The sequence below is a fragment of the Eumetopias jubatus genome, unplaced genomic scaffold (assembly GCF_037043125.1).
Source record: "Eumetopias jubatus isolate StellerSeaLion01/CBP00866 unplaced genomic scaffold, mEumJub1_p1.0 scaffold_4, whole genome shotgun sequence".
In the NCBI taxonomy this organism is placed as follows: Eukaryota; Metazoa; Chordata; class Mammalia; order Carnivora; family Otariidae; genus Eumetopias; species Eumetopias jubatus.
This window is the reverse complement of record NW_028274810.1, coordinates 123706257-123930973: the sequence shown is the minus strand read 5'-3', so window position 1 is coordinate 123930973 and position 224717 is coordinate 123706257. Positions and strand designations below refer to the sequence as shown.

Sequence of the window (224717 nt, the reverse complement as noted above, 5' to 3'; positions counted from 1 at the left end):
GATGTGACACAGTCATCCGACCACACATAACTCCCACCCAGAGAAAGGGGTGTTGGGAGTTTTAAAATTCTCCCCTCTGGAGGGTTTTTAACTAATAGTTTTAACTAATAGAGAATAATCACCCATGTAGATCCCTGATACGAATGGATAGCAGAGGGGTTTGGGCTAGAAGCCCAGATGAGTCAGGTTCTTCCTGTTTTATCTCCCTTAAGATGGCTGGGTTAGTAAAGCAAAAAACAAACAAAAACCAAAACAAAAAAAATAATTTTGTAGAGAAGTGACAAAAGAAAAAGGGGTTTAGGCTTTCAGGGATGGCTAACTTGTGGTGAGGTAGACGTATGGGGGAAACTAAAGGAAGGTAAGGCTTCCTTTAGTAAGGTTTGTGGGTGGTTGAGAGTCTAAGTGTCGCCCTCTTCTTGGTAAGGGAGAGGGCGACACCTTTACAAATGGAAATTTATGCCCCGCTTTTTAGACAAATGGTGGCAGCGAGGAGGGCAGGCAGGGATCTTAAAAAATTTAAGCTTCTGCTGTTTCTCAACTACCTTCCGCTCAAAATAATCCTTATGTCAAAGTGGCATATTTTGGGGTGGCATATTCTGATCCCCTACAAAAACTTAATTATGGCTTCTTCCCAGAGGAGGAAAGAAGGGATTTCCTGGGTGCGCTTACCTCAAAGACTAGAAACAGTGAGGCCTGGGTTCTTGCCCTTAAATCACAGTGGCCCTTAACATTAGCAAAATGCGGCCGATGAGCGTCCTCAGTTCTGTCCAATCGGGTAGAAGGTAGGAAAGGTGATGTGCAAAGAGATGAAGGGATGCTTTTCTTGGCAGCGACTACCACACCTAGCCCAGTGCCACGTAGTGCGGCCGCTGCAGAAAGCGCGCTTAGCGACGCTCCCGCAGGACCCCAGGCGGCCTCGCAGGTATTTTCCCTGGAATGTTGGCCCTCTCCCAGATCCTGCCTCCGGGTGGAGTTGGGGTAGGTCTGGCGGGCGGCGTCCTTTGCTTTCTTCCTCCCAAGGAGCTCTGAACCACGTTTATAGGATGTTTAATGGACTACAATAAAACAGCTAATAATTCCCGCTCACGGAAGCAGGGAGTCCCCAGCTCAACCGACGCTGACTTCGCCTCCTGTGAAGAAGCCAGTCAGTCAAGAGGGCGCGGCTGCCGGAAGGCGCCTGCGCCATGGGGTCGCGCCAAAGCCGCGAAGGTGGGCGGAAACCATAGAAACACTGCGAGACGATTGCTACGCCGTGCGCGATGACGTTTGGGGAGCGCCCCCAGCGCCGGATTATGATGCAATCAGCGGCGCGGGCTCCGCGGTCTCGCGTGACCGCGGGCGCAGCCGCCTGGCCTCCAAACAGCAGCAACGGCAGAGGCAGGCGGGCGAGGTCAAGATGGTGGCTCCGCGGGCGGGGGAGGTGTTGGAGGGAGGAGGAGCCAGACCTTAGCCGACCGGAAACACCGACACCCAGAGGCCTCCCGGGAGCCGCCGCCGCTGCCTCCGCCGCCTGCTCCAGCTCAAGAGAGGCGAGCGGGCGGCGGGGCGGGCCGTAAGAGAGCAGAGGGGGGAGGGCGGGGGCGGAGTCGCCCGCCTTAGCCCCCGCCCCTGGCCGCGGTCCCGGGCCCTGCCCCGCGCGGCCCTGCCCGGCTCGCCCAGCCCCGGTGTGGCAGCGGCTCATGGCGGCGGTGGGGCCCCCGCAGCAGCAGGTGCGGATGGCCCATCAGCAGGTCTGGGCGGCGCTCGAGGTGGCGCTCCGGGTGCCCTGCCTCTACATCATCGACGCCATCTTCAACTCCTACTACGATTCCAGCCAAAGCCGGTTCTGCATCGGGCTCCAGATCTTCCTCCGGCTCCTTGGTAAGGGGAACGGGGTAGCTTGCGTCCCGGATGGCTTTGAGGGCCGAAACGTGCTTTAGGGAGCGGGCACGGTGCGCAAGCTGTGGATAGTGTGTGTATGTGTATTTGAGAACCAGTTTCTTCGCCAATAGGGGCGTCTTTGCAGGTTGGGAAGGGGGGAAGAGATGACACTTACCTCAGAGTTGACAGCGGAGCGGTCCTCCTAAAGAGTCAGCCCTCTTTCATTTTTGCACCCGAGGGTGGGGAGAAAGCATGGATGTGTGAGCATGCGGCTCTTTGCCTGCTGTTTCCCTTGGGAAATGAGTGCTGGCTTGCCGCGTCTTATGCGACAGCCTTAGAAAAATAGCAACTATTTGCCCCGGTCTCGCCGTGTGACCTTGGACTTGTAGTGCCAAAACCTGGGCCTCAGTTTCCCTCTTTTCCAAATGGAGAGTACTCGTATGTTGTCACTTCTGTATCCACGAGGTCCACATGATCGTGAAGTGTCTGCGGTAAAGGACATCCAAAAGAGACAGGGTTTTGAATGTCAGATCTTGAAACCATTGCTAAAAATGCTCATGAAGAAGGTGATGCTTGTAACGAGTCCTAAAATTTTCCATAAATAGAGAAGTATTGAAAATGGCTATAAAAACGTGGCTAGAAAGTCCTGAGACTTTTCCAAAAGAGACTTCTGAAAATCAGTGTCCTTGTTGTATATGAATGGAGTGTTAAAAATATCTTGTTTCACTCCCCATCTTCACTTGCATTACCAGAGTGAGAAGCATTTATGCATAAAAGAATTTTTTAAAGTAATTGAAACTTGGCAAATTTTGTTGATGAGGTAATTGTGATCAGTTTTTAGTAGGCTTGTGATTTTGAAGTTTGCTGAGGAAGGGTTGATGATGAGATCCTTAACCAAGCCTTTCTGAATTAGGAGCCATCTGTTGCTTCTTTATTCCCCCCCCCCCCGCCAAAATTTTGAGTTTTGTTATTAGCAATAAATAACATTTTGTTTGGTACTTTACTTTTGTAAAGCATAAACGTCCCTCAGAGGTGGATTGTGTCGTTCTCATTTTTTTAAATGACGAAACTGAGGGGCATAGAGGTTTAGTGTGTTTTGCTTTTGATATACAGCAATTAAGTGGTTGTCAGGGCCTAGGCTTAAAAATCTTCTGACATCAAGTGTGGTTCACTTTCAGCTGCTATCCAGATACAGAATGATATAGTAATGATCATATGCTAGATCTTTAACAGATGTGAAAGTGATGTTCTTTAGCACAAGATTTCTCAGTAACACACAAGCTATTTAATTCCAGTCATTCCTACTTATCACTGCGAAAGTGTAATGCCCTCATTATTTGTAGCAAAAGTGGAGCTGTATGATTTCACAGCCTATACAAATATGGAATCATCATGTTCGACATAACATGTGTCAGTTACACCTCAGCTTAAAAAGAAAGCATTCACTAGTTTTAATCTTTCATACTTAACGTATTTTGCTTAATTTTGGTAATCATGGGTAAAGTGATTTCAGTTAAATAACGTTAAAGTAAAATTAATAAGGGGGACCTCTTGGGAAGGCATTTTATTTCTGCCAGTTAGAAACCACTCATCATGATCATAAATTAACAGGCAGTTCCTTATCTCAGTATAGTTGCTTAGGGGTTCCAGCTGAGCCTGACAAGCTGCCAACCCTCTTTCCCCGCCATACCTACCCACATTTGTTGATGATATATGCATGCAGGCAAGATCTATGCCAATTCTTGGTATGGAGAGAAACGGAGAAAAATTATCATTTCTATTCCTTAACTCCACAGGATGGGAGAGAGCTTGCTAGAGAGAGAACAGAAGCTAACAGACTTCTAGGGAACTTTATCAATTTTGGGAATAACCCAAGTGCTGCTTTGGAAACTAACCGAATATAACATAGACAAAGGGGATGGGGGGATGACTTTCCTTCTGTTTTGAGAGGAAGTCATGATGGAGCAAAAAAAAAAAAAAGTAAAAAACCCCAAAAACGAAACAGCTGTGTTTGAGAGGATTCATGTATTCATTGGCAAATAGTGTAGCCACTGCCTTGAATGTTCTTTTGGCCTGTGACTACATATCCTCTGACAATCCCTTTGTGACCAGGTGCTTTAATGCAGTGCTCTCAGAGTTGAGCTTTAGGCTAAGGAGCTTTAAGGAAAAGGGAGTATTTTCCTTATTAAATCATTTGTAGTTTAAGAACACTAAACAGTAATTTTGGTATTTTCCTTGTCATTCATGCTTATTTTTGTAGTAAATCATGGAAGTTTGTATTTGACAAGTTAAGTAGAATGTGACCTCAGGCGAGTTATTTAACTGCTCTGTACCCCTCTTTGCTTACCTTTACGTTTTTAAAGTTGGGCAATAATGGTCTGTCATAAGGTGTTAAGGATAATAAATGAGTTAGGATGTAAGTTCTCAGAATAGTACCTGGGACCTAGTATAGGCTACTAAGTGTTAGCTCTTAATAAGCTTGATAACTTTAAAAAAATATTTCCATACTTCATTTAAGATGGTACAGATATTTTGGTCTTTAGAAGGCATCAGCGTAATTTTGGTGCTTTGTTCCCAGAATTTTTGTTCACACTTTGTGAGAAATACAAAATATTTTCCAAATCTATTACCTGGACCGCCCCTTACTTTATGCTAGTGTAGTTTGCCAAATTTTCACATTTGTGAGAATGATAAAAAAATTTTTTTAAGATTTATTCATTTTAGAGAGGGAGCACAAGTGGGAGAGGGAGAGAATCCCAAGTAGACTCCCCACTGAGTGCAGAGCCTGACAACGGGGCTCCATCTCACGACCCTGAGATCTTGACCTGAGCTGAAACCAAGAATCAGACACTTAACAGACTGCACCACCCAGGTGCCCCGAGAATGATAAAATTATTAAAAACTGGTTTTCTTGCTAAAAATTCACCCTGAATAAAAACAAATGTCTTCAATATTTGAGGCCCATTCAATGAGGCAGCTATTGTTGTTATTGAAAGTGACAGGTTTGTGTGTAAAAGATACCAAAGGATAGTTGAAATTAATTGTTCTACACCTGGTCAGTTTTTTTTTTTAATAATTGTAGATCTCTCAGTATTCTATATAAATCTCAAAACTTGTCAGTCTCACCTTTTTCTTTAAAATGAGATTGTAAAAATGGAAATCTATTCTCTAAAAAGCATTACCAATTTTATATCTCATCTCTAAAGAATTAACTCCCCTCCCCCTACAGAAAAGTACTATCGCTGCACTTTTGGTATCAAACTAATATGAGAATTTCAGCAGATCAGAATATAAAGCATCTCATTTTAGAGATCCAAATAAAATCAAATCACAGTATATAGAGTATTTAAGAATATTAAGCTATCCTTAGGAGGTGTTAAATGCTAAATGAAACGTAACCCAGTGCAGCATAATACTGAATTAACAAATCTAAATCCAAGGCAGAAAATACAAGCATAGGAGTTTAATAGTATTACTCATGTAATGATAATTCATTGAAGTGGAAAGGCCTTTCTAAACACACAAAACCCCAGAATTACAAGGGAAAATTCGATAAATCTGAATACATAAAAAAAAACTTTCTTATGACAAAACTTTTTTAGCTCTTTTAAATGACAAACTGAGGATACTATTCGCATATGAAATTGAATAAAAGTTTTACTCTCTTTAAGAAAAATGTATACTCCTAGAGAAAAATGGGTCCAGGATAAGCAGTTCCCAATAAATGAAATGCAAGTGGTCAGTATGCAAAACAAAAATAACTCAGCCTCATTTATAATGAAAGAAATGCAGTCAGAACAAAATTTCAGTTATCAGATTGGTGAAGAGTTCAACATTCATATAAAAACTAGTTTGTCAAAGGTGTGGGGAAATGAGTAAAGTTATACAATTTTGGTGTGCTGTCACTTCTGTGTAAAGGCTTTTGGCACTAGCTATTGAAATTCATCATACACCTTTTGACTCAGAATTCTAAGAATTTTACCTAGAGACATAGTTGTACTTGTTCAAAGACTATGGGAAAGGATTTTCATTGCAGCATTGTTGGTAATAACAAAATAGTTAATCTAAATATCTGTTAAAAGGGAATCTGTTCTTTTATTAGCTTTAGACATACAATAACTTTTTTTGAAAAGAAAGAATTATTTTTGGTGCTGTAGAAAGAACTCAGAAAACCTTTGAAGTGAGAAAACATTGAAGCGGTAGTAATTTTGAAACGATAGGGACAGGTTAGGAATTCTCAACAACACTATTGACGTTTTGGACTGGGTAATTCTTGGGGAGGTGGGGGGTGCTGTTCTGTGAATTGTAGGATTTTTAGCAGTGTCCTTGTCTTCTACCCATTGCATATCCATTAGCACCCTTCTTCCCCCTTTTGTGATTGCTAAAAATGTCTCTAGATACTTAGATATTACCAAATGCCTGGTGTGGGGGTAGGGAGGTGGGGTTGGTGCAAAATCTTATCCTTGTTAAGAATCACTGAGATCAACAATAGACCAATAGCACAGAATAGAAAGCCCAGAAACAGTGCACCCATGTATATAGAGAAACCTGATGTGTTTGAGTTAGCATTGAAGTATATTCATTGAGGTAAATATAGACTATTCAGGTAATGGTGATTTAGTTGTATGGAAAATATACTGGATCCCTAACTACCAGTATATAAACAATTCTAAGTGGCCTAATACCTAAATGTGAAAAGCAGAACTTTAAAATTTTTAGAAGAAAATATATGAGAATACAGAGGTTTTTGGTTTTTAGAGTAAGGGAGAAATTCTTTAAAAATATATGAAAGTCGGGATGCCTGGGTGGCTCATTCGGTTAAGCATCTGCCTTCAGCTCAGGTCATGATCCCTGGGTCCTGGGATGGAGTCCTGCATCAGGCTCCTTGCTCAGCAGGGAGCCTGTTTCTCCCTCTGCCTGCCCCTCCCCCTGCTTGTGCGATCTCCTCTCTCTCTGACAAATACATTTAAAAATATATGAAAGTCAGGGCGCCTGGTAGCTCAGTTCGTTAAGCCTCGGACTCTTGATTTTGGTTCAGGTCATGATCTCTGGGTTCTGAGATTGAGCCCTGCATCAGGCTCCGTGCTGGGTGTGGAGCCTCCTTAAGAGTCTCTCTCTCCCTTTCCCACTGTCCCTCTACTCCTCAAAAAAGAACACATACACACACACGTACATACACATATATTTGAAAGTAAATTTATAAATAAAGATTGATAAATCCAACAACATTAAAATTAAAAACGTAAAAAATAAAAAACGTGAAAAGACCAGCCACATACCTGGAGAAGATACTTGCAGTACAGGTAACTGACAAAGAATTTGTAGTCAGATTATTTTTAAGTGTCTACAACTCAAGAAGGAAAAACAACTCCATAGATGAATGGGCAAAAGATAAATTGGCAGTTCAGAGGAAGAAACATGAATGGCCAATAAATTGGAAGATACCTTCTTTGATAAGTAATCAGAAATGCATTTTTTTTTTAGGGAGGTAAAAAGTAAAAAAGGTAAAAAAATCTCCACGTTTACAATGAGATCCCCTTTGGGTAAAAAGCAAAAAAGAACGTGTTTATGAATATATTTATGAAAAACTTTGTTTTATTCTTCCTCTAATACCTATAAGGTTTACTTTAAAAAATTATATTCAGATTTCTTTTTAATAAAAACATGTTAAAAATCTTAGAAGCAAAAACTTAGTGTTCTGATTAATAAAAGAGTTAGAATACCCTTTTTAACCCAAAATGAGAGTTTGATAGAAAAATTTTCTCTATGCTCTGGTTTATCAAGTATACCTATAGATTAACATTTCAAGATATTTTATTTGTCCACATTTCATTGCTGAGGGCTCCCTTTGGATTAAGGTAATCATAACATTTCTGTGCTGTTCCATCTTTACTCTGTTAGGCATTTAAATGTTTTTCCACAGTTTTCTTTAGCTCATGTTTAAAAGGTCCTTAAAGATACCTGGATAGTTATAAATATAATGTCTTATTTCCTTCTAATTTATAGTCCTAAATTTCCAGACAAGGTTAAAGAAGGTATGAATGTGTTTTACACATAAAGGGGTTAAATGCTTTGTTGTACACTGTGCCTGGGTAGTGTTTGTTTTGTTTGCTTGTTTCTGATAGTCAAATTGCAAAGGTCCTTCCTGAACTCTCTCCTGAATTGAGTTCTATGTATCTTCAAAGTTCCTGAATTGATTTTGCTCCTTGCCTGTTTTCCTACCCTGAAGACTTCAGTAAAACTCCAGTCACTGGAGAACTGGATCCCTGAGATGTGCTTTCAGTTACTTCTATTCTCCAGTGTCCCACGGTGATTTTTCTTCATAAAGTAGCATTTATATATAGTCTTGATTACTTCTTCGGATCACTCTTAAATCCTAATGAGAAACTACACCTGGGCTTAATTTTCTTAGGCCTCTCGGATAAATACCAAGAGTTTTATATCTGAAGTTGTGAAAAGGCAACAAACTTTGATGCTATTGACAATACTCCCTAAAGTATTGGAGGAGTGTTACTGGAGAGATCTCTGTGAAATTAGAGCTGATTTTTCCTACATTCCATACATAGGAACATGAGTATAAAAGAAAAATGTAAGCACCTTACATACATGCAACTTTTGGGTAGGAATTAAAATAATTTTGTACTATTCTTGAAATGTTTCATCATTATGTCTTGGGGTATAATTTTAATCAAGAGAAGAGTGGTATCTTTTTTTTTTTTTAAATTCATTTGAGACAGAGAGGGCATGAGCAGGAGGAGAGGCAGAAGCAAACTCCCTGCTGAGCAGGGAGCCCTACGTGGGGCTCATTCCCAGGATCTGGAGATCATGACCTGAGCTGAAGGCAGAAGCTTAACCATCTGAGCCACCCAGGCGCCCCGAGAAGAGTGGTATCTTACTGTTATTTGCTAGGATACATCCAGACTTTGAGTATAGTCTCACTACATTGTCTATCATCTCTTCCCCTTTTGTCCCTTTGATACATTTGCATGAAGCAAAATACACTTTTTCTACAGAAACATTTCTAAAAATCAAATCATTCCTTCATTTGTGTGTAAAAATAAGCTTCAAGGAAAAAAGCTATTAGAATAAAAAGGACTGGTTTATAAATTACAGCAGAGTTCATGAATATTCACAGGTAAAGATTAATTTACCCCTTTGTGAATAGCAAGTTGACAAAAAAACAGTCCCTGTTTGGCTTTCTCCTTATAAGTGGCATAAAATAGAACTTAACTTATTTGGGTGTTGTTTTGACTTGTTTTAGGAGATTGAGTTTTGTCTCAGGAAAAATACTGACTTTTGTTTTTCTATGTAGAGAAAGCAAGATTACATATAGTGGCTTCCATTTCCTGTTACCTTATGGGAAAATGTTTCTAAACCTCCAAAAAAAGTTATTTTCTATTGAAAGGGCCTATTCCCAGCTGTCAACTCTTTGGGAGATTATTAATGGCCCATTTGTTCCAGGAATCAGATGGTTCTTATGCAGAAACTCATGTGTCTTTCAGGTGTTTGTGTCCTTTTCTCCTTTTCACAAATGACCTGACAGGTTGGCACAGGATAAATCTTAAGTTCATGGGGAAAGTCATCATTTAGAAGAACTAGCCCTTGCTTTTATATGCAATAGATTGTAAAATGCTTCTATTGTAATATGCAGTGTCCTTTCTTGATTACGTGCTGAAATAAGGTGGACAGATGATTAATTTGGGGTTTGCCACTTTTGCTGTACTCCAAGCTCTGGTTTCTCAGCTTTGTCTTAGCTTTTCATAGGTTTCAGTTTCCATGTGGGCTGCGTTTTGTGGTTGCCTTGAAAAATATAATCCAGAATTCTACATTAACATTTCCCTAGTTATTTCAATAAACAATGAAATAATTTATTTTCTGCAGAATATTTTGGGATTCATAACGTGCAAGGTAGAATCCTTGCTTGCTATCACAAGGATACATTATATAACAGGGTAGATGACCTCCTCAGATAACTACAAACTACAATATCAGGTAGTGTATGAGTATTGGGCATTTCACTGAGTTCTCTTGGTAATTTCAAAGATCAGTAACTATCAGAGAAAATTGGTCTACTGGATGGGTAGGATTTGAACAGTCAGGGATTTGGGAAGCTCACTGTAGCAGGCAAAAAGAAGAATGTAAACATACCTGCGGTTATGGCAGAGAAAGGGGTGTGTTGGAGAAAGTCTGGAGTGGTGGGGTGTGTGTGGGAAGGAATACCACATTGGATCCTTGAGTGGGTGGACAAGGAATGTAGATTTTTGTTGATAGTAATTTCAAGGGCTGCTGCTTTTGAGCAAAGAAATGCAGAAAGGCACTTTTTGGCTAGATGGGCTTGTAGATAGATTTGGACAAGAGTTTAGAGACTGGCTAACAGGTTGGTGTCACTGAGAAAAGGGGGGAGGTAACAGGTGTTAGTAGAATTGGCAAATAACTGTCAAAGTTTTAGGGTTCGGGGCTGGAGGTGGCATTAAGAGAATAATGGTACCTTTAACTGAAACTGGAAATCTCAAGAGTTATTTGAAGTCCGTTAGGTTTTAGAAATCTTGAGTGTTGCACTTGTAACGTAGAAGTGGAATCAGGTGTATATTTGGATATCCTTTCCATATTGAAACCTTGGGCAATAATGTTTATTGTGATCTCACAAAATTTGTCAGAGCACAAAGAAAGATGATGCTGGATGCGCATCACACATATCACACTATACTTTGTTACATATGGAGTGTGGGGGATACTTATTCCATTTTTTTAAAACATGCTTTGGTTTTCTGAATGTTTTTGTAATTTGAAGAATAAAAAGGGTTGACTGTAGTAAGAAATACAGTAATGTACAGGAAAAAGAACTTGGATGATGTTTCTGAAATCTGTCGGAAAGTATGTAGAGAGGGGAAAACAAAAGCCCCCCCCCCAAATTTAAGAAGCAGGAAAAATAAAAGCCAGCAGGAGTTCACTGAGAAAAAGGCGGCATTAGGTGTAAGTATAAAAGTTAAACACTTGATTTCCTAAAGAACACTTTTAAGAAAAAGAAATCTAAGATTTAATAGGAACAAATATTTGCATTTTGGTTATTTTTAGTGGTTATGAAATTATAAAGGACATGTTCTTTCAAGATTTAAAAACTTATTAAAATGTAGGTATCACTAATAACTAATCTTGAAGATCATTTAGTAATTTGGTGTCTGGATATATAGTACTACTTGAATTTGTAACTTAAAAGATAAGGAATAATATTTTAAAAAATAGTATGATTGGTCTGTTGAACTCTGACTTTACAAAACTTTTCATGGCCTTTAAACCTAAATTGTCTTGAGACTTAATGTTCATAACTTCGAAAATACTGTTATTTCCTAATTAAGGGAAGAGGGGCATAACTGTTAGTACAAAAACATTCTTAAAAATGTTGGTTAAGTGTCTGCCTTCTGCTCAGGTCATGATCTCGGGGTCCTGGGATTGCACCCCGCATGAGGCTCCCTGCTTAGCTGGGGTCTGCTTTTCCCTCTACCCCTTTCCCCGCTTGTGCTCGCACGGGCATTCTCTCTCTCTCTCAAATAAATAAAATCTTAAAAAAAATGTTGCACTCAAATGACCTTTCTTTCCTTCTTCTTCTTCTTTTTTTTTTTTAGGTATATTTGTATCCAGTATTGTTCTGATCTTGTCACAACGATCACTTTTCAAGTTTTACATGTACAGTTCAGCCTTTCTATTAGCTGCAACTTCAGTGTTGGTAAATTATTATGCTTCTTTGCACATTGACTTCTATGGTGCCTACAACACATCAGCTTTCGGAATTGAGCTGCTTCCTCGAAAAGGGCCCTCGCTGTGGATGGCACTCATCGTTCTACAGCTCACCTTAGGAATTGGATACATTACACTATTACAAATTCATTCCATCTATTCACAATTAATTATTTTGGATCTCTTGGTTCCTGTAATAGGCTTAATCACAGAACTCCCATTACACATCCGAGAGACTTTAGTTTTTACTTCTTCCTTGATTCTCACATTAAACACAGTGCTTGTCTTGGCAGTGAAACTTAAGTGGTTTTATTATTCTACACGATATGTTTATCTTTTGGTGAGGCACATGTATAGAATTTATGGATTACAGTTATTACTGGAGGACACATGGAAGAGGATTCGTTTCCCAGATATACTGAGAGTCTTTTGGCTAACGAGAATTACAGCTCAGGCTACAGTGTTGGTGTACATTTTAAGGATGGCAAATGAAACGGATTCCTTCTTTATTTCTTGGGATGACTTCTGGGACCTCATTTGCAATCTTATAATTAGTGGATGTGATTCTACACTAACTGTACTGGGCATGAGTGCTGTAATTTCCTCAATAGCCCATTATTTGGGCCTTGGAATATTGGCCTTTATTGGATCAACCGAAGAAGACGACAGGCGGCTTGGCTTCGTAGCACCTGTTTTATTTTTTATTTTGGCTCTTCAGACTGGTTTAAGTGGGCTAAGACCAGAAGAGAGACTTATTCGCTTAAGTAGAAACATGTGCCTTTTATTAACTGCAGTCCTGCATTTCATCCACGGAATGACAGACCCTGTATTAATGTCTCTCAGTGCCTCTCATGTGTCATCTTTCCGTAGACATTTTCCTGTGCTCTTTGTCTCTGCTTGCCTGTTTATTCTTCCTGTTTTACTCAGTTACATTCTTTGGCATCACTATGCACTAAATACATGGTTGTTCGCAGTTACAGCCTTTTGTGTGGAACTCTGCTTAAAAGTAATTGTTTCTCTCACTGTGTATACGTTATTCATGATTGATGGCTACTATAATGTCCTTTGGGAAAAGCTTGATGATTATGTCTACTATGTTCGTTCAACAGGCAATATAATTGAATTTATATTTGGAGTAGTAATGTTTGGAAATGGGGCTTACACTATGATGTTTGAGTCAGGAAGTAAAATTCGGGCTTGTATGATGTGTCTACATGCATATTTTAACATCTACTTACAAGCAAAAAATGGCTGGAAGACATTCATGAACCGTAGGACTGCTGTTAAGAAAATTAATTCACTTCCTGAAATAAAAGGGAGCCGCTTACAAGAAATAGATGATGTATGTGCAATCTGCTATCATGAGTTTACAACATCTGCTCGCATCACACCATGTAATCATTACTTCCATGCACTTTGCCTTCGGAAGTGGCTGTACATCCAAGATACTTGTCCAATGTGCCATCAGAAAGTGTACATCGAAGATGATATTAAGGATAATTCAAATATATCTAACAACAATGGATTTATTGCACCCAATGAAAATCCAGAGGAAGCTGTAAGAGAAGCTGCTGCTGAATCTGACAGGGAATTGAACGAAGATGACAGTACAGATTGTGATGATGATGTTCAAAGAGAAAGAAATGGAGTGATTCAGCACACAGGCCCAGCAGCTGAAGAACTTAATGATGATACTGATTAAAATAGCATTTACTAATCATTGAGGTTATTTGTTTAAAATTCAGTTCATCCAAAATGGAGTAATATGCTTCACTTCAGTGTGTAACCAAGCACAAAAACAGTATCCATGTTGAATCTGTGAATGGTTTTCCGTTTACTGTGATGTGCTACTGTAAATATACCTCTTTAATTACTTCTGGTCTCTTTGGTGACCTATTTAAATTTGTGTACATTATTGTACATAGAATAAAATGTTTTCACGTTTTTATGACAAAATTTGAACAAACAGCTTTTTAATAGATGTAATGATATAATACAGTGCGTCAACTGTGCCAAAGATTCCTCAATGAAAGCATATAAAAGTATCTAACTCTGGACCCTAGTTTTTCTTTAAAATGGGTGGGAAAATGAAAATGCAAATCAGAGGAAACCACATTAAGTCAAGGAAATAATTTGGACCAGAGGATAAAAGCTATACATGTAGAGTATTTTAAAACGAAGGAGAAAATAGGCTGCCAGAAGAGACTTTTTTGAAATCTGAGTGTAGCACGTGGCTGAGCTAGGTTCAAAAGTCATGATTCAGAGACTGTGTAAGAGTTGAGAAACAGGCTTTTATCAACTAAACTTTGGTATAAAAACCAGAATGTGCTAATTGTTTAATTTTGATGTAAATAAAACCAGTATATTTGTTGGCCATTCTGTTTGCAGTGTTGACATAAAATTGTCCTTTCAGACTTTTGAAGCGATTACAAAATATTTGGGAATTTTCATTGTTGTAAACTAAGACCTCAATTGATACTAAAATTCTGATCTGACTTGATGGATAAAAATGGGGGTATAGTATGTAGTAATATGGAATAACTCAAGACAACTTCCAGAGAATTCCTTTATTCAATCTTTCAGTAGGTTTTACCATGAAATTTTACATAAATGATGGGAAATGGAAAGAACATACCATCAGGAAAAAAATATTTTAATGGTGTTGTTATATAGTGTATTGGCTAATTCCAATGGATCCTGCTCTCTCACTGCTGACATTATCTCCAGTATTTGACTAAAAGAAAACAAAATGGTTCAATTTCCAGGTATATGCTCAGTTTTAAAGATACTAGTTTCCACATAAACTATTGTACTAGCACTCTTAACATAATAAGCTTAACAGGTATAAGGTTTTCAGCACCATCAACAGAAAAGTTTAACTGTTATATTTAAAATAGAGTAATCTGAGACAAACTTCTGGGGCAGTCTTGCATATAACTAGAGCCAAGGTCCAGGTTCAAATAAATTCGAAAACCAGCCCATATTATGTCAACCACAACTAATGGAACTAACCCAGTGAAAATGAAGAGTTCCTTTAAACTGTGGTCATTATGCATTCATTAGTGGGTCATAATGAGCTTTCAAAAAATAGACAAGGAAAAGTACATCACAGTAAGGGAAGTACTGTTTCATTTCTGTTTGGGTTTTATATATGTACATGTGTGCTGAGTCACAAGGTATTGTGGCATTGTGGGTATAGCAAAGTTTGAAAGCCACTGCTAAGAGAATTAGTCCCAGAAGCAGCAAGAATTTGGTGCATCATGACCAGCACAATGTCAGCAAAGGAAGTTAGAAGTTATTTACTTGGAACAATGTATTGTTATCGCGGTGGGGGGAGGAGAGATGCTTTCTCTTCCTGCACTTAATTCCCTGCAAGAGCGAGACTAGCCCAGGTGTCAAATCTTTCAGTCTGTGCCTAGAATAATAATCAGTAGTACTGTTCTCTAGCAATACTATATATAGATGTTTTTATACATGAATAAGAAGTTCTAAAGTCCAAATTAAACATTCAAATATTCGTTAAGATTTTCGTCCCTGGTATGGGTTTCTTAAATATGAACACCTAAAGGAATTAGAGATGAACTGGAATTTTTTAATTATATAATCGTAACGCAGCAGCCACACTTAATATGGACTAAATTTTTATCTGAGTAAGTCAAAATGTGCTAAAAGCAAATATATTAGCATTTAAATTGACAGTAAAGACCCAATTTTCTTAGTAGTAGACTACAGAATTTTCCTCTTATCTACTCAGTTGGAACTTACCTGCATAATACTGTGTGAAATCAGTATGATTCCTGCCACCCGTCTCCCTTTCAGTCCTTTCTCTATGCTGATACGCTACAGCTTTAAAAAAAAAAAAAAAAGAACCGCCCCTTTCCTGCTTAAAATCCTTTGAGTCCTGATGAAATCTGAACTACTAAGTTGGCATATGAGAGCCCTCACCAATCTGGTCTCACTGTACCTTCCTAGGCTTATCACTTACCCGTGCATCCTACTTTTTGCCACACTAAACTCACTGTTTTCCCCAGAGCAGCCAAGCCCTTCTGCAGTCCGCCTTTGCTTGAGGTGTTTGTCTTGGTCTGGCACAACACCCAGTTGTACCCCGTGAACAGCTGAAGTGTCACCTTAGCTGAGCTATTTCTCCTCAAGGAAGGCAGCTGCTATGTCCTAGGGTCCTCATCATATACTTACACCTCTGTAACAGCACTAACATCTTGGACTATACTTTCTACTTATTTGCTCCAGGAGGGTTAAGGATCCCTGTCTGATTCCTTCAATGTCTTATCCAAAGTGCCTGGCAGAATGTACCTAGTCATCTGGTGGACGGATGCAGGGCAGGGATTGTCCTGATTGTTCTAGGTAGCCTCAGTAACTTGTACCTTTCCTGACATGCAGGAGCTTCAAAATGTGTTTCAAGGAATTTAAAATCTAAAAGGGAAGCAAGATCTCTATAAAAATAATTAAAACATAAAAAAAATTGTTAATAGATGGGTTTGATAAAAATGACTTTGTAAGTAGGAATTAATTAGTAATTAGCATTAGACTAGAGGCATGTGTGTTTTTGAAATGTGGTTTAAAAATTTTCAGTTTGTAAATGCTGGCTTTCCCAAGCTCCGCCTCCTCAACTGGTATTCATGATTGCTGATGAAACTCAAGCTTTCTTGGTTCTTAACAGTCTGCATTTGGAAGACCTTAGAATTTTGTTTTTCAAATGTGTCTCTAAAGTCAACAGCAATATTGTACTTAACATTAAGGCAGTATATAAAACTGATGTGGATACACGGTTGGCAAATACTTCCCCTGAGCTGGTTACTAGAAAAATACCAGTTTCTTGTCTCTAGTGTCCTATTAAATCTTTATAAAGAATGATTCAGTAATAATTGTCTTCTGTCTTCTGACTGAATTTGCAACTACCTACATTTCATAAAAGTTACAAGTGATTCTTTACTAATCAGAATTTAAATACATTCCTCAGCCTATGGGTTTTAAAACATTCGGTTTTAAAATCTCTGCCAACACGAGCATGTTAATAAAGGAAAATCTTTCCAGTATAATTTTTATAGAATAAATCTGCAGTTCTCTGCCTGCTGAATTTTAGATCCGGCTTACCTAATACTCTTATCTGTTAAAAACTAAAAAAGTACATATGGAAGGAATTACTACAACCTAAAAGTAACAGTTCAGTTGCCTGAACTGGTAAACCATACTAGACTGATATAATCTATATTTAAATTATCTGCTTATGCAAACAAAAACTGGATGATGTGCCCATGAACATGATACAAACTTATCTTGTAAGTTATAAGCTCTATAGCTGCTTAACAGTTGGATGGTAAACAGCCCCTCTTTTCACATGCTATGTATTATAATCAAAAAATGATGCTGAATTACTGCTTGGTCCCCCTCCCCCACCTTTTGGGTTAGAAAAAGGAAATCCTTTCATAACTTGACCTTTTTGTTCAGAGGCTTCAAGAAATGTGTTACTACTTAGGTTTATTCAGGTTGTCAAATAATTTAAAATACACAAAAAGGTCTCCTGCTAAGAGTGTATTTTTTATAACCATCAGCAAGGAGGCTGCATGAGAATCTTTTTTTCCCTTTCCTACAAAATGACAAATGACCAAAATCACATGAAGTTTTCACTCCTGTAATTAAACCATTTTTAATGAGTTGAGAGGTTGAGATGATGGGAAAAGAGGAGCCTAGATAGAGCAGTTCAGGTGCAGAGCCTTCCAAATCACTGCATTAAAATGGTAGCTTTTGATGTGAACTTCATTTGGATGTCACCCAACTTTAATTCGGTCCCTTGAGTTCATTTTGTAAATGGCATTTGGTGTTGACTTTAATGTTCTGAAGACCATGAAAACAAAATACTTACATTATATGGCAGGGCTCATTCCTGTCTTTTACACAGTGCCCATTTTCCCACTTCTTTTTGGTAGGAAATGAAGTTTTTATGTATTTTGATCCAGCATGTGTACTTTTCACTCCACACCAAGGTGCGTCTAGAGTTAAGCAAAGATAGTAGTCTCTTATGAGGTTTATCTTTGAAATCACTGTTTTCTTAATTAACGTTATCAAATACATAACTTCTAAAATATAAGTCATGATTCACCTTTAAAAATGGTAAAACAACAATTCTAAGCACAAGATTAAACCTTGAACTGTACAAAATTTTAAATGCCTTTTAAAAAAATTTTAAGTGCTTTTTAAGACTCACTTTCATTACATTTTTTTCTGCTAACATTACTGTTGGTGTATGGCATACTTTAAAAAAAGAAAGCTAAAAGAAATACAAATTGTAACCTGAAAACATTTAAGTTAAGCCTCTATTTGCCTCTACAGAATGTGAAACAGTGGCTTTAAATACTGGCATTGGGGCATCGGGGTGGCTCAGTCGGTCATGATCCTGGGGTCTTGGGATCCAGCCCCACATCAGGCTCCCTGCTCAGCAGGGGAGTCTGCTTCTCCCTCTCCCTCTGCTCCTCCTCTCCGCTTATGTTCTCTAACTAAATCTTTTTTTAAAAAAATACTGGGATTATTCACTTACCTCTTTCTTTCATAAAGAATTATAAGAATTCACACATTTTACAAGCATTGTACTTTTTTTTTAATTTACCATATTAACCATTTTCTTTTCTTTTTTTTTTTTTTAAAGATTTTTCATTTATTTGACAGAAGAGCACAGCAGAGGGAATGGCAGAGGGAGAGGGAGAAGCAGGCTCTGCACTGAGCAGGGAGCCCGATGCGGACTCGATCCCAGGACCCTGGGATCATGACCTGAGCCCAAGGCAGAGGCTTAACCATCTGAGCCATCCAGGCGCCCTGCATTGTACTTTTAATAAGATCATTTCATTTTCATGACTCTCCAAGAAAATAAAGCTGATTTCTTCAGAATGGCTTAGTCTTGACTTTCCTAAAAAAGTCCCTATGTATAAGTAAAGCCTTGAGTTCAGGGTTAGGTAAAATGTTTAGCTTCTAAGCTTATTATAAGAGGCAACAGATTAATTTCTAAAATTCCTTGACTAAACCAGTTTGATTTAAATTCTTGTACCTTATTTGAAAAGTATTGTAGGGCGCCTGGGTGGCTCAGTTGGTTAAGCGACTGCCTTCGGCTCAGGTCATGATCCTGGAGTCCCGGGATCGAGTCCCACATCGGGCTCCCTGCTCAGCGGGGAGTCTGCCTCTCCCTCTGACCTTCTTCCCTCTCGTGCTCTCTCTCTACCATTCTCTCTCTCAATAAATAAAAATCTTAAAAAAAAAAAAGTATTGTAGAATTAAGCCATTACAATTTTACAAAAAAAATTCTGAAGTTTTTGAAACCCCAAGTGAGATAACTTCATTAAGACTACTTGTTTAATAAAATATTTATAATTACAACCCCCTTAGTTAAATATCCTAATATTCTTTTTTTAAGTGCTTAGGCTTAATCAGACTTCTAAAACTGAAAAACTTGATTGCATAAATACTTTTCTATCAATTGATAAAAAACCCAAAGGTTTTCTGAAAAGTATAACTGCTGAAGCTATGAGTGAGCTGTTTTAAAATTTTTTTTGTCTGGCTCTTTTTTGGTATGGTTTAATATGAAAATCAAAGTTCTAAGAGCATAAACTTACCAGTTTCAATCATTAGTTTTTCACTAGGTATTGACTTCAGAACTTCCAAATTAGCCTCAGTTTTCAGTGAGCTTAAAAAAAATTTATAGATATATTTAACCAACTTTTTTTCATATTACAAACTTATCTAAAACAGCTTACAAAACCTAAAGTCCCCAAACAAAACTTTGGTTGGCTAAAAGGGCAATATACACATTTCTATCCTTACAGAATCGATATTAGGATCTATTCTAACCACACTCTAGCAGGATGCAATTTTTTGTGTTTATCAGCTGACTGTCCAGTAACTTTCTGAATCAGTCTGTGTAAAACAACTTTTTCAAGAATTCGTTTGTTTCCCTGGGTAATTTGCATAACTTAGGCTCAAAATGCTGAGTTTGAAGGTATGGCCAGTTCTGTTATGGGCCAAATACTGCTCTGAAGGAATCGAAGTTAATGTTTCACTAATCAGCAATACAGTCTTCACAAAGGATGAAAATCACAATCCTAGAACTAGGAGTATGTAACAAGGAGATGTCCTTTTCCCCACATCTGGAAACAGGATCTTCCATTGCTCTTGACATTCTGAAGCTTAATGTGTCTGGGCAAGAAACTTTTTTCTTTCATTTAGGGGAGTTAGAACCCTTCCAATTTAGATCCTCCCCCCAACTCAGAAAAATTATGGGGTAAAGGAATTTTCCCCTTTTTTTTCTCTCTCTCATCTCTTTCTGGGACTTGTATTAGTCAGTTTTACAACTCCTGAATTGGTCTGCTATGGCCCTGTTTCTTTTATCCTTTCCTGGGAAATTAACTTTCATTTCCTTAACTTTCATTTTCAGACCCTGAGACAGACTGGATAATTGGTCCCAATTCTTCACTTTCCTTTAATAGAAATGTATCTGCACCCTTATGATGGTTCTTAGTAGGAAGGAGGAGGAGTTGAATCTGGCCATGGCCTCAAGACTTGCTTTGACCAGATGACATGGCCAGAGGCTTGAAAATGCACTTTTTTTTTTAATTGATGGCACTTTTGTGATCTGAAAGTAGCTTGCACTAAATAGCCATTACCTCTTCAGCCTGGGCACCCAGAATGAAAACCCAGCTCAGATCTGAATTCAACATGTGCCTGTGGCAGAGAGATCTGCCTCTATCAGTCAACCCTCAGCTGATCCTAAGACCCAGGAGTATGAAAAAATACTGTAATATGCCAGTGAGTTTTAGGATGGTTTGTTATATAATGTGATGATGATTAATACTGTTCTTATGTTATATTTTTAATTTTAGCATATATTTAACTTTTTATTATGGAGAGATTAAAATATATGTTAAAACTAGAATACAGAACCCCCATGTATTTATTACCCAGCCCCGATCTATTATCAACTCCTGGCTGATACTGTGCCATTCACTCATCCCAAACCTCTCCAGTATTATCTTGAAGGAAATTGAAAATGTTGCATAGTTTCAGCATTCTAGCATTTATTTCAGAAAATATTTTAGCATCTGTCTCTAAGCATGAAGTTTTTTTTTTAAATGTAACCACAATACTATTAATCATGCCTAAGAAAACCCAAGTCTTTTATCATAATATATCCAGTATTCAAACTGTCTTCAGTGTCCTACATTCTTCTTAAGTTTGTCTGACTAAGGATCCAAATGAGGGCCACACTGCAACTGGTCAGTGTTCTAAATCTCTTAACCTATTAAGTTTTCCTGCATCTCTTTTTCCCTTTAAAATTTGTTAAAGAAACCCAGTTGTTTGCCCTGAAGAGTTTCCCAGTCTTGATTTCATCTGTGTTCATCTGGATTTGTGTCTCTGGGCTCTGTATTCTGTTCCACTGATCTAGATGTCTGTTTAGTAGGTTCCTAATGTATGTTTTTTTTAGTAGAAGTATCGTGGACATACAATATTATATTAGTTGTAGGTGTAAACCATAGAGATTTGACATTTGTTTACATCACCAAATACCGTAAGTGTAACCATCTGTCACCATACAAACTTATTAGAATATTATTGACTATCTTCTCTATATTGTGCTTTGCATCCACATGACTAATTTGTAACTGGAGTTTGTACCTCAGTACCCTTAAAACAGCCACCAGTTCTCCATATTTTTGAGTTAAATGTTTTTTGTTTGCTCACTTATTTAAGTAGGCTCCACACTGGATGTACTTTATTTGAAAAGTATTGTAGAATTAAGCTATTACAAAGATGACACTGTGTAAAAAAAAAAAAAAAAAAATTCTCAAGTTTTTGAAACCCCAAGGTGAGATACATTAAGACTGCTTGTTTAATAAAATATTTATAATTACATCTCCTTAGTTACCACATACTCTGACATCCCATTTTTAAGTACTTAGGCTTAATCAACTTCTAAAATTGAAAAATGTGACTGCATAAATACTTGTGCCAGTACCACATAGTTTTGATTACTATAGCTTTGTAGGACAGTTTGAAATCTAGGATTGTGATTAACTGCACCTTTGTTCTTTTTCAAGATTACTTTGGATCTTCAGGGTGTTCTATGGTTCCGTGCACATTTTAGAATTTTAGTTCTGTGAAAAATACTATTGGTGTTTTGATAGGGATTGCACTGAATCTGTGGATTGCTTTGGGTTGAGTGGACATTTTAACAATATTAATTCTTCCAATCCATGAGCATGGTGTATCTTTACATTTATCTGTTTCATTCATCAGTGTCTTACAGTTTTCAGAGTATAGGTCTTTAACTTCTTTGGTTAAATTTATTCCTAGGTATTTTTTTCCTTTTTGACACAATTGTCAGTGGGACTGTTTTCTTAATTTCTCTTTCGGCTAGCTCATTTTAGTGTATAGAGACCCAACTGATTTTTGTATATTAACTTTCAATCCTGCAACTTTACTGAATTCATTTATTCTAATGGTTTTATGGTGGAGTCCTTAGGACTTTTTCTAAAAATACTACGTCACCTGCAAATAGTGACAGTTTTACTTCTTCCTTGCCAATCTGGATGCCTTTTCTTTTTCTTGTCTGATTGCTGTGGTTATGACTTCCAGTACTGTGTTGAATATGAGTGGCTAGAGTGGACATCCTTATATTGTTCCTAATCTCAGAGGAAAAGCTTTCAACTTTTCACCACTGATTATGATGTGGGTTTGTCATATATGACATATATGGTCTTTATTATATTGAGGTATGTTCCCTTTGTACCCACTTTGTTGAGAGTTTCTATCATGAGTGGATTTGTTGAATTTTGTCAAATGCTTTTTCTGTATCTATTGAGATCATATGATTTTTGTCCTTCATTTTGTTAATGTGCTGTTCAGTTGGCAGACATAACCATTCTTGCATGCCTGGAACAAATCCCACATGGTCGTGGTGAATGATCCTTTTAATTGAATTCAATTTGCTGATATTTTGTTGAGGAATGCTTTATCATGTTTATCAGGGATATTTGCTTGTAATTTTCTATTTTGTAGTGCCTTTGGTTTTGGTTACCAGGGTAATGCTGGTTTCATAGAATGAATTTGGAAGCATTCCTTCCTCTTCAATTTTTTGGAATAGTTTGGGAAGAAGAGGTATTAACACTTATTTAAATGTTTGGTAGGATTCACCTGTAAAGCCATATGCTTCCAGACTTTTGTTTTTTAGGAGTTTTTATCACCAGTTCAATTTCATTACTAGTGATCAGTCTGTTCAGATTTTGTTTCTTCCTAACTCGTTCTTGGAAGATTATATTTTTCTAGGAATTTATCCATTTCTTCTAGGTTGTCTGATTTGTTGGTGTATAATTTTTCAAAGTAGTCTCATAATCCACTGTATTTTGTGGTGTTGGCTGTTTCTTCCCCTTCATTTCTGATTTTGAGTCTTTTGTTTAAAAGTCTGGCTATAGGTTTATCTATTTTGCTTATTTTTTCAAAGAACCAGCTCTAGTTTCATTGACTGTTTTTTCTCTTTTTAAGTCTATTTCATTTATTTCTGTTCTGATCTTTATTCTCTCTTATCTTCTAATTTTCGACTTCATTTCTTCTCCTTTTTCTAGTTTCTTTAGGTATAACGTTAGATTGAGACTTTTGTTTTCTTGAGATAGGCCTGTATTCCTCCAGACTTCCCTTTTAGAACTGCTTTTGCTGCATCCTAAATATTTTGAACTGTTGTGTTTTCATTTGTCTCAAGGTATTTTTTGATTTCCTCAATCTACTGTTCAGTGGCATGTTCTTTGGCCTCCATGTGTTTGTTTTTTTTTTTTTAACGTTTTTCCTGTAATAGATTTTTTTTTTAAGAATTTTTTTTTTTTTTAAGTAATCTCTATATCCATCGTGGGGCTTGAACTCACAATCCTGAGATCAAGTTGCATCTTCTACCAACTGAGCCAGCCAGGCATCCCTCTGTGATTGATTTCTACTTTCATACTGTTTTTTTTTTTTTTTTCCATACTGTTGTAATCAGAAAAGATGCTTGACAGGATTTCAGTCTTCTTAAGTTTATGGAGACTTGTTTTGTGGCCTCACATGTGAACTATCATGGATAACGTTCCATGTACACTTGAATGTGTATTCTATGTTTGGATGGAGTGTTCTGTATATCTATTAAGTGTATTTGGTCTAATACTTCGTTCAAAGCCACTGTTTCCTTATTGAGCTTCTGTTTGAATGATCTATCCATTGATGTAAGTGGGGTGTTAAAGTCCTGTACTATAATTGTATTACTATCAATTTCCCCCCTTTTGTCTGTTAATGAATTGCTTTATGTATTTTGATGCTATGTTGGGTGCAGATATTTACAACTGTTATTTCCTCTTGTTGGATCCCTTTATCATTGTGCAGTGCCCTTGTCTCTTATAGTTTACTTCAAAACAAAGACTATCATTTCAGTATTGCTACTGCAGCTTTTTGTTGTTGCTCCTGCTTAATATCATTTTCCTCACACTTTCAGTCTGTATGTGTCTTTAGGTCTGAAGTGAGTCTCTCATAGGCAGCGTATAGAAGGGTTTTTTGTTTGTTTTTTGTTTTTTAAATCCAGTCACCCCATGCTTTTTGATTGGAGTATTTGATCCATTAATGTTTAAGGTAATTATTGGTAGGTATGTGCTTATTACCATTTTGTTAATTGTTTTCTGGTTGCTTCTGTAGTTCTTTCTTCTCTTGTTTTCTTCCCTTATGGTTTGATGGCTTTCTTTAGTATTACATTTAGATTCCTTTCTCTTTACTTTTTGTGTATCTATGATAAGTTTTCAGTTTGTGGTTACCATGAGGTTCATATACAACATCCTATGTTTGTAACAGTCTATTTTCAGTTGATGTTCACTTAAGTTTGAACACATTCTAAAAGCACTACATTATTTCCTCCTTTCCAAGTTTTATGTATATGGTGTCATTTTACATCTTTTTGTGTAATTATTAGAGAACTGATTTTACTGAGCTTTTTAATCTTCATACTAGTTTTATAAGTAAATGCTCTACTATCTTAACTGTATGTTTGCTTCTACCAGAGAAACTTTTTATGATTTTCTTCTAGTTAGCCTTTTCTTATCTGCTTAAAGTATGTTTACCATTTCTTGTAAAGACGGTTTAGTGGTAATGAACTCTCAAATTTTGTCTGAGAAATGCTCTCTCTCCTTGCATTCTAAATGATAACCTTGCCAGGCACAGTATTCTTGATTGTAGACTTTTTCCTTTCAGCACTTTGAATATATCATCACACCACTCCCTTCTGGCCTGCAAAGTTTTAGCTAAAAAAATCAGTTGTATATAACTAGTTGCTTTTCTCTCACTGCTTTAAAGACTTTCTCTTTAACTTTTGGCCTTTTTATTATGTGCCTTGGTGTGGACTTCATTGAGTTCATCTTGTTTGGGGCTCTACGTGCTTCCTGGACATCTATTTCCTTCCCCAAGTTAAGAAAGCTTTCAACTGTTTCTTCAGATTTTCTGCCCCTCTCTCTTCTCCTTCTGGGACTCCTTTAGCACACTTGATGTCCTAGAGGTCTCTAACCTATCCTTATTTTAAAAAATTCCTTTTCTGTTCAGCTTGGATGGTTTCCACTACCCTGTCTTCCAGGTCACCAATCTGTTATTTTTCACTTCAGTTATTGTATTATCTCTAATTGGTTCTTTTTAATATTTTCTCTTTTTCTGATTTCATCCACTCCTTTCAAGTTCGCCGAGCATCTTTATGACCATGACTTTGAACTCTTTATCAGGTAGATTGTCTTGATTTTGTTTAGTTCTTTTTGTGAGGTTTTGTCTTGTTCTTTCAATTGGAATAAATTCCTCTGTCTTCCTACTTTGCCTTTTTCTTTTTTCCTCTTTGTATTATGTCACTTACACCTGCTAGCCTTGTAAGCAGTGGCCTTGTGTAGGGAAGCATCCTGTGGGGTTAAGCAGCATAATATCCCCCATGGTCGCCAGAACCAAGCACTCCAGGGGTGTGTCCCATGTGGGCTGCCTATGCCCTCCTGTTGTGTGTGGCAACCGCTGTGGGTGTGCTGGTGGGCAGGGCTGTCCCCAAGTCCAGCTGGCTGAGAAGCCCTCCTGGAGTCACTGCAGGCAAGCTGGGTGGGGCTGGGACGTGATCCTAGCTGGAGCTGTCCACAAGGTGTGGGCGTTGGGGGCAGTAGTTGCTTTGTGGGTTCACCAGTCCCAAACAAGGTGACCCCTGGGTGTTGCTGGGCAGGAGCCACTTCGGAAGGTCACCTGCCTAAACTGGCAGGTTGGGTGGAGTGGGTCTGACAGGGAATGCCAGAGCAGGGTGGGCTGTGCTATCAAGACAGGGAGTGTCAGAACTGACTCTTGTTAGCATCAGGCCAGAAAGGCTGGAGAAGAGCAAAAGAAATGGCACCTGCTAGCATTCCCAGTCCTGGAGAGATTTTCTACAGATCCCTGCCCCTCCAGCACACACCCTAAAATTAGCCAATAAATCTCCCTCCTGTATAACCCAGATACTTTTTCAACTGCTGCCTCGCCACTGGATCTTGGAGTGAGTAATACAGTGTGCTGGCCCTTTAAGAGTACAGTCTCAGTTTCTTATAGCACTCCGGCTCTGCTGGAGTGAAGTCCTGCTGGTTATCAAAGCCAAATGTGATGGGGGCTTGTCTTCCTGGTGCAGATCCCCAGGGCAGGCAGGGGCAGGGGGCACCTGATGTGGGGCTTGATCTCCTTGCTCCTCTGGGAGGACCTCTACACCTGTGATATCCCTCCTGGTTGTGAGTTGCCATACCACGTTTGGTTCCCTACCATGTCTCTGCTCCTCCTTACCCTTCACAGTGTGGCTTTTTCTTTATAGTGTGGAAGAGCTGTTCTAATCAGGTCATTCTCTGAACGCGTTGCATTACGTATAGTTGTTGCATGGGTGTGTCTGTGGGAGGAGTTGGGATCCTCCTACTCCATCCACCGTGTTCCCTGGTCATGTCAACACGAAGGAAACTTTGCCTTCTGTATTTCTTACAGGATATCTAGAGTCTTGACCAGATTCAGGTTGGATTTTTTTCTTCTTCTTTTTTTGGCAAGACTTTCATAGTTGGTGGTATGATCTTCTATTGTTTAGAGAGGCACACAGTGTCTGGCTGTATTTTAGTGATAGGAGGCAGCCATGGCTGCCCAGTGCTTAAGACCTCTTTGTTCACCAGGAATTGCAGAATGTTGATAGAACTCTGTCAGCCCTTTATTCACTAGAATACTTGTATAAAAATTCCTGTGTCTACTATTAGGTACCCAGTGTAGTTGGGAGAGGGGAAGATTATGTATCTTCCTGTCGAATGTGTGGATTCCCTCACTTCCTCCAATGGTAGTGGTATTTTAACACAGACATTCAATTTTTAATCACTAAGGAACTTTTATGTTTTTTTCTTGTAATATTCTGTTCATATTTTATATCAGGTCTCTTTTAAATTTTTCCTTGTTTCCTCTGGTGTTAATTTTTCTATTTATCTTGGTCTTTTTCTTCTTATTGGTTCACCTCATTTATCCCGTGGTCCTCAATTATCAGTTTATACTTAAGGAGGCTTGAGTCGCCAGTGTTGTGTTCCCTCTGCTTTTGTGAAGACAGAGGACTGTTTTACTGTCAGTTCTCTGAGTGGGGAGTCTAACTGGAAGCTCCTTGTGGGACAGGCCAGGACTGGGCATACTGATCTGCAATTTCATTTAAGAGTGAGAAGGGAGGGGGCTGTGAGGCTTTTGCTCCTCTAAATGCTTTCCTCTGGGATCAACGTCTGAATTGCCAAGTCTTGGCTCGCACAATTTGTCCAGTTTTCTTGAGAAAAGAGATTTCCCTCTGAGTAGAAATGCTTGCTGCACCTGTACTCTGTGCCTGGCCGTGACTCTAGGGAGTGATAGCTTTCCCTACAGAGGCCCTGAATGCCCCGAACTTGGTCCTGTTTATCACTAATTCTAAACCCAAAGTCCTCTCTGTGATTCTGCATGCTAAATTTGTTCTCACCTCCTTTGGGGCCCTTTAGTCTAAGTGGTCTCTTCCAGAAACTCCAGCCTTGTTTCTTTGCTCTTAGAGGTTTTCCATTTTGAATACGTAGGATTTTACTTTAGAATGATTCTAGGAGGAGTGAAAGGGAAATGTGTGTCTAGTTTGCCATAAATATCAGCCTTTTTATTACTGTTCTCTAGAAAAAAAACAAAACTCTTTATTTTTCGGCCAACTTAACAGTTGATCAATATGAATATTTTCAAAAACTATATTGATATGCTTGATATGGGTATTTAAAACTTCCAGCTACCAGTTGCATATTTTTAATCTCTTGAAAAGAAACATCTGACTTAGATGCTTCCTACATATACTCCATGCTTGTAAAAACTGATCTAAATACAGAAATATATACTACGAAGAAATACTTTTAAATCAAAGCCAATTATATCTTTAATGAGGTTTTCCATTTAAGGGAGAGCAGCTATGATTCTGTAGTCAAATTTGAAACTTTCCCATTTTCTTGGAGGAAAATGTTATAATTTAACCCTTAGAAACCAGACTTTATGTCATAGGTAGTATAGATTAAATTGCCGTAACTCAGAGACTCAGATTAAAGACTGCAATAAATTGAATCTAAGAATAAGAATAGAAATACTGACTGATTAAACGACTAACCTTAATTCTGAGTTAACACAGTAAAAAAAAATCTCATGTCATTAAAGCCAAACCTTTATAAATTCAAGGTCATGTAGAAATCTCTTAAGACAAATGTACATTTCAAGTTGGTGAAATAAAGACCTTCTACCCTCTCCCTTTAAAAAAAAAAAATTATAGAGAGAGTAAGAGTGCAAGCAGGGCAGAAGGAGAGAGAGGATCTCCAGCAGACTCCATGGTGAGCATGGAGCCTGACGTGGGGCCCAATCCCATGACCCTAAGATCATGACCTGAGCCAAAACCAAGAGTCAGATGTTCAACCGAGCCACCCAGGCACCCCTACTGTCTTCTCTTAAAAATAATTTCAAAATAATAAAAAACCCACATTTTTTTATAAAACTAGGAGATGTTTTCGACTCCTAGTCACAAAATATAAAGCAGAAAGTAGATGGTAAAATGATAAATGATCTGTTTATGTGCTAAGTGATTTAAGTGCCATGTGACTGCAGAGCGAGATGCTGAAGACAAACCAATTCACCCAAGGAATTTCTAAGAACTGGAAGATCTAGGTACTTAGGCTGGGATAATGGCATAAGGCAAGGGACTGAGTGGGAACTGTTTTAAAAGGTGGGGAACAGAAAAGACAGAAGTCTCAGATTACTTTCCAGTGAACCTGGTGCAGTGGCTTCAGAGAGAGAAGGGGGCAGAGGTTGTGTGCACAGTCTCTGGAGAAGCTAAATCAGAGAACAAGCAGCAGCACAGAGGAGCGCAGGGGGAAGCATGGGGCTGAAAACAGAGACCAGTCTGAATGCTGACTTTTCGGTGAGGTCCTCTCTCCAACCTAATTCTGCTCCAGAACACAGGTACACTGATGAATCCCCACCGTTTTTCCAGCAGAGATTGGAGGATCCCTCTCTGAAGAAAATGAAGTAACCCAGAAAGATCCTGGCAAACTGACATTTAGGAATCCCTGGTGAGGTCAGCTGGCCTGCCAGTTGATGGGCTGTCTCCCCACAGAGATTCCAAAGAGCTTTTTTTCTTAATTTTTTATAAAACTGCGTAAGAATTGCCTGACATTTGAAGAAAAGTCATGACGGAGACTAAAAGGAACTCAAGAGGAAATAAAAGCATCCTATGGCAAACAAAAAAATAACTATAATTCCTATCTTTAGAGAGATAAGAAGATGCATCTGCATCTGTCAAACTAGATAATGGTAGGGAAGAGCTTTCAGAGATTAAAACCAGAAAGCTGAAATTTTATTAAAAAGTTGAAAAATATTTTTGAAAGTAGGGGGAAAAACAGAGATAGAAATTACAAGGGGAAAAAAGTTGAGATCACAGTATGAGCTTGGGAGGTCCAAAGAAAGAACAGAAAAAATTTCCCAGGACTGACAGAGATGAGCTTCTAGCTGGAATGGGCCAGTAGAAAATGCAGAAACTCTGAATGACAAACCCATCAAAACACCTTTGTGAAGTCTGATAATACCAAAGGTAAAGAAATAAAATATTCCACTAGGAGAAAATAGTAGGTCACAGGGTAAGGACTGGTAATCAGAATAGCCACTGATTTACTGACATTAAACCTAGAAATGGAGCCCTGTAAATTCCTATGAAAATTATTTCTAGTCCAGAATTTTATGCCCAGGAAAAATACCATGTGGGTTTTTGTTTTTCGTTCATTAGCTATCCAGGCAAACTTTCAAGAGCAAAGTAAATCCATTCAACAAAACTGAATACATGGGATATAAGAGTTCCATCATAGAGCAGACAGTGGTCCAAAATGAAGCTGGCAAGGTCAGGAACTAGACAGATTATCTAGACAGTTTTCCTCATGCAGAAAAACAGAGAAAGGGCATTTTACAGAGCGGGTGCAAAGTGTGAGAAGGCTTCAACTTTTGAAGAAAACCAAGTAAATGAAAACAAGGAAAGCTGCTCTAGGAAAATAAAAAAAGTGGTATATCCTGTAGTTCAGCAGTCAATATTTACACAGACCTAATAATGAAAACACTTAAAGATGCATACAACCTAAAATTCTGAAGTATACCGATAAGCCTGTGGAGGAAAGAATGCAGGTGGCAGGAAAGTGCTGGATATAGAACGAAGACGCTCGTACTCCTTCATGGAAACAGAGGAGATGAATTAAGAGATAACCGCACATATATAAATATTACTTAGACACAGGACGATAAAGAGCAAAGTGCGCGTCTCTGGAAAAGCTGACTTACAGGTAGAGTATGGTGGGGAGACTGTGTTTGTTAAGCTTTTTAGAACTACTTTATAATCTGTTATTCATGTATTCCTTTCCATAGTGGTTTATTAATTAAATCATTAAAATATAGAAGTAGCATCTAGGACATATAAATAAATCTGAACTCTATAGCAAATAATTTCTTGGTTCTATTTCCCTGAAGAGATATTTTAGTAAAAAATAATGTAGTCAGCTAAGTGGTAGTTTTAAAAGGAATGAGACACTGGAGAAGGCGAGCCCAGGGGCTCGGCAGTGCTCGCTGACTATGCTGGGCTTACGCAGACTGGTGTGGTGGGATAGCAGGAAGGCCAGCGAGTGTGGGGCCAGAGGACACTGGTTCTCATGCTGTGAGTTACTTTATGCCTGTTTCTTAACTTCTGTGAGCCTCAGTTTCTTGGCCTATAGAGATACACAAAATGATTATGTCATAGTAGGACTTTCCCCCGGGGCAGACATCACTTGTGTATATGCATACACAATGCTGAGAACACGTATGTTTTAAAGGGATAAAATGACTGGAGGAAAAATTGCGTTGCTAGAGAAAGCTGTCAATCTCCACACAAAACTGTTTCTATAACTGCGATACAGGGTTAGTAGTTTATAACCTGCAAGTTTTTTTTAAGTAGACTCTGTGACCAAAGTGGGGCTTGAACTCACCACCCCAAGATCAAGAGCCGCATGCTCTACCATCTGAGCCAGCCAGGTACCCTGTAACTTTCAAGTTTACTTGCAGGAGTAATGTAGTTTAATTTCTTACATATTTATGGAAATTCACAGGCCAAGATCAATGTGATAAATAAATACATTTAAATCCTTATCTGCAATTCACTGTAAAACAAGGAATCTACTTAATATAAAACAAGCAAATTTAAGGACCTACCAGCCATTAAATCCTATGTAGAGATCCAAGTCAGTCAAGGCGGCTGCTGCTTCCTTCGTACCATCAAATGAATGCACCTAAGGAGGTACAGGTACAATTTCATTGAATGATTACTCTTTCTTTAAAATCCTAAATAACACTAATAAGACTTTCTTAGCAAAAATATAAATGCATTAGGGTTTTTTGGGCCAGAGGGTTTCAAATGCAGTGTCCCCTACAATTTTTATTTTCAAATCCAATCTCACAATTAAAATGGGTCAACATCTCCACTGGTGTGAGGCAAGAGGGGAGACGGCCGCCTGGAATTTCTATCCGGGGCTGGCTGATGGCTCTGTTCCAGCATTCCTGCGGTGCCCCCAGGAAGGGGACCGGCGGTGGGAGCCACATTCTCAGGCAAAAGCATGAAGTTAAAAATGTGACAAAACCATGTAAAGTGTATCTTCAAATGTTCAATTTTTATGTTACGGGATACTTTTTTCTAGAAGAGAGGACTTAAGAGACAAATTTTAAGATCTATTCAGAGTTGTGAGAATGTCACTAAAAAAAACAGTAATAATCACCTCAGGAGGCAAAAAGGAGTAAGATGGTGGTGTTCTCCTTCAGAGAGACAGGGTTTCAAGCATAGTTTTTCACACTTCGGATGTATTTTTGTAACCAAAACAGTAAGTAACAACACTTCTTTAAATACACCTAACAAGTGGGGGCACCTGGGTGGCTCAGTTGGTTAAGCATCCAACTCTTGGTTTCAGTTCAGGTCATGATCTCATGGGTCATGGGGTCGAGCCCCATGTGGGGCTCAGTGTGGAGTCTGCTTGGGATTCTCACTCTCCTCTCCCTCTGCCCTTCCCCCGCTCATGTGTGCATGTTCTTTTAAATAAATCTTTTTATAAATAAATAAGCACACACACCTAACAAGTGATGTCATTAATACGTTCATACAGCATCCAGGGTCCAGGGTCCGAATCCACTATGAATAACATGCTTCTCAAAAATAAAATTGTGTTGGGCGCCTGGGTGGCTCAGTTGGTTGAGCGACTGCCTTCGGCTCAGGTCATGATCCTGGAGTCCCGGGATCGAGTCCCACATCGGGCTTCCTGCTTAGCGGGGAGTCTGCTTCTCCCTCTGACCCTCTTCCCTCTCGTGCTTTCTATCTCTCATTCTCTCTCTCTCTCAAATAAATAAATAAAATCTTTAAAAAAATAAAATAAAATAAAACTGTGTTACACAACTGCCCAGAAGGGTTTAGTCTTCCCTTCAGCATTTCCAGCTGACTAGAAAATATATCCTCCATTAATATCAAAATAATTTTAAATAAGACTCTTCATAAACCATTTCAGAAAATTAGTTATACTTTATTTGGCAGTTTTTTTATTTTTAAGTAATCTCTACACCCAATGTGAGGGTTGAACTTACAACTCCAAGATCAAGAGTCACACATTCTACCAACTGAGCCAGCCAGGTGCCCCTTGGTAATATCTTTTTTTGATAAACGTCAAACATTTAGGTTGGATATGTTGCTGTAAAGCAAATGGGCTAAGAGGTGGAACCATTAATCCCAAGGACGTTAATCAGAGCCTCTAAGCCTCTCTCAGTTCCCAGGTACAGTTCCTAAAGGATAAATTGCAGGGTCAGTAAACTGTAGATAAAAATGTGCACAGCACTGCAGAAAACATTATCACCAGCGTCTGGGGGACATGAAGCAGAGGCTACAAACGAAAGAATACAGGCGACACTCAAAGCAACACAGTGTGGGTATGCAGTGAGTGCTCAGTGCCACTTCCTCTTTCTTTAGTTGGACTTAGTACGACTGATTTTATATATCTGGATCATAGCTTTTCTGCTAGAGACTTAGTGAATCGCTCCTAAAATTACAGGTGAAAATTTGTGCATCTGAGAATTTTTCTGAGGCAGATTTTCAAAAGAACCCATAATCCAAAAGATTTTAAAAAACACTGCTTTGGATGCCTGAGCTAAGGCAGATAAGATTTATGGGAACTGACTGAAATGACCACACAGAAGTGTTTAGAGTAGAAGCAAATTACAGAAAGAAGGGGTCTCTAATCAGAGTGGTTAACAGTAAATGAATACAGCTGACAAGAAATTAAGAAGGCAAACCTGAAGTGAGGATTAAAATACTTGATTAAAATTAGTTTATACTCTGTTCAGAATTTCAATTGGAAAACGCTGAGGAACGTCTGCTGGAAGAGGCAGAGAAGAAGTATCACCCACACTCCTAAAATGTGAGTAAATTCATGGGGTTTTCTTGTGAACCGAATTCTTTATCATTCTTGTACTTTGAACAAAATACATGTAATTAAGTCAGTGTGATTTATGTATCACATCTGGTCCATAGATTCTATCGTAAATGTATGTCCTTCAGTAACAGGGGGAAGAACATCTACTGCTGATACCTGGATTACTTCACCAACCTGAGGAACAAGAAAGCTTCTGGGCATCATCTAGTAAAAACAACTCTTCTACTTACCACTCCCCCCACACACCGGTCTCTGTTTCTTTTCATTATGTCTGTGAATTAAAAACAAACAACTGTTGGCAAATACCTTGCTTGATTTCTGCAAAATTCTTAAATTCTAAATTAGATTTTAGCTTTAACTCACCCAAAAATTCAGCATGTGAGTTCCTACAGTGAAGAAACATTGGTAATTTTGTTTGTTCTGCCAGTTCAAACTGTTTTTCAAAATATCTGTATGACACCAAAAAAAAATTTCCTTGTTTAATTTAGCGTGAGAAAAATAATTATGTTAAATATTTTTTTTTAAGTTAAAGGACTTTTATTATTTTGAGATCATAGGACAGAAGTATGAACTCAGACATTTAAAACACATCTGGCTTAGCCAAAGGCTTTATAACAAACTTCCAGAAAAGGATACTTCATTTTCAGGGATTACAAAATTATTTTCAAAAATGTTGGTTAGCTTTCCATTATAAATGCTAGGTAAATTAGATAGCACTTTACTACTCATCACTAGAAATAGCTATAATGTTTAAGTTTATAGTGATGGGAGCTGTTCCCTCAAATAATTACTTTTTTTAAAAAAAGATTTTGAGAGAGAGAGAGACAGCTAGAGAGAACACAAGGGGGGGCGGGGTAGGTAGCAGGAGAGGGAGAAACAGGAGCAGGGAGCCTGACGTAGGGCTCAATCCTAGAACCCCAGGATCATGACCTGAGCTGAAGGCAGACACATAACCGAATGAGCCACCCAGGCGCCCCTCAAATAATTACTTTTAACTAGCTTTTCCCACCAAACCCCAGCAAATGAAGCAGACACCCTCCCATCACCCGTGGGATCCCTTCCCTGCAGCATGTGTTGGAGGTGAATACATCACCAGCGTCTTGCCCTGAGAGCTGGCTGAGCACCATCAGTGGAAGTCAGTTCGCTCCAGCAAGGGGCCAGGGAAGGCTTTATACTGTTTTCCATGTGCTGTTATACAAGAAATTACTACCACTAAACACAAGGATTTATTAAATATAAGTAGCACAAAAACTGAAACACTATTTTTCAAAGATATAAAAATGATATGATAAAATGGCAGCCGTGGGGCACCTGGGTGGTTGTCGGTTAAGCGTCTGCCTTCGGCTCAGGTCGTGATCCCAGGGTCCTGGGATCAAGCCTGGGATTGAGCCTTGCATCGGGCTCCTCGCCCAGTGGAAAGCCTGCTTCTCCCTCTCCCTCTGCCTGCCACTCCCCATGCAGTGCTCTCTCTCTCTCTCTCTAACAAATAAAATCTTAAAAAAAAATAAAATGGCAGCTGTGAATGTTTGGAGAGTTTTTAAACTCTCTTTAAACTTTAAACTCTAAAGTTTATAAAAACTTTATAAAAAGGTTTTTTCAAGTGCCACATGCCATTATCTCATCTGATCCACAAAATAACCCTAGAATAGGTTAAGGGTTGGTGTCAGGGTATGTAGGACCTCATCCAAGATCACAACACAACATGACAAACTTGGACCCAGAACTTGAGTGCTCTAATTCCAGGTCCCAGCCAAATTGACAAAGTTGTGACGTTTCTAAGAAGCCCTTTCTGGTCGCACAGCATAATGACAATAGCCAGATGATATAACGGGGTGGGTGTTCGGGTCTTCTCACTCAGCGTGGGCTTACTCATTCTCCACTCATGGTCATGCAGTTCAAATGAAACCAAGAGTTACAGACAGTAAGGGTCTTATTTTCCTACAGGAGTTTACCTCTTCTAGGCACCTTTATTTTCGGGAACAATTTCTCGGTGTTTAATTTAAATCTCTTGCTATATATTCCTCTATCTTGTCTCCCTGAAATACAGGACAACCATTTTCCTGGAGTACCCCTTTGTCCTCTTGAAAATGCTAAATTTTAAAATTAGAAATATAAGTGTACTTCTTAAATAGCTTTCATAATGTTGGTGGTCTTTGTCTTTATTACCCAGTGTTTATGCTTTTAAATCACCTTTTCAGATTCTGCTGGGCTAGAATAAGCAAAAATAATTTTAGTTAACAAAGTGCTGAAATTTCAGACTGCAGGAAATAGAAATGAAATATCGAAAGAAAAGTCACTATTTCCATAACCTCTAAAGTAATTCAAATGTCAGCAATGAAATGTGCTCCAGTCATTACGTAAACTTCACCGTGGATCTGGCTTCTGGCTACGCACCGCACTCTCTGCTTTACGGCTCCCCACTCTACACGGATCATTTCTTTCACACACAATTCTATGTGCAAAGCCACACAACCGAGCCACAGATTTACAGAATCTAATGATCCCCTTGAGAATAAGCCTATCACAGCAGGCAAAAGTAAAAATAATGAAAATAACAGATGCTCAAGCAACGTGCCTCCAGAATTCTGCATATGAGAAAAGAAAGGTCCGTGCACTCAAGCTAGCTAGGTATCTTAAGGAGGCCAAGTACTCCTAATGACATAAATTGAGGATAACTAGTGCTTGACATTAAGTACCTGTTGCCTTTAAAGAAAAAACCCACCATGGTAACTAGAAATCGCATAAGTTACAGGGCAGCAGAAAATGGCACCTATCAAGAGATTTTTTTTTCTTAATTCACATACAAAAAGCTCTGTTTGAGTTAGATTTGCTCATTTTAGTGAAGCTGTAATTTGCTTCTGATTGTATTACTGCTTCTTCCATTTTAGGGTCAACAATAACTGAGGACAAGGGCTTGCACAAGGTCAGCTTCCGAGTAGTTGTTAGTAATTCAGACTGAGGCAACTCCCAAAAGCCCAGAGCCTTACAGCACTGCACCTTAATCCACAGAGTGGGGCCGCCTCTGGACTGGCCCATGGCAAGGACAGCCTCACTCTCTCATCTCTGAGGTTCCCTAAATCCCCAGACGGTTATTTTGAAATCTTGTCTGATGTCGGATTTCTTTTTCCAAAACAGACCTGCCCAGTATTAACATTTTAAAGCCCCAAGGAAAATCCCACAGCAAATTCCTCCAACTCAAGCGAACTAAGCTCTGAACTTGCAACAAGGAAAGGGAATGTAGCATGGGGCAGAAACTGAAAAATACAGCGTATGCTTCAAGGAAAACCTTTCCTTGGCAACTCCGGCTTCTTCCTTTTCATGCTCTTTAAAAAATCTTTTAAAAAACCCCAAGGAAAAAGAAGAGTCTGTATTTTCTTTCGGAAGAAAGTATTTCTAAGACTACCCCCACAGCCACAATTTCTGGAGCATATACTTTGTGGCAAGCATGTTAAGATGGGCTTTACATACCAAGTGTTAAGAAAGGTAGGCAGTATTAGCCCCATTTTAATGATGAGGAAATGGAGATTTACAAAGAGACATAGAGCCACCAAATAGCATTTACGATTTAAACCCAAAGCTGTTGATTCTAAAGATAACTACTTTGCACAGTTATATACTGCCTTTACTTACCAGTAGGTCTCAGACAGTATTTTTTAGCCACTGTGTCTACTGCACATTAGTTCTGTCTTGCCTTCTCACATCACACCATTTTCTATTTTTCTCTGATACATCTTTTTCCTGACTGCATTTTTACTTAAACAAAAGCAACAAACCATACACTGGTTAATTGTCTCAGATGGTATAAAAGAACAGCCCCCAAATTTAAATTCTTCCAAGAAAAGATCCAACAGTGAAAGCTGAAGTATAGGCTTTTTAATCCATGCTGCTCTCCAGGAATCAAAAAGACCCCTTTCCCCTTATTAAAAACTCAGTGAACATTTACGGAGTACCCGCCGTGTGCTGGGAGTACTGCACATGGTGCTATGGGCACAACAACATGAGTGAGGCTGGGTATGTGACTCCAGAGAACTCAGACACTAGTCTGCTGTGGGACGGGAAGGGGTGACATAAACATATTCCAGGACAATGTGCAAAATGCTGAAACAAGTACAGAGCACCTCGTGTGCAGGGAGGGAGCTGCACGCTGGGAGCATATGCTAGGGGAAAGGGAGGGAGCATCAGCACAAGTGGGGCGGGGGAGGTTGTTTCCTTAACATCAATCTAAATGGGATTCCTACTGGTGTTTTTTTTTTTTTACTAAATCATTCGATGTTTTATAATTTAAAAAAATCTCAAATTGAACTGCCCGTCTTTTCAAAATTTATACCATACTTTAGTTTGTCCTTAGCTTTATCTATTCTGGAAGAGACCTAGCTCACATCCCCTCACCTTATTAGCAAAGCCTTCCCTAACTCCCCCAGAAAGTCCTTCCCCCTGCTGTCATACACCTTTTTGTTAGCATTTTCCAAACCATTTTAATTATTTATGTCCTCTCTTGTCTATGTCCTCTCTTGTCTATAAAGGCATCAGAACCAAGCCTATTCTTTGTATTACACTGAGGAGGCACTTCGTAATCATTCACTGAATGGAGTTTAAACTCTCTAGTACGGATTAATACCTGGGCAATTGGTATCTGTGTTCAAGCATAAACTATACCCTGCTATACATACTGTTTTAAGTTCTGATCTTAAGGTGATGCTGGAAATATTCTCAGAGCAGTAAAACAGAACTATCGATGTTTTCATTAAATACAAAAGAAATCGAGTTTAGGGTATTTAGGTTGCATTTTAGAATCAGTTTGAATGCATCTGGATCAAAGTCTTATGAGCAGGGAATCCTGAGGGACTCTGCCACTGCCCTTCATTGTCACACCCCACACCGTCTGTTTGCTTCACGACACTCATCTTGGCCAAAAACAGACTCTAAAGTGGAGGAATTATGATCTGTGGGCTTTACCTAAGAAACACAAACTATTCTTCTATTTAAATGTGAATATGTGAACTTTTAAGATGAGCGACCTATAAATGATATTCAAGAGAGGTTAAGGATTTAGTAATCCTGCTGGTAATCATGTGAATGTCCCTGAAAACCACAGCATCATACATCACTAAACAGCTCTGAGAGGATTTATTCTACTGTTTTATTACCGGGATTATTAATACATTGTTTTTGAAATGCAACAAAATGCTCATGTCTTAAATTAAGTCTATGACCTAATTTTTCTTTTTGGCCTATCACACTACCCACCGATATGCTGACGGGAGCTCCAACTAAAAGGTATAGGCAGTGGGTTGTAGGAAGTCTACAAGGGTTGGGAACTTTGGAATTTTCTGAGACGCCACCACTCTCCATATGGGTCCTGTGAAAAGACCCTCACATTCTAAGTTGACTATATCCAGTGCCCAGCAAGAGGAGGTTTTTCCTACTTTGGTGATTGATCCTATATCTCTTTTTAATACCCTTGGCTCTTAAATCATGCCCCAACTGAATTTAAATCATTTCATTGGAATGGTTCATGCATGAATACATTCATGAGGCAAAGAACAACGAAAGTCTCCATCACGTAAAACTCATCCCTTATTTCTACCATTAAAATTAAGTTAGATGGTTAATCAATTAGAAACTATATGCTTCCATCCCTTCCATTTCACTTAACTTTTGATATACAAAGGGAAAAACAAAAAATCTTGATGCTTAATCCAACTACATTCTGAACAGATAAAAGCTATTTTAAAAAAATCACTCGTAAGATTGTATGATAATTACAAAAATCAAAAAATTTCCTTACTTGAGCTGAGTATCTTTGGGACAGAACTGTAGTCGGTCAAAATCTTTAAAAGATAAAAAAAGAACCAGTAACAACTCATTACCTTGTGCAGAACAAATCACTTTCAAAGTCACTCTAACAGGGCTAGGTTGGCACTTACCCAGTCCACACTCCCCTATTGCTACAACTTTCCCCTTATTGTTTTCAGCAAGATTTAACAACTCCCTTAAGTAAAGATCAGGATCATTCTTTTCAAATTCATCACATCTTGTAGGATGACATCCAACTGTACTGAAAAACATATCTAGCACAAAATAATGTCTTAGGATTATTTTCAAAATATTTTTCATATTACATTTAATATGCAAAAATGATAAGAATAAGTTCAACTGGTTAATTTTTAACAATAGCCATAAACTATTTGAACCACAAGAATTGATTAAGGTCAATCAGATGATAGTTTTTGGAATACCTTAACAAAGCAGGACATGAATATGAAAACTGCCATAACATATTAGTAAAAAGAATTAATTCAACTTTCCAAAGCTTGGTATTCACTGAGTCTTGTAGAATAGAAAATGAAACAATTTCTTGGAGAATGAAATATCATAACCTAATTATATCTGTTATATTCACTATTCACATCACTGTCTTGTTTCACATATTTAATATAAGAATGTATTTCTTCCGCTTAAAAAGGGTGACTTAAAGAGATGGAAGGGGGATTTTTTTTTTTTTTAAGATTTTATTTACTTATTTGAGAGAAAGAAAGAGAGCACAAGGTGGGGGAGGGGCAGAGGGAGAGGGAGAAGCAGGCTCTCCCCTGAGCAGGGAGCACTCTGGGCTCAATCCCAGGACGCCTGGGATCATGCCCTGAGCCCACGACAGAAGCTTAACTGACTGACCCAGACGCCCTGGGATTGGTTTTTCTAATAAAAAATAAAGCTCACTTATTTGGAGACCACACCTTGATAGCTGTAATTGTATGGAACATGAATAACAAGTCAAAAAGGGCTTCTGAGTGGCCTGCACCTGAACCCACGGGAGAGGTGGGGAGCCTTCCTCAGCCTCTCCTGCAGGTGTTTACATATAAAGGAGGCAGAGGTTTTAAAGCAGTGAGGACACAGGTACGGGAGGAGGAGTGAAGACGGCTGACAAGGGGAGCTTCAAGAACTTTTAAAAGCATATCTCTTTGGGAATTAAAAGTATAGAAGACCATATTCTTATACCCCCAAAGGCATCTGGGAAGGTGACTACTTTTAATCACTAAGAAAAAATGTCAGTGGATCCTGAAAAGTATGCATTTTAAAAAGATTTCCATAAAAAATAACTTAAGTAAATCAGTATTTTGAAAAATAACATGGAATGCCTAATCTTCAATGTCTAGCAAAAGCAGCATGCATGCCAAAACACAAAACCAAAATAAGTTAGGTAGAATGAATGCCAGATAAAGGTTTTCTGTAAGTAGGATTTCCTTAGGAACCAATTCCAAAACTTCATAGATTTTAAATAAAATGCAAAATGTATGAACATAAAGTGAGCCGAGAGATTATTTATTTATTACTTGCATTCCTGGGGCCTTACAACAACGGTCTACATGATAAATATTTAATAAATGACCCTTAACAGTTTAAAAAATGCAAATAAAAAGCAACTCACATCTTAAGCACATTACAACATACAAAAATCTTGCATCAGAAATATGTGAGGCTAAACTGTATACCCAGTGAACTTAATTCTCATTAACTGGAATCTTAAAATAATGGTTAAATACAGTGAGAGAGAGGGTTTAATCACATCTGATAGGCTAGTGGGCACTTAGAATTCTTGCATTTTAATCATGTCCCATTGCAATCAGTCTTTTTCTGTTACTTCTACAGTCACAATCCATTGTATCTGAGGCAGTTTTTAGAAAGATTTCTTCAAAATAACTCATATTTGGGGGGGGTAAAAGTAATATGAGGATACCATTTGTTTGTGCCAAATGCAGTGCCTCTTTACTGTCCTGCAGATTTCCACCTGTAATCATAAACTGAAATAGAAAGAAATAAAATAAGCCTACTTGAACAGAGCATCAACAACAGTTTCCGAAACATGCCTTCCTGTTGTTTTCCAGAATGCTTTTCTCTCTTTGACTGTCACACACTTACCCTTCCTTTTATTTTTTTTAAGATCTTATTTGTTTATTTGACACAGAGAGAGCGAGAGCAGGAACACAAGCAGGGAGAGTGGGAGAGGGAGAAGTAGGCCTACCGCCGAGCAGGGAGCCCGATGCGGGGCTTGATCCCAGGACCCCGGGATCATGACCTGAGCCGAAGGCAGACGCCCAATGACTGAGCCACCCAGGCGCCCCACACTTACCCTTCCTTTAAAATTTGGCTGGAAGGTCATCGCCTATTTAGAGTGGTCCCTGACCACCCCTCTCCATACAAGCATACATACAACACAGAATTTGTCACGCCTTCCCATTAAAATGTATTCACATGTCTGTTTTTCCAGTTAGATCAAGAGCTCCTTAAGGACAGAGATCACATTATGAAAGACCGAATAACTAAAGAATTTAGAATTCTTTTAATCTGGGGCACCTGGGTGGCTCAGTCGGTGAAGAGGCTGCCTTCGGCTCAGGTCATGATCCCAGGTTCCTGGGATCGAGCCCCACATCGGGTTCCCTGCTCCACAGGAAACCTGCTTCTCCCTCTCCCACCCCCCCTGCTTGTGTTCCCTCTCTCGCTGTGTCTCTCTCTGTCAAATAAATTAAAAATCTTAAAAAAATAAAAATTCTTTTAATCTAAATTGGAGATTCAGTAGTGTTTATTAATTCAACAGTTCTCCAAGTGTGGTCCCGGAACCCCCGGGAGAATGTGAGGTCAAAACTATTTTCATAATAATTCTAAGATGCTATTTGCCTTTTTCACTCTCACCCGGCCCCAAGTGTGCAATAAGATATTCCAGAGGCTACATGATGTGTAATATCACAACAGACTGACAGCAAAAACAGACATCCAAGTTTAGCAGTCTTCTATTAAGAGCCAGACATTCAAGAGATGTTTAAAAAAAAGAGAGATCAAACAATTCCACTTACATCACATTTTTTTGGTTTGGAAAATACTTATTTTTCATAAAAATATGCTACTTAATGTTATATAATGGTTTACTGTTAATAGATATTTTACATTCTTAGTTCTAATTTCCAATATCAGCAAATAAAACCCACATAAAGAAAAACTCTTTGGGGTCTTCAGGAATATTGAAGAACATGAATGGGTTTTGAGACCAAAAGTTTGACCATCACCGGATTAAGGCATATTGAATTCTTCGTGAGGAAACGCATGGCTCCTGGCAAAAAGCACATTTCTAAAGAGGCACCCTCAGGGTCCACCGGCAGGACGACTGTATCAAAAGGAAAATGTCACAAAGAGTGGTGTGTGAGTGCTGGCTACTGAGGCAGTGCTGCCGAAGTGTGTGTCCTTCTAAAGAAGGGACTTACTAAGCACACTGATGTAGATTTTTTTAAGCATCTCACTTCAAGCGCCTCACTGAGCTAAAATGAAGAATTCCTTCTAGGTATGCGCCTAAAGAGAAAACATAAAAAACACCGGAGGAGGTGCAAATGAACAGATGTTTTCATATAGCAACCTAAACTTCTAATATAATAGGCACTGAGTATCTAATTCAGGGAATGCACAGCCATTATTAAATCCTCAACTGCTTGTAAAACACAGGGTATATCTTAAAAATATTGGGAGAACTTGACTGTTTACTAACACTACCTAATTCTTTAATACAAGACCAGGTGCCCAGATCTAGTATTTCTATTCTGTAAAATAGTTTCTATTCAAGTCTATCTTTTATTTTATCTATAACTTTCCCAAATAGATGAAAAAGCAAGGACAAGACTAGAGAACGTAATTTCCTCTCCCAGGTCACAATGATGATATTAGGATGATGGTGGCTTCCACCATAAACCTGAGAGAATAAAGGGTGTTTACGCAGGTACAATACCAAGTGCTTTGCACTCCAGCTTATTTAACTCTTACAACTCCCTCAATTAGGCATTATTATCATTCTCGAATTACAGATGCGAAAACTGAAGCCTAGAGAGAGAAGCACCCATGTTACGAAGCTTTGAAGAATGAAGCTGGGGCTGGAACCCAGCGGTGTGAGGCCATAACTGTGCTTTTCATCACTACAACTTCACTGCAAGACACTAAGTTAGATTCCACCTAGGAACCAAGACTGAGTAAATTCCATTTCTGACATTCTTACATCGGTGTGTGTACGTTTCCAAATGTTAGATTAAACTACTCACGGCTGACACATGAAAATTTAGGAGCTTGGTATTTCAGAGTCTGCAGAAAAGCATTTTATAAAGTGATTTACCAAGCATAATGAGAAGGGAATGCTGTAACTTTTATCCTTTCTTATTGTGAGCAGTGACTCTACCGTGTAGAGCTGGGACTGCAGATCTCAGGAGCCAGCAGGGTCCTCTCTTACAACGGAGGTAATTAAACCAGAAGCCGCAGCTACCAAGTCTCCAGACACCACACTGGGGAACTTAACCTTATGTGTGCATATGTGGGTTACCTTGATATTTTTTAAAAAAATCCTAGTTAAAAAGAAGTATCTACTCAATACCATTGGGGAACTTAACCTTATGTGTGCATATGTGGGTTACCTTGATATTTTTTTAAAAAATCCTAGTTAAAAAGAAGTATCTATTCAAAGAATTCGACACAGAGCTAATATTCATTTGCTTAGAACTCTAAAAAGCAGAATTTTCCTGATAATCAAATTAGTACTATAAAACTTAAAAGTGTCTTCTCAGTTATTTGAAAAGGTATATCCATACACAGATACAAGTCTTTCTGATGACCACTGAGTTCCAACAAAAGACCACTGAATTCTAACAAATGCTAAGTTATGTTACAAAATTTATTATTAAGAGTTGCCTGGTAATTCAGATAGGAAAAATTTTTTTTCAAAGAGACTTTGCCATTTACCACATTTCTGCTCACATAAAGAACTATCCAAGCATGAGGTCTGTTTCACTTAAGTTTGGTATTTTACTTCATTTACATGCTAATATTACTTGTTGACAGTACATATCCCAAAATGCCAAGTGTGGCATTAGCTCTTTCTCTTCTATTCTACAGTATCTTAACCAAAATTTAATTTTTAAAAAAACAAAAATTTACCTTTTTAACACCAATCTGGACAGCTCTCTCTATTACATCTTGTAAGTCATCTGTAAAAAGCAAACCCATTAAGAAAACTTGTTAAAAAAAATTTCACTTATCCCTTCTTGAAAGAAAAATACATAGAAACAATTATATTTACCAAATCAATAGTTTGATGAGTACTTATAATAACCAGCAATAACCCGAGGGGAAAAAAAAAAGAAACCCATATGAGGCAAACTAGATGACTAGTTATCCATTTAATTATATTTTATTCTGTTGACCAAAAGGGAGAAAAGTGACAAAAATCAGGGGGTTCCAACGAAAGGTGAATTTGCTCACTACAATTTAAATTACTTGCCTTAAGTTTGAAACTTGTTGGTACTGTATTTTTTAAAATAAAAATGAAACAATCATTAAAATTGTTATTTTTACTAGGGCTTTTCAAAATATATCTGTAACGCCTCCCAAAACATGATAAAACATCTCTTTGTAAACTGCAGTCAATGCTGTATTTCTATAATTCCCATTCCCACTGGGGAAGGATAATTTTTATTTTCTCTGACAGCTTTTTGCTTTTTCCCCAAAGTTTCTTGTTAAGTAACAGGCTTTTCTGGGGAGATCAATAGAAAGCTAAGCTTTAAGAGGCCTGAGGTAAGTGGACAGCAAAATCCAACAATTCTATCATAAAAATCCACTTATTAATTTCATATTTAATTATCACAGGAAATTTAGTTAGAATTCAATTATTTCTAGAGTAGCTATAAAATTTTAGACAAAAACTATCAATTTAGTGAACTTCTACTAAGCCAACTAGTTTTGCTAAATATTGTAAACCAGAGTGCTACTGATACTGATGATAATAAAACTTATTTCACAAACACACACGTTAAGAGTCACAAAGCATGAAATCTATGAAGTGCTACAATGGCAAGAAAATCAGAATACAATTTATTCAATCATCTGTAGTACCTAACATCTTATAAAACATAAAAACATTATCGAAACTTCTAAGTGCAGTAGAAAAGGTAAGTTTTGAGGTAAGGCTTATGAAAGCTAACATTTAACTTTCTTCTTTCAAGTGGCATCTGACATTCCCAATATTTAGAGAAGCTTTCACTTAGTATCACCTAGAAGCACAAGTGAAACTGGCTCTGACTTAATTGTTGAAAGAAATGTGTAATTCCTCTTCACCCAGACCAGAAACCAAAATTTTCCTGTTTGCATTTACATAACAAGGACAGTAATTTTCTAAGGCAATATTCATAAGCCAGTTTTACTGGAGAAATTCTTTCAAAAACGTGTTGTCACCATCATTTCCTGCTTCCTCAACTCAGATGACAAAATACACGAATGATCTTGATATGATAAATAGAAGCCATTTTGCTTTTGGCTAAGCTTTCCATCAATCTTTGAGAAACTACTGTGTATTCCCACCTACACCACAGGGATCTGGGCTCTAGCAGGACTTGGAAGAAAGGGGGTAAGGCAAGACAGGGAAGCTGGAGAGCAGGGCACCCACTCCTTAACCACATTACCACTTTGTCACTCAGCTGAAAACATTTCCAAAAGTCTAGGTATTACAGTGATGTTCAACTGCATGTGATTTTGATGTTCAACTGCATGTGATTTTTAAATTATGTGCCGTCATGTTCAATTGCTTAAAAGACTAATTAAACATCAACCATTGTTTGGCTTTTATGCGTATGGCTTTTACACATTTCTATATTCGAAATTATAAACTTCCTCAGATAAGGAGGCTTTGGTAACACTGTTATTACAGGTGCTTTATAAATGCTCATGGTTGTGATTTACCCATGTAGCTTATGTACATTTCACTTGGTTTACAGTTTTATTTTTTTAAGATTTTATTTGTTAGAGAGAGAATGAGAGAAAGAGAGCACGAGAGGGAAGAGGGTCAGAGGGAGAAGCAGACTCCCCGCTGAGCAGGGAGCCCGATGCGGGACTCGATCCCACGACTCCAGGATCATGACCTGAGCCGAAGGCAGTCGCTTAACCAACTGAGCCACCCAGGCGCCCTACAGTTTTAAACTATATGCATCCAAGATGCATAATAAATCCTTTTAATATTTCAGTTGTAAAGTGATTATGCTTCTCATGATCTCCTTGAGGCAGAAAACTTGTCTTCATAGAGAAACTATTTATCTTAATAAAAGAAACATTTACCTTGATGCTTCTGAACTCCCCTATAAATTCCTCTGAACATAGGATCTGTCAAGTTGATACCAATATCTGTGGAAAGCAAAAATAAGTATTAAGAGCTATTTTAAATTTCTATGTTAAATAAAAGTTCCTGTTATGAAATTTTTCATTCAAACAAAATCTAAGTGCCTACCACTTGTCAGTTACTGAGCTAGACACCTGGGACACAAAGAGGAGTAAGACAGAATTCTAGCTTGCAAGAAACTCACCGCAGAATTGGAAAGGCAGACCCATTAACAGTTAAGAAATAATTCTAAGTAGACACTGGCACTGTGGGACACAGATGAGAAACACCCAACCTAGTCTGGTAGATGGCCCAGAAGTTTCCAGAAAGAATGGATCCCTGAACTGAATATTAAAGGGTAAGTTTGAGTTACCCAGAGGACGAGGGGAAATTGCAGACAGAGGAAGCGGGAGCAGTGCGTCTGGGGTGTGGAATAGCAGTGACTGTGGCGATCTATAGGCTGTTCGGCTGCTGGAGAGAAATGTAGGGAAGGGAGTGGCCAGAAAAGTCCAGACTCAGCTATGTTACAGACATTGGTCTTTGAAACACCAGATGCAACCAGAAGCACAGATGGCTTTTAAGCAGAGGCGCTGAGGTTTTGTCTTCTGGACATCTCATTCTGGCGTCTTTGCAGAAGGTAGGATTTGAAGGGGGGGGCAAATGGAGTCCACAGATTTCACTTGGAAACAGGCAAGAGCTCATATTTACAATGAGGAGAACCTGAATTGGGGTAACGTAAGGAGAGATGCAGAGAGCAGAATGAATTTCTTTATTCACCAAATACTCTGAAGACCAAGCCTGTGTCCTTACTATGTAAGGAGTTAGGGGATACAGAAGGGAATAAGACCCAACACTTGGTCCCTGCCCTCCAGGAATTCATGGTCTCTATGGGAACTACAAATATACTTGGTGATATGTTAGACTAAGCAACACAAGGCAAGAATGTTTTTCTTTATTGCTATATTCCTAAAACCTAACATAATGGTTGCCCCGTAGTAGGAGCTCTATACATGCTAAGTCTATAATTATTATGTGTTTGGGAGCACAAAGAAGGGGCATTAACAGTTCTGGCAAACGTGACAAGAAAAGCCTCCCAGCAGAGCTGGATCTTGAACAAAGCTAAAGCTTACAAGATGACAAACGGAAAGGGCGTTCTACAACTATGGATGCGTGCGGGCACCAACTCTATCTAGAAGACGAGAAGAAATTCATTGTGCCTACAGAGCAGTGGTCCTCAATGGAGAGCAATTCTGCAGCCCCTCTCTCCTCCTAACCTCCCTCCTTGGACAGCATTTAGCAATGTCCATGTTCATTTCTAGTTGGCACAACTGAGGAGAGAGTTACTGGCATCCAGGCTTGAGGCCATGGATGCTGCTAAATACTTTATAACGAACAGGATAACTTCCCGCAAGAAGGGATTATCTGACCCCCAACATCAAGGGCCATTTCTTGATAAGTCCTGCTGCAGAGTACAGGGAGAATAACAGGATGTGAAGTCAGACCGTACTGGCCCCGGGCAATAATAATACCTTCCTTATGGGGCACCTGGGAGGCTCAGCCAGTTGGGCGTCTGCCATCGGCTCTGGTCGAGATCCGGGGGTCCTGGGATAGAGCCCCACATTGGGCTTCCTGCTCAGCAGGGAGTCTGCTTCTCCTGCTCCCTCCGCCTCTCCCCCGACTTGTGCTCTTGCTCGCTCGCTCTCAAATAAAATCTTTTTAAAAAATAATAATACCTTCCTTATTTAAAATACACACTCTTTAGCATTTAGCACCAGGAGTTCATGCTCCAAGTTCATGATGGTTGGGGGCACGTGCCTTCCTACAGACCCTTACATTACTTCTGCTTACTTTCAGCTTCCTCTTGGTAATGTTTTCACCCTGATTTCTGGCCCTCAGTAAGCTGTGCTGCTTCCACATGAAGACAGACTTGAGGTGATGGATGGGAGTTTGGATGATCTAATAAGGGATGGTGGAGAGAGTAGTCCAGACATTTGGAACAAGCAAAAGAAGGGCACAATGCAGAAAACTTGAAAGATATTTCAGCAACAGTATATATGTCAATAGAGGGCAGGAGATGAATTCACACCGGTACCCTTTAAAGGATTATTAACACACAAACACTGACCACAGTAAATATAATATAGGCGTTCAATGGAATGGCCCAAATCACAAGAATTCAGCATTTTTTTTTTTTTTTCAGTCAAGGAAAGGAAACTAGATAGGGCAGGGGGCAGACTGAGAAAGGGAGCCCAGGGAAGAGAGGAGAGGCTTTTCTGCCTCGAAGAATCCTTCACAGAGCTCCATCTACAATCACCCACCATGGACGATGGTTAGGAGCACAGACCTGGTCTGTATGTCTTCTACTCATTTCCCCTTTGTGCAGCAAAGAGATTAGTATTTTTCCAAAGCCATCTTTTTACTAGAAAACAGTGAAAAACAAAGGAAACAAAAGCAAATTTAGCAAGTAAACTTTATGTTACTTTAAAAGCAACGGAGGGGTGCCTGGGTGGCTCAGTCAGTTAAGCATCCAACTTCTTTTAAGATTTGATTCATATATTTAAGAGAGAGAGCAAGCGAACGTGCATGAGTGGGAGGAGGGGCAGAGGGAGAGGGAGAAGCAGACTCCCGCTGAGCAGGGAGCCCGACTTGGGCCTCAATCTTAGGACCCCGAGAGCATGACCTGAGCTGAAGGCTGACGCTTAACCGACTGAGCCACCCAGGTACCCCAGGTGTCCAACTTTTGATTTTGGTTCAGGTCGTGGTCTCAGGGGCCTGCGATCAGGCCCGCATCAGGCTCCACACTCATTACGGAGTCTGCTTGTCCCTGTCCCTCTCCCTCCCTGCTGCCCAGCCCCGGCTTGCACTCACTCTCTAAAACAAATAAAATAAAATCTTTAAAAAACAATAATTTTAAAAAGGCAAACTGAAGATTAACTTGGGGGCTCAGTTTCTGAAGCCTTCCCATGTCCTTGTCTCAACCCTCACTGGACTGGATGCTGAATCGTTCTTCAGCACTTTATGCTGAGGCAGATATGGCTGAAGCCAATTCAAGGTGATACACTGCCTCTTAGAACCCACTTCTAGATGTGGGTCAGTCCTTCAGGCCCTAAGTCACAGTGTAGTTCAAAAACCTGTATTCAGCTTTGGACCCAGGTGAGCCTTGGGCTTTAGGATATCCTACCCTGGCTCAGCCACCAATTTCTTCCCTCTGCTGCAAGAAATCTCTCCTGACTTACAGCCCTTGGCCCTTTTCTTTCTGACATATGGTTTGCTTGAAGTGTATTCCTTAGCCAGCTATTAGAGCTGTTTTCTACCTTGAATGGAATGCTTTCCGTTAGTCAGGTCTGGTAAAGGGGGTCAGAACATACCACCCCAAAATATGCCACTTTGGCATCTCAGTTATTTTGAGCTGAATGCACTGGAGAAAAGAGCAGATGTAGGCAAGGCTCTCTGGTCTCCCCACTTTGTAATGAAAAGGTCATAAAATTCCCATGAGAGAGACCCCCTCCCTATATCAAGAACAGAAGAATATGGTTATCACTGTAATACTGTTATCACCAGCCTGGGAGTCAGAGTCAAAATGAATGTGTACAAACAGACCCAAATAACCCTCATCATCTCCCGTTAGTTTCCCCATACATTTCCTCGTCATGGTCCCACAACTCAAGACAGTTTAAGCCCTTTTATCACATTGCCATTTATGCTTTTGGGCCTAATGGCTTCTTTGGGGCTTCATTTTCCTTCTGAAGACTCCCAGATACCCAAAAAAATGTCCATGCTTTTCTCCTGTTAATGTCTTATGTCAGTTTAATTCTTCCACCAGCCACAGAACCTAACAGGGTAGGAGGAAGCTTCTCCTCCTCTATAGAGGCAAATACGCTCTTCTTCTGGACGCTGAGTCACTTACGTTTCTCCTCCCCTATACTGGCTGGCCTCTGGGCCTCCCACTCCCCATCTACCTAGCCACCAGCAAACACCTGCAGGGTGGTTAAGATAATCAAGAGGTCAGTATATGGAGGGGGTCAAAGAAAAGTTGAACACGATCACCAAAAAGTGTAAATTTGTGAGCAAGTTCCAAGAAATGCAATGAAATGGAGGAACTGCAGTTATGGAAAAAGAATGGGTTCAGGAGTCAGAATTCCTGGCATTATGACGAATAAACAATGATGTTGGGCAAATCACTGGGCCTTCTGGGCCTGTTTCCCCACTAATAGGGCACAACATTTCTCCTTCCCGGATGAAATGTGGCTCAAACTGGAAAATGAATGTGAAAGCACTTTGCAAATTAAAAGCCTTATAAAATCTACTTACTATTATTACTGAGCACAGTATACGTTCTGTAACATGCCAGTAACACATGGAATTTTAGTCAACATTAGCTACCCTGCCATACCACCTTCAGTGGTTAACACTCTCAATTCATTATTCAGTAGCCAAAGTGAGTCCATCTTTTTATACCTAACTCATGATGCAGCTACGAAAATAAAGCCACTCAAAATCCTACTCATTTAAATTGTTCAGAATGTCCTAATTTAGTATAAGGGATACTATCTTTTCAATTAAAAAGTTCCTATCACAGGGGCACCTGGGTGGCTCAGTCAGGTAAAGCATCTGACTCTTGGTTTTGGCTCAGGTCATGATCTCAGGGTGGTGAGACTGAGCCTGTCAGGTTCTGTGCTCAGTGCAAAGTCGGCTTAAGATTCTCTCTTTCCCTCTCTCTCCCCCCCTGGCCCTCTGCCAACTCAAGAGGGCTCGCTCAAATAAAATTTTTTTATATTTTTTAAATTTTATTTTTTTATGTTGTGTTCATCATCATACATCATTAGTTTTTGATGTAGTGTTCAAATAAAATCTTAAAAAAAAGTTCCTATCACAAGGATGCGTTGTCAACAAACTCAAAAAAAGTAAATAGTATATGAGAATCAATTTCTAGCTTGAAATAGCTTGAAAAACTAAGACAGATGGGATGAGAGCATGATAGGAAAAAGGTAGGAAATGACTACTTCTGATGGGGGAAATGGAGGGAGTCATACATTTAGTGGCACGTCATCATCTTGTAAGGATCAGTGATGTTTCTTTTCCGTTTTTTTTAACTGGCTGGCTTTAAAAGCAGTTAATTGCTTTACTGCTAAAAACTACTTCTGGTATTAATGAGATTTCTCAAAACAAGAGTGGAAAACTGCTTGCAACCAAAACAAAACCACATCTCCAAACTGATGCCTCACTGGGCTCAGTGAAACACGTCCTATCACTGTCACCTATGATCTAGGGATACAAATGGACAGTAAACAGGGCGTTTAAAATTGCTTCGGATTTGCTTAGCCTTCAGACAGAACTTCAACTTTACAGGAAATACAGGAAATTAGAGGAAAAGCTAAACACCAGCACACAGCAATCAGACAAATTCAAAAGACTTCTGTGGGGCCACCAGCCAAGTGCTTCTCCGAGACAATGCCACGAGGAAAGAAATGTGCTAGATCAAGGGGTTGGCAAGCTGTTGCTGGCAGACCAACCCCTATCTTTCTTTGCCCCTGAGTAAAAATGGTTTTACATTTTTAAATAGCTGGGGGCGGGGGGGGGGGGGAATCAAAACAATAATAGGATTTTGTGAAACCTAAAAATTATAAGAAACTCAAGTTTCGGTGTCCAAAAAGTTTTACTGGAACACAGCCACACCCATCTGTTTATATAGTGTCTATGCCTGCTTTTGAGTGACAAGATCAGAGTATTTGTGGTAGTGATCATATGGTCCACAAAATAAAAAATACATACTATACGGCCCTTAAGGGAAAAGTTGGCCAACCTCTGTACTAGATACAAAACTTAAGGGCATCCAAATATGTGGCTCTGGATTGGATACTGTTTTGGACACGACCACCTTATAAAAGAGGCTCTAGAGAGGCCCCTTGTTCCATCACATGAGGACACAATGAGAAGGCAGCAGCTAGAAACCAGGGAGGGGGTACTCACCAGAACGCAAACATGCTAGTGCCCTGACCATGGACTTCCCAGCCTCCAGAACTGCGAGAAATACATTTCTTATTTATAAGTCACTCCATCTGCAATATTCTCTTCTAACAGCCCAAATGGACAAAGGCAATCTATAACATCAGCTTCTCTCTCAAGGTGTACTTACCAAGTAGGTGGATTTTACCTCCCAGTCTATCAAACCCGTGCACTTCTTTCCGCCTCCCCCCTACCATAAGACTCCAGTCGGCCAACTCTGGCCCAAACGCCACTTTGACTCCCCTTCTGTTCTGCTCTCCACCCGACCCATGGTTTCTTTCATTCATAAATCAGATCGTGACACTCTTAACTGGACTTCTCACTATTAGGATGAGAATCAAGGTCCTAACAGGGTAGGACCTTGGCTCTGCTAATCTCTTTAGCTCATTCTATACCATCCTCCCACCCTCTCAGCCCCTTCCCCATTTCTCTCTGTTCCAGACCCACTGGTCATTTTTTCAGTTCCTCAAAAGGACCATGTATCCTCTTGCCACAGGATGTTTGCACAGGCTGTTCTGTTTGGAACCCTCTGCCTTTCTTGGCCTACTGAACTCAATTTTTCAGAGCTCAGTCCAAGTGTCACTTCCTCAAGGAAACCTTTTCTGACCTGCCAGACTGTTTTGTTCCTCACAAATACCCAGAGGACCATGCTCCCTTTCTTCAGTGCCCTCATCTCTGTAACTGTGGTAAAGCCTTTAGTGCATTCATGCGGCGGTCTCCACCACGAGATGTGACCTAGTTTCTGACCACCACTGCTTCCTAGCATTTAGCACACGGGATGGCACACAGTAGAAACTCAGTAAATACTTTCACAGTAAATACTTTAAAGTGAATGAATGACTGGGTTGCTTAAGGGAATCGAAGACATAGGAAATACGATCCAATCCCTAGAGAAATGGAATTTATACAAAAAAGGTGGCCAAAAGCCCCAACTGGCTTGCTTCTAGGGCCACAGGGCAGGATCAGAATCCTGTTGAAAAAAGACAACTACAGATTAATCCTAGGTACGGAAAAGCTGGATGGCCCGAAGGGATAGTTATGCTACTAAATACTGTCAGCTGCTCTCTCATTGGCTCATGGAGGGGGGCGGGGACTGCTAAACTAGGAATCATCTAAAGCCGCGCTTCTCAAACTAGGGGTGTTCCGGGACACCTGGTGGCCCAGTCAGTTAAGCTTCCAACTCTTGGTCTGGGTTCAGGTCATGATCTCAGGGTCCTGGGATCGAGCCCCACTTGGGGCTCCGCACTCAGCAGGGAGTCTGCTTGAGGATTCTCTCTCCCTCTCCGTTTGCCCCTCCCCCTACTTGAGCACGCATACTCTCGGGCTCTAAAATAAATCAATCCTCTAAAAAACAAACAAAATTATGGGTGTTCCACAGAGTATGTAACACTTCGAGATTTCATGGAGTTTCAATTTTACTTCGGAAGACTTAGGGGATAAAGTATCTTAATTTAAAAAGGGCACTATATTATTTCAAAGATAAACACAAAACATCCGAAGAAATGTAAATGCATCAAGAGTTAGTTACCCATCACTGCCGCCACCCCACCACCCCTGGAATATGCTTCCTTCTACGCATAAATCTATTAAACACCTAGGGAAGGATAGACTTAAAAAGTTTAACACCGGCTATCTCAAGAGAGTAGGAAAAAAAATGTATTCAAAATAAACGCACCTTCAAGAAGTCTTTCCGAACTCATCTTACCAAAAGGTTCAAATTCCTTTATCAATTTTCTTATCACCATGGTACTAAAACTACGTATATTGTTTTACCCATTCATTCATACTTCCATTGACCATCACTGTACTAAGTCCCTGGGAAACAAACACTACGGAGTATTTGCCTTAAGAGTGTGTGGTCTAGTGGGAGAGACACATAAATATTTAATTATAAAATAATGCATCAAAGGGTAGAGTTAGGAAGTCTGCTCTTGCAAGTAAAAATCAACCAAGCAAGAAGGTAGTCAGTGAGATATTAGGGGCAAAAGTGACATTATGGTCCCGAACTGCCACTCTAAAACCTCGTCCAAGGCAAGAAACAGCATGTCCAAGTGTTTGTCAAAGATAAAAGGGATGAGGCTGGAACAGAGGGCAGGACCAGAGCACGGATCGGTTTTGTATGCTGTGTCAAGGTACTTCAGCTATCCTGGGACAGTAACTGAAGGATTGGAAGCAGAAGAAAACTGTAGTTGATTTTTGCACAGACCACACTGAAGGCTGTATGTATGATGCATTTAAGGAGACATGACTGGAGGCAGGGATTTCGTTTTATATCACAAATAATAAGTTGTCTTTTCCTTGGGGAATCTCTCATGGCCCTTAGCCCATCTCCCCCACTAATTATATCACAGATTGGAGAAGAGAAGCAGACAGACACCACACCTACAACTACTGAGGACTACACCCCAACCCCAACCCCTGGCTCTCCCACAGCATTTTTAAACTTCTTTTGTGGCACTGAAAACATTCTCCCCTGCACTTGCTTTGTACATCTCTCTCTAGTCTGAAAAATAACTGCACCACTCGTATCTTTCATAGTTCCAAAAAGTTAGCACAAAGTCTGTGGAAAAAATATCGCTTAAAATAACTCTCAGATCTAAGGCTACATTTCCAATTGCCCAGCAAATGTTTCCAGCTGGATGTCCTGTAAGACTCTCAAACTTAACCTAATCCACATGGATCTCGCTACATCTCCTACCCATTGCCAAACTGATCATCCTTCCATTTCATATTTAGGTATTTATCCCAACTCTGAGTCATCTATCTGACTGTTCACGCTCCCTTACTTCCATAAACACAGCTGCCAAATGCTGCATATGTACATCTCTTCTCTCTCTCCCTTTTCCACTTCCCTAGTTCAAGCTCGGAAATGTTTCCCCATCTCTCCCCCTCCCCCACAGAACTTACAGTAACTATCAGGACCGCCTTATTAAAGCAGAGATGTGGTGGTCATTGCCCTTTCCCACCTTCAAGTAGCTGGAAACACCACAAAGACAAGAATCACACTGTTGTAACACACAGCACCCAGGTTCCTGGTACATAACTGGCACTGCATGATTTACTTGATGAAGAAAGGCTGAAAGCCTCCAGCGAAGCTCCACTCTACACACAGTAAAAGTAAACTCAGCCAGACCTTTGAGTCCCAAGTTACCCTTCCAATCCTAGCTCTCCAGCTTTTCCCATGTGCCTGGTAGTAAATATTCTTATCCCTTTGGTTCCTGTCGCATCTTACCCCCTCTTGTTCTACTGATGGTGAACAGATTATTGTTCTTGCCAAGTAATAGAACTTGTTTTTCTCCCCACTATTTGTGTCCTCCAGTTCCTGCACCAGATGGTGATGCCAGCAGATCAGGGGCCGGGTCTTTGCGCCCTGTGTTCCTAGCCGGTGCCTGGCCCCCCGGGAGCGCTCAATAACTGTGCTATGAACGCACGAATTAGTGAGTCAACGGGTCCGACACCGAGAGGGGAAGGGGCGGGAGGTGCACATGGGATGGAGGGGAATATGGTGAGTGGCCTCTTTTTTTGGCCTACTTTTGCTTCCTTTTTTTCTTTTTACTGAATACGACACATACGCTGAAAAGAGCATACATCATTGTACAGCTCGTTAATTTTCACAGATGTGTGATACCAGCACCCAGGCCGAGAAGCAGAATATTAACGGCACCCAGAAGCCTCCCCGCGCCCTCTTCCACTGAGTGCTCTCTCGACCTTCAGAAAGCCAGAGAGCTCAAGTCCTGGGCCCCTGGCTGCGGTAAGCGACGCCCGTGGGTGGTCCGAAAAGCCCAAGAACCGAGAAGACGCTTACCCACGAACTTGAAGCGACTCATGTTAGCAGCACGGTTTCCTCCCCGGCGGAAGCGGAAGTAGTCGCTGTCGCCCCGCCCTTCCGGCTGCCCCGCCCCTAGGCCCAGCCTCCGGCTTCCCGGGAACCCCCGCGGCCGCTGGAGGAAGCGGGTCGTCATGGCGTTCTGCGGGCCGGGTGCCTACCTGACCCACCAGCAGAAGGTGTTGCGGCTTTATAAGCGGGCGCTGCGCCACCTGGAGTCGTATTGCGTCCACAGGTGGGAGAGGGAGAGCTGGGGCTCGGGGAGGTGACCCCGGGGATCCTCACAGAGGCTGAGTGGCCTTGAGGGACCGAGCGGCTCAAGGACATGGGGGACGAAGTGGGAAGGTGGCCATAGACCCGGGTTCAAATCCACGCGTCGTCGCTTCTAGCTGCGAGACCTTGAAGAGTTGCTTATCTGGCCCAGGCCTCAGTTTTCTGTTCAGGAAGAGCGACGCAGGACCAGCGCAGAGGGTTGCCTGACGATTAAATGAAATAAAGGAAAGTGCCTAAAACTCTTAGTTGTGCGTGCAGCGCTCACTGTATAAGAGCTTTCTTCCTGACCTTCTTGTTGCTAATATTAGCAGCAGGAATATGTGCATTGTTTTCTGTAGTCCCCATAACAACTCCAGGAGTTAGGGATTATTTAGCCTTAATTTACAAGTAAGAAAATGGGCATGGAGAGTAACTTGTCAAGGTCCTAGAGCTGGTGAGTGGCCGGGCCAGGATTAAAACTCCGGTGCTAACCCCGGAGCATCACCAGTCTCCCACTTCTCCAGTCAACTTTCCTCTTTTTAGCTTCAGCCCTTTCCACTATTTTCACATCCACATAATTCTTTACCAGCCACGTCGTTCTCTTCTCTCCATCTGAGAGTAGTCTTAGGACAGAGTCTTAAAACACATAGATTTTCGTTACCTGAAGGCAGTGCATGTGTGTGGATCCTGGGCCTCCACTGCCTCATAGGAGTCCGAAAGCCTAGTCCCAGGAGCAGGGCTTCTGGGAGAAACCTCTAAACGATGGGAAACTAAGTAGGTCTGGAAAAGTTGTGGAGGATATCCTTAAAGCCCACATTGCGTATTTGTGATTCTTGGAAAGTCATTGACCTACTTCTCTTTGCTAGACAGAAAGATGGCCAGGTTCATTGTAACGTTGTTAGTTTCTTCCCTGATTTTTCCTCATTCGGTCATCTGACAAAATTTGCAACTCAGGTTCTATGCTGGCTACTGAATAAAAAAAACCAGTAAGTCCTCTTTCTCAGCTATAGGAGCTCACGGATTAATGGGGAAGATGGACATGTAAACAAATAGATAAGAGAATGACCAATCTTATAAAGATGAAGGAAGCTGAGCTGTCAAGAATTCAGATAACACTGAACTGCATCTGGGAATATTAAAATCCATAGTCCTGGAGGAGAAGTTGAAAGCAACTCGTATGATAACACTGACTCAGTGGTTTTTAAGTCTCACTGACGTCCTCTCCCAGGACTTTTCTTCATCCATTTGTTCCTCGTGCTATTCTCCATGGTTCCATCCCAGGTCCTTGGTGGTGGTGTATATGCTTTGGACAGCCTCATCTAATGCTGGGACTTGAGTTACCACCTAGGCTCACTTGTCTCTAGAGCTGTTTTCCATTTATTTGTTAGAAAACCTACAGTTCTCTGAAACTCAGCTTGTCTTAATGCCTTAAAACCAAACTCTTTACCTCATTTTGATTTTCTTCCTAAATTCCGTCTCAGCTAATAGCATTGATTAGTAATTCAGTCACTCAGCTTTAAGTCTTAGAGTCGTTCTTAAGTACTCCGTACTCATTCCGATGCCAGTGACACATGTGCTTGTGTGCAGTGTGTATTTGGACACTGATACTTGTAAATTCTCTCCACAGTGTAATAATATTGTAACTGACATTGAGCAGAGGAGGTACCAGGCATCTGTCTGAAGTGTGTTGATAATGTTTTAAGTCCTCAAATCTTTAGGATACTTTGAAGATCTAGATATTGTTACTAACACTTTTGTAGAGGAACCCATGGCCTAAAGACATTAATTGACCCAGATTACACAGCTAGTAAACTAAGATTTAGTCTGAAACGATCTGATTTTAGCAGACACTCTCAATTCTGTAATGTAAACGTTTCTCTCCTGTCTCCTACCATCACAGGTGCCTGCTTCAGGCCCCTCTCATCTGTGGCTTGGATTATTGTCGAAGCCAAATGATCTCTGCCTTCCGTTTCTTTTAGAACCTGACCTGAACTTGCCTACAGTCGTGGAGTTAGTGTCAGAATTAGGATTCAAACCCAGATCTGTGTGATTCAAGCAATACCGTTTCCACTGGGTAACACCTCCCTTCCCACTCACCTTTGTATCTCCAGAATTTAGCACAGTGCCTAGCACAAGGTAGGAGGAATCTCAGTAAGTTGTCATTCAATGAGTATTGAATGATCTGACAGAGGCTCTAGTTTTTCTCTCTTGCAAATTATCTTTTTGTGTGTGTGTTTGAATCAGCATTCCTTTTTTGGAGGAGAGAGGGAGGAAAGTGGTTAGGTTGTGTTTAATACAGTATTTTTTTTTTTTTTGCTGCTGCCGCCGTGTGGGGGACTGCTGAGGAGGCAGTCATATTGATGTGGCTGCTTCATTGGCAGGGTCTGGGGTGCTTCCAGGTAGTTGCGCTACACATTCAGAGGACGTTAGTAGAAGTGCAGCCTCTTGTCAGACAGTAATCTGCTCAGCTGAGTGGATAACGTTTCTAATCTCCAAAACGATTTTGGTTAAAGGGACAAATACCGGTACTTTGCTTGTTTGATGAGAGCCCGGTTTGAAGAACATAAGAATGAGAAGGACATGGTGAAGGCCACCCAACTGCTGAGGGCGGCGGAGGAAGAATTCTGGCACAATCAGCATCCTCAGCCATACATCTTCCCTGAGTCTCCGGGAGGGACCTCCTATGAGAGATATGAGTGTTACAAGGTAGGTGAGCACTGCAGTGGTGACTGCCTTCGGAGAGGCAGACCCTCTTTCTCCCGTCCCAAACCTCAGCCCCAAATCCGCTTGTCCCGTTAGGGGCAGCTAGGCAAAGTTCTTTCCTGCCAGTGGTAAATAGTTTTCTATTTGCAGGTGTCCATTTTCCCTGTCCCAGGTGACATTCTTGTTGCTTTGTCTTTCTGAATTCAGCGCCAAGGGCTGGCAGTATCTTTTTGGCAAAGCAGTGTGCTAAATTACTTGGTATATAACTCATTTTGGGATCTTAAAGTTAACCAGTTCGGACTGGTGCTTAGTATTTTGGAGCAATTACAGGTAACAGTCCCGTGCCGCGTCAAGCTGCTCTGCGTAATTAGAGAATGCAGATCAGGGAGGATCGGTGCCAGCTGTCTCTGAACTGACCTTGAGGTTTCTCAGCCCTTGGCTCTGACTCTGAGCTGTTCTTTGTGTCGGTGTGAGCTCACCTTCCGCTGGTCGTTGTGCAGCGCCTGAAACATCTGATGCTTGCAGTGGTTATAAAAATACACTGTCATTTTTGCCTTCTGCCTCCTGAGCAGGCCCTGCAGGCGGCATGCCCGCACCTCCTGTGGGCTGATGGCGGTGATTTCCCCTCCCAACAGGTGCCCGAGTGGTGCTTAGATGACTGGCATCCCTCCGAGAAGGCGATGTATCCTGATTACTTTGCCAAGAGAGAGCAGTGGAAGAAGCTGCGGATGGAAAGCTGGGAGCGGGAGGTGAGTTTTCCCTGCCTTTCGCTTCACAGCTTGGCCCACGTGGTCCGCGCCTGGAAGGGGCTCAGGTTCTGTTCCCCAGGTGCAGAAGTCCAGAGTCCAGTTATGACAGTTACTGCGGCCCCTTGCCTCTCAGATATACTTGCATTTCTAAATGTAAACGTGACCTTTACAGGCTTCTTGCAAATGGGTGACAGGGTGTCGCTGGTCTCTTTGGGTTTTCTGCTCCTTGGTTTTGCTTCTCCCCTCCTTCTCCTCCGTCCTCCGCCTGACCATCTTCCGTACCCTCCGGTCCCTGAACTTTCCTCTCCGCCAGCGTCTTGGACATTTTTCATTCGTGGGTCTGATGTACATTTTTAAAAGCTCAACTTCACTGTAGTGTGAAGAGTATATTGGAGAGGGCAAGAGGAGAAGTGGAGAGACCAATTTGGGGTTGTTGCAGTTTGGTCAGAAGATTATGGCAGCCAGCACGGGGTGGGGGGCTGCAGTGAAGAGGGAAAGAAATCAATTCAGGGTATCATTTGGCGGGATATGAAGGCTGACTGGGTGTGGGGGAGGCATGAGGGACAGGGAGGAATCGAGAATGAGATCCACGTTAACACCTGGAGTCTGGTGATGGTTCATGAAGATGAAGAAGAGGAAAAAACAGGCACCAGTCTGTTAAACATCTGACTCGCGATTTCTGCTCAGGTCGTGATCTCAGAGTTGTGAGATGGAGCCCCATGTCCGGCTCCACGCTCAGTGCGGAGTCTGCTTCTCTGCCCCTGCCCCTGCATGTTCTCTCTCTCTCTCTCTCTGTCTCTCTCTCTCAGATAAATAAAAAAAAAAAAAGAAAGATAAAACAGGTGTCGGGGGACAAGTAAGTGTTTGGTTTTAAATTTGTTAAATTTGAGAATGCTGTGAGACACCCAAGTGAGATGTCAATAGGCGACTTTGGGTGTAGGCACCTGGAACTCAGAGGAGAGATTTGAGCTCGAAACAAATTTGTGAGTTATCCATTGTTTTAAAAGCTGTGGAAATGAAGGAGATCCTTAAGAGAGAGGAGAGAGAGCAGAAAAGTCACAGGCGCTCCCACTTGTGGAGGTGAGGGAAGGAGGCAGCAAAGCACCCCCCAAGGGGAGAGGGGTGACGGCGAGTCCAAGCCACGAGAAAGGGTTTCAGGAACAGCCGGTCAGGGGTGGTCATCTTTGCTGAAAGTTGCTAAAAGGTGGACTAGAGTGAGGACCGGAAATAATGCCCACGGACTGTGGCTGTAGGAAGGGCATCCGTGACCTTGGAGAGCCTCTTCTGGAGGGTAAGAGTGAGCAGAATGTAAGAGAGAGAAGACGGGGGGCGGGGAATTCTTGAGAAGTTTCGCTGGAACAGTAACTGGAGGCCAAGGCATTATTTTCTTTTTAAGATAAGAAATGATGCGTGTGTGCTGAGAGAAGATTCGGGGCGAGGAAGGAATGGACAGTGTTGAAGCAGGGGGGGAAGAGGTCAAGGGGGAAAGCTCTGGAGAAGAGCGACGGGGTCGCACGCCTGTGTGAGGGCCTCTGAACGGAGAACGGGTTCTTCCTCCACTAGAATTACACGGCCGGTGCACGTACACACGTCCGGGCTAGAAGCTTGGACGATGGGAAAATGAGAGTTCTAGGTGACAGCTTCTCTGTTTTAGCAAAGAGGGAAAAGGCGTGAGGTGGGCGCAGCGTGTTTTGGAGAATGTGGAGAAGATGTGGGAGTCACGGCAGAGGATGAGCTCGCTGGGAATAATAATAGGATTGCCAGGTAGTGGCGAAGGCCCATTTGAAGTTGGGAATAATTAATGTGTTGTGACATTGGTTTGTTGCAGCAGGTTTTTCTTTCTAGCAATACCAGCTGCCTGGGTGCAGTCTGGGAGGTGGGTGGTGTGGTGTGTCCAGTGGAGAGTGTCAAGAGACTAGAGGTTATTCAAAAGGGAGTGATCGTCATGATGGGATGGAAGCGGCTAAAGCAGGCACGGAGTCAGGAGGCTGATGCAGAGAAGGACAAATTGGGTCAGAGAATCTGTGAACTGGCAATTTCTGCGTTTCAAAAAGCATTTTCAAGGGGACATTTAAGCACATGAGCTGGAGAGGGCTTCGGTGGTTAGAGAGTGGGAGATTTGAGTCACAATTGTTTTTTTAAGATTTAGAGAGCGCGCACTCGAGCTGGGGGAGGGGCAGAGGGAGAGAATCCTCGAGCAGGCTCCCTGCTCAGGGCAGAGCCCCATATGGGGCTTGATCCCAGGACCCTGAGATCACGACCTGAGCCAAAACCAAGAGCCAGACACTTCACCGACAGAGCCACCCAGGCGCCCCTGATTCATGACTTCTATGTTACATGTTCTGGTGATAAGGTCCAAGATGTTGACCGCAGAAGTTGTTGGCCCAGGTGGAGTGAAAGGAGGGTCATTGTGACCAAGGAGGGCAGTGCTTGCTAAGAAATGTCTCCTCATTTGGAAACAGGAGGTGTGTTTGTCCGTGGAGAGCAGCAGGTTTGCTCTTCGGTTGGTGCCGGATGACCCTCTCCTCTCCACGAACCCCTTCCTTCCCTCGTTCGTCTCACTGCCGTCATTAAACAGCACACACGCTGGAGACTCGGGTCACCCACGATCCAGAATTGAGTTTTCTGGAGGAAGCTTTCGAAAACCATTATCTGGGGAGGGGGTCCCTTACGTGTCCTCTTCTCTGGGGACAGTGATAGTCCTGAAGATCACTGGAACCTGCGGTGGGTGGGCGGGATCAGGCAGCACAGAGCACATCTTCACATGGGATTTCATGGGATTTCTTGTCCTGGTTGCTGTTGGGGGGTGGGGGGGCTTTAAAATGAACATCTCTAATACATATGAATTAAGGTTTCCTAACGGTGCTTTTGGAGAGCACTTAGCTGAGACATAAAAATATTTTCTTAGGGGGTACAGGCAGGGGATCATAACAAAGGGAATGGGACTAGGAATGGTCACAGTTTTGCAGTGTAAGAGATGGGGTGGGAGGGTTTCTCAGCTTTGCTGTTTTAAGAATGGGAAAACCTTTAAGGAGAATTGTTTTTCTGAGTTAAACTGTGGGTATAAACATAACGCAGGTATATCTAAAAAACCCCGCAGCAGATTTTCCAGTCAGTTCGACTCTAATGGTTCCTCCCTTCCCCCTTTCCAGGTTAAGCAGCTGCAGGAGGAAACCCCAGTTGGTGGTCCCAGCACTGAAGCTCTGCCCCCGGCCCGGAAGGAAGGTGATCTGCCCCCGCTGTGGTGGAACGTTGTGACCAGGCCCCGGGAGCGGCCCATGTAGAGGGAGAGGGAAACACCCCACCAGCCAGTCGCGCTTGCAAGTGAAATAGTTTACAGTACGTAGACACACTTGCCCTAATAAAAGTAACTCAACACGGTATGACTGCTGTGTTCTTCCGAGGGTCTGCACGACGCCAAGCGCCTGTGCCCCCGCCGTCTCTTCCCACTTGCGCGGGGAAGTACGGGAAGTGTGGCCGAGTGTCCTCTGCCCCAGGGAGTCCTATTGCTAGCACGTGTTATCAGGGAAAACAGGAGAACCAGATACAAGATTTACTCTGAGGATTTTAGTTGAACAAACCCTATTTGAAGGCTCAGTGACTGGGAGGAATATGAAGTCAAGAGAAGGTATGCAAATCCTGAGGACTTGAGAAAACCTCTTTGGTTTTGTAAAGATGCCAGGAATGACATCTTAGTGTGATGAAAAGGTTAACTCTAAGCAGCACCTACTCAACGAATCGGCCTGGAGTTCACGGGCTTCGCTCGAGAGCGGAGCTTTGGGGGCTGGGGTGAAGCTTCCCCGGGACGGTTTTCCAGCTCTGCCTCTCTACCGTAGCTTGGATGGTCTGCGGACTCCCAGGCAGGGGACAGCGGGACTCTTAAGTGTTGGAAGAAGCGTCTTTAAAAGGTAGAGCCATTTTTAAAACCATCAACCAAACCCATTGGCTTTTAGTTGGTGATAACTCACCAGAATTACGTTCAGACAGTTGACGAGTGGAGGCTGCTAGTGTTCTTAGGACCCAGGGCCATCCCAGAAGTAATGTTCTCTTCGGTTTCCTAAGTAAGCCCAGTCGGAGTCTCAGTGCATCTCCTAATAGTTGATGGAGACTTGCAACTGAATTTTAATAAGTCTTGACATCCAGGACTTTTTCTAGTGGTTCTTTATTTATAATGTAGGCTGAAGCAATTGTTACAAGGTAGAAGGGAGACACATTACACAGTTGTTATTTATACAAGTTTAGAACAAAAAAACCACAGGGAGAGGTCAACTCTCAGTACAAACTAGCAACTAAACCACAATAATTTACCTTTAGAAACGATTTCTTTATTTTTAGCTGTGACACTGCTTTTACAATATGCAAAAACACAAACAGAACTACCCAAGATGTGTTGTCACATTCTTTCTACATTGAATTTGGCAACATTTTATATTAAATTTATTCAGATTATACTAACGTTTAAAAACTAAACAAGTGAAAAGCTGTACCAAGGTACAGTTACATCCATTTATTTCCAAGGTTTAAAAGACCACTTTTTATCTATCGTAATTACCTTGCAGTGATTTCTGCTTTTGCAAAAACCATCTCAAGCATCATATGCACAATGCATCAGCTACTTTTAGTCATCAAGATTGGTGGGCTAAACCACAGGCACTACTGTTCCTTATATTCTGTAGAAGGAGCTTGTTTTTCAAAGGAAAAAAAGCTTAAATAGTTTCTAATAATCATGCCTTTGCTTTAAAGCCGTAACATAAAATGCCCTTGAGCAATCACAGCAGTGTTAAATGTTAATATATAGAACAGTGACTGTACAGGTACGTTACTCTCACACCCAATGCAGTTAGGTATTAAAGCATAAGATTATGTAATTGAAGATTAGAGCCAACAGAAACCTGCAGGGTCTGCGGGACCCACCAAGCTCCGGTTTCTTCAAGAGAAACTGACCCGAGTGCTAAGGGGCTTGCTTGGTCTTTTTGAACATGTCTTCTCCAAACAAGATCCCTTTAAATCTACAAATCTCTGTTGGCTTTAGGGAATGGGCATTAGAACAAATTTAACTTTCACTTAAAAAAGAAAAGACATAAGTCCATTCCAAAAAACATTACCTAGAATACCAAAAAAAAAGGACAGTATAGTGGTCAGATTCCCAGTGATAATAAATCAATCCTCCGCTCTTCAATGTTTGGTATGATGCCAATTAACTGCCACTTATTTAAAAGAAGAGAAGAAAAACAAGCCCCCAGGTCGGTAAACACATTGGCAAGTTGCTAGATTCCAAGCTGGTTACCCTTGTTAAATCCGCTCGAGTTTGTTCAAAATATTTGGGCTTTTCAACGTGCCCAGCCTGCTGGGCACGGTTAAGTAAAAGGCATTGGCTATATCTAAGAATTCCCTGCTATCATTTTAAAATGTTTTCACATTTTTAAAACTGCCTTACCCTTTTTGGATGTATTTGGATTCAGTGAACGTGGGTACGAGAGACGAGTAACTGAAGGGGGGCGGGGGGGGGCGCTCTGGGTGTACCTGGTGGCGGCAGCATGCACGGGACTGGAGGTGGGTGCTGTGTGCAGTCAAGAGGAATCGTGGGACAAAGGAAGTCCTTAAACACCCTACAGAAACAAACACTGCAATCCAGTATGGCTTATTCGGATGCATTTACCATGAAGCTACTAGAAATTCAACCTACGAGGCTACTCTTATGTTAACAGGATCGGCTATGTTGACTGTGTGCCCCTCCCACGGCCCTCCCCCCCAATCCCAACAGTCTACCATTTCCGGATTTACTTCACTCTGAATATTGCTCAACTGTTACTCCTGCTTTTCTCAGCCAGAGCATACTACAAGTAAATGAAGATTTTAACCCTTGATCCATTTTGTTTGTACATTAAAATAACTTGAATTTGCTTCTAAGCCAGACTACTACAATGCATCTACAAAAGCTTGCAGGAAAAAAAGGAGAGAGAAAAGAAAAGGCTAAGTAGAGTTACCCTTTTTTCTGAAATTAACTACTTTGTGTTTCCCCTTGCCCCGACCACCCCCCCACCTATTATGCATTTAAAATTTTACAAAGACTTGTAAAAAAGTTAAATGGAATTTGGCACCTTCAGAAAAATCAAAAGGGAAACTAAGATTAAAATGTGCAGAAAGAAAACGGTCAATATTTACAAATTAAAAGATCAAAGTTATGTCAGTTACATATGTTGCTTTTAATTCTTATCTAAAGGTGTCGAGTACTTTCAAAAGAGCTGTATTCTGAGTTGCCTACAAAATCTTTTGTCTGATTATAGATTGGAATGGATCGAGACAAATTAGGTTTTATGAATTAAACAGTTCCCTCCCCCACTGGCAGCGTTTCTTGGGAGCCTAGCGAGCCTACGAGAAGCGAGGGGCTGAGCGGTCGTTCGTCGTGGTCTTCTTCAGTTTCACGCCCCTTCGGATGGCATTCAGCATGTCTTCCCCTTGCGGAGTATCTCTCGGGCTCAGCTCTGCAGCGTCGCTCTCCGGGATCTGGCCTGGGGAAGCACTGGCACTTGGGGGATCCCTCTCCTGGTCTTTGGCCTCGCTCTCTGGAATCGCCTGTCTGTGCTCCTCGGGGATACTTGGCTTCGGGCCTGGGAGAGGAGGGTTGACGGAGGCTTGGCCGCTCCACATGGAGGAGGGCATGCTGGTGACACCCTGGGGGCCCTCGCCCACAGACGGCGACTCGGGGCTGTGCTCACCCCTCTCCTCTGGCCCATCCGGGGGCGCGGGCAACACCCCGGGGAGGTCTGGGACGGTTGGGGTCTTGACGGGGATCACGGGGGTCTTGATGGGGATGGGGCCGGCTCCGATGGTCCCCCGGCGGACAGAAGGCTTGGTGGAAGGGGTCCGTCGGATGGTTGCAACCCCCGGGGTGACCATAGCAGGTCCGAGGGTGGTGGGGAGGCCAGCCGTTGAGGCTGGGCGCTTGGCCTGGAACATCCGTCGGTAGGACTGGCTGATGTCGCTGTTTCTCGGGATGGTGGAGGATTTGTCAAACTCCTGCTGATCCGCCTCCTGGTCGCCACTTACAGAGAAATAATCATAATCTGAAACTGATGATAAGATTTGATTAGCACTCTCCGCAGCAGCTCTGCTTTTCGGTTCTTTGGTGTCGGAGGAACAAGACGCCCAAGAGGCAAGGTGCTTTACCCGCCACCTCATCCCCAGCCTCCCCCAATCTCTGCACCATCCTGAGAAGCCCTAGACGGCTGAGCAGTCCCCGCAGGGCGGGTCTTCGTTCGGTTCCCCGCTGTAGCCCTGGGCCCCAGGACGGCAGCGGACGCCGGCAGCGGGCTCGCCGCCTCCCAGCGTCTCCCGGAGGAATAAGCGGGGCGCGCGGGAAGAGAGGAGGAACGCCACACCGCCGCCGGTCCAGAAACGGACGCGAGGAGCCAGCCTCAGCCGGACTCTCACCGCCCCCCTCAGTCACGCGTCGGGCAAAGGCAGGAGAGAGATCGGAGCTCCGGGCCCTGAGCCCCCGAAAACACGCGCAGAGTCGGGCTGCAGCGCGAGGCGCGCGCGCTTCGTCCCGGCAGCCGGGGGCCCGAGGGCGGCGGGGCTCAGAGCGGGTGTCGCCCCGGAGGACTCCACGCACCGCCCGCTGCCCCCTGGACAGCAAAACGGCCCTCCGGAGACCCACGCAGTCTGAGAGGCTTGGAGCGACGGGCCGCAAGTCGGATTGGTCACCGCCCGCCCCATCTCCTCTGGCCCCTGGGCTGCCATCTGGCTGGCGCGCGCGGCGCCGAGGGAGGCACGGCTCACGGAGGACTGGGCGCGAATGGGTTCCGACCCCGGGGCTTCGGGCTCGGGGAGACCCGACCACCACAGAGAGCGCTCCAACGCGCTCCAAGAGGAGGCCGCCGGCGCAGTCACTGAGCTTCCGCGGCCTCCCCGCCCTTCTGCCTCCCCCCAGGAGGGAGGCCGCCCCTTCTCAGCCGGCACTGCTCGGGAAGCCCCGCTGGGAAGCCTGGGCTGCCTCGTACCTTGGGAGGGGATGGTGTCCTCCGAGCAGCACGGGGTGGTGGTCTGGGTGCTGTAGCCGCTGGAGCACTGCAGCGAGTCCCGGCTGCTCCTCTGGGTGTCCAGCTGGAGGCCCCGCGACAGGGCCAGCGCCAGTTCCTCGCACGCCTCCATCTCCTCACCAGGCTGCAGCGGGGAGGCGACACACACACAGACAAGCCACCAGGGCCGTGAATCCCCTGTCCCATGTCCCCAGAGCCTTTCCGCATACTTCAAGTGGGAGCCTCAGTGTTACTCCTAACCCGCTCCCGTGAAAATCACCCGTCTGTGGGTCCTACCCAGGCTCTAGAAAGTTCTGAGTCCGATTTCAGTGCCAGGCTCTTCCCTGGGGGGCCTCTAATCACTATAGAACAGGGAGTGGGGGAACGGGGCTCAGGTCCCTCCAGATGCCGGGCTGACTCGGCCCCGGTGCTGGCCAGCACACGGCCACCAGCCAGGTCTAGAGGGGTCCAACCAGCCGTAGAGAATAAAAGCGTCACCCCTGGGGCGCCTGGGTGGCTCAGTCGTTAAGCCTCTGCCTTCGGCTCAGGTCATGACCCCGGGGTCCTGGGATCGAGCCCCGCATCGGGCTCCCTGCTCCGCGGGAAGCCTGCTTCTCCCTCCCCCACTCCCCCTGCTTGTGTTCCCTCTCTCGCTGTCTCTCTGTCAGATAAATAACATCTTTAAAAAAAAAAAAAAAACGTCACCCTGGTGGCAGCTGACACGGTCATGCTCCGCGGTCTCTGAGCTTCGTCAGCCGCTGCCGGCGCGCCACCTGCGGCGGTGGGCCCTCCTCCACTGGGGTCCGGCTCCCGCTTCTCTTTGCGGCGCTGTAGGGTGTTCACCAGAGGCTGATCGTAAGGTCCTGGCTTGGCCCAGTCCTAAGCAGAAGGCACGCCGTCAAGCGCCCGGGCCTCCGCCGCCATCTGGAAGGCTGTAGAACCCTCCGGACAGCTGCCCACAGAAGGCAGCTGGCCTCTGGGGAAGCTCGGGCTACGACAGGCCAGCAGGCCCTTCTACTGCGTCCTCACCCGGCTCTCAAAGAAGGGACTGGAAAATCCTTTGGCGGGGCGGGCCCCCCCCCCCCCGGGAACCTCCCCTTTCCTCCCATCTGCCCAATGATGAAAAACCCTCACCAACCAGGCAGGTACCTGTGGGTGACTCTTAGTTAGTAGCCACCTGCAGCTGACCAACTGTCTAAGGTGTCTGAAGGCCCCAGCCAGTGGCGAGCACATGCCCCGGGGACCAGGCCCTCCCTTCGGGTGTCTGAAGGGACCCCCTCTCCTCCAGCCCAAATGGCTTCACTTGAGCCAAGTGGCCACCAGGGGGCACTAACGGGAGTCAGCCACTCCCGCGGAGGCTGAAACCTCCGCCTCCAGGAAACTGGGCCCCAAAGGGCACCCGGGATGTGCCCCTCTGAGGCCCTCACATAGGGAGGGAAGGCCTCTGGGGTCAGCAGATTTCTGAGGAGCACGAGGGGTCCACACTAGTTGTGAGGGATTAAGTCGAGACCTCAAAATGCCACAGTCTGGGGTCACCTACTATTCAAATCAGGGACACCAGCTCTCAGAATAGGATTGGACTTGCTAGGAACTCATTTTAAAACTTTGTTTTTGTATTAAGGCAAACACATTTTGAGAGTAAACAAATGAGACTAAAAAATAAAGTCTGCATTTACTTTTGAGATAAAGCATGGTAAGCCAACCCACAGTTTGCATTATGGTTCTGTTGCCACGGCCCAGTAAGGGACTCGAGGGAGAAGTCTGGGGCACGTGGCTGGGGAGGGCAGTGGCTCCCAGCCCCTGTTAACACTGACACCCTGCAGCGGCCCCCAGCAGCGCCGAACTGCACACGGCCGCGTCTGGCGCTACCGGCTACCCGGGCTTAGGGAAGGTGCGCTACGGGGAGCCTCTCCCATCTCAGCTCCACGTGGAAATTTCTCCCTCAGATCTAACTGCTGCTTTTTGGTTCTTCCCGGTGGGAACTTTCCTAGGGAGAGGGGTTCTATGGGGAGGAAGGCAGAGTGTGGAAGGGAGGGGTGAGGGGGGTCAGGATGAGGGATCGTGGGACAGAATGGGGGGAGCACAGAGCCATGAGAGGGGGCGGAGGGAGAGGAGGGGAGGGAGGAGAGACACAAACCTTCCAGCTAGGGATCTGAGATGACGGGAACATGCCAGGCCCCATGGTGTGACAATGAGCGAAGTCTGGAAGGTGGACAGAGGTGACCCGAGGGAGCAGGCGGGAGGCAGGCAGGCAATGAAGGGAAAGGCTTGCCCCCATGGACCCCACATGGGATTCACTTGGCAAACTACAGTGAGAAAACCCGTTAGACAACTGGAAACAAAACAAAAAAAGGGGGGGGGGAGAAAGGAAAATAAAATTAATATAACAGGATGAGTGTGGAGGTACAAGATGGCATTGACATTCAAGGGAGGAGGGGACCGGAGCCTTTATCCATCAAACAAGCGGCGGGGCTCTGCTGCTCGTGGATGATCCGTGGGGCGGAAAGGGCCACGGGGCAGAGTGCACGTGGGACACCAGGTAAGTGCTCGGTCAAGGACATAACTTATCCACATTCTGGAATAGTGTGGAAACTGACAGTGTCCTTCATTTGTGGCGTTCGCAATGGTTTTTGATCATTTAGCCAACGAAGCAGAGTTTCACGGTGATCGTGATCTGCTCATCTCATTATGCAAATTTAAACATTGTCAAGCGTCAACTAAATCTGTTCATTCTAGGTTTCCGAAATCATCACACTGTTCAGGAGCAGATTCCAAATTGGGGTGAAGAGGGAGGAGGGGTCAGCAAACAAAAAGGCAGAAAAGCACACAGCCTCTGATGCAGCGGGAGGTCCCGTCGGGCGGTGTGGCTACGGCGACAAGGGGGCCACGGTGGGGGAGGGGGGCTTGGGAGGGCAAGGGGGAGATGGATGAGCACACGGCACTGTTCTGGGAAGGAGCCTTCCACCTCCGAGTTCCCCATATACCCCTTCCTCTCCCTCAGGACGAAGGCAAGGTCATGGCTCAGGAGCCCGGCGCCCATTCAAGAAAAAGCCCTCAGCCTTGTCCCTCTCTCTGTCCCCAAAGGCACTGCTCTGGGTGTGCCTTTGGTCGATTTCAAGTTTCAGGTCCCGGCGGTGAGGGCCAGCGGCAGGTGGGGGGGGGGGGGTTGCCGCAGTGGCCGGGGGCCCAGCCGGTCACCTTCTCTGTGGACGCCCAGGCGCCCATGGTGGAGCCTGAGCTGACCGAGGTGGGCGAGCTGCACTCGCTCACGGACTGGCAGGTTTCGGAGGCTTCGGAGGAGGCCGAGCTGGACGAGTTCTGCCGGCAGGGAGGGACCACGTGCCACCAAAAGTAGCAGGAAACCGAAACAGAAGATGGGGCGGGGGGAGGGCACGCACAGAGAGAGAGAGAGAGAGAGAGAGAGACATATACACAGAAGAGGGAAGGATGAGAGAAGCAGAGGGTTAGGGTTATTTTTTCCCCCCAAAACTGCACACACACACACACACACACACACACAGGCTTCCAAGCCCTCGAAAAGAAGCCAGAGACGCGGCAAGGCCCAGACCTGCCAGTCTGTCAGCACCCCGCACCCGGGACCCCAATTTGGGTGTGTCTAGTCTGTGCAGGGCGCAGGTCAGGGGCGGGAACTCCCGGCGTTCCCTCGGGCATCTCTCCTCACGCCACAAGCCCAGGTCCCAGGGGAGGGCTGCCTCTGGCATCTCCCAAGTGCACAGGCCCCTCTATTAGCTGAGGACACCCCAGCACCCCTCCACACACCGCCCCCCCGCCCCCCCCCAGTTTGGGCTTCAGCTCCAACGTCTCCAACTCCCGGCCTCGCCCTTGGTCACGTGCAGCCTCTGCGCCCATGAAGGGCGGTTTCCAGCTCTGAAGCTGCATCTTCGCAGGACAGGTTTTTCGGTTTCTCTGCCTGGGAAATGATTCTGAGGTTTGGGACAGTGAAGCCCTGAGCTCAGCGCAATGTTTCCAGTGGCATCCAGGGAGGGAGGAAGCATTTGGAGAGATCGGGGCCATTACAGAAAGGAGGTCTGACTTGGGACAACATCCCTTTGTGCGATCTTTATTAAACCTCCAGTCTGCGGGATCCCCCCCCCCCCCCGCCGCCCCGCCCCGCCATCGGCCAGGGTCTGTGCTCCCAGGTCAGTCTCCTGACATTCAGTTCAGGCAGGGACTGGGCCAGGGGGCTCACCAATCCGTCTCAACTTTCTAGTCCTGTCCTGGCATGTGGCAGGTGCTCAGAATTACTGAATGGATGCGTGACAATGACCATCTCTTCCGTAGAAACTGAGTCCCCTGGGATAGTGCTTTGGGCACACCCAGGTATTTGCTGTAAGTTTTGTTCACAGCTAACTGCAATCCCTGGCTCGTCCTTTAGTTTAAATAAGCCCAACCCTACTGGGGTCTACTATTACTTCCCCCAAAGTGTTCCCGAATCCCCTGCCAAGGAGGCCGGACTCATGTTTCTGTCCACTTCTTTCACCGCCAGAAAAAGAAAAGTTCTTGCCAACCATCTCCATCCGGGCTCTCCGTCCTGCAAGCAGCGAGGCTCCAAGAAGACACCCGGCTGCACGGGGCCCCGTGGAACCAGAGCAAGGACAGGCTCCGTGGCAGGTGCCCTGGCGGCCCCTCAAGCTCGGGGTCTGGTGAACCGGTCCCGGAACCAAAGTTTGAGGGGTTCGGATTCAAGTAACATTTCTGTCACTTCTCAGTGGAGGAAACTTGGGCTTAATCTAAACCTCAATTTCTTTCATCTTTAGGAATCAGTAATATCGAACAGAAGACGACAAAATGAGACTTTAATGGATGACGATAAGGCGAAAGCGTACGGGTATGTGTGCGTCTGTGTCCAGAGAAGCCGGTTATCTCTGTAATTTGCCAGGGCTGTTCATTTTGGTCCCTCCAATTCAAGTCTGTTCAACTTGAAAAGAAAGCCCGTAAACCAGCGCAGGGCTGTGGGTTCCTATTTCCTTTGACTTCTGTTCATTTTTCCTAAAGATCCTCTCACCCTGATGGAATGGACAGCCCTAGGATGAGGCCCTCACCACAGACACAGCCCCGTTCCTAAGGTACTAAGGTACGACTTGAAAAGAGCACCGGGTAGGAAAACGGGAGAATTCTTAACGTGCTCCATCACACGGCACTCACTTCGAGCCATGAGACTGAGGGGAGCAATGAAGGGGTCTTGCCCCTTAGAGATGTGTGTTCCCTTCCTCACGTCCTCAATAACTGCTCCGGCCTATGTGATTTGTACGATTTCCTTAAACCTCCCCTGTACCTCACAACTATACGCAGCCCTAATGCCTTTTTGTAAAACTAGAATTCTCTATTAAATTCTGCAGCATCCCTGAGCTTATTAAGACTACCCTAGAGTTGCCAGCCAAGCAGATCTTGGGCACCAGCGTTCAGATTTGAGTAAATCCCCACACGCCACCTTCTGCTTCCCTCAGCGTAGCTGGAGGCAGAAGCACTCGCTTCAGCCTGATCCACACACACAGTGTGACAGGAAGGCTGGCGCACAAGGCCTCCCCTTTTTTAGAAAGGAGCGTCAGCACACCATACCATGTTACCGTGTCCGCTAACAACACACACAGAATTCGGCTGCGCAGAGGAACAGCCTTGGAAGAGTCGAACATTCCTGTTTTCCTTCCAACCAGTCACACTGATTTCAAGACACACAGGTGTGGTTTAGTGCGCACAGGCGGGCGACAGGCGGGGGACACCTGACAGACCAGGCCGGAGTGCCCCCGCGAGGACAAGCATGTTAGCGCTTAAAGCCAAGGCTCTCGGCCCTCGATGTTTCTGTGTGAGGTCGCGTCTCCATCCCAGGAGGACGGAGCGAGAGTCTCCTGAGAGCGCTGGAAAATGCCAGAAGGCCCACTGAGCTGAGAGCCTCTGGGTTCAGCAATGTCAGGCACGTCAGGCAAGCAGCCTTCTGGCTTAAATTCCCACAACAGTGCAGCTGCTTCCTCTCCATGAAGTGCCCCCCAAACACTTCCAAGAACACCTTACGGCTGAGAAAGAACAGAAAGGGCTCTGGATCAGGCACCAGAAGCCCTTGTTCTGCGCCCCCCCACCACCACCTGCAGGTCACATGGTAGCGCAACATGGGGAAGTCACATCTCTGAGGCCCTGTCTCCACAACCGAGTAGGCATAACAATACTCCCCGTGGCTGTCGGAAGGACGACAGAGACAGCATGCGGGGGGTGGGGGGGGGGGTCCTAGGGTGGTGCCGGGTACACGGTAGATACTCAGGGGCTGTGACGCAAATTGGGTACCTGGATAAACAAGACGAGCACATGACCTTCTGAGTCCACAGGCTCCCGGACCAAAGGCTGTGGGGCAGCCCCAGGGAGCGCAGCGGGCCCTGAGGCACCTCGCTCCCCAGCAGATGGCGCGCGGGCCGCTTACTAAGGGGGAAGCCGGGCCCCTGACGCTAGGGGATAAGGGTGGGGGGGAGGGGACCGAGAGGGCAGCAGGGGGAGGGCGTCCCAATGCCCCCTCCAGCCCCTGCCCCTGCTGCAACCGCTGGGCTGGGCCGCGCTGGGTCTCGCGCCGCCGCCTAACCCAGCTGTGGTTGAAAGATTCCCCATCTTCCCTCCTCCGGGGAGCAGAATGCCAACAGAAACCATCCGCAAGGCCTCTCAGGATCCATTCTCATTCTTGCACCAACTGCGACAGGGAACCGGGCAGCACCCCGGAAGGCTTCCAGGAATCTCCACCGCTCAGAGGGAAGCGGAGACGGCGGTAGGGGCGGGGCCCCCCTCTGCACCAGTGTCGTTACGTAAGCACCATGCTGAGCCGGACACTTACAGGGACGCCAGAGCGTGGTCCGTCTCCTTGCGCAAGAGAACTCCCCAACCCAGCGGGGTGACATGACCATCACCACCACGGAGACAGGCTTCAACCCCAACTTCGAGTTCTCGCCCTTTGGGGAAACAACTCACCTAAAGGTGAGAGCTTAGACCAGAGGTGTGTCTCGTGGGAAGAGGGCAGGGGTCTGTCCGAGCCAACGTCCTCCCCTGGCTGCAGCCACGGGCAGGGGCCCGGGCACTAGACGCCACAGCCGCTTCTGGAGCCCGGGGCCCCCTTACCTGGTTGGGGGCCTCTGGCGGCATGGGGGACGGTGACTTGGACTGGAAGGCGTCCTGGGAAATGAATCCTGAGTCGTGGGAGGACACGCTGGACAGGCGGACGGGCGCCTGCTGGGCCAGGTTGGAGCTGCGGTAGCGGTAGTGGGAGCTGGGGGAGTGGGAGTGGGAGCCGCTGGAGCGCGAGTCGCTGCTATTCACACTGTTCAGGCTGCTGTGGGGGCAAGCAGAGGGGGCAGGCGTGGGGGGGGGAAGGAGCGACACGGAAAACGGGGTGGGGGTGGGGGAGGGGCAGAACATAATGCAGTCAGCTACCTGCCACAGAGAAGTGGGGCCAACGGTAAGGCATGGTTTCAAAACCACCGGATGATTCAGCTAGCAAACAAAAGCTTCTTCACGTGAGCAGGGGAGAGAAAACTGGAGCAATCATCAACCAGGAGTCTGCCAGAACTCACTTCTCTGATGGTGCCATGAGGTGCCCTTAGCATGGAGGCCCATGATTCTAAAGAGTTCAGCGCTACCCGATGCTGCCACGTCATCTACCACCAAAGCTAGAGACCTAACGTCTGTGGCAGGAGAAGATGGCGCTAGTTGTCTCTGTTCAGCTGCTCGCAGAATCCCATGACCCTGTAGCAAAAACCAGGAGGCTGCGGCGCCACCCGGTTAGAATATTCGAGTGTCTCCCTCAGATGGACCATCTAGAGCCAGGAAACCAAGGTCAACCCAGACAACCGACACCTTGGAAGTGCAGGTGCCAAGGGACTCCTCAAGGTGATTCCATCCTACATGAACCTGGTTCAAGACCATCGTAAAGAACATCAGCAAATCAACTCAGTGTGTCCGTGTCACCGTGCTTTACCTCTTATTTAAAAAGTTGATGCTTTAATGAATGGCTTTACCCTGACCACAGGAGTCTGTGACAATATCTGTGGGCTGGGTGTGACCAGCACACCTGGCGAGAGGCAGGCAGCTTTCAACACCACCAGGGAGTCAGTGCTAAGCTGTTTGCTTCTGAGATGAACAGTCAACAGGATGTCGAGAAGTGATACACTCCCTGGAGGTGTTGTCTGCTTCCATTTCCAGCCCTAATGAATAACGCTGTGCACGGTAATTACTCAAATTACGAAAACCAGAAACCTGAACAGAGTTCTGTGGTCCAAACCACCAGAACTGATATATAAAGTACAGTCATAGAAGTATCAGAAGGGAGAGAACAAACAACCCAGCCCAGGATTAGAAAGTTTGCGGTTTCTTCTCCTGGCAAGAGAGTCTTGTCAAATTTCATCCAACGCTGACAGCTAATGTGGTCAAGGCTGTGTGACTGCCCCACGCTAGAATCACTTGGTGCAGACGCTCCGACAGATACAGGGGAGTGTGCCAGAGGAAATCACTGCAGCTGGGGGTGATCATCATAATTTCTGCTTCCCCCCTCCCCACCCCACAGCCTGCCAATCAGCCAGAAGAGGGCATCTGCGCTCCACCAAGTTCATAGCTGATGCCGTCAGTGCTATGGGAGTTTTGACTGAAGCTAACACTGAGAAAAGATACTTGTGCAGCTTCGTTTTATGCCAGTGAGATGGTTTTCTTGGTCACCAAACTGAAAACCCAGTAGATTTGTCAAAGACACACACACACACACACACACACACAGCCTACAAAAGAGGACACTAAAGCAACCAACATTTTCAGGTTCCGGAACGTCAGGATGTAGCATCTTCAGTCTGAAATCACTGTTCATTGTTTACCAGACACGCTCAAATATGAAAGGACACACACACAAGTGTGTACAGAGACACAACCAGACACAAATTTGGCAGATCCAACCTGCTCTTTACTCTCAACATTCATTCACAAGAAGGGGAAGTTCATTTGGCTTCGGAAAGTCAAAGAAAAAGATCAGTCGGTCGAGGACACCAAGGGGGATCAGGGATGCATGGTGAACCTTCCATCCTTCAAGAGGAGGCCAGTAAACTCTGCAGTCAGCAAGCCAAGAACGGTCAAACAGAAAACTGCTAGGAAACAATTCTGCAGATGGCAGAACTATTCTAGATGCTTCTCGAGTGTGTCAGGAGGAGCAGGGTCCAGCTTGACTTACCTGCAGACGCTGGACTTGCGGGACATGGTCGTGCTGGGGGAAGAGGGTGGCGTCTGGTACGACCAACTGTAATCAGAGCCTTTCAAGTCCAAAATCACCTAAGGGGACAGAGCCAAGTGCGTAAGCAAGGAGCTGAGCAGGAAAACGTTATCCATCAAATCTTTACCAGTAACATCAAAATTCTGCCATCATCCAGAGGTGTAATGTAAAAACTGTTGTTCAGGTCTTTTTTTAAATTAAAGAACCATACTACCAATCCATCAATGTCCTCACCCTTTTTCTGACACAAGCAAAAATATAAAAAAAATTGGAGGGGGAGGGAAGGGACCATGAATATCAGTCTAAGAGAGAGAGAAAGACAGAGAGATTGATTTACAGTTACAGATAAACAATTTACAAGAGTCATTTATAATCCAGGCTAGAATTTATAGGATTTTTGCCTTCGAGCACAACAGTTTCAGTCACGGTTTCAGGATTGGTTGATCTTGCATTTTAGCTGCTTGATATTCGGTGGTCACTTGTGCCCTATCTGACCACAACTTGGTATTTGAAAACCTGGCAGAATCAGGAGCAAAAGCCAATTCTTTCGCAGTTACTTCTGCATCTGGCTCCCCCGCCTGACAAGTAAGTACGTGAATGTGAGGTCTACCTTTCATTCTTACAGTAGATGCTCAATAAATGTCTATTTATTGAGTCAATGCACGCCGGCTGAGCTTTAACAAAAGCAATTTCATAGAACGGAAAATATACACTCTTGTGTTTGTCTTCGGAGTTGGTTCTCCAGGGAGGCAATAAGAATTTTGTACAAAGGGCAAAAGCCAGCACGTGATTCATCAGCTGTTCCCACCTGATATAATGTTACTGTCATGTGAACTAAATGAATAAGCACAAAAAAATGTCATCTTTTTCATAAGAGAGAGCCTCACGCATTAATTAATTAGAATAGGAGAAATTCAGTGAGACTGGTTCACAGGGATGACCAAGATCACTGTCATGTTCCTATAAGAGTTTATTTCTAGAAGACAGATAAACACAATGGTTAAGACCACGGGCTCTTGACTACTTGGTTCAAATCCCAGTTCTGCCACTAATTAGCTAGGTGAACCTGGCTAAGTGACTTTATCTCTCCATGCCTCACTGTCCTGCTCTATAAAATGGGAATAATAGTGACGATTAGCTGAGGAAGTCTACGTAAAGAGCTTAGAACACTACCTGGCACACAGCAGGGGCTCTATAATGGCTCGCAGTGATGACGACTATATATCACCATGTGAAACACCAATAGGATTTTAAATGAGATAATGCCTCAAGGAACCCTCAAGACCTTGAACCTTTATGTCTTTGGTTTGCTCTCCTGAGTGCTCAACCCACGCCTCCTACCTGTTCACTTGAGGACGGCAGTTTGTGAGGGTCCATGGTCAGGCTTTTCAGATCTTCTGATATGGTCTGAAGGTGAGTTATTTCCCCTAGCATTGAGATTTCTTCTTCCTGAAGGAGAGTAATTCACAACATGTTGTCATCATGAGTGATTCACTTCCTTGTCTTGGTCCAACTGTTTTTCTGTCTAACGCTTTCAACTTTTCAGAAAAGGTGCCCCGAGACTGGCACATCTGTGCTGAAGGCACTACCACCTTCCCTCTCTCTTGGGAAACAGAAAGGGAAAAAGGAATCTGCCATACTTATGGAGTGACTGTGCCCCCCAGACATGGTGAGCAAGTCAAAGCAAACACGTGGCCTTCCTTGCAGTGTGGGGGCGGGGGGGTGGTTAGCACATCTGCTCAGATGGTCTGCCTGCATATTCTCACGGGATCCTGCAGCACAGCCCCCTCCACGGGCTGAGGCCCTGCTCTGAAGTCACTCCGCTTCAGTGGCTGGCCCGGGTGGGAGTGATTTGGGTCCAGATCGGATAACGGATCTCTGTAACAGCCCACGTGTGTACACTGGCATTAACTATCCCCCTTCTCTCTTGTGTTTTCCACCAACTTAATAAATGGCAAGCGAGACAGGAGCAGGAGACTACGGAAGGAAGTCATCCGCTCCACTGAAGTGCCAAGCTGGGACTGCAGGCCTGGGCAAGAATGAGCCACGGAAAGGTTCTATGCTCAGAGGCATGACTCATATTTGGGCATTTTGCTAGCGCTGAGGGAAATGAGCTGGTGTCTTCTTATCAGCGTCAAGAAGGCCGACAGCAGAAGTCCTCAATTATCGCATGCAAATGATTTACTTAAAAAAATTAAGTCTGCATTGATTCATTGAGGATCTTCCCATATTAATTTCACAGTCACTCACTGGTGTTGAAGTCCGCCACCGAGTCTCAAAACCACCCCGAGGCCTTGTTTAAAACCCACATGACTGGGTCCCCACCCCAGAGGTTTGGATTCAGGAGGGTCTGGGTTGGGCTCAAGAAGCTGCATTTTTTTTTTTTAAGATTTTATTTATTTATTTGACAGAGAGAGATACAGCAAGAAAGGGACACAGCAGGGGGAGGGTCAGAGGCAGAAGCAAACTCCCTGCCGAGCAGGGAGCCCGATGCGGGGCTCGATCCCAGGACCCTGGGACCATGACCCGAGCCGAAGGCAGACGCTTAACAACTGAGCCACCTAGGCGCCCCAAGAAGCTGCATTTCTAACCAGTTCCCAGGGGACACTGCCGACCTAGGGACCCCCACACCTTAAGAACCACCCTGCAAGGCCTTCCTGACTTGGGGAGAAAGAGTAAGTGAATAACCGGTGCTAAGAACCGTGAACAAGGAACGGTGACCCGGAGAGCGTCACCGGCCGACGGAAGCACTTCTGCCATCATGATGCCTGACACACAGCAAATTCCCCGGGACTCACGGACAGGTGGATGGATAAAGGAAAGTCTCCTCCAAACTGGCAGCTGAAGCCTTCCAGAGCTTTCCACTAACTTACAATCACTGGCCGCAGCATAGCAATGAAGGTGCAGAATCGGCCACGCTCCTCAATCAAAGCCTTCCGGACCGCCTGCTTTTCTGTTTCTTCCAGGAGGAGATACTTGTCGTTGACATCCTGGAGAGCACTGTCCAACTGAGGCTGGATATCGCCTCTCCCTGGAAACAAAACAAAGGCCCAAGCGTGGCTCGCTGAAACACCAGCCCTAAAATAAATGCCCTTCCTCCCTCGAGTCCTGGCCGGAGTGGACATCACCTCTTTCCCAGACTCAAAACAACTATTTAGGAATACTCAGGATGTAAGGTTGCTGTTTTCTGAGGACCGGCCATTTCCGGTTGTTTCCAATGCCCGGAGGGCACCTTTATCCTCCCGACCAGGAAGACTTCCTGGGTGACCCCTCCTGACTGGCCTGCTTGCCTTGTGCAACCCCACAGAGACTTCTGCCAACAAAACCCCAGATGTGGCAGCCAGACAATATTCTTTCTTTTTAGAACATTCCGGAGAGCCTAAGGGATGAATAAGGTGAGGGCCTGTAGTTGTTTCCCAAAATGGGTACACGCTGGTTTGTTGGGTCAGCCGCAATCAAAGAGCCTCTGTTCGGGCAGAAGCTTCTGTCCCTGAAGACAAAGATGGCAAGCCTCCGCTCTCCTGTCTCGGGGAGGCCCCTGGGAATCCCTGGCAGTCAGTGTAACTCCCCAGTGGAGAGTCCTGAATATTCCTCTTATAAAACAAGCCCAGGAACAAAAAGACCTCCAGTCAGGTCTCCGCTGGTGAAAACCTAAAGGAAGAGTCAGTGCTGAGCCTGCCCCGTTGTGAGGTAATCCCCGGCCATGTCCACAGACCCAGTTACGATGAGGCAACCATTTCTAGAGTTTAAGACACAGTGTTAACCGTTTATTTATTTATTTTTTTGGAGCGGTAACCTTTTATAAACTCGAACTTTCTAAAGTCAGCAAACTATCTCCATAAATAAAGTTGTATTAGCACACAGCCACGCCCACTCGTTCAGATACCACTATACCTGCTCTTGCTACAACAGCAGAGTGGAATCGTAACACACACTGTATGGCCCCTAGACTAAGGATATTTACGCTCTACTTCTTTCGAGAAAAGGTTTGCTATGCTAGAAGACAAATACAGGCACTGTGTCAGAAGGAGAGGTGACTGCAGACCTGATTTGTAGGTGCGGACAAGGGGGTGACCACCCGAGAGCCCAGCTCAAAGGCCTCCGTGCTCATGTCCCCACGCAGGGGCTTCGCCTATCACCTGAACAGAGAAAACATTTCTACACCCCTTCAGAGCAGGGCCTTGGAACTCTCCCCGCCCAGCCCCTACCCATGTCAGTGCCATGTGTGTATACAGCAGGCGCTCAATAAATTGTCATTTTAACCACAGAATGTTAGAGACGGAGGGGGCCTTCGGGGTTGTCCAACCTGCTTCTGTTTTGGTAGAGGCAGAGGCCTCGAGAAGGTGAGCGGCTTGTCCAGCGTCATTCAGGGAAAGCTGGAGAGCCAGGACAGAGCCCACACGGCCTGACCCCCCGGAGGCTGGACTCCTTCTCCTCTGCCCCACGGCCTCAGCCGCACGAAGGAACCCCACTTGCCTCCTGGCAAGGGGCCTGAGCAGTCACCATCTGCCCCTCTTTAAAAAGATGTAGAGAACATTAAATGCAATGTGCTATTTGGTCTGAAGAAGGAATGGGTCAGGGGAAATTGCCTTGAAAGTAGGAATAAGTTCCACGTTTTCTCTCATAAGCAGATGAGAAAGCTTAATTTGGAGCAAGAGGTGGTCAGGCTTCAAGAACATCCCAACAGAAAAGGTCTCTGGATTTTATTAAGGAAAAGGCACTTCCTGGGCGGGGATGAGGTTATAGGTGAGCACGCAGAGGGAAAATCCTCCGTAGTCAAAAGCCAACCCTGAAAAAGCCTTGGATGGCGGGTAAAGCACGGAGATGTCTACAACAGGCAGGAGTGAATTCCATGCAGGGACTTGATCCAACAATTCCCTACGGGAGAGCCTGCCTATGTCCAAGCTGACCGCCCACCCATTCCTCCAGTTAGTCACTGCCTACCCCTCAGGATAATTCTAGCACCTCCTACAGGTTCCCCACCACTGCCTCTGGTGTCTCCCCAAGGATGTGGGGCATCATCCCACACATGAACCTGGCCCCGGACCCCAGGTGCCACGCATCTGCAGCAGACAGGGGACCCAAGAGAGCGCATGCCCCTTCTCACCGGGGACTGGCCAGGGAGGGGACAGGTGCTCCCCACTGAGGATACCCACTGTCCGTGGGCACATGCTCTAGGAGGGAAGGCTGGGGTGTTGTTGGCCCTATGAGAAATGGGGGCTCTGTCTTCCACTCTTAAATTCCTGATTTGTTCAGCTGAATCCATAGACACCGAAGGTGTACCTAGCACAAGCCTCTGGTAGTCAAGCTCTGGGACGCTTTCTCAACATTCTCCGCTGTTCTGCAGCCTACAAAACCACCGGGCCCCTCTCCGGGGCTGGTCTAAGGCCTCTTTAAGTCTCTCCATCTCTTCTATGATGTTCTAACAAAACGTGGAGGGCCCCAGGCATCAGAATGTTCTCAGTTGCAGCGGACGAGGGTGGAGGGGAGCCAGGAAGATAGGTTAAAACCCACAGTGCTTGACCAAGCCCACCGGGATGTGCTTTGATTACGGGAGCAATTTCTCTTCATATCAGCCTATAAGAAATCAGGAAAATGTGGCTCTTCTCTTCCTTTCACAGGGTATAAGGAACAATTCTATCTGCAATTAATTAACACTGACTTTTAAGCATATACCTCCATAGGAATGCAAAGTGACGGGAACCCAGTGTCATCTAATCTGGTAAATATAAATTTCAATTATTCTATAATTACAGCAAAGTTATCTTAAATATGTATTACATTATAATTAAAAGACTTTCAAACTGTAGTATTCTAAAATAAGTACAATCGGTAAAGACTGCTACAATTATAGGCATGGTGAGTACATTTCCATTCAGATATATCATAACCTAAAAACACAATGTGTATTTCTTAAATTCACCAACACAACATATAATTATATTTATTAAAAAACTGTGGAAGAAATTATTCCATGTCCTAGTTGGTTGCACTGCTTTTAAGACACAATCCAGAGCTGTATGGGCGCTGAGCCAACATACAAAAGCCCGTTCTCATGGATCCCGCCGGCAACGTTCGGGGAGCCCGTGCCAACTCGCCCCGCGCAGCCGGCCCCTCCAGCTCCCACCGGGCTGGACTCCATCCTCTTGGCTCACCTCTGCTATGGCCACCCTCCCTGGGTCACCTCCATGTCTAGTCTGGACAGCTACAACGTCCCCTAATTTGTCACCTCCTATGCCCACCCAGGGCAGCGCCAGATCACTTGCAAAATGCAAAGTACCACTTTCGTTTCAACAGCTCCCGGTGCTTTCAAGAAAAGTCCAATGTCTTCAACACCGCCTGCCCTGCAAGGCATGCCCGGTCAGCGCTCCCCCTGGCGGCCTCTCAGGAACCTTTTCAGGCTACACTCTCCCTTCCCTCCTTCCCCCACCTTACAGGCCCTTCTCTGGGGTCTGGGGTCCAGCTCCGTCCCATCCTCATACATGCTCTCCTCCTCGCACCCACCTAAGCGCCTGTTCACCTGGCAACTCTCCTGCCTTCGTGAACGTCCTTCTTGAACTCTCTCACCCGACTGGGGTTTTCTTACTTGATCTCAGAAGTCCCCTACACGGATCCCAAAGGACACTCCTCCCAGTACAAATTTCATCTTTATTTTTCTAGGTCTTCGATTGATGCCAGTCTGCCCTACTGATCGGGAACCCCGCAGAAGTTTCGGTTCAGTGCTGTACCTTCTTGCCCAGCACACGTGCCTGCAAGACAGGCACCCAGATATCTGCCAGTGAATGAGGCACTGATAGAAAAACCTGGCCTGAGATTGCTCAGTGGCCTTGACCATCCTGCCCTTAAAGGGTCTAACGCTATAAAACTCACCAATCCCAGGACTGCCAAGCAGTCACAGCGGGCCTTCCAGATAAAATTCCTGGGCAAAGAGTCACTTACGACCTTTTCCCTAAAACCCAAGTCACCTTAAGTCTTGAGAATTTCTTCCCCCCACCGCCAGTTTCCAGGCCTTGGTTGTATTCATGCTGGAGAATTCTAATGAACAATAGCCAGGAGTCCTTTACTCCCCCAGAAGTCATAGGATGGTTCTCTTTACAGAAAATGCTGCTGGGACAAAGTACCAATAATGGGCACAACGTCATGGGCCAAAGCAGCATCCTTAAAGGAGAAAGGATTTTTTATTTTAATTAAGTAGGGAGAGTTTACAAAGCTGTCTGGAATGATAGGAAGATCCTGTATCTTCCAAACATTTTACGTTTTATTTTCCTTAATCTTTACATCAATGTTCAAGGCAGGAATTAATACCCCCCATTGACAGAGGGGAAAACTGAGACCAAGGGAGGCAAAGTGGCTTGCGGAGAGCCACCAAGCTAGGAATGGGCACGGCCAGACTCCACCCGGAGGTCTTTCTTGTTCAGAGGCCCATGCTCTCTACTTCAGGCTCACAGCAAGCATAAACCCTGCACACAAGCTGCCAGTAGCTACGTGCTCTGTGTCCTCAACAGCCCAAAGGAAAAAGCCAGTCAACTGTGATGAGCATGATCCGGAACCTCCCAGCCATTCACACACACACTGTAGCCCACACCTGAGCCCGGGGGCTGAACCAAGCTAGACACATTCTCAGACAAAGGGCTTTCTGACTGGGAAGACCCAGCCCAGGACACACGGGGTCAAGACCACCGTCAGGAAAATACCCGAAGTCATCTCTTTCTCCTGAGACAGAAGCACAGGGAAACCAGCAGAATCCCACAAAGTGACTTCCACCTGCCCCTGACACACGCACGAGTGTGCACACACACACAACAGCACTTCATCGGAGGCACCCACTTGTTCATATTGTTCTAGCTCACGAATCATATGGGACAGAAATACTGAAATTTGGGATACAAATACGGAAATGGACGTGCAAGGTGAGGCTGGGGGTGAGAACTGGAATGATAATTCCCCTTTCCCATCAAAAGGCGGCTGTCCTTGTCATCCGGGTATAAATCTTCCGCTCTGCTATCCTGTAGCAGTTTTTGAGTGATTGCCCAAAGGGAAAACCACCGGAAATCAAAAGACTGATAGATCTGATCAGACCAGATTGAAGGCTTTTTGACTTAGCATTTTCAAACTCAATTTCTCTTATTCTTTCACCAGGCTGTGCCCTCCATGTCCCCCCATCTGTGAGATGTAAATGACCGTCCCTAGCTCGCATGGTGGTCTGGAGACCACAGGAGGTCATTCACAGGAGGCAGTCAGCCCAGCGCCCGTGTGTGGTGATCACCCTGTGTCCAGTGCTATCAGCACGTCTGAAGCCATCCTCCCCGCCCTGGGCGCCTCAGCAGGGGACAGCGTGCAGGGCACACGGGGTTGTTTCAAAGGAGCTTTCAGTTCCATGTCCTCTGTGCAGTGCAGAAATGCATAACATCCCAACATTCATCAGGGTGAATCCATCAGGATTCGCTGGCCCCTGAGCAATCAGCTATTTAATCAAAGTGAAGACAGGCTCAGAGGACAACTAGGAAATGTCCCCTGCCAACCCGTGGTGTCTCAGGATCCTTGGTCACTGAAAGGAGTCCTCCTCCGTGGTCAAGGACACGCTCTCCCATCCATCACCTGCTTGCCTGAAATTTGCCTCCCCTTCAACTCCGCTTTCTCACATTTCCCCTAAAAAGCTCTTGAACCCACCTGCCTCTCTCCATCCCTGGGGCCACTTCCCGAGCCCTGGCCACGGTCATCCCACCCCTGGACAGCAACAGCCACAAGTGTTCGTGGGCATCCAGCTGGGTCACTACCTAATCCAAATGCACATGGTCACAGAAGAATTCTCCAGAAGCCAAGGAGCCTACAAGGGCTTCACGGTCCTGAAAGTCACGTCTTGAACGTGGTAAAAAGGCTGTGACCGGTCAGCCGGCTCACCTGTGCCTAGGCCTGCACCTGAAGGAAGATGCAAGACCACTCCCATCCACGGAAGGTCTATACAGCACGTCCTTCCATCTTCCCTCAGCACGGGGAGAACACGACCCCAGCACCTAGCCCCCGACAGGACGCCTAGCAGGCACCACTCCATATTAACTGAATCGAACATCAACGAAAACCCACCTCCAGCTTCCAGCCGCACTGATGTTGTGCGTGCCCACCCCTGGAACATACACTCCTCTCTTCTCCCGCCCGCCCCTGTCTCTACAGGCACTCTTGATTCAACCTTCAGGAGTCCACTGGAGTGTTGCCTCCTCCTGGAAACCTTCAGCTCCCCCAAGCAAAATCCAGCCCCTGCCTCCTCCGTGAGCACCAGCATTTTCTTCATAACGAACTGTATTGATGCTGCCATGTCACAGGGTTGTCATAAGACGTTAGGATGTTGTCTTAGAACAGAACACAGATACCCATATATTTGGTCTTTGCCCCGGTTCCTGGCACAGAACTTCCCCAAAGCCTTAGAATTTCCAGAATGACAGGAGTGTCTCTGTCGTGCTAACGAGGTGACAGGGAGGGTAGGGGGCTAGATAGACAGCTGCAGAATGGGAGATGCTGGCCAGGAAAACCAACCAGAGGATTAGAGGCTTGAACTTTTGGCCCCCACCCCTGACCTCCAGGGAGGGGAGAGGGAGTGGGCTTTTAGTCACCAATGGCCGATGCCTACTCAATCGTACCTCTGTAATGAAGCCGGGATAAAAACGTGAACAGCCAGTTTCAGGAGGAATTCCTGACCGGGGAATATACCGACATGTTGGGGGGGGGTGGTACCCCCGGGGAGGCCCGGCCGCTCTGCACACGCCCCACCACCACCCTGTGCATCTCTTCACCGGGGTGTTCATCTGTATCCTTGAGAACAAACCAGCAATCCTAAGTACAGTGCTTCCCTGAGTTCTGGGAGTTGTTTTAACGAATTAGCAAACCTGAGGGGAGTCCATAGGAAACCCTGACTTCGAGGTTGGCCAGGCCAAAGTGTGGGCAGCCTGGGGACCCCCACTTGTGGCTAGTGACTGAGGTGGGGGCGGTCTTGTGGGACTGGGCCCTTAGCCTCTGGGACCCATGCCAACTCTGGGTATTTAGTGTCAGAACTGGCTCCAGTCCTAGGCATCAGACAACTGACGTTAGAACATAAATGCCTTTGCCACCCTGGGGACACTTGGGGGCAGAGGCCACTTCTGCTTGCTTAGCTGCACACGGGGGCTACCGTGGGGTGGGGGGCACTCACACCTAGCCCCACCAATGGCTTGCTGCACAGCGCGCATCTGCAGTCCTCCCGCAGGACGTTGATGAATGACAGAGACTGCACCATCTGGGAACTAATTACCCCATGAAAACTGGGGATGGCTTGCAGCTCTAGCGAGGCAGACCTGCCACCCCCACCCCCCTGAATCACCGCACCAGTCACTGAGGAGGTGAAAACCACACTGTGTAAGAAATCAGTATTGCAAGCAAGCTGTTCTTTCAATTCTTGGCCTTTCCACTGGGCTCCTGTTGTATCCCCTCCAGGCCACTGTAAATACCTCTCCCATGGCTCCTGAGGGCAGCCACAGGGAAGCCAGGCGCTCCAGCCCATGACAACAGCCTCACTGTGTAAGGGACAGTTCAGCATTTCAGCTCCTGGGGTCAGCCATCCGCAACCAGAGTCGCAGGCGAGGCCCCTGGTGAGCTGTGTGGGGGTGAGGCTTTCCCACAGACCAGCTCTGCAAAGGAAGGGGGTTGGCAGCTCTGGGCCCCCGGGGGGTTGGGGCGGGCAGTCTGCGTGGCCTGTTTTTACCTACAATTCTCAGCTGTGAAATACGGCCAAGGAATCCCCCTGCCTCTGAGGACCACCGGCTTTCTTCTCCAATGCAACAGCCCTTTGCAGGAGTTTCTCCAGGTTCAATTCCAACATCTCTACTGATTTCAGGCAGGGACAGCCTTCCAGAATGCCGCACCAGGTATAAAAAGGAAAATTCGCCACTCCTGCTTCCACCAAGGTGGAAGGATAGGGCTGTCTCCTGGCTGTGCTTTTCCCCACCGGCCCGCTAGCCCTGGGCTTGGCCTCCACGGGCTGGCTGTGTCACCCACCGGCTGGCTGCGCCTCTCACTCTGCCGGCAATTCTGCCTGGTGCTCCGAGGGCCGGGACGCCCAACATGCCGTGGCTCCCTAGTGCTGACCCATTATTACAAAGTCCTTTGCTGTCCATGTCGCACAGGTCTTCCCATTAAGGCTGGTAACCATTCAATCATTTCCCGCATAATTAAATGTGCGTGCTCCTGAAATGCCTTCCCCAAGCCTGGAGCAAAGCCGTGACTCAACAGCCTTCCCCGCTGAGTTACAGCTGGATCCAAATCCCCAGACACATCGCAAAGCTGCTCGTGGCCAAACCACCTCCGAAGGCTGAAGCCATCACCTGTCCCCCGATTTCAGAAGGAACTGTTCCAGCTTCAGTTTCCACAGAGCAATCATCTGTTCGGGCCCAAAGCACACTTTTACCTTCTGCACTGGTGTGAGCACAGATGGGGGAAGCAGCTGGACCACGGGCCAGCGCCTCACCACCTACGGCAGGATTTAGGAAGGACAGGGGCTGGGATGTTGCTCTGCAGACAGCCGACACGTGTTAGTGAGGTGGTGACCGCAGAGAGTAGTCAGAGATTTCCAGGGCCAGGTCTTGGAACCTAGATAGCCAGAAGCAACCGGGGCGGTGGCGGGGGGGGGGGGGGGCGCTCTGGGCTCCATCCCTCCTCCAGTGGCCCAGGAAGCCCTAAGGGGCTGGCGATTCCTGACGACTTTCAGAGACACACCCAGGACACGGGTGGTAGACAGCCGTGCGGGGCCCCTCATGCCAGCCACGCCAGCTTCTGAGCAGCCAGTTGTCCCTCGGGCTCAGCAGCAGGAACAGAGCAGAGAGGTCTTCTGCCCCGTGCCAGGCAAGAGAGCCAGGCGACCCAGTAACAGCTCAGACTGTAGATGTTTAGGTGGGAACTCCCTCTGGGGAAGAGGGCTCCTAGAACTATCCCTCTTCCAGAACCAAAGGCAGGGGTGGCTGGAAGAGACCCAGACACGTCCAGTTTTGGGGAGGCAAGGAGAACGACCCACACTGTAGGTCTGAGGGGCATTCTGACGGTGGTTTCTGCCGGCTTTCTAAGTATAGAAGAAACGTGCACAGGTACGTGGGCGTACACCCGCTGTGGCCGTGGGACGCATAAACCACGCTCCTGCTGGCAGGCACTCAGCACTGATGGCAGAGAAGTTTAGTCCAGTTTGGAGTCTGAGCACAAATGAGGCCCAGGCACGGAACCCTCTGGAGGCAGGCTGGGGTAGCCAGGGAGCTGAGGCCGAGCAAGGGGAGGGATCCCTGTGGATCTCGTATGGGTCCAGTCCACCTGTGGGGAGACTGGCAGCCTCCAGAAAAGCTGACTCAGGGTAGCACACACCCTTGCCCTTGGAGTGCCCCCTCGGGACACGGTCACCTTTGACCAGGGTTCTGGTGCTGCCGTCTAAATGGTGACAGCCATGTGTGGGCATACACTGTCCCCTCTACCTTGAACATCCCTTGTCCTATTTTCCACCAGCTGACTGCTTTCCATCTTGCTCACTATCACCTCCCTGCCTCCAGGCTGAGCTGAGTTCCTTCTTTGCCCACTGCTATACCTTTTGCTCATACTCCTCACAGCGCTGAGCACACCAGACTATACTAGCTGGCTTATTTCCACTAGAGTCTCAATTCCTCGAGGGGGGCAGGATATCCCTGCAGAATACATTTTGAGTTGTAAATTCCTTCCCTCATGGAGGCCCCCAGCCAAGCTTATGCAGGAACCCAGGGTTCAAGGTAAATACTTCTAAGTAGACCAAAGGATAGTTTCATTTATATATTTTTTTCTCTTGTTGAACCAGGACATTTTAACTAGTGTGAAACTGTGTTAAAATGTAGATGTCCAGGTTCAAAAAGGATTTAAAACTTGCAAAAAAAAAGTTTATGAGGGTTTCAAGCCATACCACTCTCTTATGTCTTTGTGCCCAAGTTCACTGCTACGATTACATGTCCCTGTGGCTTAGCCTTGTGGACCCCGCAAGAGAAAGAAACAGAGGGAGCTGTGGCAATTTCTCCTGAGATGAGCAGAGGTTACGCTATGGAGCCAAAGGGCTGTGTGGTTTCTTTCCTCATCCCCAACCCTACTGCCCATCATTCAAAACGAATAAAATGCCCAGTTTACTCCACAGATGGACTCACGCCAGGCTCTTAGCGAAGGTTCTAGTAAAACTCTGTGTCATCGTAAGGACACCTATCGTGCAGTTCCTTTTATATGAAATGTCCAGAAGAGGCAAATCCGTAGAGACAGAACGCAGATGAGTGGGTGTCCGGGGCTGGGGGCAGGGAGAATGGGGACTGGCTGCTCAAAAGGCAGGGGGTGTCTTTTCGGGGGCGGTGCAAATGTTATGGCGTCAGTGGCGATGGTCGCACAACACTGTGAATGTACTACAAGCCACGGAAACGTACGCTTTAAAATGGTGAATTTTAGGTTATATAAATGTAATCGTAATAATATGCAAAAAAATTTTAAAAAGGGGGGGCTATCTTACCTTCCTCCCAAAAGTACACTAAGTTTTGTTCAAAGTGTTTCACAATCACAACACTGAGGACTGGAGAAGATCACTGCTTATGAAGCTGGGGAACGACTACGCCAACATCGCCATGAGGGGAAGTAGAGGCAGAGCGGGGTCCCACGCGAATGATAGCAGACCATCTCGGCCCCCCACCTATCACAGGAGACCCAGGCCACTTGGGTGTTTGTTGGAGAGGATAGATTCCAATTCAAAAACCTCTCTGGAGCTGTTCAGTAAAAATGGTCTCAGAGGACACTCAGGTACACTCAAGGCAAGATAAACCACACGGACGCCTCAGACAGACCTTTCCAAGACAGGGGATAGCCACGAGACTCCAAGAGCAAATCACCCAGAGGATGAAGTTCAACATTCAGTCAAGAAGAATCACTGGGATTACTGAATTTGAAGATCTGATACCTTTGAAATGAAACATTTCACAAACTCCGCTGAAATTTGAAATGAAACATTTCACAAACTCCGCTGAAATAAGAAATACTTTTGTTTTTTGTTTGTTTGTTTGTTTGTTTTTTAAAAAGACAACGAATTATTCATTTTGAAAAGAACTAGATGGTCCTGGGGAGACAAAGTTAAAGAAATTTTGCTAGCTTAATACAACCAAATCTGATTTGGGAATTATTTTGAGGGTTTATTTAGTGCAGTTCTACACATTTTGTGATATAAATACACGCATACATATATACTCAGATATATATGTATGTATAAATACGTTTATTTCCAGTGCAAATCACTCTGTATTTCTTCTTTCCATGAGTCTAATACTGAATTATGATGATGCAAAGGCCCTCAGGATGTCAGGCTAACCCGTGAAAGGGCCAAACACCGAAAAAGGAAAATGATTAAAACACACACATACACACACGATTGTCTTAAAGTTATGGAAAATTAAGTAGGCACAACTGATTGTTCTGAGCTGGCAGGAAAACTTGGGCAACTAGCATAGGTCTGGACAACCACGGAAAGCCCACAGCAAGGACCACATCGTGACCAGCCACCAGAGAGTCGGGTTGGTAGACTTACCGAGAGCGTCCACTGGCGGGGGGCGCACGGTGAGAAAGTGCAGGATACACAATTGACACAAAAAGGAAAATAATAAAGTCAAACTGGGATTCGAGCAGCAGTCTTACCTTCCTTTCACGTGTTAAACAGTCCGTGGTTTGCCACCGGATTTTCTGTCGGGGCAATTAAACCCACCTCCACCAACAGCTGCGCATCCACGGTCCCTTCCCTGACTTGCTAAAACTTTTCTTTCTCCTCTAAACAGAAACCTTCCTCGTTAGTAAGCATCACCCCCTAGAGATCACAGCACGGTTTCTAAGAAGAGAGATGAAGACTATATTCCCCAAAGAAGCCAATTAAGATGCTTTACACCAAGAAAATCTTTCAAGTGCAATTTACTATAACTTGAAAAGTAATTGGGGAAACCCAGGAAACAAAATTTAAACTGGGGTGAAAAATGAAAAAAAAATAATAAAGTTAAAATTTTAGTAGAAGAGCAAATAACGTCTTCATCTGGACCTCTGTGAGTCTGTTTATTAGGTTTATAGTACTGGCTTTTTGCAGCCTCTGCTCAAAAATGATAGATTGAACTATTGAAATGTCAGGCTCCAGGGTTAATATAGTAGAACCATCCAGTTTTAGCAGACTCAAAGAAAGTCCTGATAAGCTTTCAGTAGTTTCAGATGGAAACAGAAGGCTTGACCATAATTAATTTTTACATTTAAATTAATAGTAATCTGGGAGTTAATTAAATGAGAAGGCTGCTGACTTTGTACAGTAAGGTGGCAAAAGCAAGCAAAGAACAGAACACGTTTCCCACAATCCATCCACGCTCACTTCCCCAGTGAAGTTTTGGCCAGCCTCCAGGACCTGAGCCGACATCAAGCAGCAGGGCTTGATGAGGACTCATCGGACATCTTCTAGAGCTCGGACTATTGGGTCAGCTCCACAGCACATCCCTACCTTCCTGCTGCCTTGGGTCTTCTCCCCATCGCCTGTCAATCAGGCTGGCTCTGTTCTGGGTCCCTAACCCCGGGCATCAGCCTGGAACTTCTCGGAGGACGGGTACCATCTCTGCAGCCCCCAACATCTGCCTCATGTTTATTCCTGGTAGGTATTTGGTAACCCTGCCTTCCACGGAAATAGGTACACCCACCCACAGCTGGAGCAGATGCCAAGTTGTTTTAAAATGGTTTTGAGCTAAAATCTAACCAAATCCCCCCAAAAATATTTGAAGTGTTTTTTTTGATGGTAATACTTAAATACCTTTAGATTATAAATTATCACTGTCTTTATTATAGGGGGAAAAAAAGAGCCCAATAAAGCATGTGACAAAAGGTGGTATCTGCAGAGTGAAAATTAAAGTAAATTAGTCACATACAAAACTGACATCCCCTATGTGTCTGCCTACGTCAAGGGCAGTGCTACCACCATGTTTAACTGCACAAAGGCATTTGAAATTTTGAAAAGGAGAGTCAGAAGAGCTTTTAGATCAAGGATCACAGTTTTTTAAAAAGACACGGCAGAAAGCTGCTTGGTGATCTCCTGAAAACACATTAAAAGCGAAGTGATTATCTGGTTACCAGACTCAGTTCTATCAGGACAAAAAAAAAAAAAAAAAAAAGGTATCTGAAGCATGTGTCTATCATAACACATTGTGTAAATCTCAGAAGAAACTACCAACGCTTTATAAGCCAAGAGTCCAGAAACCCACCACCTGTGGAAGGTGATGCAGATGCCTCAAGAGGAGTTCTGGCAGAAAGGGAAACTTCAGGTAACCAGACCCCAAATCACTGGAAGCCTCAAATAACCAGATTTCTGCTGGCCCTTAACTTGCAGCATTCCTGCTCCATCCTCAGGCTACCCATCTTCTAGGAGAGCACTCTATTATAAACAGAATGATGACTCTGGTGCCTTCTAGAAGGTTCCATTCACCTCAGACATACACAAATATGTGCACTCGGTCAAAAAAAATGCACTTATATATTTTAGAAAAAAATATTTTTGTAAAGGAAAGAAAGAAAACTGTTTTCTGGTTGTACTCTGGAGTAACGAGAAAATCATCTGGAACATTCCAAGCAACTGATCTGACTTGGTGCGTGTACATAACTATACCACGGTGGCCACCTTGTCTGGAAGGACATGGTGCCTGAGACCACCAGCTATGTGGCTAGGGCTGAGACAGAATGCTTCCGGAAATCCCTGGTCACAGCCTCCACCCTCTGCCTTCAGGCCCAAGTGCCCCACGAAGCCTCCCAACCAAATGCCAATTCTACTGAGCCCTGGAACCAGAAGCATCTCTTCATGTTACACAGTCCAGCACCCTAGGCATCCTGAATCCTTCCCTTGGGTGCCTCGATGGGGAACTCATTATCCTCTCTAGGCAGCCTGAGCCAGTGCTTGGGCAAGTCTAATTGCCAGAAACTTCCTTTTGTGTTGCACTGCAATCAACCCATCAGCCTTTCCCTGGAGGTCCAAATTCTGCTAATTGGACAATGCCGGGGACTTTTGAGTGATAGAGGCACACTGTTTCAGCCTCCGTGCAGAATTCAGATAAAAGGATTATCACTGCAGCCAAGAACTTAAGACCTCTGGAAAGAGAACTCTGGAACAGCTAAGGGAAAACAGCTACTTTTTCTTCCCTCCTCCTTTTTACCAAACTTCCAAACCTTTCCCAACCTTTAAGTGTCTTCCCTGGACCTTCCTTCCAAATCCCTTTCATCTCAAAGCTACCAAGCCGTCAACGACATGGAAATCAGTCCTGAATGTTTACCAGCCAGATCTTCCATGGGACCCCAGATTCGATGGAGGCGATGGCCGTTTGATTTATAAGCATTTACCTCTGGACTCACTAAAATGTTACTGGCCGCAAACCCTGTTACTTGTCCAATGCTAGCTCCCAGATGTGCCAGGGAGATAGAACATACGTTTGAAAAGTACCAAGAAAACACATCCAAAACAAAAGGGTGAGGCCAAAACTGACAGAAAATCTGGTTATGGGTGAAAATTCTCCTGCCCTTATCGTGAAATGTTTTTACGGTTTTTACAAGAACTGGGAAGACATTTTTGAAAAATGTCAAAGCTTGAAAACTTTGTCCAGTCCTTGCCCTGCTTCCACCAAACTACTCCAGCTCTCTGAATGTATTTTCCTCTAATTCCAAATGAGAACTGCCCATTTAGGAAAAGAGGAAATTTGGTTTTGGGGGTTTCTACCTAAAAATTGTCCCAAACATTGTCCCAAACAAACACTAAACACAGTTTTTTTCCTCATGGGAAAAAACAAAAACATTTCAACAGTTGTGAGACAACAAATTCAAAAAGCTGGTATCAAGAATAGCCTGGAAATGTGCTATGGTGAGCGCTGTGAATTGTGCAAGACTGTTGAATCACAGATCTGTACCTCTGAAACGAATAATGCAACATATGTTAAGAAAAAAAAGAAGAAGAAGATAGCAGGAGGGGAAGAATGAAGGGGAGTAAATCGGAGGGGGAGAGGAACCATGAGAGACGATGGACTCTGAAAAACAAACTGAGGGTTCTAGAGGGGAGGGGGGTGGGGGGATGGGTTAGCCTGGTGATGGGTATTAAGGAGGGCACGTTCTGCGTGGAGCACTGGGTGTTATGCACAAACAATGAATCATGGAACACTACATCACAAACTAATGATGTAATGTATGGTGATTAACATAACAATAAAAAAAAAAAAGAATAGCCTGGAAAGAATGTCACCCTCTCAAGTTCAAGTGCCTAGATTTTCGGTCTTAGGAAAATGTCACAAATGCTTGCAAAGTGGATATAGCTAGATCTTCCTCTGCACATTCCCAGTCCACGCTGGAAGAGCAGAGCTAGGTCACAGATCTGACAGGGGGCCAGTGTGTGGATGACAGCAAGCAGGGAGGCGGGCAGAGGGCCACGCTGCCCCAGTCTGGTTTTCCCTGGGAGTCCCCACACTCACGAACACCATGGAAAAGCTCTCTATAAAGCACATGCTCCCAGGCTCCCACTGCAGCCATTTCTAACGTTCTCACAAGGCTTAATAAAGGGTTTCGGAGATTACAGGCTGTGAACGATGGAGGAGAAAACGACATAATTCCTGTAATAATTACTAGAGGACATTGGCATGAAGGCTTTTATGCATTATCCCAAGGCTTCCAAGAAATTTATAGGTTTCATTACAACGCACAATAGGCATGGAAACTGTCAAATTTTGGAGACAAAGGTAGGGGGGAGGGAACAAGTCAAATACAACTTTGCAAGGGCCTCAAATTAATAGGTATTCTGCACTTGAGAACTTTAATTCAGATGGATTCTAGGTGCTCCTGCTCCCCAGGGCCGTCTGAATCCAGTGCTTTCTGCTTCAAAGACAAACCAAGCACCTGCTCGTTTCCCCAAAGGAACACTATTAATGGCAGAACTCATACAGTTACCTTTCTTTGCTTTCTTCTGCAGTTTCAGTGTATCTGAGGACTTCTTTTTTATCTCTTGGCGAGCTTTTTTATATTCTAAAAGAAGGCAGAATATTGAATCATTTTACCACTTTGCGCAACGGAAAATATTTTAAGGAACAACCGAACGATGACATGCAATGAAGAGCTTCATCCAGAATGCCATACGATGACAATCTCACGCTGACATTTTATAGCCCAGGGGTGATTATTAACGTGAAAAGCCACAAAATGCACCTTGGTCTTTTCCTGATAGTATTCACTCATATCAGCTGTGAAGAAAGACGTCATTCGGGGATATTTTACTAAAAGTGAAAAATCCACAATTTCTCGGCCCACATGTCAGGAAATTGAAAAATACGATTTGCTTTCCCAAAGGCCATAATTTGCAGTGCTTTGCTCAAAAAGGAACCCATGTGGGTTACAATTCGGCAAAGAGCCCCCGAGACCCTGGCGTGAGAGATCGGACGGCGTGGGGGCAAACGGAGGAAGGCCCAGCTGCCTTAGCCTTACTCTCACACCCACACCAAGGCTGGTGCTGGACCCCGAGGAGGGGCGGCCCACACACGTACACCACGTCCCCCAACAACGACTTCCTCGTCCCCCACCAGTCTACACCTGCTCCTGGACTTCCCATTTCTGTCGCTGGCGCCTCCATCACCCAGATGCGGACACCTGAGGTGACAACCGCCTCTGACACCTCTCTCCTCCTTTGCTGCCCTCATATTCAAATAACTGTCCGTTTGACCAGTTCCCTTGCAGCCTTCCCGGACGCTTCCCTCCCCCGAGCCCCCCCCCCCCCAGCCCCATGCTGCCACTCAGGGCCCTCAGTCCCACGTTCCTGGGATCCGCTATGCACCAATCCTTCCTTCTGGCTTCCTCCCGCCTCTGATCTCTCCATAGGCCTTCTCTCCCCAGCACTCACTGCAGGTCGTATGATCCTAGGAGCAACCTGCCCCTTCCACGCTGCCAGTACCCCAGCCTTTGGGTCCAGGAGGACCAACTGGTGAGGTGTCCATCTGGACAACTCTGCCCCCAGAGCACGGCACACGAGGTGCTGAGGCGCTTTCGTTGAAGCATGTCCAGAGAGGGTGGTGGTTCCGGGCAGGAGACCCAAGGTCAGCTTCTCTCTTTAAAAGGTTGGCTTTCAAAACGTGCTGGAATGCCTTACATGTGAATCTTTGGCACTGAAGCCTGGCAATACCGTTCACGTTTCATTCAGCCGATCACAGCTAAGACCACTGAGAGCCTGGGCCATCAGCCGCTGAGGGAGGTTTCGGGAGTCTTTATCCTCCAACGCCAAAACGGGAGAAGTGGAACCAGAGGGGGCCCTGTGGGGGACACCAGCAAAGGCACGAGGCAACATCCGCAGCTCTGCTCGGGGCACGTGCTGCTAGGCAGCAGGCAGCCTGCCCCCATACCTTTCGCGTGGTCTTTATCCAGCTGGTTGGCCACTTTCTTCCATTCTTCCATCTGTTCTTGAAGTGGGTTTATCAGACAATCGATTAAAGCACTTTCACCCAAAAAAAAAAAATAGGGGGGGGGAAGACAAGGAGAAGTTAAACAGATACATCCTGTTGTGAGGTTGTCAAAACTACCCAAGTCATGACAACTGGGTGCAAGGCAAGGCAGCACCTAAGCCCAAGTTCACGTCCAAATCTCCCCATTTTGTTAACAACCTTATTCTCAGAATGCTCTCCAAGGACTGGTAGGAGGCTGTCAACATGACTGGATGGAGCGAGCCCTCTTCTCATTTCCCCTGCTTATATTCTCTCTCTTGTGTTCACAGGCATGGTCACAGACCTGTGGGGTCACCCCTCTGGCTGCACAACAGAAGCTCCTGGAGAGCTTCAAAAAGGTAAAGACATTAGGGCTACACCCCAGACCTCATGCCTGAGAGAAACCTGGAGGGTGGGATAGTATTACTATTTTTTTTTTTTTTAAAGCCACATTGATTCTGATGTGCATTCAGAATTAGAAGTCATGGGGCGCCTGGGCGGCTCAGTTGGTTAAGCGACTGCCTTCGGCTCAGGTCATGATCCTGGAGTCCCGGGATCGAGTCCCGCATCGGGCTCCCTGCTCAGCGGGGAGTCTGCTTCACCCTCTGACCCTCCCCCCTCTCATGTGCTCTCTCTCTCTCTCTCTCTTTCAAATAAATAAATAAATCTTAAAAAAAAAAAAAAGAATTAGAAGTCATGAGTGTAGACTAACTGTGGACAGCCTGGAGAAGGAAAAGCTGAATGGCCAGCTTCTGGAGAAGAGCGGAGAAGGCATCCCCAGGTACCTCCCCACACAGAGGAACCGTGCGAGGCACAGACCCCCAGGGTTTATGTCCGTGTAACAGAAGAAAATGGATACATTCCTACATCACAGAGATGTTGTAGAAAAATTAGCAAGTGCCCATAAATCGCTCGAATTGCCCTGGTGAGAATTACTACAAAGGTGCTCTCAGACTACTTTTTGATCGTAGGCCTCCTGAAGATCCTCAAGTTCTTGGTACAATTCCCTCCTTTCCCCATCAGGGTCTCCCCTCCCTCACACACACACACCAGCCATCAGCACAGCTCACTCCCTCCTTTCTTCCAGGTCTCTGTTCAAATCGTCCTTCTGAACAGACTTGCTCCCTAACCACCCAGGGTGGAACAGTGGCCACCTGTCTCCTAGCCCACAGATTTCGCCTCGTGGCATTTCCCACGGCCTGACGCTGTGGGAGGTGTATGCAGTGTCTAGAGTGTAAGCCCCGTGAGGACAGGGCATGGTTCTATTCACTGCTATAGCCCACACGCCTTAAGACAGTGCCTGGCACATAGTAGGTGCTCCATAAACACTGGCTGTTGAACCAGTGTCTCCTCATCCCTAAAACGGGGTAGGGCACCGCCATTCATTCATTCATTCATTCATTCATTCTTTACTGCAAATAAACCCAGATGACACGTGGGAGAGGAGGCATTGCATGGTCTGGGAGCGAGCAGGAGGGAAGGCGGGCAGATGTTATCACCTGCTACCCAGGTGCTTTCTGCTGGAAATGTGTGGACATTCCATAAATTCTCACAAGCACCCCAATTTATAGTAGCTGAGATTCCAGCCAAGAGGCCCGTGCCTGAGCGGCCAGCCTGGGGTTCAAACCCAGGCCTACCAGTCTCCAAGACCAGGCACTTCCCACCACGTTCTGCCACTTCCCATGGTGGCCCAGCCACGTGGGCCAGAGGCCTTTCCCATCGGCAACCCCTCACACAACTTGCGATCTGTAAAGCAGAATGCTCCGATCTGCTTGGAAGAATGTCCCTCCCCGCCGCCCCCCACTGGAACACTGGTGACTCCAAATCCCCGTGGCCAACCATGGCCAGTTCTACCCACTCCGGATGCTGGTAAGACAGACAAGAGGCCGGCAGCACGGAGGGCTCCATGGGGGAGCTATCCGTGGTGGGTAGAGAGGATGCCCCCGGGGAACAGCGCGTGCCCCACTCCCCAGCACCATGGCTCCCCTTCCAGAGGCTCCTGCAGAGGGTGCATGCCCTGCTCGCACGCCGGCGGCAGGCCAGGAGAGACCCACAAGGAGCAAAAAGTGGGGTGAGGGCTCCATGAGGGCAGGGACCCGGGCCGTCCGGTTGTCCGCTGCACCCCCAGCACCCCACCCAGAGCCTGGCACGCGGCAGGCGGTCCATGAACGCTTGATCAGTGAGGGAGGAGCATCACGGGCTGTGGGCACTGCAACGCTGCGGGGGGAAAATGCTGCCCCTTCTCCGGAAACCAGCAAGGGCCAGTGAGATCCTGGCGAGACGCGCTCCTCACCTCGAAAACTGCCTGAGCTTGGCTTCTATGCTTCTGTGTCTCATGCACATCCTGGTCAGGGCGGAGCCAATCTCCCTGGTTCCACCTGAAAAAGAAAGAAACACAGGCAAAGCTGAGGACAGGAGACAAGCCGCGATCACTGAAATCTTGAAGAGAGAATGAAATCATCTGGAAGAAGCCGGATTTCACCACGGGGTAAAACCCAAGCCACTTGCCTCTCGCCAGGCGTGCATACATGCCCGCACGCACGCACACGTGTAAATATACATGGTGACGCATTTTTCCATAATCGCCAAAATAAAAGCTACCCTTACTATACACAATGCCCGGTAAGACTTTCTATCCTGATTTTCTCTAAATGCCAACTGTGACCCAGAAATTGATTTTACGACCCACTAACGGATCGTGACCTGCAATGTGAAAAATAACTTCCCAAGGAAGACGATCAAAATAGTATCTGATATTTAAGGAAAAGCTGTTGTTTTTGTTCTGTTTTGTTTTGCTTTCCACTTCTGGCCAAATAACCCCCTTAGCATTATTTAGAACAGCCAATAAGGACACTCTAGCTGTTTCAAAACACATAGTCTAGAATACAAGTCATTCGGAGACAAGTGAGGCCAAAGCAAGATGAAATAGGGGAGCATTTTCCTGAGGGGTCTGGGGTAAGGCTGGTGAAAGAGGTCCTCAGACTCGACAAATGTCAAAGTAAGCTGTAATTCGGTTTGATTTCCCCAAAATTCTTGTCCTACCGCCCCCTCGGGCACACCCCCTTTCAGATTACTTGTGAAGTTTCCCTCCTTCCCCCTCCTAGAAACAGTGCCTGAATCAGCACTTAGTTGGGTGTGGGGAGCAAACTGCAACCACAGATGGGAATTCAGCATCAAGCACTGGAAAGCGCAATTATAAATGTTATGAAAATACTAGGACTCATGAAATCGGGGCAGGGAAGTGTCAGTAAAGCACTCTTTTCCACAGACAAGGCCTTCAAGGGAAAGCTGCAGGCATTTATGGTAGGTTTAACCAAGCCAAGTTAACAGGAAAAAAAAAAATGCCCTCCCTTATTAGCACTGATGACATTACTACAGTGCATGCCTCCCCCCCTCTGCCTGCTCTTTTAGAAACGTCAGTGCGCTATTCAGTTCTTCCTGTTTTCCATTTTATTCGGCACAACAGATTTCCAGAACCAAAAAAGTTAGTGATAATAGTAATATATATCAAATATTACTATTTCTATATCCTATTTTAGTCTGAAAAGAAAAGCCTTCTAGAACAATTCTCCCATTCCTCTTCTTGGCCTGAATACTACTGACATGTGGGCCAGATGAGTCTTTGTTTGGGGGGTGGGGGATCCTGTGCATTGTAGGATGTTTAGCAGCATCCCTGGCCTTGACCGTCCACAAATCAGTAGCCGCCCCCCAATCTGTGACATCTAGATATGTCTCCAGACAGTAGTTCCCTGGGGAGCAAAATCCCAGTTTGTGAAGCACTGTTGTAAGAAAACCGAGCAAGAGCTAAAGGTCACCTGAGGCTGGGCAGAGCCAGCCGGGAGTCTTGGCAAAATGTCACCCTTTAGCCCCTGGCACCTGCAGCCACTCGTGGAAGTTAGAGACCCACCTGGGCATCCCCATCTACTGCTGCTCACCATTCTCCACCAGAGAAAACCAGTAGAGGGCGCTGCCTGCACACGCGCCACAGGCAAGCTTTTATTGCTTAACGAGCAAAGGCAAGGAACACTTTATCCCCAGGGAAATAACTCCTATTTTTCCTGGGCCTTCATTTGATTAAAAGTTAATAACCTGGCCATGCAAGGAAGCTGGCACACTCATGCACTGCTGGAAGGAGTGTAAACTAGTCCCTTTTCTGGAGGAGAATCTGGCAGTATCCATCCAGGAAAGCCTTTAAAAACGAGTCCCCTCTTCGACACGGCAATTCTACTACTAGAAATTTAACCAAAGAAAACAATTAAGGACGAGAGCAAATCCTTCCCCAGGAGGACAGTCCTCGAAATGCTGACAACAGTAAAAACTGGAAGCAGAATCCCATTCTGGGGAGCAGGGTAAATAAAGCATAGAACACAGACCGGCGCTGGAGTAGCAATGTAGTCCTCTCCAGGCAAGGCTGGCGGTGCTGAAGGTCGTGAGAAGGTGAGTCACCTGGATGGAGCTCAGGCTGTGCTGGGCGCAGGGAGAAGTGCCGTGCACACAGGAACTCCCTCAACCCTCGAAACGCTCCTGGTTCTGCTAGTACAATTATATCCCCATTTTATAGACAGGAAAAGTGTCTTGTGGAATTTGCCCAAGGTCATGCTTCTAGTTAAGTGGGGTTCCAACCCAGGCCGAGCCTCCAGAACCTATGCGTTTCACCACTCAGCATATGGCTCTGACTACAGACAGTGGAAGGTGGGGCAGGGGCAGAGCCAAGAGCCTAGAATGAATACCACTGAATTTACTGAGCGACACGCTATGAGGGCCGTTAGGTCTTTAAAGCCCCGCTCTCAAATTCTGGCTGTGCAGCCCAGAAATGTCGAACTGGTACCACAGGACTGAGCTCCTGTCCTTGCTAAGCTACCCCCGAGAGCGCAGGGATGGGCAAGTGCTTCACGGATAACCCCTGCCTCAGTTTCCCCAAGACGGGCTTCCGGGCTTGGAAAAGATCACTCAAGGTCGGTTCCCTCACCCCATTTCTCCTCTCCATTATTTCTGTTACGTTCCCAGACATTTTCCCTAGATGGCCACCGGTCGTGTGTCACCCCCAGGAAAGCCGGAGGCTTCCTTCTGTTCCTTCCCAGAAACAGCCGGTCTATGGTACAATAACAAGCAGGTCCTACACGGGCCCCGCAGCACAGGAAAGCCTGAGAGGGGAGGAAATGAAAACGGCAAAGACAACTTCCAAACAGCGCGTCTCTGTCCAACTGGCACAGGGCAGAAGACAGGCGGGTGACCTCCACGGACCCCGGGACCCGTCCGCGGGAATTACTGCTGATCGCAGCAACATGGGGCACCCTAAAAATAGCTCTATCTGTGGATGTGCTTAACATCTTATGCTCTTCCTGACCCTTGCTAAAACTCACCAAAAAAAAAAAAAAAAAAAATCAGCAAGTTTGAAAAAGCTTCAGAGGAAACCGGCTTTAGCTACAAAGACAGAGCAGACATCTGGAAGGGCTCCGATCTGACAGTGAGAATATTTATGGAATCAAATGGATAGCTGAGACACTCAGCAGCTTGTGAGTGAGGACAAGAGCTTACTTGTTTTTGGATTCCCCGCACCCAGCACTGGTGCTGAAGGAAGGAGCCACCATCTACCATTCTGAGAGCGGATCACCAGGCGGGCAGGCCTATACCTGGAGGCAGGACCTGGGGGGTTGGGTTTGTCTTTTGTTTAATCCATACATCTTTGTGTGTCTTCTACGTACACACTACAGACTATTCAAAATAAATACAAGAGTCTTCTCTTAGAAAAGGTCTAGACTGATGCAAATTCCATCCAAAGGAACAATGGTATATTCACTTCCTATTGCTTTTATAATCAATCACTACAAACTTAATGGCTTAAAGCAATACACATTTATTATCTTACAGTTCTAGAAGTCAGAAGTCCAAAATCTGTTACACTGGGCTAAACTCAAGGTGTCAGGAGGGCTGTGTTTCTTCTGGAGGCTCTAGGGACGAATCTGTTCCTTGCCTTTTCCAGCCTCTAGGGGCTGCCTGCATCCCTTGGCTTGTGGTCTCTTCCAGCATCTTCAAAGCCAGCAGCTTAGCATCTTTTCTCTTCTCTGACCTCTGCAGGGTCCTCACATCTTCTCTGACACTGATCCTCTACCTCCTTCTTATAAGAACCGTTGTGATTACACAGACCCAGCTGGATAATCCAGCATAATCTCCCCGCCTCAAGATCCTTAACTGCATCACAGCTGCAGAGTCTCCTTTGGGATGAAGATTGGAGACACCTTTGGGGAGGGCGGTATTCTGCCCACCAACACTGCATAAGAGTCACTAATTTGGAGAGTGCCCAGGGGCACCATGTGTCTCTCTCCAGAGCCCATTCATCCTCAGATGGTTAAGTCTGGGCCAATGACTTAATTCCACCCCCTTTGGCAGTGGCTGGTTCAGGGATGGGACAAAGAAGAGAGAAAGTTGTTGTGGAGGCCCATGGGGAAAATGTCCCTGATCTTAACATCAACACACCAAAGAGACCCCACAGGTCACGAACAGAAAGCAGGCTGCCCATCTGCTGCAGTCAGCTATCATTATGGTCATGGGGACACCTGCCTTAGGATGAGATCTGTCCTCCAGACAGAAGACAGAGGGGCCGGCAACCCCGGTGACCTCCCTGAGCCGAGACACTAACACACAGCCCCTGAGCAACCTCTGGGCCTGGAGCTCCCGTTTTGCAAGAGCATACATTTCCTTATTTTTAAAGCCACTCTGATTTGGTTCTGTTTCTTGCCAGTTGAAAGGAGAAGAGGGAAGGGAGCACGGGCCTCCTGCGCTTCCCTCGAGCACCAAGAAGCAACCTGCTGCTGAAAGAAATCGCAGTCTGGGCAGTAGCTGCTGAGCTACACAAAGATGCTTTATGGCAAAGATCTTAATTCTTTCCAACGTGGTACACATGAGAACTTTCTGCTGCAAGAAGCAAAGGTTTTTATAATAAAGTAGCACAAAATTAGTCAATGATCTACACTGGATGAATTGCAAAGGACACAAACGGTGGAGAAAAAAGATGAAAGTCCAGAGGCTAGGCTATCAGGGTATGAATGCTGGGGCAGAATACTCCGTTTTGCACCTGAAGACACTTAAAAACTCCACCAATGCCTATTGAGTATTGCATCCGTTTCCCAGGGCTGCCGTAACAAAGGACCCCGAACCAGCTGGCTTAGAACAACCACAATGTACTGTCTCACACTTTGAGGCCAGAGGTCTGACATGAAGGTGTGGGGAGGGCCGGGCTCCCACGGAAACCCGCACGGGGGGATCCTTCCCCCCTCTTCCCAGCTGCTGGTGGTTACAGACAACCCTTGGCTTGTCGATGCATCACTCCAGTCTGTCTTCGTTGTCGAGGGGCAGCCTCCTGTGTGTCTCCGTCTTCACACGAGGTACTTGTGAAGGCATTCTGTCCTCTGCACACATCTGTGTCCAAATTTCTCTCTTCTTACAGACACCAGCTGTACTGGGTTAGGGCCTACCCTAATGATCTCACCTTAATTTGATTACACCTGCAAAGACCTCATATTCAAATAAGGTCACATTCTCAGGTACTGGGGGGGTTAAGACTTCGACTTATCTCTTTGTGAGACTCAATGCACCCCATAATAAGGATCTGCCTGCAGCAAGAATTGAAGTGAATCCAAAGATGATGACAAGGGCCTGACCCTTGAGGGGCCAGTGGACTGGCTGGGGGTGGGGGGGCAGCTACAAAATGGTGCAGGGAACGCTATCTTTGCAGCAACGCCGTGGGGTTGGTATTCTTGTCCCCATTTTATAAACGGAAAAACTGGAGCTCAGGTGGGTGAACTGACTTGCTGAGGGCCCCAGGATTGGGAAGTGGTAGAGCGAAGATCCAAGCCCCCCTTTCACTGACACCCAAAGGCCCTCGCCCACTATGACAAACTGGACACATTCCCAACTGAGGACAAAGAGACACATTAAAGTCACAAACAGAATACGAACTGTTTTATGCCATTTGGGGGACGACAGGAAAAATGGGGAGGCACCGTGCCACAGTCATCTCCCGAAAAGTCCACGAGGGCTACACCCTTTCAGACTATAGCTTGCCACACGGTGGCTCTGCAGAGAGGCGGGACAGTGGCATGCGTCCAGTGGCCCCGTCCCCATCCCTCCACGCCACCTCATTGGCAGGCAGCTTCCATCTCCCCACACAGCGGGGGACTAATGCACTGGCCATGGTGGGGTCTCCGGCGTGCAGGTGGCCAGCGAAGGCTGAAAAGCCGGTCTGTCGGACCCAGCTTCTGCAGCAGAAGGGGGGAAGGGGGAGCAAGATTTAAGAAGCACAGGGCCACAATAAGTCACTGTACCTCCCGGTGGCCCTCTGAGGGCTCATGTTGTTGGGAGCCTAATTAGCAGCCCGAAAGAGCCACAGGACAGGGGAAGGCTCTCCGAAGCCTCTGCAGGGGAGGGCTCAAAGGGGCAGGGCCGCTTACCTACTGCAGGGGTTCTCAACCCCAGCATGGCTCATGTCTTGGACCAGAGCCTTGTCTGTGGTGCGGGGCTGCCCTGAGCGCTGTGGGGTGTCCCACAGTGTCCGTCCCTGGCCCTCCAGGTGCCAATAGCATGCCCCAGGTCAGGATGACCAGAAATGTCTCCATACTGTCAAATGTCCCCTGGGGCAGGGGGAGGGCGCAGAATCACGCCTGTTGAGAGCCACCAGCCAAGGGGAACAGTGACTGTCTCCCATAAGGACAGCTCTCTGATCTCGGCGCTGGGCCTGGACAAGCCACAGCTGACATCTTCCCTGGGACGGTGGTGGCCCCACCAACAGACACTGCAGCCACTCCAAGAGGCGGGTTCGCTGCCCACCCCGAGCATCCTGAGCAGAGGTAACAGGCACCCCCTGTTCATGTGATGAAGAAACGACTCCACTTGCCGTCAGAGAAACATTAATTCCAAAACACGCAACTGACATTCCCCACAAAGTCAACAGGCACTGACTCCCTCCCCTGCAGCCCTAGGGACACATGGATTCCACCAGAGGTAGCTGATGTTCCAGGGTGAAATACCAGAAGGATCCACACAGCCATGAAAGGGGCCAGAGATGGGCCCGATCCCAGGCACCGAAGCTCCACCGTCCATGCAGTTAGGAAGAGCTCCTTCGTGGGACAGACAGGGGCTCAGAGGAACAAGGGCAGTAGAATACGAAAGTGACCTCTAGCCACTCAACGGCTCGTGACTTCTGTCTGGACACAGGCCAGCAAAGCACTGACAGCCCCACAGTGTCTCCGAAGATCAGTGACACTGGACACCATACACAGGTGCCATGCAACCCTAGCCCGGGCAGGTGCTCCGTCCTTGTGCACGCAAATGCGTGCAATCGCTCCCCGCGCCCACCTGGTTAAAGTTTAAGAGATCTCAGAGGGGTGGCTGTGCGTGGTTCCTGGGTACACAACCACCAAACATGCCAGATACGCCACATATACCAAATAAGACTGTTACGTCACCCTGTGACGTATTTGTATCAGGAACCTTGTCCCAAAATGTATCTGTTTTAATCCACAACAGATCTTACCTGTTGTGGTATGTGACCCCGTCCCCTCCCCACTGACCTCAAAAGAGTTCTGGGGGCCCCTTCCCAGCTATATTCCACTACCCCCTCCCCCGCCCCAGTGCTGCATACCTGAGTGACAATGCGGACCCCATGTAGCCTGCAGGCCATGGAGATCCCACAGCAGCATGCGCACCATGGCTGATCTGGAGTCAGAGCCCTGCCATCTCCCGAATTAACACGGGGACCAAGAAGAAAAGGAGTAGAGCAAAAGGGTTAAGTAAGCTAGGCTTTGAAGGGAAATAATGTGGATTCAAAGCCCAGCTCCCCCACTCGCTAGCTGTGTGACCTCGCGAAGGGTCTAACTTGCTTAGACTCAAATGTGGATGACTGTATTCTACTAAACAGTAGTGCCAGTTCGTGTTTCGGGTCATCTCTGCTGCGCACATCACACCCGAAATGCATCACCTATGATTCAGAGTTTGGGCTTCTTGTGAAACAGCCTGAGTATCCCAGATTTTTTACAATCTTGTCCCCAATCTTTCACAATTGCCTCATCCATATGGCATTCGATGGCGATATTTCTTTTTAAAAGCAACTTGCTTCTATCCCATATTTTAAGCATTCCACTTATTTCTTTTTTTTTTTTTTTGGTAAAGATTTATTTATTTATTTATTTGAAAGACAGAGAATGAGAGAGAGAGCACATGAGACGGGGGGAGGGTCAGAGGGAGAAGCAGGCTCCCTGCTGATGCGGGACTCGATCCCAGGACTCCAGGATCATGACCTGAGCCGAAGGCAGTCACTTAACCAACTGAGCCACCCAGGCGCCCCAAGCATTCCACTTATTTCATAGAAATAATCAATCTTGATTTTACACTCATATTCCAAAGATTTACATACCTTATAATTAAATAATTTAGCAATGGTCCATACTGTGTGGATATACAGAGAGAAGCCCACCAACTATGAGCTTGCTAAAGGCAGAGGTTGGTACAGTTTCTAGAGAAAGAGCACTGGTTACATCAATGGGCCAATTAAGTAGGGCTCTGGTGTGGCCATAATCAGCCAAGTCCAACAGGAAGGCAGGGGCCAAAGTAACTCTGGCCTGGCTGGAGCGACTGTCCACATCAGTGTGCCAGCCACCAGAGGATGGCCCTCACTTCTCCCACGTGGAATATGGCCCTTCTCCAAGCAGCTGGCTGATGAGAACATGGAAGGCAAGTTAACAGTACAAAGGGTGTTTTCTGCGAAAGCCCGGATTATTCCTTCTTTCCAAACATCTCAGGAGACCAAAGGCTGAGAAGGAGCGGTCCAGAGGGTCTGCCTTGGAAAGGTCTGCTTAGCTATGCATCAACAAAGTGGTCATCTGATGGAACTCAGAGCTGTGGTATCAAGAGATTCACGGTCAGCCGGCTGCCGGAGCTTCAATCTCTCGGTGCCCCCAGGCCTCCGCAACAGGCAGGCAAGCTGTCCTTGGCTAGCCAGCTTTTGAAGGTGTCCCCAGCTCTCCTTCTCTGCAGTTTATTTTATGTTGCAAAGATCAAGACAGGTGTGTCACCACCCTCCTTCCAGTAAAGGATGGAAAGGAAAGGTCCCGTGGACTCCAACGCTTGGTACCCTCACAGGGCACTCAGGGGCTATCCTGCCAATGGCCTGGCAGGGTGCAGCATCGTGGGTTCAGAATAGGAGGGAAGAGCATGTCTGTCCTTTCTCTCCAGCCGCTGCTCTTCAAGAGCCCCAGAGTCTTGAAACGTCAGGGGTCTTTCACCTTGCTGGCCAGCCAGAAGACCACCCGGGCGTGGCATCACAGAAGCTGCCTTGGCGTGCATCAGCTGCGGCTCTGGCTAGACCACGCAGGGCACGGCTGGGGACTCCATCTGCTACCCTCGCCACGGCCACCATGTCTCCGCACACACGCCGGCGCCTCACCTGACGGGGAAGCTGGCGCCCCACTTCTGCCATCTTGCAGGTGGGTTTTGGGGTTCTCACAGCTCTGAGTGGTGGTACCCGGACTCCGAAAGGGGGAGTAAAAGTGTCTCGGGGACCTGAGTGTGAGCCTGAATTCTAATAAGAAAGAGGGGAGCTCAGTTCTTATCCTTAAGAGAAGCTCAACCATGATGCCCTAACAAAGACCACGCATTACCCACATATCCAATCCAAGGGGCCAAGTCCAAAGGGTCATCAGGGGCCCCACCACAGCTGGACCAACAACATAATGGGTCTGTAGGGAGCACTCGGCACTCCAGACAGGGGACCAACTGGACCTCAGCTGGAGGTGGGCAGACCGGCCTGAGGCTCTAGAAAGTGGACTTTCCGGGTGACCTCCAGGCTGACCCTCTTTCTTCCTCTAAGGAAAAGCATCTTATGGCAGCCAGGATGCTGGAGAAGAGACAGGACAGCATTCCTACACTCAACAAACACTGAAGAAATGCTACTGCGGTCCCATTCCCATGCCATGGACAGGGAGACAGCCCCAGTCCTCATGGAACGCACAGCTCACCCAAACGTGGAAGCAGGGAATTTTCAGGGTGACCTTTGGGCTGGAAGGTCCCTTGGAAAACTCACTAAGCAACAAACCAGCAGTTCCTTAATGCTCAACATCACACTCTTGCCTTTAATTAGCAAAGAAGCTCCTGATGCCCTCTCAGGAGTCCCACACTGGCTGTCCTTCCTCATGTTTGGGAAACACACCCAAGTCTGTCCCTGCGCATTTGTGAGGCAGGTGGTTCCTGTCAGGGGCACCATCATTTTCATTTAAAGGTCAAAGAAGGCACTCAGGATATTAAGAACAAATTAACTGTGTTTCTTTTGGCTTCATCAGCATTTTATTTTTATCCTTGGGCACAGAGAGATGGACAACAGGGAAAAGGTGGCATCATTTGATGCCCTACATTTCTTTAATGGAGGGGATGGGGCAGGGAGCGGAGGGGAGGAGAAGGGGAAAGAAACAACCAGTTCCTGGTATCGCGGGTTACCATACAGACAGTTTACCATTCACATTAGCTACGTAAGCAGCTCCGCTCAGTGGAGACATTTGTCAGACTTCAATCACGGAACAGCATCCAAACACCTTATGTTAACCCTGACCATGGTTTCAAGAACACCCAACACTTTTCCATGTGCTACTTGGATCACCCAAATGTTCTTACAACAAATCCACAACCTCATTTCAAGGAAACTAACAGATGAGAAATGTGAGCAGTATTTTAAGCAGTGGAAGGATCTGCCCCCTTTTGTCCTCATGGGGTCCCTTAGGACAAAAGTGGAAAAAAAAAGAAGTATAAAGATTTTTAAAAATAAACCCTTAAATCTCCCCCACAAAGGAAGCCGAACTTCCCTTTTGCTACAATGGTAATCTCAACCACCCGCTTCCATCTTCACGGAAGAGAAAAACACATGGAGTTTCCTGTTTGAAAAACTGTATTATTCAGCTACACTGTGGCTTACAGGCGATGGACAATCCAGCTGGTGTTTACGGGACAGCTAATACCGTGTACTCAGCAAATGCTGGACAGGGTCAGCAACACAGTTTGGGAAGACACCCTTGTGCCCACATGCAGGGTGGAAGACACTGCAAACTGTTATCAGCTGACAATCTTGCAGCCAAGCTCACACTCCCCAGCCTCTCCCACTTCACGACTTTTCAAAAAGCAGAGGAAACAAAACCACACACAGTCCCACCACCATCTGGCGGCTTCAGCAAGCACGAGATTCTGGCATGCACGGTACTGGCAGCCACAGAGACCAATATTCCTCTTTCTTTGTTGCTGTTTCAAAAGCAAAGCAAGAGTGGTAATATGGAAACACAAACACGCAGACCGGCTCACGCTCTGGGGAAGACAGGGCAGGAGCAAATGCACTTCGACTGGGAACCTTCCCTGCCGCCGTTTCAGACGCAATGGTACCCAGTTGGAAAATGCTGGGGGGGGACGGGTATGAACCAGGAAATGCCAATGGCCTCCCAGACAGCTGCCACCACCAGCGCTCCCCACAAGGGTCTGCCTCTGATGCAGGGGTGCAGAAAGACACCCCCACTGGAGCCAGGTACTCAACTCAAGGAAGCCAACTCGTGCAGGCAAGGCGGATGTGGGCTGCTATGTTTTCTTAGCTGGTGAAACTGAACCACCGGGCAGATAAGATGCTTACAGCCACTGATCTGAGCATCACCTCCCAGGCGGCCTTCGGGGAAGGCCAGATCATGTAGAAGGGGGCCTGATGAACAATATGGACACAGAATAGGGCAGCTGTATCTTGGGGATCAGAGAAAGCCTGATGCATCCACCTCCCCAGAAGTGACGAAACCCCTGAGACTGAGCCCTTGATGCGGTCTCTTTAGCCATCCCCTGGTTCTGCTTCCGCTGGTGACCAGACCCTCCCTGTGACTAACAATTTATCCTTAAAACCTCTGCTATCCAGAAATGTGTTGCTGGCCTATGAACTGCTCTAGTCCTTTAAGGGGCTTCTGTACATCCCTAAACTATGCCAGAATGTGCTGACTTCATCAACTCTCAGGAAGCAATCTTGTTGCTTTCCAAATTATTACGAATATCTACTGTTTACTAAGGGCTTGTGAGCAAAGAGCGAGTTGCAAGCCCACGGAAATCAATTTTTAACCCCATTCTACTCCTCATATAGGTATCATTATAAGATAGGTATTATTATCCTCACTTTACAGATGAGGCCAGGGAAGCTCAGAGAAGTGAAGTCATTTGCCGAAGGTCACACAGTAGAATTCAGGATCTGTATCCAGGGCTGAGTCTATGGGCCTTTTTTTTTTTTCCCCTAAGATTTTATGTATTCATTTGCGAGAGAGAGAGACAGAGAGAGAACAAGCAGGGGGAGAGGCAGAGGGAGAGGGAGAAGCAGACTCCCTGCTGAGCAAGGAGCCCGATGCGGGACTCGATCCCAGGACCCTGGGATCATGACCTGAGCCGAAGGCAGATGCTTAACCATCTGAGCCACCCAGGCGCCCCTGAGTCTATGGACCTTTTAAACGTTCTTCAGGACAGCTCACTGTTGCAAATACATCTCAGAATAGCTGATGGATGAGAAATCAGATTTCTGCCCCCTGCCTTGCTGTAACTGAAGGAAAATAAAAACCCCTCCACTCAAACATCTGTTTCATCAGCGAGACTCAAACCACTGTTGCCACATCCCTGCCGGACTGTGTGTAGCTGGTCGGTCTGCATGCAGGGCCCTGGCTCCCGGGCAGACACGGATGGTCTCAGCAGGTCACCAACTGCCAGCTTCCTTTGGACAGGTGCAAAGGACCCTTCCCTACTCATTAGGAGTGTCCTTCCCAAAATCACCCTTTTGGCTACTGACCTGTCCCAGGAGGAGCCTCTATAGCACAGTTTTGTGGAGACCTCATCCATGCTTAGTCTCATTCGAGATCTCTTTGTTTTCTAGAAACACTGACATCTCATCAAACTGCACATCACGGGATGTGTTCACATCTCTGGACACAGTAGGTGCTCAGCAAACCTCCGTACGTGGGAATTGGCAGGTGTGCTGACCTCCGAGTTCCAGGCTTGTAACACTGGCTCTTCCCAATTCTCTTAGTACCTCCCCCGCTCCCCAGCCCTCTCTCCGTGCGTGCTGCCCACCCCACCTGCCACTGTGACAGGGAAAAGCAAGAAGCTCAGATGTCAGATTCTATCAGAAGAGTGGCCACATTGGCCAAGACTCCGACAGACTTCTGTGTTGCAGCTAATTTCCTACCCAGATTCATTGAAGGTCACTCTCATCTCCTCCTCTTCCTCCCCTCCATTTCTATCTCAGGCCACACCTATGCCAAATGGTTTCTGGATGAATCTGTGGATCGTTTCTGATCAGGTTTCTTCTAAGTAACCCTGAAACAGCAAACAGGAGGCTGGCTCTTCCAACCAGAGAAAGCAGGTATAGGGCTCAGGCAGGCAGGAAATCAGCATCGTGATGCAACGCAAGCATCCACAGGACCCTAGGGCCGGCCACCACCCCCCCCCCCATCCACCATCTGTTCAATGCAAGGGCATAAACCGGTTTTAGTTTCGAGTTCCCCAGCTGAGTCTCAAGGTCAAGCCAGTAGTGAAGTGAACCAGACTATTCTGTTATTTCTATATCTCTTTACTGCTCTGGCCAACTCAACCACCCACAGTCCTTTGTGTTGTACCGGAACTGCATTAAATCTGGCAAAAATGATCCCACAGTCACAGTTACTAGAGTCCTCCAGAGTAAAGTGGGGGGGAGCGGGGGGAGACAGCTCATATATTACTTTGAAATGTCATTTGTTCAGTAAATAAGATCTTCCAAAGCTTGAGGTACATCCATAGATGTTCAGGAAAAGCAAGGAGTCCTCAGTGTTTAGAAGCTGCTGCTGGAAGCAGAAGATAAACATGCATCCCCCAAAACATTTTCTTGGTCCTGCCCAATTTCCATTAAAACAGGACACAATCCTAGCATCCTGATGACCCTTCAAGGTTAACCTAACCAGCCCACATGAGATGCCCCCAAGAGCCAGTCACGGGATGGGACGATGGGACATGAACTTTCTACTCGATGATCAGAGCTACCCCTGATCTTCTTCCTGCTCTCTGTTCCCCTGAACCCTCTTTCCTTAGTCTTCTAACAGAGCACAAACACTTCCCAAGGACAATAGCCACCCGTGAGTGGTTTAAACCTAACTGCTGCTCAGCCATCAAACAAAACCCACGGGAAGCTGCCAGAAAGCATGGACTGGCCCTGTGTCCTGAGGGGGGGCATGCAGGAGCCAGGGGAACACAGCAGCTTTCCCTGCTCCGTCCAGCTCGCTGCCTGACCCCGAGGACCAGCTGGGTCTGATTTATGGCCACTGCACTGTGTATGTTCCAGTGGCCAACAGCTGTTCATTTAGTGGGCTCTTGTGTTCCTTTCCTCTTCCCTGGCGAATGATTAGGGGCATAATTCTCAACCTGAAGGTCTAGGCATTCCTTTTTTTTTTTAAGATGACTTCTTCACAAAGGCAGGGTGGGGGTGGGGCAAATGGATTTTTATCTTCTCGGCTAATTCTGATTGCCTGCTAATGATGCCTGGAGCACTGTGTTAAGAAGGATTCTGAGGCTGGATCTGGACTTGATGGAGAAGTGGGTGCCTAGATCAGCTAGCAATGTCTGCCATGAATGCAGGAACCATGGAAGGATGCGTGCCTTGTATTTGCTAATCTGGCTGTAAGGTCTCACAGGAACTAGAGCAGTAAGCTTTCACCCTTTAATGTGATCACTAGGGGATTTTGCTAAAAATGCAGATTCTGACTCAGAAGGTCTGGAGTGAACCTGAGACTCTGCATTTCTAACTAGCTCCCAGCTGATGCTGACTTACTGCCAGACCAGCAACCACGCTTTGGGTCAAAGGGGCTGGGGTATTTCATCAGCCAATACCCCTTTCCCAAAATCCCCGAGAACTCCACCACCACAAGGACCCTACCAGGCGAAATCTAGGTGGACCAGATGTCCCAGACTTGGAGGAGGGACATGGGGAATGAGACTGTTCACTGTATTGTACCCCCAGAAGACACTGGGGCCTCCTGCTGGTGAAGCTTCCCACCCCTCTCCAGAGGTCCCCCTGCCAACAAGTGAAACTGCAAATCTGGGTCCCAAGAAAAAGAGAAAACTCAGAAGCATCAGACAGCATGTGAGGGCAAAGTGGCTGGATGTACGCTAAGTACAGGTCACAAAGTGGTCCTTGGTTCCTGTGAGCCTCTGGTTCCCCCAGGCCTAGGATGTTAAGTAGCCTTCAGAGTGACTCGGTATAAAAAGCTGGGCACGGAGTAAGCTCTTTCCTCTGTCTTATGGAGAATTAGCACCTCAGGGGTCTCCAGCACATGCAGTTCAGGGTGGGGTAATGGAGGGAGAGGAGAGACAAGGGGACCAGACGGTTGCTAGCTCACCTCCCTCCTTCCCACGCACGTTCATGCATCACCACACTTGTAACACTGTCCTGGGCTTACTGCATCCTGGGCCCGTGTCCTCCGCTAGACAGTGACCTTCCCGTGGATAGCCACATTGTCCCGGCCATCTCTGAATTCCCAGTGTCTGGCAAGATGCATGGCCCAGAATAAAGGCTCAGTAGGTATTTGCAGATAAAGGAAACCAAAAGAGAAATAAAATTGTTTTAATCAGACAATAACCCATCCTGAAGAGCAGGTACCCCTACCAAGTTGGTAGCTGAGGCTACATCTGAGCTCCCAGAAGGGGGTGATGAGCAGTTCTTTACCAGAGTTAGGCTCACTGGTGGAGTGAAAACCAAAAGGGACAGGAGTTCTGACCCCTTTGAACTCTGGGAGGCCTGCCTGGCTTGAGGTTCAAGACCGTTTAGTAAAAGAGTATATCTAAATGCTAATTTAATAAGGAATATTTAGATCTAAAGCTTGTCTGTTTTGCCTGCGCAAATAAAATTATTCGTGTACCTACTATGTGCAAGGCATTATGTAACAATGGGATAGCAATTCTTCTTCCATATCAGAGCGTGCACAAAAGGAAAAAACGACAACAAGAAGGCAAAACGAAGAGTAGTCTTTTCACTTGAAGACAGGGAACCGATATGGCCCTCGGAAGTCCCCATCAGGATGGAACAGGGCCCACTAAAATGCTCACAATATTCAGAACATATTTTTTAAGATAATTACCAACAACCTCAGGAGGCTCCAGAGCCCCTTATAGGCTCTTAGAAAAGCCTTTGCAGGCACAGCTCTGCTGCCCGGACAACAGTCACTTGGCTGAGTTACAGAGAAGACGGGGGACCCACCCAGTGCTATTCTTGACAGTAAGCCCTGAGGTTTCTTAAAGCCACTTTCTAAAGCAGCTTCAGCATCTAGGAGTTAGAGAATGTACAAGCTGAATGGTACCTAAGGGTGGCCCAGCTTTAGCATGTTTCTGGCATTTCTTCCTCTCCCACCCCTGCCAACCAGTCACCTAGACTCAGGTGACATATCCCCCAGGCCAGAGAACTCACCCTGTCCCATGCTCAGAGGGAGAGGGCAGGGAGCTTTCCTCGGCAATCCCTGGAGTCAAGTGAGCACGGGCGAAGCTTTAGGAAGGGCAGCCCTTCTCATCTGAAGAACCTCTCCCTTCCAGGCAGAAGGTTTGAGTAAAGCACCCTGACCTCTTTGGCAACACCTGCCATTAGCTCAAGGAGGCCAAACAAAACAAAGACAGCCGTGGAAGGTAGCTTCTTCTAGGTCTTAAGTACAGGACTGATTTCTAATTCCAACCATTAAATGCCACCTGGAAATTTCATGATTGTCACTGTCTTCCTGTGACCTGAAACAGACACAGCTCACCAGGGACCCTCATGGTATTCAGTGAACCACTTGGGAGGCTGCATATGGCAAAAACATACATGCCTTGTGTCCACACGTACACAGAGCACACATACACGTGTGCACAGACCACGAGAGAGGAAGCCACCATGACACGTGTCTCTTTAGTCACCTCCGTGGAGCATCACCAAGGACAGCTTCTCCCAGGGCCCCAGGCATCAAACCCCTTTGGGATGAAGGCATATGGATGCTTAGGTAACTCTCAGGGGAACGCACTTGTGCAGACCAGGATCAGGAGAAGGGGACACGGCTGAACTGGGGGCACAGCTGGGCACATAATTTGCATCGTATAAAAGTGGACTCAGGCATTGCTAAAGGAGGACCCCACATTCCACCAACACGCACTGCTGTGAGGGGCAGCACGGCCTGACGAGGAGCCTTCCAGATCCTGGAACAGATGACCTCCACCTGTCTTCCTGACACCACCCCCCTATAGTGAGGTTCCAAAACTACAGGTGCTCTCCTGGGTGCCTACTTGCATCCTGTCCAGGATAGAACGGTCCAGAACCCTCAGCTTCCTTCAGTACACTGTGCCCCTTAGCTCACCACTTCCCGGATGGCCTCTGAACACCATCTGTATCTTTCACCCTGGGCCAGGGCAGCACTACCTGGGACCACCATCCTGAAGCAAGCTTAAAGGCTCATTTCATAGGAGAAAGATCTGTTCTTAAAACTGTTCTTAATCTCTGTTCTTAAAACTGTTCTTAAACTCCAGTTTACTTAGTGTCTCATAAATAATTTCTACCATCCTAAGGAAGAACTTGAAAAGATGAAACTATTTGTCTGATCTACAGTACTCTCATTGAAATCAAGCACCCAGGGGGGCTCATTTTCACAGATAAGACAGCACCCATGTGCAGGTGTCTCCCCAGAACGCTGCAAGGCAGCCCCCTGGGTTTCCTACCAACATTCCCAATCAGGAACCCAGCACACATTCAGAGAAAAGCCCAGCTAAACTTAACAGTCCTGAATCAGCACACTGACTCGAGTTTGAGGCAGGAATTAGCATTGATTTGGTGAGCATCCTACAGAGACGACGCTGTACCTGTCCCAAACCAGGGGTGACAACTCGGGGAGGACAGACGCACGGAGAGTGGCTCCTGACCGGAAGGCGGAACACAAAGGGTGGAGGGACCGGCCGGAGTGAGCACGTTCCTGTTACAGAAAAAGAAGCCGGCCCTCCCCCACCATGGGACTGTTGGCCACGTTTCCAGATGGCTGCAGCGGGCCACGGGAAATGGCACAGGCAGCCAGCCATTAGGTGAGACAGCTCCGCATCCAGACAGCTAAGACATGAGCTTATAGCCCTGGAGATGCTAGTTTATTTTAAGAGACAACTGCCCAGTTATTACAAACCTGAGACTGACCTTTCAGCTAGAAATCTCAACATCAGGGACCTTCTTGTCCCCAGCCAGAAAACAGGAAAAGCAATGACATTTGAATGACTTCCATTTAAAGAGTGGGTACGTGTGCACCTGCACATCTGTGTACTCGACACAGACCAAGGGAACACAGGGCAGGGGCAGATCCCCCAGCCATACAAGGATGCTAGATTAACACGGAATTGTATTCAACCCACAAACCAGCATTCAAAAGTGGTTCAATAACTGCCGCAAAATGAGTCCGAGTAAGGCCCATTTTCTTATTTTTTAAGTTCAAAGACCGAGACCCATCGAGTAGGTTAAGCAAACCCAGGACAGACAGCACCTGGTCGTGAATGCCCCCACTCGACAAGCAGACAAACCCTGCACTGAGGCTACTCCTCCAAGCTCATTCCTCAGAATGAACAGATTCCTCAAAGCATGATGCTAGTGCACAGGAGCTGAGTGGGTGTTTCTCTGGCCCTAGAAGGACAGCATGATGCCTAATTGCCCAAGACGGACAACAGCAGGCCCTGCTGGTTACGCGTCTGCACCCAGTCCCCTGGCTACTCCCCCAAGATCCACTCAGGGTAGCTGCATTCTGAGTTGAGCCCAGAAGCCATTCGTAGCGACTGTTTCAGCTCTCCCTGCAACCCGTGGCATAACCCTGGGCAGCATGCACTCTGAAGCTCAGCACTTCCTCCATACAGGGCCACTGAGGACTGAGGGACATAATCCTTGCAAGTAAGATGCTGGGCACCGGTGCAGGCCCTATGCATCCCAAGTACTCATAGACCCTTGCTATTGTCATGCTATCAACATTCAAGACCACAGCTGTCTGATTGCAGATCTCTTCCCTCGAGCTTCTCTGCAGGCACAGCTTCACACAAGACCCTCTCACCTAAATCTGGTTTTGGATTTACATCCCACCTCACTGCCAAATGCATTTCAGTTTTCTGTTTAATGCTTCAGCTGCAACAGAAATGTCTGTAGTGACCGATTAGGAGGAAGCGGTCAATGCCTTCAAAGATGGCCACCGAAAGGCCCTTCAAGCCTCTTGGGACTGATGTGTATGGCTGCATAGGTGGTGCACTGCCACACTCTAGGGGACACCACACCCACAGACAGTGCGTCACGGGCCTCCGAAAGGCTGGTTTCAACCCCAGTCAAATCCAGAAGGAGATGGGAGTGGAAGCTGAGTCACAGCACCGCCAGGTCTGCTAGCCCCTACCCTCTCCTTTCTTTTCCCTTGGTCTGTTAGCAAAGTTTAAAATAGACTGATTCACTCTCAGCAAAGGGACAGCTTCCCCCCGCCCCAGACAGCTCAGAGGAAAGAACAGGTGGTTATCTGCTACTGAAATCTTGTTTAGGTGGAGACCAGGGGCTAACGCCGCTGCCCCACACCATTTGTGAAAAATCATCCCTCACGTTCTCAGGAATCGCTTGACTACGAATGAAGTGCTTGAGTACGAATGAAGTTGCAACACCTTTTGCTCTCCTTTGCGGATAGATGAGTAGATTTCTTTTCCTGATGTACAAAGGCCCACTCACCTTTGTCCTCATTACAGGGAAGGAAAAACATCTCTGATTTCTAAACCAGTAGCAGCATCACCAGCAGACCTCAACTTACCAAAGAGGTGCATGTTCCAGAAGACTGTTTGTATTTGCTGTTTCAAAAATGGAGACACTTTTTTTGTTTCCCTGCAAAGAAATAATGCCACGACGGCAGTTCTCAGGCTAGCCCACACACGTGACCCATTACATACCTGAGCCTAGCACTATGGAACTGGACCAGTTTGGCCACAGTGTGGCTATGGGAAAAAGCACTCAGTTTCTACGTGGGTCATAGATTTTAGTGGCAAGGAGAAAAGGGTGGAGCAGAGGAAGTGAAGAGCCTCCTGCAATTGAAAAGACAATATTCCTCATGTGTTTTAATAGACATGCCACACCTACCATGCACAGATGCTAGGATTCGTCAATAAAATGGTCCTTGCTCTAAAAACGACTCACATGCCCCTGGTACAAAATGAGAAGTACACAGAAATGGATAATACCTTGCGTAAGGTCCCAGATTTGGGGGGGAAGAGCTTGTCCAAGCTGAGTGGGCCAAGGCCCAGCCAGGCTAAGACAGTGTGCTGCTGAGTCCAGAGAGTGGGGAAGAACCAGCAGCGAGAGTGGACAGGTCTGGGGGCCTCCAGGGAGTCCAAAGTGACTAGAGCATCTTGGATGGAGGGGTGGTAGTCAGAGGATGAAGCTGGAGAGAGAGGCAGGAAGAGGCCCAGCCCTGAAACGGCCTCAGCAACAAGGTCAGGCTGGGGAAGAAATTTCACCCCAAGGCAAATGGAGAGCCACGGAAAGGTTTAAAAGAAGAGGCATGGCCAGCAAGCAGAAGGAATCCAGGTCCATCAATGGATGAATGGATCAATAAAATGCGGTATATGCATATAACAGAATATAATTCAGCTTTGAAAAGGAAAGAGAGGGGTGCCTGGGTTCAGTGCCCCACTCTTGGTTTTGGCTCAGGTCATGATCTCAAGGTCATGGGATCAAGCCCCACATCAGGCTCTGAGCTCAGCGGGGGGGGGGGGGGGGGTCTGCTTGAGATTCTCTCCCTCTGCCCTCCCCCCACTCACATTCATGCTCACTCGTGCTCTCAAATAAATAAATAAATCTTGCAGGTATCTACAGCTGTCCAATTCATGGACACAGAAAGTGGAACGGTGGTTGCCAGGGGCTAGGGGACAAGGAAAACAGGGAGGTATTGCCTAATGGGTATAGTGTCAGTTTCTGCAAGATGAGAAAGTTCTGGGGATTGATTACATGACAAAGTATATACACTTACTACTACTGAGCTACATATACTTACAAATGGTTAAAAATGGCAAGAAGATGGTAAATTTTATATGTATTTTACCATCTTAAAAATTAAGATAAAAGAACTTCAAAAGATTTCAGTGATCTCATCTCAGCTTCCGCTTCTTCTCTGGGAATGGTTTTGGAGGAGAAGCTAATGCAAGAACAGGAATGTGACCCCTTTTCCTGGACCAGATCAGCCTGGGCGCCCCAGAAGGAGTCATTAAGAATCACAAGGCAACCTGCTAAGCTGTGCACCCTTCTCTGGTCAGCCTCCTTCGGGCTTTGGCGGCTCCAAGACCTCTGCCCTTCAGAGTCCTCCTGTCCCTCCTGCGCGCTCTTCCCACTGCCGGCATCACAGGTGACAAGCGTCAGGGCTCGGGACCGTTATCGGCCTCAGATCGAATCAGGACTGCAATTTCCCATTTCCACATGCAGGGTACAGATTAAGCCAGGCCTCACAGGAAGACACTCGACAGAACATGCCAAGGCTCTGCGTGACGTCAGAACGCTCCGTGCGGGGTCCCAGGCTTGAGGGTGCAGCAGAGAAGGGGTCACTGCAGTGAACTGGGAAACCGAGCCTGTGTTCGCCGGCGTTTGGGTAGACTGGGAAGTGGGCGGGGGCGGGGGATGGGGGTTGGAAGAGCATTAGCTCAGGGCACCTTCTCTTTCTGTGGGTGTGGCCTCTGCTGCAAGTGTGTTTATTTCAGGTAGTAAAACCACCCCCTGGGCGCTGCTCTGTTCCGTGAGTGTGGTGGCCAGCGCGGGTCATCTGACATCCTCCTGCCTGGGTTTGGCTGCCGTGACTCAGCCCCCACAGGTCAGCACAGGGGATGGGACACAGCAAGTAAGACCATGGCTACTGTCAGAACCCATGGCCTCATGAGAATGAAATAAAGTACACCCGCATGACAGGGGGATGACAGAGTAGGGGAACACAAAAGGAAGAAGGGGGAAGAACAGGGTCCTGCGAGCGCCCCCCGCCCCCACATCCTCCAACAAATTCCTTCTCTGAGTCTGAAGTGATTTCTGCTGCTACAAAGCAGGCTCTTGACTGATGATATCCGGGAGAGAATTAAGCCCTTCTCATTCACCCCTGGAGCAACGAGGCATTTAGCTATTGAAATCCGGACTGCTTTTTCATTTCCATTTCTGAGCTTTTTTTTTTTTTTTTAAGATTTTATTTATTTAATTGACAGAGAGAGAGAGAGAGAGAGAGACAGCAAGAGAGGGAACACAAGCAGGGGGAGTGGGAGAGGGAGAAGCAGGCTTCCCACAGAGCAGGGAGCCCGACGCGGGGCTCGATCCCAGGACCCTGGGATCATGACCTGAGCTGAAGGCAGTCGCTTAACTGACTGAGGCACACAGGCGCCCCCATTTTTGAGCTTCTTTAAAAACAGGGATTGATTAGCAAAGAATTCAGATTAACTAGCAGAGATCCACACCTACGGCCAAGCATTTCATCTGCCCTCCGGCCTGCCACAAATCCTAATGTTTTTCCAATCAGGATTATGTAAGTAGGAACCCACAGTTGGAAAGGCTGTCCACGCACAGAGGGAGGGCAGAGTGTCTCCTTCTGGCACAGAGTTTGAAGGACTTAAAAGTCTGTGCCTAATGTTCTTCCCAGGAGTCATTCCCAGAACACTGGTGGCAACAAGATGATTTTCAGGCAGGGCTCAGCATCCAGTGAGGACGTCCTCCCTGGAGGTGGTGATGTGGCCACTGGGCAGCCCAGGCCCGGAGACCAGCAGCCGCCTCCAGGGGCCCCAGGATTCTTGCTTCCATTTCCAGGAGAACAAGGACTCACCAAAAGGCCAGTGGGGTCGCAGGGTTCCCAACCGGGGGCCGGGGGCAGACTTTGGGGCCCCAATAGGCCATTAACTGCTTTAATCCATTTACCTTCATTTTCCTGGCCTGTCAAGTACGAAAGACCAAAAAGTCTGTTCTTCCACTTCTTCCAAATGAGAAAACCAGGGGATCTGGGAGGGTCCTTGAAAAGTCATCTGGTACTTCATAAGGGATCTCACCTAAACCAGAGATCTGCAAAGTAATTTTTTTTAAACCCTATTTTGAGTTCAGATGTTTTACAGAGAAAAAGAGGTCCAGTGCTGGCCTGGGGGAGGGGGGCACAGGGGAGTGCAGGGGCCCCTCATAGACTGTTCTCTACCCCAACCCCCTGGGCACACCTGAGAGCTCACCCATCTGATAATGCCACTCAAAATTTAGAGCCTACCCTCATTTTAGGGACCTCAGAGATCTAAAGAAGTCAGCTGACAAGATTTACCACCACCTTTTACACTCCTTACTCGGAGTGGGCAACCTTATGCTAGGCACTGTATATACTTTATTTCTAATATTCATAACAGCTGTGCTTGGTGGACACTAATATTCCCACTGCGGATGAGGAAACCGAGGCATAGAGACCAAGGCATTCATTCCAAGAGGTGGCCTGGCGCGTTGGCCCTCACCCAACACCAACTGTGTTTTGGAAGGGGGATTCTTTGTTGGGCTACGCATGTTTCCTCAGTCTTGTGCAAAGTATTACGTAAAGTACTCCTTCCAGACTCCTATGTAACGATATTCTCAAGCTGCCCGTACACAGAGAGGGTAAGCAACCTGCCACAGGTCACACAGCAAATATAAGGGAGCTGGGCGTTAGACCAGATGTGTACACCTCCAAAGCCCATGCTCTTTCCACCAAACCCCACTGCTTCTCTCACCTAAAGCCCTCAGACGGCCGCCTAGGCCTCAGGGGAAGCTGCAGAGAACTGGCCACCACCCTCCGGGTACCAGGGTTCACAAGCAAACGGACAAGTACCCACAACACACTCTTCTGTTTCACCACATTCCTGGCTTTCTTTCGTGTCAAGAGTAAGCCGCCGCCGCAATGTTCCACAGTATCACAAGACAGATTTCCAAAGAGGAGGTCACCAGGGCAGCGAGTCTGCACCAGTTCTTCCATATTTGATCTGCAGTTGACAAAACTAATCCTCGGACAGCTGGTGGGGCAGACCCAGTGACCCTGCTCCTAAGGCCACACGTGCTCCACATGCATCGTGACCAGGCTGAAGGATGGCAAAGCAGCAGGAAGCCGCGGCCCCTTCCTTTCATTCCAAAGGGACACCTCGTGAGGGGTTTCGGGCCTGTGGCTTTCCCGATTGGCTCCGCAGGGACCCTGGTGCCCAGCAGCTCTCCGTAATGCGGGTGAAGCCCGGGAGAGCAGCCTTCCCCAGACCCGGGGACAGACAAAGGAGGAAAACAAACAAACAAACAACAAAAAAAAGCACACACACAAAAAGCAGCAACCGATAAGCAAGCTGAAATACTGTTCTAAGGAACAAAGGGGAACAGATGCGAGACGGTCTCAGACTTGACAATGACTTTTGCAGCCTTAGAATCATTTGAAAATAACAGATTTATAATATTTGGGGGTATGATGGCTGGCAGGCAAGGATGAAGTGCTTTGCTCCGAATGACTGGGACAGATGTTTGCTAAGTTTATCTCAAATTTTCTTGTATGCGTTAACGGGAGGTAATTAGCATTCACGGGAGGAGGATTTCACCTGAATCTCAGGGAGCTGACATCTATTAAAGTTAACAGACAAAAAGGCAGAGCTGTGAATGTTCTCTGAAGCCGGCACCTGAGAGTCTTCACAGAAAGCAAAATCGGCACAAACTGCCAACACTGGAGCTCCAGATGACAGGCATTCTGGCAGCTCCCAAATGCCCCATCCTCCCTTCTGCCGCCTCTCGGCTTCTGGACACGCTGTTCCCTCTGCTGGGACGGTGCCCTGCCTGCTGGCTTCTATGCATCCCTGTGACCGTGCCTGGGTGTCCCCCAGCCTGAGTGGCACTCCCAGAGTTCTGCTGCCTAGGCCCCCTCGCCGTGTGGACTCTGCACCCACCACCATCCGACACGCTGTCCGGCCACGGTCTCTACTGCTTCTCTCCTCCACCGAGACGAAGCTTCTTGCAGGTGGGGGGGTCCTGCCCACTGCACAGTGCCTGGCCCGAGCAGCACTCAACAAAGACTTGCTGAATGACGGAAAATGGAAAGGAAGAAATCACCAGGAATTATGCGGGGCAGGGGGGGGGGGGTGTCATTAAAGACAATGGAAATGCAAACAAAATAGATCAGGTTGATCTTTCTAGACTTAAAAAGGAGAAAAAAAAGGCTTTTTACAATCTCCAGCTGGCTAGATGTAAGTATGGCAGAATTGAGACTCATGGAACTGGAAGGGATCCTGGGGTCACATGGCCCCATATCCGCATAATGCAGGGCACACGTGTCTGCCTTGCACCGAGTCGAGCACATCACTGATGCTCTGTTTTCCTGGCAGACGCTGCTCCCCGAAGAGCCATAAGCTGCAGGCCTGTTTTTCTGTAGAATCACAGTATACAGATTAGAGAATTTTTTTTTCTTTCCACTGCTTCAACTTTCTATCAACTCCAACAGATGCCAAAAAAAAAAAAAAAATCCACAAAAACTTAGAGGAGTTAGGACTTCATACTCAGAGGTGGGCATTTTTGTCCTTAGGGAAATGGAAAGTATCTGTCTTCTCTAAGGGATCGCTTTTGCTCCCCCCTTCTCGATGGGTATTCGTGGAAGGCACCGGACTCACTCTTTTTTCATTCCCAAGGGTGCCCCACAAGGTCTTGGCACACAGCGAACATTCAAAATCTTTCCGAGTTGGTCTTTTACCAACAAAGACGGAATGTCGGCCACACCCATTTCACTTTTGAGGCCCTCTCCGTTCTTCTCCTGAAATTCCCGTCAGGATGGTAGAGGGCAAAGCACTTTTGGAGTCACCTGAAAAGTTAATTATGGCCAATCACTTATTACTAGAATAATAAAGCTAGGATCCAACCATTGTGTGAGGAGAGACATTACTTTGTACGTACAGCAACAGCGCTCTGAGGAAAAACACAGCAATTTTCCGACATATTTCCTTCTTTCTGCATAAAAAATTAAATTAAAAGGCAGAACAATGGAATTTCAATGCCTCACCAAGCTCTGACGGTGCAAATGAAACCCTATCTTGAGTGACTGGACACAGAATACGGTTTCTCCAATTGAGCACAGTTGTCCAGTTCAAAGGTCGTCCTCACCCACATTCCAGCCCCTTCCCGGCATCCCTCTGGAGAAGCAAGACGAGGGAAGGCCAAAAAAAAAAAAAAATTGTACACACACACACACACACACACACACACACACACACACAGAGTTATACTGATCTGCCTGGAATCCCTTCACCCATAAAGGCAACTTCTATCTTCCTTCCCACACATCCCTTTCCTTCCCATTCACCACCCAAACCCACAAGGAAGGAAAACAATGACACCACTGCAATCACCATGACTCTGACCTTTAAATGTTTAACCAGGGATCTATTTTTTAAGGGCCAGATTAAAAAGGCAGGTGATTAGTTTTCAACATGAGTCACAATATCCTCACAGCAAAATAATTCAATTAAATATTTAGTGGCCTTAGGTTTTGTTTGAGGCACTGTATACATTGGGGCCTTGCTGGCCCTGGCCATGCTCTCACGAGTGCAGAAAGTCAGCTCCCAGGCAGAGCAAGTTGCTTAGATGAGCGCAGGCGGCCCTATACCAGACCTGGAAAGCATGCCCAGGAGCAGGAAAGGGACGGGCATCTGCCACCACAGCCCTGTGGCACTGTCTCTCACATCACACAGAAGCGGAGGCCATGACCTCTCACGGAGAAATCCTTACTGAGCCTTGGAGAGCCCTGAAAAAGATTCTCACATGGGTTCCTGGCACTGAACTGTAAGGTTAAGGTTTGGGTTGGGTTTTGCTTCCCTCAAGTGACACGCTACCATGAGCTGGTTTTACTCTTTCAGTTGAGAAGACTCTCCCCAAGTAGCATCCCAAGAAAATAAGGGGAGGGGGCCTAGGGCGAGATCAGAGAACAGACAACCTGTCCCTGTCCAAGAACAGGACAGTAAGAACGATCCAGCCCGTCCGCCTTCCTCAGCCCTTCCAGGATCTGGAGCCACAGGGATTAGGTGAAGCATTCAAGTGCTATCTGTTCCAGAGGACTGGGTCATTGAAGGGTGCCCCAAACTACTTGATGTGCCAGTTTCAAGGCATACGGGTCCCCTACTGAAAATGTTTAACTCCATCTGCTATCATATGAACTCACACCAATGTTTATCCTTCTCATGAAGACCCCAGGGACTAAACTGCATGCATTTGTGTTCACACGTAGATATTAAACGTGCCCTATTTCCCCAGATAGTTTCCGTTAAGGTATCGATCAATCACTTTTGCGGGTGGCAATAATGAAAGGCTAAAATTACTGGAAAACGTGGTGAGGCTCAATTCTGTGAACATCACATTTTCTTTTTACCAAACACAAGTCAATCTAGCACCCGGAATAGTTGGGTGCCCTGACCCTCTCACAAAACAACTCATCTGCACAATGAACTTCTGTTGAATTAACAAATCATCCTCAAAGAGTGAAGTTTATAAAATTAATCATCCGGTTTAAACATCTGACTTTAAAACAAAGCAAAACCCCACAGAAAACAAAGAACATCTAAAACAAGGAAGCATCTCCTAAAATGTGCTGCCCTCTTGCCCTTCCCTGTGGAGATAGGAAAACGATCTCTCCTCCTCTTGTCATCAACTCAAAGCCATCAACCATTGCTTCCTGTCGGTGAGCAGCTAGGCACTGGTTAGGCCTGCTTAAAACAAAGGGGAGAGGTGCACTCTCAATCTCCATTTAAGCTTGCCAGCCAGCCATCATGCATGAGTTCGAGAAGGCTGGACACCATGCGAAGGCCGGACACCATGCGAAGGCCTGCCAGGACCTGAGAAGAGTTAAGAGAGCCCCTGCTCTCAAGGGCTAGACCAGAGTGGGAGAGAAAGGGACATGTGTGTGTCGTTTACAATCATCAGTTCCAGAAGAGCGCCAAACCAAACGGCACTGTGTGTTGATGGCAAGGGAGTGCCATTTTTGGAGCAGGGCAGGGCCTTTTTCCTGAAAGACCAGTTGCCCACGTTGTAAGAGGAGAAATGGCAAGAGGTAAGTATCAGCATTCAGAGCAGAGGTGGCCAACGGCAACCTGGTCTTGGTGGTGATGTGCCAGAGAAGCAGAAAGGGAAGGGGTGGGCACAGGGGAACTGCAGGGAGCAGCAGCTATGAGCCAGCCGGCACGCGAGTGATCAAGACGCAGGGCCAGGGGACCTTCCCTGAGAGGGCCAGGAACAGACACGGAAATCAAGAGGAGGCAGTTTGGTTTGGCAGAGTCTCAGGTGCCACCAGGTGGGGACCAATATCCCTGTACTGTGCCAGGTATGTGGATGGCACTGAAATCAGCGTCTGTTCGGATGGATGGAGACCAACCAGCAGACGGCTGGAGTAGGAGATTGGGAGCGAACCCAAGGAGGTGGATTTGCCCAGAAGAGGGGAGTGTGGGCACCAGAATTAATGTGGCCTACACACAAAGCCGTTTCCTGCCTTCCACATTACAAATGGCAGATGTCTAGCAAGTGCCTGGAACTTTCCTGACGCTTCTCTCATACATACTATCAACAACATGCTCACATTTCCCCAGCTACAGACCTCACAGCTGTAACAGCATGCAGCCCCAAATCTGTCAGGGCCAGAGTATGTGGATTTCAGATCCAAATATGCAAATCACCCCCTTTCAGGGAAATGGTCTGGTGGGCAGGGCTTGGGAGCCAGCAGGAGAGTAAATGGGAAGGAAGGCAGGTGTAAGTGATCCTCATCTTGTTGAGCAGTATGGAGGACTCTCGTCAAGGCTCTGCCTCCCTCTGGTTACATGCCCCTGGAAAGGATTTTTCTGAGCCTCAGCGTGATCATCTGTAAAGTGGGACTCTCTCCAGGCCTTAAAAGACTGCAGTTAAGGAACCTGTGAGCGAAACCCCAGGAGAACACACCATAAAACGGTAAAGCCCTCCACAAGAGCCAGGGATTCTCGCCAAATAGCAGAAAACTTCTGATCCTTGTGTTGAACCTATCACAACAATTCTGACTCGTTCTTAGGCAGAATTCGGGTGCAGAGAAATGAGTGCAGGGTTGAGAATTTAAGGACCACAAAAGCTGAAACTTTAGACAGACCAGCACTTTCGGACACTGACTTTCAGTTCTCCAACACAGGCAGCTTTCATAGTAAAGTTCAGCTGCTACAGACCATCTGCTTTCGAGGCAACTCTACGCCCAGTGGCAGCCCAGTCCTGGCTCTGAGAGAGAGAGAGAAGGCCAGTTAAGTCACCCCCACACAAAAACTGCAGCTTTGACAATCGTGAAACGGGCTTAAAGGCTCCAGGTGCGCTATGCTGCCCTCCGTAAACACATCTTGTTCCTTTTATTTCTTGATGACCAGCCTCCCAGGCATGGCTGCAGAAGAGGAAGGCTACACATCCATTTTGATGAGCACATCCTCATACAGAGCAGTTTCCAACCAAGAAATCCAGATGACAGGATCACATCCCTGCAATGTCTCTGCACCTCTCAGCTGGCTTACAGGGTCCGTTTTCCATGGTCTGTGACTCTGGCTGAAGCACAGCAAGCACCTACTATGTGCAGCAGAGCCCTGGGCAGAGTCTGCTAGCAACAGGAAGGGAGAGACTGTGTCTCAGTATGACTCCAGGGCACTGTGCAGGCGAGGATGATGATGATGGATGATGATGGATGATGATGGATGATGATGGATGATGATGGAGGAGGAGGGGGGTGCCGGCAAAAGCAAAGACCAGTGACCCTGAAGGGCTGTGGGAGAGAGGTACGGGGCGTGGGTCTTCCACGAGGGGAATTCGCCTCTCACTACACAGAACCATTCTATGTCTCATAAGTTCTTGTCTTGGGAACATTCTTCTACATGCACTATGGGGCTGGTTCAGCCCACTGACAAGTTTCTCAGCTGCCATCTCTGCCGGAACGCTTGAGCTAAAAGATGATCCCATAGTCAAGGTAGCCCCAGTCAAAAGGACCTTGAGAAGCATGAAGTCCAGAAATTAGCCATCTCGGCCACAGAACAGGGGGCGTGGGGATGGGGAGCTAGTGAGGTTACATTCTGTAAGGCAGTTTGTTGGGAGGTACCCCATCCGCCATTGGAAAAGAGGTGATATGAAGATGCCCCTGGTCATGGGATGGGGGGTGAGAAACGACCAGAGCCCAGTGCGAACAGAGCAGAGTGCCCCAGCAAATTCCATCCAGAATACCTGCTTGCAGGTTTCTTCCTCTGCGTGTGATCCCAATCTCTGCTCTGAGAGACAGCAGAGAAAGGAAGCAAGGATCGTATATCCCTGTGACTGACACAGGGTCTGATGATGCATGCGGTCCCGGTGCTAAGACAGGTCTCCTGAGGCATCTCTGGATGTGTGCTTGCAGCTCCTGCCCAGCCTGCACGCTTGGGTCAGAAGCAAGCCTGCCGTGGGTACCACGTCCCTCCCTAGTGCTACACTCATTCCCATTTCCTGCGAAGCAGCTGCAGAGCCTGGGCCAAAGTCTGCACAGAGAAAACGCTCCGGGGCCTCAAGAGGCTGCCACCCTGTTCTCAAAAGAGAAGTGAGGTTGTGCTGATCTCCTCTCCCACTCCCTGGCACCTCCGACCTTGGCGTCTTCGCAGTGCCTTTGAGCCGTCTGAAGACCTGGAGTCATCTTAAACGATCTAAAACTGGTGCAATTAAGTTATTCTGTTGGCACTCAAAGGATGAGGGCTGGCTACCCGGGAGAAACTGGAGCATAATCATTGCATTAGTTACTGAGCACCACTGCATGCGTTAGGCACTTGGCACTTCCTCTTCTCCATGACCCCACAAGGCAGGCACCTCTACTTCATAAAGGAAAAGACGGAGGCTCCAGAGGTTAAGTTACTTATCCAAGGTCACAAAACGTGAACGTGTTGGGGCCAGGATTCTAACCAGAACCATCAGATTGCAATCCGCATTCCCAAGTCCCCCATAACACAAAGCCACGGCCAAGGAGGAGAGGTGACGGAACCAGGAAATCGGAGGGTGCCAGGAAGCAGTCACAGAGGGGCAGAATGGGATCAGAGCCCCCCGCGGAGCCATGGGCCCCCCAGGCACCGTCGAGCAGGTCATGTAGGAGGACGTCAGGTGCCAGCCCAGATGTCGGAGTCTCCACAGGCAACAGGAAGTCAGAGAAAGCAGCACAGGAAAGCAACGTGAACTGCACTGTGGAAAGAAAACCGTGACATTGCCATTTCCCTCAGACAGAACCTTCCCGTGGCTAGAACACGAGCTGGGATGCACAGTACTGCACAGGCCACCAAAGGAGCAGACGCCAAAAGCTTGGCAGGGGGCAGATGTATGCTTCCCGCCCCAGTCAAGCAAGCGTGAACTCCACCGGCCTAGCGGCTCCTGGTCATCTTGCTCTCGGATCATGTTCCCCGGAACACAGCACCAATTATCTCTTCCAATTAGACCACCGCCACAGGATCCTAAATCCAATGACACAAACCAGCAGCAGGATGCTCACTCAGCTGCGGGCTGGCATTTATGACCCTGATTAGCAGGAAGGCTGTGTTTCCTGCTCCCCACGGCTCTCCCAGGGAGCCGGGGACGGCAAGTGAGCCCAGCAGGACCCTCCACCTCCCTCCCCAACAGGCCCCCGGAGCAGGGCCTCCGGAAAAGGGCAGACCTTCCCTGATGCAGAATCCAGAGAAGCCAGGGCTCACTCACCATCACGTCTGCTGTCCGGCACCACAAGGCTGTCAGGATGCGCCAACCCCAAAGGGGGGGTTCTTTCCCCACCGACGAGCAATTTACAAAACCTCAAGTTACAGGCATTTTGTGAGCTAAGAGATTCCTCTGACGGGGTGTGCACCGATGGGCCGGAAACTGCGAGGAGCACCTGACATAATTTCATTCAGTCCTTATGGCAGGCCTCTGAGGCAAGTGTGCTGTTACCTCCCCTCCATTTTGAAGACGGGGAGCCTGAGGCTCCAAGAAAGTCGCCCTACGTGGGTAAACCTAGGAGTCAAACCCAGAGGGTATCCGGCCCCAAAGTCTGCACATCAGCGCCCCATGACACCACGGCACACTGTGACAGTAACATGCATACCTTTTGCGTAATCCTAGATGATCTACAGGAAAGTTTTTATTCACCAAGAAGGTCCACGGGGCTAAGGAGGACAAGGAACCAGGAATGAGAGCTACCTTATACTGAGCACTCATGAGCGGGGGCCCAGGCCTAAGCTTTGTACACACATTAATTCGTGTTAATTCTTCCAACAACCCTGTGAGGAGGTACTGTTATCATCCTAATTTTACGGAGGAGGGAATGGGAGACTCGCGGAAGTCCAGTCGCCTCAAGTCACAGAGCCCCAGAAGGCTAGGGCCGGATATTTAGCTCAGATGCCCAAGATCCGCCCGCTGAACCACAGGATAGCTGGGCTTGGGGGACGCCCCGCCTACCACAGCCCCTAAGAGCAAGCTTCTCTGTGCCGCGCTGAGACAGCCAGTTGGCCTCCAACAGGAGTGTCCTCCCGTCCTGGTGGGCGGGCGCTGTTTCCATCCCAACACAGACACAGGGCCCTCTCCTCAGCCCCACCGACCCGAGAGTCCCTTCTCCCAGACTCCACCTACAAGGCTTTCCCCCACTTTCTCGGTGAATCATCCGAACGACTAAAGCTCCCTTTCTGAGCAAACCACAAGTTTTCCTTTTCATTTTAGGTGTCACCTTTTTTCCAAACGTATTGTGCACATTAGGCTTTGCGTCAACAAAGCCATCAGCAGACAAGTGGGCCCCCATGACGCAGACCGCAGACGGCTGTCAACCCCTCAGGGATAAGGGTACCAACAGGCGGGAGCGGGGGCAGAGGGAAAGAACTGGAAGGAGAGGAGGTTCAGAAAGGACGGAAGGGGGAAAATGGACACGAAGGGCCACGGATATTTCCCATTAATTTGCTTTACAGAGATTTCACATTTACAGTTGGGTTTCTCCCGGTGATTCTAAGGAAGAAGGGACACACAGTAACTGCATCTCCTTGGTTCACAGGTATTGGAAGTGAGATTCAAAAGAAATTAAGCCAGACACCAGGTGGTGTAGACCCTTGCTACACAGGGGGACCCACGGATCGGCAGCAAGATCTGGGAGCCTCAGTGCAGGCTTCCTGCCCCCACCTCCCGCCTGCGTCTCCACAAGACCCCAGGTGATTTGCAGGCACTTTAAAGTTTGAGAAGCGTTGATCTAGAGCACAGTCTTTGGGGTCAGAAAAATCGGGGTTCCGGTTCCGGCAATACTACTTACTTGTATGGGACCCAGAGCAAGCTCTGTAGCCTGCATTCTCTCATCTGGAAAGCAGTACCTACTTGAAAGGTAAAGTAAAAGTAAGCAAAACAAAGCAGTTGGCCGAGCTGTCATCAAAACTTGAAGGCAGAGCCCAAGTCACCAGATTTCCCCTCTTGTCATGGTCATCACCTGTGGTCATGGCACTCCAGAGCCTGCGTGACACACTGCACTCACTGCACTCACCAGTGTGTTCTTAAATACATAATTTAACACAGCATTATCGACAGAAAGCTGCCAACCACGCCTAGAGCCAAAGACACACTTGTAGAAGAAAAGTAAATGATGACTAGTAGTGGTGCTTAAACATTTGGTCAGCCAGCACCCCAAAGCTTTGCCCTTGAGCCTGAAGCACCTCAGAGACTGGGCGCTTAAGTCAAAGACGAGGAAGCCAGCAGAAAGGGGACAGGCCAGCAACTCTGGACCCTGATTCCAACAAGCTGCCACCGCTGGAGGCCCTGAGGGCAGCCCAGACCAAAGGTCACTACCTTGACCTACAAATATCCCCAATGACACAAAATGTTCTACTTCCAGAGCCAGCAAACACAACACACCGATTTCACAAGAGGTGAGCGCTTCCGGGCACTGGAGGCACGTAACACATACAAAGCAAAGGTAGGGTCTACGCGACAGGGTCCTAACACCTCTGCCCGGGTCAGATCCTATGCTGGCCTCTGCACCTCACCGCACACCTGGCCTGGAGTCCTGGTCAACCGCTTGCCTGTCCTTTACTCAGCTCAAGGCACACCATCTCTGTCCTAAGAGGTCTCTAGCCCTGTACTGTCCACTTCACTCCCCAAATCACTCTCAGGTTCTTATCATGAAAGCCCTGGGTCTGCTGGCTGTCTCTCTACAGCTCAGTCCTGTTCAGCATCACTTCCCTGGTCAACCCCATACAACACCTCCGACCCCACCATGCCCTTGGGTGGCTCTACTGTTTAGGGTATCAACCCATGGTCCTTCAAAGGCAGCGGCTCCCAGCACTGCCCACCCACCCACTCCCGGTCTTCTGCGGCAGCCCTTGGAGGGACAGATCTGGAGTTTGCCGGGCGGGGTTCTTATTTGCCTGGTTTGGTTTTAACAGAAAGCAAACAGAACGGGGAGAAAGGGTAAGGAGCGTCCATGCTGCCTTTTATCAGCACACACATACCACAAACAAAAGTCGGTAAAAATAAAGTGGCTCTTGCTACAAACTCGGAATTTCTCCAACCAAATGGTGGTTGTCATCTTAGAAGCCAATGCTTTAATAAACCTACTGTTGGGCAAACACTTTTGAGAACTCCTATTTTAAGAACAGCATTCAGAATTAGGTTCATAAGGAACTGGAGAAAAGCGGTCCTTCAACTTGAGAGTCAAACACTCTTCTGACCATAAACAGTACTGAACAGCTTTGTCATCCACCCTGGTCCCAAGACTTGGCCCTGACTCTTGCCGCTAAAGGGAAAAATTAGGTCTACTCTCAGTGCATGAAAACTTACCACAGTAAGTGGTTTTTAAAATAACATTTGTCGATTCTAATTTGATATTGCGTTAAGTTCTGATGGTGGTTCTAGAAGAGGCAGCCCCCAAAATCTGAGCAGTGGCCAGGTGGAGCCGATGGGAGCTGATGGAGCAAGTGGAATTAGCTGCCAGGGATAATTCATTCCTTCTCTCATACTTCAAGGTGTGATCCAGATCTAAATTTATGTATGAAGATCTAAGTTATTCAAAATGACAAAAGAGCAATGTTCTCTACGTAGCTTCCTTTGAGACCAGTACGAAGGTTAATATTGAGGCCACTCTTTACTTAAAATGGGAGCTATAAAATGTCCCGATCCTCCCCCCCAATGTTTCTTCATGCCTCTCTTCTCTATCCTCTCAAACCACATTGTATAAATATTTACAAATATGAAGAGATCTCGATCTGTCACCAAGGACACCAAAGGGGTCATGACAATGGAAAATAAAAGTCACCAGCCTGGTTTTCGTGATCAACTGATGAGAGCAGCAAACCTTTACATTCCCTTGACCTAAATCCTTTTTCTCCCCTGTTGCTGGAACAGACAGCATTAACAGCACCAAGCAGGTGTACAATCCGCACCCTCGGTATCTGGAGTGTGGTCCCTGGATCTGCAGCAGCAGGCCCTGCCCAGGAGGCTTCAAGGACATGAAGCACCCCAGACCCCCCTCCCCACACCTGCTGAATCAGAACCTGATTTTACAAGATGCCAGGTAATTCCTATGCACCTTAGAGACTGACAAGTGCTGTTCTCTGTGAGAACCTTAAAAGGTAGCAAATGACTTTTTAAAAGTCCTAATGAACTTTGTAGTTTTACAGAATAATAAACTCTGACTCTTGGTTCCCCACCTACTAAAAGGGAACATTGTACATTCTCCCTGGGTCTTTACCCTCCGGACACCACTTCCCTCCTCCTCCCTCTTTCTTCCCATAAATAAACCTCACTTTGGGGTTAAAAAGACAGGAGGAAAGAGACAAATGCAAAGAACAAGACACAGGACAGAGCTACTCTAGTCTGCTTGGAAAATAAACTTGCAAGGTGGGAGGAGGGAGGGCGCACGTGGAATCGCCAGGGGCAGTGCCCCCGCCAGACTGCATGCCCACTAGTCCTAGCAGCAGGCCGTGGCCCTGAAGTTTGAGAAGACTCAGGACTTCTTGGTTGCACAGCTCAGCTGTAAATCTATATGTCAACAGAGAAATGGGTGATGCCTGACATATCCCAGCCAAATGCCCAAACATCCCCGTTCCTATAAAATCCCCCACATCCGCCCCCATCCAGAGCACACGAAAATCCTTATTACAGTTGGCGACTCTGATTAGCAGCTTCCCGCTTATCTCCAAACTGCCAAGCTAAGCTGCCTGAGGCGAAGAGTGGCTGATTCATCTTTACACCCTCCGCAGCACTGCATGATCTGGTAGACAGCAGGTGCTCAATCATTGCTGCTTCATGGATGTCCTGAACTGTCACTGTCTCTCATGCAACTGCCCTATTTTTAGGTGGAACCAAACTTAATTTGTGACTCCCAGATTTCCATTTTATTAGATGGTTAGCATGCTTTCCACCTGGATGCTGAACAAAATCAGGAGAAAGGTTACCTGGTCTCAATGTGCTCACCTAGGCCAAATAAAATACCCTACTACCCGTACCAAGTATCTGAATGAGGAAAGTCGACACTTGGCTCCTAAGGTTAAAAGACACAAAGGTGGGGCGCCTGGGTGGCTCAGTTGGTTAAGCCACTGCCTTCGGCTCAGGTCATGATCCTGGAGTCCCGGAATCGAGTCCCACATCGGGCTCCCTGCTCGGCAGGGAGTCTGCTTCTCCCTCTGACCCTCTCCCCTCTCATGTGCTCTCTCTCTCATTCTTTCTCTCAAATAAATAAATAAAATCTTTAAAAAAAAAAAAGACACAAAGGTTAGCAGGTCTGTTGTCAGGCTCCCCGGGGTTTTAAGCACACAGCAGCCTTGGATAAAGCTCTGGATGTAATCACAGCTACGGCCAGATTTGTCTTCCCTTCTTTTCTTCCAAACATGTTTTGAGACTCCACAAACACTAGGCCAATGTAACAAAGGTTATTAACTCAGGGAGCTTGCCTCCCAAAAGTTTTCTGAAGGGCAGCCGCCGTGACATGGTCATTCTGACAGCTATGACAAATGAAGCTTAATTTGCTGAGAGCCTTCCCTGTTCATTTAGTGCCATCACTGGAGCCTCATCGTCCCCACAGAGGAGATGCACCCAGATGTCCGTTGAGAGCCACGGATCTCCCAGACCAAGAGTCTCCAAGCATTCCCCTTCAGTGAATTGAAAGCCCCAGCCCCGACGGAGCAGGCCCACGAGGAAGGGGTCTGCTTCACACCTGGGGCTCATGGGGCTCTCTGCCCAATCACAACCTTGCAGGACCATCTTCGAGCCTCTTTAGAAGAACCTGCAGGTCACAGTATTTGCTCTGGGCAGGGAGCCACCTCTCTGTGCTTCTCTAAGAGCCATCCTGGCTCCCTTCAAGACAAAGAGTTCGGAGGAAGACAGCTAGATTTTAAAATGAACTTATTTATTCATCCAATCCAACCCGAGGGTCTATTTTGTAAAAAGGAAACAGGGAAATGGGGTGGTAACCAAGGCAGGAAACAGAATCAAGGGAGGTTTTGGATGATGACTTTAAAGTCACCCACAGCTAGTCCCGAGGGAGGGGTGTCCAGGGGGAGGAGCCTTTGTAGGCTGGGGTCAGGGGTGCAGCGCCAGGAAGGCCCCTCTCCCACAGGAAGCGGGAAGCAGAGCACGGGGCTCCGTGTGGACGGGCTGGTGGTGGGTTTGGTATGGGCAGCTGAGCACTGAACACTTGCAGAAGGGAGGGGTCGGGGCATTTGCAAACCCCTAGCTGTGGCCCAGCTGCTGCTCCATGCTGGGGCCTGCAGGAAGCAGGTGGTCGGCCATCTCTACTCACATCCTGGCAGGAATGGAATTTCTGTGTCACATGTGGGCCTCAGATTCTTCGGCCAGAGCCACATTATTCTGAGGAGTCTTCAAGCAAAAGGGTGATCTGCCCCTACAAGTTACACAGCTGCTTTCATAGATACATTTTGGATGGATGTACTTGCTCATTCGTTCATCTTAGGCAAATGTTTGAAGTCAGGTGGGAAAACTGCTGCGGGAACATGATACCAAATCAGGCTGAACCTTCCCTCAAAGGACATCTGATCTCAGAGAAGGCTTACACACAAGTTTGATGAATGAAGGAGGGGAAGCAGGTTTGGGAGTTTAGAGGAAGGAGATTAATTCCAGTGAGGAGGAAGACAGAGTTTCCCAAACTTTACTGTACATAATAAGAATCACCTCAGAAACTTTCCCTATGGGGTCTCTTCCTTCTCATAAAATTCTGTGATTCCTGTATCTTTTTAGGGAAGAAGAGGCCAACTCCCTTCATGGTGTTATCATTTAAGATGGAGAACGTAGCCTCTAACAATAAATCGAACAGAGATATTAATCAGAATTTTTTTGTCTTGTAAAGAGCCAAGGAAATTTCAAATTTCATAACTGCAAAAGGTTTAAAGCTTGAATACTGCTGCCCAGTTTTCAGGGTCTTTTTCTTCAATCAGTGGAGAAGACAGAGTCAAGAGGAAACAGAGAAGTGTTTGTGATCAAATCCGCTACTGCTGAGTGGAGCTTCAAAGGAAGCCCAAATCATCCAAAAATAAGCTTGGAATGAGAAGAGTTCCATCTGAAACAGGAAAGGGGATCACACACAGACATTCCACTTCCAAAGTTCCTTCCCTGGCGGAGATCCGAGCCCTGTGGGCCACAGTCAGGAAACGGGAGGGTCCATGAGGACAGAAGCAGACACCTGATCCTTCGAGCAGTTCTGTTCTCCTCGAGCTCCCAGAGAACTGGAAAAAGCCACAGAGCTAATTACCACCACTCAAGCATGAAGCGGAAATATCTCCCAAATGCTTCCCTTTTAATAACCTAGGAGTTTTTAGAGCAACACCCATCACATACCCATTCCCTACCACTGCGGTCAGGACACAGGCGGCTGACAAGGACCTTGGGGCCACAAAAGAATGCGGAAGAGGAGAGGAGGATGCTTTTCTTCATCACTAGGAATCATTGCTTTCGTGTTACAAGCAAACAAATGATAACATCATTTTGGAAATATAAAAACAGACCCTACAGGGGAAAGACAGAAGAAAAAGAAGAAGAAACACAGAGAAGACCAGTTTGAATTCATCAAAAGGCTGAACTGGCAAGTATGAACTCTACAGTTTAACGAGAAAAGGACTTCTGGTTTTGTTTTTATTTTTTTTTAAAGATTTTATTTATTTGATAGAGAGCGAGAGAGCACAAGCAGGGGGAGCAGTAGAGGGAGAGGGAGAAGCAGGCTCCCCGCGGAGCAGGGAGCCCGATGCAGGGCTCGATCCTAGGACCCTGGGATCATGACCTGAGCCGAAGGCAGACGCTTAACCATCTGAGCCACCCAGGCACCCCGGACTTCTGGTTTTGAAATGCGTCTACGGTAATGAGCGAGGTTAAACAGCTCTTGGCCAGCAGAAGGGCTAGAACACCTGCTTTAATGAAGCTATAAATTTCTAACAAAAATGTGTCAACAAGCTTCTCTCCAGTGCTGTGCGAGCATGTGATCAGACAATCTTTCCGATAGTAGTGACTTGCTTCCTGGATTTCTTCTCTATGTAGCGTTAAGACTGTCATGGTCTAGGGGCGCCTGGGTGGCTCAGTCGGTTGAGGGTCCGACTCTTATTTCAGCTCAGGTCATAATCTCAGGGTCCTGGGATCGAGCCCCGCTTCGGGTTCCATGCTCAGGGGGGAGTCTGCTTGAGATTCTCTCTCTCCCTCTCCCTCTGCTCCTCTTCCCATTCGCGAGCACATTCTCTCTCTCTCAAAAGTGAGTAAATAAATCTTTTATAAAAAAAAAGACAGTTATGGTCTAAATGTTTATAATCTTGGAGTCTGCAAAGTTTAATCACATAAGATTTTTAGGGGGGGGCACTTCTTGCCCCCATACCTCATAATCATATTAGTAAATGAGTTAAACATAACAGAGACCAGTATAATGAGCCTAGCACAGTCAGCTGACATTTAATGAGCACCTACTATGTGGAAAAGCGCTTTCACATATACTACTTACTAGCTGGATCCTCCCCAACTGCAGTGCTGGACGCCCTCCCACTTTACAGATGAGGAAACTGAGTTTCCCTTTGGTCACACAGTTGGTAGGTGGGTCAAGCTGGGATAGGAACCCAGCTCTCTGGACTCCCAGCCCACTCACTGTTCTTCCACCCTCTGGCCTATTTCCCACCAAGCAATGGGGGGTGATGCGAAGAAATGCAGTCACTCCAGTTCAGCAGAAAGACCGTCCTGTCTGCTGTGATGAATGTTTATTTAAGAAGGCAGAGCAGGAAAGGACTCAGAAATGAAATATACATACCTTAAACAATTTAAACATTCATGCCCCGATCTTGTGATGAAGGGCCAAGGTCTTTTCTTTTGAGGATTGATCTGTTGACTGAAGTTCCATGGTCTTTCTAGCAAAACCACACCCGCAAGGTCCCAGTGCAACTTCCTTCAAGGAGAGTTTCACTAACTTGTAAAGAGAAGAATCCTCCTAGATTTTAACCACCACTTGTTTGTTTATATTGATGCGTCTCAACCACACTTAAAGCGACAGGAATTTTTTAAAAGATTCTATTCATTTATTTATTTGAGAGAGAGAGAGAAAGAGTGGGGGGGGCGGGAGGACAGGAGCAAGCAGATTCTGTGCTGAGCCCGATGTGGGGCTCGAGCCCACGACCCTGAGATCATGACCCGAGCCGAAATCAAAAGTCGGACCGCTAATTAACTGAGCCACCCAGGCACCCCAGGAAATTCTTTCTTTTTTTTAAATAAAGTTGCTTTTCAAGTCTTTCCAAAACACACAATGTAGTTTTCAGAAAAACAACTTCTCTTCACACTCAGATTTCATCAGCTTATATAATATTTCATTCAATTACATAATCACAAAAAGCAAGTGCAAGCGGTAAAAACAAGTTTGGAGGGAAAAAACACAACCGCCCAGTAAGCACAGCACTCACTGGGAGAGAGCAGTGACAGCCCCCGGGGACCTCGAGGACGGAAAGAGCAGTTACCCTGGCCAGCAGGCCCCCTGGAGGCCAGTTGAGAAAGCGTCTATCACACACACCTGTAAGCACCTTGGGGCAAAGGGTTAAAGTTTCCATCAGAAAACAGAGCCGTTTCTCATGCAGCTGCCCCAAAAATTAAATAAGAATATGTAAAAGCTCTCAGCCTTGGCCTTGAAACACAAAACTGCTCCACCAACATGAGTTCCTTCTCTGTCTTATGTACCTTTCCTCCATAGCGCCTAGCAACATACTTCAAAGGGAAAGCTGTGAAGATGGATGGATGGATGGATGGATGGATGGTGGGTGGATGGATGGATGGTGGATGGATGGATGGATGGATGGATGGATGGATGGATGGTGGATGGTGGATGGATGGATGGTGGATGGATGGATGGTGGATGGATGGATGGATGGATGGATGGTGGATGGATGGATGGATGGATGGATGGTAGATGGTGGATGGATGGATGGATGGATGGTGGATGGATGGATGGTGGATGGATGGTGGATGGATGGATGGATGGATGGATGGATGGATGGTGGGTGGATGGATGGATGGATGGTGGATGGATGGATGGATGGATGGATGGATGGTGGATGGTGGATGGATGGATGGATGGATGGATGGATGGATGGTGGATGGATGGATGGATGGATGGATGGATGGTGGATGGTGGATGGATGGATGGATGGATGGATGGTGGATGGATGGATGGATGGATGGATGGATGGTGGATGGATGGATGGATGGATGGATGGATGGTGGATGGTGGATGGATGGATGGATGGTGGATGGATGGATGGATGGATGGTGGATGGATGGATGGATGGATGGTGGGTGGATGGATGGATGGATGGTGGGTGGGTGGATGGATGGATGGTGGATGGTGGGTGGGTGGATGGATGGATGGATGGATGGTGGATGGGTGGATGGATGGATGGATGGTGGATGGATGGATGGACTGCCCGACAGACAAATGGTCTGGTGGAAGACCTAAAAACCCTTCAATTTAGTAAACTGTTTGGCTCAAATGGCCCAAATAAATGAATCAAGAAGCTATATCCTGAATCAGAGTTTTCCCTACCCCATGATGAATGAATTCTAATTTTACCAATGAGCATGGGGAGAGAAAAAAAGGAAGGATAAAGGAAAGAGACAAGCAGAAGAGAATTGTGAAAGCATCAGTTCCGGATGTTCAAGAAAAGAACTGACTCGTTGGTAGATAAATCTCCCCCCCTTCCCCTTCTTTCCAAATGTAGTTATTGAGAATGAAGCAACATTAGCATGGGCGTCACAAAGAAATGTACAGACGGCTAAACCCAGCATAAAGGTAAATTATTTACCTTTAGTTTTCAATAAACAGCAAGTCTCAAAAGTTAAAAAGGAAATAGTTCCAGAAGGACCACCATGTGGTTTGGTTTCAAGTACTTCGCATGTGCTAAACGGCACAGTTAACTGGAAAGATGTTTAAATCCTGAAATGAAGCAGGTGCCGGATACACGCTTTCAGTGATAGAAACAATTTGAATGGAAAAGAGGCAGAAATGGAAAGGCCCTAAGCATAGGACATCTTTTTTTTTTTTTTTTAATGAGTCACAGGAGATAAAGCATTCATGCACTGGAGATTTTTTGTTTACAGGAAGCTCAAAGTGCTTCGAAAGCCATACCTAAAACCTGGGAGGGGACACTATACTCTGTGGAGAAAAACATCTCAGTTTTAAACAGGAGCCCCAAATCAACCTACTCCTCTCAGTTTTAGCTAATTCCCATCTTCTTTCTGACAATCCATCTTTGGTGGGCCCAACTGAGCTTTAAAACTATTAAGTCTTAGGGCACCTGGGGGGCTCAGTCGGTTAAGCGTCTGCCTTCAGCTCGGGTCATGATCCCAGGGTCCTGGGATCGAGCCCCGCATCCGGCTCCCTGCTCAGAGGGAAGCCTGCTTCTCCCTCTCCCACTCCCCCTGCTTGTGTTCCCTCTCTCGCTGGGTCTCTGTCAAAAAATAAATAAAATCTTAAAAAAAAAAAACAAAAACTATTAAGTCTCAAGGCGCCTGGGGGGCTCAGCCAGTTAAGCGTCTGCCTTGGGCTCAGGTCATGATCTCAGGGTCCTGGGATCAAGTTCTGTATCAGGCTCCCTGCTTAGCAGGGAGTCTGTTTCTCCCTCTCCCTCCCCCCTGCTCATTCTCTCTCTCTCAAATAAATAAATAAATACATCTTAAAAAAAAGAAAAAAAAAACACTATTAAGTCTCCAGGCATCTCCTTAGCTAATAACATAAGCATTAACTCACCCAATTTGAGAATATGACTCTCTAAGGACAGCCTCACTTGTCATCTGTGTTTTTAAAAGACCATATGAGAAGAGTCAATGGTCTGTTGTTTCTCTAAGCCACAGCTGTTCCATCTGTTAAATGGGGATATAGTGGAACCTATTTCAGTTAGCGTTGTAAGAACCAAAGATACGTATCAGACTTAGTGCATCCTGTACAATAACTCCTCGATCCTGCTATCATTCTCCTGCTCTGTATCATTAACAAAAAGGATCTCTGAACAGTAAAACTGGCAGAGTTGAAAAAAAAAAAAATTGGTTAACGTCTAGTCTCAATGAGATGTCTCCCCAACTGGTGGGGGATTAACTATCTAAACCCTTAGGAAAGAAGCATTTGGCAACAACAGGAATGCTTGCTGCAGCATCACCTGCAATACTGAACACTAGAAACAAAGTATAACCAACAGCCGAGAAATGGTTCAATAAATGTCTGTAATGCTCACATGAGTGTTTCTAATAATGAAAAAATTATTACAATATGATAATTTAAACATTAATATCTGTAGGGGCACCTGGGTGGCTCAGTTTGGTTAACGTCCGACTCTTGGTTTTGGCTCAGGTCATGATCTCAAGGTTCTGAGATCAAGCCCCAGTCCAGCTCTGTGCTCAGCAGGGAGTCTGCTTGAGATTCTCTCTCTCTCTCCCTCTGCCCCTCCCCTCCATTCCTGCACACACACACATACACACACACTCTCTCTCTCTCTCTTAAAAAAAAATTTAAAATCTGTAGCCAAAACTTGGAGACCTTATATGTCATATATAAATGTATTTAAAATATTACACATTCACACAGTTAAATTATACACACACACACACACACACACACACACACACACACACACACGGAAAATATGGAAAAATATTTGCAGAAGTACAAAATATTACGTTACCTATTTCCAGATGGTGAAATTACAGGTAATTTTTATACATTGTAAAAAGATAAGTGCTCTGTGTTTTTGAAATTCTTAAAAAGTTTATTTTAAAAATCAGGAAAAACAATTTATGAAGTATGTGTGATGAGGAGAGAAAAAAGTACATTAGAGATGTCCCACAGACCATTTCCATGAGAATGAACTGGAAGCACATCATTAGGAGCTAATATCTGAACACACAGAAATAAGGAACAGAACAGGACCCCCTCAGGCCCACAGCTTGAACTACATTAAGCCTGGGGTCATTTCCTTTAAGACCCAGGCACGTGGGCATTGCTCATTTCCATGTACCATCATTTGTGTGTTGGCAGGGGTGGAGGTTGGGGGGTGTGGGGGGAGCCTCCCAAACCTCCACATTTGCATGCATAAGCAACACAGTTCTATAGCATTTTGGTGGTTTCCCTGGCAACCTTATCTCTGTCTTCTATTACCTCAGCTACAGATGATACAGCCTTGGTCCTGCAAAGTCCCTGAGATCACTGCCCACTACAGAGTGGCCAACCATGGTAGGATGCTCACTTGCTAAGAAATCCTAATTAACAAATTTGTTCACATCAGCTTCATGCCACAACAATTTTAAAGAAGTGAATCTTGACCATCGGAGTTCCAAACTATCTGAATTTCCTATTAACAAAATTTAATTTTAGCATCATCTAAACATAATTAATCTTTCTCACTAAGTGAAAGGAAAAAGGAAATCACATTGACGTCTCCAACTTTACTAAATAGTACAGTGTCTAAACACGTACCTGCTGTTTCTACCTCAGGTCCCTTGAGTAGCAAGTTGGGGGCGGGGGGGTGGCGTTCCAGACCTAATTTTAACAGGTGAATGTCAAACTGGAAAACCTCCCGCCAGGGGTGGTGAGCAAGGCTTTGACATCTGAACACTACAGACAGAATATTACAAAGAAGCCAGTGGAGGGGCGCCTGGGTGGCTCAATTGGTTGGGTGTCTGCCTTCAGCTCAGGTCATGATCCCAGGGTCCTGGGATCGAGTCCCATGTCGGGCTCCTTGCTCGGCAGAAAGTCTGCTTCTCCCTCTCTCTCTACCTGCAGCTCCCCCTGCTTGTACTCTCTGTCAAATGAATGAATAAAATATTTTTAAAAAATAAAATAAAATAAAAAAATAAAGAAGCCAGTGGATCATTTCAAAAAGGGATGGGGTAACTTAAGTCACCTACTTATGATTCAGTTAACTATCAGGGGCCTTTAAACATTTTACAGAGGGCGCCTGGGTGGCTCAGTTGGTTAAGTGACTGCCTTCGGCTCAGGTCATGATCCTGGAGTCCCGGGATCGAGTCCCACATCGGGCTCCCTGCTCAGCAGGGAGTCTGCTTCTCCCTCTGACCCTCTTCCCTCTCGTGCTCTCTCTCATTCTCTCTCTCTCTCAAATAAATAAATAGAATCTTTAAAAAAATAAATAAACATTTTACAGAATTTGTGTTTTCCCCCTTAAAGGCATTTTTCTACAAAAATGTCTGCCTAGATAAGCCAGGTGTGTCACCCACAGACTCATTCAACCATAAACATCTATCAGGGACTAAGCATAACAGGTCTTAAGATTTTTTTTAATGAATCATAGCGGATAAAGCTTTCACTCACTCGGAGATTTCTAAGTTCAAGCGCTTAAGAAGACATACCTTAAACCTGGGAGGGGACACTATACTCTGGGAAGAAAAACATGGCACCGTGATAGGCCTCAGGGACACCTGACCCAGAGATGGTCTCAGGTTAGCGGATCAAAAACATCTTCAGGGGGCAGTGGCACACAGGGCTTTCCCATGCCCAGGGTGGCTAGTGGAACTTCTGGTAGTAGCTACACTGTGGTATCACAAGCTGAAAGCACCCCAGTTTACCACGTCAGGTTATTGTTCTGTTGGTGGTGGGTTTCTTCAACTATTTTTCCCAAATCTCATTTTCTCCACTAAGACTCAGCATGATTTTCAATTTTAAGCCCAAACCCTTGACTGAAATTCTTTATCATGAATGCCCAGAAAGTGAAAATGACCGTACATTTTACTATTTTGAGCACTCTACAAGTTTTTTTTTTAAGATTTATTTATTTTTGGAGAGAGAGAGAGAGAGAATGTGTGTGCGCACACACGAACACACGAGTAGGGAGGGGGGGCAGAGGGAGAGAGAATCTCAAGTGGACTCCCTGCTGAGTGTGGAGCCCATCGCAGGGCTCGATCCCAGGACCCTGAGATCACAACTTGATACAAAACCAAGAGCTGGACGCTTAAGCGACTGTACCACCCAGGCCCCCGGGCACTCTAGGCTTTCAACGAAAACAGCTGTTCATATTCCTAAACAGAAAAAAAAACCCTCACCTGGGCACCCAGGAGCCCAGCTTCCTCCTCTGCCCCCAGCCCAACCTGCACAAAAACCATTCAACCCTCCTTCAGGGCAGTAAGGCCAGGAGCTCTCACCCCATTTCAAAGACTGTGGTACCTTCAGGAGCTGCTAATGCAAACGGGGTCCAACTGTTCCCGCTCTGTTCCTCCCCTTCTCTCCATTTATCTATTTAGAAAAAAAATGAAGTATTTAAAATATGTGTAATGGACAGTGAGGTTTTTAGAAAACTGTACGTAACTCAGTTTTTGAAAGCAGTCTGAGCTCCTTCATCCATTCCTTCTGGTTTTTTTTCCCCCTCTTTCCACTGTGACATGGTCAAGGCCAAGTTCCCAAGCTTAGTCCACTAACTCAAAGGCTGGGCTATCTCAGTTTTAGTCCATTACATATTAAACAGCTGATGGCCTGGAAAACATGTAACAATGAATATGGCTGACATCTAATCAGCATTTCTGTGTAAATAAACGGAATAAATGATCAGAAATCATTCTGCTGTTAAATGCATACTTTCATTATTTAGACACCCTGCAAGAAATCCAAGAAAATAGTATGTGGTATCTGGGTGTGACGGGAATAAGGCTTCTCAACTGCTTTGAAAGAATAAATGCCCCTGAGTTCTAAGCCTTCCATACAGAAGGCCGTCATCAGAAAGCTATCACCCAGCACCCTGAAGGAAAAGTGGTATCACCTGTTTATACTACATAAACAGGTTGTACAACTTACTGGATCATAGCTAATAGCTATTTTCCACACAGTTTAAAAAAAAAAAAAACCCACTGCATCATTACACATACCTTCTTTAAAAAGAAGGAATTTATCTATATGCTCAAGAACTACCTCAAACTATAATTTCATATTACTTCTGTTTTATATATGTATTATGTTATTCATGTCTGGATACAACCATATTTAAGATCTTTTATTTAACAGAATTTTTTTTGGCCTTTATTACATACCAGTTTCTGTGTTTTACCCTCAATAAAACAGGTTCCAATATACAAAAAAAGGTGTGTGTGTGTGAGAGAGAAGTGTTACCATTCCTCCTATCCCCATTATCTAGCCGATTTCAAAAGTACTAAGACAAATAACTTCTCATTTCTTCCTATTATTATAGCCACCCACACCCTCACCTCAGACTTAGGATGCAGAAAGCAAAAGCCACCTTCACCTCCAACAGTAGCCATTCCCAGCTCCTGACCAGGGGATGTTTCAACACAAGGTGAGAGAGGGAGGGTGAGACTCCCTTCAGGGGCTGCAGTGAAATGGACACCACGAGGCTGTGAGTTTGCCAGGATGAAAAACACCATTATTTATCCAACACCTATGGAGTCCATACCACATGGGGTACACACAAGCCTGCCCTCGAGGAGCCTCTACAATATCCAACCTGCAAGAATGGATCGTGATTTAACCTTCTCCAAAACAGTTACCCCTTGGTCTTTTGTGAGCTACCCGCCGTCATTCTTCCAAAAGTTTCCGAAGAGTAATAAATAGCCATTTCCATTCAGACTGAACCCTGAATCAAGAGCTGGCAAACTATAGCCATCAGACCAATTATGGCTCACTGTTGTGGTAAATAAAATTTTACTGAAGCACAACCAGGGCCATCCATATTAGCTATTTTCTACAGCTACTTTTGCTCTACAGAGCAGGATTGAAGAGCTGCAATAGAGATGCTGGATCTCTCAAAGTCTGAAATATTTACTCAGTGGCCTTTAAAGAAAAAGTGCACCCTAAACGGTACAAAGCGTTTAAACCTCTAGGAGGTCCATAGCATCATCAGCAGGAAGCAGCCCTTACCTAAACAATGCCCTCAAAGTGGTGCAGCGGACCGAGGGGGCGGGGGGGCCCTGAGACAGGGGCTGTGCTTCTTACCAGCTTTCATGACAACCACAGGACTCTGGCAGGTCTCCACTCCTCTGGCTATATGGTTAGGGCGTAGATACCTACTTCACAAAGCTGTCTTGAGGATGGGACAGGATGACATATATAAAAAGCCCCTAAAACCAGCTCTGGTATTCCTCAAGGTTCTCCATTAATGCCAATGACCCACCACCCATCCTTCACCAACCATGGTGATCTGAGTACGAAACGTGAATCACTGAGATACCGACCTTCAGTCATTATGGCCCCTTCTGCCATGATCTCAAAAAGGATCAGACTCAGAGCAGTATAACCCAAACAAAAGACGCAATGCTCCCACTTTGTTGAGTCACAGAAAGTTAAAGGCTCGGGATTTTATGTTCTTGTGTTTGGGGAAAAATACTGTGAACGGTTTCTGGATAGAATCTTTCCATACCAAATTTCAGGCAGCCTTGGGGATATGGAAAAGACCCAGAGCTCAGCCATCTAGGGTCGGTCTTTGAAGACTGTGCGTTTAACCTTATTAACAGAGAGCAAGTAGAACAGGGTATCCCCAGACAGTGACAAAACCGCACCACCACAGACTAGCCAGAACTGTGAAGAGATGATGTTTTCAAGGGCTGTGAGATCCCACCCCTGTTGCTTCATGTGGGTAGAAGTGACGCCAGCCAGGACACAGAGCAAATGACAAGAAACAAGGTAATCAGGACATGGTGAGGGGCAGGCGCCCAACATGACCATATCATGACAATGTCCTAGGCCAGAGGCAGCCACGTCTCAGCCTCTCCCCCACCCTCCCATTCTACCCCATCCCCTCTGACATTTGCAAACCAAAACCAGGCACAGCCTTCAACCACCCCAGGCTTCCCCTAGATCGTCCCTTCACATTTCCCTGCCTCAGGGCAACTGATCTTAAATACAAATCCCAGGAGGTGGGCGGGCAGGGTTTAGGTATCAGTTTCACAGCTGGGAAAACTGAGGCTCAGCAAGGAGTTGTGGCCTGACAGCAAAGTCACAACTGTCGGACTTACCTACCACTCCATACCCGACCCCAGGGCCCGGCAAGTCCTTGGTAGTTAATACAGGTAAGTCCACAGTTATTCAGGGCCTACGTTCAAATTCCAACTCTTCCACTGACTAGCCATTGACCTTGGGGATGTCAACTGACCTCTCTCTCTGCCCAAGTTCGTTCATCTGTGAAACGGAAATAACAGTAACCTATCCCGTGAGGCCCGAGTGAGCTCAGACAATGCTTGGCCCCAAGCAGCTGTCCATTAACTGCTGGCTTGGGGCCAACCCTGTTACTGGCCGGGTTGAATCTACCTGACCTCAATCCCCATCTCTGGACCACTTTCTGCCCTTCTCATTCACATAGTCATTCCCTAAACACACAGACAGCAATTTTTTTTACATTATGACCTGAGAAAAGCCACCTCCTAGGATGTCAGTATTAAAGCATCAGGCAACAAGAGCCTTTTTCAAAAAGCCATCTGGCTTAAGCTGATAACGTGCCACAAAGTAAGCCGATAGCCGTGGTCGGTCACGTGCACAAGCCTCAACTGAAAACTTGAGCCTGACATGTCCACTCAAAGAGAACTTCTTTAATACCCTCAGCACATGCCCGTCAACGACACCCCACTGCACTCCCGGGCCCCAGCTACGTCCCCGGGGCTATTTATTTATTTATTTATTTAGGCCATTGACAACTCCAACAGCGAACGTATTACATTCAAAACATTTCTTCAGAGTTCTGTCCCCTAACTACAGGCTGCTACTGCTTCCGGGCCGCAGAAGGGCCCTTCCCCCAAACCACGGACCAGATAAAGAGCAACATGAAAGGCTTCCCAAGAAAAGATGTCCCTTCAGCTGTTCTGGCTCAGGACGCTCCACCGGGTCACCGAGTCCCAGCCCACACCCAGCAGAAAGAAACCCTCGCGCAGGAAGAACTTGCTAAATCATCCGAGGGGCTCAGCGACAGGAAAATGCACTGACTCGGGGTCACCCTGACCCCCGAATTAGGGGAAGCAGGGACCTCCTGCTTGCTGGGCTTCATCCCTTTGGATCTCAGGGTTGCAGCACACTCTGTCCCGAGGGAGGGAGCTCCTCGTGTGCTCTCTCCCAGAGCCCCATTCCTCCTCAGGGGTGGGGGCAGGGGGAGACCGTTCCTCGTCTGTCAGAGAGCCCCACTCTGTCCATTCCATTTTCCTTAAAGGATTTTCACTCCCCAACTTCAAAACTCAGTTCTAAGGCCACCTCCCTTGGGCACTTTTCCCGGGCTGTTTCCACAGGCTCTGACCACTGTTACACTTCCCTGTCTACTAGGAATCACAAACTCTGTAATGATTGGATGGGACTCAGGAAACATCTATTCCAACTTCTGACCCCGTAGAGGAATTTCTTCTCTACATCAGCACTGTCCAAGAGAAATAGGATGCAACCCACGAAGTTAGCCACAGGAGTAATTTTTAAATTTCTGGGGCCACGTTACCATTAAAAGAAACCAGAGGGATTAATTTTCATAATATATTTTATTTAACTCAATATAGCTAGAATATTGTCATTTCAATATGAAACCAACCTACAAATCACTTGATGAGATACTTTAATTCTATTTTTTATATCAAGTTCTTTAGAATCCAGGGCGTATTTTTTTTTTTTTTTTTAAGATTTCATTTATTTATTAGAGAGAGTGTGTGCTAGAGAGAGAGAGAACATGAGCAGGAGGGAGGGGCAAAGGGAGAGGCAGACTCCCCACTGAGCAGAGAGCCGGATGCAGGGCTCGATCACTTAACCGACTGGGCCACCCAGGCACCCTCCAGTGTGTATTTTTCCACTGAAGAATATATCTCAACACAGACCAGTCACATTTGAAGCGCTTCGCAGCCGTCGAGCGGCCAGCAGCCACAGTACGGGACGGGACGGTTACACCGCTGTCTGTGGCCATTCCTACAGTGCAGGGGAGTGTGCTCCTTCCCACCACACAAAGGAAAAAACACAATTCCCCCTACAAAGACAGCACACCGGTACGTCAGTTAGAAAAGGCTACCCCGGGTGAGAAACACAGGGCGTATGCACAGTCCCAGCATTTCCCTGTTAATTCACTACAACAGGGACTTCAGAGATCTCATGGTCCAACTTGACAGGTGAGAAGACTGACACCCAGAAAATGAATGTGAGTAACCTGAGGTCACACAGATAAGCAACAGCACAGGGAGGCCTAAAATCTACATACCTAGTCAAGGGTTCTTCAAATACTAATAGGACACACACACCTATCTACTTGGTTACCACTCTCTGCAAGTCAGGGCATACTTTAAGATTTAAGATTAAGGCAGTTACAGAAGGCAACACAACTCTGCTTTCTCCCAAAAAGCCCCAAATTTCTGAGATCTAGGAAATGCAACAGAATCTCACCAATTCCGTCCAGTGTCCACTTCCCACCCTTACCTGGGATTGAGGAATAGGGTAAGAAAAAACAAACAAGGAAGAAAACCACAGGCACAGCCAAGCATGCCTCTGAATTAGGAGTAGAGCACAAAATGTGCAGTATACCCGCCCCTCCTTCCACCTCTAACGGACACTAACAGTGAACTGTGGGAACCTTACAAAAATGGATAGTAACCTGTAATGACTGCTGAAAAGCGCTTCTAAAGAATGATCTCATGGAGTCTGTTTTAACGACTCTCCCCCTAAAGACTCTGAAGTTTGTGCCCCCGCCCAATACCTGTGGTAGGTTACCTATCACTCCGCGATCTCATTCACTCTGTGACGTGACTGCAGCAAATTCTCTGCTGGACCCTGTGACCACCTATCCGAGTTATCCATCCATTTTGGGACAACTGTCAAAAGGAATCCACAGATTAGAGGGAAACCCAGCAATGCTCTGTGGGATGACAGCTGGTTAGGGCCAGACCAGAAAGGAATCAGCTCAAAGTTATGCCCAAGTGAAATGGGGGGCTTAGTCTGCCATCTTGAAATGAAATGTCTGGCTAATAACTCTTCATATACTACATCTTTTGTATGTTTTTATTCATTACAACTATGTTGACAGACTATCAGGGGAAAGGATGTATGTGGTAGCTTAAAAAAAATACCAAAGAGGCCTTTATAACATTTACTTTGAAAAAAAAAAAAAAATACCCCTTTCCTTCGTAGGCGATACTACAACTAGGGCTTTCTTCTGTGAGGATGTTGGGGGAGGTCCGCAGTCAACAGAACCACCAGAAGTAACCTGCACTCAAAGAACGCTGAAAACTTAGATAATCTTAACTCACTGATCCCCTGAGTGCCCATCACAGGACAGCTGTATAGACTTGGCTGCAGGAAAGGGCCTCTTTCCCATTACAGATTCTCAGGCAAAGCAGCAATGTCTCAGGTTATTTACATTCCAGAGCTTCTGGATGCTCCCAGAAATATCTTCCTGCTGCTAACCCCCCCCCGCCCCCCTCCCCGCCATGAGGGTGATGAGGTGGATCATCATCACTGACCTGCCAGCTAACAGAGCAGCCTCAACTCCTAAGGAAGGAAGGAGAGGCCGGAAGCATTCCTGCGGACAGTTGCCAGGAAAATCCCGAGGATGAGACTCCTTGCCAAATGAACTATTAACCTATTTTTAAATGTTTGACCCTCTTCTCCCATCCAGTTTGCATTTAAAGAAATGCGTTCTAGGGGCGCCTGGGTGGCTCAGTCGTTAGGTGGTCTGCCTTCGGCTCAGGTCGTGATCCCAGGGTCCTGGGATCGAGCCCCGCCATCAGTGCCCTGCTCAGCGGGAAGCCCGCTTCTCCCTCTCCCTCTCCCCCTGCTTGTGTTCCTTCTCTCGCTCTCTGTCAAATAAAAATAAAAATTTAAAAAAATAAAAAAATAAAGAAATGCGTTCTTCAGAAAGAAAAAAAATCCCTGTTTCGAGAAGCATTACAGAAGCAAATGTTCCCATCTACTCTCTCACCGTCTGTCAGTTTTCCTGGTGAGAATAATAGTGTCTAAAATGTAAGGCACATTAATAAATTATATAGCGGGAGACTTCTTCCCTTCCCATAGATCAGAAGAAATGGCAACTCACAATTCTGAAGAATTTTGAGAAAAACAAAAGTTTCACAAAGTGTAAACCACTCAAAGGTTCATGCTAAACCCCGTGAAGTATAGTCTTACGTCAAGAACTCCAGAGTCGAGATACTTTACCCTGACCCGGCTCAGTCTCCACTAGCAAGGTGACCTTTGCCAGCTGAGTATCCTTCAAGGTCCCAGTGGCCTTACTAAAAAAGAGAATAAGTCCCATGACTATTCTGGGATAAGCATAACGTGATATATCTAGAGAGGGTCCCCGACTTATAACGGTTCAACTTACGATTTTTTGAACTTCACAACGGTGTGAAAGTGATACATATACGTGAGAAAACGTACTCTGAATTTTGAATTTGGATCTTTTCCCCAGCTAACAATATGCGGGACGATCCTCTCCGGCGACGCTGGGGCTCCCGGTCAGCCCTGAGATCACAAAAGTCAACAACTGATACACCAACAACCATCCTGCACCCATGCAGCCATACCATTTGTCACTTTTAGTATAGTATCCAATAAATGACATGAAACATGCAACACCTTCTCATAAAATAGGCTTTGTGTTAGATGATTCTATCCAACTATATATAGGCTAATGTAAGTGTTCTGAGCATATGTGAGGTGGGCTATGCTAAGCTACAATGTTCCGTAGTAGATTAGGTGTATTACATGCATTTATCTGTTCATGGTAATTTTCAACTTGCGGTGGGTTTATGGGGACATAACCCCATTGTAAGTCAAGGAAGATCTACATTAGCAAACACGATAACCAATGTGAACAGTTCTTTACAGCTTACTTACACTTCTCATCAACCTATGCAGTTATCTTCTGCCTATTTTTGACAAGAACACCCTGAAGCTCAAATAACTTGCTCAAGGCCACCGAGTTAGAACAGGGTGTTGGGCTCTAGTCGTCTAATGCCAAAACCTCTAACAGTCTAATAAGAATGCTTAAAGATCAGTCAGGCACTCTATTCCTCATCATAAAACCACTTCCCAGTGAAGCACTACCCCACCCTCCCTTTTCTGCTCTGCAGCCCATAAAGGGCAGAGCAAGATGTGGACCAGAAAATGATGGGCTTATGAGCCAGGCATGCTAAGTGCAGGCGCCCTGTGGCTCACCCCAGGCGTGGGTACTTGCCAAGGGGGCCAGCAGAGACCCGCCCGTGTACCAAGCAAGTCCACCGAGCCCTTCTAGAGAAGCGTTTGTTCCCAAAGTCACTGCAAATGATTCTAAAAAGGCAAGATGTTCGATGCCAACTCTGTTGCGACAGTCAGCTGGACACGTAAATAAAGGAGAAAGGGCGGTTACTGATTAGATTCGATTAAGAGAGATTTAAGCATATATCAACAAATACAATGACAGGACTCTGTATTTTGATTCAAACAAACTAACATAAAAGACATTTGGGTCAGAGGCGCCTGGGTGGCTCGGTGGGTTAAGCATCTGACTTGATTTCAGCTCAGGTTGTGATCTCAGGGTCTTGGGATCGAGCCCCGTGTTAGGCTCTGCCCTGGCTGTGGAGTCTACTTGAGATTCTCTCTCTCTCTCCCTCTCCCCACTCCTAAAAAATAAAAATAAAAGACATTTGAGTCATTGAGGAAAACTGAGTACAGACTAATGGTGTGAAGAAATGACTATGTTAATTTTGTTAGAAGTGATAACAGTGTTGTGGTTACAGGCTGTTGTTTTTTTAAAGCCTAATCCGTTAGTGGTTCCTGCTTAAGCGTAGATGGGTAAAATCATGTGTGCCTTCTGCTTGAAGATACTGCAGCACACAAAACAGGAGGGCCATGCATGTCTGAAAATAAGCCTAGCAGCAAGTTGATGGTTGTTGACCTGAGTAATGGGTAAATGGGGTTTGTCAGAGTAGCTGGTCTCCTTTTGTGTGTGTGTTTAAAAATTCCCATACTAGGGGCACCTGGGTGGCTCAGTTGGTGAAGCGTCTGACTTTGGCTCAGGTCATGATCTTGGAGTCCTGGGATTGAGCCCCGTGTCAGGTTCCCTGCTCAGCGGAGGTCTGCTTCTCCCTCTCCCTGGACCCCTCCCCACCACTCGTGCCCTTTCTCTCTCTCTTCCTCTAATAAATAAAATCTTTTTAAAAATTCCCATACTGAAAAGTTTTTTAAATGAAGCCACAAAAATTAGAAAGATCTATTTCCTTCTTCTTGACATATACGTCATTTTAGAGGCAGAGTAAGCTTAAAAAAAAAAAAAAAAGACATTTAGTCACAGATGGACTACATGTGAACAGAGGCCAGTTCCCTCTGCACTGAGCCAAAACAGAACACAAAGACACAAAGGCTCAGCAGCCACTCTGTGCCAAAGAGAGTTCCAGGGTCACCTCAAGCCCACCGCCCAAGCATCATGCACAAGGCAGATACACACAGCCCTTGTCTCAGTCCAAATTTAACCAGGAGACAAGGGCCTTCTAATGACACACAGGAACCCCAGCTACCAACCTCCTTAAAAAGGCATGAGACCCCTCAGCTCATACATCCACCCCCCAGCTGAACCTCATTATTAACCCATTTCAAGTTGTCAAATTACAAGCATTATAAAATGAAGTCCTTCTCCATCTGCTATGGACTGAATGTTGTGTCCCCCCCAGAAATTCATATACTGAAGCACTAATCCCCAATGTGATGGTATTTGGAGGTGGGGCCTTTGAAAGGGAAACAGGTTATGAGTGTAGAACCCTCATGGATGGGATTAGTGCCCTTATTAAAAAAAAAAAAAAAAGACACAAGAGATAAGATTTTTTTCTGCCATGTGAAGACACGGCAAGGAGGCATCCAACTACAAATCAGGAAGACAGCCTCACAAGGAACCCAATCAGCCAGCACCTTGACCTTGGATGTCCTAGCCTCCAGAATTGTGAGAAATAAATTTTTTGTTTAAGCCTGTGGTATTTTTGTCATAGAAGCTCAAACTGACCCACATACCATCTTTGCATTATTTCAAAAGAAGGTGAACAAATCCCAGCAATTCTGAAGTTTGTTGTATAGGACGTTAATAATCTACCAGCTTAACTCTGACAAACAGTTCCTTTACAAGAACTCAACACTAGTTAAGAACTAGAATCGTGGATGATCTGAGATGAAAGAGACAAGTTGCTATGAAAATTACCTTTCTGTCCTGCTCAGAACAGTTATTTCTCACATTAGGGTAGCTTTAAATACATAATAGCCAAAGGGTTATCAACTACCACACTAGTTTAAGAACTCAGATTCTACTGGTCGCCAGCTATAATTTATTATATAGTTTCCCCCATGACTCTTGATCCATTTTAGTGACTCACATCTCAGGAATGATCATATATATGTGCATATGCCTTCACCTGATAATATCAGGAAAGTTTATCTTCAAATACAGTGAAACACTTGGATCACAGCACACAGATCAGCACTCTAGGCTTATTCCAGAAAAGCTACCTAAAAAAATCACATGGAGCCGCTCAGCTCATTTCTCAGGAGATTAAAGGCTAAGAACTATGACTTGACTCCAGAAGCAAAGACCCAAACACCTAAACCACACTGTTTCCAGTCCATAGAAATTCTTGGGAGGAAACAGACAAGGTACAGTTGTCATAGCATCAAAGGGAACTGTGTAAAATTACCTGGTCATCTTCTGGATCCTCTCCCTAAGCAGAGTGATGGAATAACACCTGGACCACCCCACTCTCACCTGGGTGCCCTCCCTCCCTTCTTACAGAAACTTCTCCCAGCCCCTGGATCACATTTTCCCTGGGACTGCTTTCCCAGAGATACTTCTATCCTGACCAAGACCCTGAAGGGAAGGATTGTGATTCACGCATCTTCAAATCAGCAGCATCTAGCACAGTGCCTGGCTCATGGCTGGCATTCGAATGCCTGCTGAGTGAACAGAAGGTGGATGGATGGATGAGCAGAGAACCCATAATCCTGAGGAATTAACAAAATATACAGGAAAGAAAAGAATGTACTAAAGTACTGTGAAGACATTAAAGAATGGATATTAAATCAACTTGAGACAGTGAGAGTGATCCTGGAATTAAATGAGAGTCCAAATAAAATAGCTCAACAGAAATAAATACAGGGACACACCACTGTCGGGCAGATGTGGTAATCACTATACCGTGGGAACATCCAACAGGGACACACCATTGTAACGAGGAACCTTCCTCCTGACTCTCTCTCTGTTAAAATCAGACCTTGTGATCCATTTCTCGTGGAAGTTGAGGAACAAAAGCCACAGAGTATTAGAAACAGTCTGTCTCTACCTACTCAAAGGTACTGCCCCCTACCCCCACAAAATATGGCAGCTGGGATGGCCATTCTAACCAGTTAGATCTCAAAACCGAGCAACTGTCCCCATGATATCCTTGGGCTTCAAGGCAGTCCACACATGTACATTAAAGAAAAGAACTTTGAAAAGCCCTGCACCATCTTTGGGCTCAACTGTGCGAGATGACAAGACGCAGGGCAGTCTAGGGTCAGGTTTCAAAAAAGCACAACCATATGAGCAATTTGGAATAAGTTGTGCCACAGAAACACAAGCCCTAGAACAGGGCGGCATTTTAGCCAAAAGAAAGTCAACAGGGGAAGGAAGGGCAAGAAACCAATGATACAAGGTTATAATTAGAAGGTATATTACGGTGTTTAGAGAGAAGGAAACACACACACACACACACACACACACACACACACACACACACACACAGGGGTGAGGCAATAAATCAGCAAGGCCTCCCCCACCATAGCATAGATCACTGCCCCAACTCCTCCAACAGAACAGGAACTTCCTGGGTTATAGCTTAACCCCCGCTCCCACTTACTTGCCTGGACTGAGATGCCTCCCACTCTACACCAAAAAGGAAGCTGTGGCTTAGTGAGGGAATTCAAGCAGTCCCGTTTCCATGAAGGATGCTCTTAAGTGCACCTAATGTGAATGGTGCTGAAAGCCTCACCGTGGGGCAGCACACCGTGCTGACTTGGCAAGGGAAGCGCAGAACCCTTCCCTCTGATGGCAAATTCTCCCCCATGACATCCTGGTTCTCCCCACTGTGAAGGCTCCTTTCCCCACCTGGGCCAAAGTGGGAAGAACTGATGCCCTGAGGCCATTTTCAATCAACAGACAGGCAGGGAGGCAACAACAATCAGTGAACAGGAAAAAAACAGACCCAGCCCTGCAGCAAGATGCCCCAGGGCAGGAGAATGCGCTTGGTCTTTAGGAAGTTTATCACTCAGAACCTTCATCCTTTCAGTAAAGAGCTTCAGGAAGAAACACTCAACTAACACATCTAGGTTTTAAAAACTGAAGTCGATCTGCTTTTTCCAAAAGAAAGGGTAATACTGAAAAGTAAAAAGCCTGGGAAAACATCACCCAGAAACCCCACCACCCAGAAGCAACTCCAAAATTATATAGGTTTACTTCCTTCCTGTTGTTTTTTTTTTTCCTAAACAGATGTATATTTGTAAACAGCCCAGGCCTGCGTGGGCTGATAATTACAGTATCTAGACAAAGAGCATGCTTCATGACCCAGTACCCCAGTGCCCACCAAAGCATGCATTCTTCTGTTTCTCAGGCTAATTCAAAAGGAATCTGCAGTTGAGAACATACCTGTGACCATCATGCACGAAAAGGCCAAATGATCAGGTAGTGGGAGCCTAGCAAAGCCACAGGCACAGACAGTTCTGGGAGAAAACACAAGCCACAGCCTTCCCAGCCCAGGAGAGAGGCAGCAAGCTTCCTTCCTGGACCCATCTCTTCCTACAAATGCCACCTTCCAAAAATGGGGCTGGGGACGAACCTGGGAAATCAAATCAGCACAGCAGGGCCTCATAAAGGGTTTCCCTATTTATTCAAATTACCAAAGCCGCTTTAGCAAAGAGCCTGTTCACAGTTTGCTCATCACACATTTAGAACCTATTATGCTTCTCTGCATTCATCTGCTCTCCCTGTCTCCCCCGCTTAGACTAAGCAAGCCTTACGTTTTGGGGCTGTGCTTTATTTACCTTCGTGTCCACGTCGTCTAGCACATAGGAGGTGCTCAAGACATGTTTGTGGAGGGAATGTCAGAGGCAATTAAAAGGGAACAGGAAGCCAACTTCAGCTTCGTTTCACGTTGAAGAGAAAGGAAAAGGCTCTATCCCAGTCTTGTCTGCAGGCTCTGCTCTTTAGTCTCAAAGTCGATGGGAAAGGCAAGGGTGGCGTTTTAAGTCTATTTATCTCATTTGCTGCTAACGCTGAACAATATCCCAGAGTACCTCCCGATGGTGTTTGGGAAGACCAGAATCCAACGATGCCTGAGAATGAAGAGAAGCCAGTCTCCACATTTTCTTAGCATCTAACACAAACAAGCAACCCCAGCCCCCACGGGGGCTCCAGAAGCACCAACAGTGATGTTCACCACTGTATTCTAGGGCCTGGCCCGTGGCAGGTGTTCAATAAATATTGCTGAATGGTACTAAATGCCAGGTACAGCAGGGGACACCAAGACAGAGAGGGCTCAGGTTCTGCCACCAGGAAGCTTTTCCTTCTAATGCAGTGGTTTTTGGTCTAGGGCACCCATGAAAATGACCTGGAGATGGAGAGATTTTCCAAAATACTCAGGAGCCAAGCTCTTTCCAGACCTCCTGAATAACCTCTGAAGACAAGGTCTGGTACACCTACTTTTCAAACAGCTACCCAAATGATGTGAATACACAGCTGAGAATCTCTGCCCCCACAGAGTAAAATAAAGCCACTGTGGCCTTTATAAATACTGGGACATAGGCACAGGGAGAGGAGCAAAGCCAGTAATATTTTTTTATTTGTAGGCATCAAAGCTTCCCTATACCTCATAGCACTCTGCAGTCAGACAAAGCAGGCAGAGATCAAGGGCAACTTCCTAAGGGGCTGAGTGACTGAGAAATGTGGCCCTGAGCCACTTCTGATCCAAAGGGCAGCTACTCACCTTTAGCCAGATGAGGACCCTGGTTGTCAGGGCCCCGCCCCCCACCCCAACCCCCACACTGAGTCGCTGCATCAGGTGCTGTCTGGATGGCCTCGGGCACAGAATCAGGTGGCCTGCGCTGACCTGTACCCGAGGCCTACAAGTCTGTCCCTTCAGAAAAGGAGCACCTGCAGCGCAGCCATAAACTCGCTCTCAGAACTAGCACATTGTGCTGGGAAGTTTTTCCTTCGGCCACTTGATAAAACCTCATACTAAGTGAACAACACACATTTGTTGAGAAAGTCATAGCCTCAGGTGCCCTTCTGCTCAAGGAGGCTTCCCACAAACGCTTTGGCAAAGAGCTCTAAGTGAGGCTTAAGGACACTTGTCCCCTGGCGGGAAAGAAAATCCCCAGTGCCCTGTGTTCTCCGGCCGGACTGCAGTCCCCTCCTCCCCGAAGCCTCCAGGGCAGAGATTCAGGATCCTGGCAGGAAACCCAGGCTTGCGTACGTATGCACCATCGACCCCAAATGACCCACCTGTCCCATCCATGCCCCTGCCAACGTCAAGTATAGGAATGTCCCCACCTCTGCTTTATCCCACACTCCTTAATGCAATAGGTTTTGTGAATTCTTGTCCCTTTCTTGGCTCCTCTGCCACATGACCCATTATTCACCTACATACAAAGGCTGCTTTCCTCTTCCTCCTCCTCAAAGGGCCCCCGGAGTATCACCTTCTGCTATTTTGTCTTTGTCCATCCCAGTGGCCTTTTGTAAATGGCCTGCCACGCACGCACAAAGCACAGGAGATACAAAGAAAAATAAGATGCAGTCCCATTCTTCAAGAAGGGCAAAGACACACACAACCGAAAATGATAGAAAATGCAACGGAAGAGATAAGCCAGGGCATCAGGGGAACACGGGATAAGCGAGGCTCACAGGAAGCCTTCTCAAGAGACAGTGCCCAGCTCGAGTCTAAGAGCCGAAGATGAGTTGGTGATGGCCACGTGGTGTTGGCAGACAAAGGACCGGGGACAAAGCACAGAAGCCATCCCATGCCCAGGGAGGTGGGAAGAAATTACCCAGACTCTTGGGCGGGACAAGAGGTGACGTCCAGGTGGGGAGCGGCAGGGGGGCAGGCTGGACTGGCGGGCAGAGGCCAGAGCCTGCAGGGCCACCCCCTCTGGAGGCCTTAGGGTGCCACCCACAGCTCTGCTGGCCTTTTCCCAGGAGTGGTTTCATGACTTCGAACCACAGGCCTTAGTTCAACCTGTCATCAGAGCGCAACCTAGTTGATGGCCCTAATTAAAGTTGCCTGAGACACAGGTGTGGCCGTTCCCTTCCGGCAACCCGCGGCTCTAGATAAAGGCTCCCCCTACGAGGCCCAGCGGCCGAGCCCTCCACGCGGCTTCCCACTGGCCTTTAATTTGGTAGCACCCAGGCACTCAGGTCTGAACCCAACCATTTAAGGTTACAAAACGTCTCTCTAATGGTTGGTAGTGTGTAGACCAGAGTTTAGGGGATACGAGATTACAGGCCACACTCTAAAAACCGAGCCCTTCATTTTCCCTTGGGTTTGGAAAAGGCGGATGACCACGGGGTCCTCTCATACCCTGAAGCAGGCACACTCACAACCCAGGGTCACATGGAATTACAGGCCACCAGGGACTCTTGCTCATCGGGGGACCTGGCTGGTCAGAAATCTGCCAAATCTGCAACGAGAGCGCTTTCCAGAGCGCTTTGGCTTACATGGAGCCATTAGTCACTTCGGCCTCCAGAACTTTTTCCACCCTTTCTATAAACACGGCCACCACCATCACCATCATCAACACAGACTGAGTAATGACTGTGCGCCTAGCACTGTCCACCTGAGCCCCGTGAAGCAGACAACCATATTTCACCGAGCTCAGGCCCACACCTAGACTCAGTCTACAGTCAATCCTTTTTCTCCCCATATCTTAATAGCTCTAAAAAAAAGCACGTCATACTTACATTAGGGCTTTTTTTTTTTTTTTTTTACGGGTATAAAAAAATAAAGGTGCAGCTTAACTGACAGTATCTCGGGTTTGAGGAAGTGTCTATTTTTATCTCCCCCTTCTTGATATGGCCAGTGAGCACACAGAGGGTAAATAACTCGCCCTAAGGCAAATGTTTGTACCAGGTAATCCGTGGGGTGCCTTTCAGCACTTAAATGATTTGAATACATGTGTATATCCAAGAGCAGGGCTGCCTTCCAACCCTGAAGACAAAAATTAGTCCTGCAGGGTTCTCCCTCTGGGATTCTTTAAAGATTCCTTCGCTCTATTCAACAATCTGTTCAGTGTCAAATTCTATTTTTCTTCCTGAATCTAATCAATGAACACTTCATTTCTCTCTTTTCCCATCTCTTGAGATCTCAGTTCATAAAATGTCATCCAAAGTTCATTCATTCACTTAGTCTCACTTTTGGGCCTTTGCTTACTTTGTCTCCATCCTCATTCTGCACCCTCCTCCAGGAAGCCTTCAGTGATTTCCTCCTGGCTTTTCTCTCGCTCTCGCTCTCTCTCTCCCCCCCTCCCCCCCTCCCTCCCTCTCTCAGACCTATTTATCTGTATACATTTTGCATTAAACTGATCTCTCTGGGGGTAAACAGTGGGTCATATCCCTTAGCATATCCCCAGGGCCCAGCACTGTAGCTAGCTCAAGAGGACTCAAAAAACATATGCTGAAGGAAGGAATGCATGCCTGGGTGTATAGCATGTGTAAGGCATCATGCTCTGGAACACAAAGGTGAAGCAGCCATGCAGACTCTCAACTCTAATACAGATGTGAAACAGGTGTTCCAGTCATGTACTCGGCAAGAACAATAGAAGGAAAACTGAATTCTGGCAGGAAGGTGCCCTGAAGAAAAATACTGATGGAAGTGGGAGGGATGGAGACAGGAGGCTAGAAGGAAAGAGGACGAGCAAAGGCAAAGAGGCTCCGAGTGCAGTCTTCCCAGGAATGGTCCAGCAGAGCATCAGGCAGAGTTCACAGCTGGCATCCACAAGACCCCTTGAAATTGAGTGGACAGTTAGTTGGGTGAATACATACCTTTCCAGGCAGGAGGTCACAGCTTTCATTACTGCCTCAGAGGGGAGATGAAGAGCCCTGAGTCAGTGTGTCCAGTTGGGGGACAAGGAGAACAAAGGAAGGGGGTCACACGTTTCAGGATAAGCCACCTTGCAGAGGGTGAGAATGCTACTCAGCAGAGTTGGGAGCTTTATTTCATCGCAATGGGGAGTCACGGAGGGTTTTGAGATAGCAAAGTGGGGTGATCAGATCTGGACTGCCAGAAAGAAAACCCATCAGCAGCATGGAGGCCACGTGGGAGAGGAGGCAGAGGAAGACCAGCTAGGAGGCCGCTGGTGGCATGCAAGAGAGACAGACTCTAAGAGTGGGGACAAGGACAGAAATCAAGATTCCCATTTAAGAAAGAACAGTTCATACGAACCCCAGACAGAAGTCGAGCCCTGCTAGCTCTGTAGAAAGGGGGAAAAAAAAAAGGAAGAAGAAGAAGAAACCAGGGAGTAGGCTGGGATTCAGGTGGAGGGGAGAGCGTGACCCCGTTTCCCCCTCCCTCAGGATCTGAGTTTCCACTGTGAGTTTTGGGGTGTAGGCAGACCTGCATGGGAAGCTCTCCCAGGGGGATATGGAGCTTAGCCGTCACTGGGAAGAACTCCAGCCTCACTGCTCCAGGTTCTTCACCCACACTACTAGATAGGGTCTGAGGTTATTCAGAAAACAGATTTTTGTAGATAGTACCAATTAACACAACAGGTTCTTAGGAGATGTCAAACATTTAAGATGGCAAACCTTCTTAAGTTGTAATGTAGTAGGAAGAACACTAGACACACGGAGCCCAGAATCCTGGGTTCAAATCTCAGCTCTTTTACGGAAGAATGGGAGTTATTATATGATGGGCACAGAGTTTCAGTTTGGGACAGTGAAAAGTTCTAGAGACAATGGTTGTGACGGTTGCAGAACAATGTGAGTGTACTTAATGCCACTGACATGTACACTTTTTAGAAATGGTTCAAATGGGGGCGCCTGGGTGGCTCAGATGGTTAAGTACCTGCCTTCGGCTCAGGTCATGATCCCAGGGTCCTGGGATCAAGTCCCGCATCGGGCTCCTCACTCAGTGCAGAGCCTGCTTCTCCCTCTCCCTCTCCCTCTACCATTCCCTCTGCTTGTGCTCTTCTGTCTATCTCTCTGTCAAATAAATAAATAAAATCTTTAAAAAAAGAAAGAAAAGAATGGTTAAAATGGTGGAGTGCCTGGGTAGCGCAGTCAGTTGAGCGTCCAACTCTTGATTTCGGCCCAGGTCAAGATCTCAGGCTTGTGAGACCGAACCCCACGTCGGGCTCCGTGCTAGGCATGGAGCCTGCTTAAGATTCTCTCTCTCCCTTTGCCCCTACCCTGTCTAAAAAATAAATTAAAAAAAAATAGTTAGGGGCATCTGTGTGGCTTAGTCGGTTAAGCAACTGCCTCCAGCTCAAGTCATGATCCCAAGGTCCTGGGATCAAGCCCTGCATTGAGCTCCCTGCTCAGCAGGGAGTCTGCTTCTTCCTCCCCCTCTGCTGCTCCCCCTTCTTGTGCTCACTCGCTCCCTCTCTCTATCAAATAAATAAAATCTTTAAAAATAAACAAATAAAGTTAAAAATGGTAAATTTTATGGTATGTGTATTTTACTACAATAAACAAGTAATAACCCTGCAAGGTAGGTATCATTACCATTTCAGACAAATGAGGAAACAAGAGTCTTGAAAAGGTTCTGTAATTAGCACACGGATGCACAACTACCAGAGAACTAAGGTTCAAAGGCTCCAGGGCTTGAGCTCCACTGGCTCACTCAAGATGGCGCAGCACGATCAGCCACATGTGTTCCCGCAGAACTGCCGAGCGGGCTGGAGGAGGATGGTACTTCCACTCTCCCCATTTGGTTTTCTTATGGGCACAACCAGTTCCAAAAGCCACATCTTTCCCAGCATGTTTTCTCCTGGCCCTAAACCTACAAAGGTCTTGGTGGAGAATGGCACTGTGGACAGGAGGTGTCACCAGATCTGCTTGACCCAAGAGACCCAAAGCTGAGCTTCCACCCCTCAGTTCACAACTACAGAAGGAATTCATCCCACTCTTCCCCATTCTCAACACCCCCTTCTCTTTCCTACCCTTGTGGGTCTGTCTGCAAATGGATTCCTCACTCCATGTGGTCATGGACAGCTACAAACGTCCCATCAGCCATTTTGTTTCAGGATGGCAAAGAGACCGCAAGGTCAACTTAACATATCCTGACGCTCTTCAACCGCATACCAGACTCAGTTATAAAAAAAAAAATCAATGCCTCTGAATGTGACCAGAAAACAAAAACATCAAGATGCCTCAAGAAGTTGAAACCAAGACCTCCGTGTATCAGGGCAACCAGTCCAAACTGACTGCTGTGTTGAAAATAACTCCTGTACCCCGGACCCAAAGTCCATCCTTAGCTCTATCTATAGGACCTCATCTGATACAAGCTTTTACCAACAAATTCTACAAAACCTATCAAGGTCTGACTCACTGTGTTCTTGTGATGCAAAAGAAACACCTTTTGGTACACATGGGCTCTTTCGCACACAGCTCTGTATCTTCCGTGAGGCCCTGGATACATCACCTTCCCCATCAAAGCTGCTGAGTGAACACAAGCCTCGTGGTTTACACAGACATTTTGACTGTATCTGGCTTTGAAACTCTTTTCCAACTGGGTTTACTGCTGCTGGATTTCACGTCGCTCCACTCGAAATGCTGAGTGCGAAATGAATCTCTCGGTAAACACCAAGCAGCAAAATAAGACCCCCACCCACCTCTAAGCGCCAAAAATGCAATCTCTAGGACACCATGATAACACAGTACCATTAGAAAAGGTTTCATCCCCACAGTTTTAGATTCTATTTTTCTCTATAAATACTTACTCATTTTCTAATTAAACAAACAATTCGCAGAAAGCACAGCCTGAGAAACTGCGTGGGTGTCACCAACTTACGACACAGAGATACCGTAACAAATGACGCAAACCAAGGGGTAAATAAAACGCGTTTGGCTCTGATGTTTGCACAGGCAATCTCACCATCCAGCTTTTATGAGACAGCTTGCTCCAAACTCGATATATACATTTTTAATGACAGACATCTGAAACACAGAAACAATTCCTTTAGATAAAGCCCAGATTTCTTGGACCGGAGGGGGGGAAAAAAATAAAAGAGCTAGTTAGGGAATATATTCAAGGAAGTATGATTTTTGTTTGTTTTATAGGATGCTACGGTACTACAAAAGGTCCCAGGCACAAATGAGTCAAAGACAGTGAGCCACACAGTTTTGGCTGGCTTTTACTAACGTTCAACATCTCTGTCTACACACACTCAGGGATACAAGGCAAAGCGAAGACCTTTATAGCTCATGTGCTAAATCTGCTGGTTCCACTTGACTAAGCAAAGTTAATATTTGCTCTTCTTAGTTTAGTCCTGGTGAAAGAAAACGGGTAGCTACAGCACTCAAGTCTCCCTATGCTACACAAAAGCAGATGGTACAAGCGTCTCGCTCCTGTCCTAATAGTATCCAAATATCATCTCCACAGAAGGATGTGTCTGCAAGCACAAGCTATTTTTAAGTTCATTCATTTCAAGTTCTTAGGCATTCATTCATTCATTCAAGTCTGTCCTGAAGGCCAGGTACTGTGGAACAGAGTTCTGTCCTCGTGAAGCTTACATGCGAGTGGACAGAAAACAGATCCAAGAGGTCATGCGAGTAAGAACTTCATGTGATTCCAAGAGCCATAAAACAGGGCAGTGGAAGAGAGAAGGAATGGAGGGGGGCAGTGCAGAGAAGGAGGAAGGGGTATTTAACCTGGGGTGGGTGGGCACTCAGAGAAGGCCTTTCTGACATTACATTTGAGCTGAAACTTGTACAGAAGTCTGGGGAAGGATCTTCCGGGCAGAGGGAACTGCGAGTATTTCCTGCCAGTGATCCTGGCGTGGAAAGGAGCTGGGTCCTTACGGTTGAGCACAACCAACTCTGGGAACAAGTGCTGGGGGAGGGGGCTTGAAGGGGCCTCCCATGCAGCCCCATAGGCCACTGGGGACTTCTGATTGCGTCCTACAAGCAAAGGAGTCTTCTAAATCGATGCGGAGCTACAACTTTAAATACAAACGTGCAGGCGAGCTCAGCAAACGTGATACACTTAGAACTGATGGTCTGAGAGGATAAAAATAAGGAAGTGGGTTTATGATAAACACCATTTGTATAGCACCCCAGGGGTTACCGAGAGCTTTCTCCACGTCATCTTATTCGCATGGTTATACTGGAGCAGGGAGCATCAGAGGTTAAGGAGGAACAGTAAAAAGAACTGCGAGCGCTTAATTAGTAAGAAACTGATTCATCCCGTCTCTAAAGTGGTTAAGGAAGAAAACTCCAGAGACCGTGGATGAAAGAGGTGGCTTCAGGGCTCTCCTGCCTCTGAAGACTTCAAATCATCCCTTTCACGAGGCGTGGGGTATGCACGCATGAGTGCCAAGAGGCCCGGTCGCCAAAACTAAACACAGAGCTGCCATTTTCGGTACAAGACTCAGGCAGTCTTAATTTTCCACTGTCATCAGTTCAGAGGAGACCTTCTAGGACACGTGGCTTTTCAGTTTTGTTTTCTGCAGTACCTGTGCATCCTGACACGCTCATCGGGTCTGGACTGCTCCAGTCCCTCATGGCAGGCTACCCTCAAACACTTCTCATCTCAAGAACCCTCCAGAGCCCTCCTCCAGAATCAGAGCTTCCCCTACCTCTCTGACTGTGCCAACCTCTCTTCTCTCACTGCTTCCAACTCACCCATTCTCCCCTCCAGAGAGAAGTCTCCACATGGTCCTCATTAGGGCCAAGCTGTCCTCCCTCTTTCTACCCAAACTGAGTCCTGCAGGACCAGAAAAGTCACATTGCTTTCATGAAGTCTTCCTTCACTATCCTCACCTTCACTGACTGCCTTGTCTTCTAAAACTTCACAGCATAAGAACCTAGGGACACCAAGAATTCTCATAAAGAAAAGATAACTTTTCATGGGGCACCTAGGTGGCTTGGTCGGCTAAGCGTCCGACTCTTAGGTTCGGCTCAGGTCATGATCTCAGGGTGGTGAGACTGAGTCCCAACTTGGGCTCCGTGCTCAGGACAGAGCCTGCCTGGGATTCTCTCCCTCTCCCTCCACCTCTGTGCCTCCCCTCACTCACACTTGCTCACTCTCTAAAATAAATAAATAAATAAGGAAGGAAGCAAGCTAACTTTTCAGAAGATGACCAAAGTAGAAAGAGCATTCCAAGACATTCCCATTCCCACCGGTGGCTCAAACTCTGGAGAAGGATTCACGGCAGTAGCAAACTAGCTCAAGATGTCCCAAGTCCAAGTTTGAGATTTTTGTGACTATAGACAGCTGCCTTCAGATAACAGCTCTTGGATGAGAAACACTAGATACCTCTTATATAACCACCATCTTAATTAAGAACACAGCATCCTGCCCCAAGAAATACCTCCTATGATCAATAGCCATTTCTTTTATAAACATCACTTAAGGGGAATGAGATTCTCCATTCATAAACACATCTGATCAACACCATTTGTATAAGACAATAATAAGACAAAAGCTCAATTTTTGCTATATTCAGTGACTTCATAGAAAAATTCCTATCACAACACCTACTAAGGGTACATGTCTCCACACTTAGTAGATACTGTTCTGTAGAAGTTTTAAGGAACTCAGGCAGTCATGCCCATACAATAACTTTACAAATGTCAACTGGAATAGATGTTCTGCGATCATCTCAAAGAATGCTAATTAAGGATCTACTTTTTTTCAGCATGTGTGGAGTGAAATAATAAGATGCACCCAGACGCTAAGGGACCCAAAGATAGTATTAACCCAGTAATATTATTTTTGTCCACTTAAAAATATAGAGAAGGAAGAAGGGCATCATGGAGAACTGTGGCCTTTTACGTATCGTCCAAGAAAGAGAAGGAAGGTGACTTTGTCTTTTTCACTTGATTTAAACCTCAAGAACCAAATCCAGGCCCTTGGCTCCAGACTAAGCAGTCAGAGTTTCCTTCAGGGTCTCCGAAAGCTAGGAAATTTAGTTCCTCTACATTCCACACTGGACTGCTGTGTTCTGTTAGTAAGGTGAGCCGTGTCTTAAAGTGGTACCAAATGTATAAGGACAACAGAGTAGAGATGAAGAGGGAAAGCCACATAAAATGAAATACAAAGCCAGAGAGGAGACCACACACACCTTCAAACGGTATGTTCCTCTTCAAGAAAATCACTCGAGGGTGCTATGAGTTGCTCACAAGGACACGCGTGACCCAGACACGGACACACCAAGTGAGACCCAGCGCAAGGCCAGGACACCGAAATGCTGTGCGAGAGTCCCCAAGGGAGGTGAGGCAAAGCGGGCTTCTCTCCGCCATTCCACCCTGTGCTATTTTAAGCACTATGACTTCATTGTTGTTTGTTCTGAAGCAGCACAGATGGGCTGCTTCAATTTCTGTTACTACAGGAAGATAAGGAGACCCAGATTGGAAGCAGTATTTCTCTCGCCTCCTGTTAGGGCATCATGAAGCGGGAACTGTGACGCGTTAAGCAGCTGCAAGCACTGTTTCTCTTTTTTCAGAGCCTAAGAGCATTTCACCAACACTGCCTTGTTTCACAGAACCAAACGCCAGATCCACCTGAAAAATGGCAGAAGGGACACTGCTGGTAAGTGGTTAAGTACCCTTCGGTGTCATGGGTGCCACCCAACTGTGAAAGCAATCCCAGCCCCTCGAGCCACAGGAAAGCTCGTCCTCCTCAGAAGGCAGAAGGAAAATGCCACCCATCCAAGCTGGAATGTGGCTTAAGGTAGACCGGGGTTTCCACAGGACATTTCATTATGCAGATAGACCTCTGAAGCCACAAGGCTTCTCCTCAAGCCTTTCCGGGACATGTAGCGAACGAGACTGTAGAAGGAGCAGGTATGTAACGGATTACATTTACTAAACCTCGCCCAGGGGCTGCACGTCTTACTAAAAACTCCGAATAATCCTCTTATAATTCTTGTTCTTTTTATTTTAAAAGAGAGAAAACAAGCTCAAAAAGCTAGAGGAAATAACCAGGCCAAAAATACATAGCCAGTAAGAATCAGAGCAAAAACTAACCCTTCTGCTCCGTGGCAGGTACTGTCAAGAAACTGTCTTCCACGGAGAGGTAGGTTTGAAGCTTCTAGAAGAAGAGTGATCCTTCACTAGCCTATCCACTTTGCTGGCTTCTCCCGTCGCCCTGCTGGCAAATATCACGTGGAAATAATAAAGATGTGCAGGAAAACTGCCATCTTCCCAATGACCTGACTTTGAACAAGTTCTATCATCCAAGCCTCAGGGTCCCCTGTGTAAAGGTGTGTCTTCCTCTGTTACAGGTTGTAGACCAAGCTGTCAGTCAGGGACTGACAGCTCCTGGCAATACAGCAATAAAAAATAAAATAAAATAAAATAAAATATATACACACACACACACACACATACATATATAAAGATTTGAGAGTGTGTGTGCACGAGCGTGCACAAGGGTGTGCGAGCCAGGGGAGGGGCAAAGAGAGAGAATCTCAAGCAGATCCCCCACTGAGTGCAGAGCTGGATGGGGGGCTCAATCCCACAACGCCAAGATCATGACCTGAGCCAAAACCAAGAGTCAGCCACCCAACCAAGCCACCCAGGCAACCCCAATATATTTTTTTTAATGTTAGTGAAATTAACACAACATAAAATTAACCATTTTAAAGTGAACAATTCAGTGGCATTTAGTACATTCCCAATGTTGTGCAGAGACCACCTCTACCTAGTTCCAAAATGTTTTCATCACTCCAAAATAAACTCCCACGCCCATTAAGCCGTAAGTCCCCATTCCCCACTCCCACCACTCCTAGCAACCACGAACCTGCCATTTGTCTCTGGGTTTACCTTTTCGGAAAGTTTCACATAAACGGAATCATAGGGACCTTTTGTGTCTGACTTTCACGTACCATCGTGTTTACAAGGTTCATCCAAGTTGTAGCAAATTACCAGTACTTCATTCCTTTTGGTGGTTGAATAATATTCTGTTGGGTGTAGCTACCACAGTTTATCATTGACCCCATGATGGACCACTGGGCTGTTTCCACCTTTTGGCTATTGTTAGAGCTGCTACAAACATTCCTGTAGCAGGTTCCATCTCTTGAAGCAATTTTACATTCGATTCTAACAACTTTGTGAGACAGACCCTACTCTTATGAATGACATTTGGGGTGTGCTGCCCTCTTCATTAATTCATCACACTCAAATCCTTCCCCCGCCCAACCTTCTTTGTTTTAATCAAGAAAAATGGCGAAGGACTTCCCAGGCCAAGTCAGACACATGAAGACTTTGTGAAGAAAGGAACGAAAAGGTGTTTATTCATGATTTGATCTTTTTAAATTGATCATAACTGAGACTGTAACCTGATGTCTACAAAACTGGACATTATCCCTAACCTGTATGAAAAACGTAAAGGCTGCAATAAGAATTAAATTCTTTCCAAAGTGAAGACACTGCAGGAATGTGGAGAGAAATGCAACACAGGGGAGAACAAAAGCAAAGCTCCCCATCTCTGGTCCCACGCTTCTTCACCACCGAGTTCAGTGACTTCAGGACACCCAGACCTTCCATGGCCCGGAACGATTTTCGTCCAGTGGATACCTTCACGACCATCCAGAGACTTCCAGCTCAATACCTTAAGCCAGGCGGGCAACCACCAGGCAACTGTGGGCCTGAGGAACCCTCAGGGCCTTCACCGCACTTGCGGGGTCTGATGGAAGAATCATGTGCTCAAATCTAGACTTGGGAAGGCTAATATTGTTCTCATTCCTGTTCCCATTGTTCGGCTGCCCAGACCATTCTTCCGCCGCACAAAGAGAACCACCTCCCCGGAGGTGCCAAGAGTCTGAAGCTCTCAATGAAAAAGTCTTGGTTCCCTGGAATCGTTTTTAAATCCAAGGTGTGGGGCTTCAGATGCAGCATACAAAGTGAACCCCATACAACAGGCCCCCTGAAAGGGCAAAATGCAGTCTCACCTGAGGACGGAAGCCGGCCAGCTGCCATCCCCAAGAGTCAGCCAGGCACAGGCTCGCAGAGCAGCCGACGCAACTTGGCACGACTCACTGTGTCATGTCAAGTACTCCTCACCGCATACATAATAAAGTCAGTCAGATGAACACGCTCATACTGTGTTCCCCATGTGATACAAAGAGAAAAACTGTCCATTCAGAATTGTAAAGGTTTTGGGGGTGGGCCACAGAAGAGAGCAAGAGCCGTAAGAATGCTCTTGCTCAACAACATCGCGAGGCCTCCACCGTCACCAATAGTTCATTTTTTTCTTGTCTCCCCTCCATCAAGACTTTCATTTCAGGGATACACAAAATCAGGAGAGAGAGAAAAAAAAAAATTTTTTTTAAGATTTTATTTATTTATTTGACAGAGAGCGAGAGACAGCGAGAGAGGGAACACAAGCAGGGGGAGTGGGAGAGGGAGAAGCAGGCTTCCTGCCGAGCAGGGAGCCCGATGCAGGGTTCGATCCCAGGACCCTGGGATCCTGACCTGAGCCGAAGGCAGACGCTTAACGACTGAGCCACCCAGGCGCCCCCCCTCAAAAAAAAATTTTTTAAAGAAAGATTCATATGGAATATTTAAGTTTTACCAAAGGCAGGGAAAAGGTAAGGAAACACACACCTTCTACCTCCATCCCCACACTACTTCCTCCCAACCTACTTTGCTTGAAATCAAAGCAAACTTTTTCTGTCAAGAGTCACAGGGTAAATATCCTAGGCTTTGTGGGCCATTGGGTCTCTGTTACGACTCAAGTCCAAAACTAGCCATAGACCAGACCTTAACACTAACGGGCTGGCTGTGTTCCAAGAAAACGTTATGGATGAACCTTCAGTCTGAACTTCATGTTCATTTTTACATGTTGTGAAACAGGACTCCCTTTTTTCAACTGTGTAAAAAAACATTCTCGGCTCATGGGCCGGCAGCGAGGGGATGTGGCACACAGGGTCTAGTTTGCCCGACCCTGCTCTAAATTGTTGATGCCAGCTTGTTAGGGATGCAGTATATGTGGGGTTATTTTGGGGGGAGGGGGTTGAGGGGAAAGATTTAGAGGTGTGCATAAACCACAACAGAACCAGGCATGGGAGATGTTTACAACAGTACATTTCAGAAAGAAAGCACCCACCTCTGTTACACGAATCCCAAGAAAGTCTGAAAACTCCTTTCATCACTTCTTGGCAGAAGACTACAAATTTTAAACATGCCTGCTTATTTCTAAACGTTAAGTGTTTCACTCTCTCCTCCATGAAAAAGAAGTTTGAGAATACTTATTTCTATTTTCTGAATCAGATCGGTCGGTGCTCCTTAGATTCCTCTCGTGGGCTCAGCAGTGGACATGCTGTTGGATATAAAGGGTATCAAAACACATCTTTTCCCCTAAAGGTCTTTGACCCCTGGCAGTTTTCAGTGATATACCCTCAGTATGGAAGTGATAGACTGGGGCTGATCCCTAATCCTAGGCATCCATAATCCCAGTTGATCCCCCTTTGATCCACTGCATGCATTTTAGAAATGATTTTACCTTGAGGTTAGCATATTTTTTTTCCTTTTTTGTGTGTGTATGTGTTTGTCTGTGTATGTGTCGTTAGTACATGTATTTATGGCAATGAAGTTAGCATGGTCTTAAAGGAACAATACCAGACTTTAAAATACTAATTCTGCCACTTAGCTCTGTGACCCAAAGAAAACTAATTAACCTCTCCAAACCTTTTATGAGAACAGACATGAAAACAATCTTTCTCAAATATCTCAACACTTTGGTGCAAGGCCTGGTTGGCACTAATTCACCCTCTTATTCAACAAAGGTTTAATGAGCCCCTATAATGTCCGGGCCCCGAGGAACACAATGAACAAGGCAAACCCTGTCTCCTCCACTGTGGAATTTACAGACCAATGGCAACTCATTGCCTGTTTTCACTAAAAACACACATGCATGCCTAAAAACACTCCTTAAACGGTAAAACGTCTATCCTCCTTTGCTTCCTCTACTTTGAATTCCACACCAACCTGTTAACCTGGGAGTGGCACCGGCTTTGGAATCTAACAGACGCAGATCAACACACAACGTCTGTCATGTATCTGTCATTCTTGCCCTAGAGCGTGACGTCAGAAGATTGTTGGCATTGTTTAGGCACTCCTTTCTTAAGAAATTCTACAGTCCATAGCGAGGGTTACATGGTTTTGCCAAGGCAAGGTCTGAATCCCATAGGTGGTGAGGGGGATCAGGACATGCTGCCCCCAAATAGGCCACTTTGACATAAGAAATACTTTAAGCTGGAAGGATTTGAGAAGCAGCAGGTGCAGGAAGGATTCTCTTCCCCACGGAGGGATATCTAAAGGAATCCGAATGAACAGGCCTTGATACACTTCCCCCGGTAACTACCTTAGTTTCTACCCTTTTGTCCCATCACATTTTCCCATGACTTTCCACTCCTCATCAAAACTTAAAAATCCACTCAGGTTCAACTATCTCTTAGAATCTTCATTTCCTTATGAAGGCTCCCGTCTGGCATAAAACTTATACGAAAGAAACGTGTATGTTTTTCTCTTGTTAATCTCCCTTTTGTCAGTCCATTTCATGGGGTCCCTTGCTGGAGAACCTCAGAAGGTATTGGGAAAAAGTGTTCCTCCCCCACAGAGGCAAGGTTGGTCTGTGAAGGCAAGACCTTTAGCTAGGAAGTAAGCCAACCTAGTGCCTGCATCTCAACTCTGGTTTTCTTCATTTAACAGATTTTATTTAGTCTTTGCAACTACTCTAAGAGGCAAGTATAACCATCCCCATTGAACACGTATAGAAACTGAAAGTAACTGGACACTATAGTGGCTTTTGAGCATTTGAAAATCCTTAAGGATATTGTATAGTCACCCTCTAATGTTCAGGGTCTTAGAGGTGGTTTCTGACCCGGTCTGCACTTAGAATCCACCTAGGCGCTTTAGAAAATACTGATGCCCAGCCCCACTTCAGAGGAGTTAAATCAGACCATCTGAGAGCAAAGCCCAAGTATCAGGACTTTTTAAATGCTCTTCTGATTTTCGTCTGGGTAGAGGTTGTAAGGTGACAGTCCATGAGCCAAATGTAGCCTGCAAACTCCTAAAAATCAGAAGATGGTACACAATACCCAGATTCTGGCTTCTTCTACAACTGTGCTGCCCGATGTGGTAGCCATGAGTCACACGTGGCTATTTAAGTGTAAATCAATTCAATGGAAATAAAATTAAAAATATGGTCCCTCGATCATACCAGCCACATTTCAAGTGCTCAGCAGCCACACGTGACTGCCTTACTGGATGATGACGTTTCCATCATCAATACAATGGTTACTACAGTCCTATTACAGTCTAATACAATTCTATTGGACAGCACTGTTCCTAAAAATCCAAGGACCTAAGCCTACTTTCCAATAAGACAACAGGGTCATTGCCTGCTTTAGACAAGCCACGTGCTTTCCCCTTGGCAGCCGGACTCCACTCATTCATGTCTGTGACCTGCCCTGTCCCTTAGATGTCATACCCAAACCCTGCCTAGCCATTATGCGAGTTAAATAAAACTGGTGCAGAGCCTGATTAGAAACAGATTCAAATTCCTTACCTCTAAAGCTTAACTGCACGTGTGCTGTGTTCCCTCTGTCCCCCACCTCCCTCCTTCCATCTCCCTCTCTCTGTTTTTACTGCAGTGAGAAGGTTAACTTACATGACAATAGATTCTCCCTGACAAATGGCCTGCAGGTCTTTGGAGTTGATCTCTGCATGAGTGTGTACTTGTCCTGCATGGTTCCCTATGCTTTGAAAGATCAGATTTTCACCTGGGCAAAGGTCCACCAATGAAGATTCAAAAACACTCCAGTTTCCACAGAAATGGTCACTTTTTCCTATGAGCAACAGGGTTGAAGATACATGCATTCTTTCCCATTCTGGACAGTTAGCCCTATTGGGCCCAAATCCTTGCCTGATCGGCTTCAAAAGCCCTTTCCGGAAGCTGCCCCAGTCCTCTAAAAGTGGAATGTGTTCAGAGTTTGTTCGGTGAACCATGGAACCAACTGCCATTCGGTCACAACGGAAGAGCTGCATGTGGTGTAGAAATCCACAATACCAGTCGACTCGCCTCTCACTGAACATCTGAGAATGCCAATGGAAGATTTATATAGACTGTGAGAATCTCGAAACCTCCCACATCTTGCAGTTGACAAGGACTAACCCCAACAGCCACCATCAAAAAAGGGTTATGAACCTCACATACACACTAGTTTGGGATTTGATTAAAATCACCTCTAACAACTGCCAAGACATTCTCTAAACTTAGCTTTCCTCATTTACTCCAGGACAACTTTTTTTGCATCTAGGATTTGCAAAAACAGTTAAGTCAGGTTCTCCCAACCGATATTTATGAATGAATTGAAGCCTAGGAAACACAGAAATTGAGTCGTATTGGAGTTTCAGTTGTCAGTACATAAAGTACAAAAGGCAGAATGGGGCCCCAGGAAGAGATTTTTGAAAGGCAACTTCTTTACCACTGCATCAGACCCTACACCTGGAATACAGATGCTCCCGAGCAGGTCAGCTCCATCTCCAGCTCAGGAGCACCAGGTAAGGCCCCGAGTTAGGCAGCAGGACAGGGAGGGGACAAGTCACCAGAAGAAGGCCCTCCCTCCTCCAGCTATCAAACCTCAGGGGGCCATTGCCAGCCAGCTGCTGCACCTGTTCTCAGCTAAAAGTAGGTAAGAAGGAAGCCCCTGGAAGTTGAGCCCCAGGGGAGAACATGTTAGGGTAGGAGAGGAGGGAATGGAGGGATTACTCCAAGGTAAACGTAGGGAAGATGATCATAAGAAAAAACAAAGGTTGGGGCGCTTAGGTGGCTCAGTCGTTAAGCGTCTGCCTTAGGCTCAGGTCATGATCCCGGGGTCCTGGGATCTGGCCTGGCATCCGGCTCCCTGCTCAGCGGGAAGCCTGCTTCTCCTTCTCCCACTCCCCCTGCTTGTGTTCCCTCTCTGTCAAATAAATAAATAAAATCTTTTAAAAAAAGAAAAGAAAAAAACAAAGGTTATTTATATGCCACAACAAAGGCACTCAGGTTCCAGAACCCAATATAGCATTTCTATTGAATGAACAGCATGTAACAGTACATCATTTTAACACTTCTGTTATATTCATCTCTTTCAAGAACATCCAGGACCTGATCACCAATATACTCTCAATAGAGAAACTCAACCACCCACTCCACGTATTGAAGAACATTCACTGGTGCCAGGCACGGTGCTTCCACAGCATGAATGAAGGACACACTCCTTAGCAAAACAGGTAAGGACGCACGGAGCCCTCACCCCTACCCAGGCTGTGGTAGGCTATCAGCTCTGCATTGACGCCCTTACCCCGGACTTGATTCCTGCGGGAGAAGAATACACTGGGCCACAAAGACCCTCATGACCAGAGTAGTGGTTTCTTTGGACCACAGAAAGGGAGCTCCTTAATCACATTTAAGCAAGTTTATAATCTCTTCAAGGCCACCTGGGGATTAAATGGCAGAGCACAGAGTAGAAACGTTTCCCCCCACCCCCACCACGGAGTAGACTCCAAGGTTCAGCATTGCAAACAAAAAGGAGGATTGTTGTGCTCAGCTTCCTGCTGAGTGAAAAGCTGGACTTTGGAAACCTTACACAAATGTGTCTATCAAATCTAAAACAACACAGGAAGCTGTGGCAATCTTTAAAAAAAAAAAAAGGCAAATGACAAACTCAAGTAACTAATCTTCCACCCAGGATCATCCATCAGTCATGAAAGGTACTGCTTTTATGCCACACCCAGTTGTTTTTGGGGTGTGTGTGTGTGTGTGTGTGTGTGTGTGTGTGTGAGAGAGAGAGAGAGAGGGAGAGAGGGAGAGAGAGAGAGAAAGAGAGAGAGTGGGTGTGTGTTTGGGGTGTGTGGAAGTTTTTTAAATGTCCACAATGAGAATGTACCCATTCTAAATATATTTCAAATTCTTTCAGGGAACCCGGCCACTGTGTAAATCAATACCACCTCTCTCAGAACCACCTTTTATAAAGATTAATTAACATAATCTACAGCAAGCACAGCATACTGCCTGACACATTCATACGTACTGACAAGTAGTAGCTTACCATCTTCATGATAACAGCTTACATGCTGGGGTGGCTCAGTCGGTTAAGTGTCTGCCTTTGGTTCAGGTCATGATCCCCGGGTCCTGGGATCAAGCCCCACATCAGCTCCCTGCTCAATGGAGAGTCTGCTTCTCCCTCTCCCTCTGCCCCTCCCTCTGCTCATGCTCTCTCTCAAATAATAAATAAAATCTTAAAAAAAAATAATAGCTATCATATAAAGTCTGCCATGGACCAGGCCCTGAACTAGGCCCCTCTCTCTCTCTCTCTCTCTCATACACACACACACACACACACACAGATTTCCCTGCAGCCCTGCATGGGTGCTATCTTCGCATCTAATTTACAGACAAGAAAACTGAGGTATGCAGAGATTAGAGCCGTTTGCCAAAGGTCACACTGCAAATAAAAAAAAAAAAAAATTCACAGGCCAGGGTTCAATCCAAATTGAAGGTTCTTAACCAGCACGCTGTGTAATTTCTCAACTCTAACAGCTGGGCAGCATTCACACCAGAAAAATATAACCTCTTTTACAATTCACACTGACATGATTTCGGGGGCCGTGTTTCTGTGGAGTGAGAGCAGGGTTCATCCACACATGTGCCCCCCTCCAGCAGCCTCCCTCGTGCTGGGGTCAACCCTATTTACTGACTGGCTGGTGCTCCCTGGGGGCGACACAGCCATCAGCGGTGGCAAAGCAGCTAGGATCCAGAGCTAACATGCTTCCCCGCCCTCTGTCTGCAAGGTCACAGGTATGAGGAGCAGCACAGAGGCAGGGAACAGCGGCCCCATTCCAGAGAGTAAGTGCTTGGTTCTAAGGCTGCGAGAGAGACAGAGAGAGAGAGAGAGAGAGAGAGAGAGAGAGAGAACAGGAATGCTCTGGCCATTGCCTCAATGCCTGCAGGGCAAGAATACAGGGAAGAGGCCACTGGAGGGGCCACTCTGGCCCTTGGGAGGGAGCAGGAAGCCTGGGGCCGGGAAGGGCGAGGTCAGGCTGCTGGACGGAAGGCCAAGGGTGAAGGCTGGCTGCCTGGGCCAGGGCTGACTGCAGGGCCAGCTCTGGGCAGCTGCAACAGCAGTCCCCACCTCAGAGACAGAGAACAACACAGGGAAGGGACGACAACACAGCAAAGGAACAGACACAACAATGTGAAACAGCGTTTGAAGCCAAATGCATACTAAACACAGTCAAACAAAACAAGGGGGGTTTCTGAAGCCAAATCACACCCCTAACCATGTTCTTGTCAAAAAACAAAAATGGATGGCTTTGAACTATGGATGACTGCTTTGTCTTGCTTTTCTAACACTGACAAATGGTCAGCCGCCCTTCCTTCCTCAGCCTCCAATGGAACCAGTCCATCTTGGTTCCAATCCTGAGGCTTCCTAAAGTAATGAAGCAACAGCACACTGAACTGTCCGGCCACAGGTTATTTTCATGGGACCTAAGCATGATTGGCTCATGTGTAATGTTACGGAGCTTCCGGTTAAAGTAAGCAAACAAATAAATAATAAACAACAAATTTAAATTAAAAAAAAATGGAAGAGGAGTGGCAACACCAGACATCCTCCCCCTCAAGGAATTGGGAACAGAAAAAAGGTTTCCAACAGCCTGCAGCGTAATATCAAACATGGGCACGCGCACGCATACACAGGCACGCACACTCAGCACGCTCCCTGGACCTTAGGCTCCGAACTTAGGAGGGAATTTCCAGGAGTGCTGGCTTCCTCGACAGCCTGGAAGGAATGCAACAACACAGATCCATCTCCAGACAAGAAAACCACAGCTGGAGGCCAGAGGTGGAAACACCTCTTACAAGGGTTCCAACTCCAAGGAACCAACTGCCATATCTGGGTCAATTCCTCTGGCAGCAAACACCACAGGATGCAGGGCAAGTGAGAATATGAAAAACCATTGCACTGAGATTGGTCAAGCGATGGCTGAACAGACACACTCAGGACCAAGGCAATAGAATATGGCGGCTCATAGCCTCTGGAGGCTTTGGACTGAAGCCCCAGTTCACCCCCTCCAGTGGTGGTAACAGACCAGACACTAGCTACCCTGCGAACATGGGGAGGCCATAATGAATCAGCACCAGTGCGGTGGGGGCTCAGAGTTGGCTAGCTACCAACGCCCACTGCCATCTCCATCACCAAACCAAGAGCGAGCTTCAGCTGGTCAGAGGGCAAAAGGTGACCTAAGCCTAGGGACTCCAAGTACTGGTCATCTAAGCAAATGGAATTTTGTATCTACACTTTAGAGAGAAGAAATGATCCTTTGGTTTGTGGCCATGGTCAAATCCTCGAGCCCACAAATGCATCACAAGAGTAGAAAACGTCTGCAGTAAAACAAAAACCTTTCATTATTTTTCCTAGAAAAACAAAACTGTAAGCTATTTTGTATTCTTTTTAGTTTCTCTTTTTTTTTTTTTAAGTATCTGATAGCACGGCCATTAAAGACAATCTCTAAAAGTCTTTGTTGAGCATCAGAATGAGACAGCTGGGATACTGGCATGAGGAAATGTTCAATCTTGTCATTTTGCAAAAGGAATTCATATTCATAATTGAGGCTTTTGTCCTCAGAAAGAAAATCTAAAGGCTCAACTATGCTTAAGTAAATTCTACCCAAGCCAACTGCAATACAATTTTATAAATTACAGAGCAACAGGGAAGAACAAGATTTTATGAGTTGTGAGCCTAAAGAAAAAGACAAACATACTTCAAGGAAGAAATCGGCTTAAAAATATTAATTTCTGAAAGGACGGCTATTTTTTTCTCCTCCATAAAAGAAAAGTATTTGAAAAGTTTAACATCCTAAGAAAAAGCATGTATTTGGCCATCGCTACATGTATTTGAAAGATTCAGTAAGTCTTTGTTTCAGTCTTTGTTTCCGAGTGGGTCAGACGGATGCCACCAGGTACAGAACCAGGACCACCATTATCAACCCAAAATATCAACTAAAAATAACCAAGATGCGCAGATAAACTACAAAAGTAGCTTTGGTTCCAGAGGCACTTCTATGCAGGTATCAGTGGACAAGTAGAAAACTCTTAAATACGAGGGAAACATTTCAAAGAAATTTCCTTAAAGATAACATTTCTCATTATGTGGCTGTTGAAGAAATACACAAAGACAAATCAGTGCCAGAGTAAAAGCTCATCACTGACCAAAGTTTTATTTTTTTTATTTTTATTTTTTAAAGATTTTATTTATCTGACAGAGAGAGACACAACAAGAGAGGGAACACAAGCAGGGGGAGTGGGAGAGGGAGAAGCAGGCTTCTGCCGAGCAGGGAGCCCGATGCAGGGCTCGATCCCGGGACCCTGGGATCATGACCTGAGCTGAAGGCAGTCGCTTAATGACTGAGCCACCCAGGCGCCCCACTGACCAAAGTTTTATTCAGCAACAACCATGTTGGGGGCTAAGGGTATAATGATGAAAAAAATACAAAACACCGGCAGGGTGACTGCCAGATACTAGCACAGGGAGTGGAGAAGAGGAAGATAGGAATTACCTGCTTAATGTGTACGGGCTTTTGTTTTTTTTGTGGTAAAATATACCTAACGTAAAATTTAGCATCATAGACATCTCTTTAAGATTTTATTTTTTAGAGCCATTTTAGGTTCATAGCAAAATGGAGAAGGGACGAATTTCCCATATACGCCCTTATCACCACAAATGCACAGCCTCCCATTATCAATATCCCCCACCAGAGGGTACATGTGTTATAACTGATGAATTGACTCTGGTACATCATTATCACCCAAAGTGCACAGTTAAATTAGGGTTCATCCTTGGTGGTGTACGTTCTGTGAACTTGGACAAGTGGATAATGTCATGTATTCATTAGTATGGTATGACACAAGAGTATTTTTACTGCCCTAAAAATCCTCTGTGCATTATCACCATTTTTAAAAAAAGATTTTATTTATTTATTTGAGAGAGAAAGAGCACAACAAGCAGGGGAAGCAGCAGAGGGAGAGGGAGAAGCAGACTCCCCGCTGAGCCGGGAACGCAATGTAGGGCTTGATCCCAGGACCCTGGGATCATGACCTGAGCCGAAGGCAGACACTTAACTGACTGAGCCACCCAGGCGCCCCAACATTATAACCATTTTCAAGTGTAGAGTTCAATGGCACCCCAACATTATAACCATTCTTTAGGTGTAGAGTTCAATGGCATTACAGTATATTCACACTGTTGTACAACCCTCACCACCATCCATCTCCACAACTTTTCCATCACCCTGGGAGCAGGGTTTAATCTGAGGTGATAAAAATGCTTTGGAACCAGACAGAGGTGGCAGTTGTACAACACTGTAAATAAATGAAATGACACCAAACTATTCGCTTTAAAACAGTTTTATGTTATATGAACTTCATCTCAATTAAGGAAAAAAAAAGGGCACACCAGCGTGCTCACTAGTGTAATCAGTGAATGAGTCCTTGCCTTGAAGAAGCTCAGAGGTTCGTAAGGGAATGGTGATGGGCAGGCAGAGCCCAGGTTCTGGGGTTGGAGCAATGCAGGGCAGCGTCTAACCCACTTAAGGACCAAGAAAGGGCTTTCCAGAGGAGAAAGTGCCTGAGAGCAACCTTAGAGGATCAGCCAGGGCCTGTGTGAGGGAAGGAAAGGAACATTCCAAGTGAATGCCAAGGTGGGGAAGGTGAGATTCCCCAGACCGGGGACATGCGAGAGGCAACTAAAAATCTCAAAGTTCATTTTTTAAAAATGGTAACCATGTCAGGTGATGGGTCTGTTAATGAACTTAATCGTGGTCATCATTTCATAATGTCTAAGTATATGAAATCATCATGATGTACACCTTAAAAAAAATAACCTAAATATAGTTATTTGTCAATCATACTTCAATAAAGCTTGAAAAAATAAAACATTAAAAAAATAAAAATTCATTCAAGTTACCATTACAATACCCCAAATCTAATAGCAACATAATATAATTACATGTAATATTTGTAATACGTAAATACTCATTTATAAACAAAAAAAACTGTATTAGTAATCAACAAAATAATAACAGAGCCCAGAGAATAAAGGGAACTCTTAAAATGTCAGAGGTCGTTCGGAGGAAAATCAGGGACATAGAGAGATCCAGAGGCACGGGCAGAGGTTGGAGACAGAGAGGTAGGAGACAGGGCAAGGAACAGTGGAATCAGACAGGAGTGTTGGTGTCTAAGAAGAAGCCGAGGAGCCACCGGTCTGATGTGGGCAGGACCCCCAGAAATTATGTGACACAGGAACACATGACCTTGTGTCATAGCTGCTGGGGGCTTTCAGAGCCACAGCATCAAGTGAGCTCCACGATCACCCTGACAGGCAGGGATGGCCGAACCCACTGTCCTCCAATAGACAAGAAAGCTGAGGCGTGTTCTATCGGATTGATCCACCAAGGCCACCCAGCTGTGACCGGGCAGCACCGACCTCATGCCAGCATCCTGATCCAGGCTCTGCCTCCGCCAAGCCACCTCTCCGTGAAGGAAGCCAGCCCAGCGGGAAAGAAAACCCTCCGTTCGTCTCCACCACTGTTCTGATTCAACTTAATCTTTTAAAATACTATGCATATTTTCACACTGGGAAATGACCTTCTGTTGAAAAGGAGCAATCTTTTTTGGTAAGATGTGGACTCTTCACAAAGTTTTATCCACGACTTAGCACACTGGTCATTGCTCAGATGAAACAATTGCATGACCTGTCAAACTTCTAAAATCAAAACACGGTTATAACTAACTTAAAACCTAGCTTAAATGAACCAAGTCCTCCACAACTGCGTCAAGAAAAGGCACAGCCATGCATGGTTCCATCAAAACGCCATATGAAAATACCTGAAGGGTGTAGTTCAAAGGTTCTCATCAGGACCGTTTTAACCCCCAGGGGACACTGGACAATGTTGAGAGACATTTTCAGTTTTCACAACTGGGGGATGGACCAGGGATGCTGCCAAACATCCCACAATGCACAGTCCTAACAATTATCCAGCCCAACATGTCAATAGTGCCGCAATGAAGAAATGCTGGTCTCAATCCCGAGATGGTTCTATATATACAACTGATCTCTCAGGTGGAAAGAATGCGGGACTGAGGGTCACGCAGAGCAGATACACATTCCAGGCTCTGCGGCTTCAAAGTTGTGTGACATTTTAACCAAGTCACTGCGAGTCACCAAGCTGGTTTCCCTTGTTTGCAAAATGGGATTGCTACCACCTCAAGATAAAGCAGCTGGAGGGGTACCTGAATCCTCAAGGCCACGGCTGGACTGAGATCCCCACCACCTGTGAGAGGCAAAGGCTCTGGTCTATCTCGCTGTTTCTGAAGAGCATCCACTCCCAGCATTTGCTTTGTACAAACACATTTGGAAAAACAAATGTCAGAGCACTAGGGGTCCATCTAAACAAGACTGGGGCCCATCTTACTCTCCCTCCATCTCATGGAGTCTGTTCACGGGCAGTGGGAACCTGGGGCTGGGTATCTGCCACCTCCCTGGAGGATGTGCTGTAGGCCCACCTGTGGCCAGTGACCGATGGGCCACCAAACCACTGGGAAGTCAGGGGCTGTGTTCACATGGCTCATGAGACCTTCTGATTCTCGTACAAGCAGCACATCTTGCACTTGGCTTTAAACCGTATTATCCCAATGAAGGATCGCTCTCATCATCAGCATCCGCCTTTCAACAAGCACAGATGGCAACCACGTGCTCAACTGGCAAATCCAGGGCTAAAATTCACGCGAGCTCTCCAGGCTCTCTGATCCGGTTCTCTGGGCAGGTTCTGAGAGAGAGGGGTCAGAAAATGCAGGAAGGGGGGGGAGGGGGCGGGGAACATGCAGAAAGCTGGTCTTTTGTCTGCTCTCAAGCCCTTCGGACAAATCAAATGGACTCAGCCAGAGTCAACACGATAAAAGGCCATGTCAGCCCGGCCTGCCCTCATTCCCAAAGAGAAGCCTACGGATCCCCAGCTCAGGGCAAAGGTTCCACTTTCACCACCTCCCCCGAAATTCTTCTGTATTTTATCAGATACCTCTGGCCACCTTTGGGAGACACTCACATGAAAAGGGTGCATATTAAGGTCTCTTTCTGCTTTCGCAGAAATAGCATTTTTTTAAAATTTGTAATCACTCTGGGGCGCCTGGGTGGCTGTCGTTGGGCGTTTGCCTTCAGCTCAGGTCATGATCCCGGGGTCCTGGGATCGAGCCCCGCTTCGGGCTTCCTGCTCGGCGGGAAGCCTGCTTCTCCCTCTCCCACTCCCCCTGCTTGTGTTCCCTCTCTGTCAAATAAATAAATAAAATCTTTAAAAAATAAAAAAATAAATTTGTAATCACTCAGATTTTCCCCCTCTCCTTATTTTAAAGGGAGAAGCAGCAGCATTGTATCGAACTGTGAAATGCGCTGAAACACAGCTCTAAAGGAAAGTACCACCCAGCAGCTGGATGTTAGTTTCCATGGCGACCAGGGTCCCCAGGCCCTGGCACACACAGCAGGAAATGCTGCAGATTTCCACAGCAGTATCTTTTACTAGAAATAAGAGTCCCGTGGCAATTTTAAACGTTTGGGAATCAAAAAACATATTGTGTATGCGACTGTATGTGTGAGCATGTGTACGTGCACACACATGTGGATGGAGGTAGATTTGCAATAAGACAATGCAGACGAAAGAAATCTCGTTATTCTTACAGATAAATACGCTTATGTCAAATATAACAATATATTTTTGCTCCAAATTTAAGCAAAACAGCCCCCCCCCGAACAGACACAGAGCTAAAAGAAAACAAAAGCCTCTTCCATTAGAAAAACGAAGGACCAAAATAGAAGTGGGAAATGGCTTTCGAAAACCAGTTGACCAAGGGTCCTGCAGAAACAAATAAGCAAACAAAAATCCTTACAAATAATCGACTGAAAGCAGAGAAGAGATTTTTTTTTTTCCACAGCTCATGTTATTTCCTACTTGAATATCCTTAGCATTAAACCAAGGGACAAAGTGAACAAGCCGTTTACCATGCGGCTTTCAGGGGAAACCAGGAGACAGAAGGCACTGTGCTAGCAGGACAACCCCCCTCCCCCCGCCCCATGAGCCCCTTCCAGCTGAGTGGCCTTGGGCAAGTGACTTTGCCCCCTAAAAATGAAAAGGTTGCACCAGACACTAGGTGGTCTAAAGAAAAACCCTGTACCGTCTTAAAAATGAAAGACCACAGGGTTAGATTAAAAAACAACAACAACAAAAACTCCAGATCATTCTCACCTTAGGCCACAGATAGGTTCCTAAAAGTAGTGCATAAAAATCGAATTTCTTTAAAACGTATCAGAAGGATTCACTGCCAGATTTTTGCGACAGAAGAGTATCTTTTGAACAGTCTGTATTCTTGGAGCTATTTCTCAACATCCTATTTTTTTTTCCCCTCTAGGAGAGCACACGTGTACAGTTAAAGTGATAATGTCAGTTCAGAGGAGTTTTCATATCTCACACAAGTTTTAGGCTGGGGCTTTATCAGAGGGAGCAGAGAAGAGGCAGCTTGCAATCAGGCAGAATAGGCTCATCGTAGAAAAATACTAGTTTTGACAACTTCAAGTGTCTTCAAGTTCACATTTACATTCCAAACGGTTATTTTTATCTGAGGTGGGCAGACCAGACCAAGTTCACGACTCTATGGCAAATGATCCTTCCCACGAAAACACTGTTTAAATTAAAAAAAAAAAAAAAAAAAAAAAAACTTGCCTCATCTGTATGAACTAAAATAATTGCATCCTCCCATGAATGCTAATCCATATTTTACTCAAGTAAAAACCACATGGTTGTGTGCAACACCAGGGTGGGGTGGAGTATTAGTTATTAAGCCAAAACAAAGAGCAAAGGGAAAGAATGATGGAGCGGAGAGAGGGAGAAGGGGGAGAGTCCTCATGGCTTGTGTACAAAATGCAGACAGCGGGGCAAGCTGGAAGGATGGAACTGCTGAGCAAACCACTTCATTATGTAAACTGCCTAACGACACAAATAACGACACTGCACAGATCGACCCAGTCACCCATAAAAACACACATCCTCTCCATGCCTGGACCTTCCTCCCTGCCGCCACCATCGCCTTCGCCCCCATGTCGAATATTCGCCAGCATTTATTAAGGCTGCTGAGGTTAGACAGAAACCAGCACACATCACATTCAAGCATCGTCTGGGAAAATACACTGGGGCCAAACAGGGTGATGTCACTGAACTGAGCACGGACAGATGTTTCTCTTGGGTTAGTGGTGGGACAAACCTTAGCAGGACACAGAGGCTCCGTTGTGGAATTCGGACATCCCCAGCTCTCCCTGTTTCATACGCGATTTCAGGATTCTGGTGACATCCTGCTCCGGACACCCAGGTATGCTTACATTCAAGTGGGACTAATGTTAATGCCTTTCAGGCCAACGCACAATAACCGCCGTTTCAAGTGTCATTTCGGGAAGAGAGTGAAAAGTCAAAAACGGCACAGGCGGGACACTGGCTAACCACAATGAAGGTAGTTCGTCTCAGGCAACTGTTGCTCCCCAACCAAAGGTCAATAAGAAAAGGCCACCTGTAGAGCGGGGAACAGTACTGCTGGTCAAGCATCAGTTTTAACATTAAGAAAAGATCAATGGGAGCAGAAAGGACGGACTTCATTCTATCACCATTAATGCCCAGGTCATGACCCCCAATCTCCTGGAATATACAAATTTGCCCACCAAAATAATTGCATATATTAACACCCACCTCTGAACTCCTACAACCAAAAAACAGAGGGGAAAAGGGAAGATCTTTTAAAATTTATAAAATATATTTAATAAACATATGAATTCCTTTATTTCTTGTCCTTACCTACAGTGTGATTTGTAAAAGGAAAAAAAAAGTTTAAAATACACATGCCTCCTTACTATGCTAGACTCAACACCAAGTCTGAATTTCATATCAAGCGAAACAAGAAATAATCACATTTAAAAAATGGAAAATGGGGGGCACCTGGGTGGCTCAGTCGTTAAGCGTCTGCCTTTGGCTCAGGTCATGATCCCAGGGTCCTGGGATCGAGCCCCACATCGGGCTCCCTGCTCCGCAGGAAGCCTGCTTCTCCCTCTCCCACTCCCCCTGCTTGTGTTCCCTCTCTCGCTGTGTCTCTCTCTGTCAAATAAATAAAATTTTTAAAAAATTAAATTAAATTAAAAAATTAAAAATGGAAAATGGTAAGACAAACTTCACCTTCATAGGGCCACTTTTATTTTTTTAAAGATTTATTTATTTGAGAGAGAGAGAAAGATTGCAGGCATGTGAGCAGGGGGAGGGGCAGAGGGAGAGAGAGAATCCTCAGACTCCCCTTGGAGCACAGAGCCCAAGTGGGGCTCAATCCCAGGACCCTGAGATCATGACCTGACCCGAAATCAAGAGTCAGACGCTTAAATGACTGTGCCACTGAGGCGCACAGCGCCACTCCCCCCACCATGGGGCCAATTTTTAAAAAGTTGTTTTATCCCAAGCAGAATGTGTAAGCTTAAATGTATTGTGGTAATGAGTTAAAATGACTCAAGGTCTATCAGAGTGGGAAAGCATCAAAATAGTGAAACCCACAAGCAGGTATGCATTTATGAACCCACTTAAAAAGGCATTATGTTTTTATGTCATCCCTTTGTAAGTCAAAGACAACTCCAAAATCTCTCTAGGAGATAGAGAATTTATATCCTGAAGCGGTTTACATAATAGGCACACTTTTTAGCTTAATAAAAAGCAACAACTTACAAATTTTTTATTTGTACTTCATGGAAGATTGAGACTATGACAGGTATTAAAATACAAAAAGAGATGGATATGTACTCCTACACATGTACACATGTCAGCATGGAGTGGCTTGAGAAGCTGATGGAAATTCCTGAAGCTACTATCCCAGACTGTGGTACAAACAGCCCTCAGCAAAGTTGTAAGTTACATATAATTAAAATTAATTAAAATGTAAAAAATTAGGAATTCAGTTCCTCAGTTACACTAGCCACATTTCAGGTGCTCAAAAAACCACCTGCGGTGAGTAACTACCATATTGGACAGTGAAAACGCAGAACATTTCCAGCATTGCACAGAACGGCCTGGCCCAGACTAAAAGCTCCACAGGGCCGGGACCCCACAGCATACACACCTCCTGTCAAGTCCTGGCACTGGGCCTGCAATTAAAAGGAAAACAAACAAAAAAGAAATGCGAGAGAAAAGGTGACTTTGTCTTTGCCCGGCCAATTTCCCACTTGAACCAAATACAAATGTTCTTATTCTTCATAGCTCTGTTCTTACTCCCCACACCTGCCAACATCCCACCAGTGAGACTTTTCAAAATCTAACTACCGGCGGGGCACAATTTGCCTAGGGCTTCCTCAGCATAATTCATGGGAATCAAAATCAAGAAGTCAAGTTCAAAACCCTGCAAATGAAAAGCAATGGAGAGTTTCTAGGTCATCTTCCATCCAGCATACCTAGACTCGTGTTTAAAAATATGAGAGAATACAGCTGCTGGTCCATCCACCCTGCAAGCTATGAAGTGTTACACTTTAGAAAATTTTTTTTAATACCTCAGCAACTGTTTCCTGGGCACCTAAGATGTGCCAGGCTCCAGGAAATCAGAGCTAAGGTGCCCCTATTACGGCTATATACAGGCTTTAAGCAAAATTAACCCTTGCCAGGTTTCCATAAAACTCCCCCTCCAAGGCTCCAGAAGATGCTTTATGCTAGACTCCTTTTTCTCCTATTATCTGGTAAATCCTTAGAATAAGATCATCAGAAAAATTAATACATGATCCTTGAAGTTTTCAAAACAGACTAAGCTCTTAAAAAAAAAAAATCACAACTGAGCTTGTTTTCCAAAGACTTTTAAATTCTCTTTTTTTTTCCGAAAGGCAATAAAATCCCAAAGACAATAACCAAAAATAACCATTCGTGATCTACCGTCATATCTAGAGATGAGCAGACTGCTGTTTTAGAGCCTTTTATTTTGAATCAGTGAATGGATTTGTCGACATTCCTTTAACGTCATATTCAAAGAATATTCAGTTCCAGGCCTGTGAGAAGGGCCTTATTTATCTTTTTTTAAATAACCCCCCCACACCCCCCAATTTGTGGCTGAGGAGTTTCCTAGGTAGAAATCATAAGGCTCTGATTACATGAAAGAGTCTGACTTGAACACCAAAGTCAAGCCAGAAGTTAAGGGCCAGTGAAATCTCAAACCACCTAGTTAAAATAAAACTCAGGGGCAAACAAAACCAGTCTGGCTGCCTCTCGGAACATCTTTCCAGCACCTCCTCCCTGGGAAGGGAAGATTCTCTCTCTTCCCTGGGCCCAGCCATTCACCCACCTGCCCCTTCCTGTCCTGCATCATGAAATTACTCGGCCCTCTTCAGCTACAAGAAATAAGAAGTCACGCATTCCACACCAGACTGGACCTCAGGGAGGGGGGGTCACCAAAATGTGAGTTCTGAACCCCCACATGGAATCCGACCAAGATCCCATCCCACGAGCTTCCTGCCCCCAGGGATGACAGCCTTCCTCACCCAGATCCACTGAGGACCACGCTAGTGTGCTCACTGCTGTATACACCCATTCATTCATTCATCAAACATTGTCTGCACTTAGCCAAATGCCAGAGAGCCACTGAGCATCTAGGTGCCTGGGCTCCTCGGAGAGGAGCTGGATGCAGGCCTGTCCTGGAGGAGCCTGCATCCTAGTACGGAGCCGGGGACGACACAGGGAGCCAGAAGCACGTGCCGCAGAGGCCCTGAGGCCGAAGTCTCCCTCTACCTGGTGACCATCGGTATCATCGGTGACGCAACTGTTAAGCTGGCTCTTGGAAAACAAGGAGCAAATCCTCGAACATCTAAAGGGGGCGGACAGGGATGGAGGGAGAAGGACATTCCAGGTCTGGAATGCACACACGTGCAAGTAGACAGGGATCGAAGGTTTTAAGGGCTTCAGGGAGCCAGGAGCATTTCTCTATGGGTGCAAGTGCCAGCCACTGGCAAAGATGCTGCTGGACAGGTGGCTTAGGCAAGAGGCACAAACCTCGCAGGGGAGTAAAATCTCCCGAGGAACTTTAAAAAATCTGAGATTCCCAGGTCCTACCCACACCCATCTGATTCCACAGATACAAGGCAGGGCCCTGAAATCTGTATTTAAAAAAAAAAAAAATTTTATTTATTTGAAAGAGAGAGCAGTGAGAGAGCAAGAGAGCGCAAGCCAGAGAGCACAGGAGCAGGGGAAGGGCAAAGGGAGAAGCAGACTCCCCCACTGAGCAGGGAGCGCCCCCATGAGGGACTCAATCCCAGGACCGTGGGATCCGTGACCTGAGCAGAAGGCAGACGCTTAACCGACTGAGCCACCCAGGTGCCCCTGAAATCTATATTTTAAAACCAACTTCCTGAGCAATTATGATCCACGCAGTCATATCTGGAGACCAGAGCATTTAACAAAATGTATACTAAAAACGTGTAACATACACTAAAAACACATCACTATTTTGCAAGAACCACTACTGCTTTATCCAATGGAAGCCCCGGAGACTTTCTTCACCAAAACACAGAACCTCGGCAATCCAGGCTTGCTGAAGAAAGCACACCTCTGGCCATCTGGGCCTCGCGGGCGGTCCTAAACATTCCAGCTTCCACCTGCCCTCCTCAAACGCACGCTGCACGTCTGAGGGGGGGGGGGGGGGCTTGATTTTTCTCTTCTAACCCTCCCTCTCTCCATAATCCCATGCTTAACGTTGCTTCCTCTACTCCTTTGTCTCCAGGGCAAAAACTAGAAAATCTAAAGATAACCTAGGGGAGAGAATTTGGACATCCAACTTCATTCATATTTTATGGACTTAATAAGGCCAAAGAGATTTTTCAAATCATAAAATATTAGAGCCAAGAAAGCTTCCTCATGATCATCTAGGACTCTGTGTCCTGGGAAAACCCCTTTGAGAGTTGGGGAAATTAAAGCCCAGAAAAGTGAAATATACAGTAGTCCCCTCCTTATCCGTGGTTTTGCTTTCTGCAGTGTCAGTTACCCACAGTCAACTGTGGTCTGGAAGCAGCTGACCCTCCTCCTGACAAATCGTCAGAAGGTCCAACAGGAGCCCAACGCTATGTCGTGGTGCCTTTGTCATTCCCCTCACTTCACCTCATCACATAAGCATTTTATCATCTCTCATCATCCCAAAAAGTAGGGGACAAGAAGATGTTTTGAGAAATAGAACGACCACATTCACATAATTTTTATTATAGCATATTGTTATGATTGGTCTATTTTATTGTTAACTTTTTGTTGTTAATCTCTTACTGAGCCTAATTTATAAATTAAACTTTATCATAGGTATATACATATAGGAAAAAACAGTATGTAAAGGGTTCGGGACAATCCCCAGTTTCAGGCATCCACTGAGGGTCTTGGATAGTATCCCCCTTGGATAAGGGGCAGGGGATGGAGGGGCTGCCTAGTTGGCAAAACCAGAAGACAAACCCAGGCATCACAGTTCCCAATCTAGGTTACTCCAAGGTGCCACACAGATTCTTCTAATGCATTCAGGATCAAGTAACTTTAAAAGCAATCATAAGCTTATACTAAATCCAGCAGCTCCTCACATAAGGAATCGTAACTTAATGGTTAAAATCTAGGCTCTGGGCCAGACTCCTTTTACCATTTACTGGCCATGTAACCTTGGTTTAGGTTAAGTTCTCTTTATCCTGACTTCATCACCTAAAATGGAGATCACAAGCACCGTATCTCACATTGTGAGAACAGACTCAGCATATGTGATGCTCTTAGAACAGAGCCCGGCCCGCATTACGATTCAATAAAGGTTAGCTGTCATGATTTCCAACGTCGAAACCATGCCCACTTTTTTAAAGTGATGTACAAAGGCTCTGGACATTAAAGATGATCTAGTCGGCTGGGGTCCATTTCCTTTCTTCATAAAATCTTAAACGCCTCACTCTGGGTTTGGTGTGTCATTATCTAAACAGCCCTGAGATGGTTTTTCAAAGCTATGAAGTAATTACATAGGCACACAGAGGCAGCCAGAAATGAAAGTCACACAGCATTATGCTCTTCAAAGGCCCTTGCTGACACAACCAAACAATGCGGTGGTGCAAAGGACCAGTGCTGACTAAGGTGGAGGGTTTCATCAGCTCAGTACCCCTGTCTTCCAGTCAAACAGGGAGCAGGGCCCAGTGTGCAAGGATGTGCTCACAGGTGCAGGAATGCTATTCCCCAAGAGGTGCTTCTGTTGTCCAGAGCTAAGATGCCCTCCACCCCAACCCCCTTAGTTTTTTTTTTCTTTTCTTTCTTTTTCTTTCTTTTTTTTTTTTTTTAAGTAACTCAGACAACTGCATACCAGTCAGTCCAAACATTTCTCAACTCCAATGACAGGTCGTTTGCTGGTCCATCATGGACACGAAGAAGATGGGCACTCTGCTCCACAAAGTCTGGCATTCCATGCATAGCAAATGCCTAGACACTAACTCTTTGTGGACAGTAATATAGGAAAAGGTGTACTTTCATGCTAAATACAAATTGTATCTTCATTCCAGAGTACACAATCAATAAAATATGAAACTGTACTATGGATTTTGGTGCTAATAAAACTCTTAAATTCCATTATGGTTTAATTATTAATCTACATACACACATTATAAAAGCAACTTATACGCATTTGTATAATGAACAAAATAGAGTTCTAACATATTTCCACATCCTATTTAACAAGTTACATAATGACTACATTAATTTCACTCTTATAGTGAATAGCTTTAAAAGTTTTTCCTAAATAAATTGTATTAATAGCTAGTGCAAAATATTAGCTAAAAAGGACAAAGGAATTTCAGAGCTTTGGGAGACAATATGGAATGCTAATATTTTGGAAACCAGAGACATGCTAACTTGAGATTCTGGGTGCCTGCCCAAAAGAGATACACTTAAATTCCCTTCTATCACTTTGAGCAAGGACTCAAAAAACACATCCAAAAGCTCTAAGCAAAAACAAAACAAAACAACAAAAAAAACACAAAAAACTGGACTCTTGCAGAGGGTAGATATCAAACTGCAAACCATATAGAGTCACAGCCTTTAATGACCTTAAGTCCAAATATATTTGCCACTGACCAAAACAGTTTGAAGCAATTTCTACAGACTGTTTCCATGGAGATGCACACACTTTTAAAAACAGATTACATACAGAGCTCCCAAAGGATGTATACATGGGCATTAATTGCAACATGGCTTGTAACAGCAAATAAATGAGAGATATTCTAAATTTCCATCAACAGCAGGGCTAAACTGCACTATATCCAGACAACGAAATTCCATTTGGGTGCTAGAAAGAATGAGGCAGATGCACAGGTATGGACATGGACTGTAACGTACCGTGGAGAAAAAGCACGGGAACATGTTCCTTAGGGGCTGCCTTTAGATCATCCAGAAGTACTTTACTCCACGTACCATTCTACACATCGTTCTGCAACTAGCTTTCTTCCTCCCAGACGTGTTTATACATGCAAAAAAAAAGTCTATAAATGACACTCAACCCAATCCCTGCCAGGGGGCACCTAAGAGGGTGGATTTTACTTTACAGACTTTGTTATATGAATTTTTTAAACAAAAGCGCATGGTCTAGGTTTTTCCATTTTTAAGTTAAAAATAACTTAATAAAAATCACTTCTGATGCTTGATGACCATATGAGAAGTGCCTTCGTGTTTCTCTCTTATCACCTCTATGAAATATACCTTCTTTGTACCAACCATACCCTTTTTAGGTCATGTGAGAGTTCTCACCCTCAAGAGAAAGTTCTTTCTCCCCTCCCAGTGCATAGGGATTTCTAGAGATCGTGAGATGTAAAGTTATTCTGGCATCACTAAAAATGACCTGAAATCAAGTGGTTTAAAAATACCATCAAAGCAGGGGTCTGTTCACTGTGACATTATTTGTTTTTTGTCAAGTTCTTCACCTCCAAGCTGCAACTCTACCTCCGTCACCGCCAGAGAGAGGCTATTCTGGTTTCTCTTCCCACAGACAGTTGGCTCTGTTTGTCCTCCCTGAAGCCATGAGACCTGCAGGCCCTCCGCTTTCCCACCGAGAGCCACTCCAGGGAGCAGCCTCTGCAGAAATCCCAGTTCCTGCTGTCGGCAATTATGGGAACTTGAGGGATGCTGCTCTCCTCCTCCATCCTTGAGGGTCCCATCAATAATTAAATATGAAAATATAAAAAACTTGGGGCACCCGGGTGGCTCAGTCGTTAAGCGTCTGCCTTCGGCTCAGGTCATGATCTCAGAGTCCTGGGATCAAGCCCCGCATCGGGCTCCCTGCTCAGTGGGAAGCCTGCTTCTCCCTCTCCCATTCCCCCCTGCCTGTGTTCCCTCTCTCGCTGTGTCTCTCTCTGTCAAATAAATAAATAAAATCTTAAAAAAAAACTTTAAAAAAACCAAAATACTAAAAAATTAAAAAAATATATAAAAAACTTATTAAGAATCACAGTCTCAAAAATGCAATGCCACCGATCTCTGTCCTTTCAAATAGTAGAGCCATTCTTTGAAGGAAGACACATTCTGATGGCTATTCTAGAAAGACATCAGTGTGACTGACAAGCCCAGTTCCAGAGACCACTGAAGTAGACTATTTGAAAATAGACTCAAAAACACTAACAGTGGTGATCGTTGGCTTAAATATTACAGAATCTTTCTAATATCCAAGTAAAAAGAGTACAATGGACACATGTCGACTATGTAAGAACTTTTTAAGGGATTAAGAAAAGATATGAATTAAGACCCACATCAAGCTGACAAACCAGATCAAGTCCTTCCAACCACTGCTCTGGTATCTCCATCTCATTCTCCTAGGGAACTTTCAAAACACCATTGGCGTCTTGGAAATAAAGAGAAATATTACCTCCCCTGGGAGAACCTCGACTCCCTGAGCTGAGCTAATTGCTCACTTTTCTGTATTCCCCCAGCACGCTTCTCTACTATTACTGTATTAAACATATTACTTCTACTCCGAAATTCTCTATTCACACATCTCCTCCCCAGCCCCCACTCAATTGCAAACCCCTCCAGGACATGAAGAATAAATAATATATTGATTTTTGTGGTCCCGTAATAGTACCTAAAATATTAGTTCTCAAGTTTCTTGAATGAATGAGAAGTATCCTCACTGCAAATTCATTTGAATATTTAATTAGGCACCGATGGTAAAGGGCTACCAACTGAAACCCGCTGGAGGTATCCATCATGTGTTTCAGAGAAGCTAAAGCCTCGTGGGACTGAGAGCAACCCCCCAAAACTCACCCCCAATACCCATGTTTTCCAGTGTTACCATGACGATGAACAGACAGTATACAAGCAGACCCAGAAAAATAAGTCAAAAAAAAAGAAAGAGGCAGGAGAGCTTCCCTGCCTGGGAATGAAAAGGAAAGCACCCCCCTTTGAACACGGGTCTCCATGTTACAGGTGATGTTGTCTTTCTGACAATGGTGGTGGACAGGGGAGCTGCATTTTCTCTTTATACCTCTCACATGTTTTTATTCTAGTCACTGAAACTATTAAAAAGTTGCACAAGATTTCCCTTTGTTCATTGATTTAATAAACCTCCTTTTAAACACCTGCTATGTGCTAGGCACCATTTTGGTAGAGTTCCGACATGAATACGTCATAGTCTCAAGGGGTTTGCCGTCCAATGTGGGAGACACACAGATACAACACAATAGGACACGACTTACACAAGGGATCCTTGCAGAAAAATGGTCTATCCGATCATTCTCGCCGCTTCCCTCACCACGAGGGAATAAGGACAACCTTAGGACAGACAACCCGTGTGAGGAGGGAAGGACGGCGACGAGACGCACGGTTCCAGGCTCGGCAACCAGCACGCCATTAACAGTGACCCACACCACACACCAGGCCCCCTCCCGCACAAACCGTGCCTCCTTTTCTCTACTTTTCACTCCCCCTCTCACGTGTTTCATTATCTGGAGGACTGCCTGCAACTTCCAATATGGGGAATCCCACAGTTTTCTAGGCAGTTAAAACCGTGAGTCAGCTAAGCTCTGATAACTTCAGCTATAGCTCCCCGTGAAGCCACCCAAGGGTAAGAGCCCACACGCTGCATTCGGTTCATGCTGGAAGCCGTCCCTCCATCTGCTTACCACGTGTGTTGGTCGCCATGTCAGCCACTTTCTGAAAGGCATCCAAGAAGGCAGCCGCTGCTACTACTGTGGTCCTAAAATGCAAACAGAGAACAAAAGCATGAGGATTGTCTCACGCAAGTTCATTACAGCTAAAGGGTTAACACCTCTGCAGGGAACGCAATGCAACCTTCTGGGAGAAACGACTCAACTGGATGTGGACAGGCCCAGGCTTGGCAGGCAGGCCCCCTTGTTTGCTCAGGAAGCATTTCTCCCCATATTAGCACTCTCTCCCGAAAATACCCAGCGCATTCGGGGCTGGTCAGTAATTGTGGGCAATTCCTCCCATCCCGTTCCACCTGATGACATAATTACTGGGCCAAATTTCGCAAAGGAGGAAAGACAGGTGTTTCTAACCTAAAAGAAAAACATCATTAAAAACTAGAAATGGTACAGGTGAAATTAATTTTAGAGTAGACAAACAGCATCTCTACGTGGACTGGGAGATGGAATCTTGGAGAGAGAGCCTCTGCTTCAAATACTTCATATTAGAATTGGGAAAATGGAGACAAGTTCAGAGTGACTTCCAAAAATCACCAGTTTGCCTGAGAACCGGAATGGATATAGCCTGGCAGGATGCACAGTCCCGCGCTCATCCCGCTGCAGGACAAGATCCTAGCCGTGTGACTTTTCCCTCTAAATCCCACTTATAATGAAACTGAGACTATTTTTTCAACCTGAGAATGCTATCTCAACTGCATCTTCTGAATTCCTTGAGACTGAGAAGTCGCTACAGTCATCTGCTGTCCTAGAAATTATTTTGAGTACTTCACATCCTCTTGAGAACTCTGTGGTCTACCGGTTCCTAGCACTGTGATCCCAAGATGTCATCCAGTGAAGTTAGATAAGCCCCACTCCCCACCAGGACCTGGGCCTACAACACACAAGACAGCCCCAGGACTCGCACACATGGACTTCACAATCCAGCGTGGAGCCTGAAGTGCATTTCCAAGTTTCTCACGTATGAATCTAGTCTTTGCTCAGCATTCCTAAGAACGCAAAGCTGTAGAAGGAAGAACATGAGAATAAGGACTAGAAAGGAAGTTCAAGATGGAACTAAAGAAAGGACGCTATACCTCAGCAACAGTAGCTCTGACAAAGAAGGTTCTGGAAGGTGCTGGGAGTGGTCCCCAGGAAAACCCGGGCCACAGTCCCTTAGCACCAAACTGCAGAATGACGCCTGATATTGTCCAGTAGAGCAAGAAAATATTCTGCTCACATTAAAAAAAAAAAAGCACAAAACTGAAAGAAAAAAGCCCCTCTGAAGTGTATTTTTCAAAGAGCTGACATCAAATGCAAACCCTGGAAAAGTTAGCTTTATCAAACATCCTGGGATTTATAAATAATTCATTCTGATTGACGATTAATATCGGACACAATGGCTGGATTGATTCTCGTTCAAGTCAATGCCGATCATTCCAATTTAATGAGCCAGCTGTAGAGGTGCCTTGCTACACGGGCTCCCCTGAAAAGGAGGATGGTGGTCAAGTGTGAGGAATTATGAGCTTTTAACCACTGCCTTCCAGTGAGTCCTATTTCATTGTCTGCTGTTGTCATGAGACATCGTGGTTCTCTGACGGGGCTGAGCCAACATGCATGCGCCTGCAGCACTGAGCAAGGATTCAGCACACACACTCCAAGCTTATTCGCCTCTCCTACAGTCTTCTCATCCTTTCTTTACTTCCGAAAACTAAACCATGTGCCCGAGGCTCTCAGCTGGGTACTCCTAGTTTGACAAAATAAAGAAATAGTCCCTGTCCTCAGGAGGCCTAAATGTTGTGAATAAAATATATAAAATGTTCTTTGTACCAACAGGGATAAGATTGCTTTAAGTTTTGGGGCGCCTGGATGGCTCAGCTGGTTAAGCGGCCAACTCTTGATTTCAGCTCAGATCATAATCTCAAGGGTCCTGGGATCGAGCCCCCCTGTCAGACTCTGTGCTCAGCGGGGAATCAGCTTCAGGTCTCTCTCTCCCTCTGCCCCTCCCCGACGCTCTTTCTAAAATAAATAAATCTTTAAAAAAAAGATTGCTTTAAGTTTCATTGTAACTGATTAGCTGTGCTAAACAAATACTTTAAGTTTTAGCTTCCTCTTTGGTAAAAGGGAAGGAGAGGATCTTCTCCTTGGTCAACCCTGAAAGGCGGCCAGACAGTTAAGTGAGGTCAGAAAAGAAAAGAGGCAGGGTGGTGGGGGAGGGGGTACTCAAATGTTTTTCTGGTTTATTCCAGGAGGGACCTCCTACAGGATGGAGGGTAGGTGTAGCTCCTTGCGTTCAGACAGAGGAGGTTGGAGCTGGCCCAACAGAAAACCTTTAAAAGTTCCCCCTTTTTTTAAAAAGTCTGTACAAGTTCTTAGGCACCAAAATGGTAAAGGATTTGACAAGCAGAAAAGGGGCTATATGCCTGAGTCGACTGTCCATCTGGAAGACCACTCACAGCTTGGGAAATCCTAGGTTCATGGGATAGAAATCCCAGGCCCCACGAAGCTGACAGAATGGAAGAGGAAAGATCCTTCCTTCTGGAGTTCTTCTCTCCTGGTCTACAGGGGAGCCATGAATGTCCAGTCTTACAGCTAAAGCTCCTGACATCCATGGGTAAAGGACCAAGAGGTATGTCATCCATGTGGCTTTTTATCCTAGAAAACATCTACCTGCTTTGTCCTCTGGAAAACCACCTCCATACATCCAAACCAACTGATGTCATGCCCCATACGCCATGAACGGGAATCATGAAAATTATTGCTTTTTAAAATGTCCCATCCCTCATGGGGCACCGACCAAGTGGGTAGCCCTTCTCCCCACTAAAAGCATATAGCTGTAACAAGAAGATGCTGACAAATTTTCTATTTCATATCAAATGATACATGAGCAAGCACAAGACAAGGCAACAATAATAGCCCCTGAAAGCCGCTCAGCCCTAGATCTTGTTCTTTTTTAAGCAGCTTCATTGAGGCATAATTTGTATACCATAAGATTCACCCTTTTTGGGTGTGTGATTCAACAATTTTTTTAGTAAAGTTAGAATTTTGCAACCACTACCACAAGCCAATTTTAGAACACTTCCATCACCCCCAAAAGATTTCTCTTGCCCATTTGTACTCAATCTCCTGTTCCTCTCCTAGTCCCAGGCAACACTAATCTATATCTGTCTCTACAGATCTGCATTTTCTAGACATTTCACACACACGGAATTATACAATAGTCAACAGTAAGTTGTAAACTCTTTATAAAGATAGGCAGTGGGCAGAATGGACTATGCAGCCAGACTCAGGTTCAAATCCCTGCTCTGCCATTTACTAGCTGTGTGACATTGGACACGTTACTTAGCTTCTCGGTGCCTCAGTTCTTTCATCAGTAAATTGAGGATAACAACTGTACGATAATAACTGTACTGGGGGTTGTGAGATCTAATTAATTTAACATAGGCCTGGCACATAGTGAGCATTACATAAATGTGGCTCATTATTACCTTACATATGATACCTCATTACCTTACATATGGTAACCCAAAATTCCTGTGGAAGTAGAGCAGACAGGAGTTCGGTTTTACGTATGGGAATCGGGGGGTCAGGAGGTAAGGCTAAGAAGCGGCGGTGCTCAAATTAGAACCCACTACATGCTTCTGTATCTGTAATGCTGCCAAAATTAACCTCGATCTGCATCCTGGGTCGGTCCTATTCCATCCTTTGTCTAAGGATGTTGCCATTTTTCTGGGGATGACATGCTTCTCTACTTACCGAAGCTGGGACTGTAGCTTTCCTGCTTTGTTTATGAAATCTTCCCACACCGGATAGCTCCCCTACAACAAAACAAAGTCATCAATCAGTAAGGCATGCTGTGATAGACATCTGATTAAGACAATAACAGAACACCCAATTCCCATTATACAGGGAACAATCTGTGTGTGCGCTCTTCCTCTGCAGTCTAGGATATGGTGCCCAGATTATATATAAATGCATTGGCTCCGAAATGGGTTTAGAACGTGCTCAGGCCCTGTTATCTTGTAAATACTACAAACGCCAACTGGAACATGTTTGGCAGAATCTAACACATACATGGATAGATCACTTTTTGAGTAACAGACGGTGGGTCCAAATCAAGATACGGAGAACATTTAAGGCTCTGACTGGAACCGCCCGACCCTGGCCACAGCTTTTCCCACCCTCATCCCCCAAGGGCAAGGAGGAGGGAACCAGAGTGATTGGCGCTCCTCCCCAGGACAGTGACGGGACAGCCACTGGGAAGCATTACTAACGGATCAGAATCTCAAGGTTGAGAAGTTATCAAAGGGTAGCCACCCAGCTGATGGCTTGAACCCAGCACCTACACACGACATGACAACATGTGAATCCCCAGCACATTTCAGCTCACGGGGAACTCAACACCCTCCTGTGGGAGGCTCTGCCATCGTGTCCTCTGTGTCCGTGTGGCACCAGCTTGAACCTTCTGGGGACCTCAAGGTGACGCCCAACCCCACTTCCGTGTGGAAGTCTTTTCAAAGAACTGAGAAAAACCAGCACATTCCTCCAGCTTTCCCTTCTCTCCCCATTTGTAGTTCGTGTTCTACCCAGGTCCGTGTTTCGCATCCCTGAAGCGTCCTGGGGACACAGCAAGGTATCTATCCCCTTTTAAGGGTGGTACTCAGACACAAACTCAAAACGGCAGGTGCAATTCTGACCGGGGCAAACCAGAGTGGGGCGTGATACCTCCCTACACAGACACGTTCAACTGTCAAGGAGCCAAGCAAGAGGGGATGCAAAATAAACCCATAAAAGGAGAAGCCATGGCTAAAGAAGCAGAGTTTGGCACGGAATAGTTTACATACAGAGCTAAGACTCAACACCTGCGGGGTGATATTTGCCACCTCCTCAGTTGGCGGTTTAAGGAGCGGAGGGAGAAATTCTGCTGAAATTCATCATTTCATCTTCCATTAATTACAGAAGCCCACCAAAACAGGCTGCAACGGCAACTGAGCCAAAACATAATGATTTCATCTTCCTACTGATTTGAATGGTCTTAGTTTCTTAACCTGGCATACAGCTGCTCAACCTTGCCACCACTGACATTTCGGGCCAGAGGGTTCTTTTCTGTGGGGGACTGTCCTGTGTGGCCCTGTAGGGTGTTCAGCACCATCACTGACCTCAGCTTCACTAAATGCCAATAATAGGGGCGCCAGGGTAGCTCAGTCGGTTAAACGTCTGACTCTTGATTTCAGCTCAGGTCAGGATCTTAGGGTCCTGGGGTCGAGCCCTGCGTCAGGCCCTGCACTCAGTGGGAAGTCTGCTTGAGGATTCTCTCTCTACCCCTCCCCCAGCTTGCACGAGCCCTCTCTCTTTCTCTAAAATAAACAAACAAATCTTTAGAACAAAAACCACTGCTTTAAAGGGATGCTTGAGCCCCTCCCCCACACTGGGCTCCCTGCTCAGCGGGGAGTCTGCTTGTCCCTCTCCCCCTTCCCCTCCCCCTGCTCACTCTCTGTGTGTCTCTCTCTCTCTCTCAAATAAATAAATAAAATCTTTAAAAAATAAAGTAAAATAAAGGGATGCCTGAGAAACTAATTTCTTTTGGTCATCTGAAGTTCAGCAATTTCTTCAGTATTATTTCACTTAAGTTTCGATTCTCCTATTAAAGTAAAACCAAATATATTTTTGTTTTACATCTTATCATAAAAACTGCCTCTTTCTACATTTCTCTAGCTATCAAGTCTGTCTGAAAATGTGCAGAGAGATATCTGGAAAATTGTCTACCAAAGTTCAAATGGCCTATTTCTGGAAGCTGAGATTTGGACCAATGTGTTGCTTTCTGGTTTGTATTTTCTTATATGGCCATAGTTTTTTTTTTGTTTTGTTTTGTGTGTGTGTTTTAATTAAGGGTCATGTATCATTTTTATGAAAACAATAGTCATCATTTTTTTTTATTTTAAGATCAAACTAGAGGTTCTGGCAATAAGAGCACCATGAAGTTACAAACCGCCCAAAGCCTAAAGTCTGTTTCACAGATGCTGCTAGAGCACATCGACCAACTCTGCATCTGAGACCTGCTTGGTCCAACTGCAGGTCTCGGGATTTATTCCCCCAAGCGACAGTTGGCTCCTATGGGGCGCTAAGCTGCACCAGGCCAGGCATCCTGTCTGACTGGCTCCTGGCAGAGGCCCTTTGGCAGCCACACCTGAGCTCCTGACACCAATATCCACACACAGGTCCTGTCACCACATTGCTAAGCCACACAGCCTCCATCTCGTCTTTGTGCCCCATGGGCTGCTTCTACCCAAGAGCATAACTTTATTTTAACTTAGGTTGAATGAATCCTTGACAGCTCAAGCTACCATTCCAGGCCCATCCAGACCTTGTGGGGAAGGCCAGTTATAACACCTAACGTATTTACCATTTTCTTATCAAGTATGAACACCCTTTCTACATCTATATCCAAGTAATTAAAGGGGCAAGGGCTGAGATCAGAGTTCTCTGGCTGGCCGTGACAGATCTCTGTCCACAGGGACATCAGCATACTTAAGAGCACAAGAGTTCAACCAACAAATCACAGCCTCACCTTTTTTTCTTTTTCTTTTTCTTCTCCTTCAGATCCCCGAGAAAGTATGAGAAGCTTTTTGAAAAGCCTAAAGATGTTCAGACATACTGACCACCAACTTCTAGCCAAAAGGTACCAGCATCACTCATCTACACAAAGGAGGCCATGACCGCCGGGCCCTCCTATCCCCAGCACCAACCGCTCCCTGCAGGGGCCCCTGTGAGAAGGTCACTGAAATGATCCAGAAGATTGAAGAAAAAGGTGACGCACATTCAATGACAACACGCCAGAAAGACAACAGGTCTGTGCAGGAAGCACACAGTCCTGATTTCTAGCCATGGCTGCGCCAGCCAAGTATTAGGGAAAGTCACTTTACCTCTCAGGGCCTGCTCCTTATAAAGACAAACAATAAAAACAAATAATTCCATCACCATTACTGAACACGGACATCACTGAACACTAAAAGAATGGAGGGAAGGAATAAGGGGATAAGCCACTACTTCTCGGGGTTGGCGGGAGGGATAACGGAGATCAGACCTCAAAAGCGCTCAGTGCAGCGCCGGGCACTCTGTCAGTGTCCAATAAACATTGGACAGGACTGATCCAAGGGTTTGCAGGCCCCTGTAATCTCACTCAGGCTACTGGCACAGATGTTAAAGCCTCGAAGTCAGACTGTCTGTCCAGGCTGGAATCCTGCATGCTAAGTGCAGAACCAGCTGCATTCTCACAACTAGTTAACCAGCTGGGTGTAGGGAGTCAGACTAGTCTCTGCCACTCCCTGGCACACGGCAGGAGGAGTACTCAGACCGACATGAATGTGCCTGAAATCAACTGCTCAAAGCACTTAAAAAAACAACTTGTCTGCCCCCACCACTTGGGAGCCTCATTTCAGTCTTTACCAAATTAGCAACAAAAGGAGGGTCCCCTCTCTAGTCAAGGGGTGCAGCACACAGCTCTCCGCCCACGAACACCCACTCAGCCAGAAGAAGGCTGCCAAAAGCAGCTCTTTCCTGATTTAATGATATTTGACAGTCTATCAAAGAGTGTCAGGCCCACCTGTTTTAGGCAATATATAATTTAATGGATTCTAAAAAAAAAAAAAAATGAACTTCTAAGAACAGAAGACAAAACCTCCTTGTTGAGAATTTTTTTTAAAGTGCGTAAATGTTATTAAAATTTAATGGCAAGGTGATGTTGGATTGTTCTAGATCTAGTTTTGTTTTTTTTTAAAGTTTCTTTCAAGGTTAAAAAAAAAAAGTTTCTACCCACCTGAAAAGTAGCTTTACTACAAAAATTCAAAAGCTTGGAGTTAGTGAGAGGAGAGAGAAGAAACTTGAAGAAAGAGTTAAAGGTAACAGAGAAAAAGCCAGGGCTTCTTCTAGACTCTAAGACCGAGTCAAAGAGAATATACTCAAGTTTCAAAAGAAATCTGCAGATCAACATGCCATATCCACTGAGAACCCTATCAGAAAACAATCCCAACACAGTCCTTAATTTTCTCATCTGCACCGCCCACCAGCGAGTCCCAGAGAGCTCTCCTGTGAGACCACTGGTTCTGACTGGGCACCGTTCACATTTGAGGAAATCCCCCTGAACACAGTCCTGGGGCTGTGAAAGTCTCCACACAGACCCCTCTGTGGCGTTCACCAGAGAACACAAAGATTTCACAACTTTCCAGACAGACCAAAATCAAAGAAAATAAGACTCCCGCCGAGCACCTCGGCTCTGCCAAGTCCAAAGTCACAGGCAACGGGTGCGTGACTCTCCTCTCCCTGGAACCCCTTGGCTTTCTTTGGAGAAGAGGGCAGGTTTTGAACCCCAGGCGATTTGTTGAAAATAAAACTCACACCAAACTGGATTCTGAGAGAAAGGAAAAGTCCCCTATTCCAAAAACGAGTTTGTTTACAAACATGTAAAGGACTCCCTTGATCAAGATGCAAGACTGCCCCCCTTCCTACAGCAAGAGAGGTGGGGCTTCCTTGAAGACAGGCTATTATAGCTCACACCTCTGCATCCACCAGGTGGGGTACCCACCATGCTCCCCACACCACACACCCCGCCACTGATGTCTGTTCTCTCTTCTAACCTCCAGGGCATTCAACATCTAGAAAACTCCTATTCAGCCATAATAAATAAAATCTTAAAAAAAAAAAAAAATCCCAAGTCACCTAGGTGACAAGAGAACCTAACTCACAGGTCACATACCTAACAATAGTCTGGTCCCTTAGGGAGGGGGTGCATGGTGAAGTCTTTTACTTACTTCTGAGAAAAACGACCCACCCAGTCTCTGTCAACTCCCCAAGAGGTTGGTGGCCACTTAAGCAAATATGGAAGTTGGCTTCCCCACCCCCACCATCCAAGCTGAGCTCTGGGAACACCCCAGGGTTCCTCTCTTCTCCCTCCCCTTCCTCCACTCTCCCCACAGCCAGAAGGGGGGACAGGCCACTTGCCTAACGCAGGGCGCAGGACACAGCACCCAGCCAGTGGCTGTTTTGGCTTGGGGTTCTGTTTTGCTTTGTTTTGTTCTGTATTAAACAGAGGCCCAGGATGCCATCCCACACACAGAGCAGAAGAATAAACTGTGTGTAACTCGTTGGCATGGCTAGTTAACGATGCCCCATAAATAATGCAGCAACTGCCTCTCCCAGCCCAGCCCGCTGTGGCAGCGGGACCTCAGGGGACAGCTGAGGGAACCAGACACCCATGCTGGGAACTCGGGGGGAGCCGGGAGCCATGGTCAGAGAAGGGGCAATGTGAGAAGAGCCAGAGTTAGAGAAGTCTCCCAAGGAGGAAGACTGCAGCTTAGCTTAAAACAAATGAGACACTGGCTCCAGGGAGTGGGTTCCAGCTCAAAGGCCTCTGTCCTGCCCAAAGGTTCCAGAGGGATGCTGGCTCACCATGCTGCTGAGAACTCAAGTCCTGGGCACACGACTGGACGGGTAACCTCCCAAGCCCCTCTTCTCACCCTGGCGACATGACCACCATCATCATCATCATCATCAAGCATCACCAGTTTCTAAAACAGTTGCTTGGTGCCAGGTGCATGGATCAGCAGGTCTCACACTTTCACTTCCATGCCCATCACCTGGGGATCCTGCAGAAACACAGGCTCGGATTCCCTTGGTCTGGATGTCGCGTGTTTCACCTAAGCGAATGCTGAGGCTGTTGGTGCACAGACACGCTGAGGAGCACAGCCTGATACACACTCCGTTCTGTGCTCACAACACCACGCCGAGGCAGGTGCTACTGTTATTTCGCAGCGGAGGAAATGGAGGACCAACTTTGGGGCCCAAGGGCTAGCCTGACTCTGGGAAGTACAAGCCACAAGGCGAACAGACCCAGCTACCCAGGCCAGCCCCCGGGCTGCAGAAGGCCGCTCAGTAGGCAGGCTGGGTCCCGCTCGGTTCAAGAAGGGAGGTACGAGGGCTCCCCAAACTGCAAATGCTCCAGGGGAGCTAGAAATGGTCATGAGCCTCAACCACGTGAAAAAGAAACCACAAGACACAAAACAAAGTAAAGCCCTTCGTGTAGAAAAAGGTCTGGAAGGAATGAATCCTAAATGTTCACAGGTGCTGTCATCCATGGCGCGATTATGGGTAACTTGATCACATCTTCAGGTTTTCGATGGACACGGGGACCGATCAGGTTCTAGCTGACAGCCTGTCTGGAGCATCGCTACAGGCTACTGCTGTCAGCACCCCAAGCCACCGGCCACCGCCACCCCCCCCCCCCCGGCAGATCTGCAGGAACCTCCTCAGGCAAGCACAAGTAGCACAGCCCTCCTCTCCTAGGTCACCCCTTGGTGTGGACTTCGGGGAAATGAAAAGCAAAGCTTCCAGAGGAAGCTTCTGATCTGAACAGGAGTGCCTCTGGACCCCGTGTGCTTCCACAAGCACGAGGCAGGACTCGGCAGCTTCCAGAAGTGGGTGTGCAGGATGAAGACAGGGCCCCTGACTGCCTGTCGCAGCTTTGTCCCAAAAGCCACCCTTCCCCACCCTATCCTGTAAGAGGAAGGGCTCCCAAGATCCTCAGATGAAAGGCACTGCGTAAGCCCATCCATCATAAAAACCATTCCTGGGCTTTTATTCTCTGATTTGGGCCTGCCTAATCCACTAATTATCCCTGTCCATCAAATGGATGACAGCCTTGGGGATAATCAATGGTTGCTTCCTCCACACGCCCACCCTCACCCACTTGCCCAAGCTCACCAGCAATAAATACGCCAATGAAAAGGGAGATTTAACCACAAAAGGTGCTCCCTCCACCCAACCTCCCCTCACAAACTGCTCCATTTGTAACCATAAGACCCTAATTAAGTCAAGGACATCAGGCGTCTTCTTCCTCCAGTGCTATGAGGTTCTATGCCCACGATGCCTGTTTTCTGACACATGGGTAGGTCGCCACTGGAAATAAAATAAGAACCAACCAAATATGTCAACTGTACCTTCAAAGTATTGTTGTTGTTGTTGTTGTTACATTTTCTACCAAGAGGCATTCCTTTGTCTATTCTGAGCCTTCCAGCAAAAGAGCCACTGGCCACATGGACTTAAATTTAAATTCACTACGATTAAACAAAATGTAAAATCAGTTCCTCATGCGAGTGCTCGAGTGCCACACATGGCCCGCAGTACTAGGCCGTGCGGATGCAGAACACGTCCCCCGCTGCTGACGGGGCTATCGGACAGCACCGGCCATCGGGGGACAAAGCCACTGTGGGCACCCGGCCTTGTTCTACACCGCAGTGAGGCTTCTGGTTCCACTGTTTCACTCTTGCCAAAACCGGTGTGCGTACCACGCGCTACCATTTCTATGAAAATGGAATCCTGCTCCTCTCCCTCTTCCCCAAACTCACCCTCTCCCTGCCCAAATCTGTGCGACCCCAGTGGTCACCTGGGGCCATCCAGGAGTCCAAGTGTATTTCATGATCATCATTAAGAACCCCATCTCACGTTTCCATAGTACTTGAGGGTATAAAGGGCTCTCAGGACAACCCCTGCCAGGGTACTTGGCGGAACAGGAAACTGAACACTTTTCCTTTTTCTGTGGGAAAGTGAGGCACAGAAGGTTAAGTAATCTATCTGCCTCGGGTCAGAGAGGTGTTTGCCCTCACACCCAGTTTAGATCAGGAAGTGCTCCTCAGTTTGCCCAGTTCTTTGTAAAATGAAATTGCCCCCAGGGGCGCCTGGAGGGGCTCAGTTGGTTAAGTGTCTGCCTTTGGCTCAGGTCATGATCCCGGAGTTCTGGGATCGAGTCCTGTGTCTCTGTCGGACTCCCCGCTCAGTGGGAAGCCTGCTTCTCCCTCTGACCCTCCCCGCTCTCATGCGCTCTCTAATAAATCTTTAAAAAATAAATAAAAAATAAAATGAAAATAAATAAATAAATAAAATGAAATTAACCCCTGGGTTCCCCTAAAGCCTATTGCTTCTCCACAACTGGACACTTGGGGACTCAGTATCCAACCACCTTATACAGGGGCCGGCTGCTCTCACCCAAGTGCTCCTAAGAGATGACTGTGTACATGTAAGCAACCCCCCCAGAATAATAAACGCAGACCTACCCCCCTCTAGCCTTTGTCTCACGGTGTGGAGTCCAAAGCTCCTATTTCATTTGTTTATTCCCATGTATAAATGTCCCCATGAGATAATGGACAGAATACGTGGTGACCTGCTAACCCCATAAAAATGTTAAGTATCATCCCCATGATTTCATGCTTGCACAGCTGCACTCACCCACTTCTCCTCCCTGGAAATGCCCTCTCCGACTTGCCTCCACCCAACCCCAAAACGGATTCCTGCAATCTGTCAAATCCACCCTGGGGAGCCACGGCCTGGCCACACTGTACGCACTTCATGGGCTCTGGCACCTTCCACTGAACAGTGCCTGCCCCACGACCCCCAAGCCCCACCCCAGGCTACCAGGAAGGACACCCTGGGGGCGGGGGGGAGCATCACCGAAAAAGGCACTGTGTTTGATACTTGTACAGTCGCTGTCCTCTTTTTAGTCTTCCCATAGCATGTCCTCCTGGCCTGGAGAGAGCACCCTGAGGCGCAGCCATACTCCGGAGTCTGAAAGGACCCATGTGATGTAGGCGTCGAGAGCATGGTGCTACAGTCAGAATGCCCGACTTCACATCTACCCACTGGATGACCTAAGTGATTTAGTCACCCGCCACTGCCCTGTCTTCATGTGTAAAGGACACCTATGCCAGGCCCCACCTCCAAGGATGGTAATGAGGGTAAGGGAATTAGTGCAGGCATTTAGAAGGGTGACCAGTACTTAGGACTCAATAAATCCCAGCGACTGCTATTTTCAGGAGTCTGCATGCGATGCCAGCCACCCTACCTGGGGCATTTAATGAGCACCTACTATGGTAGGAGTGGGGTGGAGGCCATACAGAGATAAGGAGCCAAAGCACTGAGAAACTCAGGCTAGTAGAACACAGATTCGTTAGCCACCAATCGGAAGGCACCACACTCCAAATATAAAGTACCAGAAGGTGCAGTTGGTGTAAGCTTCCCAGGGGGAAAGCCTCGCCTAGGTCTTTAAGGCAAAGGGGCAGGAAATAAAGAAGGGAGACAGTTTTCCTTGCAAAAGAAAGAATTAGCAGAGGAAAGGGAATACAGAAGATCGTGCTGCATTTAGGCATGAGAGTCATTTTGGGGTGTAATCTGGGGGCATGAGAGAGGGGAGCAGGAAGGATCTCCCTGAGCTCCTCCATGAGCTGCAAAGGAGGCTCTTGGTGGCCCAAGAACCACTCCTACTTCCTGTTCCTAGTATAATCACAACCTACCAGAGACTCACTAGGAATGTTTGCTACAACTACAGAGGCCTGAGCCCCACCCCACAGCTACACAATGGAAATCTCTGAAGCCTAGACACCTCCACTGAACACACTCCCCAGGGAACACTCACACTTTCTTGCTAAAATCACACACAGCAAGATTTGAAAATCACCACACCAGGGGCGCCTGGGTGGCTCAGTCGGTTAAGCATCTGCCTTTGGCTCAGGCCATGATTCCAGGGTCCTGGGATCCAGCTCCATATCGGGCTCCCTGCTGAGTGGGGAGTCTGCTTCTCCCTCCTTGTGCTTGTCCTCTCTCGCTCTCTAATAAATAAAATCTTTAAAGAAAAATTAAAATCACCACACCAAATAAGACGCCTCGTCCCTCTGAGGCCCAGCAAGCTGTGGCCTCAGCAATTTCTCTGTCCCAATATTCAAGTCTAGCTCCTTGAGAAATAATCCCTGGTGATGAGCACCTGCACGTGGGAAGAGGAACAGATACGTGCTTTCTGAACGGCATTGGGCAACGTGTTTGAAATGCCTTGAAAAGTCCGTACCTTTGACCCAGGATAAAGCCTTCAGGGGAAACTGTCCATGCAAATCAATGTCTAGCTACAAGGATATACTCATTGCAGTGCTGCTTATAATTAGTGAAAAACCGGACATAGCCTAAACACGAAATCAGCATGGAACGTACAGAACTGTTGCCCACCTTAAGGCCTCTGCACACGCTCTTCCCTGGCCTGGAGCATTCTTTCTCCGATATCCTCGTACTTCCTAAAGTGTTGCTCAAAGGTCACCTGCTCTGTGAGGCCTTCCCTAGCCATGGTATTTAAAAAACAACACTGCCCCTGCTCTATTTTTCCCCATTGCACATAATCCTTCTAATATAAAGAAGAACTGACTTAGTTTGTCCCCACTGCCCTAGAATGTAAGCTCCAAGGGGGGCAGGGACTGTGTCCATTTTTATTTACTGCTGTACCCCCAGCACTTAACACAGAACCTGGCACACGGTCAGTCCTCAAAGACAGGTCAACTGAATAAATTAATTGTACACATACCAAACAATGGAACACCACACAACATTAAAACTGACATGGCTCATAATTACATACACAGAAAGGCAAGTGAAAAGCTAAGTGAAAAAAATTTCTGGCACAGCGTGGGCCGCATGAACCTTTGTCTAAAATGTGTGTACATAACCCGCTTTGTAATCAAGCAGTATGGGTGAGTTTTATTTTTTACTTAACTGAAATTTCTGTTTTTCTTCCACTAACTTTATATTGCTTGCATAATCTTTGAGAAGTAATCCCTCATGAAATGCTCTCAAAGCACTTAATTTTTTTTTTTAGGAATAAGCTTCCTCCTCAGTGACTTAATTAGGGTGTCCCTAATTAAGGCCAGCACAACATCAAAGAGGCCAGGTTCCAGGGGACCCTTGCTTCAAGTCTACTCCTGGCTGCAAGGCGACCTCAGTCCCTCCAGCTTGCAGAACTTCTGAGCGCTGGGATGCCAAAGGCTTGGCCACCAGCTAGCTCCTCCTGGCTCTACTCCCCACTACTTGCTTCCTATTGGGGTGCCTCATCCAATTATTCAGGCCCGAGATCACATCCTGCTGGAGAGCTGGCTTTGAAGGTTCAGTAAACAATCACTTCAAAACAAAGAGCGACCATTAAACCAAACTCAAAGACTTCCTTAATGACTCCGTGCTCAGCGGCAGGAGCTGGGGCCCAAGCAAGCCAGGCCTCAGAAGTGAAACTGAGGTCTCCCTGGAAACTAATCTCGAAGCATTTCCAGCCTCCTACTGCAAATATCCCCCTCTTCCTGTTTTGCGCTCAGGCATGTGGGGTACAGAGCCGTTACTGGGGCGACCCTGACGGAGGGGGTTTCTTCAGCAAAACAAACATGTGTCTCGTGGTTGTCACCTTCACCAGCTGTGTCAGAACCCTGGGTCTCACACCCTGCCTGCTCCCCACCTACTTCCCTCTGCTGACAAATCAGAGGCACCCATGGGGTGAGTCAACCACCCAACAGGATCTTGTTGGCTGGGCTTAACTCTGCTTTAAATACAGAGAGGCCCCTTGAGCTTCTCGAAGCAGTTCAGAGAAGAGCCTCGATTGTTAGGCTTTATCTGGTTCATCCTGAGTCCTAAAGGTACAGATAGAACAATCATCAAAGAGATCAGTGAAACACACCCATTACAGAATCTGGAAAGACACAGCCCACCACGGCGGATAAGCCCAGAGCCTGGAGCCAGACCACCTGGGTTCAAATCCCAGCCTTCCCTCTCACGAGCTGTCTGATGTGGGCAAATGGCTACACCTCTCTGAACCTCAGTTTCCCCATCTGTAAAGTGGGAATTGTAGCAGCAACTACCTCACCGGGTTGCTGGGAGGAGTTAAAGAGTCTATTGGTAAGGCACTAGAATGCCTGCTTGTGCCATATAAAGGCTCATGAAATAAGTAAAAGAAAATGTAGTTCTCAGTTTAGGTGTCCCTCATACCAAAGCCTCCCCTGACTCTGTCCTCCCACTCCCAACGACGATCAGAGGCCCTCCCTAAGATCTTGCTGCTTCTCTGCTCCTCTTCTAGACAAAACAACTTTAGGGCAAGGGCTGGTCTTGCTCACAGGTCTATCTCTACCCACCGCAATGCCTGGCCCATAGCAGGCACATCTGTGTTGAATACGTGTACTGTGTTCTCTCAAATTATTCATATACGTTGGAAGCTGAAAAGCACTGCAGTGTTGTCTCCGTTGCATTATCAAAGTGGAGCTATATAGATTTCTTGTATTTTCTGAAACATCTGAGTGCTATTATGACAGGGTACTCCACTAGAAACTACCACGGTAGCTCAGATACACAAGAGCATTTTATTTAGCATTTATTTCACGCTAAGCCCTTTACATATACTTTCCCACTGAAGCCCCTACAACTTGAAGAGGGAAGTATTATTTCCCCCATTTTACAGATAAGAAAATCAAGTCTCAGGAGGTTGAGTAACTCGCCCAGAGTAATCTACCTAGGAAGTGGCAGAGCCAGGTTTCAAAGCCCAAGGGCAACTGCCTAAGGTAGAACGTAATCCTCAGTAGACTCAACACAGACCGTGAAGAATGCCTAAGGGTATCTGGGTTGGGGGAAAGAGGAGATAACTTTGTGGCGGGGCCTTGAAGGATGAGGAAGATTTCAGTGGCCAACAATGCAGAAATGTCCTCCAAGCGGGACAAACAGCAAGAACGAGGGGCACAGGATGTATTCAAAGAGGCCAGGGACTCTGGGATGGAGAGCACTAGGCGTACAGCAGACCACTCAGCTAGGGCCCAACCGTGGGGTCCTTGAATCCCAGGCTAAGGCAGGTGGGACACATCCAGCAGGTGGGCAGGTAGGAAGAACCCAAATATGGCCAAGTCCTAGGAAGAGACAGAAGATCAGTGCACAGCTGCTGCTACAGGGTAGGCTGAGAGATGACCGAGGCCACTTTTCCTGGTGGTCACTCCCAAAAAAGAAGGGGGAACTCAAACAATGGAGACGGAAAAAGACGGCCTTTACAAAGCTGCTCCTCTCCCCTTACCCTGGTGTAAACGTCTCTGAAAGGCTTTTTTTCTTTTTAAGCATTAAATGCCCTGAGGACCTCAGCCGGGCACCCAGCCCTCCTCCTCCCTTTATAGACAGTGGGTTTGCAAACACAGAATTGCAAATAGGCCCAGCTGAGGCAGATGAGGTTATAATGAACTCAAGAGTAATTGGCAAGACAAAAAAACAACGCAACTTCTCCATTTCCTGCAACTTCGGTGCAAACTCTAAATACAGCTATATGTCCAGGGTTGGGTAGCTTTTGCCTGAAGTGGTGGAAAGAATTACTACAGAGACTGGAACAGTAACAGCTGCTAACACCCGAGTGCCAGGGGGCAAGGCACAGTGTGCAGCGCCAGTCTGCTTCCGGAATCCTCTGAAGTGGGTACTTTCTCAGACGCCCGTACAGAAGAGGAAAAGGAGGCTGAGAGATTAAGTAACTTGCCCACGGGATTGAAAAGCAGATCTCTTTGACTCCAAGGTCAGCGGGAGCTCTGGAATTTCCACAGGAGGGGTTTAGAGGCAATAAAGGGACCAGCCAGAAGGGAGTAGAAGGTGTGCAGGAAGCTCACTGTTTTTACTTAAATGGTATGTTATAGATCTACACCGTCAATACGGTAGTTACTAGCCACATATGGCTATTTAAACAAAAGTGAATAAAACCTAATAGTTCATAGATCACACTCGCCATACTTCAACTGCTCAGTAGTCACATGTGGCTAGTGGCTAACATATTTGACAATTTCCATTATGGCAGAAAATCATACTGGACAGGGCTATTGTATATTTAAAATCATTAAGTATTCTAAAGATGCTTTTTTCTATTTTTATATAACAATTTATTTAATGTTTTACTATAAATTTATTTTTATTTTTATTCGTGGCAAAACACACATAACATACAATCTATCATCTTGGCCATTCTTAAGTGTCCAGTTCAATAGTGTTTAGCAGATTCACATTGTTGTACAAACATCTAAACATGCTTTTACTCAGACTTTGGTGAGGTTGAGAAAGTACTTTTGAGGGTGCTAAAATGGTGTATAGCTCGGTGGTTGTCAAGCCTGACTACACATTAGAATTACCTGGGGGTGCTTTAAGAAAAAAAATGTGAATGCCCAGGATGCCCCCTGGCAGCAATGAATCAGAACCTCCAGGGAATAGGTCCAGGTATCAGTGTCTTTTTTTTTTTTTTAAAGATTTTATTTATTTATTTGAGAGACAGAGAGAATGAGAGAGAAAGCACATGAGATGGGAGGAGGGTCAGAGGGAGGAGCAGACTCCCTGCTGAGCAGGGAGCCCGATGCGGGACTCGATCCAGGGACTCCAGGATCATGACCTGAGCCGAAGGCAGTCGCTTAACCAACTGAGCCACCCAGGCGCCCCAGGTATCAGTGTCTTAAAGGCTCACAGGAAATCCGATGCTCTTAGACCTGTAACCAGGCACATTCTACCAGAAGGGGCACACCAGCCCAGAGCCTCCTCCTCTGGCCAGATCCACTCCTCCAGCCCCTAGAGAACCCTGTCCTGTGGGAGGTGGCAGGGAAGGGAGTCCCGGGCAAAACCTGCTGCCCACCTCCAGGACTTAGGAGGCCACTCATGCTGAGCAAGCTAATATTTTACAGTTGCCCAAATTCTTCAAGGGGAAGAAAGCAAATAAAAAGACACACAGCTCAAAAGACACTCAATTGATTTTTTTTTTAACCCACTTAAACTAGACAGGAAAAGAAAAACCACTTAGAAACTATGACCAAGGCCGTATATGCCAAGAATCAGCACAGGAAGGAGGGGTTTTTCGGTGATCCCATCAACTTCTGCAAACACAGAGCCTGAAATGGCTCTACAGACTCAACCAAACTGGAGAGTTACGGGGACGTAATTAAATACAGAAAAGCTCTTTTACCAGAGAGTTCCAGGGCTGGACATAAAATGAGTTCAAGGTAAGGAGTTCCCTTAGACGTGTCATTTGAACTTTGGGTGAACTTATTTAATTCATATAATTAGCGCGGGCTGCCAGGCTTGCACAGTCGCCCAGTCTCGGGAACCGATGGGCTCCCCGGACGTATAAACACGGCCCTCTGGCCACTCACAGAGAACACTGCAAGCACTTCATATGGGGACAAGGACAGGAGCTAAGGGTGACAGGCCAGAGCCTGGCCCGAAGGCTTCTTTCCCCTCTGCACACCCAGAAGAAGAGGAAAGGGAATTCCAGGTTTGTCTGTCAGAGAAGACCGGTGAGTGGGAGAGGGAAGGAAGCCACAATATGTCAATAGATCATAAATTAAATAACTTCCACAAAAGCGACAGCCAGATGGGAGCCGCCCGCCCCACAACAGCCCCCGCCGCATCTGAGCTCAAGTTCAGGCCTCCAGGCTGGCTCTGGGCTCCAGGCACGGAAATAAGACCCTGATTCCTTCCTTGAGCCTCCTGTAGAACTCAGCAGAGTGGAATTCGGTATGCTGCCCTCTACAAATAAACCCATTCCCCCCCGCTCTACCTTCAGCATGTTCTAAAGACCTCCAGCTTTGGGAATCAAATCGGCCAAGGTCTGAGCCAATCCACCTCACCATGGCCTTGGATAAGTTACCACCTCTTTCCAAAGAGCCTCAGTTTTCTCATCCGTAAAGTGGGGCTGATGTGAGGACGACATGAAACCATGCGCACCAAGCACTTAGCGCATTGCCTGGCACATGGCCGGTTCTCACCAAGTCCCTTCCGGCCCCATGCTCACCATATGCCATGAACACTAAGCACCTACTACATACAGGTGGCGCACAAGAGCATCTTAAATCGGGAAGCAGCAGAGACACACACAGCCCAGTCCTCCCTGGGCTAAGAGGTGGGGAACACTGACAAGGGGGGTGGGCTGCTCTGGAATCTATGCTGGGTGGGTTTGCTTTTGCTTTTGGGGGTTTCGTGTGTGTCTGTGTGTCAGATACTCAGAGGAAACCTTGCGCAGCTTCCCAACTAATTCAAGGGAGAACCTCCGCAAATACAATGGGCTTCCTCGAAGCTCAGCCAATTAATTTACTCCATTTGTCTCTCGGGTTTGCTGCTTAATAAGGCCATATCAGCAGTGCAATCTGCAAATCCGAGTTAAAGTGCTTAAGGCATCCATCAGTTCCCTCTAAGGAGCCCCAAATACTTCTCCTCTGGTGTCCTAGGCAGCTAAATCTGCCTTTGGCTTTTGTTTGGTTCCAGGAGAGGTATTTCTTTGTTTTTGCAGAGGTGTGGGTTTAAGGGGAAAGTGTCCTGAAGGCAGTTCCGAGAAGAATGGAGACCTCAGAACTATCTCCTTTTCCCAGCCCCAATCTAAGCACCTAAACAGTCTCCTGCAGAAGGAATCTTGCGAGCTCTCACGCATCCCCGGCAAGATGGAAAAGCCCAGATGAAAATTACAGATAAAGCGTCTACTAGATCAATAGTTTTTCAACTTTAACATCCTCCAAACATTTTAACAACCTCAAATGAGCTGGCCATATTGACAGATACCATTTTAGCTTTTTCCTTTTCCTGGATGCAAAAGAGCAGTTCAAAGTATGAGGTCAGTCGCTGAGAAGCTGGAGGATGCATGGAACATGCTTATACTAAAAAGGTTGTTCACTGTTTATCTGAAATTCAAATTTAACTGGAAATTCTGTATCTTTACTTGCTGAATCACAGCACTGAGCTCAGTGCTTGCAACCTTGCTGGTGCTCAATAAATACTACAGAATTACGAGTACATGCTACTCTCATAAGAATGGACTGATAGCTGAACCAGGCAAAACTCAAACTCAGCTCATCTTCCATGCAAACCATGACCTGGGATTGACCTTCTCTCCATGTGAGGCATCGCTAACTGTGGAAATTCAGAACATAAAGGTTCAAGGTGTCGAGCAACAAGTTCTACACAACTTGGTTAAATATGATGTATACAGGATTTTCCCACAGAAACATTCAAGCCAAGACAAAAAAAAAAAAAAAAAAAAAGACTTCTTTCCAAACCTGGGCAAGATCTACACCTAAAAAAAACAGACTGATCTATATAGGCTCTCGATCTCAGAACAGGCACCCATTCTGGACAGTTTCCCCGCTGCCAAATTTTATGACATCTTCACTTCACCTTCTTCGCCCACAGGCCCAAATTGAGGAAGTTGTAAAATCCGGGGCAAATGCAGCCATTTGCTAAGAGAAAAAACAACATGGGGCCCATCTGTACTCTACAAGGGCTCTGCTGGTCCTGCCTCTGTGTCCCGATTTTCAGGGCCACCCACCTCCCTCAGAGCACCTGGCCGCTCTTGGAGGCCTTCGCTGGGTTTTCAGTATCTTCCTAGAGAAAACATTTTTTTTTTTTTTTTTTTGAAGAGTCAAAGAGAAGTCCTTCAAAAACTGACTGATGCCCTTCCTTCATGGTCACCATAGGGTACTTAATGTTACCTACTTACAGCCCACAGGACAAGCAGCTCTCCAAGGGCAGGCCTTGTTGGCTCCTTGCTGCCCAGCAAGAGACCTTCCACATTGCAGGCCCTCGATAAACACCAAGGAAGGAGCCTCTCGTCTGAGAGAAACCCCAAAGCCAAAACAGTGGGGGGTGGGGGGAACCCTGAAATCATTATCCAGCGCTGGACTCAATACCCACATTCTTGATCTATGATAAGTGAGGGAAAATACCATGTCATGCCTTCGAACCACAAAAGATTTCCATGGAATTCAAGAAGTTCCTTTACCAGCTCTAATTTTAGGCAGAACTTAGGAGGATACAGGTGCCAACAGTGGTGGGGGGCAGTGGAGAGGAACTGAACAAGGCCCTTATTCTGCTCGGCACAGGTGCTGGTAACAGGACACCTCTCTCTACAGTGAAAGGTGGGGTAGGGAATTCAAGGTGTGCTTTGGTGTTTTTCAGCCCCCAGTCCCATTACATAACCCCCAACACACTCTCAAACCTAGTAACCTAGTACAAAGTTCTCCCTGTATCAGGCCCAATTCAGCTCCTGACATACTGATTCTTGAGCAACAAGGCTGAGGAAAATATTTGGTTTTAGCATCCAACTAAAAAAAAAAACACAAAAAACCTAAGTTAATTATTTAAAGAAGAAAGATATCCACAGTGACTTGCCCTTGAGTTTAGCCAGTCTCCTGGTCTTAAAAGCTTCCCAAACATCATCAAATTCTTTGCTGGTTCAATTACCTAAACATTAAAAAAAAAAAAATCAATCAATCAATAAAAATAAATTTAAAAACTACAAGTATCAAATCACTGTGTTGTATATCTAAAACCAATATAACGTTGTATGTCCACTATATCCCAATAAATTAAAAAAAAAGTCATGGCTCAAATCTGCTGTTTGCAGCATTTAGCCTGCTTTTCTTGGCACTTGGATAGAAACTCCAAAAAGATTCTAGAACCTCGTCAATGTCTAACCACTGTCAAACATCAGAAGCCAGTCAGTTGGCCTTCCATAGAGTCACTGGCAAGCTACTGTTCCCCCAGACAAACGGGGGATGGGCCCTCGCCTCCAGCCACGTGAATCTCTGTCTCCCCTTCCCTTTGGGACCAGCTCACACCAGACAACTTGATTTATGTGGATGGGCGGAAAGGCAGCCACTAAGCGATTCTGCACACCACCGTCATCAGTGACCACCACCACAGGAGGGTGGAAGACAGGGGGAAACACACAAGGTTTCCTCTCGTCAAGGAATCAATAAGTTATTTAACAGCTGCTGCTGGATCCCAATGGAAGAAGAGCGAGGGTTTCTTCCGCACCCTTCCCCCTGAAAAGGATAAAACGCACACCCTGACCGCTGAGGATTTAGCCAGATGAAGGATCACTAGAAAAAAGCAGGATTCCTCTCCAGCTTTTCAGTGTCTTGAGGTTTTTGGTTTTGGAAGATGTATGGTGTTAGGCCTTGAAATTACTCCATTTTTTTGTTGTTGTTGTTGTTTTCTTTTTTTTTTTTTTCCTCCAAAGAGGAAACTGACTCCCTTCCTGTGTCACTGTACATTTTGGAGAATCAAATGCTACTAAAAAAAAAATTTCCTTACCCTTTCCTCACCCCAGTCCAGCACTACTTCTGGAAAAATAACCTAAAAATTTTCTCAAGATGGCATTCCAAATGGGTTTCCAACATTTACACTTGTCCTTCAAAGCAAATAGAAAGGGGACCAAAGACATCAGAAACCCATCGTGGCAGTTCAAAGAGAAAAAGGATAAACTGGTCATTAGAAAGCCAGCTGACTTCAGATATTAAAAGACTGACTTTTATTGGTGGTGACTCCATGCATTATGCATACTATGCACTGCTTATCCTATATGCCCCCAATTTTTTTTAATTCCCTTTTAAAATATCACTCCCATCCAACCCACAAAGAAGTCTTTTAAAAAGAAAACTCCATTAAAATATTCAACAACTGTCTCCTGCGTAAACAATCTTGGCAATCAGGCTACCCCTTTCTTTTTCCTTATCTCTCTCTACTCCCCAAAAGTCTGGAATCCTGCAGACCCCAAGGCAAGTTTCAGTCTTCCCCTCCAGTTTGCTTTTCAAATCTTTGCCAAAACAAAACAAACAACCTTAAAATAAATGCCTTCCCACAGGATGTTGAACAAACCCTACTAAATTCAAAGGGAAAGAAGTCAGGAACCACAAACTATAGATCCAGCACTGAAAGGGCATTAAATAAATCCTTATTTTTAACTGGCATCTTGCAGAGGGAAAAACATGCCACCCTGGCACCCACAAATCCCCTTGGCCAGAATGCTAGAGGGCAGCCACAGGATGGCAGGTGGAAAACAGGGGGCCCATCCTGTGGTGGGCTACCTTCTGAAAGGCTTTGCATTCAAACTGCTAAACGCAAAGAACGGAGACTGGAGGGATTATGGATTAAGGAACAAAGAGAGAGAAAAAACTCTAGATTTTTTTTTTTCTGGGTCTGCAGTGGGCAGAACTTTTAGGTCACTGGGTCCTTGTTACTACTCAGAGACTGGAAACATCCATTTCTCTTCAAAAAGAAAAAAGAAAAAAACACAAGCAGCTTTACCTGCCCATCTCAAATTCTTCCCCTGGTGATCAAAATACACATGTGCCCCAAACCAAATCTTTGATTATAAGGCATACAGAATTTAAGTTAACAAGAAATACCCCAGAGTCCGAGGCGGGGACACCAATCTTTGTCTCAAAAGAGCACTTCAATAGGTCAATGTGGATTGGGGGCAAAGCAATGAAAGAGGCTGTCTTTGAACAGGGAATAATGCATCTAATTCCAAGTGGCTGGATTAGAGGCATTCCTGGACAAGCAGGGTCTAGCTGAAGATAATGCTACACGAATGTCAATTTCTCACACACACAAAACAACAACAACACAGGCTCTGTAGAAGGAGGGCCAAGACCAGGATGAAGGCACCTTGGAAAAGTTCACCCTTGGGGAGATGGCACTTGCTTCTAAAAGGGGGAAGCAGGCGTGACAGCTGAGCATTCCTTCACAAAGTCCATCTCCCAGGCCAAACCCTCTCTAAACCTTACACTGCATCAGACAAAAGCTCCTCCAAACGCCCAGTCAGCGGCTGAAGAGGGGCTATCCACACCCACCGGCTGTACAGCTTTCCAAACCTGCCTACTCGTTTTGGAAGCCGAGCTTTTAATTAAACACCACCTCCCCGGATCTGTTGAGGCAAACTGGGGCTGGGTTAAAGCCAAAGAGAAGCTCCCTAAATACACATGGAAAAAAAAAATCCCCCCACCGCCCCCAATTCCCACCTCCAGCCAGCTCGCGAGGCTGGTTATATTTCCTTTGGATGAGTAACACAGGGCCCTAGTCTATCTCTATGCACCAGAAAATCCACATCCAAGGATCAGGTTATCCCCAGTCCCACCCTTTGCAGGAAAAAAACCAGGGTGTTGTTCCCCGCCCCCAATACACACGCGCGCGCGCGCGTGCGCGAGCACACACGGACACACACACACACACACACACACACACACACCACACACACACACACAATATTCATAATCCTTCCAAGAGAAAACCTGGAGTCTGTGTGTGGTGGGTGGGGGGGGAGAAATACAGTTCTTTAGGGGACCCCAATCTTGCCTTCAGGCTGAAGCCTCAGCCAGTGGAAGGAGGGTCCCCAGCAAGGCTACTCTGGGAACTTCTGCTCCGCGCCCCCAGGGAGGGCTGAGGAAGGCATGCACACCCTCACCAGCTTAGGAACAGCCCAATTAATGCCTAATTTGCTCAGATCCCTCCCCCCCCCCAGATGAACCTGAAAGCCAAGGAGGGAGAGGAAGGCCTCTCTCTCTCAGGCTCTCGGCCAGGGGTGGGGGGCCGGTTCCCGGGGCCGGGCAGAGCCCCCATACCCCTCCCCACCACCGCGCCAGAAGCCCCCACCCCGTACTCGGGGGAATGAGGTGTCCGCCCAGACACCCAGTCTCCAAGGGTCGCAGACACTCTGTCCAGCGACAGACAATGGAAAACTTGGAGCCGGGGCCCTGCGCCCCCAGGGAAACGAGATGGTGCCGCCCCCTGGGACAATGAGCGTGGAGAGGGCAAGGGGCATAAGACACCCCCAGAGAAGCAGCCCGCCCGGTGACCCAGCAGAGCCCGGAGCGGCGCCGCGGGTGAGCAGGTGACACCGGGCCGGAGCGCTCCCGCAGGTGGCCGGCGGCCGCGGCGCAGGCAAGGGCTGGGCGGCTGGCCCGGGGCGGAGGCGAAGCACCGCGGCGAGGTCAGTGCGCGGCCGCCGCCACAGCAGCCGCGCCCCCGGCGTCCTACCTTCATGTCGCTGATGATGGTCTGGAAGAGGCCTCCGAGCGCGCTGCATTCCTTCTCAATCACAGCCTCCATTTTCCCAGCGCCGGCAGGGAGAGGACACACACTCGGGGCCGCCTGGACTGTGCGCGGGGCCGGGGCTCGCTCACCCGCGAGCAATTCCACCCTCCGAGCGACCCACCTACGACTCACAGCCTCTTCTGCAAAGAGGACGAAGTGCCCAAGATCGGCTGTTCTCTGCCCCAAATAATAACAATAATTTAAAAAAGCCAAACCGCCCTGCAGGGTGATTCGCCTACATGCAGTGCTCGGCTCCTGGTCTTAAAAATGCCCGGAGAAGACTGACAATCAGGCCACCACTGGTGCCCACGACGGAAACAGCACAGCCCATCTTGAAGCAGAGAAAACCGCCCGCTGACCTGGGGCCAGCGCCATTTAAAAATGCAAGATTTTCTAATTTAATAATATTTTTGAAATAAAAAAAATCGCCCAACAGCAGAACGCGTCTGCTCGCGGCGTCCGGATCTGTTGCTCGCAGCCGCGGCCGCCGCCTCCTTTTCACTCCTGCGCGCCCGGCCCCGGCGCTCGCTCTGGCGCGGCTCCCGGGGACGTTCGGAGGGGCGCACGCGCGCTCGCGGCCGTGCGTCCGCCGCGGGGGCGCGGGTAGGGCGCGCGCTCGCGGCCGTGCGTCCGCCGCACGCGGGCGGGGCTAGGAGCGCATGCCCGGGAGGCGCGTGGAGCGCACGCCGCGGAGGGGAACTGGCTGGCTGTGCGGCGAGGATTCCAGCCCCGCGGGAGCCACCTCCTCCTCAGAGCACGCGCGGAGCACCCCCTCCTGCCCTGGGCGCGGGTCGCAGCGCGGAGAGGGCGTGTCAGCACGCGGCTGGAAGAGCGCCCACCCCACAATGGCTGCGAGCGCCGGGAACCGAGGGTGCACCGCCGTTCCCCAGGGTCTTGCAGGGTGGCACGCTTAGCGCAGTGCCCAGCATATTCTAGTGAGCGCTCAGTAGGGCGGGAAAGCTGACGCGGCTGCTGCTACTGCAGTCTTTGGAGAAGCCCTTTCTGTGGTATCAGG

The 224717-nt window shown here is 46.2% G+C and overlaps 4 protein-coding genes across 14 annotated transcripts; 2 read left to right on the top strand and 2 right to left on the bottom strand.

The window, feature by feature from the left end:
• Window positions 1-1308: 1308 nt before the first annotated feature.
• On the top strand, window positions 1309-14628 carry RNF139 (ring finger protein 139). Its single transcript, XM_028105681.2, has 2 exons — window positions 1309-1860; window positions 11484-14628. The coding sequence occupies exons 1-2, from the start codon at window positions 1680-1682 to the stop codon at window positions 13295-13297; spliced, it is 1995 nt and encodes a 664-aa protein (XP_027961482.1). The 5' UTR covers window positions 1309-1679; the 3' UTR covers window positions 13298-14628.
• TATDN1 (TatD DNase domain containing 1) lies at window positions 2103-56688 on the bottom strand. Of its 9 annotated transcripts, none has more exons than XM_028105684.2 (12): window positions 56609-56688; window positions 46758-46823; window positions 44589-44638; window positions 41362-41425; window positions 39554-39697; window positions 39415-39457; window positions 33990-34075; window positions 33857-33897; window positions 31372-31448; window positions 19215-19285; window positions 17477-17603; window positions 14148-14329 (listed from the first exon to the last, which is right to left on the bottom strand). In XM_028105684.2, the coding sequence occupies exons 1-12, from the start codon at window positions 56628-56630 to the stop codon at window positions 14233-14235; spliced, it is 888 nt and encodes a 295-aa protein (XP_027961485.2). In that variant the 5' UTR covers window positions 56631-56688; the 3' UTR covers window positions 14148-14232. The 9 variants fall into 9 exon arrangements, 8 of the variants coding, with proteins under 8 accessions (XP_087878890.1, XP_027961485.2, XP_027961488.1 ...); XM_028105687.1 differs by adding an exon at window positions 49116-49216 and having other exon boundaries at window positions 39415-39697; window positions 56609-56649; XM_028105686.1 differs by adding an exon at window positions 49142-49216 and having other exon boundaries at window positions 39415-39697; window positions 56609-56649.
• On the top strand, window positions 56612-63716 carry NDUFB9 (NADH:ubiquinone oxidoreductase subunit B9). The gene is made up of 4 exons (XM_028105694.2): window positions 56612-56864; window positions 59395-59587; window positions 60220-60333; window positions 63486-63716. The coding sequence occupies exons 1-4, from the start codon at window positions 56764-56766 to the stop codon at window positions 63615-63617; spliced, it is 540 nt and encodes a 179-aa protein (XP_027961495.1). The 5' UTR covers window positions 56612-56763; the 3' UTR covers window positions 63618-63716.
• Window positions 63717-64478: 762 nt separating this feature from the next.
• On the bottom strand, window positions 64479-223807 carry MTSS1 (MTSS I-BAR domain containing 1). 3 transcript variants are annotated; one of them, XM_028105588.2, is made up of 15 exons: window positions 223646-223807; window positions 201755-201816; window positions 197981-198054; window positions 100399-100483; window positions 98028-98119; window positions 96589-96663; window positions 80472-80629; window positions 78940-79047; window positions 77560-77657; window positions 75468-75678; window positions 71553-71672; window positions 70492-70686; window positions 69060-69233; window positions 68337-68499; window positions 64479-67406 (listed from the first exon to the last, which is right to left on the bottom strand). In XM_028105588.2, the coding sequence occupies exons 1-15, from the start codon at window positions 223715-223717 to the stop codon at window positions 66706-66708; spliced, it is 2388 nt and encodes a 795-aa protein (XP_027961389.2). In that variant the 5' UTR covers window positions 223718-223807; the 3' UTR covers window positions 64479-66705. The 3 variants fall into 3 exon arrangements, with proteins under 3 accessions (XP_027961389.2, XP_027961387.2, XP_027961388.2); XM_028105586.2 differs by lacking the exon at window positions 71553-71672; XM_028105587.2 differs by lacking the exon at window positions 71553-71672 and having other exon boundaries at window positions 69060-69182.
• Window positions 223808-224717: the final 910 nt, after the last annotated feature.

Excerpts from the sequence above, each read along its gene's own strand:
- NDUFB9 (XM_028105694.2), top strand. The coding sequence starts at position 56,764 with ATGGCGTTCTGCGGGCCGGGTGCCTACCTGACCCACCAGCAGAAGGTG. Across the intron at positions 56,865-59,394 it reads GAGTCGTATTGCGTCCACAG|GGACAAATACCGGTACTTTG; the intron begins GTGGGAGAGGGA and ends TTTTGGTTAAAG. Across the intron at positions 59,588-60,219 it reads AGAGATATGAGTGTTACAAG|GTGCCCGAGTGGTGCTTAGA; the intron begins GTAGGTGAGCAC and ends CCCTCCCAACAG.
- RNF139 (XM_028105681.2), top strand. The coding sequence starts at position 1,680 with ATGGCGGCGGTGGGGCCCCCGCAGCAGCAGGTGCGGATGGCCCATCAG. Across the intron at positions 1,861-11,483 it reads GATCTTCCTCCGGCTCCTTG|GTATATTTGTATCCAGTATT; the intron begins GTAAGGGGAACG and ends TTTTTTTTTTAG.
- TATDN1 (XM_028105685.2), bottom strand. The coding sequence starts at position 52,798 with ATGGTCAGGGCACTAGCATGTTTGCGTTCTG. Across the intron at positions 44,639-46,757 it reads GGGAGTTCAGAAGCATCAAG|ATGACTTACAAGATGTAATA; the intron begins GTAAATGTTTCT and ends TGCTTTTTACAG. Across the intron at positions 39,698-41,361 it reads GCATTTGGCACAAACAAATG|ATATGTTTTTCAGTACAGTT; the intron begins GTATCCTCATAT and ends ATTTTGTGCTAG.
- MTSS1 (XM_028105588.2), bottom strand. The coding sequence starts at position 223,717 with ATGGAGGCTGTGATTGAGAAGGAATGCAGCGCGCTCGGAGGCCTCTTC. Across the intron at positions 80,630-96,588 it reads GCAGAAGAAAGCAAAGAAAG|GGAGAGGCGATATCCAGCCT; the intron begins GTAACTGTATGA and ends TTTTGTTTCCAG. Across the intron at positions 71,673-75,467 it reads CGCCAGAGGCCCCCAACCAG|AACTCGTCCAGCTCGGCCTC; the intron begins GTAAGGGGGCCC and ends CCCTGCCGGCAG.